Here is a 225,709-nt window from a genome sequence, read left to right on the forward strand (position 1 = left end):
AAAAAAAAAAAAAATTGCACCCATTTTCGATCTCATCAGCAATGTTTTTGAGTGCTTGTTTCCCATTCCTTCGAAAATATAAATGGGTCATTAGTCATTACCCTCCCAGCTTAACCTCTCTAAGCAACTTCCCACTGTCCTTGGAAACAGCATCTACTTTCCTCGCCATGGCCTCCAAGGGCTTGCCTACACTATTTGACTCCTGCCTGTCTCGCTTCCCATGCCCTGCTGAAGGCAAGTGTTGGACACATCTAAGGGATGCCAGCCAGCAGGGTTGGGAGGGAGTTGGCATTTCTTCCCAAGGGGATGTGTGCTTGGGCAGTGGACCTGCAGACTGTGCCCATCCTATGAATGTGGGGAAAGAGAGCATGGCACATGAATGCTAGGGAAGGCAGGCTGCAGTTTCATAACTTTGGGGGATTGCCCGAAGGTACGATGGACCTGGGGAAATTGGGGCATTGGGGTGCCTGTTTAAAGCCATCGTCTGTAAGTGAGCCATGTCACAGGCCAGCCAGCAGAGGACAGTATTCTGCTTTGGGATGAGGCCATTTCTCCATCAGACCAGAGGAAGCCAAACCCAGCTGTCCATCTACCACGGGGCAGTGAGGACCCGGCGTGGGGGCTGCAGAGCAGTTAAATGAGCCGGAGTCCGCAGCTGGCAACCAACCCCTGCGTTCTACCGATGACAGCCTCCTGTTGAACAAGGAGCCGCACTGCTCCCTGGGGCACGGGCCTGAGAAGCTGGGACCACCCGGGGTTGGGGGCTGGAGGGACCTGATGTCCTGCTCCCCTGGGATGCCCAGGTGGTGGATGAGGTCCAGGTCCCACCCAACCCTCAACCATTCCATCCCTGCAGTCATTCCGTGCCTTCCCAAGGTGTCTGCAGATGTGCAGTGGAGGTTGGGGGTCAATCCAGGAACCACCCGAGAACTGGCTAAGTGGGATGCCTGGCACTGGTCCCAGAGCTGTCTCAGCTGTGCAAAGTGAGATATCACCTTCTAAACCCTACGATGCACCTGTAAAGGGAAAATGTGAAATCTCAGAACCCCCGAAACTTATGCCACAGGGAAAGCTAAGCTTAAAGGCTGAGTCACGCAACACACTCTCTCTCTGTCTGTCTGTCTATCTGTCTGTCTGTCTCTCTCTCTCTCTCTCTCTCTCTGTGTGTGTGTGTATGTTAGACAGGGTCTTGCTCTGTCACCCAGGCTGGAGTGCAGTGACGCAATCATGGCTCACTGTTGCAGCCTGGACCTCCTGGGCTCAAACAATCCTCCCTCCTCAACCTCCCAAAGTGCTGGGATTACAGGCATGAGCCACTGCACCCAGCCGGGAAGAAGTATTGATACAAGCAACAACATGATGAATGTCAGATCATCTGGCTGAGTGAACGAAACTAGGCCAAAACCACAAGTGCATATTATACGATTCCATTCATATAACATTTTAGAAAATCTAAACGAATCTACAGTGACACAAAGCAGCCATTGGTTGCCTGGGGATAAAGAAGGCAGGGATTATAGAGTAGAAGGGATTATAGAGGGGTGAGATATAATTTTTGGGGGTGGTGGGTATGTCATTATCTAAATTGTGGTGATAGTTTCATGGGTGTGTGTATATATATATGTATGTATATGTATATATATGTGTATATATGTATGTATATGTATATATGTGTATATATATGTGTGTATATATATATGTCAAAATGTATCAAAATCTATACTGTAATTATATGTAGTTTATTGTAAGTAAATCAAACCTTTTTGGTTTTTTCAAGATGGAGTTTCATTCTGTTGCCCAGGCTGGAGTGCAGTGGCACAATCTTGGCTCACTGCAACCTCCACCTTCTGGGTTCAAGCGATTCTCTTGCCTCAGCCTCCCGAGTAGCTGGGACCACAGGTGCCTGCCACCACACCTGGCTAATTTTTGTATTTTTAGTAGAGACGAGGTTTTGGCATGTTGACCAGGCTGGTCTTGAATTCCTGACCTCAAGCAGTCCTCCTGCCTTGGCCTCCCAAAGCGCTGGGATTACAGGAGTGAGCCACCACACCCGGCCTCAGTAAATAAAATTTTAATAAAACTTTTTTTTTTAATGCCAATATAGTCATGTCTGTAATCCCAGTGCTTTGGAAGGCCAAGGCAGGAGGATTGCTTGAGGCCAGGAGTTCGAGACCAGCCTGGGCAATATAGCTAGAACTTCTGTTTACCAAAAAAATGCTGATGTGTCAAAAATAAATATTTTTCATCACTGGCTCAAATTTTAATATCTTCCTTTGCCATGTATACTGCATGAGGTGGGGAATGGGGGAATGGAATAATTTGGGAAAGTAAAGATGATCAAGGCTCAGTGTTAATTCTACAATATATTGCTTTCATTGCCTTAACCATGCATGCTTATTACAGCAAAGTCAGAACAAGGTTGAGACGGGGTCTCGCCGTGTCGCCCAGGCTGGAGTGCAATGGCGTGATCTCGGCTCACTGCAGCCTCTGCCTCCCAGGTTCAAGCAATTCTCCTACCTCAGCCTCCTGAGTAGCTGGGATTACAGGCGCGTGCTACCACGTCCGCCTAACTTTTTGTATCTTTAGTAGAGACGGGGTTTCACCATGTTGGCCAGGCTGGTCTCGAAGTCCTGACCTCGTGATCCACCTGCCTCGGCCTCCCGAAATGCTGGGATGACAGGCGTGAGCCACAATGCCCAGCCTATAACATTTTTATAAATGTTTTTGAGTGAATGGAGAAATTAATTACTCTGTTCTGTGATGCTTGGTGTTTGTCAGCTTTAAATCCCCCATAGCACTCAGATCTTAGAGACAGAACTTTGGTCTTTATGGGTGAATTACAACCAATTCCATTTACATTACTTTCATTTCTCTATATGCTAAAGTTACCTTTTTTTTTTTCTTCAGTCTATTGCCCAAGCTGGAGTGAGGTGGTGCGATATCAGCTCATTGCAGCCTCCAACTTTTGGGCTCAAGCAATCCTCCCACCAGCCTCCCGAGTAGCCAGGACTACAGGCATGCGCTACCATGCCAGGCTTATTTTTAAAATTTTTTGTAGAGATGGAGTCTCACTATGTTGCCCAGATTGGTCTCAAACGCTTGGCCTCAAGCGATCCTGCCTCAGCCTCCTAAAGCACTGGGATTACAGACGTGAGCTACTTATTGATAAATTTCTGGATTATAGAAGGTCATATAGGTTTAAATTGATAAATTGAAACCAGCAGATTTCTGGCATTTAGAATGCTTCCTCAACACCTTTCCAAGAAGGCTGGCTGTGGCCAGGCATGGTGACTCAAACCTATAATCCCAACACTTTGGGAGGCCAAGGCGGGTGGATCACCTGAGGTCAGGAGTTTGAGATCAGCCTGACCAACATGGTGAAACCCTGTCTCTACTAAAAATACAAAAACATTAGCCAGGCGTGGTGACGGGTGCCTATAATCCCAGCTACTCAGGAGGCTGAGGCAGAAGCATCGCTTGAACCTTGTAGGTGGAGGGTACAGTGAGCCAAGATCACGCCACTGCACTCCAGCCGGGGGGATAAAGTAAGACTCCATCTCAAAAATAAAAATAAAAATAAAATAAATAGAAACCAGCACATTTCTAGTATTTAGAATGTTTCCTCAACATCTTTCCAAGAAGGCTGGCTGCCTTGCAGGAATTTCAGCACACGTGCCCACAAATACAGGACCAATGCCTTTGCCGCCTGGGTTATACTCTACACTTGAGCTGCTCTTGTTTTTATATTATAGACTGCTGTTCATTTAGCTTCGTCATGATTGATTCGTTTGTGGTGGGTTGCTTGTCCTGCTGTAGAATGTGTAGTAAGATCTATTTGCTTCAAAAGTGGTTTGGAGCCAGGTACGGTGACTCACACCTATAACCACAACACTTTGGGAGGCTGAGGCAAGAGGATGGCTTGAGCCCAGGAGTCTGAGACCAGATTGGCGAAACCCCATCTCTACAAAAAAAAAAAATTAAAAAAATTAGCTGTGCATGGTGACATGTGCTTGTAGTACCAGCCACTTGGGAGGCCGAGGCAAGAGGAACACTTGAGCCCAGGAGGTGGAGGTTGCAGTGAGCTATGATCATGCCACTGCACTCCAGCCTGGGCAACAGAGTAAGACCCTGTTTCAAAACAAAAAAATAGTTTTAGTCTATAACATTCCAGGAAGTAAACTTGAAGCCATGTCACAATTCAAATATGAACTGCCTATACTCCTATGGATCACTTGAGGTCAGGAGTTCAAGACGAGCCTGGCCAACATGGCAAAACCCCGTCTCTACTAAAAATACAAAAATTAGCCGGTGTCGTGGCATTCACCTGTAATTCCAGCTACTCAGGAGGCTGAGGCAGGAGAATCTCTTGAACCCGGGAGGCGGAGGTTACAGTGAGCCTAGATCGCACCACTGCACTCCAGCCTGGGGGACAGAGAGAGACTCTCTCGATTAAAAAAAAAAAAAAGATATATCACAGCCCCACCCTCCCACCCACAGTTTTTCCCTTGTGCAGTGACTCAATTGCAAATGCCAAGTTCCTCCTCTTCCTCCCCAAGTTACAAAGTGAAAACATATAGCGTAGGCAGGTTGCGGGGGGCCTATCAATCCACAAAGTTTAGGAGCCCCTGGTGTAGCAAGAAGAACCACGAACCTACCGTCAGGTGAGCTGATGTGGATTCTGCTGCTCTATGGCTGTGTGAGCTTGCCAAGTCACTTTACCTCTCTGAGCCTTTAGATTCTTCTAAAAATGGAGCTGTTATATCCAATTTCCAGATTTGTTGTAAAAATTAAACATGGGTTAGGCGTGGTGACTCATGCCTGTAATCCCAGCAGTTTGGGAGGCTGAGGTGGGAGGATGGCTTGAGCCCAGAAGTTTGAGACCAGCGTGGGCAACATAGTGAGACCGCTTCTCTAGGAAAAAATAAAAAAAAAAAAAAATAGCTGGGTGTGATGGCACATGACTGCGGTCCCAGCACCTTGGGAGGCTGAGGTGTGTGCATCACCTGAGGTCAGGAGTTGGAGACCAGCCTGGCCAACCTGGTGAAACCCCGTCTCTACTAAAAATACATGGCCGGGCGCGGTGGCTCACGCCTGTAATCCCAGCACTTTGGGAGGCCGAGGCGGGCAGATCACGAGGTCAGGAGATCGAGACCATCCTGGCTAACATGGTGAAACCCCATCTCTACTAAAAATACAAAAAAAAAAATTAGCTGGGCGTTGTAGGGGGCATCTGTAGTCCTAGCTGCTCAGGAGGCTGAGGCAGGAGAATGGCGTGAACCCGGGAGTCGGAGGTTGCAGTGAGCCGAGATCGTGCCACTGCACTCCACCCTGGGCGACTGAGCAAGACTCCGTCTCAAAAAAAAAATAAAAATAAAAATAAAAATAATAAAAGAATAAAATAAATTTTAAAAAATTAAAATTAAAAAAATATACAAAAAATTAGCCAAGCATGGTGGTGCACGCCTGTAATCCCAGCTACTTGGGAGGCTGAGGCACGTGAATCGCTTGAACCCGGGAAGCAGAGGTTGCAGTGAGCCGAGATCTCGCCACGGTACTACAGCCTGGGCAACAAGAGTGAAACTGTCTCAAAAAAAAAAAAAAAAAAAGTGGTAAGTGGTGCTTTTGGAAAGTGCTTTGTAAACTACAGAGTCCTCTACAAAGACTCTTCTGTTGTCCTCCTTTTGTAAACCCAAAGTGCTCAGCACAAGGCCTGGCACACAGGAGGCACTAAATAAATACTTACCAAATTAATAAATCAGTGGCCAGGTGTGGTAGCTCACGCCTGTAATCCCAGCACTTTGGGAGGCCGAGGCGAGCAGATCCCTTAAGGTCAGGAGCTTGAGACCCGCCTGGCCAACATGGTGAACACCCCATATCTATTAAAAATACAAAAATTAGCTGAGCCTGGTGGTGCATGCCTGTAACTCCAGCTACTCAGAAAGCTGAGGCAGGAGAATCGCTTGAACCCGGGAGGCGGAGGTTGCAGCGAGCCAAGATCACACCACTGCGCTCCAGCCTGGGCGACGTGCAAGACTCTGTCTCCAAAAAAAAAAAAATAGGAAGAAAGTTATCTCTTAAGTCAAGTGTGTCTCCGCATCATTTCTAGCCTTCTGCCTTAGCTCTCCCCTCTGCAGTGACACAGAATCAATCATCTTCCTCTCCTCCCAGTAAGCCCTTCAGATAGTTCAGCCAGTGGCCATGACCCCTGAAGCTTCTCCAGGGAGGCCTCCTGGTCCCTGCAACTGTTCCTCATCAGACATCTTTGGAAGGTTCCCCTCTGTCCCAGTCCTGGTCACTTTTTATTGCACAAGTTCCGATTTGCCTACATCTTTTTTCAGAGTATATGTCTAGAAGAAGAACCGGAACTCTTAGGGTGACCTGACAGGCACAGAGAGGAAGGGACCACCCCATCTCTTCCTTTTTCCAAGCCCCAGACCTCAGTGACAACAGCTCAGGATCCCAAGTTCTCAAGATGCTATTTTTAGCCCACTCCTGATTCATATTCTGCTTCCTGCTGGGTAAAACCTTAATTATTCTTTTGGCTGGGCTCGGTGGCTCACACCTATAATCCCAGCAGTTTGGGAAGCTGGGGCGGGTGGATCACTTGAGGTCAGGAGTTCAAGACCAGCCTGGCCAGCATGGCAAAACCCCGTCTCTACTAAAAATACAAAAAATTAGGCAGGCGTGGCGGCACGTGCTTGTAGCCCCAGCTACTCGGGAGGCTGAGACAGGAGAATCACTTGAACCCGAGAGGCAGAGGTTGCAGTGAGCCGAGATCACGCCATTGCACTCCAGCCTGGGCACAGAGGAAGACTCCGTCTCCAAAAAAAAAAAAACTTTATTTTTCATGCCCACTGCTGCGTCATGAGCGATGTTAACTTAATCTTTAACTGAACTTTAGCAATTTTATCAGTTATGGATATAGGCAATGAAACACAGTCTTATTACCAGTACCAGTAACTTTGTCACCAGTAGAAGTCACAGGTATGTTCATACCATGTTCCACTTATAGAAAACTCAAAAAAAATCATTTATGCTTCAAAATTATGGTAGCTATCAGGCCTGCTGTTAGATCTTGTTATTTAATGCATCCATAAAGCAGCACATAGAGTATGGTTTTTGTTTTTGTTTTTTTTTGAGATAGAGGTTTGCTCTTGTTGCCCAGGCTGGAGTGCAATGGTGCAATCTTGGCTCACCGCAACCTCCACCTCCTGGGTTCAAGTGATTCTCCTGCCTCAGCCTCCCAAGTAGCTGGGATTACAGTTGCCCACCACCACACCCAGCTAATTTTTTTGTATTTTTAGTAGAGACAGGAGTTTCTTCATGTTGGTCAGACTGGTCTTGAACTCCCAACCTCAGGTGATCCACCTGCCTCAGCCTCCCAAAGTGCTGGGATTACAGGCACGATTTTGTTTTTATTAATATTTTGATAACTACAGGCTTCCTTGGTAATTCAGTGTATTTTATTTTATCCATTTAAAAAGCAACATTCTTGGCCAGGTGTGGTGGCTCACTCCTTTAATTCCAACACTTTGAGAGACCCAGGCAAGAGGATTGCTTGAGGCCAGGAGTTGGAGACCAGACTAGACAACATAGTGAGCCCCTGTCTCTACAAAAAAAAAAAAAAAAAATACAAAAATTAGCCAGGTGTGGTGGCACGTGTCTGTAGTCCTAGGTACTCGGGATGCTGAAGCAGGAGGATCGCCTGAGCCCAGGAGTTGGAGGCTGCAGTGAGCTATGATTGTACCAGTGCACTCCAGCCTGGGCAACAGAATGAGACCCTGTCTCAAAAAAAAAAAAAAAAAAAAAAAAGCATCATTTACATGAGGAGTCCCTAGGTTTCATCAGATATGTCAGATATGACAAAAAGGAGTAAGAACTTCGGCCAAAAGCCAAAAAATTCAAAGAGCCTGCCTGCCTGCCTCCCTTCCTTCCAGACATTTCCTGAAGGCCTACTCTGTGCAGGACTCTACATGGTGCTGTCCCTCAAGAAGCTCACAGTCTGGGAAGAGAGACAGACACAACAAACAGGATTTTTTTAAAAATATTTTTTTAAATATAATAGAAATGGGGGTCTCACTATGTTGTCCAAAGGCTAGTCTCTAACTTGTGGGCTCAAGCAATCCTCCTGCTTTGGCCTCCCAAAGTGCTGGGATGACAGGTGTGAGCCACTGCACCCAGCCTTTCTTTTTTGTTTGTTTGTTTGTTTGTTTGTTTGTTTGTACAGACAGGGGTCTCACTATGTTGCCCAGGCTGGTCTCAAACTCTTGGGCTCAAGTGATCCTCCTGCCTGGGCCTCCCAAAGTGCTGGGATGACAGGCGTGAGCTGCTGTGACTGGCCAAAAACCAGGAAGTAAATACCGTGTTATACTTGCCATGGTAGAGATGTGTGTAGTGGTAGAAATAGAACAACCTGGCTGGGCACAGGGGCTCACGCCTGTAATCCCAGCACTTTGGAAGGCCAAGGCAGGTGGATCATGAGGTCAGGAGATCGAGACCATCCTGGCTAACATGGTGAAACCCCGTCTTTACTGAAAATACAAAAAAATTAGCCAGACGTGGTGGCGGGCGCCTGTAGTCCCAGCTACTCGGGAGGCTGAGGCAGGAGAATGGCGTGAACTCGGAAGGTAGAGTTTGTAGTGAGCCAAGGTCGCACCACTGCACTCCAGCCTGGGCGACAGAGCGAGACTCCGTCTCAAAAAAAAAAAAGAAATAGAACAACTTGGCCAGGTGCAGTGGCGCACGCCTATAATCCCAGCACTTTGGGAGGCCAAGGCAGATGGATCACTTGAGGCCAGGAGTTTGAGAGCAGCCTGGCCAACATGGCGAAACCCTGTCTCTACTAAAAATACAAAAATTAGCAGGGCGTGGTGGCATGTGCCTGTAATCCCAGCTACTGGGGAGGCTAAGGCAGGAGAATCACTTGAACCTGGGAGGTGGAGGTTGCAGTGAGCCAAGATCACGCCACTGCACTCCAGCCTGGGCGACAGAGTAAGACTCTGTCTCAAAAAAATAAAAAGAAATAGAACAACTTTAGAGATCTAATGACCCAAGTTCAAATCCTAGCTCTTCCACTAACTCACAGTGTGACCTCCTCACATCCTATTCGTCCCTCGGTCAATCTTATCTGTTTTCTTCATCAAAACCCTGCAAGATAAGACTTAGTTCCCATTTTATAGATGAGGAAACTGAGGCTCCCTTACCCAAGATCACTCAGGCAGCGAGTGAAAGAGCCAGGGTGAGGTCCTGCTTCCTCCTGACTTCCAGCCTGAGCTCCACCAGCTCCACACTGGCTGCTTCTCAAATGCTAATGTAGGAGCCATTAATGTCTCCTTTAAGGGAACATTAAAGGAAATGGCCAGTATAACATGGTATTTATCTCCTGGTTTTTGGCTTGGCTCATGCCTGGAATCCCAACACTTTGGGAGGCCCAGGCACGAGGATCACTTGAGCCCAAGAGTTTGAGACCAGCCTGGGCAACATAGTGAGACCTCTGTCTGTACAAACAACAACAACAAAAAGGCCCAGTGGGCTGGGCGTGGTGGCTCAAGCCTGTAATCCCAGCATTTTGGGAGGCTGAGATCTCAGGCGGATCACCTGAGATCGGGAGTTCGAGACCAGCCTGACCATCATGGTGAAACCCCGTTTCTGCTAAAAATGCAAAATTAACCGGGCATGCTAGCGCATGCCTGTAATCCTAGCTACTCGGGACGCTGAGTCAGGAGAATCGCTTGAACCGGGGAGGCGGAGGTTGCGGTGAGCCAAGATCACACCATTGCACTCCAACCTGGGGAACAAAAGCGAAACTCAGTCTCAAAAAAAAAAAAAAAAAGTGCAGTGTCTCACACCTGCAATCCTAGGTTTCCCTTAAGGGAAACGTGAATATCTCCTGCAACTGCCCTCTCCGAGCCTAAACCCTCTGCACAGCAAATGCAGAAAACTCTTTCTACAGAGAGCTAGGTGGGCTGACTGGCCATGCCATCCTAGACTGGTGTACCTCAGGTCTCCTCTTCAAAAAATATCTTGAAATTCTTGCCAGAAATTCAGTGTGAAATGCATTCGGGATGGTGGCTGTTGTTATAACAGTCCCCAGGGGTCTCAATTACGTGAGAACCCTCGGCTTCTGGACAAGAGACAAGGAAGGGAAGTAGGTCACATCCCAAAGGCATCAGGGCTAATAACTTTGCATTGAACATTTTCTGTGGCCCCACTGTGTGCTAGGTGCCAGGGCTGTGGATACAGACACAGGTATAAATCAGACATGGCTTCTGCCCTTGGTAAGCTCACAATTACGGGCACAAATATGCAATGATAGTATAATATGGGAAGTGCCTCAGGAGGCTGAGGCAGCGAACTGCTTGAACCAGGGAGGAGGAGGTTACAGTGAACAGACATTACAGCACTGCACTCCAGCCTGGGTGACAGAGCAAGACTTCGTCTCAAAAAAAAAAAAAAAAAATTCCTGGAAGACTTGTTGCCTAATTTTAAGTTACTTAACTTCTCTGTATCTCCATTGCTTCATCTGTAAAACGGGCGTAATTACAGAACCAGCCTCACAAGGGTTGTGAAAATGTAATGAGTAACTACATAAAAAGCACACAACAGGCTAGGCATGGTGGCTCACACCTGTCATCCCAGCACTTTGGGAGGCCAAGGCGGGACGATTGCCTAAGCCCAGGAGTTCAAGACCAGCCTGGGCAACAGAGCAAGATCCCATCTCTACAAAAAAGAAGCAGCTAGCTAGGTGCGGTAGCACGCACCTGTGGTTCCAGCTACTTGGGAGGCTGAGGCAGGAGGATACCATGAGCCCGGGAGGTCAAGGCTGCAGTGAGCTATGATTGTGCTACTGAAGCAGGACACACAAGCCCCAAAATTTAGCCTCCTTCCTTCAGAGCCAGCAGGAGCTTCTAAGCTATGGGGGGCAGCAGTTACAGCTGAGTCAAACCAAAGCCTGCAGCCAAGGGCAAGGAGCTGATAACACTAGGGTGGGTGTGTGGGGAAGGAGCCAAATACTTCTACCATGTGAGGGGAGGGAGTACTGGGCAGGGTCACTGGAGAAAGCGAAAAAGGTAGTACCCTTGAAGGTACTGCTGGGCACAGTGGCTCATGTCTGTAATTCCAGGACTTTGAGAGGTCAAGGCAGGCTTATCACCTGAGGTCAGGAGTTCGAGACCAGCCTGGCCAATGTGGTGAAATCCCATATCTACTAAAAATGCAAAAATTAGCTGGGCGTGGTGATGCACACCTGTAGTCCCAGCTACTTGGGACTCGGGAGGCTGAGGCACAAGAATCACTTGCATCTGGGTGGCAGAGGTGGCAGTGAGCAGAGATCACGCCACTGCACTCCAGCCTGGGTGACAGAGTGAGACTCTTGTCAAAAAAAAAGGAAGGTCTACCTTAAACAGCTGTTCTCCAGCAAAAGCACTTTTCAAACTGTAAAGTGCTGAAATAGATCTCGGTTATGAGTGTTCTATTACATCCCTAACTTTTGAGTCCCTTCCATTGAATCCCTCTCCCGTTTCCTGTCCCTTTTCCTTTTTTTTTTTTCCGAGATACAGTCTTGCTCTGTCACCCAGGCTGGAGCGCAGTGGTGCGATCTCGGCTTGCTGCAACCTCCGCCTCCTGGGTTCAAGCGATTCTCCTGCCTCAGCCTCCGGAGTAGCTGGGATTACAGGCACGCGCCACCATGCCGGGTTAATTTTTGTAGTTTTATTAGAGACGGGGTTTCACCATGTTGGCCAGGCTGGTCTCTAATTCTTGACCTCGTGATCCGCCCGCCTCGGCCTCCCAAAGTGCTGGGATTGCAGGCGTGAGCCACCGTGCCCAGCCTCCTGCCCCTTTTCTTCAATATGAAGATAAAGCTGCCCCTGGCTGTACTGGAGGCCAATTCCGGGCCATAGCAGGAGGAACTGAGTTCTAATTCTGTCTTTGCCATGTAACTGAATTACCCAGGGCCCTCCCTAGTCCTGTTTCCTCTTTGGTGTAATAGGGATGAATACAGATGGGAAGATCGTGATATGAAAGAGTTCTGTGAGCTGTAAGGCATAATAATCATGAGGTATTATTACAGGACCAACAGGTGCCTAGGCCCGCTGTGCAATAACAGACCAGTTACACTGAGGAAGCAGGGTTATCAGCAGAAAAAGGGTTTAAAGATGGCAGGGTGCCTAGGAGGAGACGCAGGGAGACCAACAAATCCATCTTCCCCAAGGAGTTCCGGGCTGGGATTTTAAAGGGCATTGTGAAGGGTGAGGGGCTGGAAAATTGGGGTCATCGACTGGTCAGGGTAAGGGGGTTGAAATCCTCAGGATATGGAAACTGCAGTCCCCATTGAGTCTTGCTTCTGTGGGCTCCTTCAGAACAACTGGTGTCAGTAATTATGCTGGTATGCGGGACCTGAAAGAATATCTCCAAGGGAAAACGTTTCATAATGTTCAAGTTGTTATCTATGGAGTTAAGGGGAATTGTAATCTTGTGACAGGGTCTACGTGATTCTAGGACAGACGATGGGCACCTATCATAGCTGATACACAGAGCTATGAGCAAGCAGGTCGGAGAGCAAGGTGACCTAGTGATGAACGCAGAGTGTGCTGCAAGCTTCGTTTATTTTCGTTTTTCCCCCTCCCTTCTTCCCTGATTAATTTCCTAAAGTTTATAGGAGCAGTTTCAGTACCAGCCCGAGTAGGATGGAATCAAACACGGTGCTGGAACATTCCTACCCGGAAGTGGCCCCGACCCCCCTCCCCCCGTCCCGGCCTCCCACGCACGGGGGGGGGGGGGGGGGGGGCTGATCGGCGCTACCGGATTGGACAACTTGGCATGGGGCGGGGCCTCTGGGAGGCGTGGCCTCCGGCCGGCTCCTCTGCTGTTGCCAAGGGAAACTGCCGCGAGGAGGCGGAAGGAGCAGAGGACCGGCAGCCGGCGTCGAGGCGGGGCGCGGGAACGACGGCGGCCATGGCGGCCTCGGGGCCCGGGTGTCGCAGCTGGTGCTTGTGTCCCGAGGTGCCATCCGCCACCTTCTTCACTGCGCTGCTCTCGCTGCTGGTTTCCGGGCCTCGCCTGTTCCTGCTGCAGCAGCCCCTGGCGCCCTCGGGCCTCACGCTGAAGTCCGAGGCCCTTCGCAACTGGCAAGGTGAGCAGGGGCGGGCCGGGATCGCGGGGCGAGTCCTTGTCCTCCGACTTTGCCGGTTCCTGGGCTCTAGCCTCCGGGACTCGCCCCTTCAGGCCTCACCGCCAGTCTCCCCCTGTCTCGGTCCTCATCACCATGCCCGCCCCCCGGAGGACCGACCTCCAGCACCGTCTCTTGCTCTCCGTGTTCCACACCTTTGTCTGCAGACCCCATCTTCGTCATCACTGTAATCCCTTCCCTACCCGAATTTGTTCCCTTCCCTGTCGCCACCAGACTGGTTAAGGCCCCAAATCCATTCGCTAGCAAATCCATGCTCGCTCTCCAAGGGTAAAGATTTTTCGTCTCCCCCTCCCATTTCACATACACACCTACGTCTGCTTTAGGCCTAAGCCCCACTGAAAAACGTTTTTCTCTCACCTACATCACGACAATTGGACTTTATCCACAAACCCCTATAAGCCCTATAAACGTCCTGCCCTCTTGAGATTTGGAATTTCTTCTGCTTTTTCATCTGTATCTTAATCTTGACTGCCATTCCCAGCTCATGGGGGTACCAGGGTGTCTTCTGCCTTTGGAGAGAAGTGTTTGTTTTTCTCTAGGGGAGAGAAATTTTGCAGACCAATTAAGTATAAACATCCATTCCTGAAAGACATTCCTAGTCTCCGTGTCTTCCTCATTTTCTCGAGAGGAACACAGGAAATTTGCATATCTCCTGCTGTTTTGCAAAGCACACACACTGATATGTATTAATTTCGTTTAACCCTCACAAGGATCCCATGACGTAGGACCTGTTATTGGCCCGTTATCTAGATAAGATTGAGGTTTCATGCAGAGAATCGCAGAGCTGTTGCGTCATGCAATTGAGATAGGAATCTATATTTTTTTTTTTATTCTGTGATGTTTTGGAACTAGAGCCTTCGGGTAGATAATCTCCAAATCATGTACAGTTGCTTCTAGAATCTTTTCATGTTTATACTTGGAATTTCAGTTTTGGAAATACTCAACAAATAATGAAGTACTCTTCAGATAATGAAGCCTCTGGTGATGGCCAGACTGAGGTATATGGTTCCATAGCCTGCTTCCCCACTCCAATCTAAAACTGTTCCCCCCACCCTAGGTATACATAGCACCACCTCACAGACAGAAGCAAAATGCCAACCTAACCTTAACCTCCCACTTTCTGGGGTTCACTGCTTCCCTGGGTGTGGGTTTCGTGGATATGTGAGCGTTAGAGACGTAAGGGACCTTTGAAGTCCTCAATCTAACTCTTGTTACTTTACAGTGAGGAAACTGACGCCTAGAGGACCTGTGACATGATTAAACTCAGCCAGCCTGGATGTAATAGAGCCAAGATTCCACTCCAAGTCTTTAGACTCCCAAGTCCAATATTACCATCAGTTCTTTGGTCTCTCTCCTTGAGTTTAGTCGTATTTGGGCATGCAGGGACATAAAAATACTTAAGAGATAACCACTTCTAAAATTTTTTTAGAGATAGGGTCTTCGTCTTACCCAGGCTGGAGTGCAGAGATGCAATCATAGCTCACTGCAGCGTTCAACTCCTGGAATCAAGCGAGCCTCCTGCCTCAGCCTCCCAAGTAGCTGGGACTACAAGTACACATCATCACACCTGACTAATTTTTAAATTTTTTTTAAAGACGGGGGTCTCACTATGTTACCTAGGCTGGTCTTGAACTCCTGGGCTCAAGTGATCCTTCCACCTAAGCCTCCCAAAATGCTGGGATTACAGGTGTGAGCCACCATGCCTGGCGATAACTGCTTTTAGAAAAATAAAAGGCCAGGAATGATGGTTCGTATGTGTAGTTTCAGCACTTTGGGAATTCAAGGCAGGAGGATCACTGGAGGCCAGGAGTTCAAGGCTAGCCTGGGCAACGTAGCAAGACTTTGTCTCTACAAATAAAAATTTAAAAAAAGGAAAAGGAGGATTCTTTGATGTCTTATTACATATAAAGCATCAGTTTACCTGTGAGATCGGATAAGCACTTTCTGAGGAGACTTATAATTTCTATAATCTTTATTGTTAATGATAGTGTTATAATTCTTACAGCTGCAAAATAATTCATGGTCCCTTTTTTCTTCCTCTGAACAGCCACTATGGAAGGAGGGGTCAGGATTACAGCAGAGGAGACTGGCACACAGAGTGTTAAGTGACACCCACTCAATCCACCCCGAAGCTGTTACACTTAATTAACCCTCAAACTGCCCAGTGAGGTAGGTCAGTATGAAAACCTGAAAAAGGATTATAAAGCACTTTACAAATTCAGAGACTGCCCTCTACCGAAAAGTATTATTTTTTTCCCTCTGGAAGTCAGTTACCGCTAAGAGTTGCACCAGGCCTGGGGAAGTGTAGGGATTAGATATTCATGCCTCTCCTTTGAGGCTCTGGGTCCTTCATTGTTGAACGCACTGCTTGTATTGCCTCCTGCTGCGACTCACTGGCTCTCACTTCTCTGTCACGGAGGGGGGCTCTCTGCCTTTCCTAGGCGGCTTATAACCTGGCTTCCCTCCTGGGAGCAACCCGCCGCCAGGCCTCTAACCCGACTCCCTCTGCAGTTTACAGGCTGGTAACCTACATCTTTGTCTACGAGAATCCCATCTCCCTGCTCTGCGGCGCTATCATCATCTGGCGCTTTGCTGGCAATTTCGAGAGAACCGTGGGCACCGTCCGCCACTGCTTCTTCACCGTGATCTTCGCCATCTTCTCCGCTATCATCTTCCTGTCATTCGAGGCTGTGTCATCACTGTCAAAGCTGGGGGAAGTGGAGGATGCCAGAGGTTTCACCCCAGTGGCCTTTGCCATGCTGGGAGTCACCACCGTCCGTTCTCGGATGAGGCGGGCCCTGGTGTTTGGCATGGTTGTGCCCTCAGTCCTGGTTCCGTGGCTCCTGCTGGGTGCCTCGTGGCTCATTCCCCAGACCTCTTTCCTCAGTAATGTCTGCGGGCTGTCCATCGGGCTGGCCTGTATCCTTCCTAGCAGAGAGCTATAGAACAACGCATGTCAAAGGGTGAACCAGGCTGGAGGGTCTGGGGTGTCAAGTAGATAAAATTGGGCTTACTTTGTATTTTTTCGAAACAGAGTCTCTGTCACCCAGGCTGGAGTGCAGTGGCAGGATCTCAACTCACTGCAACCTCTGCCTCCTGGGCTCAAGCAATCCTGCCTCAGCCCCCTGAGTAGCTGGGACTACAGGTGTGCACCACTACACCCGGCTAATTTTTATATTTTCTTTTTAGTAGACACAGGGTTTCACCATGTTGCCCAGGCTGGTCTTGAACTCCTGGTCTCAGGTGATCTACCCACCGTGGCCTCCCAAAGTGCTAGGATTACAGGTGTGAGCCACCGTGGCCGAGTCATATCTGATCATAATTTTTTTTTACTTTTTTTTTCATATCTGGTAATTTTTTATTTTATGCTAGACACTGAATGCTGTATTAGGGGCTCTAGATTTTGTTGTTTTCCTTTAAAAAATGTTGACTTTTGTTCTGATAGGCGGTTAACTTACTTGAAGATTGGCTTGAAACTTGAGGTTTGTTTCTAAGCTCTTTTCGGGAGAGTCTAGCATAGCCTTTATTCAAAGGCTGAATCTTTGTGGCTGCCTAATCAGTGGTGGGTGACTTAGGTCAGACGACCAGGATACCACCAAGTTGCTGGGGATGGTGACAGGGTATGGAGGAAGCACAGCCAGAGAGGCCCACATGAAGCTCACATGGTCGCACTGAGGCAGGTGCCCTCTATTTGAGATAAAAGGACGAGGTGTTAGTCCCTCAGGATGATACTGGTACAGCCTCCTGCCTTATCCTGCTACACCAGCAGAGGCATGTCCTGGCTTCTGACTGACTGCAGTGGCTAGAAGGGTGCAAGTGGTGGCACACATGGGTGTAGGAGAAGGGACAGCATTAATACCCCCTGCTGCTGGGCGCATTCATTCCCGGTGAGGCACAGTGAGTAGAAACCTTTGGCTCTGGGGTCAGGCGCAGTGGCTCACGCCTGTAATACTAGCACTTTGGGAGGCTGAGGCAGGCAGATCACGAGGTCAGGAGTTTAAGACCAGCCTAGCCAATATGGTGAAACACTGTCTCTACTGAAAATACAAAAATTAGCTGGGTGTGGTGACGGGCACCTGTAGTCCCAGCTACTCTGGAGGCTGAGGCAGGAGAATGGTGTGATCTGGGAGGCGGAGCTTGCAGTGAGCCAAGATCACACCACTGCACTCCAGCCTGGGCTGCTAGAGTGAGACTCCATCTCAAAAAAAAAAACAAACCTTTGGCTCTGGGTTTCCCCTGAGCTGCAAACTCCAGCCAGAGTGTGCAGCGTGCTAAGCATGAAGGCTTCTGTAGAGTGAGTGGGAACCTGTGTTCTCCCCGGGGAGTGTTCGGCCCTCCTCCCTTTGCTGCCTCCAGTTTCACTTAACACGCCAACCTCAGATGGCCTCACCTACTGCTATTCCATCGACCTCTCAGAGCGAGTGGCACTGAAGCTCGATCAGACCTTCCCCTTCAGCCTGATGAGGAGGATATCCGTGTTCAAGTACGTCTCAGGGTCTTCAGCCGAGAGGAGGGCAGCCCAGAGCCGGAAGTAAGTGACAGAACTCTTAAGTGCTGTTAAATCTTTTTTAAAAAAAAAATTATTTTTTTTTTTTGAGACGGAGTCTCACTCTGTCACCCAGGCTGTAGTGCAGTGGCACAATCTCGGCTCACTGCAACCTCTGCTTCAGGTTCAAGTGATTCTTCTGCCTCAGTCTCCTCAGTGTCTGGGATTACAGGTGCCCACCACTACATCCAGCTAATTTTTTTGTATTTTTAGTAGAGATGGGGTTTCACCATGTTGGCCAGGCTGGTCTCGAACTCCTGACCTTGTGATTTACCTGCCTCGGCCTCCCAAAGTGCTGGGATTACAGGCGTGAGCCACTGCCCCCGGCCAAATGCTGTCAAATCTTATTCTGTTTTTTTATTCTTTTTTTTATTTGAGGACAGGGTCTTGCCCTGTTGCCCAGGCTGGATTGCAGTGGTATGATCATAGCCCGCTACAGCCTCACACTCGTGGACTCAAGTGATCCTCCCACCTCAGCCTCCCAAGTAACTGAGACTACAGGCACATACCATCATGCCTAGCTAACTTAAATTTTTTGTAGGGACAGGGTCTCCACTGTGTTACCAAGGCTGGTCTCAAACTCCTGGTCTCAATCCATCCTTCCTTGATTTCTCAAAGTACTGGGATTACAGGTGTGAGCCACTGAGCCTGGCCTAACCTTATTATTAAAGCAACTCCAGGGCATGCAGAGGGTGTGGCTGGTTTATTGCCGTAAGTGATAAAGAAATGAGGTGCGGCAGATTGGAAAATAATGCACAGATGTCTTCTGAGCATTCTGGATTCTGCACAACTGCTTCTGAAGTAGCAACAGCAGGAAAGGGAAGGCATTTGAGGACACTTAACATGTGATCCTGAGTGACTTGTAGATAGGCTGGGCAGGAGGGCCCCCATCTAATTGACATTAGACACATACCTGCTGCAGGTCAGCCTGGGCTGTGACACACAATAGCCTCGATAAGTGCAGATAGGGCTGGGTGCGATGGCTCACGCCTGTAATCCCAGCACTTTGGGAGGCCAAGGTGGGCAGATCATATAAGGTCAGGAATTTGAGACGAGCCTGGCCAACGTGATGAAACCCCATCTCTGCTAAAAATACAAAAATTATCCAAGCGTGGTGGTGGTTGCCTGTAATCCCAGCTACTCAGGAGGCTGAGGCAGGAGAATCACTCGAACCTGGGAGGTGGAGGTTGCAGTGCACCGAGATCACACCACAGCACTCCAGCCTGGTTGACAGAGCAAGACACTGTCTCCCAAGAAAAAAAAAAAAAAAAAGGTGCAGACAGTCCACACAGCCAACTAGGCTGCTTAGGAGGTGGCCCAGCCCAGGTTTTCTGGTGAGGTTTACTGTTTTCCAGTTGGCTGATTAACTCACAGATGGAAAGTGCTGGTAAGCCGCCAGAGCTTGTGTGGCCTGGCTGCTTCATTTTATAGAGGAGGCCCAAAGAAGACAAGGGTCTTTCTCACCCACTCTGTTTCCAGGTAACAGAGTCAGGAGAGGGGCCATCTGGAAGCACGTCCCCTGCTTAGGAGGCCACCTCCCTCCCTCTCCCCTGTTCCCAGTGCCTCCTGCCTCTGAGTTCTCCGCTGGTTTCTGTCCATGCTGAGACCTCACAGTGTAGGATTTTTTCTTTCCTTCAGTGGTCCTCCCCCCAAAAAAGGAGCTCGCTGGGAAAGGCGTGTTCATCCATTTTGTATTGCTATAAAGAAATACCTGAGCCTGGGTCATTTATAAGAAAAGAGGTTTATTTGGCTCATGGCTTCGTAGGCTACACTAGGATCATGGCACCGGCCTCAGGCAGCTTCCAATCATAGGGCAAGGGGAGGCGGCACCACACATTGAGAGAGGGAGGGAGGTGCTGGGCTCTTAAACACCCAGCTCTTACCTAAACTCAGAGGGAGAACTCATTACTACGGGGAAGAAGCCAAGCCACTCACGCAAGGTCTGCCCCCGTGACCCAGACGCCTCCCACTGAGCTCCACCTCTAGTGCTGGAACACTGGGAATCACGTTTCTTTTTTTTTGAAATGGAGTCTCACTCTGTGGCCCAGGCTGGAGTGCAGTGGCGTGATCTCAGCTCACTGCAACCTCCACCTCCTGGGTTCAAGTGATTCTCCTGTCTCAGCCTCCCAAGTACTTGGAATTATAGGCGCGTGCCACTATACCCGGCTAAAGATCCATTTCAGCACATGATTTGGAGCAGAGGAAACATCCAAAGTGTATCAGAAGGCAAGGTGCTTGGTCCTTGGCCCTTTTTGGCCCGCCACCAGCTGTGGAGTAAATTTTCCCCTGCACGCTGGCCTGGATGTGGGGTTTTTGTTGAATAGGAAGCTGCCCTTAGAGCTTCTTCCAAGAGGTGCTCCCAGCTGTCAACAGCTCAGAGCCCTTGGACTATTTTTCTAAAAGGCCAGGAGGGCTGCTGGGAAAACAGAAATGCGGACTCACCGCATTATTGCTTCAGGCAAGTAATTCCTGGGGTCTCAATGTGGGGGAGACTGTACATTTAGGACTAGGTGTTTTGTGGGTTTTAGTTGTTCTCATTGAATCTGGAGAACTGTCTGTCACCAAGGAATCCCCTCTGTAATAGCTGATGGTGGTCTCCAGCTGTATCTCACATACAAGAGCTCACTCTCCAAGACTGGCCCTGATGAGAAAGTTCTTCCATGCTGAAGGGCCGGGCGCGGTGGCTCACACCTGTAATCCCAGCACTTTGGGAGGCTGATGCGGGTGGATCACGAGATCAGGAGATCGAGACCATCCTGGCTAACACGGTGAAACCCCATCTCTACTAAAAATACAAAAAATTGGCCATGTGCGGTGGTGGGCACCTGTAGTCCCAGCTACTCGGGAGGCTGAGCCAGGAGAATGGTGTGAACCTGGGAGGTGGAGCTTGCAGTGAGCCGAGATCGCGCCACTGCACTCCAGCCTGGGCAAAAGAGCGAGACTCCGTCTCAAAAAAAAAAAAAAAGAGTTCTTCCATGCTGAATTGCAATCAGCCTCACAGACACTGCCACACCCAGTGCCAGGTCTGATCCTGCCTCACTGTGACAGGCAGATCTTAGGGTTTAAGAGGAAGATGGTGTTCCTTCTGTGTTCCCCACGTGACATGGAGTCCAGTCCCTCAGGTCTGGTGCCTGCTGCAGACACTCAGAATATTGTGTTTCAGGCAGCCTGACAGTGGGTCCAGGGCCATGTCATGACACGCATGTTTATTTTGTCAGCAAGATGGCCGTTTGGACAGCTTGTCTCCTCAGAGGCTCTTGTTGATAGATAATTTTTTTTTTTTTTTTTTTTTTACACATGGTCTTGCTCTGTTGCCTAGGCTGGAGTGCAGTGGCACAGTCATAACTCACTGCAGCCTCAAACTTCTGGGTTTAAGCAGTCCTCCTACCTCAGCCTCTTAAGTACCTGGGACTAGAAGCATATGCCACCAGACCTGGCTAATTAAAAAAAAAAAAAAACAATTTTTTTTTTTGAGACAGAGTCTTGCTCTGTCACCCAGGCTGGAGTGCAGTGGCACAATCTTGGCTCACTGCAACCTCTGCCTCCCAGGTTCAAGCGATTCTCCTGCCTCAGCCTTCTGAGTAGCTGGGACTACAGGCGCCTGCCACCACACCTGGCTAATTTTTTTTTTTTAATTTTTAGTAGAGACCGGGTTTCATCATGTTGGCCAGGCTAGTCTCGAACTCCTGACCTCAGATGATCCACCCGCCTTGGCCTCCCAAAGTGCTGGGATTGCAGGTGTGAGCCACCATGCCCAGCCTGAATCCGTTCTCTTTGGGCAGAATTGTCGAGCCAGCCACACAGGCACTGGCAGCTGTGACCTGGTCCCAACGCTCCATCTGGTTTAGAAGCTGCTGTGAGCAGGTCACCCCTCCGGTGGTCTCAGTGGCAGGTCCAGTGTCCTTTCATACAACTCCCTTGCTGCAGGACTGCAACTGGCCCCACCCTCCCTGGGCATCTGTGGTCTGATTGGTTGAGGTTAACCTTTCTCCCACTTGGTACTTAGAGCAAGTCACAGAAAACATCCAAGGCATGTTGTACTAGAAAGCGGGGGCAACCTCAAGCACAAGATGCCATGACCTTGCCAAGACTCGCTGAAGGACCATTTTCTCTCTTGTTCCATTCCAGACTGAACCCGGTGCCTGGCTCCTACCCCACACAGAGCTGCCACCCTCACCTGTCCCCAAGCCACCCTGTGTCCCAGACGCAGCACGCCAGTGGTCAGAAGCTGGCCTCCTGGCCCTCCTGCACCCCCGGGCACATGCCCACCTTGCCTCCGTACCAGCCTGCCTCCGGCCTGTGCTATGTGCAGAACCACTTTGGTCCAAACCCCACCTCCTCCAGTGTCTACCCAGCTTCTGCGGGCACCTCCCTGGGCATCCAGCCCCCCACGCCTGTGAACAGCCCTGGCACGGTGTATTCTGGGGCCTTGGGCACACCAGGGGCTGCAGGCTCCAAGGAGTCCTCCAGGGTCCCCATGCCCTGAGAGAATTTCTAGGGAAGTCATCTCACTTGGCCTTCTGAAGGTCCTCCCTAAGAGTCTCCTGACAAAAGTTACTTATTGAACACCTCTATGTGCCAGGCTCTGTGTTGGGTACTTTGATCAATGCCCCTGTTTCAGTCTCATCTGTACTCACGGCAGCCCTGTGGAGTACGGTGTACTGGCCCAGCTTACAGATGCAGAAAGCGAGACGTTCTGCCATCAGATAAAGTCACGTGGCTCTTTAGTAACACGGACAAGGCTCCTCGCCAAGGAACTCGTGGCAGAAGAGGGCAGCAGTTGGCAGTAGCTGCCGATGTCTGTCCCCAGCTCCACCATTCCTCCCTGTGGCTGTGCCGTGCTCGTGGTTTCAGTGTCCGTGTGTCCATGTGTCTGCCCTTCAGGAGCTCGCAGCTGGTGTGCTTGGCGGTCCCAGGCCTGTGTAGTGTCTCTCCCCTGCTGCGGGCGCCCCCACCCCGATTCCTCTCCCCAGAAGCGGTGGGATGGGCCCCCATGAACTGCAGCAGCATGCTGAGGTGTCCATGTTGTCTGCCTTTGTATAAAGAAACAGCCTCTGACCTGCCGTGCTGGCGTGTGCTTCCTTTGTGGTCTGGCTGGGGAAGAGGGAGTGCGCTGAGATCTGGGCAGTGGCAATGTGTGGTGTGGCGGCAGAGAGGAGAGATGCACCAGGGCCAGGTCAGGCAGGTGACCAGGGCCCAGTGGGTCAGGAATGGGGGTCTCGTGGGGAGCAGGCAACTGAGATGGGTACCAGCAGGAGCCACTGCTGCCCTGAGAGAGAGGGGTGTTGCCAGAGCCCAGAAGCTGGGACTACAGTTAGGAGGGCTGCTGGCAGGGCTGTGCCAAGAAGGACATGGGCACTGCTGGCGATGTCCCTGAAGCAAGACGGGAGAAGACGCTGGCTTTACCACCAGTGTCTCCTGTTGGCCATGTTGACCAGGAACCAGGAGTGAGGGGCGGGGGGCCTCTATGAGACAGTGCAGGGCACTGATGAGTGTGGCTGAGCTGTCACTCACCTGGCCAGCCCTTGAGGACAGCTGGGGCTCCTCACGGCAGGCTGTGTTGAGAAGGCATGCCAGCTGCCTGGTGTTTTGTGGACCTAGTAACACGTGGCCTTCATTTATCCCAGGAGCTGGATGGCCCATTCTAGACTGGCTTTCTGATAGGTTTTAGGTCTTTGGACATGTATAAGACAGAACCCCAAGCCCATCCAGCCTGGTGAGGGTGGGGCCGTGACGGGCCCACGCCTGGGGGGGCCTCAGACATGAGCAAGAAGGGGCCTGCGCTGGGGTGAGAGGGTGTGCCACTGTGTGTGGCCCTGGTTTTTAAATCTCTTTGTTCCTTGGGACTTTTCCTTAGTCTGGCCACAATGCACAACACAGCCTGGAGTCAGCTCACAGTGGGACCCTTTCTCACCCTCACGTGCATTTTGGAAGCTCTGGAGGCCATCCCAACCCCTTCTCCCATTTGCCTGTCAAATCATCCACTAATATGCCCATGTCCGGAAACCATTCACTGATTCTGTGCCAAGCCGGAGGCTCAATGATGATGAGCCCCATGTGCGCAGGGAGCCCCTAGCATGGGGCCTGGCACTCAATAAATATGAGTGGAATGAACGGATGAATAGGTGATGCCCGCCCTTGGGGAGCTCATTGGAGCAGAAGAAATGGAAAATAATTATCATTCAGGCCGGGCTCAGTGACTCACGCCTGTCATTCCAGCACTTTGGGAGGTCTGGGTGGGCGGATCGCTTGAGGTCAGGAGTTCAAGACCAGCCTGGCCAACATGGTGAAATCCCATCTCTACTAAAAATGCAAAAATTGGCCGGGCGCAGTGGCTCACATCTGTAATCCTAGCACTTTGGGAGGCCAAGGCTGGTGGATTACGAGGTCAGGAATTCAAGACCAGCCTGGCTAAGATGGTGAAACCCTGTCTCTATTTACAAAAATTAGCCGGGCGTGGTGGTGGGCGCCTGTAATCACAGCTATCCGGGAGGCTGAGGCAGGGAGGCGGAGGTTGCAGTGAGCCGAGATCATGCCACTGCACTCCAGCCTGAGTGACAGAGTGAGACTCCATCTCAAAAAAAAAAATTAGCTGAGCATGGTGGCACACGCCTGTAGTCCCAGCTACTCGGGAGGCCAAGGCAAGAGAATTGCTTGAACCCAGGAGGCAGAGGTTGCAGCAAACTGAGGTCACACCACTGCACTCCAGCCTGGGTGACAGAGCAAGACTCCCTCTCAAAAAAAAACATTTGTCATTCAGTGCCCTGCAAAGCTGTGATGGGGCGAAGCAGCACTTCAGGGGCGCAGAGGAGGCCCCCAGCCCAGCATGGCCTGACAAGCTGGGGATCAGCAGGATCCTGAGGACCAACCCTTCCATGGAAAGAGAGGGGGGCTGTGGAGGGAGGGTGGGAGGGTACTAACCATGTCCTCTGGCTGTTAGGAGGATGGAGAGCACAGCTCATTAAGCATAAGTGAAAGCATTACCCCCAACATGCTGGAAACCCCTCCCCTCCCATCCCCAGACAGGGCAGGACCCACAGCGGCCAGAGAAGCTTCCAGACATTATCAGTTTCCCTGCTCGGTTGGCGGAGGGCAGCAGAGAAGCAGATTCATGCCCTGCTCGCTCTGCAAACCTCAGGTAGGCTCTGCTCCTCAGCGCGGACATCAGAAGAAAGGCTTGCCCTTATACTCTAAGGCAGTGGTCCCCAACTTTTTTGGCACCAGGGACCGGTTTCGTGGAAGATAATTTTTCCACAGACAGGTATGGGGATGGTTTCAGGATGATTCAAGTGCATTCCATTTATTGTGCACTTTATTATTACATTGTTAATATACAATGAAATAATTATACAACTCACCATAATGCAGAATCAGTGGGAGCCCTGAGCTTGTTTTCCTGCAACTAGAGGGTCCCATCTGGGGGTGATGGGAGACAGTGACAGATGGGTAGACTGGTGCCAGTTGGTGGTCCCTGAGGTTGCGAACCCCTGCTCTAAGGAACTGAGTACCGTGTAGGAAGTTGATTTGCAGGTAATTACAAGGCAAGATAAAGGCTGTGGGAGCCGTGGGTTGAGCTATGTCATTCCTTCACACGCCCATCTGTTTACTGAATCATTCTTTCATTTAAAGAACATGCCGGGCACAGTGGCTCACGCCTGTAATCCCACACTTTGGGAGGCTGAGGCGGGCAGATCACTTGAGGTCAGGAGTTCAAGACCAGTCTGGTCAACATAGTGAAAAACCATCTCTACTAAAAAAAAAAAAAAAAAAAATTAGCCGGGCGTGGTGGCGGGCGCCTCTAGTCCCAGCTACCCGCGAGGCTGAGGCGGGAGAATCACTCGAATCCAGGAGGTGGAGGTTGCAGTGAGCTGAGATCGCACCACTGCACTCCAGCCTGGGCAACAGAGTGAGACTCTGTCACAGAAAAAAAAAAAAAGAGCAGCAACTGTAAATCCAGTGGTCAAGGATGGCCTCCCTGGGAAGGTGACATTTCTGCTGAGACCTGAAGGAATCCAAGAAGAGAAGCAGGTGAAGAGCTTCCAGGTGGACAGGGAGAACAGAGAGCCAGGAGGGAATGGGCCAAGCACGCCCACCCAACATGACAAAGTGGCTGCAGGAGCATGGCACGGGTGATGCAAACAGCAGGTGCTCAATAAATGTTTGTTGCCCTGGACATCTGCACAAGGACAGCGTGGGCTTGGGAGGCCCCACCCATGCTTATTGCTTGGTGCTCTGCGTCCTGATGACCTGTCTGCCTGGCCTAATGGGGAACTCACAGCCAAAGGCCACAGATCCCAGGAGCCTGAGTCCTGGTCACCCCCTCCCTCACCCTTTCACGCATTCATTCATTCGCTCACTCATTCATTCTCTCATCAAATAATTACTGAGCATGTACTACATTCTGGCCTTATCCCAGGGGCTGGGGACACAGAGGTGACTAAGACCTGGTCCCAGCACAGTCTCTAAGGGAGACAGAAACCCACGGTAATGCCAGGAGGTACCAGTTCTGGGAGAAGCAGCCAGTCCTGTAGGACCCAGGCAAGGTCTCTGCTGGCCTCAAGGGCTGGCCAGACCTATGGAACGTAGAAAAAGATGTTCCAGGCTGGGCGTGGTGGCTCACGACTGTAACCCCAGCACTTTGGGAGGCCAGGGCTGCTGGATCACGAGGTCAGGCGTTCCAGACCAGCCTGGCCAACATGGCGAAACCCCATCTCTGCTCAAAATACAAAAATTAGCTGGGTGTGCTGGTGCACACCTGTAATCCCAGCTACTCAGGAGGCTGAGGCAGGATAATTGCTTGAACACGAGAGGTTACAGTGAGCCGAGATTGTGCAACTGCAGTCCAGCCTGGGTGACAGAGAAATACTGTCTCAGAAAAAAAAGAAAGAAAAAGAAAAGAAAAAGACGTTCCAGGGGAAGAGGGCGGTGTGCACCAAAAACAGCTGTGTCCCGCCTGTTAGGACAAGAAAGTGGAGTGTGGGAGATTACACAGGGCTGGCTCAGAGGACGTGGAGAGGCCACCCAGGCCGGGGTGGGAAGGGCTTGGAAGGCCAGCCTGAGGGTTTCAACTTGACGCTGTGGGTGGTAGTGACCACGATAAGGTTTCTCTGATCATTTTACTGTGCACAGAACTGGGGCCAGGGAGTCTGAGCCCAGTGCCTGAGCCCCAGGCCTCACCCCGGGGGACTGGCTCTTTCACGTGGCTGGCATCTCGGCGGAAAGGTGAGCTGCACTTTCTCAGTGCCATGTGACAGGCCCACTCCTCCTCTCTATGCCTGGCCAGGGCGCATTCCTGCGGTTGGCAGGAAAGGCAATTTAAAACCCTTGAGGCTCCTGTGAGTCCTTTGTTGCTCCCAGGTGTGGTCCATATTTTGTTCACTCACAGGGCTCCAGGTGCACAGAAAGGTTACCTACCGGTAGAGGTTGGGGAGGACAGAGCCAGACTCCCCACTGAAAGGAGGGAGCCCAGATGTCCCACGACCTGAGTGCCCCACACTCTTCCCCTCTCTGCCCTCTCGAGGAAGCCAGCAAAGAGAAGGAGGTTTGCTTTCTCACTGCAACCTCCGCCTCCCAGGTTCAAGCAATCCTCGTGCCTCAGCCACCCGAGTAGCTGGGATTACAGTCATGCGCCACCATGCCTGGCTAATTTAGGCCAGGTGTGGTGGCTCACGCCTGTTATCCCAGCACTTTGGGAGGCCCAGTTCGGTGGGTCACTTGAGATCAGGAGTTGGAGACCTGCACCTGGCCAAGATGGCGAAACCCCGTCTTTACCAAACAATACAAAAGAAATTAGCCAGGTGTAGTGGCAGGCGCCTACAGTCCCAGCTACTTGGGAGGCTGAGGTGGGAGAATCACTTGAACCTGGGAAGCAGAGGTTGCAGTGAGCCAAGATCGTGACACTGTACTCCAGCCTGGGTGACAGAGCGAGACTCTCTCAAACACAAAAGGTAGGGGAGAAGGTCCTGGGGAAAGGCCCAGAGGTCCAGGACAGGACAGGGAGAGCTGGAAAGATGAGCTAGGAAGATGGGTGGGTGAAGCTCCCTCTGCAGACAAACCTTGACATGGGAAGTGTATGTGAGTGTGTGTATGTGTGTGCATACGCATGCATGCCTTTGCACACTATGGTCTTTGGGCCTGAGCAAAGGGGCCCCTGCCTGGTTCCTGTGCTTCTCAGGGCCATGCTAGCCTGAAACCCATGCTCCTGGCTTCTGGAGCACGCCCTGGGATCCTGGAATTCTCTGCTCTTAGGGCCCCCTGCCTGGCTCTAGGGGTGTTGTGGACCTCAACCCGAGTCCATCCTCCTGAGGACAAATCCCCCAGCAGTGTGCCCATCCCAGGCCCAGGGGCTGCTGTTGGCAGAGGGTGTGTCCCAAGTGTGAGTGTGTGGGCCAGGACATCTAAGGGGGGAGGGTGCAGGAGGCCCCAAATGGTGCAGACTGAGCAGCGGTGGGAAGAGAAAGGCAGCCAGTGGCCCATGGGGCCGGGGAGTGGGGACAAGTGACACCACATCCCCAAGCGTGGAACTCTGAGGACTAGGAATGTGAACTCGGCCTTATGGTTTCTCATGAAATTATTATTATTATTATTATTATTATTATTATTATTATTATTATTTCGAGACAGAGTCTCGCTCTGTTGCCCAGGCTGGAGTGCAGTGGTACGATCTCGGCTCACTGCAACCTCCACCTCCTGGGTTCAAGCGACTCTCCTGCCTCAGCATCCTGAGCAGCTGGGACTACAGGCACCTGCCACCATGGCCGGCTAAATTTTGTTTGTTTTTTTGTTTGTTTTTGTTTTTTGTTTTTTTGTGACGGAGGCTCGCTCTGTCGCCCAGGCTGGAGTGCAATGGCATGATCTCAGCTCACTGCAACCTCTGCCTCCTGAGTTCAAGCCTCCAAAGTAGCGGGGATTACAGGCGTGCGCCACCACGCCCGGCTAATTTTTGTATTTTTAGTAGAGGCAGAGTTTCACCATATTGACCAGGCTGGTCTTGAACTCCTGATCTCGTGATCTGCCCGCCTCAGCTTCCCAAAGTGCTGGGATTACAAGCGTGAGCCACTGCGCCTGGCCTAATTTTTGTATTTTTAGTATAGATGGGGTTTCACCATGTTGGCCAGGTTGGTCTTGAACTCCTGACCTCAAGCGATCTGCCCACCTCAGCCTCCCAAAGTGCTGGGATTACAGAAGTGAGCCACCATGCCCAGCCTTGTCATGAAATTATAGTTGTCTGTTTAACAATTTGTTACAGGCTGGGCACGGTGGCCGATGCCTGTAATCCCCGCAGTTTGTGAGGTGGAGGTGGGAAAATCTCTTGAGACCAGGAGTTTGAGAACAGCCTGCACGACATTGTGAGACCCCCAACTCTACAAAAAAAAAAAAAATTATGTGAGATGGAGGTCTCCCTTTGTCACCCAGGCTGGAATGACAGTGGCACAAACATGGCTCCCCACAGCCCAGAATTCCCAGGCTCAAGCGATCCTCTCACCTCACCTGAGCCCCCCAAGTTGCTGAAACTTCAGGTGCACACCACCACACCTGGCTAATTTTTGTAGAGGTTGGGTCTTTCTATATGACCCAGGCTGGTCTTGAACTCCTGGGCTCAAGCAATCCTCCCGCCTAGGCCTCCCAAAGTGTTGGCGTTACAGGCATGAGCCACCGCGCCCAGCCAAAAAAAAATTTTTTTTTTTTTTTTTTTTTGAGTAGTCTTGCTCTGTCGCCCAGGCTGGAGTGCAGTGACATGGTATCAACTTACTCAACCTCCACCTCTGGGTTCAAGTGATTCTCCTGCCTCAGCCTCCTAACTAGCTGGAATTACAGGTGCACACCACCACGCCCGGCTAATTTTTTTTTTTTTTTTTGCGTTTTTAGTAGAGATGGGGTTTCACAATGTTTGCCATGCTGATCTCAAACTCCTGACCTCAGGTGATCCACCCACCTTGGCCTCCCAAAGTTCTGGGATTACAGGTGTGAGCCACTGTGCCTGGCCAAAATTTATTTTTATTTTTTTATTATTATTTTTTTGAGACAGAGTCTTACTCTGTCACCCAGGCTGGGGTGCAGTGGCGCAATCTCAGTTCACTACAACCTCCACCTCCCGGGTTCAAGCGATTCTCCTGCCTCAGCCTCCTGAGTAGCTGGGGGTACAGGTGTGTGCCACCACACTCAGGTACTTTTTGTGTTTTTTTAGTAGAGACGGGGTTTCACCATGTTGGCCAGGCTGGTCTTGAACTCCTGACCTCGTGATCCCACTCATCTCGGCCTTCCAAAGTGCTGAGATTACAAGCGTAAGCCACTTCACCCAGCCCCCAAAATTTTTTAATTAGCCAGGTGTGGTGGCGTACCTGTAGTTCCAGCTACTAGGGAGGCTGAGGCAGGAGGATCACTTGAGCCCAGGAGGTTGAGGCTGCAGTGAGCTATGATCGCACCACTGTGCTCCAGCCTGGGCAAGAAGATGAGACTCTGGCTCATTAAAAAAAATCAAGATGGAGGTGCTATTCCCAGGGCCAATGCTTGGGATGACTTGGGGGGCCTTGCAGGCTTTCTGGCTGCAGAATGAGAAAGAGTGAGGTTGGTGAGAAGCCGCGCTGTGCACTGGGAACAGAAGCCAGTGCCAGGAGGACCATCGGGATGTACGGAGGCTTTGAGGACAGTAGATCAGATGTTGCACAGGGCAGTGCTGAGACCAGGCCCTTTATGTCCCATGGCAGGGACAAGCATGGAGACCTCCCCCAACCAGCTGTGGCATGGATGAAATGACAGGTTAGTGTCTGCTCCACTCTGTCCCCGCTAACCCAGGGCATCTCCAATACCCCACAGAGCACCTGTCCTGCTCAGTAAGCTGGCGGGTATCTGTGTGCCTTCCTTGCTGTCCTCCAAGTTCTGTGGGGCTCTTTCTTTGCAGCCCGCAGCCCCGTGCTCTGTGAATGAACATGAGTTTGAAGCCAGGAAGCAGGGAATGGTCAGTTTCCTCCAGCACCAGCTAAGGAGGCTGCCTGCATGGCTCCCTCCCCTCACCCCTGCATTTCACACATTTTCAAAGGATGGGACCAGGCCCTGGATTTCTGCCCTCAAGGACTCCTAGGCCTTGACGTGAGTCCCAGGGAAGGAGAGAAAGCTGAGTCCTGTGTTTTTGTTCACTAAATCTAGAATGTAGGACACGCGGGTGCTATCTGACCCAGGCTGGTCAAAATCACTGCAAATGCCAGGGCCACCTTTCATCCTGAACCTGCCTGGCAGTGAAGGTCATCCTCAGAAGGTCACAGCCTACAGCTGCCTCCCCTCCACCCCCCCAGGAGAGGTCCACATAGGGGCTTCCGCTGGCAGCTGTCTTGGAGGCCAGAGCGGCTCCGTCAGCAGGGCCTCTGTCAGCAGTTCCAACCTTTGCTCCCCAGACATCCAGTTGTGTTGAAGGCCCACTGTGTGGGGTCCACCCACAGCCTGGTTGCAATGTTGTGATTCAGGCCCCATCAGGGACAAAATGCATAGTCTTAAGCAAGTCACTCTGCCTCTCTGAGCCTCAGTTTCCCCATCTGTAGTTGGTTGTAACAGTGAAAAGCTTGCTTATGTGAAAATGCCCAATTAGTGTGCCTGTGGTCCCAGCTACTCAGGGGGGTGAGATGGGAGGATTGCCTGAGCCCAGGAGGTAGAGACTGAAGTGAACCCAGATTGTGCCCCTGCACTCCAGCCTTGGCGACAGAGCAAGACCCTGTCTCAAAAAAAATAATAGGCCAGGAGCAGTGGCTCATGCCTGTAATCCCAGCACTTTGGGAGGCCGAGGGGAGTGGATCACTTGAGGTCAGGAGTTCGAGACCAGCCTGGCCAACATGGCAAAACCTCATCTCTACTAAAAATAGAAACATTAGCCAGGCATCGTGGTGCATGCCTGTAATCCCAGCTACTTGGGAGGCTGAGCCACAAGAGTGGCTTGAACGTGGGAGGCAGAGGTTGCAGTGAGCCAAGATTGTGCTCCTGAACTCCAGCCTGGGTGACAGAGTGAGATTCTGCTAAAAAAAATAATAATAATAAATAACAAAAATAGTAGGCCAGGCATGGTGGCTCATGCCTATAATCCCAGCAGTTTGGGAGGCCGAGGCCTGAGGTCAGGATTTCAAGACCAGCCTGACCAATATGGTGAAACCTTGTCTCTACTAAAAATACAAAAATTAGCCGGGTGTGGTGGTGTGTGCCTATAGTCCCAGCTGCTGGGGAGGCTGAGACAGGAGAATTGCTTGAACCTGGGAGGCAGGGGTTGCAGTGAGCCAAGATCTTGCCACTGTACTCCAGCCTGGGTGACAGAGTGAGACTCTGTCTCAAAAATGAATGGATAAATAAATATAAAATAAAATGGCCTGTAAGCGGTAAAGAGTGATGGGCTGAATGGCTGGTGAGCTTACTCCCAGTGCTGCTATAAATAAACCTCCCTTATCCTAGAAAGGACAGTGAGGAGAATAAGATCTTGATGGTTCAAGTAACTGTATTACTTATCTATTGCTGCATAATAAATTATTCCTAGACCCAGCAGTTAAAATGACTATGTATATATATAATGTAGTTATAAATTTATAGTTATATGTAATTATATATAGTGATAGCTAGCTAGCTAGATAGATGGATAGATAGATTCTTTTTTGAGACAGGGTCTCACTCTGTAGCCCAGGCCAAAGTGCAGAGGTGTCATCATAGCTCACTGTAGCCTCTGACTCCCATGCTCAAGCAATCCTCCCACCTTTATCTCCCAAGTAGCTGGGATCACAGGTGTGCACCACCATCCCAGCTAATTTTTTATTTTTTGAAGAGATAGGGCCTCACTATGTTGCCCAGGCCGGTCTCGAACTCCTGGGCTCAAGCGATCTTCCCGCCTCAACCTCCCAAAGTGCCGGGGTTACAGGTCTGAGCCACCACACCAGGCCTATTCTTATTATTTGTATTTTAGGGATGAAAAAACCGAGGCTCCAAGGAGCCTCACTTGTTTGAGGCTTCAGGGTAAGTGGCAATTGTCAGGTCTGGCTGGCTGCAGAGGTCCCTGTTCCTCATGTAGGGGCCCAAGTCTTAAAGAGAGGACTAAAGGGAGCTGGAGAGGCCATTGGTACCTAATGAGCCTCACTCCCGGGGCCCTGCCCAGCCCCATGGCTTCTCTTTGTTTTCGTGAGGAGGGAAGGGCCTTGGACAGGGCAGAGGCTGTTCCGGAGCCAGACGTGGCCTCAGCTGCTGCTTTCCGTGCCTAGCAGGGGTACTGAGGGTGGAACATTTCTCAGGTGCAGATATCATGACCTACACCCCTAATCCCTCACACCACGCCTCTCTTGCTCATAAAGAGGCTCAAGCCCAGGGAAGCCAAGACCGCCCTCAGCACAGGACCTGCCCTGGCTGGTCAGCCCTGCCTGGGGCACCCACAGCCCCAGCTGTCCAGGTGGGTGCCTCCTTAGCATGGGGACAGAGCAGGATGGGGGTATGGGGGCCAAAGTGGAGCCCTAGGAAGTGGCGGTCCTGCTGCCCCACCCTCCTTGTCCCTCCAAATGGCTCCAGGGAAGGAGGGCAGAGAGCAGGCTGGCTGTATACCTACAGGTCAGCTGGAGCCGAGCCCTGAGGTGCAGCTGGGGGAAGATGGCACCAGCTCCGAGCCTTGGTGATAGGGCCCGGCATGGACCAGGCATGGCCATGCCCTCCTTCCTGTCCCAGCCTGGAAGTGGGGAAGGGGCTGGAGCTGGTGCAGGTCCTGCCTCCACAGCTGTGCTGAGGCCTGGATGGTGTCACAGGGACAGGCCCTGAATAGGGATCTGAACCAAGGGCCCCAGTCCCAGCCTTGCTGTTGTTTTCCTGTTGACTTTGAGCAAGCGCTTCAACCTCTCTGGACTGAGTGTTCACATCTGTAAAATGAGGATGCTGGTGTGATGATCTGGAAGGTTCCTCCATGCTGACCACCTCTGCTTTAAGTCTGTGGGGGAATGGACATTGGCGCCCCTTTCTCGTCCACCTTGCATCCTACCTGCTCCCACCCTCATCCCACCCTGCAGCCATTTCTGATTTCTAGCCCTGAGCCCCTGGGCCAAGGGCTGGTGACTTTGGGGATTTTCCAGGGCCTTGTGGAGCACAGAGAGGCAGCCAGGTGTCTATTATCAGCTGAAGGAAGTGCAATGGAGGGGACAAGGCCACAGAGCTGGAGGAGCACACAGCTGGCCCATTGAGGCCTGTCCTTCCTACATGATTCCAGTGAGGGGTCTCGGAATATTCACCTAGCTGCAGGGACTGGCACTGAGTCCCTGGGGAACCACCTGTAATTATTTCTCCAGTTCCATGCTTCCAGGACCGCCTGCAGGGTGGAAATGCTTGTAAAAAAATTTTGGGTGGCTCACACCTGTAATCCCAGCACTTTGGGAGGCTGAGGCAGGAGGATCGCTTGAGCCCAGGAGGTTGAGGCTGCAGTGAGCTATCTATGATCGCGCCACTGCACTCCAGCCTGGATGACGGAGACCCTGTCTCTAAAAAAATTAAAAATAGGCTGGGCGCGGTGGCTCACACCTGTAATCCTAACACTTTGGGAGGCTGAGGTGAGAGGATCACCTGAGGTCAGGAGTTCGAGACCAGCCTGGCCGACATGGTGAAATGCTGTCTCTACTAAAAATACAAAACTTAGCCGGGCATGGTGGCACGCGGCCTGTAACCCCAGGTACTACAGAGGCTGAGGCAGGAGAATGGCTTGAATCCAGGAGGCGGAGGTTGCAGTGAGCTGAGACTGCACCACTGCACTCTGGCCTGGGTGACAGAGCGAGACTCTGTCTCAAATAAAATAAAACAGAAAATATAAATAAAAATAAAAACAAAAAATTTAAATAAAAAGGGAGAAGGAAGAAGACAATCACCAAAAAACGGAGACATCCTCTTCAAACCGAGGGTTCGGACAGCCACATGCCCTCTGGAAGCCCAAGGCAAAGATGGGTAGTTTCTGGGGCTCCTTCCTTCTCATGCAAAACACTAATCCCTCTGAAAAAACATGTTCTGGGGAATGAGGCCAGGATGGTTGTTTTTTTCTTTTCTGAGCTACGGCATCATCTTTTTCTCTTGCCACACTTGACAGAACCAACATTGCCAAAACAATTAAAATAATCCTGTCATTGTCCCCAAGGATCTACATAAGGGCCCTGATCAGATCAGGTTTCTTCTTTTGTGGGACACTAGCTACACACCCCCAACAGCAAAAGCAAAGTGATTCTCTTAGGCCCCAAGAGCTTGAGAGCTGCCTCTGGGATAAAAAGTCTCTTCTGGCTGGGTGCCATCTCGGGATGACATCTCGGGAGGCTGAGGCAAGTGGATCACCTGAGGTCAGGAGTTCGAGGCCAGCCTGGCAAACATGGTGAAACCCTGTCTCTACTAAAAAAAAAAAAAAAGAAAAGAAAAAAAACCCAAAAAATTAGCCAGGCGTGGTGGTGGGCACCTGTAATCCCAGCTACTTGGGAGGCTGAGGCAGGAGAAATGCTTGAACTGTGGGGGCAGAGGTTGCAGTGAGCTGAGATCCTGCCACTGCACTCCAGCCTGGGTGAAAGAGCAAGACTCTATTTCAGAAAAAAAAAAACAAATAGTCTCTCTGAATCCATATTATGTTGTGCTGAACCTATATTAGCTCCAGTGGGGATGGCACCAGGTTCAAGAGGCTGAAGAACAGCCCCAGAGCCAGCAGATGAGACATGGGGTTTTACTGGGGGCTTCCATGTGGCAACAGAGTCCAATGGCAGTGGGCTGCACAGGGGACTGCAACCCTGCAACTGCTTGCAAAAAGCATGCACTGTAGATAGCATTTTAAAATTAATTATTAATTTTTTTATTTTTTGAGACAGAGTCTTGCTCTGTCGCCCAGGCTGGAGTGCAGTGGTGCGATCTTGGCTCATTATAACCTCCGCCTCATGGTTCAAGCGATTCTCCTGCCTCAGCCTCCTTAGTAGTTGGGATTACAGGCACCCACCACCACGCCCGGCTAATCTTTTGTATTTTTGGTAGAGATGAGGTTTCACCATATTGGCCAGGCTGGTCTCGAACTCCTGACCTCAGGTGATCTGCCCACCTTGGCCTCCCAAAGTTCTGGGATTACAGGCGTGAACCACCACATCTAGCTCACTGCATTATCTTTTGATAGAGAGCAAATCCTCTGGCCAGCTGGGCTCACTGATTCTCCCAGCAGGCTTTTTTGGAGATCGTCCACATGCAGTGTTAAGCTGGAATGCCCATCTCTCTCCCCTTGTCTTAGTTACTGTCCATCAACCTACCCTTTCCTCCTATACCCAGACTCCAAAAATTCATCTTTTTTTTTTTTTTAAGAAATAGGGCCTTGCTCTGTCACCCAGGCTGGAGTGCAGTGGTGTTATCATAGCCCACTGCAGCTTCAACCTCCTGGTCTCAAGCAATCCTCCCACCTCAGCCTCCTGAATAGCTGGGACTACAGGCATGTGCCACCAAGCCCAGCTAATTAAAAAAAAAAAAAAAGTTTTGTACACACGGGGTCTCGCTATGTTGCCCAGGCTGGTCTTGAACTCCTGACCTCAAGTGATCCTCCCACCTCTGCCTCCCAAAGTGTTGGGATTGCAGGCATGAGCCACTGTGCCTGGCCTTTAAATTTTTTTTTTTTTTAATTATCTGTAGAGATGGGAATCTGCCTTGTTGCCCAAGCTGGTCTCGAACTCCTGGCCTCAAGCGATCCTCCCTCATCATCCTCCCAAAGTGCTAGGATTACAGGCACAGCCATTGCACCTGGCCTACCTGCTTTGTCTACCTGCAGAGGAGAGGTGGTAGATTCAGGGGAAATGAATAGCATAGATATTCCTCCTTCCTCTCATACTTTAAAAATCCATAGATATCCCTCCTTTCTCTCTTACTTTAAAAATCCTGTGGCCAGGCACTGTGGCTCACTCCTGTAATCCCAGCACTTTGGGAGGCCAAAGTGGGCAGATCACCTGAGGTCAGGAGTTCGAGACCGGTTTGGCCAACATGCAGAAACCCCATCTCTCCTGAAAATATAAAAATTAGCCAGCTATGATGGCACACGCCTGTAACGTAGCTACTCAGGAGGCTGAGGCAGGAGAATCACTTGAACCTGGGAGGCAGAAGTTGCAGCAAGCTGAGATCTCGCCACTACACTCTAGCCTGGGCAACAGAGTGAGACTCCATCTCAAAAATAAATAAAATAATCCTGTAATCTCTGTTACAGGGGATTAGACACGTGTTATAAAATGTGGATTTACCTGAGGATATATTTCAGCTCACTCAAAGGGAAACCTAAACCAGTTGGAGATTTCATAAGCTGATGCGCTGCCTGAATAGGTCCGCAGCTCCTAGTCACGGGGCATGTGCAAAAACAGTCTGGAAGTTATTAGTTGCTGAAGAGGAGATTCCAAACTGTGGAAAGGGGCTGGGCACGGTGGCTCACACCTGTAATCCCAGCACTTTGGGAAGCTGAGGTGGGCGGATCACCTGAGGTCAGGATTTCAAGACCAACCTGGCTAACATGGCAAAACTCCGTCTCTACTAAAAATATAAAAATTAGCCGGGCACAGTGGCATGCGCCTATAATCCCAGCTACTCAGAAGACTGAGGCAGGAGAATTACTTGATCCTGGGAGGCAGAGGTTGCCGTGATCTGAGATTGCGCCACTGCACTCCAGCCTGGGCAACAGAGCAAAACTCTGTCTCAAAAAAAAAAAAAAAAATGTGGGAAGGAGTGGGGAGTTCAGGCATATGTTGTATGAGATGGGACCCTGAGGGCCGGGCGCGGTGGCTCAAGCCTGTAATCCCAGCACTTTGGGAGGCCGAGGCAAGTGGATCACGAGGTCAGGAGATCGAGACCATCCTGGCCAACACGGTGAAACCCCGTCCCTACTAAAAAATACAAAAAATTAGCCAGGCGTGGTGGCGGGCGCCTGTAGTCCCAGCAACTCGGGAGGCTGAGGCAGGAGAATGGCGTGAACCCAGGAGGTGGAGCTTGCAGTGAGCCGAGACAGCGCCACTGCACTCCAGCCTGGGCAACAGAGCAAGACTCCTCAAAAAAAAAAAAAAAAAAAAAAAGAGATGGGACCCTGAGAGTCTGTGGGGGAGGAAGTATGGAAAGAGATTAACCTGGCGTGTCAGTGAGATCTCAAGACTAGGATTTAGGCCAGGCACGGTGGCTTATGCCTGTAATCACAGCACTTTGGGAGGACGAGACAGGAGGATCACTTAAGCCCTAGACTTCGGACTTCGATACCAGCCTCAGCAACAGAGCAAGACCTAGTCTCTACAGAAAATAAAAAACTTAGCCAGGTGTGGTAGTGTGCACCTGTAGTCCCAGCCACTCGTAAGGCTGAGGCAGGAGGATCACTTGAGCCCAGGAGTTCAAGACCAGCCTGGGCAACATAGTGAGATGCTGTCTTTACAAAAAAATTAGCTGACCAAGGTGATGTGAGCCTGTAGTCCCAGCTACTCAGGAGGCTGAAGTGGGAGGATTTGCTTAAGCCCAGGAGATCGAGGCTGCAGTGAGCTATGATTGCACCACTGCACTTCAGCCTGGGTGACAGTGCAAGAGCCTGTCTTGAGGAGGGAAAAAAAAAGAAGGAAAAGAGGCTGGGCGCGGTGGCTTGCGCCTGTAATCCCAGCACTTTGGGAAGCCAAGGCGGGAGGATCACGAAGTCAGGAGATCGGGCCATCCTGGCTAACACGGTGAAACCCTGTCTCTACTAAAAATAAATTAGCTGAGCGTGGTGGCAGGCGCCTGTAGTCCCAGCTACTCAGGAGGCTGAGGCAGGAGAATGGCGTGAACCCAGGAGGCAGAGCTTGCAGTGAGCGGAGATCACGCCACTGCACCGCAGCCTGGGCAACAGAGCGAGACTCCGTCTCAAAAAAAAAAAAAAAAAAGAAGGAAAAGAAAAGAACAGATTTGTGGTTCTCAATCTTCAGCCTGTATCAGCATCACCTGGAGGGCTTGTTCAGCCACAGATGGCAGGGCCCCACCCCCAGAGTTTCTGATTCAATCAATTTGGGAAGTGGCCTGAAATTTGGCATTCCTTTTTCTCTCTCCTTCCCGCCCTCTCTCCTTTCGTTTTTTTTTTTCTTTCTCTGTCGCCCAGGCTGAAGTACAGTGGCGTGATCTCCGCTCGCTACAACCTCCGCTTCCCAGGTTCAAGCGATTCTCCTGCCTCTGCCTCCCAAGTAGCTGGGATTACAGGTGCCTGCCACCACGCCCAACTAATTCTTTTGTATTTTTAGTAGAGATGAGGTTTCACCGTGTTAGCCAGGATGGTCTCAATCTACTGACCTCGTGATCCACCCGCCTTGGCCTCCCAAAGTGCTGGGACTATAGGCATGAGCCACAACCCCTGTTTTTGTTTATTTCTTTCTTTTTTTGAGACAGGGTCTTGCTCTGTCACCCAGGCTGGAGTACAGTGACACAGTCATAGTTCACTGCAGCTTCAACCTTCCAGGCTCAAGCAATCCTTTCATCTCAAGCTCCTGAGTAGCTGGGACCACAGGCGCACGCCATCTTGCCTGGCCAATTTTTTATAGAGATGGGGTCTCGCTGTGTTCTCCAGGCTGGTCTCAAACTCCTGCCTCACAAAGTGCTGGGATTACAGGCTTGAGCCACTGCACCAGGCCTTAATTTGACATTTCTTTTCTTTTTCTTTTTTTTTTTTTTTTGAGACAGAGTCTCGCTCTGTTGCCCAGGCTGGAGTGCAGTGGCATGATCTCAGCTCACTGCAACCTCTGCCTCCTGGGTTCAAGCGATTCTCCTGCCTGAGCCTCCCGAGTTAACTGGGACTACAGGCATGCTCCACGATGCCAGACAATTTTTGTATTTTTAGTAGAGATGTGGGGGGTTTCACCATATTGGCCAGGCTGGTCTCGAACTCCTGACCTCAAGTGATCCACCTGCCTTGGCTTCCCAAAGTGCTGGGATTACGGGCTTGAGCCACCATGCCTGGCCTAATTTGACATTTCTAACAAGTTCCCAGGTGAGGCTGCTGCTCCTGGTTTGAGAATCACTGAACTAAACCAGTACTGGCTGGGATGTGAGTCAGCCTGGAGACTCCCAGCCCCTGGAGGCCAGGGATCAGCTCTCATCAACTTCCATTTCTGCTAAGTGACTGCTCAGAGGCACAGGCAGGTGTCCTCCACAGCACTGTCTGAACAGTTCGTGGAAGCCAGGCAGGCTTCTCTTCATCGGCCCTTGCACAATGGTGCTGGTTGCTTTGGCAACAGCCAGCAGCAGCCAAGCAATTTTGAGCACAGAATCCTGGGGCTTGTGTCATACTGGGGAGACAGGGCAAAGGTTCTGGCCCATTGGCATGTGAACGCGAATGGGGAGGAAGAGGGGGAGAAAGGGCGTGGCTTCCGAGGCCCCCTCTCACCCGAACACCCTCTCATTTCCCCAGAAGCTTGCTCTGGCTCCCGCATGCAAACCCAGAAGAGCTGAAACTTTGATTGCGTAACAGAGGGGAACAAAGGATGGAGTGAAACTGGGGCGGGTATGCGGGCAGTAGGAAGGAGAAAGAAGCCATCCTGGGCTCTGAGAACCGCTGGGTGCACCAGGCCATGTCACACACACAGCAACTCATTTAATCCTCACGCAACTGCCTGGGTCCGTGTGCCCAGGACCCATCCATGGCCACACAGCTAGCCGGAAACCTGATCTGCTGTAGCTAAAGGCCATGTTTGCTTTCTCAGTTCAGGGCCGCCTCTTTGAAATGCCTCTTTGGCCGTGTTAGGAAGACCCAGGGGTTTGGGGCAGCAAGGAGGCAGGAAGAAGGTCTGGGGGAGTTATTTGGACAATGAAGAGAGCCAGGCGGGTCAACCATCCTCTTGGCTTTGCACTTGACAGCAACCGCCTCCCTCCTGTTTCTCATTTTCTTTTATTATTAAATGCTCTAATTTTCTTTTATTATTATTGTTTTTTAAACATAGAGATGGGGTTGGCCGAGCACAGTGGCTCACGCCTGTAATCCTAACACTTTGGGAGGCCGAGGTGGGTGGATCACAAGGTCAGGAGTTCAAGACCAGCCTGGCCAACATCGTGAAACCCCGTCTCTACTAAAAATACAAAAAAATTAGCCAGGCATGGTGGCACGCACCTGTAATCCTAGCTACTTTGGAGGCTGAGGCAGGCAGGAGAATCGCTTGAACCCAGGAGGCAGAGGTTGCAGTGAGCCAAGGTCGCACCACTGTACTCCAGCCTGGGCAACAGAGCGAGACTCGGTCTCAAAGAAAAAAAAAAAAAGATACTTGGCCAAGGCCATGCACTTGGTTCCGTCTAATTGGAATTTGTCCCCTGATCTCCAGAGAGAGATTCTGCGCTTCTACACTTTGGTGATGTTCTCATCCCTGACCCTGTAGGGTTATCTCAACCCAGGAAATCTGCAAACTCACTTGCCTTGCACCCTCATGGACGCCTCTCAAGGGGAATAAACCATCCTGTCCAAAGGTCATGGTGTGATACTGGAGACACATGAGACACGGTGTCAGAGGCCGCTGTGACATTTGGAGTTCTGGGAAAGTGGGAGCACCTCCTCTAAGGATCAACCACACCCCTCTAGCATCTATGGTGGAAGCCAATCCAGCTTCTCTCAGTGCCAAGCTAATCTGGGATCCACTTTTTCTTTTTTTCTTTTCTTTTTTTTTTTTTTTTCAGAGACAGAGTTTGGCTCTGTTGTGTAACACGGTTAAACTTTGGCCATGTTAGGAGGACCTAGGGGTGTGGGGCAGCAAGGAGACCGGAAGAAGGTCTGGGGAAGTTATTTGGACAATGAAGAGAGCCAGGTGGGTCAACAATTCTCTGTGCTTTGCACTTGACAGCAACCGCCACCCCCCCTCCTGTTTCTCTGCTCTCATTTTATCTTTTATTTTTATTTTTTTAAAACATAAAGATGGGGTTGGCCGAGAGCTCTGTTGCCCAGGCTGGAGTGCAGTGGCACAATCACAGTTCACTGTAGCCTCAGCCTCCAGGCTCAAGCGATCCTCCCACCTCAGCCTCCTGAGTAGCTGGGACTACAGGCACGCGCCACCACACCTGGCTAATTTTTTATTTTTTGTAGAGGCGGGGCCTTGCTATGATGCCCAGTTTGGTTTCAAACTTCTGGCTTCAAACAATCCCCGCCTCAGTCTCCCAAAGTGCTAGGATTACACGTGTGAGCCACCATGCCCGGCTCCACTGCTTTTATTTTATTTTATTTATTTTATGTTTGAGATGGAGTCTCACTCTGTTGCCCAGGCTGGAGTGCAGTGGCGCGATCTCAGCTGACTGCAACCTCCGCCTCCTGGGGTGAAGCGATTCTCCTGCCTCAGCCTCCCAAGTAGCTGGGATTATAGGCGCCTGCCACCACGCCTGGCTAATTTTTGTATTTGTTTAGTAGAGACAGGGTTTTGCCATGTTGGCCAAGCTGGTCTCGAACTCCTGACCTCAGGTGATATGCCCACCTCTGCCTCCCAAAGTGCTGGGATTACAGGCATGAACCACCATGCCGAGCCTGGCTAATTTTTTTTTTTTTTGAGACAGAGTCTCGCTCTGTAGCCCAGGCTGGAGTGCAGTGGCAATCTTGGCTCACTGCAAGCTCTGCCTCCCGGGTTCATGCCATTCTCTTGCCTCAGCCTCCCGAGTAGCTGGGACTACAAGTGCCTGACACCAAGCCCGGCTAATTTTTTTGTATTTTTAGTAGAGACAGGGTTTCACTGTGTTAGCCAGGATGGTCTCAATCTCCTGACCTCAAGTGATCCTCCCGCCTCGGCCTCCCAAAGTGCTGGGATTACAGGCATGAGCCACCGTGCCTGGCCCAGCCTGGCTAATTTTTAAAAAAATTTTTTGTAGAGATAGGGTCTTGCTGTGTTGCCCAGGCTGGTCTTGAACTCCTGGCCTCAAGCCATCCTCCCACCTCGGTCTCCCAAAGTGTTGGGAGCCACCTTACCTGGCCAGAAAACATATTTAGAATATAGATGTTATCAAGCTCAATAATGAAAATGTAGAGGTTCAGACGGCTAAAGTTTTAGAGGGACAGAGCAAAGGGAAAGGGAAGCTTCATCGTACAATATTAAGAGATACTGTTCATGGATCAAAAAACAAAGGCCCCAGGCTACTACTTAAATTATAAAAGTGATTAACAGAGGAATTAAATTAGGTGTATAAATAATATTGGAAGGGTGTGGGCAGCAGAGGTGAGCTGTGGTTTAAATGGCCTAACTCACATCAGTGGGACTCCAGAGGTAACATCTAAAATATCAGGCAGAGGGCTGGACATGGTGGCTCATGCCTGTAATCCCAGTGCTATGGGAGGCTGAGGCAGGAGGATTGCTTGAGCCCAGGAGTTTGAGACCAGCCTGGGCATCATAGTGAGAACCTGTCTCTTTATTTATTTATTTATTTATTTATTTGAGATGGATTCTCTCTATATATCCCAGGCTGGAGTGCAGTGGCGTGATCTCGGCTCACTGCAACCTCCGCCTCCTGGGTTCAAGGGATTCTCCTGCCTCAGCCTCCCAAGTAGCTGGGATTACAGGCACCCACCACCACACCCAGCTAATTTTTATATTTTTAGTAGAGACCGAGTTTCACCATGTTGGCCAGGCTGGTCTTGAACTGCTGACCTCAAGTGATCCGCCCGCCTTGGCCTCCCAAAGTGTTGGGATTACAGGCGTCAGCCACCGCACCTGGCCTGTCTCTATATTTAAAAAAGAAAAGAAAAGAAAAGAAAAGAAGAACAAGGAGGAGGAGGAGAAAGAAGAAAGAGAAGAAGAGGAAGAGGAAGGAAGAAGAAGAGGAGGAAGAGGAAGAAGAGGAAGAGGGAGAGGAGGGAGAGGTGGGAGAGGAAAGAGAGGAAGGAGAGGAAGGAAAAGAGGAAGGAGAGGAGAAGAGGAAGGAGGAGAAGAAGGAGAAAAGAAAAGAAGAAGAAAGAAGAAGAAAAGAAGAAGGAAGAGGAGGAAGAGGAAGAGAAGAAGAAGGAGGAGGAAGAAGAAGAAGAGAGAAGAAGAAAGAAGAAGAAGAAAAGAAAGTCACAGGTCAAAATCAGCCAGAAAAACATGTATGTACCAGCATGGCTGTAATGACCAGAAGAAAATGCTAAAAAAGAGAAGAATTTATCCTTTCAGCCAGATGCATTGGCTCATGCCTATAATCCCAGCGCTTTGGGAGGTCGAGGCAGGTGGATCACTTGAGGTCAGGAGTTCGAGACCAGCCTGGCCAAAGTGGTGAAACCCCATCTCTACTAAAAATATAAAAAATTAGCTGGGCGTGGTGGAGCGCACCTGCAGTCCCAGCTACTCTGGAGGCTGAGGCAGGAGAATCGCTTGAACCCAGAAGGAGGAGGTTGCAGTGAGTCAAGATCACACCACTGCACTCAAGCCTAGGCGACAGAACAATACTCCACCTTAAAAAAAAAGAAAATCAAGTCTATAGTCACTATTCTTTAGATTTGGGGAGCAAGTAAAAGTTTGTTCTTTGGCCAGCAGCAAGATTATCTGGGTATTTAAAAAGTATTTATGAGCTGGGTGTAGAGGCTGACACCTGGAATCCCAGCGCTTTGAGAGGCCGAGGTGGGAGGATCACTTGAGCCCAGGAGTTCAAGACCAGCCACATAGCGAGACCCTCTCTCAACAACAAATAAAAAATAAATTAGCCAGGTGTGGTGGTGCTCACCTGTAGTTCCAGCTACTCGGAGGCTGAGGTGGGAGGATTGCCTGAGCCCAGGAGGCAGAGGTTGTAGTGAGCCATGATCATGCCACTGTACTCCATCCTGGGCGACAGAGCAAAACCCAGTCTCTAATTTAAAACAAAAAAAGGTATTTATGTATTTGACTTAGAATAAGTAATACATTCATAAGGTACAAAATTTGAATGATACAGAGTAGTATATAGTGAAATATATTCCTTTGCCCCTGGTCTCCCTCCTCCCAGTTCTCCAGAGACAACCAACCTTACCTCCCTCCCTTTTTTTTTTTTTTGTTTTTGTTTTTGTTTCAGGAGGTATTTCATGCACATACAGGCAAATATGTATACCTAGTATCTATGTTCTTCCCTCATTTCCCACCACAATTGTTTGAGAACATACAAACGGTAACATTCTATACCTACTGTTCTGTACCTTGCATATTTATCAATTTGTCTCAGAGATTTTTCTGTTTAAGCAATGAGCTTCCTTCCTTGTTTGTTTGTTTGTTTGAGACAAGAGTCTCACTCTGTCACCCCGGCTGGAGTGCAGTGGTGCACCCTTGGCTCACTGCAAACTCCGCCTCCCAGGTTCAAGCGATTCTCCTGCCTCAGCCTCCCGACTAGCTGGGATTACAGGCGCCCACCACGCCCAGCTAATGTTTTGTATTTTTAAGAGACGAGGTTTCACCATGTTGGCCAGGCTGGTCTCAAACTCCTGACCTCAAGTAATCTGCCTGCCTCGGCCTCTCAAAGTGTTGGGATTACAGGTGTGAGCCACCGTGCCCTGCCGGCCCCTTGTTTGTTTGTTTTTGTTTTTTTGAGACGGAGTCTCAGTCTGTTACCCAGGCTGGAGTGCAGTGGCGCAATCTCAGCTCACTGCAACCTCTGCCTCCCGGGTTCAAGCCATTCTCCTGTCTCAGCCACCCCTGGGACTACAGGCATGTGCCACCATGCTCAGCTAATTTTTGTATTTTTAGTAGAGACGGGGTTTCGTCATGTTGGCCAGGCTGATCTCGAACTCCTGGGCTCTAGCGATCCTCCCACCTCAGCCTCCCAAAGTGCTGGGATGACAGGCGTGAGCCACTGTACCCAGCCCAGATTATTTCTCAATGTTTTCATTTATGGCTTCTGGAGTTTATGTCATAATTTCATAATTTAGAAATGCCTCTTGGGGATTATTAACACCAATTCTCCCATGGACTTTTGGGGGCTTTTTTTTTCCTTCTCCCTTAAAAAATCATTTAAATATTTTATCTATCTGGAATTTATATTAGTGTAATATGTGAGATGTGGATGCAACCTACTTTTTTTCCCCCCAGCTGGCCAGCGAGAGTGTTTTTTCGGGGTGGGGGTGGGGAGGGAAGGAGAGGAAGGTAGGACAATGAGGAGGACAGTAACTGAAGAAGAGAAGCTTTCAGCTCGGTGTGGTGGCTCACGCCTGTAATCCCAGCACTTTGGGAGTCTGAGGAGGATGGATCACCTGAGGTCAGGAGTTCGAGACCAGCTTGGCCAACATGGCAAAACCCCGTCTCTACTAAAAATACAAAAATTAGCCAGGTGTGGTGGTGCACACCTGTGATCCCAGCTACTCAGGAGGCTGAGGCAGGAGAATCGCTTGAACCCAGGAGGTGGAGGTTGCAGTGAGCCTAGATCTCACCACTACACTTCAGCCTGGGTGTCAGAGTGAGACCCTGTCTCAAAAAAAAAAAAAAAAAAAAAAAAAAAAAAAAGAGGCTTCCTTGCCAGTGGGTGTAGCAGAAACGAGAAGTGACATAAACAGTCAGGAAGCCGGCTAGGTGCGGTGGCTCACACCTGTAATCCCAGCACTTTGGGAGGCCAAGGCAGATGGATCACCTGAGGTCAGGAGTTCGAGAGCAGCCTGGCCAATATGGTGAAACCCCATCTCTACTAGAAATACAAAAATTAGCCGGGTGTGGTGGCACAAGTCTGTAATCCCAGCTACTCAGGCAGCTGAGGCAGGAGAATCGCTTGAACTCAGGAGGCAGAGGTTGCAGTGAGCTGAGATGGTGCCCCTGCACTGCAGCCTGGGTGACACAGTGAGACTCCATCCCCCCCAAAAAAGTCAGGAAGCTGCTGAGATCATCCAGGTGAACGGTGAACCCACGTGGCCCCAACTGGAACAGGGACAGCAGAAAAGATGACAAGAGGAGGTTCTGGAGATAGAATCCATAGGACCCAGTTATTGGTTCAATGGGAAAAGGCCAAAGAGGTAAAATGCCTGTTTCCTGATGTTTCCTTAGTGATGCTATATTATTAGCAGACAGAGAAGACTCAGTGTTTTAGGAGTTCTGGTTTCAAAAAAAGCAGGGGGCATGGAGTCAAAGTCCAAATTTGAAGCCTCACTGGGACATCCTGGGGAGATGTCCAACAGGGTGTTGAAAAGATGGCACAGAGTATCAGATATCTGGGTGAATTTCTCCACAGCTCTCTCTCTGGGTGAGTGTGGAGTTCAGTCCCTTCTTTGGACAGGTATTGTGCCCCACCCTGAGGGCTACTGCATTCATCCAACCTGTTGGAGGGACTGGTTCCTGGACATAGGAAACCTGGCACCTGGGCCATGGTAATAATCTCTTTATATAGGATTTTGCTATTTTCACAATATTTTAAAGATGAAGAGTGGATGGGAATGGTGGCTCACATCTGTAATTCCTGCACTTTGGGAGGCCGAGGCAAGGGATCCCTTGAGGCCAGGAGTTCAAGACCAGGTTGGGCAACATAGCGAGACTCTGTCTCTACAAAAAATTTAAAAATTAGGCTAGGTGCAGTGCTCACACCTGTAATCTCAGCACTTTGGGAGGCCAAGGTGGGAGGACTGCTTGAGGTCTGGAGTTTGAGACCAGCCTGGGAAACATGGCAAAACACCATCTCTACAAAAAAATTTCAATCAACTTTCTTTAAAATGAAAAATAAAAATACAAAAATTAGCCAGTTGTGGTGGCGCATGCCTGTAATTCCAGCTACTAGGGAGGCTGAGGCAGGAGGATCACCTGAGCCCAGGAGGTCGAGGCTGCATCCCAGCCTCAGCGACAAAGGGAGACCCTGTTTCAAAAAATAAGTAACATATATGTTATTATATAATATATATTATTTATATAATATATAAATATAACAAATATAACATTTATATAATATATAAATGTTATATTTATGTATTATTTTATAAATTAACTTTTTTTTTTTTGTGAGACGGAGTGTCACTCTGTCGGCCACACTGGAGTGCAGTGGTGTGAACTGGGCTCACTGCAACCTCTGCCTCCGGGGTTCAAGTGGGTCTCCTGCCTCAGTCTCCCCAGTAGGTGGGATTACAGGCACCCGCCACCATGCCCAGCTAATTTTTGTATTTTTAGTAGAGACGGGGTTTTGCCATGTTGGTCAGGCTGGTCTCGAACTCCTGACCTCAGGTGATCCGCCCACCTCAGCCTACCAAAGTTCTGGGATTACAGGCGTGAGCCACCGTGCCTGGGCTATTTTTAAAAGATGGAGAAGGGGCTCTGAGAGAAGTGAGTTGCACAGTGTTGCAAAAGGAATTCACAGCACAGCTAGTAATAATAGTAGTAGTAGTAATAATAACAATGGCGATGAGAACACTTAGTAATGCCGTGCTCTAAATCCTTTAGGAACAAAGGTTATACCACTTAATCTTCATGACCCTGTAAAGTAGAAACCATAGCAGGAGGCAGAGGTGGGCTTCACTCCCCAACCAAGGCTGCCAGACTTTTCAAACCCCAGAAGCTCTCTGTATCCCCCCACTCCTCTTCCATCCAGGGCTTGCCTCCTGCTTGGTCACTTCCCACCCCCAACAGGCCGGCCTTCAAAAGCGAGCTCTAGGCAGCGTGTGGGACCTCACGCCTGTAATCGCAGCGCTTTGAGAGGCCGAGGAGGGAGGATCACTTGAGACCAGTTCGAGACCAACCTGGGCATCATAGCGAGACCGCATCTCTGCAAATAAAATAAAATAAAATTAGCTAGGTGTGGTGGCGCGCCTGTAGTCCCAGCTACTGGGAGGCTGAAGTGGGAGAATCGCCTGAGCACAGGAGTTGAAGGCTGCAGTGAGCTGTGACTGCACCACTGCAATCCAGCCTGGGCGACAGAACGAGACCCTGTCTCTAAAAACAAACGCGCGCCCTCCGCCGTCAGGCTGGATGGAGGGAACCCAGGGAGACGACTTGGGCCTGAAGCCTCGCCAATTTCAGGTGAGGAAACAGGGCCGTGGAGGAGACAATGTGGCGATCACAAGCAAGCGGCGGCCCGAAGGAGGAGGCTAGACCGGCGGGCGCACAGCCACAGTTCTGCAGTGATCCCCGGGAAGGTGGGCAGCCGGCCCGGTGACCTGCAGGGTCCGAGCTGTAGAAGCCGCAGCCGCCGTCTCCAGGCGACTCCGCCACCCCCGGAACCACGCACTTTCATTTCTCTGCCGGGCGACCCAGCCGAGCCGCGAGGGGGCGTGGCCGGGCCGGGCCGTACCAAGAGCGCAAATTTGCAGGGGGAAGCGCGGGGCTCCGGGAATGCACGCGCGGCTCGAGTGGGCGGGGCGGCGGCCCAATGGCCACGCCCCCACCCCCGCGGCCGGCGAAGGCGGTGGTAGCGCCTCAGTGGTGTGGGCCTGAGCCCTGCCCAGGTGCCCGCAGAGAGCAGCCGGGCTGCCAGCGGTGAGTGCTATCTTTCGCGGCGACGGCGGGGTGGGTGAGGTCGGGCCCCAAGACTCGGGGTTTGCCGGGCGCCTCAGTTCACCGCGGCCGCCTGGCTCTCTGCGTCGGGGTGGGCCCTCGGGCCTGGGCACTGCGCGTCTGGCCCGACGCTCGGGCGGAAGGCATGGCTCCCACCCCGGCCCTCCTCCGCGTCGCCCTTCCCCTAGAGCTGATCTCCCGCGGCGGCCTGAGGGTCGACTTTTCCACAGCTTGGGCCGAGAGAGCCCGGCAGGCCCTCGGCTGAGGGTTAGGGCTCGGTATCTCAGGGCTCGGGGTCCAGTCCCCGCGCCGCCGCCCCCCACGGGCTAAGCCACTTTAACTCTCCGAGCCTCAGTTTCCCCATCTGTACGATGAATGGGCCTCGGGAGGCAGCGAATTCTGGGGGTACCTAACGTGAGAGGCGCTCGATGCATGCTCATGGGACCCGAATCTAACCCTGCAGCATCAGGTGGGCTGAGTCGATGGATCACGGGAGCCCCCCAGCCCGGCCTGCATCCCTGAGGGCAGTGCCCCTCGCAGTCAGGTGTCTCGGCGGCCCCCACAACACAGGTACCCGGATCTCCTGGGGGAGCCGGGACACCCTTAGATCGGGGGAGCAATTGGGTAAGAGTTCAAGGTCTCTTGGGCGCCAGGGGGAGGAGAGTAGAGGTTTCAGTGAGCTTGATTGACTTCGACTTTCTGCGTATTGTTTTTCAAAACGAGTTACCCTTGTGTAAACTGGTGACCACTAATAAGGAGTTTGGGGCTGTTTCAATGAAAGTGGCTGTCTCCTCTCTTAAACCCTTAAAGCTGCAGCCTTGCCTTGCCTTGCCTCTGAGCTTGGCCAAGCTGGAGAATGATGCCAGCACAAAAGGAGACAGGACTGGACTGGGTGGCCCTGGTTTGATTCTTGGCAAGCAAGATACCTCCTGGAGCCTCCGTTTTCTGATCAGTGGGTCTGGTAGTAAGACAGCCACCCTGCTCTCCCCACAGGGTTGAGATTCTGAGGATCAAGACAGGGTCCCAGAGAGTGGCATCGAGAACTTTAATCCTCCTTGTAAGCAGAACGTTTATGGAACCCTCTGGGGGATCCAGTATCCCCACCGTTGTTCACTGCTGTAATTCCTTGGGTCTTGCTTTATGGAGAAGGCATTGATTCATTAACCATTTGCAAGTTCTACCTACGGAAATCCCTTTTGAGTGGTTATGGGGTTGGCTTGGTCAGGAGAACAGCTCCAAAGGCCCAGTTAGTAAACCAGGGAACCCAGAAAGGTCCACTTCCTTTTTTTTGGGAGGAGGGCTGTTTTAGGAGTTCTTATTTTCCTTTTAAGAGAGTGGTTTTTGAGCTACTTATGACCTTCATGCCATCTAATGTTGGAAACTTTCGCTGAGCAGATAGCTTATTATAAAAAGTATTTGTACAACATCCGCATTTCAGAGAATGGGATGCTAGCTGCCAGTTGCGTGGTGGTGTGGAAACTTAGGAGTGATCTTAATTTTCCAAAATTCTTCAGGTCTAGCACTTGAAGAAATAATAGGTAGATTTGAAATGAAACAACCCAGGGATATTCCTGAAAACAGCAGCATTGACCGCAGCCAATGTAAATCAGGTGTGGATCGTCCTGGGTAGTAGGAGTTTATAAATGCCACAGAGGATGTTTGCTGCCAGACATACCTGAATTTTAGGACCTGCTGTTGGTTAACTCTGGGTTGATCCACCCTTAACCCCTTGAAAATCAGAATCTGTGTTAGGTAAGTCTGTGTATGATTAGGAGACAGGCCAATTGAAATCAAAACTGCTTGGCAAATCCAGAACATTTACTCGTGAAGTCCATGGAACATTTCAAGTTAAAAATAATTTAGCTTTTAAGTAACTTTTTTTTTTTTGTGAGACAGGTCTCACTCTGTCGTGCAGGCTGGAGTGCAGTGGCGCAATCATAGCTCACTGCAGCCTCAACCTCCAGGATTCAAGCAATCCTCCCTCCTCAGCCTCCCAAGTAGTTGGGAGTACAGGCACGCACCACCACACCCAGCTAATTTTTTAAATGTTTTTTAGAGATTTGGTTTGCCATGTTGCCCAGGCTGGTCTCGAATTCTGGGGTTCAAGTGGTCCTCCTGCTTTGACCTCCTAAAGTGCTGAGATTACAGGTGTGAGCCACCGTTCCTGGCTTTCTTATTTCTTCTTCTTTTTTTTTTTTTTTTTTCTGATGGAAGCTCTTGAAGTTATAGGACCTTTCATGGTTCCAGAGAGGCTGGCCGCCCCTACAAGAGCTTCGATGTCCTTGTGCTTTAGGGAGGAGCCAGAGAAACAGAGGTCAAGCTCTGGCACTAGCACCGTGTGTGGCCTCAATTGAGCATGTTGGGATTTAACTTTCTGTTATATGTCAGACTCACTTAAAAATTAAAGTTAGAAAAAGGTGAAATGGAGAAATGACAATTTTCTTTTCTTTTCTTTTCTTTTTTTGAGATGGAGTCTCGCTCTGTCGCCCAGGCTGGAGCGCAGTGGGCTCAGTGCAGCCTCCACCTCCCCCAGGTTCAAGCAATTTTCCTTGCTTGAATTCTGCCTCAGCCTCCTGAGTAGCTGGAATTTCGAGTACCCACCACCTGGCCAAAGATTCTGTGCTCATTAGCACACAGCCTCCCAGGTGGCTACAGCCTTAAAAGACTTTCAAATGCCAATTCTAGGCTGGGAACAGTGGCTCACGCCTGTAATTCCGGCACTTTGGGAGACCAAGGTGGGTGAATTGCTTGAGTCCAGGAGTTTGAGACCAGCCTGGGCAACACGGCGAATCCCTGTCTCTATAAAAAAAATACAAATACAAAAATTGACTGGGCATGGTGGCTCACGCCTGTAATCCCAGCACTTTGGGAGGCCGAGGCAGGCAGATCACTTGAGGTCAGGAGTTCGAGACCAGCCTGGCCAACGTGGTGAAACCCCGTCTCTACTAAAAATACAAAAATTAGCCGGTGTGGTGGTGTGCACCTGTAATCCCAACTACTCAGGAGGCTGAGGCAGAAGAATCACTTGAACCTGGGAAGCGGAGGTTGCAGTGAGCCGAGATCGTGCTGCTGCACTCCAGCCTGGGTGACAGAGTGAGACTCTGTCTCAGAAAAAAAAACCCAAAAAACAACAACTTGTTTTGCTGTGCAGTTTTGTCATCTGGCATTGGGCAGAAATTTGGACCCGCCGGGCAGGTGGGAGAAGCATCTGAGTCAGAGGTCACTTACCTGCTTGCATAGGCCGCTGACCTATACCAAGCCTTAGTTTCTTCATCACTAAAGTCAGAGAAAGAACCCACTCCACCTGCCTCTGGGACAGCTCAGAACATGTTAACCCTTTCAGCAGTGGGTCCTTCTTCATCTTCTTGGCGCTGTTTGGATCCCTGTAGCGTGACACATAAAAAAGCACACATCCGGCCTTAGGATATGTGTAGGCTCTGGTTTGGGCACTTGAGAACTCTCACAGGGAGGGAAGCAAGCATACAATTCAACAAGAATGGCACGGTGTGTTGCATTCATTCTCAAGATGATGGGGTGAGGCTTTTATTAGTGCTGAGCCTGCTGTTTGTTTCCACAGCAGGGCTCCAGGGGAGAGGTGATGTTTGAGTTGGGTCTTGGAGGATTGCTAGGAGTTCTCTGAGCCCACCCAGGCACACCAGCTCTGGGGGGCATGTAGGGTGTAGATTGCATGAGGCTGAGGTCGCGTGGTGGCACTTGTCTGAAATGGTCCTAGGAACCATGGGAAGAGATGGGGAGGTGTTTTAAAAGGTCAGGGCTATGTGACTAGCTCAGATCAGTGTTGTGTGTTTTTTTTTTTTTTAGACAGAGTCTCACTCTGTCACCCAGGCTGGAGTGCAGTGGTGTGATCTTGGCTCACTGCAACCTCTGTCTCCTGGGTTCAAGCAATTCTTGTGCCTCAGCCTCCCGAGTAGCTAGGATTACAGGCACCGGCCACCATGTCTGGCTCAGGACAGTGTTTTCTTGTACTGAATATTCTCTTACTGCCTAATATCCTCTCTGGGTGAATGAACAACCATTTGGGAAATTTTTACTGTGTCTAAATTTGTAATCATACTGTTTTAGAGCTCTACATCTTAAAAGTTTTTCCTCCCCAAGCGAGATGTTTACATCAGTTGTGTTCTTGTTGGGATTAGTGTGCACACGCCTGTCTGCATCTGTGCGTGCGTGTGTGTGTGTGTGTGTGTGTGTGTATGCATATAAGAGGGAGAGAAGATGGAGGAATTCCATGGGGGCAGACCATGGTTCTTTGCAGATTGGTGGCTCCAGTTGGTTGGGTTCACTGGAGCCACGTTCATCAGTTTGTTTCTTTCTTTCCTTTTCTCTCTCTGTATGTTTATTTATTTATTTATTATTTGTAGAAGTGGGGTCTGGCTATGTTGCCCAGGCTAGTTTCAAACTCCTGGCCTCAAGTGAGCCTCCTATCTCAGCCTCCCAAAACGCTGGGATTACAGGCATGAGCCACCGCGCCCAGCCCAGTAACTGTTACTCCTGACGCTGGTCGGTGTGGCAACTCAGTTGATGCTTGGACGTGTTGTGAACAAAGCCCCGGGGAACCTGATCCTTCTGGTGGCTTGTGCAGCAAACTGTTGATGTGGGAAGCTTATTTATTTCACTTGTTAAAGAGGTGACTTGGATAGGGGGATATCTAAGAATTGTCCTTTCATTGGAGTGCTGGAGGGTGTGGCATTCGGATCTCCTTTGTGCAGCATCTGTACCTAGCTGAGAGAATTGTACACATAATTTCCCGAAATGCGTCAGTTTCAAGGCTAACTTAGAATATGTTGGTGGCCAGACTGTGGTGCTGTCAGCTGTGGACTGTTCTCCAAGAGTTGAATTTCTTTTTTTTTTTTTTTTTTTTTTTTTTTGAGACAGAGTCTGACTCTCTCGCCTAGGCTGGAGTGCAGTGGTGTGATCTTGGCTCACTGCAACCTCTGCCTTCCAGGTTCAAGCAATTCTTCTGCCTCAGCCTCCCAAGTAGCTGGGATTACAGGCGCGTGCCATCACGCCCGGCTAATTTTTTTTTGTATTTTTAGTAGAGATGAGGTTTCACTGTGTTGGCCAGGCTGGTTTCAAACTCCTGACCTCAAGTGATCCACCCGCCTCAGCCTCCCAAAGTGCTAGGATTACCAGGCGTGAGCCACCATGTCCAGCTTATAAGAATTGAATTCTTTAGGAGACATTTGGTAGGAGAATAGAAGGGGGAAAGTTGCCTTTTGTCTACTTGGATGTAGTAATGAGGAGGAAGATGGGGCATTGTGGGGCGTGTCCTCTAACTTGGAACAGATGTAATTTATTTCTAGGTGAAAGTTAAGAACAGTGCTTACTCATTCTATTTATCTGCCCTCCTTTTATCTTCGGCACTTTTTCCTACAGCCCTGTTTCTGAGCTCACGTCACATCACCTCTGCGGTGGTGATGCCGGTGTTCTTAGAGCACTGTGTCCTAGTGATACTTTGATCTTCGTGGGCATGCATCATCAGTGCATTGGGTAAGCCGGGCCTGTACAAAGGTTTGCAGGTTTGGTTAGGAACACGTGAACTACGGTCACCTTTCTGAACTTTCTGAACTCATATGTAGTGACCATAGGTCACCTGGGTTGAGTTTTCAACACTGCAAACAGGGATGGCAGTTCTTGAATACACAGGAGAGTGCATTAGCCAGTGGTGCCCGGCATCATTCAGAGTGCAGTTTGGCATCAGGAATGTTCCGTCAGGTATTTGTGGTCTTGTGGAGAAAAGCCACTGTTGGTTTTGGTGAAGGGCTTCAGACCCTTTGACTGCTCATGAAACCACACAGTCTTAACATGGACACGTTGGACGCGTTCCTTACGTAACGTGATTTGCAAACTCAGGAGTCATTCAGCGTCACAGCAGTGATCAAAAGCTCCCAGCCCATCTACCCGAAACCTCCACAACAAGAGCTCTATCTGTCAGTGGCCTCACCGACTTCCTGGGCCCTGAAGCTCCAAGGACAAAAGACTCCTGTCCCTTTTCCCTTCCTCTCCATTCTGGGTCTCCCACCACCACCAAGTCCTGTAAGTTTTTAGTCTTTTTTTTTTTTTTTTTTTGAGACAGATTCTTGCTCTGTTGTTCAGAGTGCAGTGACACAATCTCAGCTCACTGCAACCTCTGCCTCCCAGGTTCAAGTGATTCTCCTGCCTCAGCTTCCCGAGTAGCTGGGATTATAGGTGCGCGGCACCGCGCCCAGCTAATTTTTGTATTTTTAGTAGAGACAGGGTTTCACTGTGTTGGCCAGGCTGGTCTCGAACTCCTGACCTCAGGCGATCTGCCTGCCTCGGCCTCCCAAAGTGCTGGGATTACAGCAGGCGTGAGCCACCACGCCCGGCCCTTTAAATCTCTTTCCACTGCTGTGGTCTTACTGTAGCCCCTTGTCACTTCCTGCTGCGCTGACCCGTAATTGACCCATAATTCTCCCTCTCTTCCCCTCCCTACCACGTTCCAAGATCTGTCCATGGTACCATTGCTGGTTGATCTTGGAACCCTGCTTCGGTCACCCCTCCTTTCTCTTCGCCCAGACTGGAGTGCAGTGGCACGATTTGGCTCACTGCAACCTCCACCTGTCAGGTTCAAGTGATTCTCCTGCCTCAGCCTCCCGAGTAGCTGGCACTACAGGCACGTGCCTCCACACCTAGCTAATTTTTGTATTTCTAGTAGAGACAGGGTTTCACCATGTTGGCCAGGCCAGTCTCGAACTCCTGGCCTTAAGTGGTCCACCCAGCTCAGCCTCCCAAAGTGCTGGGATAATAGGCAGGAGCCACTGTGCCCGGTCACTGTCACTGTCTTATTGCATGTTTTCTTCTTCATCTGCTTTCATAAAGGATAAACAGTGACTTAATAAAAGGTGTCTAATTCTCCCCTCCCTAGTGGCAATACGGTTGGACTAGAAGGTGAATTCAGTTGAGAACAGGGAACCTATCATTTCTGCGAGTGTAAGCTGGGGCATAGAACAATGCCAGGCATAAGGTAGGCACTTGGATGAATGGATGAATGAATAAATATGGCTTCTGTCCCCCAAGTTTACTGCTGAGCTTTCTCCTGCATATTGACTGAGCTCAGATGTCAAAATTGGGTCTGATCTGTAGTTTTTTTTTTTTTTTTTTTTGAGACAGAGCCTGTCACTCTGTCGCCCAGGCTGGAGTGCAGTGGCGCAATCTTGGCTCACTGCAACCTCTGCCTCCTGGGTTCAAGCAATTCTCGTGCCTCAACCTCCTGAGTAGCTGGAATTATAGGTGTGTGCCATCATGCCTGGCTAATTTTTTGTAATTTTAGTACAGATGGGGTTTCACCATGTTGCCCAGCTGGTCTCGAATGCCTGACCTGAAGCAGTCTGCCCGCCTCGGCCTTCCGAAGTGCTGGGATTACAGGCGTGAGCCACTGCGCCTGGCCTGGTCTGTACTTCTGAAGATTATTCCAAAGTACAGTAGGAACTTTTGGTAGGACTTTAGTTTTCCATCCAGGTATAAAATTTTGTGTCAGTGGTGGGGTTGCGCATGTTCAGTAGCTGCAACACTAGAAAGATGGCAAAGCAGGAGCAAAGAAAAATCCCTTTGGCTCCAGAAAATCTCCTGAAAGCAGAAGGCTTATCAAGGCCTCAAAGCCACCCAGTCAAAGTAGGCACTTTTGGCAAAGGAGGAGCAGAGGGAAGGAAAAGAGCTCAGGTTTAAACGACTGGAATCATTCCTACATGATTCCTGGCGGCAGAAACATGACAAGGTGTGTCTCAGACGACTAGAAGTAAAACCTCACACCTTGGAATCGCCAGATAAACATTCCTTGGCCTTTGTTGTACGCGTCGAAAGGATTGATGGTGTGAGTTTACTGGTGCGGAGAGCCATTGCAAGACTTAAACCTAAAAATGCAGCGTATAGTATGTAACCTTATGTGACCTGGGGATTTCCAAATCTGAAGTCTGTCCAGAAACTCATTTTGAAACGTAGACAAGCCAAGGTCAAGAATAAGACCATCCCTCTGACAACACAGTGATTGAGGAGCACCTGGGAAAGCTTGGTGTCTTTTGCTTGGAAGACCTCATTCATGAAATTGCCTTCCCAAGGAAGCATTTCCAGGAGATCTCATGGTTCTTGTCCCCTTTCCACCTCTCAGTGGACTGTCATGCTACCAAAAATAGTGGACTTTCTGAAGGAGATTGGCACACCTCCATCTTCTTGGGGGTGTGTGCATCAATCAGCTCATCCGCCAGCTGAACTAGAGCCAGGTGCCAAACTACAGTAAATTTTTATCAATGAACTGGAAGCTTGTGTTATTTTTGGGGGCGGGGTGGAATTTTTATCAAGTATCTTCAGAGAAGATTATTTCCTGCTTTATCTTCAAAAACTGTAAAGGAAGGGTCAAAGGAAAGACAGTGGCTGGCCGGGCCCGGTGGCTCACGCCTATAATCCTAGCACTTTGGGAGGCTGAGGCGGGCAGATCACCTGAGGTCGGGAGTTCGAAACCAGCCTGACCAACATGGAGAAACCCCGTCTCTACTAAAAATACAAAAATTAGCTGAGCGTGGTGGCACACGCCTGTAATCCCAGCTACTGGGGAGGCTGAGGCAGGAGAATCGCTTGAACCCGGGAGGCGGAGGTTGTGGTGAGCCAAGATCAGACCTTTGTCCTCCAGCCTGGGCAACAAGAGCGAAACTCCATCTCAAAAAAAAAAAAAAAGAAAAGAAAAGACAGTAGCTTACGTTCATGGCGGCACCTCTCATCACAGTCCAGTTCCAAGGAAAAATTCCAGCGTTTTCTACGTTGGCTGCTGCCTTGTCTGAAATCACATTTTGTGGAGAAAGGAGTCTTGCTTTGTTGCATCTTCTATCCTAGGGTTTAATGTTGGTGAATGAGTAACTCTAGCATTTGTACAAGGCTCCCTAAGAGTCCTGCAGCAGTCGACCAAGCCCGGGGACATAATTGAATCCGGAGATTCCTGGGGCCTTGAAAAAGGCTTGAAATATACATAGGAAGAAAGGCACAAAAATAAATGCTCACTTGTCTCTGCAAAAAAAAAGAAAAGAAAAATTGTGTCTCAAGTTCCTTCTGTAGTTGATAATTTATTCAGTAATCATTTTATAATTGAAGAAGAATATTCTGACTCTAAATCTTTCTAGATCAGTTACCTGGATGCTGAAGACATGAATAAATTTGTTTATTTTAAAAATCCTAGGGCCTGGCACAGTGGCTCATGCTTATAATCTTAGCACTGTGGGAGGCCGAGGTGGACGGATCACTAGAGCCCAGGAATTCAAGACCATCCTGGGCCACATGGCAAAACACCATCTCTATTTAAAAATTAGTGTTTTTAAACATCAGTGTTTAAAAATTAGCTGGGTGTGGTGGTGTGTACCTGTCATCCCAACTACTTGGGAGGCTGAGGTGGGAGGATCACCTGAGCCCAGGGAGGTTGAGGCTGCAGTGAGCCATGATCAGACCACTGCACACCAACCTGGGTGATAGAGTGAGACCCCCATCTCAAAATATACAGTAATAAATGAAAAATAGAAAATTCCCCAAATAAATAAATAATAGAAAATTCTAATGAAAATAAAAGGAGTTGAGTGTAACCGTTGAGTGTCTGCGCTGGGTGTTTATGTCTCATGTAACCAACGTAGCACTGTGAGCATGGTCATCCCGGAGACGGACTGTGATAAATCGTGTGCCCAGGATCCCAGAGTGCATAGGTGGCATATCTAGGTTTTGAACCAAGGTCTGTTGGTCTTTTATAGCTCAACTGGGTTGTGAGTTTGTTGAATTTCACTTTCCATGCTTTCCCCAACCAAACCAAAAACCAGAGGGGGAACTGAAAGCTGAGAGCCTAGTAATTGAGAAAAGGACTCTGGGAGGTGATGGTGTCAAAAAGCAGTCCAGGGAAGCTCTTGTGGTTGAGCACACAGCTCTGCCCAGAGCTTCCTAGATGCCAAGGCAAAGAAGGATGGGGTTACATAGCAGTTATTGGAAAAAGGAAGCTGACCAGTTTCTCATTAGTATTTTTCAGCTGGGCGCGATGGCTCATGTCTGTAGTCCCAGCACTCTGGGAGGCTGAGGCAGGAGGATCACTTGTGGCCAGGAGTTTGAGACCAGCCTGGGCAAGAGAGAGAGAGAGAGACCCTGTCCCTTCAACAAGAAAATACACATTTAAAATATTAGCCAGGCATGGTGGTGTGCACCTGTAGTCCCAGCTACTCAAGAGGCTGAAGCAGGACGATCGCTTGAGCCTGAGAGTTCAAGGCTGTAGTAAGCTATGATTGCACCACGACACTGCAGCCTGGGTGATGGAGCAAGACCCCATCTCTTAAATTTTTTTTAAAAAGTGCTTTTCCCTGGGCCTTTACACGAGGATCATTGAATAAAGCAGTGGTCAGCAGCCCATGTACTCAGCAAGTATTTGTAGAGCACCACGTATGTGCCAAGCTCTCTTCGAGGTGCTGGGACTACTTTTGTGTGTGGAAAAGACCAACAAGATGAAAGATGATGTTGGCCTAGGCCAGGGTGGAGGCACTGTTTTCAAGAACAGGAGTGTTCCCACAGGTGACCCTTTCTGGGTCCCATCTAGGTAAGAGGCTGAGAGGTTCAGGCTCGGTTGTAAATTCTGTAAGGGCAGTTCTTTGGGAGGTGTGAGCAAGAGAATGGAATCAGAGCGATTATTTTAGCAGGCAGGAGTGAAGCTTGAGAATCTGGCAGAGTGAGGAGCGATCTTGTGCCAGAGTGAGAGGCAGCCAGTCCAAAGTGAAGGTTCTGAAGCTCTTAGTACCTCCCACGTACAGTGTCCTGCTTTTTTTTCTTTCTCTTTTCTCTCTCTTTTTTTTTTTTTTTTTTTTTAAGGCAGGACACTTGCTCTGTCACCCAGGATCATTGCTCACTGCAGTCTCAAACTCCTTAAGCCCTTCCAAGTAGCTGGGACTACAGGCACACACCACCATGCTTGGCGAGTTTTTCTTTCTTTTTGCAGAGATGGGGTCTTGCTATGTTGCCCAGGCCGATCTCAAACTCCTGGGCTCAAACGATCCTCCTGTTGACCTCCCAAAGTGCTGGAATTACAGGCATGAGCCACTGTACCTGGACCCCTGCTATTTTTCCTGTGATATTTGAAAAGCTTGGCTTGGTTTCTTGCCCTTTAGTAGGTGATTGCAGGCAGAGCCACGAGGTCTTAGAAAGCAGCACGGCTCTGTTCCGATACTCCTGGCTGAAGGGCCAGTGTGCTGTGCCATTGAGGGAGAAGCATTGACTCTGGTCTGGGAGATTCTGTTCATTTAGTCATTCAGCAAACAAATATTGAGTGCTGGCCAGGTGTGGTGGCTCACACCTGTAATCCCAGCACTTTGGGAGGCCGAGGCGGGCAGATCACCTGAGGTCGCGAGTTCGAGACCGGCCTGACCAACATGGAGAAACCTGTCTCTACTAAAAATACAAAATTAGCCGGGCGTGGTGGTGCATGCCTGTAATCCCAGCTACTTGGGAGGCTGAGGCAGGAGAATCGCTTGAACCCGGGGGGCAGAGGTTGCAGTGAGCTGAGGTTGCGCCATTGCATTCCATCCAGCCTGGGCAACAAGAGCGAAACTCTGTCTCAAAAAAACAAAAACAAATATTGAGCACTCATGTTATGCAAAGTCTGATGAGCACCAGGGTTACAGAGGTGCAGGATAGCTCCACCCAGACACGAGACCAATCCTGTGTCCTTCTGCAGGGATTATTTCATCTTGGGTAATGCTGTCATCTGATGATGTGGCCAGGATGTCAGCTGCAAAATGAACCCCAGGTCATTCAGTGAGGCTGCGTCTACCTGTAACTTTGCCATGTCCTAAAAAGGTCTTGAAGGGCAGACAGATGGTTGATAGAATAGCTCTGGAGACAGTTGGTCTGGGTTTGAATCCTGGTTCCACCATTTATCGATTCCCTGATGTTGGACAAGGTCCTTTAACCTTTGTGATAATTACAGCTCCTGTATGTCAGAGCAGTGTTAAAACACTGTTCATTAGTTAAAAACAAATCAGGGCCGGGCTTGGTGGCTCACACCTGTAATCCCAGCACTTTGGGAGATTGAGGTGGGCTAATGGCTTGAGCCCAGGAGTTTGAGACCAACCTGGGCAACATGGCGAAACCCCGTATCTTAACAAAAAATTAATGGGGCTTGGTGGTGGGTGCCTGTAGTCCCAGCAACGCAGGAGGCTGGGCTGTCATCACGCCACTGTACAGCAGCCTGGCTGACAGAGTGAGACCCTGTCTCAAAAAAAAAACAACAACAAAAAAAACCCCAAAAAACAAAAACCAGGTCAGGAGTGGGGAGTGACTGCTGATGAGTGTGGGATTTCCTTTTGAGGGTATGAAGATGCTCTGGAATCTGGTAGTGGTGATGCTTGCACAATGGGTGAATATAGTGAAAACCACTGAATTTTATACTTTAAAATGATGAATTTTATGGTGTGTGAATTCTGTCTCAATTTTTTTTTTTTTTTTTTGAGACTGACTCTCGCTCTGTGGTCCAGGCTGGAGTGCAGTGGCCCAATCTCAGCCCACTGCAACCTCTGCCTCCCGGGTTCCAGTGATTCTCTTGCCTCAGCCTCCTGAGTAGCTGGGATTACAGGTGCCCACCACCACACCCAGCTAATTTTTGTATTTTTAGTAGAGACGGGGTTTCACCATGTTGGCTAGACTGGTCTCGAACTCCTGACCTCAAGTGATCTTGCCCTCCTCGGCCTGAGGCATGAGCCACTGCTCCCAGTCTCTATCTCAGGTTTCTTTTTTTTTTTTTTTTTTTTTGAGACGGAGTCTTGCTGTGTTGCCCAGGCTGGAGTACAGTGGAACAATCTTCACTTACCACAACCTCCACCTCCTGGGTTCAAGTGATTCTCCTGCCTCAGCCTCCCAAGTAGCTGGGATTACAGGCACACACTGCCATACCAGCTAATTTTTGTATTTTTAGTAGAGATAGGGTTTCACTATGTTGGCCAGGCTGGTCTCGAACTCCTGACCTTGTGATCCACCCGCCTCGGCCTCTCAAAGTACTGGGATTACAGGTGTGAGCCACCACACCCGGCTTCTATCTCAGTTTTTAAAAATCAGGTTTATAGGTCATGAGTTCTTGAGCAACTAGACTCCCACCAGTTGTGCCTCCAGTTCCCTGTCATCTTGAGCTAGTCGTGGACACCTGCAGCAGACGTATGTTCACTGCGTGTTTCTGGGCTCCCACACATTTCTAAGCCCTCTTGAAGTTAACTTCGGGTAATGGCCTGTGAGAGGAAGTCACGTATGTCACTTCTGGATGGAAGCATTTAAGAGCCAGGGCCAGGCCCTCCAGCAATCTTCTTCCCATCAGGACGGCCCGGAAGTTGAACATTGAGATGGTGGAATGACAAGAGAAAAAGCTGCTTGAACCACTGAGTCACCTTATGGAGGCCAAGGGCCTAGCGGAGTCACCCTGCCCACACTAGACGTTGCTTAGAGTTCAGCTTGAAGCCATGTGATGTGGGTCACTGCCCAGGAGGACTTTTTTCTAGTGCTGTGGCCTGGAGGACTTTCCCTCTAGCCTCTCATGCAGGTGTACTGTGTGATGTGGTGGGTCTCTTTTCTAACAGGAAGCCCCAGTGGGTGCAGCAGAGCTGTGGCTCTCCCAACTCAAGCACATCTCCACAGCTAGCTGCCGGCAAGTACGCAGCTCTCTTGGTGGTGTCTGAGAAATGGAGCATTAAGCCCTCAGTCTAAAGGAGCATCTTGGGTAACCTAGTGTACCTGTCTCGAGCAGCAGGCATAGTACAATGTCAGGCCAGCACCAAAGGATTTTGTCTTCCTTGTAAGACAACATGGGGCAATAGAAAGCTCTGTATGGGCAATCTTGTAAATGGTATAATAATTATGATGCTTTTATAGACACCGCATGACCGTCCTTAGTCACCATAGCGATGGGATCTAATTATTACTGACTTGTTCATGTTGTGGGTTTTTAGTAACCCTACTGCCCACATTCTAGAATTTAAACACATGCTGTGAATATCCAAGCACAGGTCACAGAGATGACCTAGAGTTGGTGCTCAGTACACTTTTTTTGTTTTTTTGAGACCGAGTCTGGCTCTATCGCCCAGGCTGGAGTGCAGTGGTGCGATCTCAGCTCAGCGCAACCTCCGCCTCCTGGGTTCAAGTGATTTTCCTGCCTCAGCCTCCTGAGTAGCTGGGATTACAGAGCATGCACCACCATGCCCAGCTACTTTTTGTATTTTTAGTTTCACCATGTTGGCCAGGCTGGTCTTGAACTCCTGACCTCAGGTGATCTTCCCACTTTGGCCTCCCAAAGTGCTGGGATAACAGGTGTGAGCCACCGCGCCCGGCCTCAATACACATGTGATTGCCTTGAATGCATAGCAATGACCGAACATCAAGGTGAAACGCAAGCAACGCTGGGGAAGGAATGACCAATACGGTGCCCTCTGAGGCCTCAGCCCAGGGGCCATCTGGCTTGTCTGTCTCATTAGTACCATTGTTCCCTGTCAGCTTGTGGAAGAGCTGATTTGAAACCACCTGTTGGACCGAAGGAAGCCACTGACCAATACCTGTTCTGTGGGTGAAGCTGTCGCCCAGAGCACCCCCTGTGACTCCGTGGTCCTCTATGCACTAGTAGAAACTCTGTTTTTGCTGAATGGCACAGCCCACTACTAGCTGAATGTGGGGTGACAGTAGCCAGCATGAGAACCATCAAGACCATTATGGGCCAGGAGTTGGGTCACCCCTTCCTTGTCTAGGGTTGCAACAAGAAGTGACAGAGAGGGTCCCACAAGGTCTTTAAATCTCCCTCTGTAAGTTGTGGGAATTTCAGTAACTTGCTTGGTCCTTAGGGCTTTGAATCTGAGTCTGTAAAATGGGTGAAATAATATTTCTCTAAACAGGTTTATCATATGAATCAAAAGAAATTGTAGAAGGTGCCTAGCCAGGGTGCTTGGCACGTAGTAGGTGTTGAGTGAACGTTGGTTGCATTGCTTGGCTCCTCCTTAGTGAGCCTGTAGTAAACACAGTGCTGTGTAGACTAGGCAGGCCTTTCTCTCTTCTGCAATTCTGAGTGCTTTTTCTTAAGAACCAAGGGGTACTAACCCTTGTTTTAGAGACATTCAGAAACTAGCCAGGCGTAGTGGTGTGCACCTGTAGTCCCAGCTCCTCGGGAGGCTGAGGTGGGAGGATCACTTGATCCTGGGAGGTAGAGGTTGTGGTGACCTATGATTGCACCACTGCACTCCAGCCTGGACAACAGAGCAAGACCCTGTCTAAAAATAAATAAAATAAAATAAATAAATAAATGTAAACAAGGAAATAGAAAACGTTTATACTGATGGAGTCTCGCTGTGTCGCCCAGGCTGGAGTGCAGTGGCACGATCTTGGCTCACTGCAGCCTCCACCTCCCGGGTTCAAGTGATTCTCCTGCCTCAGCCTCCCAAGTAGCTGGAATTACAAGCATGTGCCACCACGCCCGTCTAATTTTGTATTTTTAGTAAAGACAGGGTTTCTCCATGTTGGTTAGGCTGGTCTCCAACTCCTGACCTCAGGTGATCCGCCCACCTCGACCTCCCAGAGTGCTGGGATTACAGGCATGAGCCACCTTGCCCGGCCCTTATGTATTTATTTTTTAAAGACAGGGTCTTGCTCTGTCACCCAGGCTGGAGTGCAGTGTTGGGATCATATCTCACTGTAACCCCCAATTCCTGGGCTCAAGTGATCCTCTAACCTCAGCCTCCTGAGTAGCGGGGACTACAGGTGTGCACCACCACACCTCACTAATTTTTTAATTTTCTGTAGAGATGGCGTTTCACTATGTTACCCAGGCTGGTCTCAAACTCCTGGCCTCAATCCATCCTCCCGCCTCAGCCTCTCAATGTGCTGGGATTACAGGCATGAGCCACTGTGCCTGTCCAGCAACAATATTTATAACAGCCCCCAAAAGGAAACAATCCAAGTATCCATCACCCATTGAATGGATAAACAAAATGTGGTATATCCATACGATGAAATGTTACTCAGGCATGAAGAGGAATGAAGGGCTTTTATGCATGCCACAACGTGGATGGACCTTGAAGACATTATTCTAAGTGAAAGAAACCAGTTACAAAGGGCCACTTATTGTGTGATTTTATTTATTTATTTATTTATTTATTTATTTATTTATTTATTTATTTGAGACACAGTCTCCCTCTCTCACGCAGGCTATAATGCAGTGGTGCAGTCTTGGCTCACTGCAACCTCCACCTCCCAGGTTCAAGCGATTCTCCTGCCTTAGCCTCCCGAGTAGCTGGGATTACAGGCGCCTGTCATCACACCCGACTAATTTTTTTGTATTTTTAGTAGAGACGGGGTTTCACCACGTTGGACAGGTTGGTCTCGAACTCCTGTCCTCAAGTGATCCTCCCGCCTTGGTCTCCCAAAGTGCTGGGATTACAGGTGTGAGCCTCCGCACCTGGCCTGTTTTTCCTTTTAAAGCCGTGACTCTATTTTCCCTTCTGGCCTTGGTGTGTGCTCTTCCCCACTCTGTCTCCTTCCCTTTTGAGTCCTTTCCATCAGGAAGCCCTCCTTAACCACTACCAGACTCACCCACACATGAACCGGCTCCCACCATCTGTTCTGTTTATTTTGGCAAGGAAATAAAGATGTGTCTTCCACCAGAAAAGCTGAGGCCACTACTCGATTCAGTTTGCCCTCCCTGCTGGGGCACAGGTGTCATGGCCTCCCTTAAGTGCTTATTAATTCCTGTGTTTCAGCTTTCATCCTTCCACCTGCTGCTAGGCCTCTGTGCACACAGTGCTTTGTGGAATTGCTCCCGTCTCTTCAGCTTAGCAGCGTGCCTTGAAGAGGAAGAGCTGCAGAGAAATTTTGAAAATAAATTGCTTTTTGAAAAATAATTTGACAGTAAGTCAGGGACCTTGAAAATATTTGTTCCCTTTGATTCAGAAATATTTCTAAGACAAATTCAGAAATTCTTTTTTTTTTTTTTTGAGACAAATTCTGTCTCTGTCTGCCCAGGCTGGAGTGCAGTGGTGCAGTCTTGGCTCACTGCAACCTCCGCCTCCCAGGTTCAAGTGATTCTCATGCCTCAGCCCCCCGAGTAGCTAGAACTGCAGGTGTGCACCAACACGCCCAGCTAATTGTTGTATTGTTTTATAGAAACAGGGATTTGTTGTGTTGCCCAGGCTAGTCTTGAACTCCTGAGCTTAAGCAATCTGCCTGCCTCGGCCTCCCAAAGTGCTGGGACTACAGGCATGTACCACTGCGCCTGGCCAGAATTTCTATTTTAAGGAACTTATCAGTGGCTTACAAAGACTTATGTTGAAAATATATCAATCCTGTTTTTCATGACTTTTTTAAAAACAGTTTTAATTTTTTTTTCTGTACTAGAAAATGCACTGTAACTTGACATTGTAATAGTGAAAATATAATGACATTTGAGAATTTATAACAAGAAAATGTTCACAATTTAATATATGAAAAGTAGAACAAAATTATATGTAGTATAAGACCGATCATGTTAAAAACATGGGCGGGCACGGTGGCTCACACCTGTAATCCCAGCACTTTGGGAGGCCGAGGTGGGTGGATCACGAGGTCAGGAGTTTGAGACCAGCCTGGCCAACATAGTGAAACCCCATCTCTACTACAAATACAAAGATTAGCCGAGCATGGTGGCAGGCACCTGTAATCCCAGCTACTCCAGAGGCCGAGGCAGGAAAATCCCTTGAACTCGGGAGGTGGAGGTTGCAGTGAGCTGAGCGAGATGGCACCACTGCATTCCAGCCTGGGCAACAACAGAGCGAGACTCCATCTGAAAAAAAAAAAAAAAGGAAAAGTATGTCCTGTAATATGCATGTAAAAAACTGGTAGAATGAAACCAAATAAGAGTTTGGATTATGTTTTCCTTAATTTTATGTTTTAAAATATAGCACATTTTCTTCACTAAACATGCTTTTAAATTTTTTAATTGACAAAGTTGTATATATTTATAGTGTATGGCATATTGTTTTGAAGTCTGGTAGAATGGCTAAATTGAGTTAATTAACATATGCATTACCTCACACCTTTTTTTGTGGTGAGAACACTTAAAATCTACTCTTAGCAGTCTTCAAGAGTACAACACATTGCTACTAACTATAGTCACCATGTTATACAATAGGTCTTTGTTTTTTTTTTTTTTTTTTTTTTTTTTTTTTGAGCGGAGTTTCACTCTTGTTGCCCAGGCTGGAGTGCAATGGCGCGATCTCGGCTCACTGCAACCTCTGCCTCCCAGGTTCAAGCGATTCTCCTGCCTCAGCCTCTGGAGCAGCCAGGATTACAGGCACCTGCCACCACGCCTGGCTAATTTTTTGTATTTTTAGTAGAGATGGGGGTTTCACCATGTTGCCCAGGCTGGTTTCTAACTCCTGACCTCAGGTGATCCACCTGCCTGGGCCTCCCAAAGTGTTGGGATTACAGGCGTGAGCCACCGCACCCAGCCTCAGTAGGTCTCTTGAACTGTATTTAATTTTAACTTTTTGTTTTGAAATAGTTTCAGATTTGCAAAAAAGTTGCAACAGCAGTGCTAACAATTCTTGAGCGCCCTTTACCCAGATTTCCCCATTGTTAATATTTTACCATATTTGCTTTATCAATGTGTGTGTGTGTGTGTGTAGATATATTTTTTCTTGAACTATTTGAGAATGAGTTGCAGATATGACCAAGATACTTGGTTACCCCTAAGTACTTCAGTGTGTATTTTCTTCAAGGCAAGGACAGTTTTTTTTTTTTTGGTAAGCAAAATACAGTGATCAATAGCAGGAAATTAACATTGATATCCTGTGTTGTCTAATCATAGAGTTTCTTTACATTTTGCCGTTAATATCTTTTACATCAGAAAAAATATGTTTTTTTCCTGGTCCAAGACCTCAGAGTGTGTGTGTGTGTGTGTGTGTGTGTGTGTGTGTGTGTGTGTGTGTGTGTCTTAGATCACTCAGTCTTTGTTTATCTTTCATGGCCTTAACATTTTTGAAAATGTGAGGCCGTGTCTTTGTCAACGTCTCACAGTTTGGTTTGGGTTTGTATAATTCCCTTATAACAAGATCCAGCTTCCACCCGAGGCAACAGAGTGAACAACAACAACAAAAAAAGAGGTGACCTGGGTGCTTTTACTACCCTACATTCAGATGTGGGAGCAAAGAAATGACTTAAAGTTGGAGTTTATATTTAAAAGGGAAGCGGAATGTAAGTTTGGAAAATTTGCAGGCTGGCCATGTGACAGAAAGAAAAAACTTTTTCAAGAGAATTCAAGCAGGCTGTGGAGCAACCGCTTGCTAGAGCGATTTGTAGATTTAAAAAGGAGCCAAGTGCTGATAGCCAAGACTGTGGGGAAAAAAAGGCCTTGAAGGCATTTCAGAGACCTTCCCGGCAGCCCCTCCCATTACAGTTGTGGAGGCCTCAGAGGGAAGAATGCTTTGTGGTTCAGGCCCAGTGCCAGGGACAGCCTCAGGACACTGCTCCTCACATCCCTGGCCATTCAGCTTCCAGCCTTGGCTCAAAGGGGCCCAGATACAGCTCAGGCTGCCACACTAGAGGGTGAAAGCCATGAGCCTTGGCCGCTTCAATGTGGTGGTGAGCCTGTGGGTGGACAGAATGCAAGAGTGAGGGAGGCTTGGCAGCCTCCACCTAGATTTCAGAGGATGTATGGGAAAGCCTGGGAAAGGGGCAGACCCCTTACCGAGAACCTCTGGTAGGAGAGGAATGTGGGACTGGAGGCCCCATACAGAGTTCTCACTGGGGCACTGCCTAGTGGAGCTGTGGGAAGGGGGCCACTGTCCTCCAGACCCCGGAATGGTAGATCCACCAGCATCTTACAACCTGTCCCTGGAAAAGCCACAGGCTGTGAGAGCAGCCTCGGATTGAACCCTGCAAAGCCACCAGGACAGAGCTGCCCAGGACCTTGGGAGCCCACCCTTCGCACCAGCACGCCCTGGATGTGAGACATGGAGTCAAAAGGAGATTATTTGGGAGCTTTAAGATTTAATGACTGTCTGCCAGGTGCGGTGGCTCACACCTGTAATCCCAGCACTATGGGAGGCCGAGGTGGGAGTGCATTGGCGCTATCTCAGTTCACTGCAACCTCCACTTCCTGGGTTCAAGCGATTCTCCTGCCTTAGCCTCCCAAGTAACTGGGACTACAGGCACCCACCACCATGCCCAGGTAATTTTTGTATTTTTAGTAGGGACAGGGTTTCATCATGTTGGCCAGGTTGGTCTCGAATCCTGACCTCAGGTGATCTGCCCCCGTCGGCCTCCCAAAGTGCTGGGATTATAGGCTTGAGCCACTGCGCCTGGCTGGAGGGACCGGTTTTTTAATTGAGAGGGTTGGTACTTCTCCCTTCCTGCCTTTTTCCAAGGGCTGCTCGGGGCTTGTGTGTGTGTGTGTGTGTGTGTGTGTGTGTGTGTGTGTGTGTGTGTGTGTTTCAAAGACAGAGATCTGTATTTATTAACTCAGGTCAGACACTTGGGATTTTTCACCAGGCATCATCACCAATCAGCCAGCTCAGATTAATTAATATTAATTTGGTTGGTCTGTTCCCAGGCCCTTGGTGTGCAGGCACTTTCTGTCATTAAGTCCTTGTGACCCAGCCTCGTGTGACACATCTCCCATGATGGGGAGCCACTCCCCCAATAGCGCATTCTATGTTCAGACTCCTTTATTAGAACGTCTTTGCTTGGAGGGGTTGTAAACCTCTCTCCTCTATGACCACTCCTATTTCTGAATGCCAGGCCTCTCCCTTTGGCAGTTTTCTGACCACCTAAAGAAGGGATCAAGTACCTCTGAATCTTCTTTTCTTAGGATTAACTTTTCCAGTGTCTTTACTGTTTCTTTCTTTCTTTTTTTTTTTTTTTTTTTTTTTGAGAGATGGTCTCGCTCTGTCACCCAGGCTAGAGTGCAATGACACAATCATCATGGCTCACTGCAGCCTCTGCAGCCTCTAACTCCCGGGCTTAAGTAATCCTTCTGCCTCAGCCTCCTGAGTAGTTGGGACTACAGGTGCATGCTGCGACACCTGGATAATTTTTTTTTTTTTTTGAGATGGAGGGGGTGGTCTCACTTTGTTGCCCAGGCTGGTCTCGAACCTCTGGCCTCAGCACTTCTCCAGCCTCGGCCTCCCAAAGTGCTGAGATTATAGGCGTGAGCCACTATGCCTGTTTCTCTTGTGACAGGTGTTGGGGACTACTGTGCCCTAGAGCCACTTTCTGAGTGTTGCAGTTTGTCTTTGATGTTCAATGTGGAGCTCATTTGGAATTCTATTAAAGAATCCTTAGTGTGCCTTCCCTTTTGGGGAAGCCATGTTGACTTCGGCCCATCCTATTCTCATTTCGGTAAAGGAGGAGGGAGTAGCACTGCCCATGCTGTGGGCTTGCTGCCGTGGACTTGCTGTAGGAATTGTAACACATGCGTGTGTGGGCAGGGGGTTGGGGGGCAGGTGGCATTCTGATTGCCTCCAGGTGATCTCTCCAGACTGTTGCCCCTGCGCTGGAGGCAGAAGCCGACTTCAGAACTGATCTGCCCAGATTTGAGAAAAGTAAAGCAAGACCCCTGGCTCTGTTTCTCTTATTATTATTAATTTTTTTTTTTTTTTTTTTTTGAGACCGAGTCCTGCTCTGTCACCCAGGCTGGAGTGCAGTGGCGCGATCTTGGCTCACTGCAAACTCCACCTCCCGGGTTCATGCCATTCTCCTGCCTCAGCCTCCCAAGTAGCTGGGATTACAGGCGCCCGCCACCACACCCGGCTAATTTTTTTGTATTTTTAGTAGAGACGGGGTTTCACCGTGCTAGCCAGGATGGTCTCGATATCCTGACTTCGTGATCCGCCTGCCTCGGACTCCCAAAGTGCTGGGATTACAGGCGTGAGCCACCGCATCCGGCCGCTGTTTCTGTTTTCTATATTTTTATTCAAAATTAATTGAGGCAATCAGCTAGGCTTGGTGGCTCATGCCTGCAATCCCAGCACTTGGGAGGCCAAGGCAGGTGGATCAGTTGAGATCGGGAGTTTGACATCAGCCTGGACAACGTGGTGAAACCCCATCTCTACAAAAAAAAAAAAAAAACAAAAAAACCAAAAATTAGCCAGGCATGTTGGCGGGTGCCTGTAATTCCAGCTACCTGGGAGGCTGAGGCAGGAGAATTGCTTGAACCTGGGAGGCGGAGGTTGCAGTGAGCCTAGATTGTGCCACTGTACTCCAGCCTGGGGACAAGAGCCAGACCCTGTCTCAAAAAAAAAAAAAAAAAAAAAAAAAAGAAGGCCGTGTTTGGTGGCTCACGTCTGTAATCCCAGCACTTTGGAAGGCTGAGGGGGTGGATCACCTGAGGTCAGGAGTTTGAGACCAGCCTGGCCAGCATGGCGAAACCCCATCTCTACTAAAAATACAAAAATTAGCCAGGCGTGGTGGCAGGCACCTGTAATCCCAGCTACTCGGGAGGCTGAGGCAGGAGAATCGCTTGAACCTGGGAGGCAGAGGTTGCAGTGAGCCGAGATCGTGCCATTGCACTCCAGCCTGGGCGACAAGAGCAAAACTCCATCTAAAAAAAAAAACAATTGAGGCAAAAGTGGGGATGGTCAGGAGGATGAACCAGCGTGAACTCCTGTGGAGAGTTTTGTGCCTGTAAATCACCTTGTGCCACCTTTTAATGTTGACGCTGGATTATATCCATGCAATGCCCTGGAGCTTAGGGGAGCTGTGGTCTCGTCCCCTTGGCATTCAAGCCAAGGAGCCAAGGCCGCAGAGATGCTGCTAGAAGCAGGCACGGGGAGCTGCAGCTGCAGCATCAGCCCCTGTGGGCCTGGTCAGTTCGATTTGTGCTGAGTCATGCCCACTGTTCGCCTGCTGTCCCTCCTGTCCCCCCAGTCACGCTTGCACAGATCTGACTCAGCAGCTGCCTTCCTCCTTTCACGTCATTGCATCGGGCACATGCTGGTCATGTGTTTCTAAATTAAGTCCTGTTGTGTGGGGAAAAGGCCATCAGCTGGGAGCGTTTGGCCATGGCCATCTTCAGTGGAGAATGTTCTCCAGGATACCTTGGTGAAAGCCCCGTGACTGCATTGATATTAGGGGTGCAGGCATCGTTGTACAGTAGTACCTTCCTGTAGCAGCATTCTGATCACAGCACCCCCTTGCCCTGTCCTCACCAGCTTCCCCAGGGCCAAACACCTTAGACTGGCATACAGGCCCCTAGGCCCTTACGCACTCATCTGGGTGTCTCTTAAAAGTTTATCTCGGCCGAGTGTGGTGGCTCTTACCTGTTATCCCAGCACTTTGGGAGGCCAAGATGGGAGGATTGCTTGAGCCTAGGAGTTTGAGACCAGCCTGGGCAACTTAGTGAGACCCCATCTCTACAAAAAAATTTAAAAAATCAGCTGGTATGGTGGTGCATGCCTATGGTCTCAGCTATGCAGGAGGCTGAGGGAGGAGGATTGCTTGAGCCCAGGAGTTAGAGGCTGCAGTGAGCTGTGATCACACCACTGCACTGCAGCCTTGGTGACTCCAGCCTGTTCCGTGAATGAATGAATGCTTATCTCTTATTCGCCATCTATGCATCCCCACATAAAAACACATCCCATTGCACCACACTTGAGTTACCCCAGACCCCGAGTTTCTCGTGTTCTAGGCTCTGGTACACGCTTCCTCTATCGGTAGCTTCGCTCATCCCCCTAATCTGACTGGTGGACCCTGATCATTCTTCACAATCCAGCCCAGATGTTGGCCTCTGGGAGCCCCTTCCTTGACTGTTTCAGACTGTCATGCCTGCTTTTTCCTTCCAGCTCTATTTCCCCTGCACCTGGCCTCCCCATGCAGCCGTGACTGTTGGGATAGGTCTGCCCTTTCTCATAGCAGGAGGACACCTTGGGGCAAGGTTGGCATGTCTGCTCCTGCCTGAACCCACACAGTTCCTGGAGTGCAGCAGGTGCTCCTCAGCTGTTTGCTGCACGCATGGACGTAAGAGTGACAGAAGCATGTCCTTCGACATGACGTTTTTGTACCTGAACATTGTCTAGAGGCTTTCCAGACTGTAAGCTCTGTGGGATTAGGAGCCTGCCTGCCTCGCACTCCCTGGCATCCTTAGTGCTTTGGGCCTCACAGGCCAGCGGAGCCCTCGTGCGGGTTCCAGGCCTGCTTTGGTGGGAGTGCTCAGTACTTTTAGCCACACAGAGCCGTGGCCTGCAAGGCTTTCGGAGTACATCTCTAGCACATCTGAGAATCCGGAAGCAACTCAGAGTTTCTGGAATGGATTTCACAAAGTCTGTGAATAAGAAGGCCCCACAGGCCCTACTCAACAGCTTTTTTTTTTTTTTTTTTTTTTAAATACAGAAGATGCTAGTCTTCAAAGAACCTCTTTACTCTTTTACTCTTTTTCTTTTTTTTTCGAGACAGAGTCTCATTCTATCGCCCAGGCTGGAGTGCAGTGGCATGATCTTGGCTCACTGCAACCTTCACCTCCTAGGTGCAAGTGATTCTCCTGCCTCAGCAGCCTCCAGAGTAGCTGGAATTACAGGGGTGCGCCACCATACTTGGCTAATTTTTGTATTTTTAGTAGAGACTGGGTTTCCCAATGTTGGCCAGGCTGGTCTCGAGCTCCTGACCTCAAGTGATCCACCCGCCTCAGCCTCCCAAAGTGTTGGGATTACAGGCGTGAGCCACCGCACCTGGCCCTCTTTACTCTTATTATATAGTGATGGGGTCTTGCTTTGTTGCCCAGGCTGGAGTGCAGGGATACTCACTGCAGCCTCAACCTGCAGGGCTCAAGTGATCTCCTGCCTTACCTCCCAAATAGCTGGGACTACAGACCTGAGCCAACGCTCCCCACCTCTTTACTCTTATTTTATTTTATATTTATTTATTTATTGAGACGGAGTCTCACTGTGTTGCCCAGGCTGGAGTGCAATGGTGTCATCTTGGCTCACTGCAGCCTCCGCCTCCTGGGTTCAAGTGATTCTCCTGCCTCAGCCTCCCAAGTACCTGGGATTACAGGCACGCACCACCACGCCTGGCTAGTTATTTTTGTATTTTTAGTAGAGATGGGGTTTCGCCATGTTGGCCAGGCTGGTCTCAAACTCCTGACCTCAGGTGATCCACCTGCCTCAGCCTCCCAAAGTGCTGGGATTCCAGGCGTGAGCCGCTGTGCCTGGCTTACTCTTATCTTAGATATCACGCTAACAAGCAGCTGATTTCCCAATTTACGCAGATTCAAAGCAGCCAATTAGAAATGGGTGAGAGACTTTTGAAAAAAAACGTAGGCACTCTCGTGGCCGGGTGCAGTGGCTCACACCTGTAATACCAGCACTTTGGGAGGCTGAGGCAGGTGGATCACGAAGTCAGGAGATCGAGACCATCCTGGCTAATATGGTGAAACCCCATCTCTACTAAAAACACAAAAAATTAGCCGGGTGTGGTGGCAGGCGCCTGTAGTCCCAGCTACTCAGGAGGCTAAGGAAGGAGAATGGCGTGAACCCAGGAGGCGGAGCTTGCTGTCAGCTGAGATTGCGCCACTGTACTCCAGCCTGGACGACAGAGCAAGACTCCATCTCAAAAAAGAAAAAAGAAAAAACGTAGGCACTCTCATAATGGTGAGGGTCATCCTGCCTCAAGAAAAGACAAACACTATCAACAACAAAGATGCAGGGGCCGGGTGTGCTGGCTTACACCTGGAATCCCAGGACTTTGGGAGGCCAAGGTGCGAGGATCGCTTGAGCCCAGGAGTTTGAGACCAGCCTGGGCAACCAAGCGAGACCCCATCTCTACAGAAATAAAAGTTTTTAAAAAATTAGCTCGGTGAGGTGGTGCATACCTATAGTCTCAGCTACTTGGGAGGCTAAGGTGGGAGGATGGCTTGAGGCCAGGAGTATGAGGGTGCAGTGAACTATGCTACTGCTTTCCACCCTGGGTAACAGAGTGAGACTGTGTCTCTCAAAACAAGCAAACAGACCAAAAAGATGCAGGAACCTGAGATCCCACAGCCTGGGTTCCCTCTGTGTGCAAGCAACCTCTCCTGCCTCTTTAGGCCCTAAGTATGTTGTACAATGACACGATGGCCGAGTAGTCTACAAAAGGAACCGTGCGTGGACTCGAGACAGCATGGACATGGTTCACGTATTCCGGAAGTATTTCTCTAGCTGTGTAGAATTTTAGAGCTGAGGATGATCCTTGGTGACCAGCTCCATATTGCTTTGTGGAGAAGAAACCTGAGTCCTGGGAGGTCAAGTAACCCGTTCAGACTCCCACAACCAGAGCCTCCGGCATCTGTACTGCCCAGTCAGTACAGAGCTCCGGTAACTAGGTGCACTTCAGTTATCTAGAGTAGGCGCTAATAACTTATTTCTTGTCAGAGGCCAGGTAATAAATATTTTTTAGGCTTTGCATGCCAAGAAGTAAAATCTAGGATGTTATATATAATGAGAGGCAACAAGTTTCCATGTTTTTTGTTGATGAAATTCAAATAAGGCTGGTTGCGGTGGTTCACACCTGTAATCCCAGCACTTTGGGAGGCCAAGGCGGGAGAATTGCTTGAGCCCAGGTGTTTGAGACCAGCCTGGGCAACTTAGCCAGACCCTGTCTCTATAATTTGAAATATATATTTTTAAAAGAAATTCGAGTAATAACTAATAACAGTTGAGTGCAAGTTTTTAATACAGGTTTGTTAATAAGAAGAATGGAATGATTTTTGTAGGGATAACAATTTTGGGCCAGGTGCCATGACTCACGCCTCTAATCCCAGCACTCTTGGAGGCTGAGGTGGGAGGATCGCTTGAGTCCAGGAGTTTGAGACCAGCCTGGGCAACATGGCTAACCCCTGTCTCTACAAAAAAATATTTAAAAAGTTAGCTGGGCATGGTGGGTAGTATACACCTGTAGTCCCAACTACTGTGGAGACTGAGGTGGGAGGATCACTTGAGCCCAGAAGGCTGAGGCTGGAGTGAGCTGCGATTGTGCCACTGCACTGCAGTCTGGGTGACAAAGCAAGACCCAGTCTCAAAAAAACAAAAAACAGAAAACAATTTTGTTTCATTGGGGTTCTGAATTAGTGTTCCCAAACATCAAAATCTGTTGCAAATATCCCCGTGTCAGTGCTCATCTGTAATGAGATTGTATAGGTGACATCTTTGAAAATATCTTTTCACACAAATAGGTACTGCCAAGTTATATTGGTCAGGGAGCATAAATTTTGATGGGGCATTTTAATCATTGGAAGACAGCATTTATAGATTTTTTTTTTTAGATTCCCCTCTTGATATTTGCCTTTTTGCATTATTGCATTGCAGATCAGCCACTTCCAATTGAAGGTTAGATGAGAGCTGCTCAATTGTACAGTTAAATGGATTTTAAAATATGGGAATTTCCTTCATACTTAGATCAAGATCTGAAAAACGCTGCTAGGGCTAGAACTAGCAGCTCAAAGTTTTTGTTTTTTTTGAGCTCAAGGTTTGAGCTCAAAAAAATGTGCAAAGGTTTTTCACTTGTTCTAACCTTGACAGTCTAGGAATTGTATGGCGCAGGTTGACATTACTTGTGATTCATACAATGTTAATTTCATTGAAATGACTTTACCGCAATATAAGTTTTGCATATAACTGCTGTTTTGCCTTATAATTTTAGATTGGCCTCATTAAGAAACATCAAGTCTGCAGCAAAAGCTAATTTCCAAAGCGATTTAGTATTTGGTAATAGTGGTTGAGGGCAGTTCTTTCTTTTTTCTTTTTCTTTTTTTTTTTTTATTGAGATGGAGTCTTGCTCTGTCACCCAGGCTGGAGTGCAGTGGCATGATCTCGGCTCATTACAACCTCCACCTCCCAGGTTCAAGTGTTTCTTCTGCCTCAGCCTCCTGAGTAGCTGGGACTACAGGCACGTGGCACCACACCCAGCTAATTTTTTGTATTTTTAGTAGAGATGGGGTTTCACCGTGTTAGCCAGGATGGTCTCGATCTCCTCACCTTGTGATCCGCCTGCCTCGGCTTCCCAAAATGCTGGGTTTACAGGCATGAGCCACCGTGCCCGGCCCTCTCTTTTTTTATTTTTTATTTTTATTTTTAGACTAAGAGGGCAGTACTTTTCAGTTATTCTTGTTCAGAAAAGATTTAATATTCACTCTGAGCTCAAAATAGTCACACCAGACTTTACCACTGCTAAGCTGCTGAACTGCTGTATGGTAGGCCAGTTAGGATATTCAGCTTCTATTTTTGACAAAAATCCTTAAGACCAACTTAGGTTAAGTCCATGAGAGCAGATACTGTTGACATTCCCTTGTTCGATCACATATAATAGATTCAAATTTTTTGCATAATATCTGCTGGTGAATAATATAGTGAACAACCATAGGCTCCAACTAAGCCTTTTTCTGCCCCCCACATTCATTATAACACATCTTAGTGGATTCCATTTCAGATTGTACTAAACTTTTCTCAACTTCTTTGAAAATGCTCTTATTTGTAGTTGTTTCATGCTAATTCTTCAAACTTGGTATTGACTCCCCAAGTAAACAACAACTGAAAAGTATTGGTAACGTCTTTAGATTCATCAAGAGCCAAGGAATTGCATTCTTAAACCCTCTTGGTGGCTTCCCTGTAAATGCTTCCAAGATATGAGCGAATGCTATAGAAATTGCAGGAAAGTCCAAAGGGCTGCGCGTCTCCTGTGGCTCAGTCTTATTTCATACCTGCAACATCTTTTAAGGGAAATTTGCAAAAGGGAGAATTATCAACTTAAAAAAAAAATAGCCAAGGAAACCTCGACTCTTCAAGGAAGCAAGGAAACGTGCTCTCCTTGGGAGTGACATTAGAGGAGGCCCAGTGTGAGTCAGGACTTCATCACCACCTGGCGGAACCAGGGAGCCCCACCCCATGTGTCAGTGGAGATCATGTGCTGTCTTCCCTCTCCAAGCTAGGGTTTGTCAGCAGAGGCCCAGGAGGGAGACTGAATCTCGCCTGACAGCAATGAACTGATACCTTCCTTCCCTATAAGCAGGTGACAGACAATATTTAATAAAATCAAAAAAGGCTGGGTGCAATGGCTTACACCTGTAATCCCAACACTTTGGGAGGCCAAGGTGGGTGGATCACTTGAGGCCAGGAGTTTGAGACCAGCCCCAGCAACATGGTGAGACCCTGTCTTTACTAAAAATACAAAAAAATAAATTAGCCAGGCGTGGTGGCACACGCCTGTAATCACAGCTACTCTGGTGGCTGAGGCATGAGAATCAGTTGAACCTGGGAGGCAGAGATTGCAGTGCACTGAGATCACACAATTGCACTCCAGCCTGGGCAATAGAGACAGACTCTGTCTCAAAAATAAAATAGGCTTAAATAAGATTCAGGATCTTAAAGTACCCAGAATGCCCAGAATACAATAAAAATCAATCACTATACCAAGAACCACAAAACTCTCAACTTGAATGAGAAAAGAGAGTCAACAGACACCAGCATCAGGATGACACAGATGTTGGAATTAAGATATAGAGAAGAATGAAACAGATGTCTTAGAACCGAAATATACAATAGTCAAAATAGGAAACTGAATGGATGACTCCACAGCAAAATGGAGGAGACAGAAGAGAGAATCCATGAACTTGAAGTTAGAGCAGTAGAAATCACCTAACCTAAACAACAGAAAATAGACTGAAAACCAAAACAAAACAAATGAACAGAGCCTCAGGATTTTGTGGGACTAATAACAAAAGATCTGACTTTCATGTCACCCAAGTCCCAGGAGAAGAAGAGAAAGAGAGTGAGGCTGAAAAGTTATTTAAAAAATAATGGCGGCCGGGCACGGTGGCTCACTCCTATAATCCCAGCACTTTGGGAGACAGAGGTGGGCAGAATCTCAGGAGTTCATTACCAGACTGGGCAATGTGGCAAAACCCTGTCTCTACTAAAAATACAAAAATTAGCCAGGTGTGGTGAGGCACACCTGTAGTCCCACCTACTCAGGAGGCCTGAGGCAGGAGGATCCCTTGAGCCCGGAGGATCCCTCAAGCCCAGAAAGTTGAGGCTTCAGTGAACAGTGATTGCACCACTATGCCTCCAGCCTGGGTGATAGAGCAAGACCTTGTCTCCTAAAACAAAAAAGAAAAGAAAAGAAAAGTTGCTATATTTTGCAAAAGACATAAATCTACAGATTCAAGAAACTGAGTGAACCCCACAGAAGGTAAACACAAAGAAATCTGCACCAACATCTCAGTACAGATAATAAACTTCCTGGGTACTCTGGCTATTGTGGCTGTGGAGCGATCTGTCTGAGTCACTCTTGGACACTGCTTTTTAACAGGTCACCTTGGAGAGTGTAGTGTTCCCCGAGTACCTCTCAGTCCCTGTGGGTTGCGCTGTCAGGCAACAGTAGGGTATGGTTCCATGAGGGTTTTCCCTCATCTTGAAGCCACTAAACCTTGGCAGAGGGGCTTGTGAACCTGAATGACCCCGCTCCCCCTGCAGCCAGAAGGTGCAGCCCCTGGTGCCAGAGCCTTGTCTAGGTGGCCCTGACATGACAGTGACAGCTAAAGGGTTGACTAAATTACAAGTTTTATTCTTTCCTTTCTTGTTACTGCTTTGATTGGGGTGTCTGACTCACCCCAATATCAGTGCTGAGTTGGTTGCTCAATCTTTTTTACGGACCAGAAGTTGCAAACAGTAAATGCAAAACTGCAAATACTTCCTGGAAGATAACCTGTTCCAGTGTTGCAAATGGTTGGCCTCAGAGAGCCCTTGTGTTCTTGCGTCATTCTCCCTTTCAGAAGCTGGTGAGGCTCCTGCCAGTGCCCCCCAGCCTGTGTGCTCCCTGATTTATTTGTCCATCTTGCTCAGTGGTGTGTGGGAGGGACTGGAGCTGTTGCCCTTGATTGCTACCTTGGTGGGAACCAGCCAGCTACCGAAATTGACAGGGAATCGTGGTCAAGCTATACATGCATAGTTTTTACCCTTCTCTGTATGTTGTATTTTATAATAATGAAAACATGTAGAGACCTAATTTATAATAAAAGTCAGGTCTGCTCTATTTAGAGTTGGGGAGATCTAGTTGGCTGGTATTCTGACATGTGCCTTTTTCTGTGCCTAATTTTTTCTTGAGACAGGACCTCACTCTGTTGCCTAGACTACAGTGTAGTGGTGTGATTATGGCTCACCGCAACCTCAACCTCCTGGGCTCAGGTGATCCTCCTACCTCGGCCTGCCACATAGCTGGGACTACAGGTGCGCACCGTCACACCTGGCTAACTTTTGTATTTTGTGGTAGAAGTGGGGTTTTGCCATGTTACCCAGGTTGGTCTCAAACTCCTGAGCTCAAGTAATCTGCCCGCCTTGGCCTCCCAAAGTGCTGAGATTAAAGGCATGAGCCACTGCACCCAGCTCTGTACCTAATTTTACAGATGAGAACATGAAAGCCTTCTGTTGGTAAGGGGTGTGTCTGGGGTCCCAGCCAGCTGGTGTGGCGGGGCTGTGGCAAGAGCCTGGTCTAGTTCTTGTTTGCTGTTTGGATTGATACTGTGTTTGGCCCCATGAGCTCTGCCTTGTCTCTTGTTCCTTTTGCTGAAGGTATAAAGAAGAAACTCAGAGATTAAAGACTCTTTCAGGGCAGAAGGCTCACACAGGCTTCCAGAACCTCCTCGGAGCGATTGTAGGGACTGCCTGACCCGGAAGAGAGTTGTCAGTCAAGACCGCCAGAGTTTTCCCATCAGAGTATTTGGCATAGCAGAGGTGGCTCCCAAACTGTGCCAGGGCACTGCAGCAAACTCACAAGTGATCATTCTCAATGCGGCGGACGCTCAAGTCTGTTGAACTCCATGCGAAGTGCTAGCTTGGGACAGTTCACGGTTCCAACGTGAGATCCTTGCTGCATTCCTTCTTAGGATTTTACATCTTTGCGAAGCTGGGTTTGCAGTGGTTGTTCAGACCTAACTATACGTGGAACTGTTAGGCATTTTTTTTTGGCCTACGGATACCATTAAAAATTTGCTGAGATACCAGGGACTCCACAAACGAAGGACATTTGGGATCTGTCCAGACAGGTACACTGGAAGCCCAATGTGTGTTTTATTTGTTAATTGATTGATTGATTGAGACAGTCTTGCTCTGTTGCCCAGGCTGGAGTGCAAGTGGCACGATCTTGGCTCACTGCAACCTCCGCCTCCCGGGTTCAAGCGATTCTCCTGCCTCAGCCTCCCAAATAGCTGGGATTACAGGTGTCTGCCACCATGACCTGCTCGCAGCACCACGCCCAGCTAATTTTTGTATTTTTAGTAGAGACGGGGTTTCACCATGTTGGCCAGGCTGGCCTCAAACTCCTGACCTCAAGTGATATGCCTGCCTCAGCCTCCCAAAGTGCTGTGATTACAGGCGTTAGCCACCACGGCCGGCCCCAATGTGTGTTTTAAATCTTTGCGCTTAAATGTTTTTGATTTCTGCACATTTTGTGTTGCACGTGTCATAATGCATTCACCGATTCCCTTCATTCCCTTGAGTAGTTATTGCGCCCTGGATTCTGCGCCAAGGAAGTGTGTGCTGGGGAGGGGATGGTGGAGCTGAGGTCTGAAGAATGAGTACGAAGCTTCGAGAGGAGGAGCATCTCAGACACCTGTCAGGCTCTGGGGCAGGACCGCAGAGGTGCAAGCTGGAGAGTGGCTCAGGGTGGGGCTGGAGAGATGGGTGTGTGTCTGTGTGCGCGTCAAGGGGAAAACGGTTAAGTTTCTTAACCCAGGGGCTCATTTGTGGCCTCAGCCCCCAGGCACACTGCTTGGATCCTGGGATTCCTCCAAGCTTAACCTCCTTGAGAGGCCTTCCTTTCGCACCGCATGCCAGACACAGAGGTGCCTGAGATGCTGTTCTTCCCTCAAGGAGCTCACACCGAGTGAGAGAGAGACCCATGTCCTAAGTAGAGGGCGGTGAGCACAGCCCGGTGGGAAGCTGGGCCTGTTTCTCGTTTTGCCCGAGTGAGGTGCTTACCCCGTGTGGCCTCATCTGTAGCTCAGGGCCTTGGATAAAGTGATGGCTGGGTCCTTCCCACCGCACCTGTCTTCTCTCAGAAGTAGTTTGATATTTCAGAGTCAAAGCTGCTGGGAACATTCTTGTTCTGTGGAGCCTCCAGGCTGAGCGCTGGGAGTGCCCAGTGTGCTGGTCGGGGCTGGGGGGCACTCAGGGCCAAGCCCCACCCCTGTTGGCTGCAGGAAGTCAGTCACAGCCTCAAGGAGCAGCTCCTGTTCGTTTCCTTCGTTTTGCGTGTTAGTTTCCTTACAGGCGTGAGACTGTGTGGTCCTGACTGTGAACTCCGGGAAGAGGCTGAAAGAAGCTGTGAGTGCAGGTGTTAGAGACAGGCAGCATGAAGAGGAGGGAATAGAGTCAGCCTCACAGACTGTCCTGATGGAGTTGCAGTGTGGTTTTCAGATTATAAAGGCATTCCATAGTCTGTATGCCAAGCACTGCCAATCCAGGTACCCGAAAATCGGAAGGTTCTTGCCTTCTATTCACATGTTTATTTATTCAACAAATCGACATAAATGCTCATTATATGCCAGTCTGTGAACTAAGCCAAGTCCCTGCCCTTGTGGGGTGACCCTCTAGTCAGGGAGAGAGCCAGTGGTGGGGTAATGTATAATATAATGTGAGGTGGGGATAAGCTCAGTTGTGAGGGGTCAGAGGGTGGGGATTGTGGCCAGGGGGCAGTTGTAGATTCTGTTCTCAGGCAAAGTTTCTCTGAGATGGTGACATCTGAGCAGAAACTTAAATGAGGGAGTGAATTTTGCAAATAATGAGATGGCCATGTGCAAAGTCCCTGAAACAGAAGGAGGCCAGCGTGACCTGCAAGGTGTGAGGAAGGGGAGCGTAGTAAGAAATGTGGGTGGTGGGAGTGGGTTCTGAGGGCCGGATCGTATGGGCCTTATGAGCTGTGTAAGGACTTCAGGGCTTTGTTGTTGTTGTTGTTGTTGTTGTTGTTGTTTTTGAGACGGAGTCTCACTCTGTCACCCAGGCTGGAGTGCAGTGGCGTGATCTCAGCTCACTACAACCTCTGCCTCCCAGGTTCAAGCGATTCTCCTGCCTCAGCCTCCCCAAGTAGCTGGGACTACAGGCACGCGTCACCATGCCTGGCTAATTTCTGTATTTTTAGTAGAGATGGAGTTTCGCTGTGTTGGCCAGGCTGGTCTTGAACTCCTGACCTCGTGATCCACCCGCCTCGGCCTCCCAAAGTGATGGGATTACAGGCGTGAGCCACTGTGCCTGGCCACTTTAGGTTTTTGTACGAAGTATGATGTGAAGACATCTCAGGGTTTGTTGTTGTTGTTGTTGTTGTTTGAGATGGAGTCTCACTCTGTTCTCCAGCACTCCAGGCTGGAGTCTGGAGTGCAGTGGTGTGATCTCAGCTCACTGCAACCTCCGCTTCCTGGGTTCAAATGATTCTCCAGCCTCAGCCTCCTGAGTAGCTGGGATTACAGGCATGCGCCACTGCATCCGGCTGATTTTTGTATTTTTAGTAGAGACAGGGTTTCACCATGTTGGCCAGGCTGGTCTCAAACGCCTGACCTCAGGTGATCCACCTGCCTCGGCCTCCCAAAGTGCTGGGATTACAGGTGTGAGCCACCGTGCCCAGCCCATCTCAGGGTTTTGATCAGGGAGGGGACATGACCTGACTTACTTTTTTTTTTTTTTGAGATGGAATCTCGCTCTGTCGCCCAGGCTGGAGTGCAGTGGCACAATGTCAGCTCACTGCAAGCTCTGCCTTCCGGGTTCACACCATTCTCCCACCTCACCTCCCTCCTCCTGTTTCTGGGACTACAGGTGCCTGCCACCACGCCTGGCTAATTTCTTGTATTTTTTTTTTTTAAGTAGAGACGGGGTTTCACTGTGTTAGCCAGGATGGTCTCGATCTCCTGACCTCGTGATCCACCCGCCTTGGCCTCCCAAAGTGCTGGGATTACAGGCATGGGCCACCGTGCCCGGACGATCTGACTTACTTTTTAAAGCATCCCCCTGTCTGCTGTGTGGGGAATGGCCCGTCCATCAGAATTCTCTTGCGGTGATTACGTAGGTGCAGATGTACCGCTAACCTCACTCCCAGCGTCGTCGATTTATTAATAGAAACTGCCATGAGTTATGCAATCAGCTTGAGTCTGCGTTGAGAAGGACTTCACATCATGGGCATTAGATCTCTTCTGGAAAATGAGGGGACCGGTCACTTGGGGAGTTAGAAGGGAGGAGGGTGAGGGACAGGGAGCGCGAGTTTCTTGGCTGCTGCCTTGTGATGGATAACAGCTAGACAGCTAGGGGAGCTCCTGTGTCACCATGGCACTCCTGACTGGTTCCAGTGGGGCCCTGACTGTCTGCTGCCTCATGACTCTGTGGGACAAGTCCTTCCAGAATCTGTCAGAGCAGATCCTAAATGCCTCTCTGTCTGGTTCTATGAAAATGTGACAGGTGGCTCATAAGCTTGACAGAGATCCTGATATGACTAGCATTAAGTAAATATTAAATGTGTTTATAAGATTAAATATAAATAGTTTTCTCTGGGGACAACAGAATTCACTTTGTCCTTTAATGTCATATCAAAAAAGCTGGCCAGGTGCAGTGGCTCACGCCTGTCATCCCAGCACTTTGGGAGGCCGAGGCAGGATCACGAGGTCAGGAGTTTGAGACCAGCCTGACCAACATGGTGAAACTCCATCTCTACTAAAAATACAGAAAATTAGCCGGGTGTGGTGGCACATGCCTGTAATCCCAGCTGCTCAGGAGACTGAGGCAGGAGAATTGCTTGAATCCGGGAGGCAGAGGTTGCAGTGAGCCGAGATCGCACCACTGCACTCCAGCCTGGGTGACAGAGCGAGGCTCTGTCCCCCGGCCCCCCCCCCCCCCGAAAAAAAAAAAGTCATATCAAAAAAGCCAAGTTGAGGCCAGGCACAGTGGCTCACGCCTGTAATCCCAGCACTTTGGGAAGCCGAAGCAGGCAGATCACCTGAGGTCAGGAGTTCGAGACCAGCCTGGCTGACATGGTGAAACCCCGTCTCTACTAAAAATACAAAATTAGCCAGGTGTCGTGGCGGGCACCCGTAGTCCCAGGTACCCTGGAGGCTGAGGCAAGAGAATCGCTTGAACCCAGGAGGCGGAGGTTGCAGTGAGTCGAGATGGTGCCATTGCACTCTAGCCAGGGTGACAGAGAGAGACTCTATCTCAAAAAAATAAAATAAAAAAGAAAGAAAAAAGCTAAATTGAGATGAACTCAAGCCATTGGAAAAGCAGCTCAGATTAGTGAGAAAGCAAAGACCCAAGCTTGCGGGCCTGTTCTGAATGGCCTGTTCCCAGCAGGTTGTGTAGCAGTAGACCGATGCCCACAACCCTCGGATGCCCTGGCTTCCCAGACCAGCCCCATGGTTTCCTGGTGACAGTGACAGCCATCAGCAGTCAGCTAGAACATAGTCTCTCATTGCCTAATTGCTGACACATGACTAAGGCTTTCCTGATTGAGTCTGGGTGCTCTGGTTGTGGTGAAAAACCCAGTCGGTCATATCCATGATTGCAAAATGGAATAGTGTGAATTTCAGGGCTGAGCCCAGCCTCCTTGGTAAGCAGCAGAAGCTGCTGTTTCAGGGACTCTCACTTGGACCTTTGTTGACTCATGTCACGTCTGCCTACCAGGTGTCGTTGGTGGAAGGACCAGTTGAGCATCTTATGAGGGAACTAGGCTGGTGACATGGGGGTTCCCCCACCTCCCTCCCGGACGGGGCGGCTGGCCGGGCGGGGGGCTGACCCCCCCACCTCCCTCCCGGACGGGGCGGCTGGCGGGGCAGAGGGGCTCCTCACTGCCCAGTAGGGGCGGCCGGGCAGAGGTGCCCCTCACCTCCCGGATGGGGTGGCTGGCCGGGCGGGGGGCTGACCCCCCCACCTCCCTCCCGGACGGGGCAGCTGGCCGGGCGGGGGGCTGACCCCCCCACCTCCCTCCCGGACGGGGCAGCTGGCCGGGCGGGGGGCTGACCCCCCCACCTCCCTCCCGGACGGGGCGGCTGGCCGGGCGGGGGGCTGACCCCCCCACCTCCCTCCCGGACGGGGCGGCTGGCCGGGCGGGGGGCTGACCCCCCCACCTCCCTCCCGGATGGGGCGGCTGGCCGGGCAAAGGGGCTCCTCACTTCCCAGTAGGGGCGGCTGGGCAGAGGCGCCCCTCACCTCCCGGACGGGGCAGCTGGCCGGGCGGGGGGCTGACCCCCCCACCTCCCTCCCGGACGGAGCGGCTGGCCGGGCGGGGGCTGACCCCCACCTCCCTCCCGGACGGGGTGGCTGCTGGGCGGAGACGCTCCTCACTTCCCAGATGGGGTGGCTGCTGGACGGAGGGGCTCCTCACTTCTCAGACGGGGCGGTTGCCAGGCAGAGGGTCTCCTCACTTCTCAGACGGGGCGGCCGGGCAGAGACGCTCCTCACCTCCCAGATGGGGTCGCGGCCGGGCAGAGGCGCTCCTCACATCCCAGACGGGGCGGCGGGGCAGAGGCGCTCCCCACATCTCAGACGATGGGCGGCCAGGCAGAGACGCTCCTCACTTCCTAGATGGGATGGCGGTGGAGAAGAGGCGCTCCTCACTTCCTAGATGGGATGGCGGCCGGGCAGAGACGCTCCTCACTTTCCAGACTGGGCAGCCAGGCAGAGGGGCTCCTAACATCCCAGACGATGGGCAGCCAGGCAGAGACGCTCCTCACTTCCCAGACGGGGTGGCGGCCGGGCAGAGGCTGCAATCTCGGCTCTTTGGGAGGCCAAGGCAGGCGGCTGGGAGGTGGTTGTAGCGAGCCGAGATCAAGCCACTGCACTCCAGCCTGGGCACCATTGAGCACTGAGGGAACGAGACTCCGTCTGCAATCCCGGCACCTCGGGAGGCCGAGGCTGGAGGATCACTCGCGGTTAGGAGCTGGAGACCAGCCCGGCCAACACAGCGAAACCCCGTTTCCACCAAAAAAATACGAGAACCAGTCAGGCGTGGCGGCGCGCGCCTGCAATCGCAGGCACTCGGCAGGCTGAGGCAGGAGAATCAGGCAGGGAGGTTGCAGTGAGCCGAGATGGCAGCAGTACAGTCCAGCTTCGGCTGGGCATCAGAGGGAGACCGTGGAAAGAGGGAGGGGGAGGGGGAGGGGGAGGGACCAGACTTTGTCTCTTAAAAAAAAAAAAAAAAGACTCCCAGGCATAGGAAAGCAGGCATTCACCATAAATCTCATTGTTAACAGGAACTACCTTCATAGCCCAAGGTTTTAGGAATACAGAGACACTCTTGCCAGTCAGGATAGTCCAAGGCTCGTGAATATCAGGAGCCACTCAAGGGCCAGGCCTGGAGACTTGGAACATGCAGGGTTTAGGGCAACCCCCGCCAGCCACACAGCTGGGGAAAGGGTTTGCTGCGAAATGGTCCACTCTTGCGTGCACTTCCTCCCGCCTGCCCCCCGTGCGGTGTCCTTGTGGGATTAGAGGATGTTCCAGCACACTGAGAGTCAGTGGCTGTCATTTTCTCTGTCTTCCAGGGACCCAGTCCCAGCTGCTGCCTTAGCTTGCACCCCAGGACCACCCTGGGCTGGTGCTGACACCACTGGGGGCTGTCTGTTATGTCAGCCCCAGTCCAAGACTGTGGCTGTCTTGGCAGGAACCTGGCTGAGTGAGCCCCTTCTCCTACCCCGTGCAGTGACCATTTCCTGCAGCCCCAGGGGCAAGGCCCAGCATTTAGGTGGGCACCCCAGCCAGCCTCAGGGGCACCCTGCTACCCTCTGCTGACATCTGCTGTTTCTGTCTCCTAACAGTTTCATGATCAACATGGGAGACTCCCACGTGGACACCAGCTCCACCGTGTCCGAGGCGGTGGCCGAAGAAGTATCTCTTTTCAGCATGACGGACATGATTCTGTTTTCGCTCATCGTGGGTCTCCTAACCTACTGGTTCCTCTTCAGAAAGAAAAAAGAAGAAGTCCCCGAGTTCACCAAAATTCAGACATTGTAAGTGCCGCCTCTCAGCCTCCTCTCTCTGTCCCTCTTCTGTCACCACTCCAAGCAGTGTCCTGCATGCGGGCCTCAGGCTGAAAGAAGCAAGGCTCCTTGTAGCATTTTGGGGTGACTCTTGGGTTTTGCCTTCTTGCTAGATTGTGCTTGAGCTCTCCCTTAATCATCTCTTATGTGGGGTTTATAAGGCCCTTTTCTATCTGCTGTTTATATGACCTTCACAGGAAGCACTGCGAAAATGACACCAGTTTACAGATTAAGAACCGGGGGCTCAAGAATGTTAACGGGCCTGCCAGGGTCATTAGCCAGCAATAGCAGCGCTAGAGCTGGAACCCTTTTTTCCATTTATTTATTTATTTATTTATTTGGAGACATGGTCTCACTGTATTGCCCAGGCTGGAGTGCAATGGCGGTGGCACGATCAAGGTTCACTGTAATCTCCACCTCCCAGGCTCAGGCAGTCTTCCCACCTCAGCCTCCCGAGTAGCTGGGACTAAAGGTGTGCACCACTATGCCCAGCTAATTTTTTTTTTTTTTTTTTTGAAGCAGAATCTTGTTCTTTCAACCAGTCTGGAGTACAGCGGTGCGATCTCGGCTCACTGCAACCTCTGCCTCCCAGGCTCAAGCAATTCTTCTGCCTCAGCCTCCTGAGTAGCTTGGATTACAGGTGCCCGCCACCACGCCTGGCTATTTTTTGTATTTTTAGTAGAGACAGGGTCTCACCATGTTGGCCAGGCTGGTCTCAAACTCCTGACCTCAAGTGATCCGCCCACCTCGGCCTCCCAAAGTGCTGGGATTACAGGTGTGAGCCGTTGCGCCCAGTCAATTTTTGTATTTTTTTATAGAGACAGGGATTTGCCATGTCCCGGGCTGGTCTCGAACACCTGGACTCAAGCAATCCGCACACCTTGGTCTCCCAGAGTGTCGGGATTACAGGCGTGAGCCACTGTACCCAGCCTAGAATTGGCATTTTAAAGTCTTTTTAAGGCTGTAGCCACCTGGAAGGCTATGTGCTAATGAGCACAAAATCTTTGGACAGGCCTTATTTTGTTGCTCTTTTAAACTTTTCATGAAGCTTCCTTTTAAGAATAAGTGAAAAAGATGGATTAGTTAAAAGAAAAACGTTAAGGAAATAATAGTATAGATGGTATGTAGACAGAAAAAAATGATACCGAAGGTCTGCCTAAGTGACTGCATCCCTGTCTCTCCAAGATTGATTTCCATAAGCCACACGGAAAAGTCATTCTCCAGATTTTAGGGTCCTGCGGCCAGAATTACTTCCTGCGGTTACGCTTGGCTGTGTTTAACACCAGTCTCAGACTCCAGGGGCCCGCAGCCAGGTTTGAGTGGGGACCTGCCAGGTCAGGTCTGAGCCGAGGGAACTCCAGGGGCACGGGCCTGCTGCCTTCAGGGACTCCCTGGATTTGGCAAGGGGCAGGTCTCAGGGGCAGGATTGGGAGCCATTCTCAGACCAGAACCCCTTTCATTCTGTCTGTCTTCAGGGGACCCAGTCCCAGCTGCAGCCTTAGCTTGCACCCCAGGGCCACCCTGGGCTGGTGCTGACACCAGTGGGGGCCATCTGTCATGTCAGTTCCAGTCCAAGGCTGTGGCTGTCTTGGCAGGAACAAGCCACACAGAAAAGTCATTCTCCAAGGCTGGGCATGGTGAAGCATGCCGCTCACATCAAATCCCGATTCCCTATTCCAATCTGGGTATCAGCCTTCCCCGCCAGAACACTTACAGCCTTCACACCGTAAAGCAGATATTCACACAACACAGTTCTTATACCATGGACAGGGAATTAGTTTTACATTTTTAAAAACTGGGTTCAGGGCCAGGCACAGCGGCTCACGTCTGTAATTCCACCACTTTGGGAGGCCGAGGCGGGAGAAATCACTTGAGGTCAGGAGTTCGAGACCAGCCTGGCCAACATGGCGAAACCCCGTCTCTACCGAAAATACAAAAACTAGCTGGGCGTGGTGGTGCATGCCTGTAATTTCAGCTACTAGGGAAGCTGAGGCAGAAGAATCGCTTGAACCCAGGAGGCAGAGGTTGCAGTGAGCCAAGAATGCGCCACTGCATTCCAGCCTGGGAGACAGAGTCCGTCTCAAAAACAAAACAAAACAAAACAAAACTGGGTTCAATCTTATCTCCATCATTGACTCACTGAGCAAACATTTCCTGAGGCCCTACCTACAGTGTCCCAGACACTATGCTAAGGTGTGTGGCTGCAGCAGTGAAGAAAATAGATGAATGCTGTCTTCATCAAGCTTACGCTCTAGTGGTGAGTGAACCCTGGGCGAGACCTTAACCTCATTCTGCCTCAGTTTCCTCACCTGCTAAATGGAGGCAGTATTCCCAATCTTGTGGGGCTTTTGTCTTAAATGAGGAAGAGTCTATAAACTCACCTAGCACTGCCCCTGAGGGATAGGAGCTGTGTAGTGTTTGCGTTGATCGTATTTCGTGCCAGGCACTATGACGGGCACGATCAGGACCACAGAGCCAGCATTTATGTTAAGCTGGAAAATGAGGGTGTTGCAACATAGTTTTTTTTTTTTTGAGACAGACTTTTGCTCTTGTCACTCAGGCTGGAGTGCAGTGGTGCAATCTCGGCTCACTGCAACCTCCGCCTCCCGGGTTCAGGCGATTCTCGTGCCTCAGTCTCCCGAGTGCCTGGGACTACAGGCACATGCTACCACGCCTGGCTAATTTTTGTATTTTTAGTAGAGACGGGGTTTCACCATGTTGGCCAGGCTGGTCTCAAACTCCCGACCTCAGGTGAGCTGCCTGCCTCTGCCTCCCATAGTGCTGGGATTATAGGCGTGAGCCACCACACCCGGCCACAGCGTACTTTTTAGAAATGCTTTGTGAACTGCTTTAACCTACATTGTCTAATCAGGGCCTCCTTGCAACAGCGCCGTGCGTTAGGTAGCGTGGGTTGCCTCATTTCTGCTCTCAGAGAGGTTATGGGATGTGCCCAGGGCACAGGCTGGAGAGACAGGCTCCGCCAGCTCTAAGAGAGAAGGAATTGGTGTGGGGATCAGACCAAGTCCTGCAGGAGGGGTGTTGGGCAGGTTCTTAAAGGTAGAGCCACACCCTGAAGCTGAAAGGACTTTAGAGCAGAGGGCCCGATATAGGAAGGGCAGATCAGCTGGAATCCAGCCCATCCTGTCCAGGGCTGGTACACGGGGCATTGCTGGTGTGGAATAGTACTTTTGATAAAAAAGCGTAGTAGTACTCAAGATAAAGAGACCAGGGTCCAGGACCCAGCTCCTGAACTGGCCCTTGTTCCCTCATCTGTAAAATGGAAGTTCCGCCCCACCGCCGTGAGTGAGGACGTGGGTTGGCCCTGGGAGCCTGCGGAGCTTGCCACCAAGGGAGGCAGCATTCCTCTCATAGCTCATCTGTTCTCGCTGTCACCTCCCTGGCCTTACAAGAGGAAGTTGACATAAAACCTGTAGACTGTGGGAGCTGTAGGGTCCCAAAGCACTTGTATTTTTTTGTTGATTCTCACTGTTCCTCTTTGCCAGGATGCTGAAATTCTGTTCCCTCCACCTAATCATGATCTTCTAACCTTATGTGTGTGGAGATATGCAGTTTCCAGAGTCTTGTCTCTTCCCTCATTAAATCACACTGGATGCCTGCTGCAGCCAGGGCTTTTACCTGTACGCTGTACAAGACAAATATTTCTAGTACCATGGCTACATTCTGGACCCTGAAGTTGGGTGCTCAAGGTTGAGTACTGACTCTCCCACATTAGCCATCTGACATCAGCCAGGTGACTTGATCTTTCCAAGTCTGTGTCCCCAACTGTAAGCTGGAGGTAGTAGTAGTACTTACCTCATAAGGCTGTGAAAACTGAGTTAATCCATCATAGAGCTCTTTGCTCAGTTCCTGGTGCATAGTAGGCTCTCAGGTGTTATGGATTGTTACTATTTATTTATTTATTTTGAGGCAGGGTCTCACTCTGTCGTTCAGGCTGGAATACGCTGGCACGATCTCGGCTCACTGCAACCTCCGCCTCCCAGGCTCAAGAGATCCTCCCACTTTGGCCTCCCAAGTAGCTGGGACTACAGGCGTGCACCACCACCCTTGGCTAATTTTTATATTTTTTGTACAAATGGACATCTAACAATGTTGCCCAGGCTGGTCTGAAACTCCTGGGCTCAAGCAGTCTGCCTGCCTCGGCCTCCCAAAGTGCTGGGATTACAGGCGTGAGCCACCATGCCTGGAGTGTGTTATTATTTTTATCCTTTTTATTAATACCATCTCCAGTCTTACAAGAGCCCTTCCACGAAGACATGAGCAGCCCATTTTGCGGATGAAGAAACCGAGGTGCCAGGGATTGCAGAGTTTGCCCAAGGCCACCTAACTTCTAAATAGCAGCAGAGTTGGCTTTTGAATGAAGTCTGCAAGCTCCACAAGCCATGTTTTCTCTACTTTGCCATGCTGCTCCTAATTTAGTGTTAATAGGCCTCCTACGATAGTGTTAGTCTCCTAAGATAGTGTTAATAGGCCTGGCATGGTGGCTCACGCCTGTAATCCCAGTGCTTAGGGAGGCTGAGGCACAAAGATTGCTTGAGCCAGGAGTTCAAGACCAGCCTGAGCAACATAGGGAGACCCCCACCCCCCCGCCATCTCTACAATAAACAAAAAAGAGTGGTGTTAATTTGTTAATTTACCGACAAGGAGAGTATTCCTTATCTGAAGTGCTTGCCAGAAGTGTTTCAGATCTTGGACTTTGGAATGTTTGCATTATACTCACCAGATGAGCATTTCTTATCTGAAAATCTGAAATGCTCCAATGATTCTTCCCTTTGAGGATCATGTTGACGCTCAAAAAGTTTCAGATTTCAGATTTTAGATTAGGGACATTCAGCCTGTAGATGTTATTTTACAGAGCAGGAAGTTGGGTGTAGTGGTTCACACTTGTGATCCCAGCTCTTTGGGAGGCCAAGGCAGGAGGATTGCTTAAGCCCAGGAGTTGGAGACCAGCCTGGGCAACGTAGCAAGGCCCTGTCTCTATAAAAAATAGGAGAAAACTGAGGCTCAGAAAGGTCACCTAGCTGATACAACCAGGCCTCAAGCCTAGATCTCCTATTCTAAATCCCACATCAGTGTCCCTGGCTACCGGTATTTCAGTGAGCACAGGTGATTTCTGTTATAGCCACAGAGCAGTAGGGAGTAATAGGGCTTAGTGTGAGGAAGGTATGTGGCCCAGGGCTATATCAGGAACTCTCACCATGATTTCTGGTGGCTTCTAGAATTGGCATTTATTTATTTTGTTTTAGAGACACGGTCTCGCCCTGTCACCCAGGCTGGAGTGCTATGGCGCGATATCAGTTCACTGCAACCTCTGCCTCTGGGGCTCAAGCGATTCTCTTGCTTCAGCCTCCCAAGTTGCTGGGATTACAGGCACCCACCATGATGCCCGGCTAATTTTTGTATTTTTAGTAGAGATGGAGTTTCACCACGTTGGCCAGGCTGGTCTTAAACTCCTGACCCCAAGTGATCCATCCGCCTGGGCGTCCCAAAATACTGGGATTACAGGTGTGAGCCACTGTACGGGGCCAAACACATTTTTAAAACAAAAAACCCAGTGGGATTTTTGTTGGAATTGGATTGAATCTGTATATTAATATGGGAAGAGTTGACATCCTACAATATTGAGCTTTCTATTCCATGAACATTGTTTTATCCCTCCCGGGGAGGTCTTTTGGACTGTTTGTAATAGCAATTAATGACTTGTTAGAGAGGAGTGGTAATGAGCAACAAGTTCTTTTTCATAATAATAGTAGCAGTAATGATAATAAATGGCTCTTCCTGCCAGGTGTGGTGGCTCACGCCTGGAATCCCACACTTCAGGAGGCCGAGGCAGGTGGATTGCTTTGAGCCCAGGAGTTCAAGATCAGCCTGGCAACATGACGAAACCCTGTCTCTACGGAAAAAATACAAAAATTAGCCAGGCACGGTAGCATACGCTTGTAGTCCCAGCTACTCAGGAGGCTGAGGTGAGAGGATCACCTGAGCCTGGGATGCCAAGGCTGCCGAGCGCCGAGCTCACACCGCTGCACTCCAGCCTGGGCGACAGAGCAAGACCCCCTCTCAAAATAATAATAATAATAATAATAATAATATATAATAATGACTCTTTCACGTCCACTCCCACTCACTCAGGTTGCACCTCTGAACAGAGCATTTCGCACTGGGGCAGCTCATGCCCTAAGGGAGCCCCAGGGAATGCTCAGCCTCTTGAGTAGCTGGGGTGACGGGCACATGCCACCATGCCTGGCTTATTTATTTTTTTTTAAAGACATGGTCTCGCTCTGTTGCCCAGGCTGGGTCTTAACCTCCTGGCCTCAAGCAGTCTCCCTGCCTCAGCCTTGCAAAGTTCTGAGATCACTCACTGTGTAGGATCCAAAGTCCCACAGGATCCAGGGCTCCTGTGGGCTCTCTCTCCTGTGGGCCTGGCAGCTTTGCTCACCCTTATGGAACAACACCGCATGGCGTGCCCTCTTGGTGATGGAATTTGTATTTTTGCCTCCCATGGTGCAGAGAGCGTCCCATTTCCATCTGGGTCCCTACCTTAGTGCGGGGCCGCCTGTCGGAGGGAAGCTTCTCAGAGAATGGCCGTTGAATTAACCAAGGCTAAATCTGTATGTGTGGCTGCCTCTAGGGAAACCTGTGGCCTCCAGGCTGGGTTTGGCTTACACAGTATTTTTTTAAAAAATATTTTAATTAGAACATTAAAAAGTGTGGCAGTATCAGGCCCAGCGTGGTGGCTGACACCTGTAATCCCAGCACTCTGGGAGGCCAAAGCAGGTGGATCACATGAGGCCAGGAGTTCAAGACCAGCCTGGCCAACATGGCAAAACCCTGTCTCTACAAAAAGTACAAAAATTAGCTGGGCATGGTGGTGCGTGCCTGTAATCCCAGCTACTCGGGAGGCTGAGGCAGGAGAATTGCTTGAATCCAGGAGGTGGAAGTTGCAGTGAGCTGAGATCACGCTACTGCATTCCAGCCTGGGCGATGAAGTGAGACCAAAAAAAAAAAGGCAGTATCAAATAAAAACTTAGACTTACAGCTTCTTTAAAAAAAAAAAAAAAAATAGAGGATCTGGTCATACTGGACCCACAGTGATGCCCACCAGCTGTGGAGCAGCTGAGCAGCGGCCCCATTCTGCACGAGGCCTGTGCGCTGCATTCACTCTGACCCTCCAGCCCGCTCAGGCTGCTGTGCTCATGTTGCCTCTACTGGCCCTGAGAAGCTCTGCAGTGCCCCCTGCACCTGTGCTTTGCTCCTGGAATGCTAGAGTGCTTTAAAGAAAAATAAAGCTTCTTATGGAACATTTCAAACACCAGAGTGTAGGGCACAGGAGAGTGGACCCCATACGCCTCCAGCCCCCAGTTTTCATAACTACTCACTCCTCGCCGGTCTTATTTCTTTCCGCTGCCCCCCACCGCCGCACCAGTCCTGGATTATTTTAATGCAATCCCCAGATGTCATATTTCATCAGGAAATGTTTCAGTCCTCTAAAATTCAAGGACTCGCCAGGCATGGCGGCTCATGCCTGTAATCCCAGCACTTCGGGAGGCTGAGGCAGGAGAATCACTTGAAGCCAAGTGTTCGAGATCAGCCTGGGTAGCATAGCAAGACCCCGTCTCTACAAAAAACACAAACATTAGTCAAGTGTGGTGGCACATGCCTGTGGTCCCAGTTACTCAGAAGGCTGAGGTGGGAGGATCACTTGAGCCCAGGAGGTTGAGGCTGCAGTGAGCCATGGTTGTGCCACTGCACTCCAACCTGGGTGACAGAACGAGACCCTGTCTCAAAAAAAAAAAAAAGTAAACTTCAAGTATTCTCCTTTCTGAACATAACACAACGCCATCTTCACACCTTGGAAGTCAACAGTAATTCTTCAGCATCGTTAGATACCCAGACAACATTTATTCATAGTTCCCTGATTGACTGATGTTTGATTTTGTTTAACAGTTTTTGTTTGTTTAATTCAGGATCTAAACAAGACCCATACACTGCAGTTGATTAATAAATCTTTCGTTTGGGAGAGGTCAGGTATATTCAGGTATAATTTGCATACAGTAAAATGCCCCCCTCCTCCCTTTTTTTTGAGACAGGGTCTTGCTCTGTCACCCAGGCTGGAGTGCAGGGGTGTGATCAGGGCTCACTACAGCCTCTACCTCCCAGGCTTAAGGGGATCGTCCCATCTCAGCCCCCTGAGTAGCTGGGGCTACGGGCATGTGCCACCATACTCGGCTAATTTTTATTTTTAATTTTAGTAGAGACAAAGTCTCACTATGTTGCCCAGGCTGGTCTTGTTCGAACGTCTGAGTTCAAGTGATCCTCTTGCCTCAGCCTCCCAAAGTGCTAGGATTAGGATTACAGGCATGAGCCACTGCACTGGGCCAACATTTTCCTCTTTAAGTGCACCAGTTCATGAGTCTTGACAGATGTATGTGATTCTGTAATCAGTATCATAATCGAAATCTAGAACATTTCATCACTCCGAAACAGTCCTGTCCTACCTCTTTGCAATCATCCTCCTCCATCGGGTAATCAGCCTCTGGCAACTGCCAATCTTATTTCTGTCCCTGTAGTTTAACATTTTCCAAAGCGTCACATAAATGGAATGATAGCACCGTGGGCTGCTGTGCCAGCGGTTTTTCCTTAGCGACACGTCAGCTCCCTTTCCATTCCTAAGCTTCCCTTCCATCCCGTTTCTTCCTTGAAACATCATTTGTATCACAGTTTCCCACAGTCTGGATTTTCCTGATTACGTCCCCCTGGAGATTGCTTTTGAAAAGCCACAAAAGATCTCATTTTCCTGAGTGACCTTCCTTTTGGGGCCTGTTCTTGACAGAAAGCCCGGGAGGCCAGGGGTCAGGGCTGCCAGCATCACGTGTCTGTTTTTTATCTCCTGAGTGCCAACAGATGGGAAGTGGATCTGGGGGTCTTGCCACATCCAGTTCAGGGTCACTTTCTCTGTAGTGAGGTCCTTGGCTCCATCGAGCATGAAAAGAGAAATACAAATGAGACTGACAAAGAGGAAAGCATTAGGGGAAGCCTGTGGCCACGAGAGTAGACGGTGCAGGGGGCCCACTGCCTCCCGCTGCTGTGGGAACGGCGAGGACATGGGCCAGGGTGTTTCTGCCACTTCTGCAAGCACAGCTCTGGGTTTTCTGCTGCCATCTGACCTCCAAAGGGACCTCGCCTCCTCTCCTTCCTTTCCTGGTCCCTGATGAGATGGGGGAGGTTTCTGTCACTCTGACAAGTGCTTGAAACTCCAGACATGGGCTGTCGGGAACTGTCGGGTACTGCCGTGCAGAGCGCATGTTGTCTGACCTCCTGACTTCACTGGGCCCTGTCGGGTGCAGGAGAGGGAGCTGTGGATGGCACAGTGGGACATGTGCTCTACTGGCCTGGGGGTGGTGGGAATGCAGAGGAGGGGTATCCCCCATTGGGGGTGTGTCAGGGATGAGATGCCCCCACAGGAGCCTAGGAGGCCAAGTGTGGAGGCTGGGAGGTGAGGACACGCGGGGCTGTTCCAAGGGAGCCACATGCTGGTAGAGCCCAGGCACAGGTCACCAAGGGAGTCAGGGGTCGTGGGGGGTCAGAGGTCATAAAAGGAGTTGGGGTCACCAAGGAAGTCAGGTCATGGAGGGAGCTGACACAGGAGAGCATCTTAGAGGGCCTTGGGACCTTCCAAGGGGTATGGATTTTTTTCCCCAGCTTTATTGAGGTATAAATGACAAAAATTATATATATTTATCAGAGCATCTAAGTTTTTTTCTTTTTCTTTCTTTCTTTTTTTTTTTTGAGATGGAGTCTTACTCTGTGGCCCAGGCTGGAGTTCAGTGGCACAATCTTGGCTCACTGCAACCTCTGCCTCCTGGGTCCAAGTGATTCTCCTGCCTCAGCTTCCTGAGTAGCTGGGACTACAGGTGCCTGCCACCACGCCCAGCTAATTTTTGTATTTTGAGTAGAGATGGGGTTTCACCATGTTGACCGGGCTGGTCTTGAACTCCTGACCTCAAGTGATCCACCCACCTCAGCCTCCCAAAGTGTTGGGATTACAGGCGTGAGCCACCATGCCCAGCCTAAGCATTTTTCTTTTTTTCTTTTTGAGACTAAGTCTCGCTCCTGTCCCCCAGGCTGAAGTGCAATGGCGCAATCTCGGCTCACTGCCACCTCCGCCTCCCGGCTTCAGGCGATTCTCCTGCTTCAGCCTCCCGAGTAGCTGGGATTACAGGCGCCTGCCACCACACCCGGCTAATTTTTGTATTTTTAGTAGAGACGGGGTTTCACCATATTGGCCAGGCTGATCTCGAACTGCTGACCTCAGGTGATCCGCCTGCCTCAGCCTTCCAAAGTGTTGGGATTACAGGTGTGAGCCACCGCACCAGGCCAGCATTTTTCTTTCTTTGTAAATTTTATTTTTCCCAGCTTTAAAATGACATAATTGACAAATAAAAATTTTATACATATATTTAAAATTATGTAAGTTCAAAGTATACAGTGTGATGTTCTGATATACGTATCTTAGCTGAGCATGGTGGCTTACACCTGTAATACCAGCTACTTGGGAGGCTGAGGCGAGAGGATCACTTGAAGCCAGGAGGTCAAGGCCAGCTTGGGCAACATAGCAAGACATCGACTCTACAAAAACTTAAAAATAAATTCAAAAATTAGCTGGGCATGGTGGTGTGGACCTGTCATCGCAGCACTTTGGGAGGCTGAGGCAGGAGTTGGAGGCTGCAGTGAGCTGTGGTCACGCCACTGCACTCCAGCCTGGGCAACGGAGCGAACCCCGTCTCTAGAAAAACTAAAAAATCAATTTAAAAAAATGACATATGTGGATGACGCTAACAGGGAGCTGGGGAAGCCTGTGTAGGATGGCGGTGTCTGGAGAGCGGTGGCCCCATGAAGCGCCATTTGGAGCTGGAGTGGAGGGAGCTGACTTGGAAGCAGGAAGATGGGCCAGGAGGCTGCTGGCCTCAGCCTAGCAGAAATTGACCAGGGCCGCTCGGCACAGATGGAGAGCCGAGTGCAAATGCAGGTGTCAGTGGATCAGAGAAAGGGCTCCAAGCCAGTGCTTTTGAAAACATAATTCTGGGACCCTCATCACCCACCAGAGGTGATGTTCTTATCTCCATTTTACAAATGGCAGTGCTGATCCCAGGAGAGGGTGAGTGACCTGGTCAAGGCTGACGTTAGCACATGAGAGCTGGGATTCCAGCCTGGGGCTTCCTGCACCACGCTTTTGCTCCCTCGGACCCCTAGCTCTTGTCATGGCCACCCCAGCCCACCCCTCCTTTCCATCCCCTTTGATTGCACACAATAGCAGAGCCACTTTGTGCCAGATCAGATGATCTTACTGTCTGAGGGTATGGCCTTTTCTTTCTGTCACCGATGGGCTGAATAACCCTGAGTTTCTCTTCTCTGTCTCCGGAAAATTAGCCCTAGTCCTGGCCACCCCCTGGCTCAGGGTCACTGCTGAGGTCGTCAGAAGAGCATCAAGGCTTTTGCGTGTGTGGAACAGCACAGCAGGCTTTCTGAGCTTCACAGACTTGCTCACGGAGTCCTGATGTGAACACGTGCTGGAGGACATGGTCGGGGGGAATGAGGGAGCGGCAGCCCACCAGAGCCTTAGAGCATCCTGAGGACACGGCCCCAGGATCCTTGGGAAGGGCTGTGAGATGTGCTGCCTGAACGTGCCCGGGGCGCACTGCAGACAGGGTAAAGCCGGGGGAGGTGCACCTTGCTTGGGGAGCAGACAGGAACCCCGGGTGCTGGGCCACTGGGCCCTGGAGCTTTCACAGGCCTGGAGTTGAATTACCGCTTCACCCACCCTGAGCCTCACTGCCTTGTCAAGGTGGATAGAAACCCTTGCGCACTGCACAGGGTGGTGAGGATTAAACAAAATAAAATAGAAAGCTTCTTGAATGCTAGCCAGCATGCAGTAGGCACTCAGTAAGAAGTCATTCCCTTCGCCTGTTTTGTCTCTGACCTGTGGCCACTCACACCTGCTTTCACCTCCCCCTGCCTGTAGCCAGCTGTCTCCAGCAGCTGCCCTCCCCACGTGTTCATCAGAGTCCCTGTCCGCAGAGACAGCTGCTGGCTTCTGTCTGAGCTCCAGCAAACCACTTTCTGTTTTCACCAAAGACTGGCGTTTCCAACCATTAGCCCCATGCCACAAGGCTCTGAAGGTCAAGAAATCTGGGTCCGCCTAGCAGAGCCCACTCTCCGTCCTGCCAGAGCAGGCTGCCCCCAGCTCTGCTGCCATCGTGCCTCTGTGCCTCAGCCGCCACCCCTTCTCTCGCCGTGGGCACCCATGACCCTGGAGCCTGGAGAACTTGGCAGTAGACGCTAGGTTCTGAAAGGGAGCTGGTCCAAAGCAGCTTCCCCATGTGTTGCTAAGGGCAGGGGACAGTCTCAGGAGAAATCGAGTCCGCTGCAGAAAATCCAACCGGATTTGCAGTTTCCAGAAATGTTCCTCAGCGTCGCCTGTGACGGGAACAAAATGAACCGCACATCTCGGTTCATCTCGGTCCAAGTGACTCAGTGCTTTTCCCGCCCTCCCTCATCTTCCCCACGCAGTGGACTACAGCTGACTTCTGATCCTGAACCCAGAAAGACTCCTGCTCCCAATTTAGGCGTGGAGAGCCTTAATTGGAACCTTTCATGCTCCGTTCTGGAGCCACGTGGTCTGTGTGCTCCAGGCCTGGGACAGCTGCCACCTCTGTACGGCTGGAGCCTTGGGCTTTCTGGTTTTGTTTGTTTTTTCTTGAGACAGGGTCTCACTCTGTCAACCAGGTTGGAGTGCAGTGGCACAATCTTGGCTCACTGCAACCTTCACCTCAGCCTTCAGGCTCAAGTGATCCTCCTACCTCAGCCTCCCAAGTAGCTGGGATCACAGACGCACACCTCTACACCCGGCTAATTTTTGTATTTTTGGTAGAGACAGGCTGTTTCGCCATGTTGCCCAGGCTGGCCTCAAACTCCTGAGCTATGGCGTCCACCCACCTCGGCCTCCCAAAGTGCTGTACTGGTGTGAGCCACTGCACTCCGCCGAGCCTTGGGCTTTCGGATGGGCTGTTTGCACTCGGGAACCTCAGAAGGGTGCTCCCCAAGACAGAACATCACCACTGCAAACGGAGCCCACCTTGCCAGGCATTTCCCCAACTGCCCTGATGGGAGGGGAAGGTGTGTCTTTCATGGCACACAGGATGCTTCCCGCTGACATGGACCCAGTGTCTTAAGCTCTGTTTGCCCGCAATTCTTTTGTGTGGGGGAAGACAGGGACCAGACTTAATTTAATGTGATTGTGTGGCGCCCTGGCAGTGGGATCAGTGTGGCTTCCTTTATGGAGTGCAGCCCTGCCATAGCAACCTGCAGGCTGTCTTCTAGAGCCTAGAAGAGCTTTGTTCCGCAGACATGACTTCCTTTTTTTTTTTAATGGGAAACGGGGAGGGCGTGGGGAGAAGGGCTCTGATATAAACAGTTACCAAGGAGACCCGAGTCGGGGTTGGAAAGGTTTTCTCCTTCCCTCGGTCCATACAGAGGGAGGAGGGGTGTGTGCCCGGTGCAGGGACTCATGGGAGGCTTCACTCTGGAATCCTGAGTCCTGCCTGCTGGGGCTCCAGATGTTGCAGAGTTCTTGGGCTCATGGGGGCAGACGCAGGCAGGAGCTCAGGGAAATTCCGAGAGGACTTTGGGGTGTCCAGGAGCACTTTGAGGCCACGGGCCCAGGCAACTTCCTCACCAGTACGGAACAGGGGATGCACAGGGCCGAACTTTCCATCTGCTGGCCCCTGCTGGTGTCCAGGAGAGAGCTGTGACCCTCCTTTTTCCTTAAGTCCTGGAGCTGAGAGTGAGAAGCCATGGGGTGCACGTACTCGTCTCCACCTGAGGAGCCCGCTCTGAGAAGGTCAGTTCCTGACACTGTCCCTGGCGGCAGACTGCCCTCATGCCCCTTGGCCAGGGGACGCCTGCACCCTCACTCGAGTGTGGGAGACTTCCTCCTGGCGGGGACCTGCTGGAGGCCTGAAGATGCGGCTGCCTGGAGTTAACAGCAAGGTCAGCCATTCCCAGGGTTGCTGCCCCTGTCTCTGGCGAGGGACTCAGCCAGGCCTAGGCACTGGTGGCCCCTCTGGTCCAGGACTTGCACGCTGCATTTCCCTGCTTCCAAAGGAAGGAATTTGGACTGGAGACCAGGAAGGCCTCATGCACCCTCTTCTCTGCCTATAAATAATCAGGTCCCCCATGCAAATCCAGGTCTGAGGTCCTCCGATGGAATGGAGCCCATTCAGAGCAGTCCAGTGTGGGCCCTCTCGGGCTAAGCCCGTGAACTTTGCTTCTTGGAGCCCCCAGCAGGGCCTTGGGTTGGGAAGGGAGTTTCCTGGCACCCTCCCCGGCAGGATGGGTTTAACCAGCAGGAACTTGAAGGAATTGTTCTGTGTTGCGCCGGTGACCTAGAGGCACAGGTCCGCCTCCAGCTCCTTGGGTTCCCTTTTCCCCCCTGGACCACTCACACTTCCTGGGTGAACCCTAGCCTTGGGGCAGAGCAGGCTGGCACACCTTGTCCACTCTGACGTTCCAGCCCAGAGGCTCCCCTGTCCACTCCCAGGGCCAGCCAGCCTGGCATTCTGCTTTGTCCAACTGCGTCAGGAGGTCACATGGAAGCCCTCCTCCCCCGCCACTTGCCGGGCTTCTGGGATGGGAGCCGAGCTTGGAAGTTGCCATCCCTTGGCACCCCGCTTCCCGTGGGGCTGTCTCTCCAGGGGGCCGTTTTCTATTCCTGAGAAGACAGCCCAGCTCGTCCAAGAGGCCTTTCCCGGTTTCTTCAGCCATAAGCGTCTGCTCCCTTTGAAGCCCTGTGGCGTGAACCTGTCCTGTCCCATCCGTCCCTGTGGCGTGAACTGTGCCATCCATCTATGTGGTCTTAGCACATGCCACCTTGTGCCATGGATGTCTTTGAAATCACAGGCTGACCGCCTTCCAGGGAATGCCCTTTTTTCTACTGGGTGTTAACCAAGTTCCCCAGTCAGGCACTGGGGAGGCTGCAATAACCAGATGCAGCTCTTTAATAATAGTGTGGGCACGAGAGGGGCGGGGCCTGTGCAGTCCCGTGCCTGTCTAGTGTCAGAGCCAGGATTTAAAGCCAGGTCCGCCCTGCCACGTGGCTCTTCCCATCTTGCTGGGATCCTCCTCGGAGGCTGTCTTCCCCTGGCTGGAGGATTGGGCCTGTGAAGTCACAGGTTGTCTCGTTCTAGTCTCATGCCCTCGGTGCCTGGCGCAGTGCCTCCCGTGCCCCCACCTGGCTGGCCTGTGTTACCCGCCAGGCACTCACGGGGCACTGGAGTTTGCTCTTGTCCTTTTCTTCAGCAAATCTTCAGATCCACTTTGTTGGAGATGGAACTTCCCTGGAAGCATCTGTCCTTTGAGTAGAGATAGGGGTTGGCTTTTCAGCTGATGCCAGGTCAGACCTCAGAGGTGGCTAGGGAGTGAGAAGTGCCCTCAACAGCCTCTTAGTCCGCCCCTGCCAGCCTCGTGCTGGACAGAGAACTCAGGGCTGGCCACCCTAGGAGGAGACACGGCGTCCTGTGCCGTGTGCTAGGCGTCGCGCTCATGGCAGGGATACACAGACAGCCCCCAAGGTTATTCAACCCAGGCTTCCAGTTAAGCCACAGGAATGTGCAGAGTAAAGTGCCTTGGCCGACCAGTGTGTGTGCCACAGCGAAGACGGCGACAGTAGCGTTGCTGCGTGAGGGGCAGGGACGGCCTCTGGGAGAGGAAAGTTAAGTTCTGTGGTAAAGGATGAGTAGAAGGTGGGAAGGGGTCACAGGAAGGGCCTTGTAGGCCCAGGGAGCCGCGTGGAAATGTGAGTAGCTTAGCGTAGCCCAGAGAGGTGGGAAATGGGGCCGGGCCACTGCGGGAGGGGTGTTCAGAATCGGCCACTTTTCTCTTGTTTAAAATATCTGCTCTGCTGGGGTCCCCTTACTCAGGGTGTAGCTATTCTAATTATCCTTATTGTTGGAGGCTTCAAAATCAATCAGTCGGGCCCCACATGTACCACTTCTGTTTATTTATATCGGTTGGTTGGTTGATTTACAGGGTCTCCCTCTGTCTCCCGGGCTGGAACCCGGGTGTTTGAAGCTGCAGTGAGCTATGATCGCACCGCACGGTCATGTGATCGCACAGTGGTGAGATCATCGCCCACTGCAGCTTCAAACACCCAGGTTCAAGGGATCCTCCCACCTCAGCCTCCTGAGTAGCTGGGACCACAGGCACAGACCACCACACCGGGCTAATTAAAAAAAATTTTTTTTTTTAGAGGTAGAGTATTGCTGTTTTACCCAGGCTGGTCTCAAACTGGCCTCAAGTGATCCTCCCACCTTGGTTTCCCAAAGTGCTGGCATTACAAGTGTCGGCCACTGAGCTAGGTTCTTGGATACTCTCTTTAAGAAAATGCCTCTTCTTGGAAGTTGCAGTGAGCCAAGATCGTGCCACTGCACTCCAGCCTGGGCGACAAAGCGAGACTCCATCTCAAAAAAAAAAAAGAAAAAGAAAATGCCTCTTCAAGTCTTTTGATAGTTTTTCTGATGGAGGATTTGTCTTTTTCCTGTTGATTTGTAGGGCTTTCTTACATTCTCGATCAAAGTCTTTTGCCCACATATAAGTACATTACAAATATCCTCTCCCACACTGCAGCTTGCCTTTCCTTCCTTTAATGGCGTTTTTTATTTTATTTTATTTTATTTTATTTTATTTTATTTTTTGAGACAGATTCTCACTCTGTTGCCCAGGCTGGAGTACAGTGGCGTGATCTCGGCTCACTGCAACCTCCGCCTCCCTAGTTCAAGTGATTCTCCTGCCTCAGCCTCCCGAGTAGGTGAGATTACAGGTGCGCGTCACCAGGCCCGGCTAATTTTTGTATTTTTAGTAGAGACGGGGTTTTGCCATGTTGGTCAGGCTGGGCTCAAACTCCTGACTCAAGTGATCCTCCCGCCTCAACCTCCCAAAGTGCTGGAATTACGTGCATGAGCCACTATGCCCGACCAAAAATGTCATTTTAAATACAAAAATGTATTTTCATCTTCAGGTTTGTCACTTGATTCAGAATGGCCATATTTCAAATCTCCACCACCCAGAGGAAGGTGTTTCCCACCTTGCTGTATTCAGCCAGCGTTTTTCACCTCCTTCAGCTTGAAAGTCCTGGGCAAGGGGCACTGGGCTTGTTCCTCTGGCCCTGCAGGCTTGGGGCAAGGGTCAGAAGGAAACAGAAGAACGGAAAATGGGGCGGGGTGAGGGGTGGTGCGGGGGTAGAAGGCCAGAAGTGGACAGTGGACAGAAGATTGTGTCACCCCAGCCTGATCCTGAGGCTGGCGGGCACCAGGCTGCCCTCTGGAGGGGATGGACCAAGGTGAGGGCTGTAGTCCCAGGAACGCAGAGAAGGGAAAAATGAAATGTGGCCCAGTGCAGGGGAAGCAGAGGGGGTCTTTGAATCCCAGGGGAGCTGACCCTTGCGCAGGACCTTGAGGGCAGAGCGGGGGTCAGCCAGGTGAGGGGACTGTGGCAGGAAGGCTCTGGGTGGAAGCGATGGCGTGCACAGGATTCTGAGGCCACCATGCAGGGAGGGGGTGTGAATTAGGCATCAAGCTTGGTTTGTGGAGGGGAGTGGCAGGTGACGCTGGAGACAGACTCTGAGGGGACTCATGTGCCCGGATCCCATGGGTCGTGGGAGCTGTTGAAGAGCGGAGCAGGGAAGTGGCAGATGTGAGAGGCAGGGGCTGGAGAAGGAAGAGGTGAAGAGGTGGAAGGTCAGGCTGAGGTCAGGCCGTGGGGACCTGGGCTGTGGGTGGGGAGGAAGAGGGAAGTGGAAACCTTGGCTCTTCCTTGAGGGAAACAAGCCCATATCTATCTGGGTGCAGGAGAGGTCTTGGCTTTGCAAAGCACTGGTGTCGCAAGAGGCTTTACTGTAGGGGAAATGGGAAGGGTGAGCTGGTGCGGGAGGCCTGGGAGCCCTGGTGTTGGATTAGAGGCCAGCTGCTGGCTTAGCCCCTGGGGAGTGGCACGGGACAAAGCTGGAATGTCCCCTCCCTGTGCTGCCACAGCATCCCATGAAACCTGCATCTAAGGACACCCACGTCCCGTGACACCTGTGTCCCATGACACCTGCCTCCCACGCTCATTGCACACTTTTGTCTTGCAGGACCTCCTCTGTCAGAGAGAGCAGCTTTGTGGAAAAGATGAAGAAAACGGTGAGTTTCCTGCATGTCTTTACTCTTCTCAGGAAGCCTCGGCCCCGATGGGCATGTAATCAAGTCTAGCAGACGGCTGGCGTCACCGCATAGAGGATGTCCCGGTGGCCAGGAGAGGGAACGCAGCCCGGCTCGCTTGGGAGTCATTCTTGCCTAACCAAAGCCCTGAAGCAGCTCTGCTGTTGCTGGGACAGTTTGTTTCCTTGAATCTTTACTTTTTGAACAAACCAAAGTCTAAGAACAGACCCTCCCTCTAACTCACGAAGCTTCTCCCGTCTGGCCCTGGCCTGTCCAGGAGCAGAGGTAAATCTCACAGAGCTGCGGTCGTGGCACCACTGCCATTTTCTCTCCGCTTTGTTTTTGTTACTTTTTTTTTTTTGAGATGGAATCTCGCTCTGTCACCCAGGCTGGAGTGCAGTGGCGCAATCTCGGTTCACTGCAAGCTCCACCTCCCGGGTTCAAGCCATTCTCGTGCCTCAGCCTCCCGAGTAGCTGGGATTACAGGTGCGTGCCACCACGCCCAGCTAATTTTTGTATTTTTAATAGAGATGGGATTTCACCATGTTGGCCAGACTGGTCTTGAACTCCTGACCTCAGGTGATCCGCCCGCCTCAGCCTCCCAAAGTGCTGGGATTACAGGCGTGAACCACCGCACCCAGCCAATTTAACTATTTAATTGTAGGCATCAGTACTACATTTACATAGTTAAAATAAAAACATCCACTATTCAGTGGAAAGCTCCCCTCTGCCACCCACTCATCCCCACTGTTCTTATTATTTATGGATCCTTCTAGAGTTCCTGTATGAACATACAAGTAAAACAAACAGAGACTCTTATTTTTAATTTAAAAAAACCTTTATTTTATTTTAGAGACAGGGTCTCACTGTGTTGCCCAGGCTGGAGTGCAGCGGCGCCATCATAGCTCACTGCAGCCTCAAACTCCTAGACTCAAGCCATCCTCCTACCACAGCCTCCCAAGTAGCTGGGACTACAGGTGCACACCACCACGCCTGGCTAATTTTTTAATTTATTCTTCATAGGAACAGGTTCTCGCTATGTTGCCCAGGCTGGTCTTGAACTCCTGGCCTCAAGCAATCCTTCTGCCTCCGCCTCCCAAAGTGCTGGGACTGTAGGTGCGAGCCATTGCATCCAGCCTACACTTTTCTTAAAACACAAAACGTGGCATACTATGTGCACTGTTCCAGACCTTGCTTTTTTTTTTTTTTTTTTTTTTTTTGAGACAGAGTCTCGCTCTGTCGCCCAGGCTGGAGTGCAATGGCACGGTCTTGGCTCACTGCAACCTTCACCTCCTCGGTTCAAGTGATTCTCCCGCATCAGCCTCCGGAGTAGTTGGGGTTAGACGCCTGCCACCGTGCCTGGCTAATTTTTGTATTTTTAGTAGAGACGGGGTTTCACCATGTTGACCAGGCTGGTCTCAAACTGCTGACCTCGTGATCCATCTGCCTCGGTCTCCCAAAGTGCTGGGATTACAGGCGTGAGCCACTGCGCCCGGCTGACCTTGCTTTAAAAAAAAAAGAACACAAAACAACTTGATATGTCTCAAAGATCCTTCCATATCAATACAAAGATACTGCCATCATCTTAGCTGTACCATGATTCCATTATATGGCCATCTGGATTCACTGTAACGCACTTAACCCTGTCCTATTAAAGATGGGCACTGGGGCTGTTGCTACTCTTTGGCTCTTACCAACAATGTCACTGTGAATATGTAGCTCGGTTTGCACATTTCAAATACAAAGCAGTCCCAGAAGTGGAATTGCTGGATTGGAAGGTAGATGTGTTTGCAATCGTGATAGAAGCTACAAATCGTCCCCGTAGGAGTCACACCGTGGCACGCGCTCAAGAATAGCGACGTGTGAGAAAACTGTTCCCCACAGCCTTGCCAACAGTTTGTTATTAAAGTTTAGATTTTTGTCAGTTTTCTAGGCTTAAAAAAAAAACTCAGTATAGTTGTAATTTACATTTTTATGAATGAGATTCAGTAGATTTTCACCCACCTAGGTCTAGATGGCTTCGTTTCTTTTTCTTTTTTCTTTTCTTTTTTTTTTTTTTTTTTTTGAGACAGGGTCTCGCTTTGTTGCCCAGGCTGGAGTGCAGTGGTGTGATCTCAGCTCACTGCAATCTCCACCTCCCGGGTTCAAGCAATTCTCATGCCTCATTCTCCTGAGTAGCTGGGATTACAGGTGCGTGCTACCATGCCTGGCTAACTTTTGTATTTTCAGTAGAGACAGGGTTTTGCCATGTTGGCCAGGCTGGTCTCGAACTCCTGACCTCAGGTCATCCACTCAACTTGGCCTCCCAAAGTTCTGGAATTACAGGCCTGAACCACCGCACCCAGCCTCTTTTTTCTTTTTTTAATAGATTCTCTCTTCACATCTTTTGCCTGCTTTTCTGTTGGGATTGATCTTTCTCCTTGAAATTATTAGGGAGATGAATCTCTTGTCTGTGATATAAGTTGAAAATATCTTGCCCGTTAAAGAGTTTGTCTTTTAGTGAGATTCCATCTCTTAAAAAAAAGTTTGTCTTTCAACCTAGCTGATCGCATTTTTATTTGTTTTGCTGTGTAAAAGTTACAGAGTCACCTATATGATTCTTTCTTTTCGTGACTTCTGGTCTTAGAGTCATAATTTGAAGGTCTTCCCCATGCTAAAGAGATAAAGATATTCCTGTATTTTTTTTTTCTAGTACTTTTAGGGTTTTGTTTTTCATATTCAAAATTTAAAATCTGATCTATTGGGAATTTATCCTGATGTAAGATGTGAGGTATGAATCCAACTCTACATTTTACATAGCTGTCTAAACACCATGTATTAGAGTCCATCTTTCCCCCACTGGTTTGAAATGCCACCTTTATCATATACTTAATTCCTGGGCTGGGCGCAGTGGCTCATGCCTGTAATCCCAACACTTTGGGAGGCCGAGATGGGCAGGTCGCTTGAGCCCAGGAGTTTGAGACCAGCCTGGGCAACATGGCGAAACCCCATCTCCACAAAAAATAGAAAAATTAGTGGGACACAGTGGTGCGCACCTATAGTCCCCGCTACCTGAGAGGCTGAAGTGGGAGGATAGCTTGAGCTTGGGAGGCACAGATTGCAGTGACCACTGGACTCAAACCTGGGCAACAGCTACACCCTGTGTCAAATAATAATAATAATAGCTGGGTCTCTGGGTTCTTTTCACTGGGCGCAACGTGTTCAAGGTTCACCCACACTGTAGCATATGTTAGTACTTCCTTTTTATTGCCAAATAATGTTTTAATATATGGATTCTTACTTATTTTTCCGTGACTTTTAGGATCAATTTGTTGAGGAAAAAAAAGCTGTTCAGATTTTTTTTTTTTTTTTTGGTAGAGACTGGGTCTCACTCTGTTGCCCAGGCTGTTCTCAAACTCCTGGGCTTAAGCAGTCCTCCTGGTGTGGCCTCCCAGGGTACTGGGATTACAGGTGTGAGCCACTGCACCCAGCTGGTTCAGATTTCTATTACATCATGCCACATTTCTCTAGTGACATAAATAGAGCTGCCATTTTTGTGGGTCGAGACTCCCTGTCCATAATCGGGGTGCTTTTCCATTGGCGTGAGTCCTTTGTGTGTAGTTCAGTAGCTTCTGACACATCTCTTACAAAGTTTATTTCTAGGTATTTTATATATTTTGATGCTCCTGTAAATATTTAGCTGCTATCTTAGGTCATCTTTTGTTCTCTTAACCTGATAATCATGAGCACTTTCTCTTCTATTAAGTATTTTTACGGTGATTATTTTAAAATATCCTTTTGGGCGAAAACCCTGTCTCTACTAAAAATACAAAAATTAGCCGGGCGTGGTGGCATGCACCTGTAGTCCCAGGTACTCGGGAGGCTGATGCAGGAGAATCACTTGAACCCGGGAGGCGGAGGTTGCATTGAGCCAAGATCGCACCACTGCACTCCAGCCTGGCCAACAGAGCAAGATTCCATCTAAAAAAAAAAAAAATCCTTTTGGCCGGGTGCAGTGGCTCATGTCTGTAATCCCAGCACTTTGGGAGGCTGAGACGGGCGGATCACCTGAGGTCAGGAGCTTTGAGACCAGCTGGACCAACATGGTGAAACCCTGTCTCTACTAAAAACACAAAAAATTAGCCAGGCATGGTGACGGACACCTGTAATCCCAGCTATTCAGGAGGCTGAGGCAGGAAAATCGCTTGAACCCAGGAGGCAGAGGTTTCAGTGAGCCGAGATCGCACCACTGCACTCCAGCCTAGGCGACAAGAGCAAAACTCTGTCTCAAGAAAAAAAAAAACAATTTTTAATGATTTAACAATGATTTGTGGAAAATTCAGGAACTTTAAAAAGTATAAGAACATTTATTGTAATCCCTAAGTTTTTTTTGGTGGTGGTTTTGTTTTGAGACTCAGTCTCACTCCTGTCACCCAGGCTGGAGTGCAGTGGCTCAATCACAGCTCACTTCAGCCTCAACCTCCCAGGCTCAAGTGATCCTCCCACCTCAGCCTCCCAAGTAGCTAGAACCATAGGCATGCGCCACCACACCCAGATAAATTTTTTGTATTTTTAGTAGAGACAGGGTTTTGCCATGTTGCCCAGGCTGGTCTCAAACTCCTGGGCTCAAGTCATCCTCTTACCTCGGCCTCCCAAAGTACTAGGATTACAGAAGTGAGCCACGGCACCCGGCCGCGTAAGTTTTATTTTGTATGAGGTGGGATTCAGTGTGAAAACTAGAGACTACTTTAGGCATTTTAATCTGGAAGGGATTTCACACAGGGAAGGGGGTACTTCCAGGTTACTGGAGGGGCTGAAGGAGCAGGTTGGTCTCTAAGATATCACAGAAGCAACCTGCAAGGTAGCTGCTCTGTTCGAATGCAGCCTGAAACTGTTGAGTTCAGGACACACCACGTGTAGCTGTGATCCAGGATAAGAAGCTACTTCTACAGCTGCCTCTGAACATCACATAAGCCAGTAGCCAGGACTAGGAACTTGCAGTCTGGCTACCAAAACTATTAGAAATACCTCAGGTGGCTGGGTGCGGTGGCTCACGCCCGTAATCCCAGCACTTTGGGAGGCCAAGGTGGGCAGATCACCTGAGGTCAGGAGTTCGAGACCAGCCTGGCCAACGTGTTGAAACCCAGTCTCTACTAAAAATTCAAAAAAATTAGCCTAGCATAGTGGTGGGTGCCTGTAATCCCAGCTACTCAGGAGGCTGAGGCACGAGAATTGCTTGAACCCAGGAGGCAGAGGTTGCAGTGAACTGAGATCGTGCCATTACACTCCAATCTGGGCGTCAGAGCGAGACTCCGTCTCACACACAAAAATAAAAAAAAGAAAAGAAAAAAAGAAAAATGCCTTAGGCACTGAAGACCAGGCACTGCAGAGAACCTCACATGTGCATGAGGGGCCAGGAAGCCTTGGCCTCCCTTCCACCCTTCAGATCTTGCAAAGCACGTTCAATTGGCTGAACCGAATTGGCTGCAACTCCAGCCCCAACGGGCTCTGGGGAATAGGATTTCAGGCTTTTCAACAGCTGCTGGAGGAGGAGGGTGGACTGACGAGTATGTGAGCCAGCCCCTAGGACCTTTCCCTGTTGTAAAATTTTATAATGAATATGTATTTAACCAGCAAAACACATCCAGAATGCCCCATTTAGGGACCCTCGGTATATTTCTTGCCAGTCTGTTTTCTTTGTGCCTGTGGGTATAGAAAGAAAATACATATGTATGTTTTGATATACATATCTATTATTTATATAACACAATTGGATTGTATAGCCAGCCCTGCATATCCGTGAGTTCGGAGTTCAAGAATTCAACTGCAGACTGAAAATATTTGGAGAAAAAATGGATTGTTGTGTCTGTCCTGAACACATACTGTCATCTTACTGTTCCCTAAACAATACAGCATAGCAACTATTTACAGAGAATTTACATTACATTAAGTATTACATTAATAAGTAATCTAGAGATGATTTAAAGTATGTTGGAGGATGTGTGTAGGCTACACACAAATACCACATCATTTTATAGCAGGGACTTGAGCATCCTTGGATTTTTGTTTTTTGGGTTTTTTTGTGATGGAGTTTTGCTCTTGTAGCCCAGGCTGGAGTGCAATGGCGCGATCTCGGCTCACCACAACCTCTGCCTCCCAGGTCCAAGCGATTCTCCTGCCTCAGCCTCCCAAGTAGCTGGGATTACAGGCATGTGCCACCATGCCCGGCTAATTTTGTATTTTTAGTAGAGACAGGGTTTTCTCCATATTGGTCAGGCTGGTCTTGAACTCTCGACCTCAAGTCATCCACCCGCCTTGGCCTCCCAAAGTGCTGGGATTATAGGCGTGAGCCACTGGAGGTGGAGTCTTGCTCTGTCACCCAGGCTGGAGTGCAGTGGCGTGTTCTCAGTTCACTGCAACCTCCACCTCCTGGGTTCAAGCTGTTTTCCTGCCTCAGCCTCCCTAGTAACTGGGATTACAGGTGCACGCCACCATGCCCGGCTAATTTTTGTAGTTTTAGTAGAGATGGAGTTTCACCATGTTGGTCAGGCTGGTCTTGAACTCCTGACCTCAGGTAATCTGCCAGCCTCAGCCTCCCAAAGTGCTGGGATCACAGGTGTGAGCCACCACGCCCGGCTGCATCCTTGGATGTAAGTATCTATGGGAGGTCCTGGAACCATTCCCCCACGGATAGGGGCTATACATTTGGTTACTTTTTTTAACTTTGTTTTTTCCCCGTGTCATGAAAATGTCAGAAGTGTGATCTTGAGCAGCCGCGTGTGTGAGATTGCCTTGGTGACCTTTGCCCTCCTTTGCCACAGTGGCTGTGACAGTGAGAAGCAAGTCCCAGAGGAACTTAGAAGGGACTCAAAGCCAGGAAGGAAAGGGGGCGGCCTGGAGGGCCCCCGCCTGCCAGGCCTGCCCAGTGGGTGTTCACCGGAGCCGTGGCTGAGGTCTGTGGCCCTCACCAACCCTGTGTCTGCCTTCCTTAGGGGAGGAACATCATCGTGTTCTACGGCTCCCAGACGGGGACTGCAGAGGAGTTTGCCAACCGCCTGTCCAAGGACGCCCACCGCTACGGGATGCGAGGCATGTCAGCGGACCCTGAGGAGTATGACCTGGTAAGCTGCCACCGCGTGCTGGCCCCAGATGGAGGCAGTGGGTAGGACAGGGAGCAGGTCTGTAGGGCGCCCCTCAGCAGGGGGAGGCCGGCAGGGAGTGGGGTCCTGGGAAGACGTCCTCGGAAGTTGCCTTCCCGTGAGGGTCATTGCCATCCCTGCCCGGGCTGACTGACGGAAGGGCCATTCCTGCAGTTGCAGCCACGTGCCAGGCATCGTTTCCCCAGGACTGGCCCTCCCCTGAGTGCCGGCTGCCCTCCTGGCGGCCGCCACATCTCCCAAACCAAACCCACCCTCCCCAGCTGCTCCACTCCCCTCTCCTTCGAGGTCTTGGTGACGGGCACTACCCCACAGCCCTCTCCAGGCTGCATTTGCAGTTGATGAACAGTTTAGTTAGATATCAGTGTGCACCGGGGCTGTGCGGTGCCTGGGAGCTTTGGAATGAGGTTCCCAGGGTGGCCCCAGACCTGCATCAGCTCAGGAGGCTGCATTCTGATGGCTCTTTTGTGCCAAGCTTCACTTTCCTCTAGAAACACATCCTCTCCGCTCCAGCCTAACACGGGTGACCTTGTCCTGCCCACCTGGCACAAATGCCCATGCCCCAGCCCCTCCGTGTTGTTACTTCTCTCTGATCCCACGACACTCAGACATCCCTGGCCTGGTGCCACCCTGGGCAGGACCTGGCCTTCCCCATCTGGTGCGGGTTGAACCTTGAACAGGCTCAGTCATGGCCGGGGCGCGGTCCTGTCCCTGTTTCTGCAGGCCGACCTGAGCAGCCTGCCAGAGATCGACAACGCCCTGGTGGTTTTCTGCATGGCCACCTACGGTGAGGGAGACCCCACCGACAATGCCCAGGACTTCTACGACTGGCTGCAGGAGACAGACGTGGATCTCTCTGGGGTCAAGTTCGCGGTGAGTCACCCAGAGACTGCTATGGGCTCCCGGTGGCCTGCGGTGCCTCCCTGGGGACTCCAGATCCATGTATCTGAAAGGCAGCCCTCCAGACCCCCACCCTGTCCTCAGCAGCCAGGGCAGGCCACTTGTGAGACCCTCTCCTCTGCCCCAGACCCCAGCACTACGAGAATGTCCCCTCCCTGTCCCCAGCCCCAGTCGGCTCCAGGGGGCATTGGGTGCTGGAGACTAAAGGCAAGAAAGGTCTGGCTGGACGACTGAGACCTGCCTGGCCTCGGAGAGCTGGAGCCCCAGCCCGGTGGGGAGGGTGGGCTGGCCCCGCTTCCCTGTGGGTTGAGGCTGGCAGTGGACGGGGCAGGCTGTGGGCTGCAGGTCAACCAGATGAAGCCTCTTCAGTGGCCCAGTGTTCCTTGCAGTGCGAGGCGCCTGGTGGAACGGAGGCCTGCAGGTGTTGCCAGCAGCTCAGCCAGTGCTGTGGGGCCTCCCGCCCTGCCCCCATGGCCCCTCCCACTGGTCAGGTCGAGGGCCAGGCCTCAGAGCGGCCCCTGTGTCCACGCAGGTGTTTGGTCTTGGGAACAAGACCTACGAGCACTTCAATGCCATGGGCAAGTACGTGGACAAGCGGCTGGAGCAGCTCGGCGCCCAGCGCATCTTTGAGCTGGGGTTGGGCGACGACGATGGGAAGTGAGTGCCCACCCTGCCACCATGATCAGCGCGGCGGGCTTAGGCAGGGGCCGTGGAACGTGAGGGGCGCGCACACCATTGTGTCAGCTGAGACTCAGCGACACGCACCTCCAACACAGAGGGAAGGGGCTCTCCTGCCTCTGCCCTGCCCCTGCCAGTTTTGCTTTTCGGCTTGCCCAACTCCCTGGAGCCTTCCTGATGCTCTGGGTTTATGTCGCTGGGTGCCCCAGGGTGCACAGTCCTGAGCTTTGGGGATGGGGTGGGGTCGGGGCGTGCCTGGCACCAGGTACCGTTGCCACATGGGCCTCCCCTGAGCCGCTCCCCCTCTCCTCTCCTCGGCCCAGCTTGGAGGAGGACTTCATCACCTGGCGAGAGCAGTTCTGGCCGGCCGTGTGTGAACACTTTGGGGTGGAAGCCACTGGCGAGGAGTCCAGGTGAGCAAGTGCCCGCAGGTGCGGTGGGTGGCCTGGGCGGGTCCTGTGCCGAGGGCAGCCACCCTGGAACAAGGGCTGGCAGTGGGTCGCAGCAAGGTTAGAAGACACTCCGTCATAGGGTCGAGGAGGGACCTTGGTCCCAGCCAAGGACTCACTCTGCCACGTTGCTCTGCACTGCCCTGGGGCAGCGGGGTGCATCCCACCTCTCGACAAGGACACATCGCGTCGGGCTCTGTGGCTAGGTTCAACTTTGGCAAAAGGGCTCATTTCCTTAAAATCTGCCTCCACAGACTTGGCCAAAAACATAACGTTCCTCTCTGTGCCCTTGATGGCCCCTGGGTGCTGCCCGGGCTTCCTTACCTTCTCCCAGATGGAAGCCTGCCCAGCCCTGCCCCGGCTTCTGGGCGTCTGGCCCCCGGCAGCTCCACGCCGCCTCCCTCCTTGCTCCCTCGCCTGCCCTCCTTGTGCATCTGCAGCAGGGGCTCCCCTGCTTCTTGTCGTATGTACCTGGGACCTCACCCCAAAGGCCATGCACGGTCTCCCCTGTAGTCCAACCCCTCCCTCTCGGGACTGACCCCTGCCGCTTCCCGGCCTCACCCTTGGTCTCCCCTTTCCAGCATTCGCCAGTACGAGCTTGTGGTCCACACCGACATAGATGCGGCCAAGGTGTACATGGGGGAGATGGGCCGGCTGAAGAGCTACGAGAACCAGAAGCCGTGAGTGGAGGGAGCGTGGCTTGGGGCAGACGGCTCTATGGCCACTGGTGCACCCCAGGCTCAGTCTGCCGTGTATCCCCATATCCCCACAGGGCCCTTCTCACCAGACCCCGTGCCCCGAGTGGGTGTGAGTGTCCACGACCTGTCCACGGCCCGGCCCCAGGAGACTGGCACTCGCCCAGTTTGTACTGAGCTCACTTAGCCACCTTACTCTGCACTGCCCAGGGCAGCGGGGCACATCCCACTTCTCGACTAGGACAGTGCATTGGCCTCTGTGGCTAGGATCCTCTTTGGCAGAAGGGCTCATTTTCTTAGAATCTATCTCCATAGATAGACTTGGGGGAGAAACCTGGCGTTCCTCTCTGTGCCCTTGATGGCCCCTGGTTGCTGCCCAGATTCCTGCCCGAGCCACCCAGGGAAGTCCTCGTGCCACTGCATCCAAGACCAGCTGCCCTGCTTTCTGTAGGCCTGCCCCAGCCTGGCTGGAGCGAGAAGCCCTGCATGTCGGTGGCTTTCCGGAGTGCAAGTTTCTCTCTTGTCCACGGTGTAGTCCAGGACGTGTGGGGGTGGGGGAGCTGTGCTCCTCATTTGGGGACCAGCCACCTTCCAGCCTGTGGCACCGTCAGCTTGGGCCTCACAGTTCTTTTAGGGGCCAGCCTCAGTTTCCACATCTGTAAACAGACACTGATGACCCAGCTCTGCCCATGTGGTGGGACTATAGAGAGAACTGCATTAGGGCTGGGCGAGGTGGCTCACAGCTCTAATCCCAGCACTCTGGGAGGCCGAGGTGGGTGAATCACCTGAGGTCAGGAGTTCAAGACCAGCCTGGCCAACATGGTGAAACCCCGTCTCTAGTAAAAATATAAAAGTTAACCAGGCATGGTGGCGAATGCCTGTAATTCCAGCTGCTCAGGAGGCTGAGGCAGGAGAATTGCTTGAACCTGGGAGGCAGAGGTTGCAGTGAGCCGAGATCGCGCCGCTGCACTCCAGCCTGGGTGGCAGAGCGAAACTCTGTCTCAAAAAAAAAAAAGAGAACTGCATTGGACCAGGCTGGGAGAGCCCTTGATGTAACCGGTGAGATTTCCTCATGGAGATCTCTGAGATTCCCTGTGCTTTGTGCAACCAGAAGCGTCCTTGGAGACGGAGACTCAGATCAAAGCCCCGGCCGCTCACTGTGCTTCTCTCCTCCCCACCCAGCCCCTTTGATGCCAAGAATCCGTTCCTGGCTGCAGTCACCACCAACCGGAAGCTGAACCAGGGAACCGAGCGCCACCTCATGCACCTGGAATTGGACATCTCGGACTCCAAAATCAGGTACCAGCTGCCACTGTCACCCCCTGAACCCTCACTCTGGGCCTCCTGACCTGGGGCAGGGCCAGCCTTCCGCCCCTCCCGAGCCTCACATCTCCCTCCAGGTATGAATCTGGGGACCACGTGGCTGTGTACCCAGCCAACGACTCTGCTCTCGTCAACCAGCTGGGCAAAATCCTGGGTGCCGACCTGGACGTCGTCATGTCCCTGAACAACCTGGATGGTGAGTGCCACAGTCAGGGCGCCCTGCCGGGCTCAGGCAGCCGCGGGATTGGGCCTGTAGGAAGGCCCTGGGTTGAGCTTCTGCTTAGGCCTGAAGCCCCGGTGCCTGGGAGGCCCTTGCACCGAGACTCCACGGTTACAGGATCCCAAGCAAACGGGAGGCGGGGTGGCCCTAGGGGTCTAGCCCTCTCTGTCGGGGTTCCCCCTACCCCGTCACTGTCATAGTCCTTTAAGGGAGTGAGGTGCTGAGGCCTGGTGGCAGAGGCAGCCCTGGCTCCCCCATGGCCACTGTGTCCTGCTGGGAAGGAGGGCCTGGCTCCACGACCCACCTCTGCCGGCCTGGGGCTGCCCCCACCTCCTCACTGAAGTCAGGAGTCAGCAGCCCTCCCAGGCCCCCAAGGGTGCACAGTGGTGCCGAGTGGCAGTAGCCATTACGCGGGGCTGCCTGGGCCTGGTGGGGCTGCCCAGCCTGAGCCTCCCGCTGTGAAGCCCTCGGACCCCACTGGTCACCAACCTGGGCCGAGCCCACCTCGCCCCACCCCTGCTTGCCGGTCCTCAGCTGCCATGCCAGGGCTGCCCTTACTGTCGGCTTCCACAGCCCGCCTGTAGGGAAGCCTGGGCGGGGCTGTGTCAGACCGTGTAGTGTGCGGTGAAAGCACAGCGGGTGCGTTAGTGTGCAGGGGCTCCCCCGCACCTCCCCTAGCAGGGTCCTGCCTCTGATGAGGACTTCCTGTCTGGTTGGAGGCCCCAGACTTGGCCCCAGGGCCAGGGAGGCATCAGAGAGCATAGGCCTTGTTTCCAGCACCAGCTGGGGCACCTGTTGCCGCAGAGCTGGCCCAAGGTGTCACCCCCTCCTGCCGCAGCCACCCATCCCCAGGAGGCGGCCGCCTACCCCAAGTCCTGCCTGTCTCTTCCCTGCAGAGGAGTCCAACAAGAAGCACCCATTCCCGTGCCCTACGTCCTACCGCACGGCCCTCACCTACTACCTGGACATCACCAACCCGCCGCGTACCAACGTGCTGTACGAGCTGGCGCAGTACGCCTCGGAGCCCTCGGAGCAGGAGCTGCTGCGCAAGATGGCCTCCTCCTCCGGCGAGGGCAAGGTGCGCCCCCTCAGCCCCCGCAACCTCCGCCCCGTCACCCCGCCGTTTTCCGAGCTCCGTGGGCCCCAATCAGCCCCATCTCACCCCCGTGTCTCTTAGGAGCTGTACCTGAGCTGGGTGGTGGAGGCCCGGAGGCACATCCTGGCCATCCTGCAGGACTGCCCGTCCCTGCGGCCCCCCATCGACCACCTGTGTGAGCTGCTGCCGCGCCTGCAGGCCCGCTACTACTCCATCGCCTCATCCTCCAAGGTGAGGGCCGGCACTGCCCTGCCAGCCACACGCTGGAGGCCCAGCCCTGCTCACAGCAGGCAGAGTGCAAGGCGGCACAGGAGCTCCGAGATCTGAGCCCTGAGCTCCAGTTCCAGCCCCAGCGCAGCTCCAAATGCCTCCCCAGGCTGTGGACTCAGTCGGGCTGGCTTGTGAGATTCTCAGCATCTGTCCAGCCCCGGTCCCCAGAACCAGTCCGGGAAGCCGCTGGGGAGGGGGCCTCTGAGGTTTGGGTGCCAGGTGGGCTGGAAGAGGCCCTGGGTGAGTGGGGCTGGCCTGCAGAACGGGACTTGGGGCCGGGGCTGGGCAAGGGCCTCGGTGTGGCGGTGGAGCTCACACGGCCCTCCCCACAGGTCCACCCCAACTCTGTGCACATCTGTGCGGTGGTTGTGGAGTACGAGACCAAGGCTGGCCGCATCAACAAGGGCGTGGCCACCAACTGGCTGCGGGCCAAGGAGCCTGCCGGGGAGAACGGCGGCCGTGCGCTGGTGCCCATGTTCGTGCGCAAGTCCCAGTTCCGCCTGCCCTTCAAGGCCACCACGCCTGTCATCATGGTGGGCCCCGGCACCGGGGTGGCACCCTTCATAGGCTTCATCCAGGAGCGGGCCTGGCTGCGACAGCAGGGTGAGTGGGGTCCCATGGGGGAGAGGGGGTGACGACTGGGAGCCCCGCGCTCACCCCGGCCCCTGCCACGCAGGCAAGGAGGTGGGGGAGACGCTGCTGTACTACGGCTGCCGCCGCTCGGATGAGGACTACCTGTACCGGGAGGAGCTGGCGCAGTTCCACAGGGACGGTGCGCTCACCCAGCTCAACGTGGCCTTCTCCCGGGAGCAGTCCCACAAGGTGAGACGGGCGGGCACCCACGAAGGTGGGCATGAGGCTGGCAGGGCCACAGCCACAGTGCCCCCCTCACAGCACCACCCTTGGCCCCAGGTCTACGTCCAGCACCTGCTAAAGCAAGACCGAGAGCACCTGTGGAAGTTGATCGAAGGCGGTGCCCACATCTACGTCTGTGGGTGAGTGAGTGGGGTCACTGGAATAGGGGGCAGGGAGGACAAGGCCCTGCCTGCCACAGTTGGCCCAGCCCCCAGCACCCCCTCTTCCTGCCCAGGGATGCACGGAACATGGCCAGGGATGTGCAGAACACCTTCTACGACATCGTGGCTGAGCTCGGGGCCATGGAGCACGCGCAGGCGGTGGACTACATCAAGAAACTGATGACCAAGGGCCGCTACTCCCTGGACGTGTGGAGCTAGGGGCCTGCCTGCCCCACCCACCCCACAGACTCCGGCCTGTAATCAGCTCTCCTGGCTCCCTCCCGTAGTCTCCTGGGTGTGTTTGGCTTGGCCTTGGCATGGGCGCAGGCCCAGTGACAAAGACTCCTCTGGGCCTGGGGTGCATCCTCCTCAGCCCCCAGGCCAGGTGAGGTCCACCGGCCCCTGGCAGCACAGCCCAGGGCCTGCATGGGGGCACCGGGCTCCATGCCTCTGGAGGCCTCTGGCCCTCGGTGGCTGCACAGAAGGGCTCTTTCTCTCTGCTGAGCTGGGCCCAGCCCCTCCACGTGATTTCCAGTGAGTGTAAATAATTTTAAATAACCTCTGGCCCTTGGAATAAAGTTCTGTTTTCTGTATTTGCCTGGTATTGTGTGAGTAGATCTGGGACCTCCACCTGCATCAACTTAACTAACTCAGACCCCAGGAACCCATGTGGTGGGGCCACCCAGCCCTCCCCTCCCCCAGGAGAACACACACGCTCAGGCCACCTCTGGGCCTCTCTTTATTGAGGGCACTGGGCCCAGGTCTTCCTTCAGGGCCCACAGCGCCCATAAAACCCAAGGGAGAATAGAAGAGACCCCCTGATACACGCACACTCGAGGGGCGCCTCCCATCCCCTCCCACAACACACAGGACAGAAGCCCCTCTGGGCCGGCAGGGGAAGGCCCAGCCTCAATCCTTCTTGCTCCCGTGCCGCTGACTGTGAAACTTGTGGTGCACAACCCTCAGGGTGGTGAAGAAATTGCCGAGGAAAAGGAGGAGGAAGGGAAAGCCGCACATAAGCACCTGCCGGAGGAATAGGGTGAGGGCTGGACATGGGCCTGGCCCCCCATCCATCCTGTCCAGGGACCCCGGCTCACCTGCCACTCCTTGCACTGAGGGTCCTGGGCCAGGTTGAACAACGTCAGCGCGTTAAAAAGCTGCCAGAACTAAGCAGGGAGGAGGCATTTTACTCAGAAGACCCAGTCCCTGCTGGAGCCCGAAACCGGCGCAGAGGACGGACAGACAGACAGGCAGGGACACAGAGGCACGACTTACGTGTCCAAAGAAAAGAAAAGGCAGCAGGAAGGTGAGGCCCCGCCACATCCAGGACTGGAAGCCCTCTGCGGGGAGGAAGGTCAGGGCACAGGACGGCCAGGGACAGAGGGGACGCTACCACTCAGACCCGGGATGGGAGGAAAGGGGAATGTCCAGATGCCAGGGCCACTCCCGACTCACCCACAGTGAGGTCCATGGTGTGCCGCTCGCCCAGCGCCCGCAGGCGGTAGAGGCAGCCGCTCTGGTAGTAGTACTGGAGAAACTGCACGAAGCCTGGGCCGGGCGGAGGACAGAGGAGCAGGGCTGAGCCCCGGGAGGGGTTCCCTGCCCCTGCCCCCCACCACGGGTGCCTCCAGGGCTCAGCACAGACATCTGGGACACTCACTCTGGTACATGGAAAAGGAGAGGAATTGGTTCCGGAATTTCTGGTACATGAGACCGTCGGGCCTAAGGTAAAAAGTGGAGGGCAGTGTGGGGACCCTTGGGGATGCCGTGTATCCCCTCCTTGTCCCAGCTCCTGCCCCTGCCGGGGCCCAGCCACTCACCACGTCAGCATGACTCCCGACAGGAAGGTGGACACGTAGTGATGGAACACCCACCAGCCTTTGATCCTGGAGCAGAGAGCCACCATCACCCCCAGCGCCTGTTCCTGCTTCCCGGAGGGTCCTGGCACCCCATTCCATGCTCCCCTCCCTCAGGGCCCGCCCTGCCCACCGGGAGCCGTTGTTGATGAGGATGCTCTCCCGGATGGTCAGGGTGCAGTAGTACCAGACCAGCAGGAAGTTGAAGGCAGCATCTGTCACCCTGCGGAGGGAGGGGACCGAGGGTTGGTACTGCAGCGACTGGGGATGGGGTGGGTCCTCGGCCGGGGTGGGACGCCCACCTGGAGTTGAGCAGGAAGCGGCAAGTGAAGGAGATGAGGATGAGGATGATGGTGAGGTAGAGCTTGAACTTCTCATACTCGTCCTTGTAGGCAAACCTGGGGGGCGCAGGCCGGTGAGACGGGTGGGGTGCTGGTGGGGCCCATGTGTGCCCCCACCCCGGGAGGGCAGCTGAGCCAAGGGTAGTCGGATGGAGGAGAAGGCCGGGTTGGGGGGTGGAGGGGAAGGCCAGGTGGGGTGGGGGGTGGAGGGGAAAACCAGGTTGGGGGGAAAGCCGGGTGGAGGGGTGGAGGGGAAGGCCGGGTGGGGGGCTGGAGGGGAAGGCCAGGTGGGGGGCTGGAGGGGAAGAAGGCCGGGTGGGGGGCTGGAGGGGAAGGCCGGGTGGGGGGGTGGAGGGGAAGGCGGGGAGGGGGTGTGGAGGGGAAGGCGGGGAGGGGGTGTGGAGGGGAAGGCCGGGTGGGTGTGTGGAGGGGAAGGCCGGGTGGGTGTGTGGAGGGGAAGGCCGGGTGGGTGTGTGGAGGGGAAGGCCGGGTGGGGGGGTGGAGGGGAAGGCCGGGTGGGGTGGGGGGTGGAGGGGAAGGCCGGGTGGGGTGGGGGGTGGAGGGGAAGGCCGGGTTGGGGGGTGGAGGGGAAGGCCGGGTTCCGGGGGAAGGCTGGGTGGAGGGGTGGAGGTTGAGGGGGGGAGGGGGGTAGGGGGCTAGGGGTGGAGGGGTGGAGGTTGGGGGGTGGAGGCTCGGCCTGATTACTTAGCCTGCTTGCTCAGGAGCGTGACGTTGACGTTCCCCAGAACCAGGCTCAGGTACAATCTAGGGAAGGGGGTGGCGGGGTGAGGAGAAGCCCGAGTGACAGACAAGCCACCGGTACTCAGCCAAGCCTGCCAGGCCAGAGCCTGGGCCACCACCCCACCCCCTCACCCGCTGCTTTCCGCAGGGCCTTGGCATCGGGTTCTGACCTTGGAGGCTGCAGACCCACTCCCTGCCATGCCCAGCCTTCCTGGCCGCCTGCTCCGGAATCCTGACCCCCGGAGGAAACAGTGTTCCCCCCCATCTCCAGAGTCTTGTCTGAAACTCCCCCACCTCAGGGCACCAAGAGAACCCGGCTCTCCCTCCCTGCTGAGGGCCGTCCCCCTGTCCCCGATTGCTCCCCTGTGCGATGGCCACCACCTACCCCCCAGCTCCCTGCCACCTCCCCTCCAGAACCTGCAGTACTAGGTTCCACTTCAGAGACCCACACGCCTGGCCACATCTAGGACGACCTCCCAAACCAGAACAGAAACTCAGAGCTCTGACTGTGGGCTGACCCCAAGTACTCAGCCTCCCGGGGCGTTTCTTCCCACCACGACCCCCCTTGTCCCTCACCGAGGCCCCCACGCTCTCCAGTCCCAGATCTCATCAGAGCTGGCTGAGTCCCCAGGCCACCCGCCAATTACACCACTTTTTTGCCAATCCCCTTCATGTCCAGCCTCCACACCCACCAACTGAGATCATCTTGCCCTTCTCTGCCAGAGATACTCCAAGAGGTGACAGCAAAGTCACGGTCACTTTCTCAGCACCTGCCCCAGACACATGGGCTCTTGTTCACACTCAAGCCAAACAGACAGAGGCTCAGCATGGTTAGGCAATTTGCCCCAAGGCCACAAAGAACTTCTGGGACAGCCATGCTTCTCCCTCTACAGAATGCTCCCGGCACAGTGCTCCCCAAGCAGGCCAGCTTCAGCCTCCACTGCCAACCCACCAGGCTGCGGATGTGTCCCCACTCAGCTCGCCATCTGGTTCCCAGCACTCGCCTCTCCACATCCTCTCCCCGAAACCCTCTACCCTGTCTCCTCCCACCTCGGGCCCCACCTGCAACACTGCAGAGAAGACAGCCTGACTCCTGCTCTATGGGGAGCACTATGCCAGGAGCACTGTGCCGGGAGCACTCCTCACTCTCATCTCTGCACCCTCCATCCCCCACTAGCCCTTCTCGCTCTCCCCAGGCTTCCCTCCATCACCTCCTGCCCTTCTCCTGGGTCTTTCCCCTCTCGGCCCCTCTTCTCAGCAGGTGGATGTGCTCGAGTCTTCCCAGAGGCAAAGTAACCCCACAAACAGGCAGTAGCTGCCCCTCAACCCAGTGCTAATTTCCAGTTCCTAGTTGCTAATTCTCTCCCTCCACTCACAGCCAAGCTCTAAAAAGTCTCCCAGAGGGCTGGGTGCGGTGGCTCACACCTGTAATCCCAGCACTTTGGGAGGCCGAGGCGGGTGGATCATGAGGTCAGAAGATCGAGACCAGCCTGACCAACATGGTGAAACCCCATCTCTACTAAAAATACAAAATACAAAAATACAAAAATTAGCCGGGTGTGGTGGCGGGCACCTGTAATCCCAGCTACTCCGGAGGCTGAGGCAGGAGAATCGCTTGAACCACGGAGACAGAGGTTGCAGTGAGCCGAGATCAAGTGACTGCACTCCAGCCTAGCGACAGAGTGAGACTCTGTCTCAAAAAAAAAAAAAAAAAAAAAAAGTCTCCTAGACTTGGCTGTCTCCCTTCCTTGGCTCTTCTGTCATCCCCAAGATCGACATCCATCCCCTTCCACCAAATGGTTCTGCCAAGATGACCCAACTTCCAGGAAGCGCATCCCCTTCCTTATCACAGGACTGACCCCAGGCTACGGACACTCCTTTCTTCTCCCTGCCTTCTGGGCCACGCCCTCTCCCAGCTATCTCCCTGCCTGCAGCCTCTGCTGGGATTTTTTGCTCAGCAGGGGGTTTTGCACTGCCCCATCCGTCCTCCTGGGTGACAGCTGCTGGCCTTTCCAGGTGCACATTCCACCGCCCCCGCCCGCCTACTGGGCTCAAGGCAAGAGCTGCAGCCCAGCAAAGCCTCTGATCTCTTGGCTGCCTCTCACCTCCCGCCCCGACCTCTGGCCACTACAAGTTCTCATGGCCCGTCCACCTGCTGCTACCTCTCGCCCTCAGCCCATGTGTCTGCCTCATTTTTTTTATTTATTTACTTATTTATTTTTTAAGACAGAGTCTCACTCTGTTGCCCAGGCTACAGTCCGGTGGTGCGATCTCAGCTCACTGCAGCCTCCGCCTCCCGGGTTCAAGTGATTCTCCTGTCTCAGCCTCCCAAGTAGCTGGGATTACAGGTGCATGCCACAATGCCCGGCTAATTTTTGTATTTTTAGTAGAGATGGGTTTTACCATGTTGCCCAGGCGGGTCTTGAACTCCCGACCTCAAGCGATCTGCCTTGGCTTCCCAAAAAAGTGCTGGGATTACAGGCATGAGCCACCGCGCCCAGCCTATTTGTTCTTTTTAAATAAATAGAGACATAGGGTCTCAGTATGTCACCCAGGCTGGTCTTGAACTCCTGAGTTCAAGTGATCCTCCCACCTCCATCTCCCAGAGTGCTGAGATTACAGGTGAGAGCCACCACGCCCGGCCCACTCTTTATTCTGTAAGACTCAGCCCACCCATCCCCTAATCCAGGAAGCCTTCTGCGACCTCCTGGACTGGGTCAGGTGTCCCTCACTGTGCCACCTCATTCCCCATGCTACAAAGCACCTATCACAGTGAAATGTCACTCTCAGCCAGGTGTCTCCCCTGAAGTCAGCACTGTGCCTCATTGCTCAGCCTGTACTGGGCCCAGGGAACATTTGCTGACTATAATGACCAAGAGGAGGCAGCACCCGGCTTCAGGAGTGGCTGTGAACTGAGCTGGGGGTGGCGGTGGGGGCCCTCACCCATTCTTCTTAGGCAAATAGGCCTCCATGTCAAAGAAGAGGCCTTGGCGCTCTTTCATCTGGTTCTCCAGCTCCTGTGCGGCCCCCTCGGCCTCTGCTGGGAGGGAGGGTTTGCATCTGCGGGTAAGGCCAGAAACAGTCAGGGCAAGAGGACTCCCAAGTGTCCTCCCTGACTCCCACAGGGGCAGAAGGGCAAACAGGGCCCAGAGAGGGGAGGGGCGGTGCCCAGGGTCTCACAGCGCCAGCCCTCCCACCCCACACTCTGCCCATGGCGGGTGGGGTAGGGGATCCTAACTTCTTCAGGGCGAGGGCCAGCTCCTGGAGCCGCTTCTTCTGCCGCGTGATGGAGCTGGTGCAATTGTTCTGAAGTTTGGTCAGCTCCTCCAGCTTCAGGCGGTAGAGCCGATGGGTCTCCTGGGGGCCGGAGGGGAGAGGCTCAGGCCAGTTGGGGAGCTACTGAGCCAGAGCCTGCAGGCAGGACGTGGCGCTCAGGCTCCCCCAGGGCTGCTGGGAGGGTTTCGCTCAGCGGGAAAGGAGGTAGAACTGTGCCTGCCCAGGGATGAGGTGGCTGTCTCCCCAAGGCAGGCAAGGACCTGGGTGTCCTCCTGTGAGCCCAGAGACCCCCACAGCACCCCTCCTCCAAAAACAGACTAGGTGTTTTTGTTTTTGTTTTTGTTTTGAGACAGTCTTGTTCTGTTGCCCAGGCTGAAGTGCAATGGCAGGATCTCAGCTCACTCCAACCTCCGCCTCCCGGGTTCAAACCATTCTTCTGCCTCAGCCTCCCAAGTAGCTAGGATTACAGGCACCTGCCATCATGCCTGGCTAATTTTTGTATTTTTGTAGAGACAGGGTTTCACCATGTTGGCCAGGCTGGTCTTGAACTCCTGACCTCAGGTGATCTGCCTGCCTCGGCCTCCCAAAGTGCTGGGATTACAGGCATAAGCCACCGCACCCAGCCAAGGTTTTCTTAGTCTCAGCCCATCTGCTAGTTGTCCCCACCCTACAAGGACAGACTCTTTCTCCTACCTTGAGTCTGGAGCTTAGGCCCCCAGGGCCACCTCCTGGACCAAGCAGGCAGCCCAGAGCCACCCCTCTATCCTCTCAGCTCCTCCTGCCTATCTAGCCTTCCAGTACAGGAGGAGCTCAGGTTCTCAGGAATCCCTGACATCTTCTTCCCAGGTTAAAGGTCATCAGGTTTCAACCCTAGAGCCTCCTGCTCTAAGGCCAGCCCCACTCCCTTCCCCTAGCACCTTTGGCCCAAGGATTCCCCAAGCACTTTGCCCTGGTAGGTGAGTCTCAAGAAGGCGCAGCCTAGAGATGGGGCAAGGGGCAGTGTGAGGAGAGCCAAGCAGGGGCTGTGGCCAGGACAGCGGCGGCCAGGCGGGGAGACTGGGTCTGCTCAGTCTCTGGGGAGAAGCACCAATGGCAGGGGCCTTGGCAGGGCCAGGGGCAGCTGGGTTTCAATGCCCACAGGAAGCAGTTGGAACCAGTCCAGGAGAGGCCAAGGGCTAACCAAGCCATCAGCTGGCCAGGGCTCTACTCTGTCTGGATCTTGTTTCTCATGCCCAGGAGGGGTCACCACGCCCCCTCGGACCCCAGCACGTGCCACTTCTGCCCACCCACAGCCACCGCCCTCTTCCCTGCCTGGATGAGGCCAACAGCCTCCTCCTCCCTGGCCTCTGGACAGAACAGCCACGGTGGCCCTGGGGAGCTCAGTCCAGACAATTCCTCCCGTAGCTTTCCACTGGCCTCGGAGGGACTCTGATCTCTGCCAGGCCAGAGCGTCCCTGCAGGGCCTAGCCCCGCCCACCCCTCCCACCCGTCCCACCCCTCCCCTGGTTCTCCTTGATGCAGCCACATGGGCCTGTCAAGTCCCCTCTTTCCTTCCAAAGGCCTCGGCGGCGCGCGGTATCCCTCTGCCTGGGGCGTCCCCCATCCAGGCCGAGGACACCCCCCTAAACGCTGCTCCCCCGACCTGGGCTGCCTCTCGGGCGCTGCCCGCTGCGCGTTTGCTGAGTGGCTGACCCAAGGCTGGGCCCGCCCGTGTGTGACTCAGGCGGCCGCTCTCTTCTGGGAAGGGACGGGGTCGGGGTCTGGGCCCCTTTCCAAGGCCCTCATTGGAAGCCGAGGTCGCCCAGCGCGATGGGGTCCCGCCGGGGTTCCCGGACACTGGAGGTGGTGGCAGTGGACACCAGGACCAGGGGCCTCGCCCCCCTTGGCAGTGACGCCAGGGCCCCGACCCCTGACCCTTAGCTCCCCACTGCCTGACCCAGGGCTGCCCGACCCTTGACCCTGAGCCAGCGAGACGCGGCTCGGGGGCGACCCGGCGTCCGCAGCGGCGCTAACCTGGATGTTCTGGAAGTCCTGCTGTAGATCCTCCCAGTCCCGCAGGCAGTCGCCCAGCGGGCCCGGGGGCGGGGGCTGCATGGCTGCAGCGCCAGTAGCCAGTAGTGGAGGACGGCGCAGCAACCCCGGCCCACCCGAGGCTCCTCCGCCACCGCCCCCGTCCGCTTCCGGGCTCGCGCCGCCACGGGCACCAATGGGGAAAGGCCACGCCCCCCACCCCAGCCAATCCGGGACAGGGGCGGGGTATGGGCGGGGCCGTATGCAAGGGCGGTTGCTAGCCCCGGGACTCGCGGCCTGGACCGGGACTGGGACGGCTGCAGCCCCCGGGCCTGGACTGCACTGACTGTGCCAGCCGCGTGGTGCAGCCAGCAGGGCTCTGGCCCGTCATGCTGAGAGCAAACCAAGGTGCAGGGAGGTGACACCTGCTTGCAACATTTTCGTCCTTGGGAAGCTGAGCCTCTTTGGGGAAGGGAGTTAGAGCTGCTTCTCTCGCTTGGATTTTTACAGCGGCCTCCTTTCTCCCTGCCTCACCTCCACTGTCCCTTCTCGCGGCCACCGGACTGCCCTTCCCAAAACACAAGGCTGATTCCCCATCATGTTCATGCTTAAAACTTTCCAGCGGCTGTGTCCTGCCTACCAGGAGGTCCCTAATCGGAGCTCTGCAGCCATCCCGGGCTCTGTCCCAACTCACACCCTGAGGAAAGCCAGGGCTGTGTGTAAAGCCGTTCCCCCTCTGGCAAAACCCCACTCCTCCTTGAAGGCCTGCCCTTCTGTTGAGGGGAATCCCCCACCCCCTCCCACCCCCATCCCTCCACAGAGCGCGCTAAGTGGTGGGACGGCATTCATCTCTCTGTTCCCAGCCCCACCCACGCGGTGGCAGGGAATGGTTGCCGAATGGACTTGGGGAAGGTCCTGCATGGATGGACATCCTAATCCCCTACCAGTCCCCTAGTCTGTGCCGTCTCCTGATGCCCAGTTTGTTCTGTGGGTGCTGCCAGCTTTGGAGAAGTGCATTTGGAAAACAACTTCCAACTGGGTGCCGTGGCCCACACCTGTAATCCCAGCATTTTGGGGAGGCCGAGGCTGGAGGATCACTTGAGCCCAGAAGTTCGAGACCAGCCTAGGCAACAGAGCAAGACCCTGTTTCTACAAAAATAAAAATAAATTAGCCAGGTGTGATGGTGCATGCCTGCATTCCCAGCTACTCACTCAGGAGGTTGAGGTGGGAGGATCGCTTGAGCCCAGGGAAGTTGAGGCTGCAGTGAGCCATGATTGCGCCACTGCACTCCAGCCTGAGAGACACAGCAAGACCGTGCCTCCAAAAAAAAGGAAAGGGGGTAAAAAAAAGGAAAACTTTTAAGACCTTAGGAATTTCTAGAAACGTGGATAGGGAGATGGGGGAGGGGGTGAGAATCTCTCCTTGGTGAACACAGCCAGGCAGAAATGAGTGGGGAGCAGGGAAAGAAAATCTGTTTCAAGGGGTGGATGGCAGGAAGCGCTGGGGATGAGGCAAGGGTGTGATCCCATTCTAGGAGCCTGGGGGCTAGACAAGGCTGGGCTTGGTATCTCTGGGACTAGGGGACTGCCTATTGGTGGCTATTGTGACATCCTCTGTGAACCAACACAGGCAACCTCTGGGTACCCCCAGGCAGCCTCCAAAGGGTCTAAGTCACCAGGGGGATGCAGGGCAGCTGCTCTAGCAGCCAGATGCTCTTCCAGAGGCAGCCTCAGGGGTGCAGTTGGGATGGCCCGCGACACCTCAGGGATGCGGGTTCTTGGTGAACCTGAGCAGGGCGCATCAGCTAGGTGGCGTGAACAGGCACTTGGGAAGAATCAGTACAGGAGGCTAACATGAGACTTTCAGGCAGCAAAGGCCTTCTCCTTCCAGACAAGCCTGGGTATACACACTCTGGCCCTCCACCCACAAAATGCCCCCAGGTGAGGCTCTTCAGTACCCTTCGGTGGGCCTCGGAGAAGATCAGTAGAGCGGATCCATGATGTTTGTGATGGAATCTCCAAGGATAGTCTTCTCCCATTCCAGCAGCTGGCTCACCAATCCCCGATTTGGACACATGTTGTTTTTGCACTTCTTGACATAGGCCCAGGACCTCTATGAATACAAAGAGAGAAAGTGAACTTCACGATTGGTCCTGGGCCCTTTCCACTTGGATCAGAGGCAGCTTTCAGAGACAGGAGGCACTTGCACAGTGCCAGCAACACGGCTTAAGGGCTGGATGCAGAAACAGGGCAGCCTGGCATGAATGCATCAGTGCTGGGAGTCATGGGAGCTGACTCTGCCTTGGGCAAGCCCCTCTGCTTCTAAATCTGGTGACAGAAATAATTCCTATTTCAAACAGCTTCTGGGAAGATTAAGACAATATACATGAAACCACCTGTGGATGGCAAACACTATGCCAAGCCTAGTGCAGTCTCAACAAAGGTTTGCATTGTGACTGGACAAATTAATGGAAAGAGGAAGAGAACTGTGGGCAAATTCTCTGAAGAAGAAAATTCAAGCTGCCCTCCTTCAGGCATCCACCTTAAAGTACAGGAAGTGTTGCTGCATGAAGGAGGGTGAGCACCTGGTCTCCATCTGGATTGAGGACAAACGAAAAAGGGAAAGGCAAGAGTGGTGCCTAAAACTAGGAACAGAAGGAAATGGCCAGGCACAGTGGCTCATGCCTGTAATCCTGGCACTTTGGGGGGCCGAGACGGGTGGATCACCTGAGGTCAGGAGTTCGAGACTAGCCTGGCCAATGTGGCGAAACCCTGTCTCTACTAAAAAAATGCAAAAATTAGCCAAGTATGGTGGCACATGCCTGTAATCCCAGCTACTTGGGTGGCTGAGGCAGGAAAATTGCTTGAACCTGGGAGGCGGAGGTTGCAGTGAGCCGAGATTGCACCACTGCACTCCAGCCTGGGTGACAGAGCAAGACTCTGTCTCAAAAACAAAAAAGGAAGGAAGTGATGTCAACCTGATAAAGGCCATATATGAGAAGCCCACAGCTAACATCACACTCAATGGCGAAAGATAAAGTTTTTCCTCTAAGATCGGGAACAAGGCAAGGGTGCTTGCTTTCATCACTTCTGTTCAACATAGTCCTAGAAGTCCTAGCCAGAACAATGAGGCAAGAAAAAGAAATAAAAGGCATCTACAATGGATAGGAAGAAGTAACCTTACCTCTGGTTTGAAGATGACATGATTTCATATGTAGAAAACCCTAAAGATTACACACACACACAACACACACACACAGCTAATAAATTCAGCAAGGATGCAGGATACAAAACCAACATGCAAAAATTAGTTGCATGTCTATATACTAAACAATTCAAAAAGGAAATTAAGAAAACAATTCCATTTACAGTAGCATCAAAAAGAATAAAATATTTAACCAAGGAGGCAAAAGACTTGTACACTGAAAACTCCAAAACAGTGCTGAAAGAAATTAAAGGTACAAACAAATGAAAAGACATCCTGTGTTCATGGGTTGGAAAGCTTAATATTATTAAGATGCCAATACAACTCAAAGTAATCCACAGGTTTAAGGCAATCCCTATCAAAATCCCAACAACATTTTTTGTAGAAATAGAAAAATCCATCCTAAAATTCATATGGAATCTCAAAGGACCCCATAAAAAATATTTAAGAAGAACAAAGTTGTAGGTCTCACACTTCCTGATTTCAAACCTTAGTCTAACAAAACTACAGTAATCAAAACAGTATGGTATGGACATGAAGACAAAGAGACTAGTGGAATAGAATAGCCAGCCTAGCCTAGAAATAAACCCTTACCTATATGGTCAAGCAATTTTTTTTTTTTTTGAGACTGAGTCTCACTCTGTTGCCCAGGCTGGAGTGCAATTGTGCAATCTCAGCTTACTGCAACCTCCGCCTCCTGGGTTCAAGTGATCCTTGTGCCTCAGCCTCCCAAGTAACTGGGATTACAGGCATGTGCCACCACGCCTGGCTCATTTTTGTATTTTTAGCAGAGACGAGGTTTTGCCATGTCAGCCAGGCTGGTCTCAAACTCCTGACCTCAGGTGATCTGCCCACCTCTGCCTCCCAACCTGCTGGGATTACAGGTGTGAGCCACTGCACCGGGCCTGTCAAGGAATTTTTGATAGTATGCCAAGACCATTCGATGGGGGAAAAGGACAGTCATTTCAACAAATGGTGCTAGGAAAACTAGATACGCCATGCAAAGAATGAAATTGAAAACAGGAAATCAATAGAGAAAATCAAAAAAACCAAAAGCCGGTTCTTTGAAAAGATCAATAAAATCGATACACCGCTAGCCAGGCTAACTTAAACAGAAGACACAAATTACTAATACAGAAGTGAAAGAGAAGACATTGCTACAGATCCCACAGACATTAAAAGGATAATAGAAGAATATTCATATCCACAAATGTGATTGATCAATTCCTTGAAAGACACAGACTGCCAAAACTCACACAAGAAGAAACAGACAATCTGAATAGGCCTACATATATTAAAGAAATTGAGTGGTGGCAGATGCCTGTAGTCCCAGTTACTCGGGAGGCTGAGGCAGAAGAATGGCATGAGCCCGGGAGGCAGAGCTTGCAGTGAGTCGAGATTGTGCTACTGTACTCCAGCCTGGGTGACAGAGCGAGACTCCGTCTCAAAAAAAAATAAATAAATAAAATAACAATAATAAATTGAATCAATAATTAGTAACCTTCCAAAACAGAAAGCACCCAGCCTAGATGGGTTTATTGGTGAATTCCACACATATAATGGAATATTATTCAGCCTTAAAAGGAAGGAACTTATATAAGGTACCTAGAGTAGTCAAATTCACAGAGACAAAAAGTAGAATGGTGGTTCCCACGGGGCGATGAAGAGGGGAAAGTAAAGAGTTGCTGTTTCAGGTTTGCAAGATGGAAAAGTTTGGGAGATTAGTTGTACAATAATGTGAATGTACTTAATGCTCCTAAGCTATACATTTTAAAATAGTTAAGATGGTAATTTTTTTGTTGTGTGTGTGTGTGTGTGTATGTGTGTGTGTGTGTGTGTGTGTGTGTGTGTGTGTGTGTGTATATTTTTTTTTGAGACAGAGTTTCGCTCTTGTCACCCAGGCTGGAGTACAATGGTGCAATCTCAGCTCACTGCTGCCTCTGCCTCCCAGCTTCTAGCGATTCTCCTGCCTCAGCCTCCAGAGTAGCTGGGATTACAGGCACGCACCACCACGCCCAGCTAATTTTTGTATTTTTAGTAGAGGGGGTTTCACTATGTTGGCCAGGCTGGTCTTGAACTCCTGACCTCAGGTGATCTGCCCGCCTCGGCCTCCCACAATGCTGGGATTACAGGCGTGAGCCACCGCGCCCGGCCTGTTATGTATATTTTAACCACAATTTTTTTTAAAGTGGTGTGAGGGGCAGAGCTGTGCAGTCAAAAGGCTTACTATGTCCTCGCTGGGTCAGAACAGGCCCTGGAGGAAGAATCGTAAACCACCCATCCCCCACCACCACCCCACACATCGCCTGGCCAAGATGGTGAAACCCTGTCTCTACTAAAAATACAAAAATTAGCCGGGCATGGTGACACGGACCTGTAATCCCAGCTACGCGGGAGGCAGAGACAGGAGAATCGCTTGAACCCAGGAGGCAGAGGGTGCAGTGGAGGTTCAAGAATCGCTTGAACCCAGGAGGTGGAGATTGCACCACTGCACTCCAGCCTGGGCAACAGAACAAGACTCCATCTCAAAAAAAAAAAAAAAAAAAAAAAAAGGACTTTCTAGCCTACAACTTCACCCCCAAAGTGCACATGGGGGCAACAACCGAAGCCACTGGCCAACGAGTTTTATTCTTTGTCCCTCTCCTTCCCCCAAAAACATCCCTGGGCAAATGTTGGGGCTTTGTAGGTCCTATCAAGCCCTCTGGGGATCACGAACAGGCTGTGACAGGCAGGGCAGGCCCTCGAGAAAGGTGCTGTGAGTTAGGAGCTCCGAGTTCCGCCTGGGTTTGCTGCGATGGGTCCCTGCTTCCCTCTCTTCTCTGGACCCTGCGCCCAAGGTACAGGGAGATAGACGGGAGTGGGTGGGCGCCTGTGCTGCAGCTCTGGGACTCCAAGCAGTTCTCCCTTGGGCAACACCAAACAAACACAGGTGGACGGCCTGACAGCAGTGGGGGCTGCAGGACAGCCTGACCTGGCCTGAGTCCCTGGGCCAGCCCTGCATATCCAGCCTCAGGCCTCAAGCATGCAACACTGGGGCCTTGCCCTTGGGTGACGCGGACTGGGGAGCACCCTAGACTTGGAGTTATCTGGGATTCTTCCTCCCAAAGCAGTGCTGGGGCCCCACTCCTCCCAGGTTGCGCTCTGACCTCACCTCCCAGGGGGTGGCCGTGGTGCGAGCCTGGCCCGGGGAACGCATACCTGCAAGGTCTGCTCGTTACTATGCATGAGGTAGGCTATGATGGCGGCACAACTGCGGCTGATACCTTGGGTGGAAAAGATCAGAATGACAGAGCCAAGGTGATGGTGAATTTCTGCAAAAAGAAGTGGGGGGTTGGGTCATGCCTGGCCCTCCTCCCTGTGGGCCTGGGTTGCTGTCAGACACTGGCCTCCATGGGCCCGTGGTCCAAGCATGAGTTCAAAACCAGCCCACGTGACCTCGGCAAGTCCCATGATTTCTCTGGGAGCCCATTTCATTGTCTAGCAAGTGGGCATCCCTCAGACCTGGCTGGAAGTTCCAGAGAATCATGCCTGGGCAACCAGCATCACCAGGCAAAGACCTTCTCCTGAACTCCAGGTTTCTAGCCCAGGAAGCTCTGCTACCAACTGGCCTCCCAGTATGGGGCGGACAGGACCATCGTCATCCCAAAAACAGTCAGGAGCTGACAGAGCCAGTGTAGCCTGAGTGCCAATCCTGACTGCCACTCACTGGCCGTGGGGCTTGGGCAAGTTACTTCCTTTCCTTTCCTTCCCCCATCTCCTCTCTTCTTTCCCCTTTCTTCTCCTCTCTACTCCTCTCTCTCCTTTCCTTCTTTCTTTGTTGAGACAGAGTTTCACTCTTGTTGCCCAGGCTGGAGTGCAGTGGCACAATCTCAGTTCACTGCAACCTCTGCCTCCTGGGTTCAAGTGATTCTCCTGGCTTAACCTCCCGAGTACCTGGGATTACAAGCACCTGCCACCACGCCCAGCTAATTTTTTGTATTTTTAATAGAGATGGGGTTTCACCATGTTGGCCAGGCTGGTCTCCAACTCCAGACCTCAGGTGATCTGCCTGCCTTGGCCTCCCAAAGTGCTGGGATTATAGGCATGAGCCACTGCGCCTGATTTTTTTTTTTTTTTTTTTTTTTTCAATATAGACATGCAGTCTCACTATGTTGTTCAGGCTGGTCTTGAACTCCTGACCTCGGGTGATCTGCCCACCTTGGCTTCTCAAAGTACTGGAATGACAGGTAAGAACCACTGTGCCCAGCCTATTTTTATTTATTTTATTTTAGAGACTGGGTCTTGCTCTGTTGCCCAGGCTGGAACGCAGTGGTGTAATCACAGCTCACTGCAACCTTGAACTCCTGGGCTCAAGTAACCCTCCGCCTTAGCCTTCTGAGTAGCTGGGACCACAGGCATGTGCCACCATATCCAGCTAACTTTTTTGTACAGATGGGGTCTCACAATGTTGCCCGGGCTGGAGGGTAAGTTACTTGAGGCCACGGTGTCCTCATCTGGAAAACGGGATCACAGTATACTACCTACTTCATACAGTTTGGTTTTGTTCTGTGCTGAGCCCAGTGCCTGGCACAGAAATATCAGCTCTAATCACAGCACCCCTGAAGCTGTGAGTCCTGCCCAGGGAGAGGAAATCTAAGCTGGCACCCGAGGCTGGTCTGGCAACCCTCAGGAACTGAAGATAAGCCTACCAAGTGCAAAATCACAGACTGCCAGGGCTGAAGAAGGACGCAGAGATGACGATGGCCACCTTCCTCACCATCTGAATAAAGGAACTGAGCATGCAGTTTAATTTATTGACTGGCTCAGTGCTACCCAGGGAGGCAGGCTAGATGGGGTCCCTCCTTGGGCCACAAGGCTCTGCCATCTCGAGGTGGGACACATGGGAAGTCTCAGCCTCAGGCCCTGGTTGAGCAACATTTGACATCTACTGGGCAAATAAAGGATGGTTGGGGCTGGGTGTGGTGGCTCACGCCTGTAATCCCAGTACTTTGGGAGGCTGAGGTGGGTGGATTGCTTGAGCTCAGGAGTTCAAGACCAGTTTGGGCAACATGGCAAAACCCCATCTTTACTAAAAATGCAAAAATTAGTTGGACGTGGTGGTGCATGCCTGTAGTCCCAGCTACTTGGGAGGCTGAGGTAGGAGGATTGCTTGAGCCCAGGAAGTAGAGATTGCAGTGAGCCAAGATTGTGCCACTACACTCCAGCCTGGGTGAACAAGCCAGACCCCGTCTCGAAAAATAAAATTTAAAATAAGGGATGGTTGGGCCAAAATGCCATGCTCCAGCCCCTGGTACAGTGGCTCAGGCCAGGAGCTGTTGGTGCCAGACAGGCAGGCATGGGGTGGGGACTCTGACCTGACTCAGCCCTGCTCTCTCTACAGATCTTACTCTCCTCTGGCAATCTGGAGCCCCAGGAATGAGTAAAAAATCCACTCTTGATGAGTTAAGTAACTGGTGGGCATCACTTGGGTGTGGTGGCTCATGCCTATAATCCCAGCACCTTGAGAGGCTGAGGTAGGAAGATCGCTTGAGGCCAGGAGTTCAAGACCTGCCTAGGCAACATAGCAAGACCCCAACTCCACCAACCAACCAACAAACAAAAACAAAGAAAATCTTGGAAGTCAGAACTGAAAGAGCTTTGTAGTCTTCCTTCCATTCCACCGACATCCCACAGACCAAGGATGAAGGCGGGGATGGAGAGAGATAGATTTACTACTGGTCCCCAGAGCTCAGCCCAGAGCCTCCATGAGCATGTGCACTTGTGGGTAGCCATCACTCTCATTTTACAACAAGCCCAGAAGGGCACAGCCATCTAGCCAGGGCCAGAGCCTTGGGCCCCACTGCCCCCGAGGTAAACACCACGGTTGCTCGTTTCACTGAGGGCTCCCCAGAAGTTGGACGTGTCCTGGAGCTTGTCCCACCCAGATGGAGCATATGCCGAGCTGGGCCCTTTCTCTCTAGAGCATGGGGAAATCACGGTCCAGAATAAGCCTGTGAAGGAGGCTCCACTGCCCCTCTGCTTCCCAGACACAGGCCAGTTGCTACCCGGCCAAGGAACGCTCCTTACCAATGAAGTGACACATGTGGCGTAAGAAGGGAAGAATCTGGGCTTCCGGGGAATCTTCTATCCGGATGTGCAGAAGCTTGTCAGCATCGCCTGCAAAACTACACGGAAGGACCACACAGGTCATCAGGTGGAATGCAGAATGCAGGCATCCCCATTGTGGGGTTTTCATCACAGCAGAAGGGCCACAGGGAGGACGCTGAGCTTGTGTAAGGGGGAATGTGCACAGGTAACTCAACCTCTCCTGGAAAAAAACATCCAGGCTGGGTGTGGTGGCTCATGAATAAGCCCAGTAATTTGGGAAACAGAGATGGGAGGATCACATAGCGAGACCCTTGTCTTTTTTTTTGTTTGTTTGAGACAGATTCCCGCTCTGTTGCCCAGGCTGGAGTGCAGTGGCACGATCTCGGCTCACTGCAACCTCTACCTCCCAGGTTCAAGCGATTCTCCTGCTTCAGCCTCCCAAGTAGCTGGGATTACAGGCATGTGCCACCACAACCGGCTAATGTTTATATTTTTAGTAGAGATGGGGTTTCACCATTTTGGCCAGGCTGGTCATCAAACTCCCAACCTCAGCTTATGTACCCGCCTTGGCCTCTCAAAGTGCTGGGATTACAGGTGTGAGCCACCACACCCAGCCAAAAAAATTTTTTTAAGTACCTATCTTGGCCAAGCATGGTGGCTCACACCTGTAAACCCAGCACTTTGGGAGGCCAAGGCAGGCAGATCACTTGAGGTCAGGAGTTCGAGACCAGCCCAGGCAACATTTTGAAACCCTGTCTCTACTAAAAACTACAAAAATTAGCCGGGTATGATGGCACACACCTTTAGTCCCAGCTACTGGGGAGGCTGAGGCAGGAGAATCACTTAACCCTGGAGGCGGAGGTTGCAGTGAGCCAAGATTGTGCCACTGCACTCCAGCCTGGGTGACAGAGCAAGACCCCATCTCAAAAAATAATAAAATAGGCCAGGCGCGGTGGCTCATGCCTGTAATCCCAGCACTTTGGGAGGCCAAGGCGGGATGATCACAAGGTCAGGTGATCGAGACCATCCTGGCTAACACGGTGAAACCCCATCTCTACTAAAAATACAAAAAACTAGCTGGGCGTGGTGGCGGGCGCCTGTAGTCCCAGCTACTGGGGAGGCTGAGGCAGGAGAATGGCGTGAACCCAGGAGGCGGAGCTTGCAGTGAGCCGAGATTGTGCCACTGCACTCCAGTCTGGGTGACAGAGTGAGACTCCGTCTCAAAAAATAATAATAATAAAATAAAAACTAAAGGGAAGGGATAGCATTAGGAGATATACCTAATGCTAAATGACGAGTTAATGGGTGCAGCACACCAACATGGCACATGTATACATATGTAACAAACCTGCCCATTGTGCACATGTACCCTAAAACGTAAAGTGTAATAATAATAAAATTAAAAAAAATAAATAAAATAAATTTAAATATTATATAAAAAATAAAATGAAATATAAATCAGTAGTTTCTCTTTACTTACAAGGGCCCTGTATCCATGGAGACATTGACATGGGCTTTGATTTTCAAGTCCTTCTGAATCTTGGGGTCACAGGCTTGACTGAAATTGCCAACGAAGACCTTCCCTGGCACGATTTCAATGGGGTATGGCTGAAATGCATCCAGTTCCTGAAGTGTGGAGGGAGAAAGGCAGCTATGAGCATATTCCTCAGGGAAGAGGGATGTCTATCTCTTGAAACACAGCTCAGCAAACGAGCGTAAAAGGGCAGTTCCAGGACAGTGAATGTGACGGAGATCCAGACTTTGAAAGAGATTGGCACACGGTAACTTGCATGGGGTGGCACAGGGCGAGTCATGACGAAAGGACTGAGCCTCATCGTGCAGAGCGCTGGGTCTCAGCACTGGTGTCCATTCCCTCCGTGGCAACTGTTTACACTTGGCCAGGTGCACAAAGGTTGCAGTGAGGACGCTGTGGCCCAGAACTGTAACAACCCAGCATGTACTGGGGGCTCAGGAGGATGGAGAGGGACAGCTCTCTTAAGACCACCAGAATTTAAGCATCGAGAGAGAGAGAGAAGGAGGAGGAGGAGGAAGAGAGAGGAGGAGGAAGAGAGAGGAGGAGAGAGGAGGAAGAGAGAGGAGGAGAGAGGAGGAGGAGGAGGAGAGAGGAGGAGGAGGAGGAGGAGGGAGGAGGTGGAGGAGGAGAGAGGAGGTTTCATCATGTTGGCCAGGCTGGTCTTGAACTCCTGACCTCAAGTAATCCACCTGCCTCGGCTGCCCAAAGTGCTAGGATTACAGGCGTGAGCCACTGTGCTCAACCCATCTTTTTCTTTTCTTTTCTTTTTTTAAAGATACAGGGTCTCTCACTCTGTCACCCAGGCTGGAGTGCAAGTGGCTCAATCATAGCTCGCTGCAGTCTTATCTTCCTGGGCTCAAATGCTTCTCCTACCTCAGCCTCCCAGGTAGCTGGGACTACAGGTGCGCATGACCATACTCAGCTAATTTTGATACTTTTATCTTTTGTAGAGATGGGGTCTCACTATGTTGCCCAAGCTGTCCTCGAACTCCTGGCCTGTAGTGATCCTCCTGCCTCAGCCTCCCAAAGTGTTGGGATACACATGTGAGCCACCCTGCATGCCCAGAAATGAAGCCAGTGTATGTGCAGAGGGGTAGAGAGAACAAGACACCTACTTAAATGGGAGCTTCCTGAGTTCCAGGTCCAAAGTTATCATTAAAACTTTCGTTTGCCGGGCGCAGTGGCTCAAGCCTGTAATCCCAGCACTTTGGGAGGCTGAGGTGGGCGGATCACGAGGTCAGGAGATCGAGACCATCCTGGCTAACACGGTGAAACCTCGTCTCTTCTAAAAAATACAAAAAATTAGCCGGGCATGGTGGCGGGCACCTGTAATCCCAGCTACTTGGGAGGCTGAGGCAGGAGAATGGCATGAACCTGGGAGGCGGAGCTTGCAGTGAGCTGAGATTGTGCCACTGCACTCCAGCCTGGGCGACAGAATGAGACTCCGTCTCAAAAAAAAAAAAAAAAAAACAAAACAACAACAACAACAACAAAAAACTTTCGTTTATTTGAAACACAGACAAGGATTATCTCTACATTTCCCAAAGTGTGTTCTAAGAAACACTAGTCCCCCATAAGGCACTATGAGAAAAGGGTTCAGGGGTTCAGATAACCAAATGCAATCTGTGTGTTCCACATCCATATATTCAAGCAACCTTGGATGAAAAATATCCAGAAAAATAATTCATGGTTGCATCTGTACAGAACATGTACAGACTTTTTTTCTTGTCATTATTCCCTAAACGATACAGTATAACAATTATTTACATAGCATGTACATTGTATTAGGTATTATAAATAATCTAGAGATGATTTAAAGTATACACAAGAGGGGCCAGGTGAGGTGGCTCACATCTGTAACCCCATCACTTTGGGAGGCCGAGGCAGGCGCATCACCTGAGGTGAGGAGCTTGAGACCAACCTGGCCAACGAGTGAAACCCCATCTCCACGAAAAACACAAAAATTAGCCAGGCATGATGGTGCATGCCTGTAGTCCCAGCTACTCGGGAGGCTGAGGCAGGAGAATCACTTGATCCTGGGACGTGGAGGTTGCAGTGAGATGAGATCATGCCACTGCACCCCAGCCTGGCAACAGAGTGAGACTCTGTCTCAAATAAATAAAGTATACGAGACGATACGCTTAGGTTAGACGCAAATACTACACCATCTTGTATCAGGGAGTTGAAGATCCAAGGATTTGGTATCTATTGGGGGCCCTGGAACCAACCTCCATGGATACTGGACAACTGTACAAACGGACAGCTGTATCTATGATTCCTCTCTCGGAAACAACACGTACATTAGCAATCAAAGGTTCAAAGAAGTTGGGCACAGTGGCTGCTCATGCCTGTGATATCAGCACTTTGGGAGGCCAAGGTGGGAGGATCGCTTGAACCCAGGAGTTCAAGACCAGCCTGGGTAACACAGCAAGACCCTTGTCTCTACAAAAAATAAAAAATTCGCCAGGCATGGTGGCACATGGCTGTACTCCCGGCTACTCAGGAGGCTGAAGTGGGAGGATCCCACAGGAGTTTGAGGTTACAGAGAGTTATGACCGCATCACTGCACTCCAGCCTGTCTCTCAAAAAAAAAAAAAAAAAAATAGCCGGGCACAGTGCCTCATGCTTATAATCCCAGCACTTTGGGAGGCTGAGGTGGGTGGATCACTTGAGGTCAGGAGTTTGAGACCAGCCTGACCAACATGGTGAAACCCTGTCTCTACTAAAAATACAAAAATTAGCCAGGTGTGACAGTGCACGCCTGTAATCCCAGCTACTCGGGAGGCTGGGGCAGGAGAATCACTTGAACCCAGGAGGTGGAGCCTGCAGTGAGCCAAGATTGTGCCATTGCACTCCAGCCCGGGCAACAAGAGCAAAACTCCATCTCAAAAAAAAAAAAAAAAAAAAAAAAAAAAAAATCTCAAAGAAGCTCTGCAGTAGAGAAATCCACTCCAACTGGATAACTTGATGTTTCCATGAGGCTCTGATTAGAGACCACTTTCTCCATTATTACACCACAGAAAATGCTGACCTTTGCCAAAGATCAAAATCAGTTCCAAAAGTCCCCTGGCTCTAAGTCTGACTCAGAAATAACATTTTAAGGACCTCAGGCGTGTGGGTCCTTCAGAGCCACCTGAACTCAGCACATCTCACTCCCTTCCCCACGGCAGTGAACCCTCTGCAAGCCCACATCCTTCCCAAGCTACCAGCTTCGAAAGCCATTAGTAAAGAACAGACACCAAGCTGAGCCAGTTCTCCAGCCTGTGACACGGAGATGCATGACCCCCCACTGCCTGCGGGCAGGCCCAATTTACTCCAGCATGTGGGCTGCCCCTAACCCGGATGGACGCTCAGCTTGCTGGTGCCAAATGAAATCCCCCTTTCAATTTCCACTTAAAAATCTCGCTAAAAGGCCAGGCATGGTGGCTGATGCTTGTAATCCCAGCACTTTGGGAAGCTGAGGCAGGTGGATCACCTGAGGTCAGGAGTTCAAGACCAGCCTGGCCAACATAGTGAAACCCCATCTCTACTAAAAATATAAAAATTAGGCGTGGTGGCACACGCCTGTAATCTCAGCTACTCTGGAGGCTGAGGCAGGAGAATCACTTGAACCCAGGAGGTGGAGGTTGCAGTAAGCCCAGATTGTACCACTGTACTCCAGCCTGGGCAACAGAGATGCTATCTCAAAAAAAAACCAAAACAAAACAAAACAAAAAAAACCCCACAAAAATCCCATAGCAAATCTATCAACCCCTCTTCCTGCTGTTTTTAAACCAGCTTCCTTTTCTGCGGTTGTGTGGGTTTGGCTGGGAAGAGGGTGTGATGTGGATAAAAACACACTGTACTGTAGAATGTGTGTAAATGCTCAGTGACACAATGCAAACGAAACCAGTATCTCAAATGAATATGCCCGAACTGGGCACACTGCCTTCCCCCAAAACCACCTCCTTCTTCCCCCACCCCGCCCCCTCCCGAGTGTTCCCCAGAATGAACCACATCACAGCCCCCGTCACCCACGCCTAAAACCAGGGCATCATCCCAGCCCCCTCTCTCTCCTATGCCCTCATGTCTGATCGGTGCTACCTCCTAAATCTTTCTTTCTTCTTTTTTCTTTTTTGAGATGGAGTCTCACTCTGTCACCCAGGCTGGAGTGCAGTGGTGTGACTCAGCTCACTGCAACCTCCGCCTCCCGGGTTCAATTGATTTTCCTGCCTCAGCCTCCTGAGTAACTGGGATTACAGGCATGTGCCACCACACCCAGCTAATTTTTGTATTTTTAGTAGAGATGGGGTTTCACCATGTTGGCCAGAATGGTCTTGATCTCTTGACCTCGTGATCCGCCCGCCTTGGCCTCCCAAAATGCTGGGATTACAGGCGTGAGCCTCCAAGCCCAGCCTTTTAAAAAAATTTTTGTGTAAACAAGGTCTTACTATGTTGCCCAGGCTAGTCTCAAACTCCTGGACTCAAGTGATCCTTCCACCTCCTCTTTGACCTCCCAAAGTGCTAGGATTCCAAGCTTAAGCCACCACAGCTGGCCAGTCACCTACATTCTAAAGACAGCTGCAAACAAGTAACCCAATCCAACCCTCACAGCTACCCTAGCCACAACCCTGCGCCTTCTTCCCAATGTGACTAGACTAGGAGCAAAGGCAAGTTTCAGGAATATGCAACTGTCAAAACGGACCATACCGGGCCTTTTAAATATGTGCAGTTCATCATGTCAATTACACCTTACTAAAGCTTCAGAAATGAGGAGGTGGCAGTGATGAGTTATCAGCAGCGTAGGGTTTGCAGAGAAGAAATTAATCTCTCTGCACCCTGCAAAGCCAGGGTGCTCCTCCAAGAGCAAGGAGGAGCAAGGAGGAGTTCCAATCAAGATAAGACTTGATTCAGATTTGAGGCTGGAACATTAAACTGCCCTGGCTTATACTAGACTGATTGTCTTTACTTCCTTTATTTAACTGACTGTACACCTGTTGAGCTGAAATTCACAGTGCTGTTATCTCAGTGGAAGAAAGGGATGTCTTTGGGAGCCAGGCATGCATACCCTGGATCTGGGAACATGTCTGACCTCAGGCATGAGTCCCTGCCTTCTACGATTCCGGTGAAGGAATGTGGGCATGCGGGGCAGGGGACGGGTCATGGGCTTCCAAGTTAAGGGGAGGAAGTTGGAGGAGATGCCTGGCAGGGGTTGAAGGGAGTCACCACTGGCTGCGTTCTCTGGGAGATCCTCAGCCCCAGAAGGAGCCAGGGTGAGGCTGAGCTGGGTCCCGAGAAACCCAGCAGCAGAGGCTACCAGCAGCTCACACAGCCAGACGGGGCCAGAGAGCAGGCACTTTCCCACCACTAACACGCAGCCAGGCACACAGACAGGTCCACTCTGGGCCCTACTGCCAAAGGTACTCTGCCCAGAAGAGGGGAAGAGAGCAGCTGTCCTTAAAGCTAACCCCCATCCCTCCCTACTTTGAGTGCCCCCAGCAAACCCTAGGCTGCCCAGCTCTAGGGCATGGGAAGAGATGAGACTTGATTCAGATTTGAGGTTGGAACATTAAACCGCCCTAGCTTCTACTAGACTGTCTTTTTACTTCCTTTAACATTATTTCAAAACTATACACTAGTTGGCCAGGTGTGGTGGTTCATGCCTATAATTCCAGTACTTTGAGAGGCCAAGGCAGGAGGATTGCTTAAGGTCAGGAGTTTTGGACCAGCCTGGGGAACATAGCAAGACCCTGTATCTGCAAAAAATTTTAAAACTTAGCTGACTGTGGTGGCATGCATCTGTAGTCCCACCTACTCAAGAGGCTGAGGCTGGAGGATACCAAGCCCAGGAGGTGGAGGCTGCAGTGAGCTATGATTGCACCACTGCACTCCAGCCTGGGCAACAGAGTGAGACCCTGTCTCTAAAACGTATATATCGCCCAACTTCAAACATTAACAACTCATTGGCCAATTTTGTTTCCTCTATACCCTCACTGCCTTCTCACCTCACCCCAGATTATTTGAAAGGAAATTCCAGACATCACGTCATTTCACCCGTAAATATTTTGTTCTGTATTTCTAAAAGATAAGGACTTGTACTTTATAATAACCATAACAATGTCACTACAACCTTCGAAAAGCAACAATTCCTAAACACAGTCAAACATCCTGTGAATAGTCACATTTGCCCAGTCATTCTATACTATGATTTCGATTGAAGTTTTTTGTAACCAAAAGTGGCCAGAAAGTATGGAATCTGCTCACGATGTTGCTAAGGGCAGGAAGGGGAACACAGCTGAAGGCAACTGTTAGAAAAAGTTAAAACCACTTTCTGTTTACATTCCATTGTGTTCAGACGCTTCAATAAGCCAGACATCTGTACACGGCACTCTCCAGGGACCAGGCCCTGCCTGCAAATCTCTGCATAGTCTGGTGCTAGCCTTAGACAACTCCACCCAGTTCTCTTCCTCGAAATCTCCTCCTCCGTCAGATTTGGCTCTGGGAAGCTCAAGTGCCCCTTCTCTGGGCTCCAGATACCCGGGGCGTCCCTTGACACAGTCCAGCTTCCAGCCACTGCCTCCCCTACAGACAGGACCAGTCATCAGCAGAAACTGGAATCTCAAAATTGTTTTGTTTTGACAAAACTGACCATGAGTTGACAATGTTTGGAGCTAGGTGATGGACAAAGGGGTTTAATATCTGATTCTCTTTTTGTATTAAAAAATAGGCTGAGTGCAGTGGCTCACGCCTCTAATCCCAGCACTTTGGGAGGCTGAGGCAGGTGGATCACTTGAGGTCAGGAGCTGGAGACCAGCCTGACCAACATGGTGAAACCCTGTCTCTACTAAAAAAGAATTATAATAGAGATGGGGGTCTCACTATACTGCCCAGGCTGGTCTTGAACTCCTGAGATCAAGCAATCCTCCTGCCTTGGCCTCCCAGAGTGCTAAAACTACAGGTGTGAGTCGCCACACCTGGCTGATTTTCTTTTTGTTTTTTTTGGAGACAGGGTCTTGCTTCGTCAACCAGGCTGGAGTACAGTGGCATGGCAACGGCTCACTGCAGCCTCGACCTCCTGGGCTCAAGCAATCCACCCATCTCTTTTCTAAATTATTTTTTTGAGCCAGGGTCTCACTCTGTCACACAGGCTGGAGTGCAGTGGTGTGATCTCGGCTCCCTGCAACCTCCTCCTCCTGGGTTCAAGTAATTCTCCTGCCTCACCCTCCTGAGTAACTGGGACTACAAGACAGGTGGGCCACTATGCCCGGTGAATTTCTGTATTTTTGGTAGTCAGGGTTTTGCCATGTTGCTTAGGCTGGGCTCAAACTCCTGAGCTCAAGTGATCCATCCAGCTTGGCCTCCAAAAGTGCTGGGATTATAGGCGTGAGCCACCACAGCCAGCTCCATTTATTGATTTTTTTGTAGAGACAAGGTCTCACTATATTGCTCAGGCCGGTCTCAAAGTACTGAGCTAAAGCAATCCTCCTGCCTTGGCCTCCCCAAGTGCTAGGCTTATAGGCGTGAGCCACCGTGCCTGACCAATCCTTCCCACTTTTGTGTATTTTTGTATCCTCTGGATCCAGCTAGGATTTGTGGAATCAGACAGCCAAGAAAAAAGAGGTGGTCTCGAGCCGCCATGCCCCTGCCTTTCTGACCTTGGTATCGGTCCACCATCCAGCCTGCCCTCTGAATGGGTCCACCTTTGCTCACTGTTTCAACCCGACAGCCATCAGTTCCTTATAAAGAACTGTGGCCGGGCAGGATGGCTCACGCCTGTGATCCCAGCACTTTGGAAAGCCGAGGCAGGTGGATCACTTGAGGTCAGGAGATCGAGACCATCCTGGCTAACAGGGTGAAACCCTGTCTCTACTAAAAATACAAAAAATTAGCCGGGCGTGCTGGTGGGCGCCTGTAGTCCCACCTACTTGGGAGGCCGAGGCAGGAGAATGGCGTGAACCTGGGAGGCAGAGCTTGCAGTGAGCCAAGATGGCACCACTGCACTCCAGCCTGGGCGACAGAGCGAGACTCCGTCTCAAAAAAAAAAAAAAAAAAGTGGAGGAGATGGGGGAGACTGGGCTGCAGACATGAACTTAGGGCTGCCAGGAGTCCAGATCTAGTTTTTTTTTTGTTTGTTTTTGTTTTTGTTTTTGTTTGAGACAGTCTTACTCTGTCATCCAGGCTGGAGTACAGTGGCATGATCTTGGCTCACTGCAACCTCTGCCTCCTGGGTTCAAGCAATTCTTCTGCCTCAGCTTCCCTAGTAGCTACGACTATGGGCACGCACCACCACGCCCAGCTAATTTTTGTGTTTTTAGTATAGACAGAATCTCCTCCACTTTCTCTATATCCTCTGTCCCATCCTCCTGTTTCTCCCACTCAGTCACCCACAAGTCAGTTTCTAGGCCCATCCTTCCCGTCTGGGCCTGCCTGTGCTCAGCATTTGGCCCTACCTGAGGCATCCAGATGATCTTCTGGGTCCGGAGAAAGTGGTACGTGCCTGAGAAGCGCTCATAGCCCCCTTTCAGGATGTAGACGGGGTGGTGGGTGAGGCGGGTCAGGATCCTGCCATACTCAATGGCTGCTTGAGGCACAAGATCTGAGAGTGGAGACCAAAGACATGAATGTCTCCTGTGTATCTGCCATTGGTCTAGAGCTGGGATAGATGACCACTTTCTTCTGAAATGCAATTATTTTATTTATTTTCTGAGACAGAGTCTCACTCTGTCGCCCAGGCTGGAGTGCAGTGGTGCGATCTCGGCTCACTGCAACCTCTGCCTCCTGGGTTCAAGCGATTCTCCTGCCTCAGCCTCCCAAGTAGCTGGGACTACAGGCGCCCACCATGCCTGGCTAATTTTTTATTTTTAGTATAGACAGGGTTTCACCATGTTTGCCAGCCTGGTTTTGAACTCCTCAGCTCAGGTGATCCTTCAGCCTCGGCCTCCCAAAGTGCTGAGATTACAGGCGTGAGCCACCATGCCCGGCTTGAAATGCAATTATTTAGGAAGCTGAAGCAAGTATAGAGATGCATCATATTAAAATTTTAAAAGTAGCTTACCACCGGGTTTTTTTTGTTTTTGTTTTTGAGACTGGGCTTCACTCCATCTGGCTGGAGTGCAGTGGTACAATCTCGGCTCACTGCAACCTCCAGCTCCTGGGCTCACACCATCCTCCCACCTCAGCCTCCCGAGTAGCTGGGACTATAGGTGCGCACCACCACACCTGGCTAAATTTTGTATTGTTTTGTAGAGACAGTGTCTCACTTTTTTGCCCAGGCTTGTCTTGAACTCCTGAGCTCAAGCAATCTACCTGCCTCAGCCTCCCAGAGTGCTGAGATTACAGGTGTGCTCAGCCTAAGTTAATCTTCTTTTCTGCAAACTCTGAGATATATGTATTGTATGATGTCATACAATACATATATCTCAGAGTTTACAGAAACTGCCAGCTCGTTAACCACTCATATGCATACATATGGTTTACATATTATATACATGTATATATTATATTTATACCACATATATATGTCAACTGTATGTTGTGTATCACACAATTCACCCATTTAAAGTGTGCAATTCAAAACATATAGACCAATGGAACAAAATAGATAACCCAGAAATAAAGCCACACACCTATAACCATCTGATCTTCAACAAAGTTGACAAAAATAAGCAATGGAGGCTGGGGATGGTGGTTTACATCTATAATCCCAGAACCTTGGGAGGCAGAGGCAGGAGAATTGCCTGAGCCCAGGAGTTTGAGACCAACCTAGGCAACATGGAAAGACCCCGCCTCCACAAATAAAATTCAAAAAATTAGTTGAGTGTGGTGGCGGGCACCTGCAGTTCCAGCTACTAGAGAGGCTGAGGCAGGAGGATCACCTGAGCCAGGGAGGTTGAGGCTGTAGTGAGCAATGGTCGTGCCACTGCACTACAGCCTTGGAGACAGAACAAGACCTTGTCTCAAAGAACAGGAAAGGGGAAAGGACTCCCACTTATTGGTCAATAAATGGTACTAAGATAACTGGCTATCCATATGCAGAAGAATGAAACTGGACCCCTATCACCATATACAAAAATCAACTCAAGATAGATTAAAGACTTAAATGTAACACCTGAAAACTATAGAAATCCTAGAAGAAAATCTAGGGAATACCCTTCTTGACATTGGCCTTGGCAAATAATTTTTGGCTAAGTCCTCCAAAGCAATTGCAACAAAACAAAAATTGACAAGTGGGACCTAAGGACACGAAAGTGCTTCTGCACAGCAAGAAAAACTACCAGAGTAAACAAACAGCCTGCAGAATGGGAGAAAGTATCCACAAGCTATGCATCCAACAAAGATCCAATATCCAAAATCTATAAGGAACTGAAATCAAGAAGCAAAAACCAAACAACCTCTGATGGTTAATACTGAGTGTCAACTTGATTGGGTTGAAGGATGCAAAGTACTGATCCTGGGCGTGTCTGTGAGGGTGTTGCCAAAGGAGATTAACATTTGAGTCAGTGGACTGGGAGAGGCAGACCCACCCTCAATCTGAGTGGGCACCATCTAATCAGCTGCCAGTACAGCTACAACATAAAGCAACCAGAAATACATGAAAACACTAGACTGGCCTAGCCTCCCAGCCTACATCTTTCTCCCTTGCTGGATGCTTCCTGTCCTCAAACATTGGACTCCAAGTTCTTCAGCTTTGGGACTCACACTGGCTTCCTTGCTCCTCAGCTTGCAGACAGCCTATTGTGGGACCTTGTGATCACACGAGTTAATACTCCTTAACAAACTCCCATATATATAGATACACATGTATCTACATATACACGCATATATATACACACACATATATCTATACATATGTACATGTATAGATATAAGTATATACATATGTACATTTATAGATATATGTATATCTATACATATGTACATGTATAGGGATACATATATATAATTATGTGTGTATAGATATACGTATATCTATATGTATGTGTGTATATATGTATATCTATACATACATGTGTATATATACACGTATATCTATACATATGTGTGTATATATACACGTATATCTATACGTATGTGTGCACATATATAGCGTATATACGTATGTGTGTATATATACGTATATCTATACGTATACACATATATACATATATACGCATATATACACATATATACATATATACGCATATATATACACGTATATATATAAAAACACACACACATATATATATCTCCTATTAGTTCTGTCCCTCTAGAGAACTCTAATACACAACTCTATTAAAAAGTGGGCAAAGGACATAAACAGACACTTTTCAAAAGACATACAAGCAGCCAACGAACGTGAAAAAATGCTTGACATCACTAATCATCAGAGAAATGCAAATCAAAACCACAATGAGATAACCTTCTCACATCAGTCAGAATGGCTTTTATTAGAAAGCCAAAAAATAATAGATGTTGACAGGGCTATGGAGAAAAGGAACACTTACATACTGTTGGTGGGAATGTAAAGTAGTTCAGCCCCTGTGGAAAGGAGTTTGAGATTTGTCAAGGAACCAAAAATAGAACTACCATTCAACCCAGCAATCCCATTACTATGTACACATCCAAAAGAAAATATATTGTTACACCAAAAGGATACCTGCACCCATATGTTCACTGCAGCACTACTGACAACAGCAAAGACATAGAATCAACTCAAGGGCCCATCAACAACGGATTGTATTTATTTATTTATTTATTTAATTTTTTTTTAGATGGAGTCTCGCTCTTGTCGCCCAGGCTGGAGTGCAATGGCACGATCTCGGCGCACTGCAACCTCCACCTCCCTGGGTTCAATCAATTCTCCTGCCTCAGCCTCTCGAGTAGCTAGGATTACAGGCATGCACCACCATGCCCAGCTAATTTTTGTATTTTTAGTAGAGACGGGGTTTCACTATGTTAGCCAGGCTGGTCTCAAACTGCTGACCTCAAGTGATCCACCCGCCTTGGCCCCCCAAAGTGCTAGGATTACAGGCATGAGCCACCGTGCCCGGCCCCAGATTGGATTTTTTAAATGTGGTTAACATATACCACAGAATACTACACAGCTATAAAAAAAGAACAAAATCATGTCCTCTGCAGCACCATGGATGGAGCTGGAGGCCATCATCCTAAACGAACTAACACAGATATAGAAAACCAGATACCACATGTTCTCATTTATAAGTGCAAGCTAAACATCAGAAGCATATAGAAATAAAGATGCGGAACAACACACCCTGAAGAATACGAGGAGGACAGAGAGAGAGGGACAGGGGTTGAAAAACTACCTACTGGGGCCAGGCGCGATGGCTCACACCTGTAATCCCAATACTTTGGGAGGCCAAGGCGGGTGCATCATCTGAGGCCAGGAGTTTGAGACCAGCCTGGCCAAGATGGCGAAACCCTGTCTGTACTGAAAATACAAAAAAATAGCCGGGTGGGGTGGTGCGCACCTGTATTCCCAGCTACTTGGGAAGCTGAGGGGAAGCAGAGACTGCAGTGAGCCAAGATCACACCATTGCACTCCAACCTGGGCAACAAGAGCAAAACTCCATCTCAAAAAAAAAAAAAAAGGCAAGACAGAAGAAAAAAGAAAAACTACCTACTACCTATTGGGTTCTATGCTCACTACCTGGGTGATGGGTTCAATATACAATTCAGTGACTTTTAGTATATTCAGAGTTATGCAACCATCCCCCACAATCAATTTTAGAATGTTTTCTTCTATTTTTAGTATTTATTTGAGACAGAGTCTCACTATGTTGCCCAGACTGGTCTCGACTCCTGGGCTCAAGCAATCCTCCCACCTCAGCCCCTCAAAGTGCTGGGACTACAGGTGTGAGCGACAGTGCCCGGCCTAATTTTAGAACATTTTCATCACCCCTACAAGGGACCCTGTACCACTAATCAGCCACACCCGTTTTTCCCCAAACTCCCAGCTCCACTTAACCACTCATTTCTATGGATTTGCCTATTCTGGACTTTTCATATAAATGGAATAATATGTGATGTTTTGCATCTAACTTCTATCACTTACCATGATCTCTTTAGTGTTCATCTACATTATAGCACATGTCAGTACTTTTATTTTTTTTTTTTTGAGACCGAGTTTCACTCTGTTGTCCAGGCTAGAGTACAATAGCACAAACTCGGCTCACTGCAACCTCTGCCTCCCAGGTTCAAGTGATTCTCCTACCTCAGCCTCCCTAGTAGCTGGGATTACAGGCACATGCCACCACGCCCAGCTAATTTTTGTATTTTTAATAGAGATGGGGTTTCACCACATTGGCCAGGCTGGTCTTGAACTCCTGACCTCAGGTGATCCTCCCGCCTTGGCCTTCCAAAGTGCTGGGATTACAGGCATTATTAGCCACAGCGCCCAGCCCCATTCCTTTTTATGGCTGAGTAATATTCCATTGTGTGGACAGACCACATTCTGTTCTACCTGTTTAGCTGCTGATAGACACTTAGGTTGTTCGTGCTTTTTGGCTATTATGAATAACACTGCTATGAACATTCATGTAAAAGCTTTGGTGTGGATGTGTTTTCATTACTTTGGGGTCTATATCTTAACCTTCTAAAGAAACACCACACTGTTTTCCAGTGACTGCACCATTTTACTTTCTGGTTCGCAGTGTATGAGGCTTCCAATTTCTCCATGTTCTCACCAACACTTATTATCATCTGTCTCTTTGATTATTACCATCCCAGTGGGCGTGAATAATATCTCAATGTGGTTTTGACATCAATTTAATCTTAAACACCTTCATTGATCTGCAGAATCACAATCAGACTGCATGTAAATTAGATATATGTGACAGGAAGTTTGCATAATTAAGGCTAAGCCAAGACATCCTTAAACCAAGATATCCTGAGGCCAGGTTCTGGCCCAGAAAGAGAAATAGTGTGTGGCAGACTTCAGAGAGCCAGATAAAAGGAGAAAGAAAACAGCATGAACTCTAACTGTTTTTTTCTTTTTTTTTTTTTTTTAAATACGTTTTTTTTAGAGACAGGGTCTTACGCTGTCAGCCAGGCTAGAATACAGTGGTACAGTCATAGCTCACTGCAGCCTTGACCACCTGGGCTCAAGTGATCCTCCTGCCTCAGCCTCCTGAGTAGCTGGTGCTACAGGCATGCACCACCATGCCTGGCTAAATTTTTTTTTTTGTATTTTTGGTAGAGACGGGGCCTTGCTATGTTGCCCAGGGTGGTCTCAAACTCCTGGCTTCAAGCAACCCTCCTGCCTCAGCCTCACAAAGTGCTGGGATTACGAGTGTGAGGCACCGTGCCTGGCTAACTCTGCTTCCATATTGAATTTTTGTTCAGGGAGACAAAGACACTTCCAGAAGGGGCTGTGGAGGATATAAGTGGCTGGGACCTATCTGAGAGATGGCATTGACAGGAAGAATCTGGAATCTGCAGCCAGGCTGAGAGAGAATCTGCAGCTCTCAAGACAGGAGCCAAAGCTCACCCCACAGGGCCTGGCTCAGAAGTCAGAGTTCAGGCCAGGCATGGTGGCTCATGCCTGTAATCCATGCACTTTGAGAGGCCAATGCAAGAGAATTGCTTGAAGCCAAGAGTTCGAGACCAGCCTGGGCAACAAAGCGAGACCCTGACTCAAAAAAAAAAAAAAAAAAAGAAAGAAGGGGGTGTTGAGAGAAGCCTTGAGATGGTCTTGTACCCCCAAAGACTTTTCATTGACCTGAAAGATGCCATTTGAAACAAGAAAAGTTGCCTTGAATGCACAAGTTGTGTGGTTGTGGTTTCCTGTGAATGGGGGCCCCATAGCAAAGTAAGGTCAGTTATAGAATGTAAAGGGGATTATCCATGTTGAGTACCATCTCCTAGGGTTTCAAGGCCTAGCCTACAGTCCTAGGATTGCAGACCAGAGCCCAACAGGATGAGCTTAGGGAAGAAGGGACAATTTCCTGGCCAAGGACCTCCTGGGACAAAAGTCCAGACAGCTGGTTTTATGAAAGGTGGGAGCATAGCGCCACCCCGTGGCAGTTGGTGTGAGTGCCCCCAGCTTCTGGAACGGCACCCACAGGTGCAGTTCTGATTCCTAGAAGCAGAGCTCCCAGTGCCAATGGCAAAGGGTGGTCAGCCCAAAACCAGGGGCTAATGAAGAACACAGCAGAGCCTCAGAGGTTCGATGGAGCACATTGGAACTGACCACGCTTTAATGTTCTGACTTGGGGCTGCATGCTCTCGTGCCACTACCCAATCCCTGGGGGACAGGACAGAGCCAAAAAGGCCTGGGTTTGAATCCTGGCCCCACCACTTATAGGTGTGGTGGTTTAAAAATATGTCCACAACACTTTTAAAAGCTTAAGTCTCAGGCAACACAGCAAGACCCAGTCTTTACAAAAAGTAAATAAATGAGCTGGGTACCTTATCTTGCCATATCACCCAGGCTGGTCTTGAACTCCTGGGCTCAAGTGATCCTCCTGCCTCAGCCTCCCCAAGTGCTGGGACTACAGGTATGAGTCACTGGGCCTGGCTTCCTCACAGCTCTTGATGTTAGTTAGCGTCCTTGTAAGCTGTTCTGCAGATCCAAGTAAAGCCCTTGGTTCCTGGTGCATGGCACACATGGAACTGTCCCCATAAACTTTGTGAAATCAGCAAAGAAGGGAGGGGAACAAATGAAAATAAAGCAAGCTTGCAGCACATTCAGCATTCATCACTAAGTCACCTTGCTTGCTCTCCAACCTGCTTGCTCACAGCTGTTTGATGTGTATTGTCCTAGAATCACATAAGACCCTGTTACAAGAATTTTTTTTTTTTTTTGAGAAGGAGTCTCGCTCTGTCGCCCAGGCTGGAGTGCAGTGGCGTGATCTCCGCTCACTGCAAGCTCTGCCTCCTGGGTTCACGCCATTCTCCTGCCTCAGCCTCCCAAGTAGCTAGCAGGGACTACAGGCGCCTGCCACCATGCCCGGCTAATTTTTTGTGTATTTAGTAGAGACGGAGTTTCACCGTGTTAGCCAAGATGGTCTCAATCTCCTGACCTTGTGATCCGCCCGCCTCGGCCTCCCAAAGTGCTGGGATTACAGGCATGAGCCACCGCGCCCGGCCAAGAATATAGTTCCCCTTAACTGCTCTGTAGGTGACAACTTGAACATCATGGAACACTGTTTTCCCTTTGAGATATTCTTTCAGGTCCCGCGTACTGATGAAACCACTGACATCAGCTGGTCTGACGGGCCCCACAGGAGCTGACTCACCAAAGAACGCAGTTTCCACGTCCTGATTATTTCATCCCCCTTTCCTCAACCAATCAATGACCCCAACTTTCCAGTCCCTCACCCTCCCCAATCCCCTTAAAAACCCCATTCCAAACTCCTTGGGGAAATGTATTTGAGGGCCTCCTCCCATCTCCTTGCTCGGTATCCAGTGATCATGAAGCTCTTTTTCTGACGCAAACCCTGCTGTCTCAGTGTCATTGGCCTGTTCCCGTGCCATGGGCATATGAACCTGTTGGTCCTATAACAAATTTGTTCAATAGCCGTTAACTATTATTCTTGCTGCTGTTGCATAAAACCCACCTTTGCCATCACCATCAGAGTCTGAATCATCATCATCATCTTTTAAGAGTATCTCCAGGGTGCTGCTGTTGTTATCATACACCACGCAGTACTTCACACACTCCAGGTCCACAGACTCCGGGAGAAGATATTCATTATTTTTCTTAAAAAAAAAAACACACACACACAAGAGAGGCCTGTTGGTGGGCAGGTTCGGTTGAGCAGAGACTCCCTGCATAGCAGCACTGGGAGGAGCTAAGACCGCACTCTCTCCCCTGACTATACACACAGGCCCAGAAGCACTGAGACAGTGGATGGAGAGTCTGTTAAATCCCAAGGATCCTCCACAACTGTGTTCCCTTCTGAGAAAAGCTGACCACAGCTGACTGGACCAGAGAGAAGTGCCTGACCAAAGAACAGCTGGTCTGCTGACTGATCCACAGCCTATTAGGTACCCTGGTGTCAGAGAAACCATGGTCAATTGAATTAGTGATATCCTTTCTCATGGGGAGAGTGTTTGGCAGTGGAGATTGAATCCAGAAATACCAGACTGGATGCAGTGGTTTGCACCTGTAATCCCAGCACTTCAGGAGGCCAAGGCAGGAGGATTGCTTGAGGCCAGGAGTTCCAGACCAGCCTGGACAACAGCAAGATCCCCGACTCTATGAAAAAAAAAAAAATACAAAAATGCCAGGCATAGTGGCATGCGCCTGTAGTCCCTACTACTCAGGAGGCTGAAGTGGACGGATCACTTGAGCCCAGGAGGCGGAGGCTGCAGTGAGCTGCGATTGTGTCACTGCACTCCAGTCTGGGTGACAGAGCAAGACCCTGTCCCAAAACAACAACAACAAGACAAAAAACACCCCAAAAAAGGACAGTAAGTAGACAGTGTGTAGAAGCAGAAGTCATGAGTGAGCAGAAGGAATGAGATAGACTAGAAGATCAAATGTGGCTGGCCATGGTGGCTCATGCCTATAATCCCAGCTACCTGGGAGGCTGAGGTGGGAGGATCGCTTGAGCCCTGGAGTTCAAAGCTGCAGTGAGCTATGATTGCACCACTGCACTCCAGCCTGGGTAACAGAGTGAGACTATGTCCCAAAAAAACAAAAATAAAACAAAAACAAAACAAAACAAACAAACAAACAAAAAACCTCATGGATCATAAGATGTACTAACAATTTAACCAGGAGTGTGCACAAAAGAGGGACTTACTGGCAGGTAACACTCCAGGGTAAGGCAAAGATGCAGCCGGTTTCCAAACCTAAAGCAGCTGGCTTTAGGACCCAGAGACCCTAAAGCCCAGACTTCCTTCGGGCTCTCTTCCTCTCTGCTTCCCACTCCACCCCTCCACACTGACTTCCCCTTCTCAGACAGCTTCCTCCAGAGGCTTAAGTCACGAACCCCAGCAATGCTCAGACTCCCATCTTCCCAATTCCACCACCAGGCTGGACAGAGACACCTTTCTTCTAATTCCAATTCTGATTGGCTCAGCTTTCATCCCAGACCCAGGACCAATCACTGTGGCCAGCGTTCTGGATATTATTTTATTTTAGAGACAGGGTCTCACTCTGTTGCCCAGGCTGGACTGCAGTGGTGCAGTCACCGCTCACTGCAGCCTTGAATTCCTGGGCTCAAATGATCTTCGCACTTCAGCCTCCTGAGTAGCTGGGACCACGGGCATGCACCACCATACTTGGCTAATTTATATATTTATATCTATATATATAGATATATTTGTAGAGACAAAAAAAGCCGGGTGTGGGAGGGTGCACATGTAGTCCCAGCTACTCGGGAGTCTGAGGTGAGAGGATCACTTGAGTCTGGGAGGTGGAGGCTGCAGTGAGCTATGATTGCATCACTGCGCTCCAGCCTGGGTGACAGCAAGACTTGTCTCAAACCAACAAGGCCGGGCGCGGAGGCTCATGTCTGTAATCCCAGCACTTTGGGAGGCCAAGGTGGGCGGATCACCTGAGGTCAGTTCGAGATCAGCCTGGCCAACATGGTGAAACCTCATCTCTACTAAAAATACAAAAATTAGCCAGGTGTGGTGGCACACGCCTATAGTACCAGCTACCAAAGAGGCTGAGGCAGGAGAATGGCTTGAACCCGGGAGGCAGAGGTTGCAGTGAGCCGAGATCGCGTCACTGCACTCAAGCCTGGGCAACAGAGTGAAACTGTCTCAAAACAACAAGAACACCACCACCACTTAAAAAGAAGGCAGTAAACAGATGCCTTCTCAGGTCCCACTGTGTTGTCCAGGCTCGTCTCAAACTCTTGAGCTCAAGCAAACTCCCCACCTCGGCCTCCCAAAGTGTTGGGATTACAGACTTAAGCCACCGTGCCTGGCCAGAATATTACTTTAGAGAGCACCACTAGAAACCCATGGTTTGAGCAGAGAGAGGAGACGTTCCCCTCAAAAAGGGGGAGGTGTTGGGCAGAAAAACAACCGATATTCACCACACCCACTTTTAGGGAAAAAGACACTACCATATTAAAAGTACAAATCAGGCCAGGCCTGGTGGCTCATGCCTGTCATCCCAGCACTATGGGAGGCTGAGGAGGGAGGACTGCTTGAGCCCAGGCGTTCAAGACCAGCCTGGGTAACATAGCGAGACCCCATCTCTACAAAAAATACAAGTTAGCTGGGTGTGGTGGTGCACACCTATGGTCCCAGCTACTGGGAAGGGTAAGGTGGGAGGACTGCTTGATCCTGGGAGTTTAAGGCTGCAGTGAGCTGTGATGGTGCCATTGCACTCCAGCCTAAGCGAGAGAGTGAGACCCTGTCTCAAAACAAAACAACAAAACAAAAAAAACAAAACAAAAAAAAGCCATACAAATTGGCCAGGTGCGGTGGCTCACACTTGTAATCCCAGCACTTTGGGAGGCCAAGGCAGGCGGATCACAAGGTCAGGAGTTTGAGACCAGCCTGACCAATATGGTGAAACTCCATCTCTACTAAAAATGCAAAAATTAGCCAGGTGTGGTGGTATGCGCCTGTAGTCCCAGCTACTTGGGAGACTGAGGCAGAAGAATTGCCTGAACCTGGGAAGCGGAGGTTGCAGTGAGCCAAGATCGTACCACTGCACTCCAGCCTGGGCGACAGAGTGAGACTCTGTCTCAAAAAAAAAAAAAAAAAAAAATTCAACAGTACGACATATTCTGTTTTCAAAAAAAAGTTACAGTATGGGATACATGTGCATCATAGAAGGAAACATGGCAGCACAGTGCTGCTAAGGTGTCAGGTGAGAGTGGAAGTGTACTGGGAATGAGGCTGGAGACAGAGGTGGTCAGATCTAAGAAGGCTGAGAACACGGGCGGGAGGGGGGTGGGGCTGGGAGCCTTTCTGTCCTGCTAGGGCTGGGAATGCCCTGAAGGCCTCAATCTGCTAACTGGGAAGCTAGAGAGGGAAGGCAAGAGCCAAGAGTGCGCCACTGCACTCCAGCCTGGGCGACAAGAGCAAGACTTTGTCTCAAAAAATAAAAATAAAAATTAAAAAAAAAAAGCTATCAGTCTGAATTGGAGACGCTGAGGGGCAGAGGCCCAGAGCAGGAGGTGCTGCCAGAATCAAAGAAATGCACAGACTTGAGAGCTGAGTGGGAATAGAGGCCCATACATCATGAGGGGCTCTGAATCGGTTGCAGCAAAAGGCCTGCAATGGGGATTAAGAGTAAGATTATGGGCCTGGTGTGGTGGCTCATGCCTGTAATCCCAGCACTTTGGAAGGTCAAGGCGGGTGGATCACCTGAGGTCAGGAGTTCAAGACCAGCCTGGCCAACATGGCGAAACTCCATCTCTACTAAAAATATAAAAATTAGCCAGGTGTGGTGGCGGGTGCCTGTAACCCCAGCTACGAGGGAGGCTGAGGCAGGAGAATCCCTTGAACTTGGGAGATGGAGGTTGCAGTGAGCTGAGATTGTACCACTGCACCGGGCAGACAGACAGAGCAAGATTCTGTCTCAAAAACACAAAAAGACAAAAAGACAATAATGATGGATTTGTACGGGGAAATATCCTGGAAAAATACAGCCTGCCCATGCTCCCTGCTGAGTTATTGAGTTATGTGCAGAAAAAGCAGCACAGAGGCCGGGCGCGGTGGCTCACGCCTGTAATTCCAGCACTTTGGGAGGCTGAGGTGGGCGGATCATGAGATCAGAAGATCGAGAGCATCCTGGCTAACACGGTGAAACCCCGTCTCTACTACGAATACAAAAAATTAGCCAGGCATGGTGGCGGGCGCCTATAGTCCCAGCTACTCGGGAGGCTGAGGCAGGATAATGGCGTTAACCCGGGAGGTGGAGCGTGCAGCGAGCTGAGATTGCACCACTGCACTCCAGCCTGGAGGACAGAGCAAGACTCTGTCTCCAAAAAAAAAAAAAAAAAAAAAAAAAAAAAAAAAAAAAGCAGCAGAGACAGGGTGTGGAAAAGTACAGCGGGAATGGGGAGGAAAGGGGAATTTTAGAAGACAAAGTTTTATTTTATTACTTTTGAGACAGGGTCTTGCTCTGTCGCCCAGGCTGGAGTGCAGTGGTGCAATCAGCCTCCTGGACTCAAGTGATCCTCCCATCTCGGCCTCCCAAGTAGCTGGTACTACAGAGGTGCCCCACCACACTGAGTTAATTTTTCAATTTTTTTGTAGAGACAGGGGTCTTGCTATGTTGCCCAGGCTGGTCTTGAACTCCTGGACTCAAGCAATCCTCCTGCTTCGGCCAACCAAAGTGCTAGGATTACAGGAGTAAGCCTCCATGCCCCGCCCAAAATTTTAGATGTAAACTTGCCAGGAATGCTAATTGCATGTGGATATGTCATTGCAGCTGTAAGCTCCAGTGAAATCTCTGGCAAGAAAGTACCCTGACAGATGTGGAGATCAAGGACAGACCAGCAGTTACATTCAGGTGGCAGAAGGAGAAAATGAAGGTGAACCAAAGAGATAGAAAATAAACCAGGAGGCCAGGCTCACGCCTGCAATCCCAGCACTTTGGGTGGCTAAGACAGGCAGATAACGAGGTCAGGAGTTCCAGACCAGCCTGGCCAACATGGTGAAACCCTGTCTCTACTAAAGATACAAAAAAAGATAAGAAAAAATTAGCCAGGTGTGGTGGCGCACGCCTGTAATCCCAGCTACAGGCTGGAGGCTGAGGCAGGAGAATCATTTGAACCTGGGAGGCAGAGGTTGCAGTGAGCCGAAATTGTGCCACTGCACTCCAGCCTGGGTGACAGGGAGAGATTCTGTCTCAAAAGAAAAAAAAAAAGAATAAAGAAAAGAAACCAGGAAAGTCAAAGAGAACCTCCAAGTTCAGGGCAGAGAATTTGATCAGGACTGCAGAGGGGAGAGACGGGTCCTGGGCAAAGGCTGCCAGGCTTCACAATCATGAGGGAGAAGACACCCTGGAGGCGTGGGGAAAAGGTTTCGCTGCAGTAGGGGACATGGTGACTGTGTGCAGGGCTCTGTCCACTCCTCAGGATGGGGAAGGGAAGAGGGGACAGGAGGGGAATGGAAGAGGGGAGGGGATGGGAAGGAAAAAAGGGAGATGCTTCCATCTTTGGATTATAGCCAATTATCTCTAGGGTTTATTGTCTGTTTGCTAAATAGAAGAGAAGGTCCATGACAGCCTGGGCAACATAATAAGATCCTGTCTTTAAAAAAAAAAAATTAGCATGTTGGCACAAGTCTGCAGTCCCAGCTACTCAGGAGGCTGAGATAGGAGGGTTGATTGAACCCAGGAGTTCAAGCCATGATTGTGCCACTGCACCCCTGCCCGGGTGACAGAGCAAGACCCTGTCCCTAAAAATTTACAACATAAAGCTCCAAAAATAAAGATAAAAATGAAAAAAATATATAAAAACAACACATAAAAACAGAAAAAATAATTAAAAACAACAAAAAAAGAAAGCTCCACAACGGCAGGGACAATGAACTCAGGCTGTTGTATTCTGTTGTATCCCCAGGGTCTGGAACAATACCTGGCATATCAAGGAATTAAATCAATATTTGGCCAGGCTTAGGCGGCTCACATGTGTAATCCCAGCGCTTTGGGAGGCTAAGGCAGGAGGATGGCTTGAGTCCAGGAGTTCAAGAGCAGCCTGGGCAACACAGTGCAACCCCATTTCTATAAAAAATACAAAAATTAGCCAGGCCTGGTGGCATTCCCCATTGTAGTCTCAGCTACTCTGGAGGCTGAGCGGCGTAGGATTGCTCGAGCCCAGGAGATATATATATATTTTTTAGACCAACACTCACTCTGTTGCCCAGGCTAGAGTACAGTGGCGTGATCTCAGCTCACTACAAACTCCGCCTCCCAGGTCCAAGCGATTCTCATGTCTCAGCCTCCTGAGTAGCTGGGACTCAGGCGTAAGCCACCACACCTGGCTAATTTTTGTATTTTTAATAGAGATGGGGTTTCACCATGTTGGCCAGTCTGGTCTTGAACTCCTGACCTCAGGTGATCTGCCCGTCTCAGCCTCACAAAGTGCTGGGACTGCAGGCATGAACCACCATGCCCAGCCAAGCCCAGGAGTTTAAGGCCGCAGTGAGCTATGATTGTGCCACTGCACTCCAGCCTGGATGACAGAGCGAGACCCGGTCTCAAAAATTAAATCAGTATTTGTCTAATGGAGTTGTTGACCATTCTTGGGGGATGGGAGGACACCTGAGAAAATGTGTGAGGGTGAGAGGTGTGGAAGACCACCACGGTGGGCACATAGAAAACAGTCCTGCTTCTGCTGCCCGCTGGATTGAGGGTGAAACTTCCCACTCTTCCCCACCCCACTGCAAGGTAGCCAGCCTGCCCCAGATCCTGACGCTGCCCATGTACCTTCTTCACTCGAAGGGCAGTGATCACATGGCTTTCGTCATACTCCCATTTGGAACGGACATCTGGAAAGGAAACGTATTTAAGAACTGAATTTGCAAAGGAACATACGACCAAACTACTCAGAGGACCTACGTCGTCATCAACGTCTATTTGTTTGGCAGTTAAGGGATAGTCATTGTCAGTTTAAAACTTGAGATGTGGGGCTGGGCGCGGTGGCATGCACCTGTAACCCCAGCACTTTGGAAGGCCGAGGCAGGTGGATCACTTGAGCCAGGAGTTCAAGACCAGCCTGGCCAACACGGCGAAATCCCATCTCTACTAAAAATACAAAAATTAGCCGGGCGTGGTGGCAGCGCCTGTAGTCCCAGCTACTCACGAGGCTGAAGGAGAATCACTTAAATCTGGAGGCTGAGGTTGCAGCAAGCCAAGATCACACCATTGCACTCCAGCCTGGGCAACAGAACAAGATTCTGTCTCATAAATAAATAAAAATGGTAAGGGGAAGGAAGAAATCAAATTTGAAGTGAGCTCACACTAAATCCCCATCCAGGTTGGAGTGCAGTGGCATGATCTCGGCTCACTGCAATCTCCGTCTCCTGGGTTCAAGCGATTTTCCTGCCTCAGCCTCCCTAGTAGCTGGGACCACAGGCACATGCCACCACACCCGGCTAATTTTTGTATTTTTAGTAGAGACGGGGTTTCACCATGTTGGCCAGGCTGGTCTCAAACTCCTGACCTCAGTTGATCCGCCCACCTCGGCCTCCCAAAACACTGGGATTACAGGCACAAGCCACCACACCTGGCCTCTTAACAGCTTTCTAAAGCAGCGATCCCCAATCTTTTTGGCACCAGGGACTGGTTTCATGGAAGACAATTTTTCCACGGAACAGGGCAGTGGGCTGGGGGGCGGGGATGGTTTGGGGATGACTCAAGCCCATTACATTTTTTGTGCATTTCTATTATTATTACATTGTAATATATAATGAAATAATTCTACCATCATGTAGAATCAGTGGAAACCCTGAACTTGTTTTCCTGTGACTAGACGGTCCCTTCTGGGGGTGACAGGAGATAGTGACAGATCATCAGGCATTAGATTCTCACAAGGAGAGCGCAACTTAGATCCCTTGAATGCACACTTCACAGTAGGGTTTGCGCTCCTGTGAGAATCTAATGCTGCTGCTGATCTGACAGCAGGTGGAGCTCAGGCGGTAATGCAAGCGATGGGGAGTGGCTGTAAATACAGATGAAGCTTCTGCTTCACCTGCTCACCTGCTGCTCACCTCCTGCTGTGCTGCCTGGTTCCTAACAGACCACAGACTGGTACTGGGGGTTGGGGGTTGCGGACTTCTTTTTTATTTTTTTTTTTCTTTTTTGAGACAGGGTCTCACTCTGTCACCCAGGCTGGAATGCAGTGGCCCAAATCTCGGCTCACTCCAACCTCCACCTTCCAGGTTCAAGCAATTCTCATGCCTCAGCCTCCTGAGTAGCTGGGATTACAGGCATGCACCACTGCAGCTAATTTTTTTGTATTTTTAGTAGAGATGGGGTTTTGCCCTGTTGGCCTGGCTGGTCTTGATCTCCTGGCTTCAAGTGATTCGCCCACCTTGGCCTTCCCAAGTGCTGGGATTACAGGCGTGTGCCACCACACCCAGCCCAGGGATCCCTGTTCTAAAGTCATTCACTGCCCCCCACCCCGCCAAAAGTTTGTTAACTCATCAAAAATAATGTTTGAAGGACACTGTGTTTGACCTCCTCCGCTTTTTTCCAAGTACTTACCCAATAAACAGAGATAGTTGGGGTCTGTTAATCTGGAGAGTTTTGTGGCCTGATTCAGGATGTTGTAAAGCTCTGTTGGTTCACATAAAAGCAAACCAGGCATCCTGCTGGGAAGAATCAATAACACACAAGGGTAACATAACTCTATTTTAGATGAATGACCACAAAGTAATATAATGAATTAAACTCTTTTTTAACATACCTTCAAGCAAAGATGACAGTAATCATGTAAATGATCAGGAATGCTTCAAAACTGTATAGTGAAATATAGTGCGCAGAGGAGAATAAAATCTTAAATACAACATATCTAGCCAGGCGTGGTGGCTCACGCCTGTAATCCCAGGACTTTGGGAGGCCGAGGCGGGTGGATCACTTGAGGCCAGGAGTTCAAGACCAGCCCGGCCAACAATGGCAAGACCCCATCTCTACTAAAAAAAAAAAAAAAAAAAAAAAAAATTGGCCAAGAGTGGTGGCTCACACCTGTAATCCCAGCACTTTAGGAGGCCGAGGCAGGTGGATCACCTAAGGTCAGGAGTTCAAGAGAAGCCTGGCCAACATGGTGAAACCCTGTTTCTGCTAAAAATACAAAAATTAGTCAGGCATGGTGGTGCACATCTATAGTCCCAGCTACTCAGGGGGCTGAGGTAGGAGAGTCGCTTGAACCCAGGAGGCGGAGGCTGCAGTGAGCTGAAATCATGCCATTGCACTCCAGCCTGGGTGACAGAGCGAGACTCTGTCTAAAATAATAATAATAATAATAATTAGCCAGGCATGGTGGTGCACACCTGTAATCCCAGCTACTCGGGAGACTGAGGCAAAAGAATCACTTGAACCTGGGAGGCAGAGGTTGCAGTGAGCCGGAATCATGCCATTGCACTCCAGCCTGGGGGACAGAGTGAGACTCTGTCTCCAAAAAAAAAAAAAAAAAAAAAAAAAAAGTAATATATTGAACTTCAAACAAAGATGAGAGTAACCAAGGAAGTGATCAGGAGGGCTTCAAAAATGTATAGTTGGCTGGGCGCAGTAGCTCACGCCTGTAATCCCAACACTTTGGGAGGCCGAGGTAGGTGGATCACCTGAGGTCAGGAGTTTGAGACCAGCCTGGCCAACATGGTGAAACCCCATCTCTACTAAAAATACAAAAATTACCTGGGAATGGTGGCAGGCACCTGTAATCCCAGCTACTTGGGAGGCTGAGGCAGGAGAATCACTTGAACCCGGGAGGCGGAGGTTGAAGTGAGCCAAGATTGCACCACTGCACTCCAGCCTGGGCTACAGAATAAGACTCCATCTCAAAAAAAAAAAAAAATGTGTAGTGAAATGTGGGCAGAGAATAAAATCTTGAATACAACGTTATCTGAGCCATATACATACCACATGGGCTGTAAAACAGCTGCCAGTTCATTTGCTTATTTAGCAAATAATTACTGAGCACCTACTATGTCCCAGGCACTGGAAATAACTGTGGTAAACAAAACCTGCCTTCATGAAGGTTATAGTCTAGCATGGAATGCAGACACTTGCAGAAAGAATTGCAAGATGCAAGAGCACTATAAAAGATCTCAGGGCCATGCATAGTGACTCATGCCTGCAATCTCAGCACTTGGGGAGGCCTAGGCAGGAGGATCACTTGATCCCAGGAATTCAAGACCAGCCTGGACCACATAGCAAGACCCTGTAATACAAATTAGCTGGGCATGGTGGTATACACCTATAGTCCCAGCTATTCAGGAGGCCAAGGTAGGGGGGATTGCTTGAGGCTGGGGGTTCAAGACCAGCCTGGACAACATAGTGAGACCCCATCTCTAAAAAAAAAAAAAAATTCTTAAACTAGCCAGGTGTGGTGGCACATGCCTGTGGCCCCAGCAACTCAGGAGGCTGAGGTGGGAGAATCACTTGAGGCTGGGAGGTGGGGCTGCAGTAAGCCGTGATCACACCACCACAATCCCGTCTGGGCAACAGAGTGAGACCCTGTCTTGAAAAAAAAAAAAAAAGAAGGAGGAGGATCAGCTGGGCGTGGTGGCTCACATCTGTAATCCCAGCACTTTTCGAGGCTGAGGCAGGCAGATCACCTTTGGTCAGGAGTTCAAGACCAACATGGCAAAACTCCGTCTCTACTAAAAATACAAAAATTAGCTGGGTGTGGTGGTGCATGCCTGTAGTCCCAGCTACTCGGGAGGCTGAGGCAGGAGAATTTCTTGAACCTGGGAGGCAGAGGTTGCAGTGAGCTGAGACTGCACTACTGCACTCCAGCCTGGGTGACAGAGTAACTTTGTCTCAAAAAAACAAACAAACAAACAAAAACAAGTAGGATCCATTGTGACAGGAGTACCTAACAGGAGGTTCTCACCTAGTTGGGGGAATGGGAAAAGGGTTGTCTGAGGATGTGACTGCTAAACTGAGACAGAAGGTTGGGCAAGAGGAAGAGGGAGGGGGAGAGAGGACGAAACAAAGGATAAGAACATTCTGCTTGGAGCAGGGGCAAGTGCAGTACCTAAGAGAGTTCAAAGGAGCCTGGTGTGGCTCCTTTGATGACACTGCAGAGGCCAACACAGATGGCCTCTACGTTAAGGATCCCGACAGTCATTGTTGGGTGGAGAATCACTGATGTGTCCAGAGCTAGGCTCGGGCTCCAGTTGGCAGAGCTGCTCTTGGGACACTGGCTCCTGGGCCCAATTGTTTCTGGAAGGGTCAGGCCTGTGCAGGAGCTTCCTGTAGGAAGGCTTTTATTTTATTTATTTTTGAGACAGGGTCTTTTTCTGTCATCCAGGCTTGAGTACGGTGGTGTGATCATGGCTGACTGCGGCCACAAACTCCCAGGCTCAAGCAATCCTCTGGCCTCAGCCTCCTGAGTAGCTGGGACTACAGCGTATGCCATCATGCCCGGCTAAGTTTTGAATTTTGTGGAGATGGGGGTCTCACACTATGTTGCCCAGTCTGGTCTCAAACTCCTGTCCACAAGTGATCCTCCCTCCTCGGCCTCCCAAAGTGCTGGCATGACAGGTGTGAGCCACTGCACCTGGCCAGCTATCTTTTAGCAAGAGGGCTAGAAGGAGAGCAGAGTGGAGCCTCTGGAGGCCAGTGGGGGATGGCGAAGGGGAGAAGTTGAGTCCAGGGGTAATCTTGCTCTAAACGGTTAGGCTCCACTTCAGAGTTACCAGACGATGCTCCTGGGAAATGCCAGCACCTCAACTTAAACCTCAGATCCTTCTCACCTCCTCAAAGACTTCAGTTCTCAGCACCCCCTCCACAGCATCATCAGTTTCAGCCTCCACATGGGTCCTTCCTGTTGACATGCAAACATCCTCTTGTACCTATCTGTTCTTCTTTCCAGCAGAAGCGTGGAAAGAGAAACACCATCTCTCAAAAGCGTGGTGTTTCATTTACCGCCTCCACTTCTTCACCTCCAATTATGCTGTCCCTGGAGTCAAACTCTTTTAGGTCTGAATCCTGGCTCTGCGATTCACTATCAGCTGCCTGGCCCTAAGGAGTGGTTAGCTTCTCTGTGCCTCAGTCCCCACCTCTGTAAAATGGGGGTGAGAATAATATTGCCACTTCTATATAATGAGGGTGACAGTACCTGCCTGGTGTATGTGGATTCATGAAGTCACATTTGTCAGGCATTCTAAGCAGGGAGGAAATACTCAGTGAGTACTGGCCATGGGCATAACCTACTTCTTTGGAGCTGCTGCCTTTTTTTGAGACAAGGTCTTGCTCTGTTGCCCATGTTGGAGTGCAGTGGCACTATCATAGCTTGCTGCAGCCTCAACCTCCTGGGCTCAAGTGATCCTCCTACCTCAGACTCCTACGTAATTGGAACTACAGGCACATGCCACCATGGCCGGCTAATTTTTTTTTAAGAGATGGGGTCTCACTATGTTGCCCAGGCTGGTTCCCCTGGAGCTTCCAACCCTACCAAACCACAAAGACTGCTCTGTATCAAAGTCATCAACAATGTCCATCTTGCCTAAGCCATTGGTCACTTCCCTCTGGGCTCAAACGCCTCAGCCTCTTAGGAGCATGTAACACGGCTGAGCATTGTTTCTTCCCCAGACACTCTCCCCTCCCAAGAAAAAGCACTCTCCAAGCTTCCCTTCTTCCTTGCAGACTGTTCCTCTCCAGCTCTGCATGGAAGAATGCCCCCGGGCTTACTTTCCTTTTTTTCTGCTTTATCTACACTCACTCTAGGGTAGGGGGTTTCTCAACCTTGACACCACTGACGTCCGGGGCCAGGTAACTCTATGTGTGGGGAGCTGGCCTGTGCACTGCTATGTTGAGTGGCATCCCTGGCCTCTGCCTAGTGGATGCCGGAAGCAAACTGTACCTCTTCCCATCACCAGTAACAGAAAGTATCTCCAGACATCACTAAGGGTCCCCTGGAAGAAGGGGGCAAGATCACCCGTAGCTGAGGACCAACACTCTAAGACCTAGAGTCACAGTGATTCATCCAGTTCCCTGAATACCACACACATACCAATGATTCCCAAATTTTATCCCACCTTGACCTGTCTACTGAGCTGCAGACTCTAGAAGGGTGCCTGGTAGACATCGTAAATACAGCATGGCCGAAATACAACTTCAATGCTCTCGTGCCCACACCTCCAGTACCTGCTCCTCATTTAGCCTTCTCAGTCTCAATCAACAGCACCATGATCCACCCAGTTGCTTGGGCCCGATGACCTCATTCCCCTTTCCCTCACATCCAGTCTCTGAGCTCTGCCTCCTTCATGTATTCCAAGTCCATCCACTTCTCTCCATCTCCAGGGGTACCATCTTGGTCCAGGACACTACAATCTCTCTCCTGATGAGGCAGTAGTGCCCAACTGGATTTCTTGCTTCCTCCTTCCTCCCTCCAGTTTCATCTTCACATAATAGTCCGGGAAATCTTTAAAATCTGAGTAGGGCCTTGTCTTCACCTCACTATCACCTGAAGTTATTGTGCTTATTTGCTTGTTTATTGTCTCCTGGTTTCTGAGGGAAGGTCTTGCCTGTCTTGTCCACTGCTAGGTCCTCACCCAATACCCCAGATTTACATGCTGCAAAGTAATAGTCAATGAACACATGTGGAATGAATACATTATTGTCAGTTACCATTATGGCCTTTCCCAACACCGCCATCTGGACCTGCCATCATACTTTTTCCACGTGTGGATTCCTCTTAAGGATCTCCTCACTCCCACCCCCCAAGTCAGGTTCCACATCCTCTGCCTCTGAAAGCCAGGCCACTTTGGCAGTGGTAAGTATAGAGGAGAGAAGTGGGCTTTGTGTCTAGTCCTACAACCTCATTAAGCAAAACTAAAAGCTGGCTCCTAACCCATCTGGTCTATGGCTCATACCCATCCTCAGCTACTACCTACTTTCCCCCATTGCTAACTCTATCTCCTTACTCACTAGCCAAAGAATCATCTCTGGTCCTATAGATAAAAACCCAGCCCCAAGGATCTCCTTCTGCAGATCCTTCTCCTTCTCAAAGCACTCTACCTGGTCAAGCAGGAACTGCCCCTCATCCACTGGTAAAGTGCTGGAAGGATGAGATCGGTCCCTGAACCTAACAGCATGATTCCAAGAGAAGATGCATCCCTGTGAACTGAAATTAGGGCACCTCTAGCCTTGGGTAAGTTGAGGACTGAGCACAAGTAACCATCCCATTTGGTGCTATTCTGAACCCTGAAGAGTTTATTTATTTACTTATTTTCTTGAGACAGAGTCTTGCTCTGTCCCCCAGGCTGGAGTGCAGTGGGATGATCTCGGCTCACTGTAACCTCCACCTCCCGGGTTCGAGTGATTCTCTCACCTCAGCTTCCTGAGTAGCTAGGATTACAGGTGCCCACCACCACGTCCAGTTAATTTTTGTATTTTTAGTAGTGACGGGGTTTCACCATGTTGGCCAGGCTGGCCTCGAACTCCTGACCTCAGGTGATCTGCCTGCCTTGGCCTCCCAAAGTGCTGGGATTACAGGCGTGAGCCACCACGCCTGGTCCCTGGAGAGTTTAGCTGTCCTTAGCTCCACCATTTGAGCCCTCAAGGATATTCTGATGTATCGTGCATTTACATAAAAATATTAAAGTAATATAGATGAGTTTTTGCCAAAAGTATTTTCCTTTGTGAATCCATTAAGCCACTTTAATTCCTTGATTTTCTGTATGTCACAATTAGCCAGTTTCAATTTTTTTCACTTTCAATTTTGATTAAATTTATTTATCCCAAGATCAAGTCTTTTCCATGTGAATTTTTTTTTTTTTTTGAGCCACCTCGCCAGGCTACCAAGTCTCATTTTCCTGGTGACCTGTTCAAAACAGAGTCAAAATGGCAAATTTAAGACATCCTCCTTTATACAGGACTCTTTCAACACAGTATAGCTCTTTTTTTTTTTTTTTTTTTTGAGACGGAGTCCCACTCTGTTGCCCAGGCTGGAGTGCAGTGGTGCGATCTCTGCTCACTGCAACCTCCGCCTCCCGGGTTCATGCCATTCTCCTGCCTCAGCCTCCTGAGTAGCTGGGACTACAGGCGCCCGCCACCACACCCGGCTAATTTTTTGTATTTTTAGTAGAGATGGGTTTTCACCGTGTTAGCCAGGATGGTCTCAATCTCCTGACCTCGTGATCCGCCCGCCTCGGCCTACCAAAGTGCTAGGATTACAGGCGTGAGCCACCGCACCCGGCCAGCTCTTCTTAAGAGACCCTTGGTGGGGTGTGGTAGCTCACACCTGTAATCTCTGCATTTTGGGTGTCCAAGGCAGAAGGAACTCCCGACCTCAGGTGATCTGTCCGCCTCGGCCTCCCAAAGTGCTGGGATTACAGGCATAAGCCACCATGCCCAGCCCAAAGACACTTACTGTCAAGACAGCAGGGTGCTAGCACAGGCTTTGTCCCTGCACACAGTACACCCACCAGGGGGAAGGTCTGTCACCTTCCATATGACCACCTAGTCTGGCCTTCAAACCAGGGGTTCGTGGGTGGCTCTCTCCCCAAGTCAGCCCAGCATGGTCCAGAAGCTGTTGGGCTGGGAAGCTCCCCTCTAGTGACAGCACGTGTCTATATTTGGGGAAAACAGCCAACTGGGAAGGGATGTTTCATTAGAGGTTGCCAGAGCCTGTGACTAAGCAGGGACCCAGCCAGATCCAGCTCATCTCCCTGCCTCCCTGTGTCTGCTCAACACCCAGGGGACTTCCATCCTGACTGACGGTGGAGGTGTCAGAGGCTGGGCCTGACCACAGGCTTCTTGTAGGAGTTCGAGGATACTGCAGGCTTGACCCAGCGCTCAACTGCCAAGCCACCCTAACCCCCAAGACAGTCCAGGTGGACACAATTGATGGGCATTTGCTTCTGGTGAAGAGACAACACTTGATGATCCTGGAGAAGCCAGACCATGAGCTTCACTTTGAGACTCTGGCTCAAGCTGACCAGCCCAGGTAAGGGTCAGGGTCCACAGCCAATCCCCACCGCTGTTCTGGTTCGCGGTGGGAAGCTCAGGCTGTGCCAGCATGACCAAGGCTTAAACATAGTGACAGGCATCAATGCCCTCACCTGTAAGCTGAGATAATACACACTGGCAAAGCTATAGGATCATTCAAGAGCTAAATGATATAAATTGCCTAGCAGTGGGCCTGACACATGGCAGTAGCTTAGGAAATTCCTTTACTCCTACCCTCTCAGTTTCTTTTCCTGAAACAGGGGCTCACTCTGTTGCCCAGGCTGGCGTGCAGTGGCACAATCATGGCTCACTGCAGCCTCAAGCGATCCTCCCACCTCAGCCTCCTGAGTAGCTGAGGCTACAGGTGCATGCCACCACACCTAGCTAAGTTTTTATTTTTTTGTAGAGACAGGGTCTCGCTTCCGGAAGAGAACAATGGGGAAGAACAGAGAGGTCTGAAGGAATGTGGGGGTGTTTGGTTCTGTGGGATGACATGAGCCTCTCCTCTGTCGTCCCAGAAAAACCTCCCTACTCGTTATGTGACTTCGAGGCTGTCAGGACCTGCTTTATGTTTGGGAATTGAATGACATTTTTTTTTTTTTTTTTCCTGAGACGGAATCTTGCTCTGTCACCCCAGGCTGGAGTGCAGTGGCACGATCTCAGCTCACTGCGAGCTCTGCCTCCTGGGTTCCCGCCATTCTCCTGCCTCAGCCTCCTGAGTAGCTGGGACTACAGGCGTCTGCCACCACGCCTGGCTTTTTTGTATTTTTTTTTAGTAGAGACGGGGTTTCACCGTGTTAGCCAGGATGGTCTCGATCTCCTGACCTCATGATCCACCTGCCTCGGCCTCCCAAAGTGCTGGGATTACAGGCGTGAGCCACCGTTGAATGACATTCTTGAGAATGGCCTCAAGGCGAGCTAACTAACTCTTGTCATATTTGGGTTACATTTTGTTTTGCTGTTTTCTCTTAGAGACAGCGTCTCACTCTGTTGCCCAGGCTGGAGTGCAGTGGCGCGATCGTCACTCACTGCAGCCTCAAACTCCTGGGCTCAAGTGAGCCTCCCACCTCAGCCTTCCGAGTAGCTGGGACTACAAGTGTGCACCATCATGCCTAATTTTTTTTTTTTTTTTGAGACGGAATCTTGCCCTGTTGCCTAGGCTGTACTGCAGTGGTGCAATCTCGGCTCACCACAACCTCCGCCTCCCAGGTTCAAGCGATTCTCCTACCAAGTAGCTGGGACTACAGGCATGTGCCACCATTCCCAGCTAACTTTTGTATTTTTAGTAGAAACGGGGTTTCACCATGTTGGCCAGGCTGGTCTCGAACTCCTGACCTCGTGATCCACCCGCCTTGGCATCCCGAAGTGCTGGGATTACAGGCGTGAGTCACCGCACCCGGCCAACTAATTTTTTTTAGTTTCTGTAGAGTCAGGGTTCCACTATGTTTTCCAGGCTGGTTTCGAACTCCTGGGCTCAAGTGATCTTCCCGCCTCAGCCTCCCAAAGTGGTGGGATTACAGGCGTGAGCCACTGCGCCCAGCCAAGGGTCAGGATCTTAAGGGATTTGGTACAGTCTTTCCTCAATCCCAGCTTGACACATTCTCTGTGGCCTGAACCTTGACAAAGCTGGGTAATACAGTCCCAGGTCACAACACCCCCAGAGCTGTGGAGGCTGCAGAAGTGGGCCTGAAATCTGTCTCTTAACTCAGAGGGACACCAGGTCCCACTGGCACAGAAGAAAGAAAGAGGGAAGAGGAGGAGGAGACCAGGGCCATCATAACCTCCTAACTTTGCCTTGATCATCACTAGTATCTACTATCACCTTTTTTTCTTTTTGTGACAGTGTCTCTGTTGCTGAGGCTGGGGTGCAGTGGCGTGATCTCACCTCACTGCAACCTTCGCCTCCCAAGTTCAAGCAATTCTCCTGCCCCAGCCTCCCCAGTAGCAAGGACTACAGGCATGCACCACCATGACAGGCTAATTTTTGTATTTTTATAGAGACGGGGTTTCACCACGTTGGCCAGCTTAGTCTCAAACTCCCGACCTCAGGTGATCCACCTGCCTCAACTTCCCAAAGTGCTGGGATAACAGGCATTAGCCACGGCGCCTGGCCTCCATCGCTAGTACCTCTATATTTTAGGGAGAGCAGGTATGGATCAGAGGCCTAGATCCAGCCGTCCACATCCCTGCTCCTTGCCTTAGATCTTGCTATCAATTCCATGTCCCCAAACCTAAGCCTGCTAGACCCCTGAGAGGTGCCCTAGTGGTCCTGTAAGGGTAACAGGTCTGCTCATACGGCAACTAGGCTGTCAGGAGGCGGTGGTGGGGTCTGGAAACTACAGCACAGTCTCCAAAGACGGTGACCACCACCTTTGGCTCACTTCCTCCGACTCTGTCTCTGGGGCCTGCTTTTCCTCTGCTCCCTGATTGGGCTCAGGCCCCACCTTCCACTTCTCTGACATGAGTTAATGGCCCTGACCAGGCTGTGACCTGGCTTTGCTCTCCCTTCTCAGGCCTCAGGCTGGTCTGCCTGACAGAAGGCTTCACTGCAGACTCAGATCTGCCACAATCAGCGACTCTCAGCTCTTGGAAGCCCCTTGGTGGCTCTGCTGTGGCCAGTCCAACACCTCCCGGTTGTTCTGCTGGGACCTATCCTGGAAAGCCAACTCCTTTGACTTCCAGCAGGTAGGAGGCCCAAATAAAAGTTAAAGCTATTTATCTAAGGCTGGGCACGGTGGCTCACGCCTGCAATCCCAGCGCTTTGGGAGACCGAGGCAGGAGGTTTGTGAAGTCAGGAGTTCAAGACCAGCCTGACCAACATGGTAAAACCTAGTCTCTACTAAAAATACAAAATTAGCCAGGCGTGGTGGCGCATACCTGTAATCCCAGCTACTCCGGAGGCTGAGGCAGGAAAATCGCTTGAACCTGGGAGACGGAGGTTGCAGTGAGCTGAAATCGTGCCATTGCACTTCAGCCTGGGCAACACAGCTAAAAAAAAAAGAAAAAAGAAAAAAGAAAAGAAAATGAAAAGAAAAAGAAAAAAAAAGCTATTTATCTAAATATGGTTCTGTTTTAAAAATACATGTCCCCAACTTCCAATATCCTAGAGCAGCTACAGAAAAATGAGGAAAACTCCCAGGCAAGGCAGGATGATAACCACCTTTCTAACCCTTTGTTTTAGCTCCAGGGATCCAAAAGGAGCGGTTTAAAATACTTCACTTGGCTAGGCGTGGTGGCTCACACTTGTAATCCCAGCACTTTGGGAGGCTGAGCTGGGAGAATCACTTGAGGCCAGGAATTCAAGACCAGCCTGAGCAATATAGTGAGAACCTCCCCCCATCTCCAAAAAAAAAAAAAAAACTAAATTAAAATAGTAAAATACTTCACTTGATCTATGACTTTAGAGTTGAAGAGAAGGTAGGTTAGTATATAATGTGTGCACCTAATACCAAAATCTGATAGCACATGATTGTGATATAAGCCCACTGTAAGGTACAAAATGATCAGTACATGTGGGTGTGTAGGGGTGGGGTGAGGAGGGTGTGTTATGGTTTGAATATGGTTTGTCCCCAGCAAAACTCATGCTAAGGCTTGGTCCCCAATGTGGTAGTATTGGGAGGTGGTACCTTTAAGAGGTGATTTGGCTATTAAGATGGATGAATGTCTTCTCCAGGGAATGGACTAGTTCTTGAGAGCAGGTTGTTATAAAGCAAGGTTTCCTCTTGCATTTTCCCTTTTCCACGCCTAATTCCCTGTCTCCACCACTATGTTATGATGCAGATGCAGCCCTCACCAGAAGCCGACCAGATGCAGCTACCCAATCTGGAACTTCCTAGCCTCCAGAACAGTAAGCTAAATAAACTTCTTTGCTATATAAATTACCCAATCTCAAGCATTCTGTGACAGCAACAGAAAAGAGACTAAGACAGGCTGTCAATGTATTTGTATATTTTCCTATCCGATGACAAATAGGCAAAGCAACTTTACGATCATAGAAATCAGGAAATAGCTGTCTTGGCAGATGAATGGAAAGGAGCATGAGAGAACTTTCTGGAATAATGGCAATGTTTTATCGTTTGTTTTGGGTGGTTGTTACAAGGGTGGAATTTGTCAAAACCAAACTGAACACTTGAGACCTATATACTTCACTGTATGAAAACCGTAGATCAATAAATAATTCCCTTGTCGAGATTGATGTGTTTAAGTGTTCCAGGATGTGAATCTGCAGGTGCATGTGTGTGCATGTACGCATGTGTGTGAGTCTGTGTATATGTCTGTGACCTTGGTATGGGGTCTGGGCTGTAGAAAACTATGTGGACTTGGGCACACAGCAAGTACACATTACAGAACTTCAGCTTGGCCCTCATAGCCACTAGCTAATCCCACTCTTGTTTTTCCACATTTGACCAGCATTTTCCCAGTGATCACAACTGTTATCCAAACCAAATCCTCTTTGGGAGCAACTTCTCTAATTTTCTATTCTTGCCTGGGAAAGTTAAGGCCACTGGCTGTGAGTCGCCCTCCTCCACCAACTGCTCCCTGGGTGCCCTTATGTGCTTTTTTTTTTTTTTTTTTTTTTTTTTTTTTTTAAGATGGAGTCTCATTCTGTCACCCAGGCTGGAGTACAGCGGCGCGATCTCAGCTCACTGCAACCCTGCCTCCAGGGTTCAAGCAATTTTCCTGCCTCAGCCTTCCAAGTAGCTAGGTCTACAGGCACGCACTGCCACCTCTCCCGGCTAATTTTTTGTATTTTTAGTAGAGACGGGGTTTCACCATGTGGCGAGGCTGGTCTCAAACTCCTGACCTCAGGTGATCCATCTGCCTCGGCCTCCCAAAGTGCTGGGGTTACAGTCATGAGCCACTGCAGCCGGCCCTTATGTGCTTTTCTCCACAGTCCAAGGGATAAGCACCCTCTGATCTCATACAATTTCACCTAATCTCTCTTGTTCTCCTTTCAGAATCTCAAAGCTCTCCCTATTAGCATCTTTCTGATTCCAAACATTCACAAGTCTCTGCTTTCTTGGAACAATTAATGAAACCAGAAGCCAGCCCCTAGGGTAGCTTGGCCTGTGCCCTCTGAAGCTTGTGCAGGCACAGAGGCTGGTAATAGGCCTTGGGCTGGAAATCTGAGGCTGGCGTGAGGCTGGCGAGCTGTTGGCAAAGCAAGAAGAGGTAGCTGCATTTGAAATGGCCTGCACCCCCAGAATTTGTTGGGGCAAAGGATACCTAAGTGTTTCCCGTTGATCAGATATGGACCAGGCAGGGGAGAAGGCCAACTAGTAGCTATTTTACTCATTTATTTTTATTTTATTAGTATTGCTTTTCTGAGATGGAGTCACGCTCTGTTGCCCAGGCTGGAGTGCAGTGGCATGATCTCGGCTCACTGCAACCTCTGCCTCCTGGGTTCAAGCAATTCTCCTGTCTCAGCCTCTCCAGTAGCTGGGATTACAGGCGCCCGCCACCGTGCCCAACTAATTTTTTGTATTTGTAGAGATGGGGTTTCACCATGTTGGGCAGGCTGGTCTCAAAACTCCTGACCTCAGGTGATCCACCCACCTCAGCCTCCCGAAGTGCTGGGATTACAGGCGTGAGTCACCGCACCCAGCCGAGAAGCCATTTTAAAGGAACTTTGCCCAAGAGGGCCACCGAGAGGGAAAATGGACCAATGGCATGTGGTGGAGGATTCCAGAAGCCAGGGGCTGAGGGAGGAATTGAAGCAGCAAGACTGAGATGGCCACCTGATCATGGGAACTGGAGGTAAGAAAGACCCCCAGAAGCACTGCATGGGAGAGTCAGTTACAAATTCCCATCAAGCTGAGACAGTAACAAGGCCAGATGTCGAAGGGGCTTTTCTTGCCCCATCTCTACTCTCTTATAACCCCCTCCACCAACACAGGATGCCTCAGAAGCCATAGTTGGCCTGGGCTGGGGTGGGATGGAAGAGGAAACAAAATAAACAGAAGTCAACTACTGTCCTCCTCAAATGTGGGAGCCCAAAGAAAGCTTGAGAGGGGAAGAGAAGCAGCTTTACCTTTGAATTAAATTCCTAGTTTTGATTATTAACATGAACTGGACAGTAAGTCTGTCCTAGTAACCAGACACAATCCAAGGGCAAGCAAAGATTTAAAGACAGAAAGCTGCTGCATGATTGAATTCTACTTCTTGACTGTGGAAACCCTGCTTGTTTAATATAAGTTTCACTTGCAAAACACCAAGTAAAATCAATGCCTACCACACAGTGCTTCATACAGCAGCCAATAAGACTGTTGTTAATTACCTTGGTATTTCCTTAGAGAGAGGCAGATAGGAGCTGAGTGTGAGGCTTTTTATGTTTTTTTCCTTTGAGATAAGGTCTCATTCTGTCACCCAGACTGGGGTGCAGTGGTGCAAACACAGCTCACTGCAGCCTCAAACTCCCAGGCTCAATTCTCCTGCCTTAGCTTCCTGAGTAACTGGGACCACTGGCACATACCACCATGCTTGGCTAATTTTTATTATTTGTAGACAGGGTCTCCTGTGTTGCCCAGGCTGGTATTGAACTCCTGGGCTCAAGCGATCCTCCCACCTTGGCCTTCCAGAGGGGTGGAATTACAGGCATGAGCCACTGCACTGGGCCAAATGTGAGGCTTTTCTAGCAGTCAAGTTGTTTGGGATGGCCCAAGTAGAAGGCTTGGGAGGTAGCGAGTTCCTCTTCTGTGGAGATGAGGACTTGGGAGGGATGTGGAGGAAACTGAATTCCAGATGTGGGAGGGAGCCTGACAATCTGTGATTCCAGTTTATTGCTCATGGTCTCAACTCTCCCCCTCTACAGAGGTGACTTCCGCCCTGGCCTGAGTTTCAATCCCACAGTTCCTTTTTTCCCCCCTTAAATGAGACATATCTTGCTCTGTCACCCATGTCAGAATGCAGTGGCACAATCATGGCTCACTACAGCCTTGACCTCCCCCGATCGCCTGAGCTCAAGCGATTGTTTCATGTCAGCCTCTTGGGTAGCTGGGACTACAAGCACACACCATCACGCCCAGAGAATTTTCGTACTTTTTGTAGAGATGGGGTTTTGCCATGTTACCCAGGCTGGTCCTGAATTCCTGAGCTCAAGTGATCGTCCGCCTTGGCTGCTCAAAGTGTTGGGATTACAGGCATGAACACGGCCCATACCACTGAAAGGTCTATATGGACAACTCAGCATAACTCCCAATTAAGCCCATCTAAAACGGAACTCTTTATTTTTTCTCCTCTCCTTTGGTATAACCTCCTTTATTTTTCTCCTCTCCTTTGTATAACCCGACTTCCCTCTTTATGTATTTTCCACACCTCTTTCTTTCACTCCTCAAACCCAGATGAGCACAGACTGTTACCCATTCTTCCCATGAGACTTCTCCCACACTGGCCCTACCCACTCCATTTCTATGGCCACCACCGTAATTCAGACCTTTGTCATCCATAAAATAGATTCCTAAACAATCTCCCTGAATAGATTCCTAAACAATCTCCATTTTTTTTTTCCTGGGAATTCTTAGCATACAAGGTCAGTCTAATCTTCCTCAAACACAGTTCTGGCAGTGTCACAAAAGCCTGATTGGCCAGGTGCAGTGGCTCACGCCTATAATCCCAGCACTTTGAGAGGCTGACTCGGGCAGATCACTTGAGGTTAGGAGTTCTAGACCAGCCTGGCCAACATGACAAATCCCTGTCTCTGCTAAAAATACAAAAATTAGCCAGGTGTGGTGGTGCACACCTGTAATCCCAGCTACTTGGGAGGCTGAGGCAGGAGAACTGCGTGAACCCGGAGGTGGAGGTTGCAGTGAGCCGAGATCGCGCCACTGCACTGCAGCCTGGGCAACAGCGTGAGGCTCCATCTCAAATAAATAAACAACCTTTGATAAACACTTGCTTCCCAAGAAATGAAATACAAACTTCTCAGCTAACATTCATGGGACCGGCACAATCTAGTTTTTCCCAACCTGCTGTTTCCAGCTGTACCTAAAACCACTCAACTCTCCACAAATTCACTGAGGCCCTTTCAGCCCAGTCGCATGTTGGACAAAAAAAACAGAAGAAAGACTTAGTACCTGGCAAGACTTAATACCTGGCTCTGAGGTGCTCTCAGTTACAAGACAGAGGAGTAAATAATTACCAGAAGATGCAGTCAGTGATAAGATAAACAAAGGACACTGCTTGCCCTAATGTCCCCACTCCAAAATAAATGATCTATTCACTGTCCCCTGAATACTGGCCTATGCTTATTTTTTCCCGCTAGGATTTTATTTGGCCTTTTTTCTCCTCCTTTCCTGTCTAAACATTTCCCATTGTTAAATGCTCAGGCCCTAGTGCCCCTCCTTTGAGAATTCTGATTCCAAGGCAAGGGATCTTTCCCTCCTCTGGAGTTGAATGTTCCATTGAGAAACACCTACTCTTCCAGCATGTCTCAGCTTATCTGCTGTGTGTGTGTGTGTGTGTGTGTGTGTGTGTGTGTGTGTGTGTGTGTGTGTGTGTGTGTGTGTGTGCGCGCGCGCGCGCGCGCGCTTTTGAGCCGGAGTTTAGCTCTTATCACCCAGGATGGAGTACAATGGCACAATCTTGGCTCACAGCAACCTCCACCTCCTGGGTTCAAGGGATTCTCCTGCCTCAGCCTCCTGAGTAGCTGGGACTACAGGCACACGCCACCATGCCCAGCCAATTTTTGTATATTTAGTAGAGATGGGGTTTCGCCACATTAGCCAGTCTGGTCTCAAACTCCTGACCTCAGGTGATCTGCCCGCCTTGACCTCCCAAAGTGCTGGGATTACAGGCATAAGCCACCACACCCGGCTTTTTTTTTTTTTTTTTTTGAGACAGAGTCTTTCTCCGTCGCCCAAGCTGGAGTACAGTGGGGTTATCTCGGCTCACTGCAACCTCCCTCCACCTCCCGGGTTCAAGCGATTCTCCTGCCTCAGCCTCCGGAGTAGTTGGGGCTACAGGTGTACACCACCACGCTGGGCTAATTTTTGTATTTTTAGTAGAGATGGGGTTTCACCATGTTAGCCAGGCTGGTCATGAACTCCTGGCCTCAAGTGATCGGCCCGCCTCAGCCTCCCAGAGTGCTGGGATTACAGGCATGAGCCACCTTGCCTGGGGGTGTTGTTTAATTTTAAAAATATGTATCAGGCCGGGCGCGGTGGCTCACGCCTGTAATCTCAGCACTTTGGGAGGCCGAGGCGGGTGGATCACGAGGTCAGGAGTTCGAGACCAGCCTGACCAACGTGGTGAAACCCCGTCTCTACTAAAAAAAAAATACAAAAAATTAGCCAGGTGTAGTGGTGCGCTAATCCCAGCTACTCAGGAGAATGAGGCAGGAGAACCACTTGAACCTGACAGGCAGAGGTTGCAGTGAGCCAAGATCGCGCCACTGCACTCCAGCCTGGGCTAGAGAGACTCCGTCTCAAAAAAATAAATAAATTCATACATTTAAGTAATAAACTCATTGTGAGCAAGGAATTCTACTCGACTTTCTGTCTGCGTAAACTCTACAAATCCACTTGGCCTCAGCCACAGTGTCTTTATTCGTAAAGCAGAAACAGTGGGACCGTCAGAGCACTGCCGGGCAGGCGAGAGAAGACAGGAACTGTATGACCACGGAAGTTGTTGTCCCTACAACCTATTTGCTCATCTGGAACACAGAATAGTGGTCCTCTAAAGCTTGCAGGGCTGGAGGTCGCCATTATCAGCAGTGGTGTCACTAAACCTGAACCCAAGGGTCTCTGCAACTTGGGAAACGACGGCCCGGATCTGAGGAGATGGCCCCTTCCTCCCACCCCGCCTAAGGACTCTCAGCCTCCCTGACCCTACCTTTCCGGAGCTCAGAGTCCCCTCTGGCCTCCAAGGGCAGAAGGAATGGGTTTGGCTGAGGTCGGGGGCTCGGGTCTGGGACGCGCTCCACCTCCCCGGCTGCGCGACTATGGCCAGGCTCCCTGTCGGAGCCTCTGCCTGGGGCCCCACCTGGAAAAATGGCTCCTCTAAGGCGCTTCCAGCCTAAAGCCCGTCCTCTTCCACCTCTTGGGTGCAGACTGGCCCTCCCACTCCGACCGCAGGTCCCCCACCGGCCACACAGACGGCTACGCTAGAACCCAGCCAAACACCGGGGTTGCCAGGATGGTCCCACAGCTTTCCTTTCCGACTCCCGGAAGTGGCCGTGATCTCACGAGATCCCGGAGGCGAGCGCGACCGGAAGTCCGGTCACTCTCGCGAGGCCCCAGAGAGCAGGCGCTGGGCAGTGTGGAGGTCGTTGGAGTCACTTCCCCGTCACCAGCTCCTGTGCCTGCCAGTCGGTGCCCCTCCCGCTCCAGCCATGCTCTCCGCCCTCGCCCGGCCTGCCAGCGCTGCTCTCCGCCGCAGCTTCAGCACCTCGGCCCAGGTAGGCCAGACGAGGGGCGGCCTGCAGGCGGAGGCCCCCCGGCCCGGGCCACGTGCGTCCCCGGTTCGCGGGCAGCTCTGACCCTCTCCAGGCCAGCCTGGACCGCAGGGATGCCCGGCACTGGCTGGAGACTGTGGCGCCCGGGGCAGGCCCTGACACTGGCCTGGAGGTGCGGGGGAGAAAGCCGGGGAAAAGGGGGCGAGGTAGTCCCGCTCCAGGGCCGGTCCATTTGTCAGGGTTCCCCCAGGTCTCCCAGATTTCCCAGAGGACCTGCTCTTGGCTTGCACGCCTTCAAGGTTGGGAAACCAGGGCTCTGCATCTGAAAGTAAACTTACGTTTTTTTCTGCAGCGTTCCATTGCTTTGACGTAGCTAATCTCCTTGCAGCATCCGTGTGAGTTGTGCGTGAATAAAAGAAATCGTATACTTCCTAATTCCATAGTATGGACAAACCGAGGCTAGAGAACTGGGCCAGGGTTACAGTCATTTGGCCAGAGGATTAGAATTCAGCGCTTCTGACCTGAAGACGGCTTCCTCTTAACCTTTTTGGAGGATCTCTCCTGCTGTGGGCGGACTGAGCCTGCCGCCAGGTGTCTTAACAGTGCTTGACTTGGCCCGCGACCACTTAAGCCTAGGAGCCTAGGCTATTTTTAGCCATCTTCTAGAATGGTGGTTCTTAAACTCTGCAGTGTGTCAGAATCACCAGAAAGCTAATAAAAAACAGACGTCTGGGTTCATTGAAGAAGCTTAAGACTGCGGGGGGGGGGGGGGGGGTCCGCATTTTTACCAGGTGAATCTAATTAAACCTAATTTTGAGAACCCAGGAGGTGCTCGCATTGCCTTTTAATTACGACGCCCAAGAGGGAGGTAATTTTAAAGGGGAATCCAAATTTATCATCGAAGTTCTCGAGTTTCCTGTACATCCAGTTCATTTGAAAAATAAATACAAATGCTCCTGGATTGATGGCTACTTCCCATACCCATCGCAAGTTGGTAATATCCTAAGTCAAAAGGCGAGTTTAACTTTGTGTATTTTCAACTTGCAATGGGTTCCCACAGGCAACCCCATTGTAAGTTGAATGTACCAAATGCTTTTGCGCTGCGGTGAAGTGGGGGCCCAGCTGTATACAGATAAGTACATTAAGTACCTGTGCTTGCCAACAACTATGCTGGGTGCTGCAGGGGATACCAAGATAAGTGAGAAGTGACACTTGATATGGGACAGGAATGAGTAAACTTAGGACAGGTGGAAGCGATGAAGGTCTTAGGGAATGAGTAAACTTAGGACAGGTGGAGGCGATGAAGGTCTTAGGGAATGAGTAAACAGGACAGGAGGGATGAGGTGTGGGGGAGGGGCAGCCAACCAAAGAGAGGACAGGGGTGTCCAGGGAGAGGTTGAGTTTTGGTAGGACCTTCAGATATCCGACATATTTATTGAGCTAGGTACTGGAAATACAGCGGTGAACAAAACACAGAAGTCCCTGCTCTCACGGAAATTACTAGATATTTTACTTATTGCCCCACTCATTATAAAGTATCTTAAAATAGTGATGAACATGCAAGAAAAATGGGGATTGTAGGGTGCTTGTGTTAGGGAAGAGGGTACCAATTTTATTTACTTTTTTTGATGCAGTGCCTCGCCCTGTCGACAGGCTGGAGTGCAGTGGCGTGATCTCGGTTCACTGCAGCCTCCACCTCCCAGGTTGGAGCGATTCTCCTGCCTCAGCCTCCCGAATAGCTGGGACTACAGGCGCGCACCACCGTGCCCAGCTAATTTTTGTGTTTTTAGTAGAGATGGGGTTTCACCATGTTGGCCAGGATGGACCTGACAGAGTCCCACTCTGTTGCCCAGGATGGAGTGCAGTGGCGCCATCTTGGCTCACTGCAACCAACTCTTGGGCTCAAGCTATCCTCCTGCCTCATCCTCCCGAGTAGGTGGGAATCACAGGCAAGGGCTACGACAGCTGGGTAATTTTTGTAGTTTTAGTAGAGATGGGGTTTCACCATGTTGGCCAGGCTGGTCTCAAACTCCTGGCCTTAAGTGATCCACCCTCCTTGGCCTCCCAAAGTGCTGGGATTACAGGCGTGAGCCACCACTCCCAGCCGAGGGTAGCAGTTTTACATCAGCCAGGGTAGGCCTCACGCAGAGTGAGATGTTTGAGTAAAGTCTGAAGGAAGCAGAGATCACATCATATGGAAAGAGTATTGCAGGTAAGGGATATGTCTCAGGATGTAGCTGAGAGCCCTTGGAGAAGCATGGGGCATGCCTTGAAGGTTTGAGAAAATGAGGCTAGGGTAGTTCCAGAGAAGGCAGTGGAGGTAACAGAACAGGCCTTGTAAAACTTTGGTATTTTCTCAGAAATGGGGCGGCCAGTTGAGGGTTTTCAGCTGCGTAATGACTTGCTCTTCCTTCCATTTTAACAAGATGGTCTTAGGAGTGAGAGAAAGGTAGGTTAGGAGTTCATTGTGGTTATCTAGGTGCAGGTGGTAAGAAATGATTGAATTCTGGGTATTCATTGATGGTACCAGAAGGATTTGCTGATGTGTGATTAGATAAGGGGTCGGGGATGACACCAAGGTTTTGGGCCTTGGAGTTGGGCTGAAATAGGCAAGACTTATAGAAGAGAGTGGGTTTAACCAGGGAGAAGATATCAGGAGTTCAGTTTTTATTTATTTACTGAGAGTCTCGCTCTGTTGCCCAGGCTGGAGTACAGTGGCGTGATCTCGGCTCACTGCAGCCTCCGCCTCCTGGGTTCAAGTGGTTCTCTCACCTCAGCCTCCTGAGTAGCTGGGATTACAGGTGCTGCCACCACGCCCAACTAATTTTTTTTTGTATTTTCAGTAGAGATGGGGTTTCGCCATGTTGGCCAGGCTGGTCTCAAACTCCTGACCTCAGGTGATCCACCTGTCTTGGCCTCCCAAGGTACTGGGATTATAGACGTGAGCCACCACACCCGGCCAGGATCTCAGTTTTTCATATGTTCAATTTAAAATGCCTGTTGGGCATACAAGCGACATTGTTGAGAAGGCAGCTGATGAAAGCAGAAAGAAAGATGGGCTTGAGCCCATGGTGCAGTGGTCTCCAGACTTTGGATTTTTTTTTTTTTTTTTTTTGAGACGGAGTTCCGCTCTTGTTGCCCAGGCTGGAGTGCAATGGTGCGATCTCAGCTCACCGCAACCTCCGCCTCCCAGGTTCAAGCCATTCTCCTGCCTCAGCCTTCCGAGTAGCTGGGATTACAGGCATGCGCCACCATGCCTGGCTAATTTTGTATTTTTAGTAGAGACAGGGTTTCTCCATGTTGGTCAGGCTGGTCTCAAACTCCCGACCTCAGGTGATGCGCCCATCTCAGCCTCCCAAAGTGCTAGGATTAAACGCGTGAGCCACCACGCCTAGCTGGATCCTGTATCTTTAACAGTAAAAGCGTAGGAAGCACATAGCCCCAATGTATTTACTTATAGGTATATGTACTAATATATACATTACAATATAAACTCAAGTAGAAATTTTAAAACAAACCATAACACGTTATAAAGTGTTAAAACTTATAAATGAAGGCAGTGTTAACATATGTCGGTTTTCAACACAGTTGCCAAGCAGTGTGCTGTTGATAGCCACTCTGCCACCCAGCAAAGGTCAGCGGGTCTGGAAGACAGCTCTTTGACAAGGAGATCATGATCTAACCTCCGGGCCACCAAAGATTTTCATCTCATTGCAAAGCATGTAAAGATTATACTACTTAAGGATTGTGGTTTTGTAAAAATTAAGTTGGTGACATCCTGTAATATACAAACAGTGACATCACCTTGACAAAGTGAAAGCAAAGAAACCAGTGAGGCAGTCTTCTTCCCCTCCCTCCCCCATGTTGTGTTCACCTTATGTACACATGGGACCCATCCATTTAAGCACCCTAGCGAGGGCACAGGTCGGTCCATTTCTTGGTAGAGATTAATTCTTTGTTAGATAAAGATAGAGACAGTCTGGGCATGGTAGCTTACACCTATAATCCCAGCACTTGAGCTCAGAAGTTTGAGACCAGCCTGGGCAGTGTGGCAAAACCTCATTTCTACAAAATGAGTGGTGTGTACCTGTAGTCCCAGCTACAGCTAAGGTGGGGAGGATGGCTTGAACCGAAAATGCAGAGGTTGCAGTGAGCCAAGATCGCACCACTGCACTCCAGCCTGGGTGAGAGAGGGAGACCCTATCTCAAAAAAAAAAAAAAAAAAAAAGATACACTCATTGCAGCAGTTTCATCCTCCACCCTGGTGGGATTGTCTTGGCCACTCCCCTGTGGAACCACTGCCCTGGCTGAGTGATGGAGGCATGAAAGCTTTGGAAGATTTTTTTTTTTTTTTTTTTGAGATAGACTGTTGGTCTGTCACCCAGGCTGGAGTGCAGTGGTGTGATCTCCTCCTGGGTTCAAGCGATTCTCCTGTCTCAGCCTTCTGAGTAGCTAGGATTACCGGTGCGCGCCACCATGTCTGGCTAATTTTTTTTATTATTAGTAGAGATGGGGTTTTGCCATGTTGGCCAAGCTGGTCTCAAAGTCCTGACTTAAGGTGATCCACCTCGGCCTCTCAGAGTGCTGGGATTACAGGTGTGAGCCACCACGCCCAGCCCAGAAGATATTTTTTTAAAGAGATGGAATCTTGCTCTGTTTCCCAGGCTGGAATGCAATGGCGCCATCATGGCTCACGGCAGCCTCAACTCCTGGGCTCAAGTGATCCTCCCACCTCAGCCTTCTGAGTAGCTGGGACTACAGGTGCATACCACCATGCCAGCCTGAGCACGAGAGTGAAATGATTAAGACTTTGATTTTGGGAAAGCATGCTTTGGAGGTGTTGCTGAGTACCTAAGTTAGATAACGGAATAGAATGAAGAGGAGGAGCGGGTTGGGAGGGTGGTTGAGCTGCCAAGTTCTTCATGTCCTGACTTGATGTCTCTGATAAGAAGGAGGTGGCAGAAGATGGTTCTAGAAGTTTACATTTAGTGAACACAAGTGCCATTTGGGACCAGGGATGGAGGGAGGGGGGCAGGATAAATGGACAGTTGAGTTTGTGGAACCCATGGAACGCCTAACAGAACTGGGAATGCAGAGCTGGGATTTGGGAGTCCCTGAGACTCACACAAGATGTGGGAGTGAGAGCTGAAGATCCAGAAGTGGGTGAGGCTGAGCCTGCCCGACCTCAGGTTCTGAGCGGGTCTGACAGGTTCAAGTTTCCAGGCAGCCAGGGGTTCACCTTTAAAGCACCAACTTGAAACTCAAAAACCTGTTTGAATTCAAATGTTGGTTGTATATGCTTCCACAGTTTAATTTCCTGAGCAGAAACCCACTGGGTAAGCGTCTTGATTCGGATTTTGGTTTGTTGGGTTTTGGTTTCTGATAACCAAAGCCTGTTATTAGCTGGCCTCAGCTACTGTAGAAGACTGTGCAGTGATGCTGTCAGGCCCCAGATGACCACACACGGTGCCGAGAGTTCCCGTGTCTGCCACTTTGTTTGCCTCTTCCCTCACTGGTAGCTGCCTGCCTGCCTGCCTGCCAGGGATCGGCTGTGCTTCTCATTTGTGAGTTTAGATCAGAAACAAGCTCCCTGGGTATGGCTGTAATTTTGGTCAGACCTTGAGTGAGACCTAGAGGGGAAGAGTGCCTTCGAATAACGGGAGTGATTGCTGGATGCGGGGCCGGGTCACTTTCACCCCATCACTTTCCTAACTGTTCCAAGCTGAAATGCCCAGGGCCAGCTGCTACTTTGCTGCCTGTTCTTCTGATTAGCCTGGTATGAAACAGTGATTCTCAAACTGTTTGGTATCAAAATCATCTGGGGAAAATGGCAAAAATGCCAAGGCCTAAGCCCCATCCCGCTTCCAGGAGCCTAGTCCTGAGTGGGCTTCATTAGCTCAGCAGGTGGCTCTGATGCACACCTAGGCTGGAGAACCAGTGTGAGATACTGGAGCCCGAGATGACAGATCTGACTCACCAGGAGGGTTGGAGTCTTTCGCAACGTACGTAACCCCTTCCACCTCTTGTTAGGCAGCTCCTTGTCCTGCCTGAGGCTCCAGCCACAAGTTTGCTGCCTGGATGAATCTTCTCTGATTCCCCACCCCTGCAGGGAGTTGATTGCCGCAACCCCATCTGCCCTCTTGCACAAGGGGCTTCTGTGACAGTGTTCTCCCTGCTCCTAATGCATCTCATTACCTGTCTCCTACAGAGCCAGCAGGGATCTTCCTGCAACCTCAGTTACCGGGAGGGCCTGTTGCTAGGCACTCAGTGTGTGTTTATAGTTTATAAAGCTGCAGGTTGAAGGGAAGGCTGCTGTTACCAGTCCAGCTGCCTGATGGAGTCCAGCTTGTTCTTCATCTTTCAGGAGGGTTTTGAAGTACCCTGAGTATCACAGACTCTACAGACATAAATTCTCCCCATTTGAAAGTGGACCTTTGGAATGAAGGTCCTGAATTCTTCCAGAATGAGACTGTTACAAATACAATGATTGTATCTTGCTTTGGCAACTGCAGTAAAAAGAGGCCCAGTGCAACATTATAGGATACCATGTGAATCCTTTTCATGCTCATTTCCTCCTAAGAGTCCTTTCTCTGTGCCTCTTTTTAGAACAATGCTAAAGTAGCTGTGCTAGGGGCCTCTGGAGGCATCGGGCAGCCACTTTCACTTCTCCTGAAGAACAGCCCCTTGGTGAGCCGCCTGACCCTCTATGATATCGCGCACACACCCGGAGTGGCCGCAGATCTGAGCCACATCGAGACCAAAGCCGCTGTGAAAGGTACTGGGCGCGCTGACCCTGGAGACTTGCTTCCTGTCCCCAGTAGGCCAGGATTCGAGTTTTGAGTAAGATTCTTAGATGAAACTAAATGTTTAGAGACGGGGGTTTCTCTGTTTTAAATTTAAATTTTACAAGTGATTACACCCTTTTAGACTTGGCGTCTATAAAAATTGAAACAGCGGTGTCTTTTAGAAATGTGAGGTAGCCTAATCATCCCATTTTCTACTTTTTCTAATTTGAAAAGTAGTATGAGGATGGGGAAGAGGGAAGTGTCAGCAACCTCTGGTGAGGATTTGGGGACAGTAAGGTGGTGGTCTCAGCTGCGGGCCACCTTCCCTCCACCCCAGGGTTATCTTGCCAGCTTCTCAAAAAGCACGGCCTCTTTGGGAAACCTCCCCGTCTGTGGAAGGCAGTGTCGGATATTCAGTAAATGTTGTCTGGAAAATGATTCACTGGACTTAGTGCAGTGGCTTATACCTGTAATCCCAGCACTTTGGGAGGCCAAGTCAGGAGGATTGCTTGAGTCCAGGAGTTCAAGACCAGCCCAGGCAACATGGCGAGACCCCTATCTCAACAAAAAGTCCAAAAATTAGCTGGGCGTGATAGTGCACACCTGTGGTCCCAGCTACTTGGGAGGCTGAGGTGGGAGGATTACTTGAGCTCAGGAGGTTGAGGCTACAGTGAGCCCTGATTACACCACTGCACTTCAGCCTAGGTGAGATAGTGAGACACTGTTTCCAAAAAAAAAAAAAAAAATTTCATAAATATGCATATTTATATATGCTGCTTATTTAACCTTCACAATGTATCAACATTTTTGCATGTCACCAAATTTTTTTTTTTTTTTTGAGACCATGTCTTCCTCTGTGTCCCAGATGGAATACAGTGGCACAATCTTGGCTTACTGCAACCTCCCCATCTTGGGTTCAAGTGATTCTCCTGCCTCAACCTCCCGAGTAGCTGGGACCACAGGTGTGCAACACCATGCCCAGCTAATTTTTGTGTTTTTAGTAGAGATGGGGTTTCACCATGTTGGCCAGGCTGGTCTAGAACTCCTGACCTCAAATGATCCACCTACCTCGGCCTCCCAAAGTGCTGGGATTACAGGCATGAGCAACTGCGCCCAGCCCGAATTCTTGATAAAATTATTCTTAAAGCTGTAATTTATCATTTATGATAGCTCTGCTGTTGACCATTGGCTGTTTCCTGTTTGCTTCTGTAAATATAAATATATTAATGTAAGTTGCAGTACGTATCTTTATCTTTACATCTTGTTGAAGTCTTAGAGTTCTAAACACAGAATTAGTAGGTATGAATATTTCAAAGCTTTTACTATAAAGTTCCAAATTGCTGTCCAGAAAGATTCTACTGATTTCTTTCCCCTCTGACAGCGTATGCGATACCGTGTCTGATGGTGTTTACATGAGTCTTAAGTTGGTGTGAACAGCTGGGGAGGCTGCCTGGCAAATTTTATGTTCGTGCACCTTCCAGAGTTCTCTGAATGGGTTGCCCATTTTCTTTTGGGCTGTATATTCGGGTTAAGAAGGCTCCTGCATTAAGGAAAAAGTCAAGATCGAAGCAGATTTTGGATATTGTAGCAAATTTCCCTGAAATCTTTGAAAACATACTTTTTCCTTCAGATGATAGGAGTAAACGAAATAGTAATATTTAGAGTCTTTCAGCACAGGACGTTTTCTTTCCTGGCCTTCAGTGCCTTCTGATCAAGGAGTTTGGGCTGGCACAGTGGGTCACTCCTGTAATCCCAGTACTTTGGGAGGCCAAGGTGGGTGGATCACTTGAGTTCAAGAGTTCAAAACCAGCCTTGCCAACCTGGTGAAACCCCTTCTCTACTAAAAATACAAAAATTAGCCAAATGTGGTGGACCATGCCTGTAATCCCAGCTACTGAGGAGGCTGAAACAGGAGAATCACATGAAGCCGGGAGGTGGAGGTTGCAGTGAGCCAAGATCACACCACTGCACTCCAGCCTGGGTGACAGAGCAAGACTCCCTCTCAAAAAAAAAAAAAAGGAGTTTTCATCAGGATTGTGGTGATGGGGAATGAGCAGCTCCTCTCATTCTAACTGGAGGCCAAGTGTGACTTACAATGCTCACGAGTAGGATGAAGACAAGCAGTGGCTCAGTTCGCTTTTGTGGAAACCTGGAGGGCTGACCCATTCTAGCTGGGGCCTGGGCAAGGAGAGGCTGGGGAAAGCAGGGTAGAAGGGGAGGGTTCCTGCCACGGGAATTGTCAGCTCGCAGGGCAGTAGTCGTCAACAGAAGGAAGTCACGTTACAGGCAGGGCTTCTAGCCTTTCTCGAGGCCATTAGTTGGCCTTAAGGCCAGGGCTGAACTTTCCAGGCCTCTCTGAATCAGAAACGGTGACATTTCTCTTGTGGGGTGTTTGTTCTAGGCTACCTCGGACCTGAACAGCTGCCTGACTGCCTGAAAGGTTGTGATGTGGTAGTTATTCCGGCTGGAGTCCCCAGAAAGCCAGGTTTGTGTTTGAAAGCCTTGTCTGGTACCTCCCCACGTGAAGATGTGGGGATTAAATCCATTTCCTATTAAAAATGGATTTAATCTGGTTGCTTTGTTGTAGGAAAAATGTCACCAGCTCCCCTTTCCTGTGGGGTAAAGGTCACATCTCTTTGTTGGCCTGGGATCAAAGTCGTCTTGCCGTTCCCCTGTGCCTCTGTGCACGGACGCCCTTCCCTCTTCTCAGTCCCACTCTACCTTGGGGGTTCTTAATAAACCTCGACGGTCCTTCTCAGATGTTGTCCTCCCCTGCTCCACCCATGCAGACCTCGCTTCTGGCACTCATCATGCTGGATCATTTACCCTGCAAGAGGGACTGACTTGAAACGGGGACCTTGAGTGGCTAAATTTCCTGTAACAGCTGGCGCTCAGCACATGCTGCCTGTCTGGAAATTTGTGGTGTTCTCTGTTAACATCTCATATTGGATCATTTCCAGGCATGACCCGGGACGACCTGTTCAACACCAATGCCACGATTGTGGCCACCCTGACCGCTGCCTGTGCCCAGCACTGCCCGGAAGCCATGATCTGCGTCATTGCCAATCCGGTGAGTGTGGCAGCACCCGGCTCTTGCAGCTATGGCAGGTGTTTAGGTGCTGACAGTGCGTGAAAAGCTCACGGTTTGCAGCAAAGGCTGCTGATGTGCTGGGGGGATGGGGGGATACACAGATGAAGGGGCTGAAATGGAGAGGTCGGGTGCACTAAGCAGAGGCCCGTCCGTGCACTTCCTAAGGACTCCTTCCAGCATGAACTGAATGAGGGTTGTCACAGCCAGCCTTGTGCTGTGGGCAGACCACGTCTCTCTCTGCTTTAGTTTCCCCACCTGAAGAGAAGTCCATTCTCAAGGCTCCTTTCAGCCGTGATTGTGGTGGTCTCTTGATTCCCTTTTTGACACAGTAGCTCCTACTTAGCCGGAAAAGTATGTTCCAAGAGCCCAGTAGGTGCCTGAACCCTGAACCCTGTATATACCATGTGTATACTGAACCCTGTATATACCATGTGTTTTCCTAGGCATGCACACCTGTGATAAGTTAATGCATAAACTAGGCACAGTAAGAGATTAACAACAACAACTCATAGTAAAACAATCACAACAAGATACTATAATAAAAGTTATTTCTTTCCCTTTAGTCAGGAACTTCCACCTTCTCGCTTAAGGGAAGTACTTAATGGCTTCTCTGGTTTCTGTTTCTCCAAATTGCCAGCATCACTACTCTTGCGCTTTGGGGCCATTGTAAAGTAAAATAAGGCAACTGGAACACAAGCATCATGATCCCTCAACAGCTGATCTGATAACCAAAATGGCTCCTAAGTGACTCAGGCAGGTGGTGTAGACGCATGGGTATGCTGGGCAAAGGGTTGACCCCTGTCCTGGGCGGGATGGAGCCAGAGTTCATCCTGCTACTCAGGATGGCATGCAGTTTTTTTGTTTGTTTGTTTTTGGCTCTGTCGCCCAGGCCAGTGTGCAGTGGTGCGACCTTGGCTTACTGCAGCCTCTGCCTCCCAGGTTCAAGCGATTCTTCTGCCTCAGCCTCCTGAGTAGCTGGGATTACAGGTGCATGCCACTATGCCCAGCTAATTTTTGTACTTTTAGTAGAGACAGGATTTCGCCATGTTGGTGAGGCTGGTCTCAAACAACCAACCTCAGGTGATCCTCCCGCCTCACTCTCCCAGAGTGCTGGGATTACAGGCATGAGCCACTGCGCCCAGCCAGTTTAAAACCCATGAATTCTTTATTTCTGAAATCTTCCGTGTAATAATTTCAGACCTCAACTGACTGCTGGTAATTAACACAGCAGAAAGTGAAACCATGGATAAGGTGGGACTATCTGCATTCTACTCAGGATTTCCATTCCTGGTCCCCTGTTGTCCCCATTTCCTCATTCACACACAGTCGCGGACACACACACAGCCACCCCAGGCCCCACTCACTGGTTTTTGCAGGTAGCTGCTTACTCTCGGAAACGTTGAGTGCTGCGTCCTCACTGAGAGGGCGGCCATGGTTCCCCAGCTTGACCTGCAGGGCCTTGTGCTCATTTAACAGCAGCCACCTCACTGCTCCTTCCTGGCGGAGCCTGGGTCCTGGTGTCTGAGGATGAGGATCAATTGGGGTGAAGGGGCAGGGACCATGATGTCACTGAGAGGCATGGATGCCAGCAGGCATGCAGAGCTCGTGCTCCTGGCCTCTAAGGGTCCTGCGTTCCCCAGAAGCTCCTCAGGGTGGTGGGTCACAAATAGAGAGCTGCTATTCCCTTTGTTGGGGAGCTAACCAGTGCCTAATAGAAACCTGGCCATTCTGTCATCTTCTGGCGTCCCGGGTGACGTGTTCAGCACTCGCCGTGTGTGAAGTCATTTAGTATTTATGACTTCATGAGGTTGTCGTTTCCCCCACTTACAGAAGAAAAAAACGGGTCCCAGGGAGTTAGGGTGACCTGCCCAGGGTCATAGCACAGAGGGACTGAGCTGCCAGTGGACCTGCTTCCTTGGAGCACACAGCCGCTGTGCACTGCTGTCCCATCAGGAGTGGCCCTGCAGCTGTGAGTCCCGGCCGAGCAGAAGGTGATCCATGGAGGCATCATCACACATTTCAGTTGATAGCTGAAGGGCCACCAAGGGAAGAAGCATCCTCTACAGCAAAGGGTTTCTTTGTTCACATGGTGCGGCCTGTCCTTTCTGGCAGGTGGCTTGCCAGTACAGAGTTATCAGACAGGGCAGTTTAATGTGGCATCTTTGGACTAGTTAGACCTTTGGGAAGGTCTGACAAAAAGCCCTTTTCCTGCTGTGGCTTGGCCCTGCTCTCGGAACCCAGGGCAAGCCATGCCTGTCTGTTGGATGTCCTAGGTTAATTCCACCATCCCCATCACAGCAGAAGTTTTCAAGAAGCATGGAGTGTACAACCCCAACAAAATCTTCGGCGTGACGACCCTGGACATCGTCAGAGCCAACACCTTTGTTGCAGAGCTGAAGGTAAGGGCGGCGTGGGTGTTGCTCAGGTGACCTTTCTGAACTTCTCCCGCCACCCGTGCTCATTTACGGGCGTGGAAGACATGAAGGCATGCCCAGGTCACGTGTCACTTTGGGGTTTTAAATGTTTTTAGAGCTCGCCCTCTTGATGGAAGCAGCCCCTGTGTTTCCTGTGGGTTCCAGGCACTCGGCCCAACAGGCATCTACTCTGGCCAGTGTCTGTCTCCCGGCTCTCGCTGTCTTCCTTCTCGCCAAGAGCACTGTGGGTTCACACCTTCTTTGGGCTTCTCAGTGGCTGGACTTGGACGGGGCTCCCCCAGTCCTCCCCTTTCTCCTTGCCCCTGAAAACTGGTCCTGGGAGGATTTACCTGTTGGCCACTAGATAAAGGGTGGGAAAATTAGCAAACATGAAGAACTGAGGAAAGTGCCAGAAGTCCTGAGGTATCAGAATTGTTGTTGGCCCTGGTCCCTGGCACTGACTTTTTTGGGTTGCCCGTGGTAGCTCACCCTGGAGAGTCCAGGCCTGGCCAGGTGCCTGACCCTAGGGCCGCTGGACGGAGACTGAGCTGCTGGGTGTGGCTTGAGCTCGGCTTGGTTTGGTGCCAGTGCCGGGCCTGGAGTCCTTAGTGCTTTGCACAGCCTGCTTTCGACTTGCTTCCATTGTGGAGCCAGCAGAACCACTTCCTTTGGCCCCAAAAAGTATTTCTCTTGAGCTTCAGGCCTTTTTGTTCTGATGGCAGATTGGAGGTTATACGTGCGGCATGGTAGGAAGTGCACCCGCAGCACCCTTGGCCTCCGTTTTACTCCCGAGTGACAGGCACATCTGCTTCTGAGGAGTTAGAGATGCCCCACTGTAACAGACATGGCAGCACGTACCCGAGGGCCTGGTAGTGGGACTCTGTTACAGGTGTGGGGGTCACAGAGTTTCAAAAGGCATGGCCCCAGGCCTTAGAGTTCCATGGAATGGGAGAGACACTTGAATCGAAGAGACAGTTTAAGCCTGGCACAGTGGCTCACGGCTGTCATCCCAGCACTTTGGGAGGCTGAGGTGGGATGGTTGCTTGAACCCAGGAGTTCAAGACTGCAATGAGCTGTGATTGCGCCACTGCGCTCCAGCCTGCGTGACAGAGCAAGACCCTGTCTCTTTAAAAAAAAAAAAAAAACAGTTTGAGTGAGCAGGTGAGCGCAGGTGTATGTCCAGAGGCCCCCGGGATTGCCGCAGTACGGAAGTGGACACAACAGGCAGGATCCCACCTCCCACCTCCAGAGGCGCAGCCCCTGGCGTCCTGGAGGCAACAGAGTTCATTCTCGTGGGCTCTCAGGGCTGGGCACACCCCAGGCCCTAGTCCTGCCCTGCACCATAGCTGCCACTAGCTACATTTGGCTATTTATGGTTAAATAACATTAAAACTATATCCCTCTGCCACACAAACCACATTTAAGATGCTCCATGGCCACATATGGCTCCTCTGTCCTCACAGAAAGTCCTGTTAGGCAGTCCTATCTCAGCCTTGAAGCTTCACTGTTAGAGTTGGGGACAGGGTACCTTGGCCCTTGGGAGATCCCGTCCCCCACCTCCAACAGTGAAGTGGACTGTCATTACCCCTGGCTGCCTGACATTCTGGAAATTTCCTGGATCATATCAAGAATGCATATCAATCCTTAAACTTCCGATGGCTGGTTCCTCCCTCATCCTCTCACCCACCATATTCCCTTTCAACGTGGCTCCAGGACCTCCCAGGCCAATGCCTTGTTCCCGTTTGCTGCAAAGTCGCCTTGTCCCCCGTCTTAGCATGCACCATTGGAACATACATTTCTAGGAGTCTTGTATTTGAGGGCAAGCCTCTGGAAAGCAGGGCTGTGTCCCTTCAGCCCCACGTCCCTGGTGACCGTGCAGTGCCCGCACGTGTGTGCTTATACACCACCAAGCTAAGCCTCTCGGATCTTTGGCTCCCGGCTCCATGAAGCTGATCCTACTTTTCCCGTGCGTGAGGCTGATCCTCCCTCTCCCAGACCAGGCTCATTTTCCAACCTAGGACTGGGCTCTTCAGTGGCCATGGCCATCGGGGCAGGTGGCTGTTCCCTCGCTACCATTACTCCCACCAGGTTATTGTCCGTTTTAAGAAATACTTGGTTCAGCCGGGCGCAGTGGTGCATGCCTGGAATCCCAGCACTTTGGGAAGCCAACGCAGGAGGATGGCTTGAGCCCGGGAGTTCAGGACCAGCCTGGGCAACATGGCAACACCCCATCTGTACAAAACATTTAAAAAACATAGATTGGGTGTGGAGGTGTTTGGTACTTGGGAGGCTGAGGTGGGAGGATCATTGAGTCCAGGAGGCAGAGGTTGCAGCCATCCAAGATTGTGCCACTACACTCCAGCCTGGGGGATAGAGACCCTGTCTCAAAAAATAAAACAAAAACCTGGTTCACAGATTCTTGGGGGTGTGGTACCTCCAGTTTAAGAAATGAGGCAGCCTTGAACTGTGCTGTTTGGAGCCATAGGAGTCAGTTTGTTCTTTCTGTCCCAATCACTGTTTGAGGTGGCAGACTTCTAACTCATGGGTATCCTGGAATGGATTTGAATTTTGTTCTGTGGGGCCTGAAGAAAAGGGAACTTGGATTGTTCTGTGTAGGGAGGAGTCTGGGCTTGTGCATGGGGAGTGGAGCCGGCTCTGGGAAAGAGGATGCCAGGCCCGGGGGGGGCCTCCACAGGAGGCAGCATCCTCCCATGCCCATCCACAGTGGGCACAAATGCTCACTATGAAGGAAGGACTTGCGATGGCCTCGCCAGACGGCGGCAAGCCCTCACGGCACCTGCTGGCGCTCATGCTCAGCCTTTTGGGGCACCGTGGCAGGAGATCCAAGCGCAGCAGGGGCTGGACAGGGCCTCCTCCTAGCTGGCTCTGTTCCACCCTGAGTTCTGGGGGGCTTTTCCAGTGTTGGGGCTGTGGGCAGCTGTGACATGTTTTACAGTGAAAGAGCTTGTTAACTCATCCAGCTTCATACTTTGGTCACCAGGGTTTGGATCCAGCTCGAGTCAACGTCCCTGTCATTGGTGGCCATGCTGGGAAGACCATCATCCCCCTGATCTCTCAGGTACACGCATATGACCCTGTGAGGGGCTTCGAGGTCAGGATTCCCTTTACCAGGCCCTGCTTTGAGGTGATCCCGGTAGACTGGAGAAGGCCTGGCCACGTGCCAGGTTTTGGAAGGGCTCCTGTTGTAGGCAGCCCCGCCCCTCTGCTGCAGGGCGGTGTCAGTCCTGGAGCGAATGTGGGTGGAAGCTGCTCAGGGCCCAGCTCCAGCACGCAAGGAGAACCACTGTTGGGAACCTCACCGGGTTACTGGTTAGGCCGGAGCGGGCGAGGTGCTTTTTTCAAAAATGAGTCCAGGGCTGGACACAGTGGCTCATACCTGTAATCCCAGCATTTGGGAGGCCAAAGCGGGAGGATTGCTTGAGCCTGGGAGGTTGAGGCTGCAGCGAGCTATGATGCACCACTGAAGCCTGGGCGACAGAGCCAGACCCTGGCCTCAAAAAACAAATGAGTAGGGGACTCACCACACTTCCCAACAGAGTTGATTTCACTTCGTCTTTTTTTTTTTTATCTTTTTATTATTATTTTTTTGCTGCTCCTTGTGGAGCAGGGCTACCCCATAGGCAGTGTGCCCAGAATAGCATGTCATTTTTCTATAAAGGTTTTCTTTTTCTTCTTTATAGAAAACCTTTCCCATGCCCTGGTGATGGGAGGGAGAGGAGAGGTCGGGAATAGTGGGGGTGGGAGGCAGTGGGTCTGGGGTCATGGGCCGGAAGCCACTCACTGATCCCATGGCTTGGCTTGCAGTGCACCCCCAAGGTGGACTTTCCCCAGGACCAGCTGACAGCACTCACTGGGCGGATCCAGGAGGCCGGCACGGAGGTGGTCAAGGCTAAAGCCGGAGCAGGTAGAGTCTCAGGCAGCCCCGGGGCTGGGTGCCAGTGAGGCCCTGCGAGAGCTCAGGGTTGGGGAGAAATGCTGCTTGTCCCTGGGCATGGACGATCCTTTTCAGTGTTGATTTGCAGTTGCCTGGTGGAAAATCCCTGTGTGAGAGGGCAGCTCGGCCTGCTTTGTGGGGTTGAGAGTCATTTTTGAGGGTGGCAGAGTCAATTCTACACCATTCATGTATAAGTAACAAGAAATCGGGGTGCTGACTGAAATTCTCCACTGTCAGGCTGGAAGGTGTGCAGGTGTCTTGGCTGGCGGGGCCGGCTCACCTGGGCGTCACGTTTGTGGCACCAGCCAGGCTGACCTGTCTGTGCCCCCCTAGGCTCTGCCACCCTCTCCATGGCGTATGCCGGCGCCCGCTTTGTCTTCTCCCTTGTGGATGCAATGAATGGAAAGGAAGGTGTTGTGGAATGTTCCTTCGTTAAGTCACAGGAAACGGAATGTACCTACTTCTCCACACCGCTGCTGCTTGGGGTACGTATCCAGGCGTGGGTCCTTCTGACTGTGGAATAAGGGGGCGTTCCCTTTGCTTAAGCCTCAGGAGCTCTCCCTGGCCCTTTATGCAGTAAGCTCATGTGCCTGCCTGGCGAGTGCTGTTGTTTTCAAGGGTGGACGCACACCCGAGAAAAAAGAGCTGGGAGGATCACAGACTGTGAAGGGTGAACCTCCCAGCAAGTGGGTCTCCTTCCCTGCAGTTTGACAGCGGGTGCCCAGCAGCTGCAGGAGTATTGACTGATAAGACACTCCATCTCCAGGCAGCCCAGGGAGGCCTCCCTACCCCGCCTGAACACCTCCCTGTCGCTCCTTGTTCATCTTGTTCTGACTGCGGGGGGCGGCCAGGCCCAATTCCTCTTCGAGAGTGTGCCCCATCCAGACAGCCTGAGTCTTCAGCAAACAGAAACCCTTAGGTCTTACTCATACCCCCTCAAGCCGAGTTTCCATTTCTCACCTGTGGGCAGAAATGAGGCAGATGTGTGGTTGCCTTCATCACGTGGCCAGAAAGTAATATGGCTCACTGGGCCACCCCAGGACCTTTCTCAGAGATGCTCCGATACAGAAAGATCCTTCAGCTATGGCCCCAGGCCTTGGTGAGAGACAGGCACTCGATGGTATAGTTCTGTCCCCATGTCGGTGCAGGTGTATGGAATGGCAGGGCCTGCAGGTGAGACGCACCCGGTTCTCATAGGCCCTTGAGCCAGGGGAAGCAGTAGGAGGGAATTGAGTTGAGGTGAGGACTGAGGCTGTTGCCACACAAACTGTGCTCAGTTTCTGCAGGTGAGACGGTGGCAGAGATGCCTGTTTTTGCCAATGTCAGACATTTACCTACTTAGTGACACCTGATTCAGGTGACTGTGACAATGTTTTCAGTCCTTTACCAACCTGCGGGGAGAGACAAGAACCCAGAAACAGGCTCTGTTGGGGAGAATACGGTGAAGTGTTCCTGATGATTGAGTTCCTGGCGTCCAGGTGCTTGTCGCATTGTCCTCGTGTTCACGAAGGTGGATGGTGCTTGTTTTATAGCTAAGGAAACACATTTGGAAGGTCAGTCATTGTCCAGGGTACCTGCCTAGACAATCACAGTGCTGGGACCCCTGCCTGGCACCCTCTGGCTCTGAGCCTCGCACTCCTGACCGCAGCTCAGTCCCACCCACCTGCTCAGCAAGGCGTCCCCAGCAAGGCACCCAGAACCCGCATGTGTAGAGAGACTCCTCGGCAGGGCTGATGGAGCGACAGGTCGGGGTTTCTCTAACAAGCACTTTCCTGGAAACTTCATTTTAACATGTTCCCATCTCCCTCAGAAAAAGGGCATCGAGAAGAACCTGGGCATCGGCAAAGTCTCCTCTTTTGAGGAGAAGATGATCTCGGATGCCATCCCCGAGCTGAAGGCCTCCATCAAGAAGGGGGAAGATTTCGTGAAGACCCTGAAGTGAGCCGCTGTGACGGGTGGCCAGTTTCCTTAATTTATGAAGGCATCATGTCACTGCAAAGCCGTTGCAGATAAACTTTGTATTTTAATTTGCTTTGGTGATGATTACTGTATTGACATCATCATGCCTTCCAAATTGTGGGTGGCTCTGTGGGCGCATCAATAAAAGCCGTCCTTGATTTTATTTTTCAAGGTCCCTTCTGTAAATGCTGTGCTTTCTTCCCTGTGAGAGCCAACTTTAGAGTGTCTGCTACCTCTTCATTACCAATCAGAATTAGATGATGTTTAACTGTTAGACTGAAGCGTGACGCTTTCATCAGTAGCTTCAAGAAAGTCTAAATTGTTAATTTATGGAATTGGACACAGTATTCAGTTTACCCGTACATGCTCCTCCCGCCCCTCCTGTTGGCACCCTTGCATCGCCCAGGCCTGATTCCTCCTGGGGGTAGTTCACCCCCACGGGTTCATAGTTCAGCGGCGAATGCCAGGCAGCTGTTTTCTGGCTGAGCAAACAGCACCTTTCTCATTGAGCTTCCTCTACTGACCTCTGTCCCCCTTGGGATTTCATCTTCTGACCGAACCCTGATGTTCAGTGGCAGAGACAGCCCATAGCCAGAACTGTGGGTAGACCAGGGTTGGGGTGTGCGGTTTGGGACAGCCCAAACCCCAGCCGCTGTGTCAAGGCCTAGGACGCCATGCTGCCATCAAAAGGGGGTTCCAGGTTTCCATCAGTGGCCTAAAGAAGGGACTTCTTGTTGTACTGAGGAGTGCGGAATTAAAGAGATTTGACTCCCTTTAGTATTGGGGGCAGTCCGTTCCCCAGACACTGTGGCCTCTGAAGTGGAAACTGAAAGCTGCATACCTGGGAAAGAACTTTCTAGGAATAGGCAATGGCCTTCAGTGGAAGAGGGAGGGCTGGAGGTGTGCCCAGTACTTGGATGTTCATCTGTCCACAACAGCTTTTTGTTTTTTTAAAAAAGCTAAAATGGAAATGGATTTTATCATAAAGGATGACATCGTTTTCTTCTACAATTAATACATGTTCATTGTATAAAACCCAAAAAGCAGCTAAAAAATAAAGCGGGAAAGGAACTACTGGTAATACTTGTCCTCTCTTGCATATTTCATAGGTTGAGAGAATGAAGCCTGCTCTGCAGGTTATCTGCTACTGTAACAATCCCAGCCCTCTCCACTCTGGTGGCTTTTAGGCTATTTCTGTTCCTATCTCCCGACGCTGGGGGTTGACAGGACTCAGCTGGGTGGTTACATGCCCACAGCTCCCACTGCAGTCACTGGAGGCTTGGCTGGACTGGAGCACGCGAGGCTGGTGTTTGGGAGATGCCCGGACAGCTGGCCTTTTCCCCGAGGTCTTGGGCCTCTCATTCTTCACAACGCATCTACAGCAAGGTCCATATGTTTGTTGAATGACTCAGTTCCCACAAGCAAAAGCAGAAGCTGCCAGGCTCTAAGGCTTGGGCTGAGAACTGGCCCAGCTTCGCTTGCGCTGCATTCTCTAGGTTAGAGTAAGTTACAAGGCCCCCAATGACATGGGCAGGAACCACACAAGGGTGTGGCTGCGGGAGACCTGACTCTGATGGCCATTTATGGAGATGAGCTGCCCCCCACTTCTTTCACTGTGTGTATTTGCCCTTGTCACTTTTCTAAATTTTTCTTTAGAGACAGGGTCTCTGTCGCACAGGCTGGAGTGCAGTGGTGTGATCATGGCTCACTGCAGCCTCCAACCCCTGGGCTCAAGCGATCCTCCCACCTCAGCCTCCCCAGTAGCTGGGACTATGGGTGCCTGCCACCACGCCCGGCTAATTTTATAATTTTTTGTAGAGACCGGGGTGGGGGTGACCGGGCGCGGTGGCTCACGCCTGTAATCCCAGCACTTTGGGAGGCCGAGGCAGGCAGATCACGAGGTCAGGAGATCGAGACCATCCTGGCTAACACGGTGAAACCCCTTCTCTACTAAAAATACAAAAAATTAGCTGGGCGTGGTGGCGGGTGCCTATAGTCCCACCTCCTCAGGAGGCTGAGGCAGGAGAATGGCATGAACCTGGGGGGCGAAGCTTGCAGTGAGCCAAGATTGCACCACTGCACTCCAGCCTGGGCGACAGAGCCAGACTCCGTCTCAAAAAAAAAAAAAAAAACAAGATATCAGGGTGGGAGGACTTGCTCTGTTGCCCAGGCTGGTCCTCCTGGCCTCAATCAATCCTCCCACCTCGGCCTCCCAAAGTGTTGGGATTACACGCATGAGCCACTGTGCCCTGCCATTCTTTTCACAGCTGGATAACCTTGAGGGTGGATAATTCGGTGTTTTTGTTTTTCACTGCTGTAGAGAGCAGAACTCTGAGCGTGGTACTTTAGCATTGTTTCCTCCTGGTGGTTCTATATGCAGAGCACTATGCTGGCTGTATTTGGGGTACATTTGCCATTTTATGGGATCCTTGCAACAACCCTGACAGGACCTGGGACTCAAGCTAAGTCAGGTTGTGTCTTGGTTGAGGGTGGTCACTACCTCTCTCCATAAACCAGGGGCTACCCCTTAAGAACCTCCCAGAGAGTTCACTCAGGATACTCCCACTAAGGTGGGAGGACTGCTTGAGCCCAGGAGCTTGAGGTTGCTGTGAGCTGTGACTGTGCCACTACACTCCAGCCTGGGAGACAGAGAGAGACCTGTCCCAAAAAAAAAAAAAAAAAAAAAAAAAAGCGCATTTCTGGTTCCATCTCAGAAATTCAGCTCTAGCATCCTAAAGGGAGGACCTGGAATGTAGAATATCCTAGATTCTTTCAGATGATGATGAAGGGGCCTGGAGATACTGGCCGTCCCTGGGCTATTCACCCTCTAGCTCCTGCCTTCCAGGGCTAAAGACGAGTCAGGTACTGAGAATCCACAAGACAAACACAGAGGAAGTACCGTGGGACTCCAGAGGAGGGCAAGGTTACTTCATGTCTTGGCAGAGCATCAAGGAGGACTTCCCCTATCAAGATCTCTAGGAGGAGGGAAAAGGAGGAGGAGGAGATGGCATACGCTCTGGCTCTGCAGGCTGGGCAGGATTTCAACCAGCAGGGAGGGTGGGATGGGCGTCATAGGCAGCTGCCGGAGCAGACAGGCTGAAGAGCTTGTGGATGGCAGGAACAGGGCGTCCCAGGAGCTGAGCAGGATGGTGACACGGTGGCCAAGGCTGCTCACACTCCACCAAGGACGGGTTGGCAGGGGGGTCCCTGGAGCCTGCTGCTGGGCCCAGATTCTGATTTTTTTAATTTAAATTTTTATTTTATTTTGAGACGGAGTCTTGCTCTGTCGCCCAAGCTGGAGTGCAGTGGTGTGATCTCGGCTCACTGCAACCTCTCTGGCCCAGGTTCAAGCAGTTCTGCCTCAGCCTCCCAAGTAGATGGGACTACATGCACGCCACTACCACAGCCAGATAATTTTTGTATAGTAGATGGGGTTTCTCCATGTTGGTCAAGCTGGTCTCAAACTCCTAACCTCAAGTAATCTGCCCGCCTTGCCCTCCCAAAGTGCTGGGATTACAGGCGTGAGCCACCGCACCCGGCCCAGATTCTGCATTTTCTAGTCAGCTTCCCAGCAATGCCTGAGCTGCAGGTGCACACGAACTAGGAGTGACGTGAAGGCAGGGACCACTCGGATGCTAAAGACCAGAGATGGGGTGGTGGTGAGTAGGAGGGGGGATGATAGGGACATGGAGGAGAAACAGCATCTCCCAGCACCATTTCTGCCACCCAGAACTCCATCAGGAAGTTGTCAGTGTGGATGAAACTCACCACACGTCTACTTCCAAGCTCCAATTATCCGTCCTCCCATCCTTCTGGCCACCTCCTCACACAGAACTCCTGTCCTCCTCTGTGAGGAAAAAAAGACCAGTGGCTGCATGTATGGTGTTAAGGACCAAAATGATGTGGCCAAGGCCTTTGCCACGGGAAGCCAAGAACCAGTCTTTGTTTTTTGTTTTGTTGAGACGGAGTCTCGCTTTGTCGCCCAGGCTGGAGCGCAGTGGCAAGCTCTCGGCTCACTGCAACCTCTGTGTTATGAGTAAAATGTTTATTCAGAAACAAAATGCTTCTTCCCCAGTACTGCAAGGAAAAATCAGCATTTAGACAAAGAAGTTTTCTCAGTAAGGTAATTTTACTTTCTGGAGAAAAGAGGGAAGCAATTTTTATCCTTTATGCAGCTTGTCCTTGCTACTGTGTGTTGTCTCCATTGACTGGAGCTAGAAATTACAATTTAAACTGAACCTGATTGGCTAACAACTTAAAACACTGCTAAATAGGTAAAACTAATGGAGAATAAAGAAAAAGAGGAAGTTGCTTATGAAAAGACATAGAAAAGTTATAACATTTCCTGCCGGACGCGGTGGCTCACACCTGTAATCCCAGCAGTTTGGGAGGCTGAGGTGGGCGGATCACGAGGTCAGGAGATCGAGGCCATCCTGGCTAACACGGTGAAACCGTGTCTCTACTAAAAAAATACAAAAAATTAGCTGGGCATGGTGGCACACGCCTGTAGTCCCAGCTACTTGGGAGGGTGAGGCAGGTGAATCGCTTGAACCTGGGAGGCAGAGGTTGCAGGGAGCTGAGACTGTGCCACTGCACCCCAGCCTGGGCAACAGAGTGAGAGACTGTCAAAAAAAAAAAAAAAAGGACATTCCAAAATAAGGAACGCAGCAAGCTAAGACATCCCTGTGAGCACAGCCAGCAAACATACCTTGGTTTAAGTACAAGAACATAGACTGTACTATGTGCCTGTAAGCATGTGTAGCACAAATATATTGTTTAAAGTACAAGGACATAGACTGTACTTACTCTTTTCTATCTAACAGCTACACAGTATAGGGCTTAACAGTTATTAGCACAAAGCAAGGAGGTCTCAAGGAAGCTAATTTTTAAAAAATTATTTCTAAAACTTATGATTTATTCTTTATGAAGAAGGGAAACTTTGAAAAGGAAACTTTTAACATTGTACACTCCGCCTCACGGGATCAAGAAATTCTCCTGCCTTAGCCTCCCGAGCAGCTGGGATTACTGGCACCCACGGAGAAACCGCTGTCAGGCAGTGGCTGGGACTCTTCAGGCCGCCAGGGAGCCGAAGGCGGGGCCTGAGAGGCCTCACTTCGAGGAGCCTGGGGCCTACAAAGGCTGCCAGGAGCTGGGCAGGAGCTGGGCCGAACGTGGCTGTTGCGAGGCAGGAGCTGGGCCGGCAGGCGCAGCCGGCAAGGAGAGCTGGGCCTGGAGAGGCTGGCTGGAAACACTTCTGGGCCTGGAGAGGATGGCCAGAGGCGAGAGCCGGGCCCGTGGAGGCTGCCCACAGGCAGAACACGAGCCTGGCCTGAGGCGGCCATGCTGAGGCAAGAGCTGGGCCTGGTGGGGGTCCACTGTGAGGAGGCAGAGGCCGTGCCTCAAGTCCAGGGGCCTACGACAGGCAGGAGCTGGGCCTGGCGAGGCCGACTTCAGGACACTTTGGGCCCGCACAGGCCATCGGCCGGGGGGCAGCAGCTGGGCCCTGGAGGGGCCCACTTGAGAAACCCTTGGCCGGGAGACGCCGTCGGGGCGGGCGGGAGCTGGGCCTGGAGAGGCCACCGTGAGGCTTGAGCTGGACCTCCAGAGCCCAGTGAGAGGCATGCGATGGGCTTGTCGAGGCCGCTGGGAGGCTGGCAGGAACACGGCCGGGGAAGGCCACCGTGAGGCAAGATCTGGCCCCGGGGAGGCCACTGCGAGGCCACAGGTGGGCCTGGAGAGCTGGGCTGGAGGAGGTTTTGGTCGTACGAATGCTGCCGGGATCTGGGCACGAGCCGAGTCAGAAGCAGCTGTCTGCAGGCTGGGGCTGGGCATGGAGGCGCAGCCGCGAGAGAGTGCTGGGCCTGGAGAGTAGGCTGGGAGGCAGCCACCGGGCCGTGGTGGTGGCTTGCCAACTTGGGCCTGCAGAGGCTGCCACGAGGGAAAAGCCGGGCCTCTGAAAGAGGCCGTTCAGAGGGATGAGCCAGGCCTAAAGAGGTCATCGGGATGCAGGAGCCGGGCCTGCGGAGGCCGCCAAAAAGCAGGAGCCTGGCCTGGGGGAGGTCACGGTGAGGCACGAGATGAGCCCAAAGAGGCCGTCGGGAGGCAAGAGCCAGGTCTGTCGGGGCTGCCGCGAGGCAGGTGGCAACGTGGCCTGGGGAGACCGACGTGAGGCACGAGCCGGGCCCGGAGAGGCCGCTGTCACGAGGAGCTGCGCCTCTCCAGGCCGCCGGGGAGCCGAAGGTGGGGCCTGAGAGGCCTCACTTCGAGGAGCCTGGGGCCTACAAAGGCTGCCAGGAGCTGGGCAGGAGCTGAGCCGAACGTGGCTGTTGCGAGGCAGGAGCTGGGCCGGCAGGCGCAGCCGGGAGGGAGAGCTGGGCCTGGAGAGGCTGGCTGGAAACAGTTCTGGGCCTGGAGAGGCTGGCTGGAAACACTTCTGGGCCTGGAGAGGATGGCCAGAGGCGAGAGCTGGGCCCGTGGAGGCTGCCCACAGGCAGAACACAAGCCTGGCCTGAGGCGGCCACGCTGAGGCAAGAGCTGGGCCTGGCGGGGGTCCACTGTGAGGAGGCAGAGGCCGTGCCTCAAGTCCAGAGGCCTACGACAGGCAGGAGCTGGGCCTGGCGAGGCCAACTTCAAGACGCTTTGGGTTTGCACAGGCCATTGGTTGGGGTGCAGCAGCTGGGCCCTGGAGGGGCCCACTTGAAATAGCCTTGGGCCAGGAGATGCTGTTGGGGCGGGCGGCAGCTGGGCCTGGAGAGGCCACCGTGAGGCGTCAGCTGGGCCTCAAGAGCCCAGTGTGAGGCAGGCGCTGGGCTTGTCGAGGCCGCCGGGAGGCCGGCAGGAACACGGACGGGGAAGGCCGCCGTGAGGCAAGAGCTGGGCCCGGGGAGGCTGCTGCGAGGCCACTGGTGGGCCTGGAGAGCTGGGCTGGAGGAGGTTTCGGGCCTACGAAGGCCGCCGGGATCTGGGCACAAACCGAGTCAGAAGCGGCTGTCTGCAGGTGGGGGTTGGGCCTGGAGGTGCAGCCGCGAGAGAGCGCTGGGCCTGGAGAGGAGGCCGAGAGGTAGCCACCGGGCCGTCGCGGTGGCTTGCCCACTTGGGCCTGTAGAGGCCGCCACGAGGGAAAAGCCAGGCCTCTGAAAGAGGCCTTTCAGAGGGACGAGCCGGGCCTAAGGAGGCCATCGGGATGCAGGAGCCAGGCCTGCGGAGGCCACCGAAAGGCAGGAGCCTGGCCTAGGGGAGGCCGCGGTGAGGCACGAGATGAGCCCAAAAAGGCCGATGGGAGGCAGGAGCCGGGCCTGTCTGGGCTGCCGCGAGGCAGGTGGCAACGTGGCCCGGGGAGGCCGACACGAGGCAAGAGCGGGGCCCGGAGAGACCGCTGTCAGGCAGGAGCTGGGCTTCTCCAGGCCACCAGGGAGCCGAAGGCGGGGCCTGGGAGGCCTCACTTCGAGGAGCCTGGGGCCTACAAAGGCTACCAGGAGCTGGGCCAAACGTGGTTGTCGTGAGGCAGGGGTTGGGACCGCTGGACGCGGCCCGGATGGAGAGCCGGGCCTGGAGAGGGCCACTGGAAACAGTTCTGGGCCTGGAAAGGATGCCGGCAGTCAAAAGCCAGGCATGGATAGACCACCAAAAGGCAGGAGCTTGGCCTGATGCGGCTAGGATGAGGCAAGAGCTGGTTCCAGGGGGGCTGGTGTGGGGCAGAGGCCGTGCCCCTAGGGGCCTACAACAGGCAGGAGCTGGGCCTGGTGAAGCCAACTTCGGGATGCTTTGGGTGGGCCCGCAGAGGCCATCAGCAGCAGGCAGGAGCTGGGTCTAGAGGGGTCATCGTTCAGTAAGGGAGCTTTGGGCCGGGAGACACCATCGGGGTGGGCGGGAGCTGGGTCTGGAGAGGCCACCGCAAGGCACAAGCTGGGCCTACAGGGACCAGCATGAGGCAGGAGCTGGGCTTGTGGAGGCTGCCCGGAGGCCGGCACGAGGGGGGTCGTGGAAGGCCGGCACGAGTGGGGTCGTGGAAGGCTGCCGCGAGGCGAGAGCTGGGCCTGGAAAGGCCGCTGCGAGGCAAGAGGCGGGCCTGGAGAGCTGGACTGGAGCAGGCTTTGGGCCGATGTAGGTTGCCAGGAGCTGGGCAGGAGCCGAGTCAAAGGAGGCTGTTTGGAGGCAGGAGCTGGGCCTGTGGGCGCAGCCATGAGCAAATAGCTGGGCCCGGAGAGGAGGCCGGCAGGCAGCAACTGGGCCGGGGGAGGCCGATTTGAGGAAGTTCTGGGCCTGGAGATGTCGCCAGAAGGGAAAAGCTGCGCCTCAAGAGGCCGCGGTGAGGCAAAGCCAGGCAAAAAAAGGCCATCGGGACACAGGAGCTGGGCCTGCAGAGGCTGCCGAAAGGTGGGAGCATGGCCTGGGGAGGCCACGGCGAGGCACGAGATGAGCCTCTTTAAGAGGCCCTCGGCAGGCAGGAGCTGGGCTTGCCAAGGCTGCCGCGAGGCAAGCGGAAACGTGGCCTGGGGAGGCCAATGTGAGGCCACAGCTGGGCCAGGAGAGGCCTTCATCATGGCTCCGGCGTTGGGGACCCTGCTCAAGTACATCCAAAAGGACCCTTCCCACACCAGTCTTTATAGCGGTCAAGTGCAGCAGCCACTTAGCACCCAAGGCATGTGCCACAGCTGGCATTTCATCACAATCAACAATAAGTGGTAGCTTGAGTCATTGTGAGGTCACTTCCTGGAAATCAACAGCATCCCATGTCCCATTGGCAAGGAGCTCAGCACGGCCCCTTGGATAACCAAATCTATGCCCAAATCCCATCTGTGTGGGTCTGTCTCCTGGGATCCTTCCCAGCATCAACTCTGTATTAGTCAGGGTCCAATCAGGAGACATAAACCACTCAAAAGTCCAAAGTCCTAAAATTTAATACAGACAATTATTCATTATAACAGGGGAACAGCATAATGAGAGATTGGCTAGCACAAAGTAAAGACAATTCTAGAGAATATAGGACTAGCCAAAGTCAGGCATGGTGGCTCATGCCAGCATTTTAAGAAGCCAATGCAGGAGGATTGCTTGAGGCCAGGAGCTAGAGACCGGCCTGGGCAACACAGTGAGACCCTGTCTCTATCCAAAAAAAGAAAAAAATTAGCTGGGTGTGGTGGTGCATACTCATAATCCCAGCTACTTGGGAAGCTGAAGTGGGAGGGTAGTTTGAGCCTGTGAGGTCAAGGCTGCAGTGAGTCATGATTATGGCACTATAGTCAAGCCTGGGTGACAGAGCAAGACCCTGTCTCAAAGAACAAAACAACAACAACAACAATTTACAGACAGAAAAGAAATAGGGTTAATAAGGTATAAGGAAAGATGTTGAAATGTGACAAAGTAATATGACGGCTTTCATCCATTTAAAATCATCAAACAAAAAATAACTTATTAAATTATAATACCCTGTGCTGGCAAAGATGCAGTGAAACGGGCATTTTCTTATACAATAAGGGGTGTTTAAACTGTATATAAGCCTTTCAGGGTAAAGCTTCCAATTTTTTATTTATTTATTTATTTTTTGAGATGGAGTTTCATTCTCATTGCCCAGGCTGGAGTGCAATGGTGTGATCTCGGCTCACTGCAACCTCCACCTCCCGGGTTCAAGCGATTCTCCTGCCTCAGCCTCTGAGTAGCTGGGATCACATGTGTGTGCCACCACACCCAGCTGATTTTGTATTTTTAGTAGAGACAGGGTTTCTCCATGTTGGTCAGACTGGTATTGCACTCCAGAACTCAGGTGATCCACCCACCTCAGCCTCCCAAAGTGTTGGGATTACAGGCGTGAGCCACCACATCTGACCGGCAATTTTTTTTAATAATAGAGACACTGTCTCACCATACTGTCTCCTCCAAGTCCTGGGGTCAAGCAATCCTCCTGCCTTGGCCTCCCAAAGTGCTGGGATTATACCTGGGAGGCACCCAAAACCTTGACAATTTACATCAAGGACAATGAGAATGTCCATTCACCATGACTCACAGTAATCTTTCTTCTGGAAATACCTTCGAAGACAACTGAACCTAAACAAAAAGTCATCTGCACAAACACAGTGAAAATCTGGGAGTAACTGAAGACAGAGTGGTTAAGCGAAATAAGAAACAGTTATAAGAAATTAAACTATCTATGGTATTTATAGGCACCTGGTAGAAGGTCAGTTAATGTTAGCTAGTACTTTTTGTTGTTTTGAGACAGGGTCACTCTGTCACTCAGGCTGGAGTGCAGAGTCCTGATCATGACTCACTGCAGTCTAAGCCTCCCTGGGCTCAAGTGATCCTCCCACCTCAGCCTCCCAAGTAGCTGGGACTACAGGAACATGCCATCACACTAGGCTAATTCATGTATATTTCTGTAGGGATGGTGACTCCCTTGATTTCTGAGGCCTGTCTCAAACTCTTGGCCTCGAGCCATCCTCCTGCTTCAGCCTCCCAAAGTGTTGTGATTACCGGTGTGAGCCACCACACCTGATCAGCTGCTACTTTTATATTATACCACTAAATTCAAAATTATTTGTCATTAAAAATTATCATTTTCAAGGCTATGGAACAATATGTGTCCTACAGTGTAACTGTAAAAACATATACGGTCATCCCTCGGCATACAGAGAGGATTCGTTCCAGCCCCCCATCTCTGCATATACCAAAATCCATGCATACTCACATTTCGCAGTCAGCCCTTTGGAACCCATGTATAGGAAAAGTCCAAATATTAGTTGGGCATTGTGGCAAGCACACACAGTCTCAGCCACCTGGGAGGCTGAGGTGGGAGGACTGCTTGAGCCTGAGAGGTCGAGGATGCAGTCAGCTGTGATAGCACTACCACATTCCAGCCTGGACAACAGAGCAAGACCCTGTCTCAGGAAAAAAAAAAGAAAAAAGAAAAAAGGTTAGAAATTCTAATGACGTCTGTTGGGCAAAATTCCATATAAGCAAAGTATAAATTAATGAAGCAATTGGTGATAAATCACTACGATTGACTTTCTGGAGTTTCTGACAATAAAGGTAAGAAAAATGCAAAACAAAGAGACAGAGGGTAAAAAAACAAATTAGGGAAGGATTCTACGTGTTAAATAGGATGACACTGGCCATGTTCATGCAGCAGAGGTATGTCATATTATGACATAACTTCTTGGAAAGAAGTTAGCAGATAAGGAAGTTGACAAAAATGATGAGAGATGCTAAATACTGATAGCGACAGTCAAGTAAACCACGAAGAATTTCCATAACTGACATCAGCAAAGTGGGAATATTGTGCAGTGTGTGTTGAAGTTCCTGTACAACATTATTTGCCTTCTGTTTGTTTGTAAGGAATGTATTTACTAAAAGTTCTTCTTGCTGTCAAAAAAATATGTGTAAGTCATTAGAACTTATTCTTCTGTTTTTCTACTTTTATCTTCTGGCCATCATCCCCCAGCCTTAATTCGGAAATTTGTTTATTTTTAGAAAATCGAACAAGTGTTTGCTGTGGTGGCTAATACCTCTAGGATGGGAGGCAGGGGTGGAAGGGTCACTTGAGGCCAGGAGTTTGACACCAGCCTGGCCAACAAAGTGAGACCCCATGTCTACAAAACAATTTAAAGAATAGCCAGGTGTCATCATGTATAACTACAGTCCCAGCTACTAAGGAGGCTGAGGCAGGAGGAGCCTTAGCCTAGGAGTTCAAAGCTACGGTGAGCTGTGATTGCACCACTATACTCCAGCCTGGGTTGCAGAGGAGACCCCATCTCCCAAAACAAAACGAAAGAAAGAAAGAAAAGAAGAAAGAAAGAAAGAAAGAAAGAAAGAGAAAGAAAGAAAGAAAGAAAGAAAGAAAGAGAGAAAGAAAGAAAGAAAATAGGTAAAGTAGCAAGTTGTATGTGGCTTACTCTGAATATGTCTAAACTACATGTTCTCAATCTTTTCGAGTCTTGCATCCCTTTACATTTTTTAACTCTATTGAAGCTCTCTTAGGACTTTTTCTTTATATAAATAATTATATTAAAATTAGAAAATAACACAAAAATTTTAAAATATTCATTACATATTAATAATAAAACCATTTCATGTTGATATAATACAGAACAAATTTTTAAAATATATATTCATTACACATGAATAATAAAACCATTACAAGTTGACATACGTAATACTTTTTTTTTTTTTTTGGGAAACAGTCTGACTCTTTCACCCAGCTGAAGTGAAGTGGCACAATCTTGACACACTGCAACCTCCGCCACCTGGGTTCAAGCAATTCTCCTGGCTCAGCTTCCCAAGTAGCTGGGATTACAGGCGCCCAACACCATGCCTGGCTAATTTTTGTGTTTTTTTTAGTAGAGATGTGGTTTCGACATGTTGGCCAGGCTGGTCTCAAAATCCTGACCTCAGGTGATCACCTTGGTCTCCCAAAGTGCTGGGATTACAGGCATGAGCCATTGCGCCCATGCTAATATATATATTAATATATATGTATGTGTGTACATATATATTTATATAAATATGTAGTGATATATTTATATAACTATATATTTATATAACTATATATTATGACTATATATAAATATAAATTTATATAAATTTATATAAATATAAAAATTTATAAATTTATATATTTATATAAATATATAGTTATATAACTATATTTATATACCTATATATTTTTTTTTGAGACACAGTCTCGCTCTGTCCCCCAGACTGGAGTACAGTGGCACAATCTTGGCTCACTGCAAGCTCCATCTCCCAGGTTCACGCCATTCTCCTGCCTCAGCCTCCCCAGCAGCTGGGACTACAGGTGCCCACCGCCACGCCTGGCTAATTTTTTTGTATTTTTAGTAGAGATAGGGTTTCACCGTGTTAGCCAGGATGGTCTAGATCTCCTGACCTCGTGATCCGCCCGCCTCGGCCTCCCAACAGATTCATATATTTTTTAAAACACTGATTAGTCAGGCAACAATACTGGGGAGGGGTCTCCTCATTCCCAGTGATGCAAACCCCACTGCACGGCTCCAGGGTTGCAAGGGCTACAGAGCCAAAAGGCTCTAACTTATGATTTCATTACTTTATTTGTATTGTGAGACAGGGTCCTGCTCTGTCGCCCAGGCTGGAGAGCAGTTGTGCACTTATAGCTCACTGAAGCCTCGACCTTCTGAATTTAAGCCATCTTCCTGCCTCAGCTCCCCACTGGCTGGTACCACAGTTGAGTGCCACCATACCTGGCTATTTTTTAATTTTTTGTAGAGTGAGGGGTCTTGCTATGTTGCCCAAACTGGCCTCAAACACCTGACCTCAAGAGATCTGCCCACCTCAGCCTCCTGAGTAGCTGGGACTACAAGTACACATCAACATGCCTAGCTACATTTCATTTTATTAAATTTTGAAAAACATTTTTATTGAGAGTAGGTCTTGCTATATTGCCCAGGCTGGTCTCGAACTACTGCCCTTAAAAGATACTCCCATCTCTGCCTCCCAAACAGGTGGAACTACAGGCATGAGCCACTGCACTGAGCGTGAAGAGATTTCTTTAATCTACTATCCCATACTTAATAGGACTGGGAAAGGCAGTAGTGTTTTTTAAAATTACTTAATAATTCAGTAAGAATCTAACACAACCTTGACCCCTGCCTTCTCTCACACCCCACATCCAGTCTGTCAGGAAATCCTGTTGACTGTCTTCAACATGTACTGAAGATCCCCACCCAGCAACTCCCTGGCCTCCTCCCCAACTTCTCTCCTCTGACTATCTCTCACCACCACCACGACCCTGGTCAAGACCACTATCATCTCCCACCTCGATGTTGCCACAACTTGGCCCCCATGCTTCTATCCAAATCTTCCCACAGTCTTTCTCAACTCAGCAGCCAGAGAATGCTTTTAAATCGGCAGACAGATCATGTCGCCTCTCTGCTCAGAACCCTCCTGAATTTCCCATCTAGCCCAGCAATAACCTCCCAGGGCTTACACAGTCTGTACCGATCCCTGCCCAGCAAATCTCTGGCCTGCTGCCCTAATTTTCTCCCTCTCTCCTTCTGCTCCACTAGCCTCCTTCCAGAGCCTCAGACACACCTCAGACACCTTATTCCGTTGTTTCTGCCTACAATGCTCTTCCCACAGCACCTTGGCCAACTCCTTCCCCTCCTTCAAGTCTTTGCTTAATTTTTACTTAGGAGGCCACCCCTGACTATTCTATTGCCATCTGTCCCCTTGCCCACCATGCTCATTTATTCTTTTTTTTTTTTTTTTTTTTTTTTGTGAAGACAAGATCTCACTCTGCCACCAAGGCTGGAGCGCAGTGGTGCAATCACAGCTCACTGCAACCTCTAATTCCCAGGCTCAAGCAATCCTCCCACCTCAGCCTCCCTAGTAGCTGGGACTACAGGTGCATGTCATCAAGCCTGGCTGATTTCTTTTATTATTTTATTTTATTTTATCTTATTTTAAGATGGAGTTTCACTCTTGTCGCCCAGGCTGGAGTGCAATGGTGCGATCCTGACTCACTACAACCTCCACCTCCCAGTTTCAAGGGTGTCTCCTGCCTCAGCCTTCCCAGTAACTGGGATTACAGGCGCATGCCACCATACCCGGCTAACTTTTGTATTTTCAGTAGATATGGGGTTTTGCCATGTTGGCCAGGCTGTTCTCGAACTCCTGACCTCAGGTGATCTGCCTGCCTCAGCCTCCCAAAGTGCTGAAATTACAGGTGCAAGCCACCGTGCCCAGCCATTTTTAAAATTTTTTGTAGAGACAGGGTCTCACTATGTTGTGCAGGCTAGTCTTGAACTCCTGGCCTCAAGTGATCCTCCTGCCTGGATTCCTAAAGTGCTGGGATTACCAGCATGAGCCACCATGCCTGGCTTTATGTTCATTTCTTCTTGTGGCTGCAACAAACTTTCCTACATTTAGTGGCTAAAAACACCACAAATAAACCATCTTACAATTCTTGGGGCCTTGAAGCCCCAACTAGGTCTATTAAAGCTAAAGTCAAGGTGTCAGCAGGGCTGCATTCCTTTTGAAGGCTCTAACGTGTTCTCTTGGCTTTTCCAGCTTCTAGAAGCCACCCCCATTCCTTGGATCATGGCCCCTTACTCCATCTTCAAAGCCAGAAGTGAAGCATCTTCAAATCTCCCTCTCTGACCTCGACTTCCATCACCACATCTCCTGCTCCAGTTCTGACTCTCCTACCCTCTTTCTTTTATAAAGATCCTTGTGATTCACCTGAGGTCAAGAGTTCGAGACCAGCCTGAACAACAGGGAGAAACCCCGTCTCTACTAAAAATACAAAAATTAGCCGGGCATAGTGGCGCATGCCTGTATTCCCAGCTACTCTGGAGGCTGAGGCAGGAGAACTGCTTGAACCCAGGAGGCAGAGGTTGCGCTACGGCACTCCAGCCTGAGCAACAAGAGCGAAACTCCGTCTCAAAAAAAAAAACAACCAAAAAAAAAAAAAATCCTTGTAATTGCTGGGCATGGTGGCTGCCACCCATAATCCCAACACTTTGGGAGGTCAAAGCAGGAGGAACACTTGAGGCCCAGAGTTTGAAACTAGCCAGGACAACAGTGAGACCCCACCTCTACAAAAAAATAAAAATGAATATTAGTCAGACATGGTGGTGTGTGCCTGTACTCCCAGCTACTTGAGAGGCTGAGGTGAGATGATCGCTTTAACCCAGGAGTTTGAGATCAGTCTGGGCAACATAACTAAATTTCATCTCTACAAAAATGAGTTGGGCATGGGTGACATGCATGTGTAGTCCCAGCTACTTGAGAGGCTGCTGTGGGAGGATCACTTGAGCTCAGGAGGTCAAAGCTATAGTGAGCTATGATCACATCACTGCACTCCAGCCTGGATGACACGGGGAGATTTTGTCTCAAAAAAAGAAAAGAAAAATATATTTGGTCTCTGTCCCTGGTTCCTGGCACAGAGCTTCTAAAGCTTTTATAAAGACCTCAGTGTTAGAGGTGATAGGAGCATCTTTTGTTTTAATATTTGGTCTTTGTCCCAGATTTCTAACCCAAGAGCCTTTAAGAACTTTGGGATCTCCAGCATGATAAGAATGCATTTGGGGGTATTGTTGAGATGATGAGTGGCTGCAAGCTCCTAGATTTCTTTAGGAGGAGGGCTGATTGCCAGAAAAAGCAACCACATGATTAGAGGCTTGGAACTTTCAGTCTCACCCACTTAACTCCAGGAGGCAAGACTGGCTGGAGACTGACTTAATCACCAGTGGCCAAGGATTTTATCAATCGTGCTTGCATAATAAAGCCTCCATAAACACCCTGAACAACAGGGATTGCAGAGCTTCTGGGTTGCTGAACATAGGAGATGCTGGGAGGGTAGCATGTTCAACAAAGTGCATGGGAGCTCTGTGCCCCTCCCCACTTACCCTGCCCCGGGCATTTTTTTTTTTTTTTTTTTGAGAAAGTGTCTGGCTCTTTTATCCAGGCTAGAGTGCAATGGCACAATCTTACCTCACTGCAACCTAAGCCTCCCCAGATCAAAACATCCTCCCACCTCAGCTTCCCTAGTAACTGGAACCACAGGTGCACGCCACTGCGCTCATTTATTTATTTATTTATTTATTTATTTATTTATTTATTGAGACGGAGTCTAGTTCTGTAGTAACTGGAACTACAGGTACACATCACCCCACTCAATTTATTTATTTATTGAGACAGAGTCTAGTTCTGTCGCCCAGGCTAAAGTGCAGTGGTGTGATCTCAGCTCACTGCAACCTCCACCTTCCGGGTTCAAGCGATTCTCCTGCCTCAGACTCCTGAGAAGCTAGGATTATAGGAGCACGCCACCATGCCTGGCTAATTTTTGCATTTTTAGTAGAGACGGGGTTTCACCATGGTGGTCAGACCGGTCTCGAACTCCTGACCTCGTGATTCGCCCACCTTGGCCTCCCAAAGTGCTGGGATTACAGGCTTGAGCCACCGTGCCCAGCTTTTTAAAAATTTTTTAGAGACAGGGTTTCACCATGTTGCCCAGGCTGGTCTCAAACTCCTGAGTTTAAGCAATCCTCCCACCTCGGCCTCCCAAAGTGCTGGGATTAGTGTGAGCCACTGCATCTGGCATGTACATCTCTTTCATCAGCTGGATAATGTATCTGCGATGTATCCTTTACAAAGATGTATCCTTTACACCGCTGGATCTGCAGTGCATCCTTTACAAGGAACCAGTAACAGGAAATGAACTGGCCCGATGTGGTGGTTCACATCTGTAATCCCAGCGCTTCAAAGAGGCTGAGGTGGGAGGATCACTTGGGCCCAGGAATTTGTGGCCAACCTGTGCAACATAACAAGACCCCATCTCTACAAAAAATAAATTAGCCAGAAATAGTGGCGCAAGCGTGTAGTCTCAGCTACTAGGGAGGCTGAGGTGGTCAGGACCACTTGATCCCAGGCAGTCGAAGCTGCAGTGAGCTGTGACTGCACCACTACACACCAGCCTGGGCAACAAAATGAGACCCTGTCTCTCAGAAAAAAAGGAAACAAACTGTTTTTCTGAGTTCCGTAAGCTGTTCTAGCAAATGATTAAACCCCAAGAAGGGGGTCATGGGAACCCCTGATTTGTAACAGGTTGGTCAAAAGTATAGGTGACAACCTAGGACTTGCCATTGGCATGTGAAGCGAGGGTGGTCTCGTGGGACTGAGCCCGTAACCTGTGGGGTCTACACCAACTCCAAGAAGTGTCAGAATAAAATTGTGGGATACCCAGTTAATATCCAGAGCATTGGAGAACTTGGTGTAGAAATTCCACACACACATTCAGTCAGAAGTGTGTGAGTAGAGACAAACACGGGCTTTTCTTTCACCTGTCTACCTGCTTAACTGCATAGGAGAGGCAACATGTGGTGCTCATGAACAAAGCAAACATTAAAGTCAGACCAGACCCAACATTTGACTCACTCTTAATATCCAGGTGAGCTTGGGCAATCACTCATCATTCCTAAGTCTTCATCACTTCATTCACAAAATGGGGATAACTGTGGCACCTACCTGTGATTTTGTGAGAATTAATGAAATATTATGCTTGATGTTATTGTGATCATTATACCTATTCCAAACTATCTGACAAGGACAGTGATAGACGATAACATCAAAAGATTAGAAACTGTAATGAGGTCTCTTGGGCAAAATTCCATACAAGCAAATTACTCTCTCTCCAAAGCATTCCTGCCACAATTAATTCACCATTCCCTGAATAAAATGTGCCATCTTTATTGACCAGGTCTTTACAGTGCTGGTTTCCCTGCTTGAGCAGCTCACTCCATCTCAGCCCATTCCCCATCCCTCCACCTCCCCCTTCTCTGCCCACTCTCATACAATTCTTCCTCATCTTTCAGGACCCAGCTTCAATGTCACCTTAACTGGATGCTTCTCTCACCCTCCAGAAGTGCTTCTTATTGCATTGGATGCATGCACTATTATTTGATCATTTTTGAGTCATAGTCCAAGTCTTTTTGTAACTGAATAACATGTTGCCCAATCAGTCTCTCTTCCTGGACTCTGAAGTCTTTCATGGTAGATCCAGCTGGAAGTGACAAAAAGATATTCTTTAAAAAAAAAAAAAAAGGGATGACACAGACAGACACAAGTTCTTAAACGTTTTAAATGGTATGTGAAAAGCAAACAAAATTCAAAGCCTTATGGGGAACACTTAGGAAGGAAAGAATTACTGGGAACTTCATAAAGGGTTAATTTTTTTTTTTTTTTTTTTTTTTTTTTTGAGACAGTCTTGCTCTGTTGCCCAGGCTGGAGTGCAGTGGCGCAATCTCGGCTCACTACAAGCTCTGCCTCCTGGGTTCACACCATTCTCCTGCCTTAGCCTCCCGAGTAGCTGGGACTACAGGTACCTGCCACCAAACCTGGCTAATTTTTTGTACTTTTAGTACAGATGGGGTTTCACCGTGTTAGCCAGGATGGTCTCAATCTCCTGACCTCGTGATCTGCCTGCCTCGGCCTCCCAAAGTGCTGGGACTACAGGCGTGAGCCACCATGCCCAGTCTAATTTTTATTTTATTTTATTTTTTGAGACTGAGTCTCATTCTGTTACCTATGCTGGAATGCAGTGGTGCAATCAGGGCTCACTGCAGCCTCGACCTCCTGGGCTCAAGTAATCTCCCCTAATTTTTATTTAAGAAATTCAGTCTTGGTTGAGCGTGGTAGCTTACGCCTGTAATCTCAACACTTTGGGAGGCTGAGAGGGGTGGATTACTCGAGCCCAGCAGTTTGAGATCAGCCTGGGCAACACATTAAGACCCTGTCTCTATGCAAAAAAACAGAGTGAATTTATGAAAGGCAATTTTTCCCACAGACTGGTGGTGGAGGGAATGACTTCAGGATGATTCAAGTGCATTACATATATTGTGCACTTTATTTCTATTATTATTGCATTGTAATATACAATGAAATAATTCTACAACTCATGATAATGTACAATCAGTGGGATCTCTGAACTTATTTTCCTGCAACTAGACTGTCCATCTGGGGCGAAGGGAGAAACAGGCATTAGATTCTCATAAGGAGCACGCAACCTAGATCCCTTACCTGCACACTTCACAACAGGGTTCATGCTCCTATGAGAATCTAATGCTGCCGCTGATCTGACAAGACATGGCGCTCAGGTGGTCATGTGAGCAATGGGGAGGGGCTATAAATACAGATGAAGTTTCCCCTCACTCACCTGCTGCTCACCTCTGGCTCTGTGGCCCTGTGGATGGAGACCCCTGCTCGAGTGCATTCGTAAGTATCCATCCCATACCATTCTTCAGACTCATCTATACTGCCGCAGTGGTCAAGTGTAGCACCCTTAGCTTGAATGGCATATGCCTCGGCTGGCATTTCATCACAATCAACATTAAGTGGTAGCTTGAGTCATTGTGAGGTCACTTCCTAGAAATCATCAGCATCCCATGTCCCACTGGCAAATAGCTCAGCTCTGCTCCTTGGATAACCAAACCTATGCCTAAATCCCATCTGTGTGGGTCCATCTCCTGGTACCCTTCCCAGCATCAATTCTGTATTTCTAGGAGTCCAATCAGGAGATATAAACCACTCAGAAGTTTAAACTAAAATGGGCATAGTGGCTCACACCTGTAATCCCAGCACTTTGGGAGGCCAAGGCGGGTGATCGCTTTGAGCTCAGGAGTTTGAGACCAGCCTGGGAAACGTGGCGAAACACCGTCTCTACAAAAAACACAAAAATTAGCCAGGCGTGGTGGCACATATCTGTAATCCCAGCTACTCAGGAGGCTGAGGAAGGAGAATTGCTTGAGCCTGGGAAGTGGAGGTAGCCATGAGCAGAGATCGTGCCACTGCACTTTAGCCTAGGTGATCGAGTGAGACCCAGTACCAATAAAAAACAAAAAAAAAGTAAAAAAATATATATATATATGTAAATTTAATATAAAAAGTATTAATTATAACAGAGGATTGGCGTAATGAGTGACACACTAGCACAAATGAAAGACAACTCTAGAGAATACAGAACTAGCAGAGGCCAGGCATGGTGGCTCATGCCTGTAATCCCAGCAATTTGGGAAGCCTAGGCAGGAGGATCGCTTGAGGACAGGAGTTGGAGACCAGTCTGGGCAACATAGTGAGACCCTGTGTCTACCAAAAAAAGAAAAAAAATTAGCCAGGTGTGGTGGTGGTGCACACCTATAGTTCCAGCTACTTTGGAGTCTGGGGTGGGAAGATCCCTTGCGCCTGAAAAGTCTAGGCTGCAGTGAGTATGGGTGGATTTTGGTGTACACAGAAATGGGGGAGCTGGAACTAATCCCCCCAATATACCAAGAGACAAATTGTATCTGTTTTTACAATTATACTGTAGGATACATTATGTTCCATGACAATGGTAATTTTTAATGACAGTTTTTAATTGAGTGGAATTACCATAAAAATAATAAAAGTAGCAGCTAATATTTACTGAGCTGTTACTAGGTGCCTATAAATACCATAAATTTTTAAATTCCCCATAACTCTTCCTTATTCCACTTAACCACTTTATCTTAAATTACTCATGCTTGCTTCAGTAGCACGTATACTACAGTTGGAACAATAGGGAGATTGGCATGGCCTCTGTGCAAGAACGACATGCAAGTTTCTGAATCATTCCATATTTTTTTTAAAAAGAGAAAAAAATTACATCCGGATTTTCACTGTGTGCATATGACCTTTTGTTTAGGTTGAATTATATCCAAAGATGGTATTTCCAGAAGTGAGATTACTGTGAGTCACAGGGCGTGAGCATTCTTATTACACTTGATGTAAACTGTCGAGCTTTCAGGCATGGTGGCTGTCTGCTTATAATTCCAGCACTTTGGGAGGCTGAGGTGGGAGGATTGCTTGAGCCCAGGAAGTTGTGGCTGCAGTGAGCCATAATTGCACCACTGCACTCCAGTCTGGGCAACAGAGTGAGACAGAAGGTTGACTGTTTAATAGAATTTTTCTGTTGACTTGAAGATATGGCCATGACTGTGCCATATGAAAATTCTTCATAAAATAATTATCTCATCCAATTAAATGTTGGAATTGGGAACAGAAAATGTTTTGGTGACTATTTATTCCTTCACTTGCTATTACAGAAACTACTGCCAGTGGGCACTTAACAACCAAAAGTGTCATCTCTGAGCTACTCACAATGAAAGGTGATGTCTGGGGCCCAGGTGTGTTGAGGTCCCCATGTCTGGGCTATGGGTGCTGAGTGGGACTTACTTGTCCATCCATTTTCTATATTCCAGCACTGGGAAACTTGGGTTTATCCATCTTGATAAGAGGTCATTTAAATTCCACCTGGCAAAAACCACAAATGGAAAAAAGGCAATGAAACTACAGGCTAGCCCTTGTTCTCAAAAGAATATTTAGCTTAGGTGGTTCTGTAAAAGAGGAATCACATTGTTGAAAACTCATCACAGGTCAGGTGAGGTGGCTCACACCTATAATCCCAGCCCATTGGGAGACTAAGGCAGGAGGATATCCCATGAGGCCAAAAGTTCAAGACCAGCCTGGGTAACACAGTGAAACCTCATCTCTACAAAAAATTAGAAAATGAGCTGGGTGCGGGGGCACATTCCTATAGTCCCAGCTACTTTGGAGGCTGAAGTGGGAGGATCAAAGTGGAAGCTGCAGAAGTAGAAGCTGCAGTGAGCTCTGATCCCACTGCACTCCAGCCTGGGTGACAGAGTGAGAAAACATACACACACACACACACACACACACACACCCCTCATCTCAGTCTGCCCAGCCTTCACACACACACACACACTCATCTCAGTCTGCCCAGCCTTCACACACACACACACACACACACACACACACCTCATCTCAGTCTGCCCAGCCTTGACTAGTGAAAAAGGTCTTCTGGTTACAGAAGACGTATGCTCTTTTTTAGGACCGGGATGGACCAGCAAGCTTGTTCACAGCCTTTCCCTCATCCTCTGCTTAGTTTTCCAAGAAACTTCAGGTGGAAAGGGAGTCCCTGGGGAAAAGACCTAACTCATCAGGTTACCAAAGGAGAAATTTGCATCCTTTGTCAATTAATAAATGGAACACCTGCCTTAAAAACCAGGGAGTTCTGCTAGGGTGAATCACTCCCTACAACCCTGACCTATGCAGGGAATGTAAAAACCTGGAGTTTGGGGACCTATAATATTGAAGGCCACATTGCAGATGTGGAGACCTTACCAAAGTACAGCCTTTCCACAAAGCACTACCGAACACCAGCTGGCTGTCTCCATGGGACACCGCTGTATCTCTGGCTCTCGTTTCCCCCAGAGATGCTCTATTCCAGCCTTCTCTTACATTTTGTATCCTGCACAGTTCCTGGCATAAGGACTTACAACATATCAGGCTGCTATGTTAATGGTGATCTACTGCAGATCCAACTTGAGATTCTGGCAGGGCGCTTTGTGTTTGAGAAATTAAAGGGGAGAGAATGGACCCAGCCTGCTGGAATATAAAAAATTTAAAGAAGAAAAAAATATTAAAATAAAAATTTCTCCTAAAGAGCACTCAAAAGCACACTCCCACCAATGCTAGATCTATTTACCTCTCTCTTGCTTTTTTTTTTCTGAGATAGGGTCTCACTCTGTCACTCAGACTGGAGTGCAGTGGCAAGATCACTGCTTACTGCAGCTTTCAACTCCTGGGGTCAAGCTATCCTCCCACTTCAGCCTCCTGAGTAGCTGGGATTACAGGTGAATGCCACCATGCCTGGCTAATTTTTTAATTTTTTGTAGAGACGGGGTCTCACTATGTGGCCCAGACTGGTCTTGAACTCCTGGGTCAAACTAATCCTCCCGCCTTCGCCTCCGAAAGTGCTAGGATTATAGGCTTTAGCCACTGTGCCCAGTCTATTTATCTTTCTATAACTCATATATTAAATCTTCCTCCTTAAATCACCTCCTACCCACCCATCTGCAGGGATAGCAAACACAGGTCTCAGCAGGTCAGGCAACCTACAGGAGGGAATGAGGCCAGAGTAATGTGGGAGACCAGGGGGAACTGTAGCAAACTGCAAGGTATTCACTTCAATAGTTCTTCAACACTGTGATGGTCAAACCAAACACAGAAACAGGAAGCCCAGTTCAGTCGCCAGCAGCCAATGTGGGATATTTGATCTACATGCTACAGGGCAAACTGCTTACGATAAATGACCTGGTCTCCACCAACCTGCTCTTCAAGTCCAGCCGCTCCTGCCCAACTCCCTACACTCTACTGACACGACCCACATTCACAGTACTCTCCTGAAACTTTGCTTGTTCACTCTTTTTTTATTTTCCCAATGAATATTTCTTTTTCTTTTTTTTACTTTTTTTGAGACAGAGTCCCCTTCTGTTACACAGGCTGAAGTACAGGCGGATGATTATGGCTCACTGCAGCTTCGTTATGGCTCACTGCAGCTTCCGTCACCTGGGCTCAAGTGATCCTCCCACCTTAGCCTCCCAAGTAGCGGGGATTACAGTCATGTAACACCACACCCAGCTAAATTTATTATTTTTTCTTGTCTTTTTTTTTTTTTTTTTTTTTTTTCAGACGGAGTCTCGCTCTGTTGCCCAGACTGGAGTGCAGTGGCATGATCTCAGCTCACTGCAACCTCTGCCTCCTGGGTTCAAGCAATTCTCTTTCCTCAGCCTCCCGAGTAGCTGGGATTACAGGTGCATGCCACCATGCCTGACTAATTTTTATATTTTTAGTAGAGATGGGGTTTTACCATGTTCACTAGGCTGGTCTTGAACTCCTGACCTCAGATGATCTGCCCACGTCGGCCTCCCAAAGTGCTGGGATTACAAGTGTGAGCCACCGTGCCTGGCCAGTTTATTATTTTTTCTAGAGACAGGGTCTCACTACGTTGCCCAGGCTGGCCTTGAACTCCTGGGCACAAGCAATCCTCTGGCCCCCACCTTCCAAAAAGCTGGGATTACAGGCTTGCGCCAACACATCAGGCCCTAACAAACACTTCTTGAGCTCCTACTATATACCAGGCACTATAATAGGTGCCCAGGAAACAGCGGTGAACAAGGTATAACAGTTTCTGCCCTTGGCCGGGCGTGGTGGCTCATGCCTGTAATCCCAGCACTTTGGGAAGCCGAGGCCGGTGAATCACCTGAAGTCAGGAGTTCGAGACCAGCCTGACGAACATGGTGAAACCCTGTCTCTATTAAAAGTATAAAAATTAGCGGGGCATGGTTGTGCATGTCTGTAATCCCAGCTACAGCTACTCAGGAGGCTGAGGCAGGACAATCGCTTGAACCCAGGAGGCGGAGGTTGTAATGAGCTGAGGTTGCGGCGCTGCACTCCAGCCTGGGCAATGAGAGCGAAACTCCGTATCAAAAAAAAAAAAAAAGTTTCTGCCCTCGCAGAGCTTATAGGGTAGCAGGAAATTGATACAGTTTGAACGTTTGTCTCCTCCAAATCACATATTGAAATTAAATCCCTAATGTTGGAGGTGGTGCCTGGTGGGAGGTGTGTGAGTCGTGGGGGCAGATCCCTCATGAATGGCTTGGTGCCTTCCCCAAGGTAATGAATGAGTTCTCTCTCTACTAGTTCATGTGAGAGCTGATTGTTTAAAGAGAGTGGCATCTCCTCCCCTCTCCCTTGCTCCCTCTTCTCAACAAGTGACATGACGGCTCCTCCTTCACCTTCCGCCATGAGAGGAAGCCTCCTGAGGTCTTCACCAGCAGATGCTGGTACTACGCTTTTTTTTTTTTCTGAGACAGGGTCTCACTCTGACACTCAGGCTAGAGAGCAGTGGTGTAATTATGGCTCACTGCAACCCTGACATCCTGGGCTAAACAGGTCTTTTTACCTTAGCCTTTCAAGTAGCTGAAACCACAGGAATGCATCAGTGCACCACCATACCTGGCTATTTTTTTTTTATTTTTAGCAGAGACAAGATCTTACCATGTTTCCCAG

At 50.5% G+C, this 225,709-nt stretch overlaps 5 protein-coding genes, 1 long non-coding RNA gene, 2 other non-coding genes and 2 pseudogenes across 42 annotated transcripts, besides 33 other annotated features; 8 read left to right on the forward strand and 2 right to left on the reverse strand.

Moving 5' to 3' along the window:
* Window positions 403-697: an enhancer, noted in NCBI's record as "tiled region #1050; K562 Activating DNase unmatched - State 8:EnhW". NCBI's record gives its function as "activates a minimal TATA promoter and a strong SV40 promoter by Sharpr-MPRA in K562 cells {active_cell/tissue: K562}" and the evidence as "EXISTENCE:reporter gene assay evidence [ECO:0000049][PMID:27701403]".
* Window positions 12,602-13,210: an enhancer, noted in NCBI's record as "H3K27ac hESC enhancer chr7:75508048-75508656 (GRCh37/hg19 assembly coordinates)". NCBI's record gives its function as "activates a minimal SCP1, AML or CMV promoter by ChIP-STARR-seq in naive H9 embryonic stem cells {active_cell/tissue: H9 hESC(naive)}" and the evidence as "EXISTENCE:reporter gene assay evidence [ECO:0000049][PMID:30033119]".
* Window positions 12,602-13,286: a biological region, named in NCBI's record as "H3K27ac hESC enhancer GRCh37_chr7:75508048-75508656".
* Window positions 12,757-13,006: a silencer, noted in NCBI's record as "silent region_18300". NCBI's record gives its function as "represses an Ori minimal core promoter by ATAC-STARR-seq in GM12878 lymphoblastoid cells {active_cell/tissue: GM12878}" and the evidence as "EXISTENCE:reporter gene assay evidence [ECO:0000049][PMID:35858748]".
* On the forward strand, window positions 12,906-22,798 carry RHBDD2 (rhomboid domain containing 2). Of its 9 annotated transcripts, NM_001346186.2 has the most exons (6): window positions 12,906-13,132; window positions 14,118-14,187; window positions 15,237-15,358; window positions 15,701-16,108; window positions 17,570-17,720; window positions 21,864-22,798. In NM_001346186.2, exons 4-6 carry the CDS (start codon window positions 15,946-15,948, stop codon window positions 22,219-22,221), a joined length of 672 nt encoding a protein of 223 aa, NP_001333115.1. In that variant the 5' UTR covers window positions 12,906-13,132; window positions 14,118-14,187; window positions 15,237-15,358; window positions 15,701-15,945; the 3' UTR covers window positions 22,222-22,798. The 9 variants fall into 9 exon arrangements, 7 of the variants coding, with proteins under 7 accessions (NP_001333115.1, NP_001035547.1, NP_001035546.1 ...); NM_001040457.3 differs by lacking the exon at window positions 14,118-14,187; XM_047420655.1 differs by lacking the exon at window positions 12,906-13,132 and having other exon boundaries at window positions 15,237-15,362.
* Window positions 13,107-13,286: a silencer, noted in NCBI's record as "silent region_18301". NCBI's record gives its function as "represses an Ori minimal core promoter by ATAC-STARR-seq in GM12878 lymphoblastoid cells {active_cell/tissue: GM12878}" and the evidence as "EXISTENCE:reporter gene assay evidence [ECO:0000049][PMID:35858748]".
* Window positions 32,825-33,334: an enhancer, noted in NCBI's record as "H3K27ac-H3K4me1 hESC enhancer chr7:75528271-75528780 (GRCh37/hg19 assembly coordinates)". NCBI's record gives its function as "activates a minimal SCP1, AML or CMV promoter by ChIP-STARR-seq in naive H9 embryonic stem cells {active_cell/tissue: H9 hESC(naive)}" and the evidence as "EXISTENCE:reporter gene assay evidence [ECO:0000049][PMID:30033119]".
* Window positions 40,211-40,781: an enhancer, noted in NCBI's record as "H3K27ac-H3K4me1 hESC enhancer chr7:75535657-75536227 (GRCh37/hg19 assembly coordinates)". NCBI's record gives its function as "activates a minimal SCP1, AML or CMV promoter by ChIP-STARR-seq in naive H9 embryonic stem cells {active_cell/tissue: H9 hESC(naive)}" and the evidence as "EXISTENCE:reporter gene assay evidence [ECO:0000049][PMID:30033119]".
* LOC124901680 (uncharacterized) lies at window positions 46,413-48,366 on the forward strand. Its single transcript, XR_007060393.1, has 2 exons — window positions 46,413-46,611; window positions 48,168-48,366. It is a non-coding gene; the product is annotated as an uncharacterized LOC124901680 (long non-coding RNA).
* Window positions 48,435-48,484: an enhancer, noted in NCBI's record as "active region_26183". NCBI's record gives its function as "activates an Ori minimal core promoter by ATAC-STARR-seq in GM12878 lymphoblastoid cells {active_cell/tissue: GM12878}" and the evidence as "EXISTENCE:reporter gene assay evidence [ECO:0000049][PMID:35858748]".
* Window positions 48,745-49,234: a silencer, noted in NCBI's record as "silent region_18302". NCBI's record gives its function as "represses an Ori minimal core promoter by ATAC-STARR-seq in GM12878 lymphoblastoid cells {active_cell/tissue: GM12878}" and the evidence as "EXISTENCE:reporter gene assay evidence [ECO:0000049][PMID:35858748]".
* On the forward strand, window positions 49,027-120,727 carry POR (cytochrome p450 oxidoreductase). Of its 7 annotated transcripts, none has more exons than NM_001367562.3 (17): window positions 49,027-49,051; window positions 49,533-49,639; window positions 87,861-88,052; window positions 106,285-106,333; window positions 113,323-113,451; window positions 114,211-114,360; window positions 114,920-115,044; window positions 115,389-115,478; window positions 116,096-116,194; window positions 117,392-117,508; window positions 117,610-117,728; window positions 118,649-118,830; window positions 118,930-119,079; window positions 119,451-119,721; window positions 119,795-119,940; window positions 120,031-120,113; window positions 120,209-120,727. In NM_001367562.3, the coding sequence occupies exons 3-17, from the start codon at window positions 87,874-87,876 to the stop codon at window positions 120,351-120,353; spliced, it is 2,034 nt and encodes a 677-aa protein (NP_001354491.2). In that variant the 5' UTR covers window positions 49,027-49,051; window positions 49,533-49,639; window positions 87,861-87,873; the 3' UTR covers window positions 120,354-120,727. The 7 variants fall into 7 exon arrangements, with proteins under 7 accessions (NP_001354491.2, NP_001369587.2, NP_001369584.2 ...); NM_001382658.3 differs by lacking the exon at window positions 49,533-49,639 and adding an exon at window positions 80,644-81,116; NM_001382655.3 differs by lacking the exon at window positions 49,533-49,639 and adding an exon at window positions 90,780-90,833.
* MIR4651 (microRNA 4651) lies at window positions 49,069-49,141 on the forward strand. Its single transcript, NR_039795.1, has one exon. It is a non-coding gene; the product is annotated as a microRNA 4651 (primary transcript).
* RPL7L1P3 (RPL7L1 pseudogene 3) lies at window positions 56,585-57,516 on the forward strand (annotated as a pseudogene).
* Window positions 62,409-62,468: an enhancer, noted in NCBI's record as "active region_26184". NCBI's record gives its function as "activates an Ori minimal core promoter by ATAC-STARR-seq in GM12878 lymphoblastoid cells {active_cell/tissue: GM12878}" and the evidence as "EXISTENCE:reporter gene assay evidence [ECO:0000049][PMID:35858748]".
* Window positions 68,459-69,287: an enhancer, noted in NCBI's record as "H3K27ac-H3K4me1 hESC enhancer chr7:75563905-75564733 (GRCh37/hg19 assembly coordinates)". NCBI's record gives its function as "activates a minimal SCP1, AML or CMV promoter by ChIP-STARR-seq in primed H9 embryonic stem cells {active_cell/tissue: H9 hESC(primed)}" and the evidence as "EXISTENCE:reporter gene assay evidence [ECO:0000049][PMID:30033119]".
* Window positions 70,885-71,498: an enhancer, noted in NCBI's record as "H3K27ac-H3K4me1 hESC enhancer chr7:75566331-75566944 (GRCh37/hg19 assembly coordinates)". NCBI's record gives its function as "activates a minimal SCP1, AML or CMV promoter by ChIP-STARR-seq in primed H9 embryonic stem cells {active_cell/tissue: H9 hESC(primed)}" and the evidence as "EXISTENCE:reporter gene assay evidence [ECO:0000049][PMID:30033119]".
* SNORA14A (small nucleolar RNA, H/ACA box 14A) lies at window positions 77,655-77,788 on the forward strand. The gene has a single exon (NR_002955.1). It is a non-coding gene; the product is annotated as a small nucleolar RNA, H/ACA box 14A (small nucleolar RNA).
* Window positions 92,703-92,997: a silencer, noted in NCBI's record as "tiled region #2709; K562 Repressive non-DNase unmatched - State 16:ElonW". NCBI's record gives its function as "represses a minimal TATA promoter and a strong SV40 promoter by Sharpr-MPRA in K562 cells {active_cell/tissue: K562}" and the evidence as "EXISTENCE:reporter gene assay evidence [ECO:0000049][PMID:27701403]".
* Window positions 100,591-101,470: an enhancer, noted in NCBI's record as "H3K27ac hESC enhancer chr7:75596037-75596916 (GRCh37/hg19 assembly coordinates)". NCBI's record gives its function as "activates a minimal SCP1, AML or CMV promoter by ChIP-STARR-seq in primed H9 embryonic stem cells {active_cell/tissue: H9 hESC(primed)}" and the evidence as "EXISTENCE:reporter gene assay evidence [ECO:0000049][PMID:30033119]".
* Window positions 116,641-117,840: an enhancer, noted in NCBI's record as "CDK7 strongly-dependent group 2 enhancer chr7:75612087-75613286 (GRCh37/hg19 assembly coordinates)". NCBI's record gives its function as "activates an origin of replication core promoter dependent on BRD2, BRD4, P300/CBP, MED14 and CDK7 cofactors, with strong dependence on CDK7, by STARR-seq in HCT116 cells {active_cell/tissue: HCT116}" and the evidence as "EXISTENCE:reporter gene assay evidence [ECO:0000049][PMID:35650434]".
* Window positions 120,703-128,467, reverse strand: TMEM120A (transmembrane protein 120A). Of its 5 annotated transcripts, none has more exons than NM_001317803.2 (12): window positions 128,362-128,467; window positions 126,311-126,429; window positions 126,016-126,132; window positions 123,037-123,096; window positions 122,293-122,388; window positions 122,124-122,213; window positions 121,955-122,020; window positions 121,795-121,856; window positions 121,590-121,682; window positions 121,410-121,474; window positions 121,232-121,300; window positions 120,703-121,095 (listed from the first exon to the last, which is right to left on the reverse strand). In NM_001317803.2, the coding sequence occupies exons 1-12, from the start codon at window positions 128,440-128,442 to the stop codon at window positions 120,904-120,906; spliced, it is 1,110 nt and encodes a 369-aa protein (NP_001304732.1). In that variant the 5' UTR covers window positions 128,443-128,467; the 3' UTR covers window positions 120,703-120,903. The 5 variants fall into 5 exon arrangements, 4 of the variants coding, with proteins under 4 accessions (NP_001304732.1, NP_114131.1, XP_047276875.1 ...); NM_031925.3 differs by having other exon boundaries at window positions 120,703-121,157; NR_156695.2 differs by lacking the exon at window positions 121,410-121,474 and having other exon boundaries at window positions 120,703-121,157.
* Window positions 123,552-123,601: an enhancer, noted in NCBI's record as "active region_26185". NCBI's record gives its function as "activates an Ori minimal core promoter by ATAC-STARR-seq in GM12878 lymphoblastoid cells {active_cell/tissue: GM12878}" and the evidence as "EXISTENCE:reporter gene assay evidence [ECO:0000049][PMID:35858748]".
* Window positions 123,622-123,831: an enhancer, noted in NCBI's record as "active region_26186". NCBI's record gives its function as "activates an Ori minimal core promoter by ATAC-STARR-seq in GM12878 lymphoblastoid cells {active_cell/tissue: GM12878}" and the evidence as "EXISTENCE:reporter gene assay evidence [ECO:0000049][PMID:35858748]".
* Window positions 124,903-125,197: a silencer, noted in NCBI's record as "tiled region #3792; HepG2 Repressive DNase matched - State 18:Pol2". NCBI's record gives its function as "represses a minimal TATA promoter and a strong SV40 promoter by Sharpr-MPRA in HepG2 cells {active_cell/tissue: HepG2}" and the evidence as "EXISTENCE:reporter gene assay evidence [ECO:0000049][PMID:27701403]".
* Window positions 125,948-126,007: an enhancer, noted in NCBI's record as "active region_26187". NCBI's record gives its function as "activates an Ori minimal core promoter by ATAC-STARR-seq in GM12878 lymphoblastoid cells {active_cell/tissue: GM12878}" and the evidence as "EXISTENCE:reporter gene assay evidence [ECO:0000049][PMID:35858748]".
* Window positions 128,189-128,248: a silencer, noted in NCBI's record as "silent region_18303". NCBI's record gives its function as "represses an Ori minimal core promoter by ATAC-STARR-seq in GM12878 lymphoblastoid cells {active_cell/tissue: GM12878}" and the evidence as "EXISTENCE:reporter gene assay evidence [ECO:0000049][PMID:35858748]".
* Window positions 128,259-128,708: a silencer, noted in NCBI's record as "silent region_18304". NCBI's record gives its function as "represses an Ori minimal core promoter by ATAC-STARR-seq in GM12878 lymphoblastoid cells {active_cell/tissue: GM12878}" and the evidence as "EXISTENCE:reporter gene assay evidence [ECO:0000049][PMID:35858748]".
* STYXL1 (serine/threonine/tyrosine interacting like 1) lies at window positions 130,209-181,872 on the reverse strand. Of its 14 annotated transcripts, none has more exons than XM_047420467.1 (11): window positions 181,684-181,872; window positions 167,508-167,578; window positions 164,495-164,545; window positions 164,293-164,396; window positions 162,514-162,575; window positions 155,723-155,864; window positions 147,614-147,759; window positions 139,131-139,276; window positions 137,630-137,727; window positions 134,762-134,874; window positions 130,209-130,471 (listed from the first exon to the last, which is right to left on the reverse strand). In XM_047420467.1, exons 4-11 carry the CDS (start codon window positions 164,393-164,395, stop codon window positions 130,340-130,342), a joined length of 942 nt encoding a protein of 313 aa, XP_047276423.1. In that variant the 5' UTR covers window position 164,396; window positions 164,495-164,545; window positions 167,508-167,578; window positions 181,684-181,872; the 3' UTR covers window positions 130,209-130,339. The 14 variants fall into 14 exon arrangements, 12 of the variants coding, with proteins under 12 accessions (XP_047276423.1, XP_047276425.1, XP_047276422.1 ...); XM_047420469.1 differs by having other exon boundaries at window positions 164,293-164,399; XM_047420466.1 differs by lacking the exon at window positions 164,495-164,545.
* Window positions 134,677-135,177: an enhancer, noted in NCBI's record as "H3K4me1 hESC enhancer chr7:75630123-75630623 (GRCh37/hg19 assembly coordinates)". NCBI's record gives its function as "activates a minimal SCP1, AML or CMV promoter by ChIP-STARR-seq in primed H9 embryonic stem cells {active_cell/tissue: H9 hESC(primed)}" and the evidence as "EXISTENCE:reporter gene assay evidence [ECO:0000049][PMID:30033119]".
* Window positions 142,358-142,537: an enhancer, noted in NCBI's record as "active region_26188". NCBI's record gives its function as "activates an Ori minimal core promoter by ATAC-STARR-seq in GM12878 lymphoblastoid cells {active_cell/tissue: GM12878}" and the evidence as "EXISTENCE:reporter gene assay evidence [ECO:0000049][PMID:35858748]".
* Window positions 153,067-153,568: an enhancer, noted in NCBI's record as "H3K27ac hESC enhancer chr7:75648513-75649014 (GRCh37/hg19 assembly coordinates)". NCBI's record gives its function as "activates a minimal SCP1, AML or CMV promoter by ChIP-STARR-seq in primed H9 embryonic stem cells {active_cell/tissue: H9 hESC(primed)}" and the evidence as "EXISTENCE:reporter gene assay evidence [ECO:0000049][PMID:30033119]".
* Window positions 181,345-182,127: an enhancer, noted in NCBI's record as "NANOG-H3K27ac-H3K4me1 hESC enhancer chr7:75676791-75677573 (GRCh37/hg19 assembly coordinates)". NCBI's record gives its function as "activates a minimal SCP1, AML or CMV promoter by ChIP-STARR-seq in naive H9 embryonic stem cells {active_cell/tissue: H9 hESC(naive)}" and the evidence as "EXISTENCE:reporter gene assay evidence [ECO:0000049][PMID:30033119]".
* Window positions 181,573-181,662: an enhancer, noted in NCBI's record as "active region_26189". NCBI's record gives its function as "activates an Ori minimal core promoter by ATAC-STARR-seq in GM12878 lymphoblastoid cells {active_cell/tissue: GM12878}" and the evidence as "EXISTENCE:reporter gene assay evidence [ECO:0000049][PMID:35858748]".
* Window positions 181,773-181,852: an enhancer, noted in NCBI's record as "active region_26190". NCBI's record gives its function as "activates an Ori minimal core promoter by ATAC-STARR-seq in GM12878 lymphoblastoid cells {active_cell/tissue: GM12878}" and the evidence as "EXISTENCE:reporter gene assay evidence [ECO:0000049][PMID:35858748]".
* Window positions 181,978-201,380, forward strand: MDH2 (malate dehydrogenase 2). Of its 4 annotated transcripts, NM_005918.4 has the most exons (9): window positions 181,978-182,098; window positions 188,702-188,870; window positions 191,282-191,365; window positions 191,841-191,950; window positions 194,245-194,370; window positions 197,387-197,464; window positions 198,211-198,310; window positions 198,674-198,825; window positions 200,151-201,380. In NM_005918.4, exons 1-9 carry the CDS (start codon window positions 182,033-182,035, stop codon window positions 200,280-200,282), a joined length of 1,017 nt encoding a protein of 338 aa, NP_005909.2. In that variant the 5' UTR covers window positions 181,978-182,032; the 3' UTR covers window positions 200,283-201,380. The 4 variants fall into 4 exon arrangements, 3 of the variants coding, with proteins under 3 accessions (NP_005909.2, NP_001269332.1, NP_001269333.1); NM_001282403.2 differs by lacking the exon at window positions 194,245-194,370; NM_001282404.2 differs by lacking the exon at window positions 188,702-188,870.
* Window positions 182,103-182,262: a silencer, noted in NCBI's record as "silent region_18305". NCBI's record gives its function as "represses an Ori minimal core promoter by ATAC-STARR-seq in GM12878 lymphoblastoid cells {active_cell/tissue: GM12878}" and the evidence as "EXISTENCE:reporter gene assay evidence [ECO:0000049][PMID:35858748]".
* Window positions 182,103-182,909: a biological region, named in NCBI's record as "NANOG-H3K27ac-H3K4me1 hESC enhancer GRCh37_chr7:75677574-75678355".
* Window positions 182,128-182,909: an enhancer, noted in NCBI's record as "NANOG-H3K27ac-H3K4me1 hESC enhancer chr7:75677574-75678355 (GRCh37/hg19 assembly coordinates)". NCBI's record gives its function as "activates a minimal SCP1, AML or CMV promoter by ChIP-STARR-seq in naive H9 embryonic stem cells {active_cell/tissue: H9 hESC(naive)}" and the evidence as "EXISTENCE:reporter gene assay evidence [ECO:0000049][PMID:30033119]".
* Window positions 199,171-199,240: an enhancer, noted in NCBI's record as "active region_26191". NCBI's record gives its function as "activates an Ori minimal core promoter by ATAC-STARR-seq in GM12878 lymphoblastoid cells {active_cell/tissue: GM12878}" and the evidence as "EXISTENCE:reporter gene assay evidence [ECO:0000049][PMID:35858748]".
* Window positions 199,271-199,320: an enhancer, noted in NCBI's record as "active region_26192". NCBI's record gives its function as "activates an Ori minimal core promoter by ATAC-STARR-seq in GM12878 lymphoblastoid cells {active_cell/tissue: GM12878}" and the evidence as "EXISTENCE:reporter gene assay evidence [ECO:0000049][PMID:35858748]".
* Window positions 205,096-205,620: an enhancer, noted in NCBI's record as "H3K27ac-H3K4me1 hESC enhancer chr7:75700542-75701066 (GRCh37/hg19 assembly coordinates)". NCBI's record gives its function as "activates a minimal SCP1, AML or CMV promoter by ChIP-STARR-seq in primed H9 embryonic stem cells {active_cell/tissue: H9 hESC(primed)}" and the evidence as "EXISTENCE:reporter gene assay evidence [ECO:0000049][PMID:30033119]".
* Window positions 221,316-221,419, forward strand: RNU6-863P (RNA, U6 small nuclear 863, pseudogene; annotated as a pseudogene).

This window comes from Homo sapiens, chromosome 7 (assembly GCF_000001405.40).
Source record: "Homo sapiens chromosome 7, GRCh38.p14 Primary Assembly".
Lineage (NCBI taxonomy): Eukaryota > Metazoa > Chordata > Mammalia > Primates > Hominidae > Homo > Homo sapiens.

Bases quoted from the DNA above. Each gene is read 5' to 3' on its own strand.
- POR (NM_001382655.3), top strand. From the start codon at position 87,874: ATGGGAGACTCCCACGTGGACACCAGCTCCACCGTGTCCGAGGCGGTG. The intron at 88,053-90,779 runs GTAAGTGCCGCC...TTGTATTTTTAG, and splicing joins TTCACCAAAATTCAGACATT to TAGAGACGGGGTTTCACCAT. The intron at 117,509-117,609 runs GTACCAGCTGCC...ATCTCCCTCCAG, and splicing joins ATCTCGGACTCCAAAATCAG to GTATGAATCTGGGGACCACG.
- RHBDD2 (NM_001040456.3), top strand. From the start codon at position 12,955: ATGGCGGCCTCGGGGCCCGGGTGTCGCAGCTGGTGCTTGTGTCCCGAG. The intron at 13,133-15,700 runs GTGAGCAGGGGC...CTCCCTCTGCAG, and splicing joins GGCCCTTCGCAACTGGCAAG to TTTACAGGCTGGTAACCTAC. The intron at 17,721-21,863 runs GTAAGTGACAGA...GTTCCATTCCAG, and splicing joins AGGGCAGCCCAGAGCCGGAA to ACTGAACCCGGTGCCTGGCT.
- TMEM120A (NM_001317803.2), bottom strand. From the start codon at position 128,442: ATGCAGCCCCCGCCCCCGGGCCCGCTGGGCGACTGCCTGCGGGACTGG. The intron at 122,389-123,036 runs GTAATCAGGCCG...TGCGCCCCCCAG, and splicing joins CTCCTGAGCAAGCAGGCTAA to GTTTGCCTACAAGGACGAGT. The intron at 121,683-121,794 runs GTGAGTGTCCCA...CGCCCGGCCCAG, and splicing joins CTCCTTTTCCATGTACCAGA to GCTTCGTGCAGTTTCTCCAG.
- STYXL1 (XM_011516293.4), bottom strand. From the start codon at position 164,395: ATGCCTGGTTTGCTTTTATGTGAACCAACAGAGCTTTACAACATCCTG. The intron at 155,865-162,513 runs GTACATGGGCAG...TTTTTTTTTAAG, and splicing joins CTGCCCTTCGAGTGAAGAAG to AAAAATAATGAATATCTTCT. The intron at 139,277-147,613 runs GTAGGGCCAAAT...TCCACACTTCAG, and splicing joins AGATCATCTGGATGCCTCAG to GAACTGGATGCATTTCAGCC.
- MDH2 (NM_005918.4), top strand. From the start codon at position 182,033: ATGCTCTCCGCCCTCGCCCGGCCTGCCAGCGCTGCTCTCCGCCGCAGC. The intron at 188,871-191,281 runs GTACTGGGCGCG...TGTTTGTTCTAG, and splicing joins GACCAAAGCCGCTGTGAAAG to GCTACCTCGGACCTGAACAG. The intron at 198,826-200,150 runs GTACGTATCCAG...CATCTCCCTCAG, and splicing joins CCACACCGCTGCTGCTTGGG to AAAAAGGGCATCGAGAAGAA.